The sequence below is a fragment of the Hylobates moloch genome, unplaced genomic scaffold, assembly GCF_009828535.3.
Source record: "Hylobates moloch isolate HMO894 unplaced genomic scaffold, HMol_V3 SCAFFOLD_17, whole genome shotgun sequence".
Taxonomy (NCBI): Eukaryota; Metazoa; Chordata; class Mammalia; order Primates; family Hylobatidae; genus Hylobates; species Hylobates moloch.
Genome location: NW_026652292.1, coordinates 75540378 through 75828735, shown reverse-complemented (window position 1 = coordinate 75828735; position 288358 = coordinate 75540378). Strand labels below are relative to the sequence as shown.

General features: G+C 45.9%; 3 protein-coding genes across 3 annotated transcripts; 2 read left to right on the top strand and 1 right to left on the bottom strand.

The window, feature by feature from the left end:
• The first annotated feature begins 4383 nt into the window (after positions 1-4383).
• Positions 4384-43000, top strand: OTOP1 (otopetrin 1). The gene is made up of 6 exons (XM_032135693.2): positions 4384-4851; positions 18192-18328; positions 25231-25289; positions 29046-29176; positions 33618-34555; positions 42753-43000. Exons 1-6 carry the CDS (start codon positions 4449-4451, stop codon positions 42921-42923), a joined length of 1839 nt encoding a protein of 612 aa, XP_031991584.1. The 5' UTR covers positions 4384-4448; the 3' UTR covers positions 42924-43000.
• A 23823-nt stretch (positions 43001-66823) lies between these two features.
• On the bottom strand, positions 66824-285336 carry SLC2A9 (solute carrier family 2 member 9). Its single transcript, XM_058430106.1, has 12 exons — positions 284984-285336; positions 262703-262863; positions 254637-254761; positions 249553-249698; positions 218374-218506; positions 196997-197184; positions 184901-185011; positions 167419-167520; positions 164398-164473; positions 121467-121594; positions 112733-112913; positions 66824-66948 (listed from the first exon to the last, which is right to left on the bottom strand). The coding sequence occupies exons 2-12, from the start codon at positions 262732-262734 to the stop codon at positions 66824-66826; spliced, it is 1347 nt and encodes a 448-aa protein (XP_058286089.1). The 5' UTR covers positions 262735-262863; positions 284984-285336.
• Positions 68408-70885, top strand: DRD5 (dopamine receptor D5). Its single transcript, XM_032135647.2, has one exon. It carries the CDS (start codon positions 68905-68907, stop codon positions 70339-70341), a length of 1437 nt encoding a protein of 478 aa, XP_031991538.1. The 5' UTR covers positions 68408-68904; the 3' UTR covers positions 70342-70885.
• Positions 285337-288358: the final 3022 nt, after the last annotated feature.

The window sequence follows — 288358 nt, the reverse complement described above, 5'->3', positions numbered from 1 at the left end:
GCGATCCCATTACTGAGTATATACCCAAAGGACTATAAATCCTTCTACTATAAAGACACATACACATGTATGATTATGGCGGCACTATTCACAATAGCAAAGACTTGGAACCAACCCAAATGTCCATCAATGATAGACTGGATTAAGAAAATATGGCACATATACACCATGGAATACTATGCAGCCATAAAAAGGATGAGTTCATGTCCTTTGCAGGGACATGGATGAAACTGGAAACCATCATTCTGAGAAAACTATCGCAAGGACAGAAAACCAAACACCACATGTTCTCACTCATAGGTGGGAATTGAACAATGAGAACACATGGACACAGGGCAGGGAACATCACACACTGGGGCCTCTCATGGGGTGAGGGGAGGGGGGAGGGATAGCATTAAGAGAAATACCTGGCCAGGCGCAGTGGCTCACGCTTGTAATCCCAGCACTTTGGGAGGCCGAGGCGGGTGGATCACGAGGTCAGGAGATCGAGACCACGGTGAAACCCCGTCTCTACTAAAAATACAAAAAATTAGCCGGGCGTGGTGGCGGGCGCCTGTAGTCCCAGCTACTCGGAGAGGCTGAGGCAGGAGAATGGCGTGAACCCGGGAGGCGGAGCTTGCAGTGAGCCGAGATTGCGCCACTGCACTCCAGCCTGGGCGACAGAGCGAGACTCGGTCTCAAAAAAAAAAAAAAATAAATAAATAAAAAAAAAGAGAAATACCTAATGTAGATGACGAGTTAATGGGTGCAGCACACCAACATGGCACATGTATACATATGTAACAAACCTGCACGTTGTGCACATGTACCCTAGAACTTAAAGTATTAAAAAAAAAAAAGAAAAAAAGGAAGGGTGCCCGTGTCCGAGGGCAGCATGCCTCCCTGTCCATCTGCGTGGTACTGAATCATCACTGGGAGGCAGCTGCCTGGTCAGGACGTTTCCAGCCTTTACACTGATTGAGCCATGCTACACAGTTCTCAGGACACAGTGTGGGCAGGGGTAAGATGCACCAAATGTGGTGAAAACAGCAGGCCTGGGCGCCACCAGAGCATCATCTCTGACCCCTAGTATCTGCCCATCACGGAGCAGGGGTCAGTTGTAAGAAATTGGGGGCCCCGTGTGGCTCAGACTTTTGAAAAAAATCTCACCAGTGGAAGGCAGAACACAGTGTGGGTAAATCTCTCAGTTTTGTTTTATTTATTTATTTATTGAGATGGAGTCTCACTCTGTCATCCAGGCTGGAGTCCGGTGGCACAATCTTGGCTCACTGCAACCTCTGCCTCCTGGGTTCAAGAGATTCTCCTGCCTCAGCCTCCCAAGTAGCTGGGATTACAGGTGCGCACCACCGCGCTGGCTAATTGTTGTATTTTTAGTAGAGACGGGGTTTCACCATGTTGGCCAGGCTAGTCTCGAACTCCTGACCTCAGGTGATCCACCCACCTCGACCTCCCAAAGTGCTGGGATTACAGGCTTTCAGTGAGTTTTAACATTGTCTTGAGATTACAATAAAGGGGGCTGACTTTAGCCTCCAGAAACTTTCATTTCATTGCTTCTTAAAAAAATGCAGGCCAGGTGCGGTGGCTCATGCCTGTAATCCCAGCACTTTGGGAGGCCAAGGGGTGGATCACGAGGTCAGGAGTTGAGACCAGCCTAGCCAGCATGGTGAAACCCCATCTCTACTAAAAATACAGAAATTAGCCGGGCATGGTGGCAGGCGCCTATAAGCCCAGCTACTCGGGAGGCTGAGGCAGGAGAATTGCTTGAACTCAGGAGGCAGAGGTTGCAGTGAGCTGAGATGATTGTGCCACTGCACTCTAGCCTGCGTAACAGAGTGAGACTCCATCTCAAAAAAAAAAAAGTGCAAGTAGCCCAGAGACAGGCATTCCACTTGATTTTCAGATGGTGACTGAGTGTTATTTATCTTTGTACTCAACGGGTTAAGGTACTGCTAGCTGCTGTAACATTTCAGACTTTGGTGGCTTAGCACAATGGAAGTTTATTTCTCACTCATGTAAGGTCCAGCTTTGGGAGGAAAAGCTGCCTCACCAGTCACTGGGGAGACATGCAGACAGGCTCTTCCATCTTCAGCTCAGGCTCCCAGGTTGCTCTGGCTGTTGGTAGGAAGAGGAGGGGAGAAGGTGGAGGGTCCCTAGCAGGTTTGCTGGATCCTCTCTCTGGACTGCCTTTCCAGATCCCCTGCTCCCTTCCGCCTGGCCATCCACTCCTAAGCCTAAAGAATGTGCAGGAAGCCGAATGTGGTAGCTGGAGCCTGTAATCCCAGTGCTTTGGGAGGCTGAGGTAGGAGGATGGCTTTAGCCCAGGAGTTTGAGATCAACCTGAGCAACATAGTGAGATCCCTGTCTCTACAAAAAACAATCTAAAAAAAATGAGCCAGGCATGGTAGCACACACCCGCAGTCCCAGCTATTTGGGAGGCTGAGGTGGGAGGAGCACTTGAGCCCCAGATTTCGAGGCTGTAGTGAGCTATAATCACACCACTTCATTCCAGCCTGGGAGACCCTGTCCTTATTAAAAGATAAAAATAAAATAAATAAAGAAAGAAGACTGTGCAGGTGTTGCCTCCTCCCTGGACCTCTCAGCCTTCCTGCAGACCTGGGCTCCTCCCAGGCCCCTGGTTGTAGCCCGGCTCAATGGTGCTGTGCTGCTTACTCTGTCTCCACCCCCAAGCTCTTAGAAGTTGAGGGCTAAGTCTTACAGGTCATGCTCCCCAGCTTCCCAGTCAGGGCTCATTAGCTGTTTGTTTATTGCTGTTTCTCTACCTGAACATCAGCTCCACCTGAACAGAGCCTTTCATAGCTGAAACCCCAGCGCCTAGAACAGAGACCAGCAAATGATTCATAGGTCAACACATACATACGTGTTGATCAAATGAATGAATGCATGAATTGGAAGAATGATGGCGGCAAGGCAAGGTCCCCCAGGTTGACTTCCTGCCGGCCCAGGACTCCCCACCCTTCCTTTACTAGTCAGGACCTGCTATTTCAATTTGCTGCACTTAGCGCAAAACAAAAACGTGGGTCCTCTTGTTCAAAAATTAAGAATTTCAAGACGGCAAGAGCCTTAAAGAGGGAGAGAGTGTCTTCCGGGGCCCAGCCCTGGGCTGCTGCATGGTGGGATGGGGGCTCGCCCCAGGCTCACTCCCAACTCCCCTCTCCAACCTGCGGCTGGTGGGCTGGGGTCCAGCGCCTCCTGTCAGCCACGCCCGACCCGTAGAACGCTCTTCTGCAGAAACTTCCCAGACCCCCACTTAAGGGCACCCGAGCGGGGCGCCCTGGCAGACGCAGTTCCCTTCCGGGAGCAGACGGGTGCCAGGCGGGCACTGGGGCTTTGGAAGGGGCTGGTGGAGACGCTTGGGCGCCGGTAGCCCCAGGGCAGACCCCGGGGCCTCCCTCATTCCAGCTCCTCTGGGTCCAGAACGGCTGCTGCTCCTTTGGGTGAGGGTGCAGGATGGTCTCTTTTCTTAGAAAGTGTCTCAGGTCTTATTCTGCCCCTGGGCATCTCGCAGCCGACACACAGGCACACCAGACGGACAAACAGAAAAACCCACAGAAGGCGGCCCCTCCCCCAATTCAGAGAGCCAGTGACGGGCGCTCCTCCACCCCTAACCAGACACACCCGAAAACAGACGGCCAGACACAGAGTGACCGGCACAGAGAAGACAATACAGAAATACGCAGGGACAAGGACAGACCGTGGGACGCTCGGACACGGACCCAGGCAGGATCACCTGGACCTCTGGGTTCCCCAACGGAGACCCTCGGGGAAGGCCCGGAGCATCGCACGCCCCTGTGGAGCCCCGTGCGCCCCACTTGGCAGCAGCCACGCCCCCCGCGCACACCCCACCTCGGGCTGGCTCCGGGAGACTCCCTCTCCCCAGTCCCGCAACCCCGGGACCCTGGGAGGCATCTCTCTTCACCTAGCGTTTCCGGGGCGCCCAGACAGGGGCTGGGTGCCGGCGTCGGCGCAGGGGTGAGGGCTGCAGACGGCGGGCGGGGGCCGGGCGCGCGGGCGGAGGTGTGGGAGGACGCGCTAGTGTCGCGGCAAGGCTGGCCAGTGTCCCAGGGAAAAGGAGCGGGGAGCTGTCCGCGTGGGTCCCGGAGGGGGCAGATGGCTGCCCCGGGCGTTGCCCAGTGAGGGGCAGTGGGCAAGGGAGCTCGTAGAATCCCGGGTCAGCGGGGTGGGGCGCTGGGTAAGTGGACAGGGTGGTACCTTGACGGAGGACGAAGGGGCAGAAGAGGGGAGGGCGGGCGTCGGGAGGTGACAGGAGAGGGGGCAGGTTGTCAGGGGCGTGGGGTAGGAATCGGAGGGGAGTTGAAAAGGGGGGTGCTGGTTGGCAGAGGCGTCGGGTCAAGGACAGGAGCCAGGAGCGCAGGCGGGGCCCGACGGCAGCCACCCCCGGGGCCAGACTTGGCGCGGGTGTCTCGAAGATGCTCGAGGGCCTGGGGTTGCCCGCCTCGCCCCGGGCAGCTGCGAGCGCCTCAGTCGCGGGGTCGTCGGGGCTCGCGGCCTGCCCGCCTCCCTCGCCCTCGGCCCCGAGGTCCCCGGAGTCCCCGGCACCCCGGCGGGGCGGTGTGCGCGCCAGCGTTCCACAGAAGCTGGCCGAGATGCTGAGCAGCCAGTATGGGCTGATCGTGTTCGTGGCGGGGCTGCTGCTGCTGCTGGCCTGGGCCGTGCACGCCGCGGGCGTGAGCAAGAGCGACCTGCTGTGCTTCCTGACGGCGCTCATGCTGCTGCAGCTGCTGTGGATGCTGTGGTACGTGGGCCGCAGCTCCGCGCACCGCCGCCTCTTCCGCCTCAAGGACACGCACGCCGGCGCCGGCTGGCTGCGCGGTGAGTCCAGGCGCCGGGCGAGCGGGTCTCCGCCTCCACGCCCGCTGGCAGCATCCTGAGGCTACTCTGCGCCCTTCCTACCGCTGCCGTCTTCCCTTCAGCCTTTTCTGCGTTGGTCTCTCTGTGCATCTTTCCTAGCTTTCCTGTCTGCCTTCCCTTCTTTCCTCTCTCTCTCTCTGAAGCCTGGGTCGCCGCAGGAGCCTCCTCTCCGCCTCCAGACGCTTCCATCATTACAGCCACAGTTACAGAAACCTCTCCCGTCCTTCCCTGGCTTAAAGCCATGCAGTGGCCCTACTGACCCCATGATGGAGGCCACAGCTCCCTCTCCTGACACTCAGAGCTTTCTAGCACCCGCCCCCCGAGGGCCCGTTTCCTTTGATCCCCTCCTTTGTTCTCATCCTGTGCTGGGGTCATTCTCGCGGACTTTCTCTGCTGTCGCAGGATCTCTTCGGCACCTTTGGTTCCCTCCTCCAGGAATGTCTTTTCCACTCTCCAACCTGCCCCTCTGCTTTCCGAGACAGGGCTCAGGCCTCACCCCATTCTCCCCGCGAAGCTTCTCCAACCCCCTTCTCCTCCCCGCTTTGCAGGTCTGACCGCACGCCCCCAGCCCGCACTGGGCTCCAGTGTTCTTGTCGACATGTCTGTACCCTCCACTCCACTGGGGAGCTCTGTGATCCCTGTCTCTCGGTCCTAGAGCCACCTCAGGGCCTGGCACGAAGTGGGTGTTGAGAAAATGAGGGGGGATGAATGAAGTAATGAATGCGTGGATGCAGGGCGGGGCAGAGAAGGATAGAGGCTCCTGCTGGTACTCACAGGCATTGGCTGAAATTGTCAAGATAGGAGCTCTTCCTTCCTCAAGGGGCTGCCACATTTTTTTTTTTTTTTTTTTTTTTGAGACACTGTTGCTCTATCTCCCAGGCTGGAGTGCAGTGGCACAGTCACAGCTCACCACAGCCTCTTCCACCCGGGCTCAAGCAACCCTCCCACTTCAGCCTCCTGAAAAGCTGGAACTATAGGCACACATGGCCTTGCCCGGCTAAGTTTTGTTATATTTTGTACAGATAGAGCCTCATTGTGTTGTCTCGTGTTCTCAAACTCCTGGCCTCAAGGGATCCTCCTGCCTTGGCCTCCCAAAATGCTGGGATTTTGGTGCCTTGCTGGGGCTGCCAGTCTTGAATGGGAGACAGACATGATGCAGGTGAAAGACAGGAGGCCGTGGGAACATGCTTGTGAAGAAAGCTTCTGTCTGAGTAACCTTCCCAGGAGAGGCCGAGTACATTTCACACCACATGGTCCAGACACATCACACATTGCCACTTGGATTCTCATATTAGACCTGAATTTAAATCTCCGTTAGAGTGAGGCTTCCGTGTTCCTTGCATGCATGACCTCCGGCAAGTTACTTGATTGCCTTCCCTACACTGAACCCTAGTTTCAGCATCTGTAGAATGGAGATCCCACACTGGATAGGATCCAGTGACTGATGAGGTGGCTGCCCAGCACACACTAGGCCTCCTTTCCACATTTCTTTCAAATGTCCTCACCAGATGCCACCTTCTTTACAAATGCCTGGCAGGAATTACTCCTCACTTCCATGGGCCACCATGGCCCTCCTTCTGTAAAGCTCTTCTGGTCCTTGTTCGTTTCTGCCTTGTATTATGACTGTTGGATATTAGCCTTATCATCCAGAAGAGATTTTAGACTTCTTAGGCTCAGGGACTGGAACTAGATCGTCTTGCTTTTGGGGAAATTTGACACCATTGCAGAGTGGCCCAAATTCCTGTTCTGAAAATGGTTGTTTTAGGGAAGTTAATGGTTTTGTGACTCTGTGAATGACAGTGAATCTGGTGCTATTTAAAACGAGGCATAAAGTGTTATTTTAGGATATTGACTTACGCAGGCTAAAAAGTATTATACACATGAGCCTTTACCTGTGTTTTCCTACAGTCAAAGCCCCGTTTTTTGTTCCTCACTTCTTCACTTCTTTTTCTCCTCCTTCCTTTTTTCTCCCTTCTTCCTTCCTTCCTTCTCCTTTCCTTTCTTCCTCCTCCCTCCCTCCCTATTCCCTCCCCTTCCCTCCTCTCTCCCTTTCCTTCCTTTTTTTTTTTTTTTTTTTTTGAGATGGAGTCTTGCCCTGTCGCCCAGGCTGGAGTGCAATGGTGCGATCTCGGCTCACTGCAACCTCCACCTCCCGGGTTCAAATGATTCTCCTGCCTCAGCCTCCCAAGTAGCTGGGATGATAGGTGCCTGCAATCATGCCCAGCTATTTTTTGTATTTTTAGTAGAGACGGAGTTTCATCGTGTTGGCCAGGCTGGTCTTGAACTCCTGACGTCGTGATCTGCCTGCCTCAGCCTCCCAAAGTTATGGGATTACAGGTGTGAGCCATCATGCCCGGCTTCCCTCTCCTTATTTTTTTCCTCATTTTCTTTCTCTCTTCTCCTCCTTCATCCTTCATTCCTCTCTTCCTTCCTCTAGCCTTCTCTCCACTATCCCTCTTCCCTCTCTCCTCTCTTTCTCTTCCTTCCTCTCTTCTTCTCTCCCCTGCTGTTTTTGTTTTTGTTTTTGTTTTTGTTTGAGATGGAATCTCACTCTGTTGCCAAGGCTGGAGTGCAGTGGCTAGATCATGGGTCATTGCAACCTCCACTTCCTGGGTTCAAGTGATTCTCCTGCCTCAGCCTCCTGAGTAGCTGGGACTACAGGTGCACATGCCACCACACCCGGCTAATTTTTGTATTTTTTAGTAGAGACAGTGTTTCACCACGTTGGCCCAGTTGGTCTCAAACTCCTGAGCTCAGGTTATCTGCCTGCCTTTGCCTCCCAAAGTGCTGGGATTACAGGCGTGAGCCACCATGCCCGGCCTGGTGCATTTAGAATGTTCCTCCTTCTCCTTCTCCTCCTCCTCTCCTTCTCCCCTCCTCCTCCTCCTCCTCCTCCTTCTTCTTCTTCCTCTTCTTCTTCTTCTTCTTCCTTGTCTTCTTCTTTTTTCTACTCAGTCTGTGCAGGAATGCTCTTCTTTATATTGAAGTGCAGTTAACTTCCCAGAACCATCATCCTCTTCCCTGGAGCTTCTATCATCATTCACTTATTCATCCACCATCCATCCATCCATCCACCCATCCACACTTATTCATCATCCATCCATCCATCCATCCATCCGTGTTTTTTGTTCTTCCTCTCTCTCTGCCTCCTTTCAGGTTGACTCCGAGCATTGGCGCCTGAGTCTATGGGTGAATGGTTGCACCATTTCCCAAGATTGGGAAGCCAAAGGGAAGGGCAGGGTGGGACACAAAACCAATGACATGTTACATTTCTCTTATGGACATGCTACGTTTGAGGTGTCTTTGGGACACTAAGTAGAGAGGGAATAAATGGGCAAGGTAGAGAGAGCACGTGATAGGTGTTCAGTAGGTGGTAGCTGTTTAGACATTCAGTGAGTTACCCCATAATAATGTAATTCAAGTGAGGTGTGTGTATCATAGAAATGGTGTTGGCTCTGGAAGGCTTGGCTTGAGGTCTCAGCTCTATCACCTTCACCTTTCTGAGTTCTGCTTTCCTCATCAGTAAGATAAGAACCCAGTCGCCTCTCTGGGAGAAGCTGGGGGATGTTGAGAGAAGCAGTTTGCAAAGCCCTGGCCATTCCTGTGGGTTCCTCAAAGAAGCAAGAAGCTAATTATTAGTGTCGGGAGGCCCTGATGCCAAAAGGAAGCACCTTCAGCCCCAACAGGGACTGGGGTTTCCTCTGGAATTCTAGCTGAAAAGACAGGTTTGACCCAGGAACTCAGCTCTGCCCTGGTGTTGGTGACAATCTTAGATCAAAAGGCAGAGGGCCAGTCTCTCAGGAAAAAGAGCAGTGATCCTCAAGACCCACTCTGGGGCCACTATGAAGGTCTTGCTTAACTGCATGCATTTTCTCACGTATTTGTTTTCTTAGATGATATTTCTGGTCCAATGGAAAATATAGACATAGTGTCACGATTTCAAAACAAACAAGCGAACGTGGCTGCCAAAAAATCAGATGCAGGCTTGGCTTTCACTGGAAAGGAAATCAGACTGTGTGTGGAGGGTCTCATCCTCCTTGAGCATTTCACAGGCCCCTGGAAGGAGTGGCGGCAGGAGGAGCAAAAGGAGGGTCAGTCCAGAAGAGAGAAGGATGCAGAGGTCACAGGGTAGAAAGTGCTGCTGCCTTGCACCTGTCAGCTCCAGGCCATCCTCTGTCTTTCAGCAAGTAAGAGTCATTTCATCTGGGAAGCCTCTCCCGAGAGTTTCAGACCAGGGGCAGCCCGCAGGTTGTATGGTGTCATAGCACTCTTCATTTGCTTTCTAGCACTAATCAAGCAGGAGATTGTATTATTCAGTGACTGTTGGGGTAGCCAGACTGAGCCCCTAAAGGCAGAGACCCTGTCTGAATGTGCTTACCATTGTATCCCGAGCTCCTGGCACAGTGCCTAACATGTAGTAAATGCCAATTCGTATCTACTGAATAATTGAATGATTGAATGATTGGACAGATGGATGGATGACTAGATGGGTGGATGAATAAGTGAATGATGATAAGAGCTCCAGGGAAGAGGATGATGGTTCTGGGAAGTCAACTGCACTTCAATATAAAGAAAAGCATTCTAAAGTAAGCATCACGCCATGCGTGGTGGCTCACACCTCTAATCCCAGCACTTTGGGAGGCTGAGGTGGGCAGATCACCTGAGGTCAGGAGTTTGAGACCAGCCTGGCTAAAATGGTGAAACCCCGCCTCTACTAAAAATACAAAAAGCTGGGCGTGGTGGGACACAGCAAGTTATGAATCATTTGCTGGTCTCTGTTCTAGGTGCTGGGGTTTCAGCTATGAAAGGCTCTGTTCAGGTGGAGCTGATGTTCAGGTAGAGAAACAGCAATAAACAAACAGCTAATGAGCCTTGACTGGGAAGCTGGGGAGCATGACCTGTGAGACTTAGCCCTGAACTTCTAAGAGCTTGGGGGTGGGGACAGAGTAAGAAGCACAGCACCCTTGAGCCGGGCTACAACCAGGGGCCTGGGAGGAGCCCAGGTCTGCAGGAAGGCTGAGAGGTCCAGGGAGGAGGCAACACCTGCACAGTCTTCTTTCTTTCTTTATTTTATTTTTATCTTTTAATAAGTACAGGATCTCCCTATGTCTCCCAGGCTGGAATGAAGTGGTGTGATTATAGCTCACTGCAGCCTCGAAATCTGGGGCTCAAGTGCTCCTCCCACCTCAGCCTCCCGAATAGCTGAGACTACAGGTGTGTGCTACCATGCCTGGCTCCTTTTTTTAAAATTGATTTTTGTAGAGACAGGGGTCTCGCTATGTGGGGTGCCTGCAATCCCAGCTACTCGGGAAGCTGAGGCAGGAGAATTGCTTGAACCCAGGAGGCAGAGTTTGCAGTGAGCCAAGATCATGCCACCACACTCCAGCCTGGACAACAGAGTGAGACTCCATCTCAATAAAATAAAATAAAATAAAACAAATAAAATAAAATAAAATAAAAAAGTACCAGCTGGTGATGGAAGGGTGCGCTTTGAGAGTTGTTGAGCCTCCCAGCCCTGGGCTTGTCCAAGTAGAGATCAGATGGCTGCTGGTCATGATGCATTGGAAAGCATTCTTGCATGGGATAGAATGGAGACTAACTCTGTGGGACTTCCGCCTGTAAGATGGGGTTTCAAGATTCTAGACTCCTAGGAGGGACTTGGGTGCCTAACAAAGAGGAGGGGGTTCCCTCTGCCATCACTAAATGTGTATCCTAGGTAGTCTTTGGATTATTCTCAAGTATTGTAGCTGGTAAACTTTCTAATTGGTTCTAATGCATCAACATTTTCTTGGCGATTGAGTGATGATAATAACATCCCGCTTATAGAACTTTCTAGGTAAGGAACACTGTTCTAGGTGACTTCCATGTAATGACTCACTTAATCTCCTCAGCACCCCTATGAGATAGGTGTTATTACTGTCATTACATCTTAGAGATGGGGAAACTGAGGCAAAGGTAAGTTAAGTAATTGCCCAAGGTCATCAACTAATAAGTGGTAGGAAATGGGCAGCTGGCCTCTGCCACTCTATGTTCTAAAGTCTTTTAGAGCATAATTTTTGTCAATATTCCATGGACATCCAACATTGTATACTCTGTTTTGAGGTAGGCAAGATTTTATATACATAAAAAAGCAAGTTCATTGATTATATGATTCAATTCTTCTATGTCTTATATTTTGTCTACTTGATCTATCTAGTTCTGAAATTTTCCATTCTGTTTTTTAATTACCAACAGTTAAATATATAAAGCAGGGAGGCTGAGGCAGGAGAATCCCTTGAATCTGGAAGGCGGAGGTCGCAGTGGGCAGAGCTTGCGCCATTGCACTCCAGTCTGGCTGGCAAGAGTGAAACTCCATTAAAAAATATATATATATATATTTATACATATATATGTATATATATTTATACATATGTGTATATATATTTATACATATATGTGTATATATACTTATACATGTGTATGTGTATATATATATGCATGTATATATATTTATACATATATATGTGTATATATAAAGGAAAACCTGTTTTATTTGGGCACACGTGTGGCTGTTATAGCTTCCTCATACAGTCTGTCTTTTTTTTTTTTTTTTGAGACAGAGTCTCGCTCTGTCGCCCAGGCTGGAGTCCAGTGGTGTGATCTTGGCTCACTGCAAGCTCTGCCTCCTGGATTCATGCCATTCTCCTGCTTCAGCCTCCCAAGTAGCTGGGACTACAGGCACCCACCACCACGCCTGGCTAATTTTTTGTATTTTTAGTAGAGACAGGGTTTCACCGTGTTAGCCAGGATGGTCTCGATCTCCTGACCTCGTGATCTGCCCACCTCGGCCTCCCAAAGTGCTGGGATTACAGGCGTGAGCCACCATGCCGGGCAGTCTGTCTTTTATCATATGTAGTGATAAAAGAGGAAGGATTCTTTATCCTACTTATTACATTAACTTTGAATCCTGTATGGTCTCATATTAATGTTGCCATTCCAACTTTCTTTTTGTTTGCATTGCCTGATTCCTCTTTGTCCACTACTTTATTTTAAACCTTTATTACTTTGTTAAAGGTGCAATTTGTGTAAAGATCATGTAACTAGGTTTTGTTTTTAATTCAATCTTCCTATTCTTGCTTACTACTTAGTGGGAGGATTTAGGTCATTCTAATTTATAGTAATAATTTATATAGTTGACTTTTTTGTTTCCATTTTTCTTTTCGATGTTTATGATGATATATTTTACATTCCTATTTCTTCCTTTTCCTCTTCCACGTTTGTCTTTTTTGAGCATTTGAAAAATTTATTGTGATTTTTTATTCCATTCATGGCCATTTTTTTCTTCCCTCACTCCCATAATCAGATGCATATTACTTCATTCTTTTTTTTTGAGCTGGAGTCTCACTTTGTCACCCAGGCTGGAGTGCAGTGGCACGATCTCGGCTCATTGCAACCTCCGCCTCCCAGGTTCAAGCGATTCTCCTGCCTCAGCCTCCTAAGTAGCTGGGACTACAGGTGCCCATCACCACACTGGGCTAATTTTTTGTGTTTTTGGTAGAGACGGAGTTTCACCATCTTGGCCCAGCTGGTCTCGAACTCCTGACCTCAAATGTTCTGCCCATCTTGGCCTCCCAAAGTGCTTGGATTATAGGTGTGAGACACTGCGCCTGGCTGCCTATTACTTCATTCTTATTTGAAAACAAAATATTGAACATTTCCCTCAGCAAGCCACACTGTGTCCCACTCCAAGATGTTGGCTGCTCCCACTTCCTCTCTACCTAATGGGATGAGACCTTTAGGATACGTTTGCCTCCCTATTCCTTTCCCTTCTTCCCTCTCCTTTTCCATTTATTTACCATGAGGGCTTTCAAAGGTTTTTCTTTGTTCCCTATCCAGTCCTCTTCCAACTTAGGTTTTGTTGTTGTTGTTGTTGCGGTTGTTTTTTTTTGAGATGGAGTCTCGCTCTGTCGCCCATGCTGGAGTGCAATGGCACAATCTCGGTTGACTGCAACCTCTCTGCCTCCTGGGTTCACACCATTCTCCTGCCCCAGCCTCCCAAGTAGCTGGGACTACAGATGCTTGCCACCACGCCAGACTAATTTTTGTGTTTTTAGTAAAGACGGGGTTTCAGCATGTTGGCCAGGCTCATCTCAAACTCCTGACCTAAGGTGATCCATCTGCCCTCAGCCTCCCAAAGCGCTGGGATTACAGGTGTGAGCCACTGTGCTTGGCCGAACTTATGGGTTTTGTAGAGATAGTTGATAGAATTTCACCTCAAAATGTCTATTCTGTATGACCAGTCTTTATAGGGCATGTAAATTACACATCTCAGGCAGTTTATCCATTTGAATTTAAGTTCTTCTTTTCTCTCCTATTAATCTAATTATCTATCTCCATCTGTCTCTCCATCCGTTTTACCTCCACCCTCCTCTAGCCTTCCACAAAGTTGATTGGTCACTATAATTTGCTCTTCTCCTCATCTTCCCCTCTTTTGGGGACTCTCTTCCAGTTCACAAGCTGCTTGGTTAAAGTCCTTTGTCAGACAAGTTATGTGGATGACAGTTTTCTCTCACCCTCTGTTCTCTGTTCAACAATCACCTCCTTTCCTGCCCATGTACCTTCAACCTCAGTCCCCTTTTCTGCTTTACTTTTCTTCATGCACTTAGCACTTCCGGACATTGTTTATATGTTTACTGTTTACTGGTTTATTTTTTGCCTTCCCCACTAGATGTGAAACTCCTCAAGGGCAGATACTCTATTTTATTGACCTTTATATCTTCAGCGCCTGGGACAATGCCTGGCCCATGGTTGCTGTTCAATAAATAGTTGTTGAAAAAGTTACATTTTGTATACTTCAAACATCATTCTGCCTTTTGCCCTGACACATGGGCGACATCTTAGCTGGGAATAAGGTTTTTGAGGAGCAGTCCTTTCCTTGCGGCACATTCCTCCACTGTCTTCTGGTTTCCCAGGCTGCACAGAGAAAGTCTGTTGCCAGCTCATCTCTCTGATATTTTGTGCACACCCCAATTTATGCAATATTATACTTGTAATTTTTTGTTTCTACAGCAATCTCGTATGTCTGTCTTTGAGCCCTTGGCACAATGTCTCATGCACCGTAGGAGTCCCCAAGGTATTTGTTGTATAAGTAACTGGGTGAATGAATCCATGGATGAATGGATGAACACAGGAAGAAAGGGAGGACTTAAAGAGCATAAGAAAATATGTGAAGTATTTATTACTGAACCCTTGACATGTCAACCACAGAGATGGTCTAGACCAGTAGTTTTCAAAGTGGGGCCTAGATCAACAGTGGCAGCCTCACTTGAAAACTTGTTAGAGATGCAAATTTTGGGGCCCCACCCAGACCTACCGAATCAGAAACTCTGGAGGCGGAGCCCGGGAATTTGTGTTTTAACAAGCCCTGCAGGTGATTCTGATGCAGTCTCCAGTTTGAGAACCACTGCTGTAGACCATCCTCATTTCTTGTATGGGAATCCTGAGGCTGGGAGCAGGAAGTGACTCATGTATTCTGTGAGTGTCCAGGTCTCTGTACTTTCAGGCCTGTAGTCTTGCCACTCAACCACGCTGCCTTGCCTCATCTTGCTATGTTTTTTTGTAATTAAAACCAACCACGTATTTGTCAAAACATTTCAAAGCACTGGGATCGAATCTCCACTCTTACAGAGTTTCTGATTTCATTGGGGTGTTTCCAGGATTAAAAAATCAATGTGAGTTAGAGTTGTTTCTATAAGGCTTTGAGCAGTGGAAAAGTGCCAGGCGATTGTATTACTTTTCAGAGGAGGCTTCTCAGGCTGGGGCTGTAACGTTATAGCCCAGTGTTACGGCTCATGCCCTCCTCTCTGCTCAGTGCCTTAATGCACGTCATACATGGTCCAGTTTCCTCCCATTGGTAGGAGCAAATGTGTAAATGGTGGTCAATGCTAGCCCAGGAGAGAGATGAGGAACTCTGACTTGATCAGGTGCTCATGATCCCTGCATTTTTCTCACTCATTTCTTCGTTTGTCACCAAGTGTCTTTTTAATGTATTTTGTATATTCCTTTCCAGTCTTTTTTATATGCAAATTTTTTATTAGTTTGTTTTTATGTTTTGGGCAAAACCATGCTCGTTATATTATCAAAGATTGCTTCCTTTCTTCAGTACACCCAGCACAGGCCCTTCCTCAGCTACTGCTATAGAGCCCTTACCCATCTATTTTTTTTTTTTAATATATTTTCAGCCGGGCTCAGTGACTCATGCATGTAATCCCAGCACTTTGGGAGGCTGAGGCAGGCAGACCACTTGAGGCCAGAAGTTTAAGACCAGTCTGGCCAGCATAGCAAAAACCTATCTCTACTAAAAATACAAAAAATTAGCTGGGCATGGTGGTGCACGCCTGTAATCCCAGGTACTTGAGATTGAGGTTGAGATACAAGAATCACTTGAACCTGGGAGGTGGAGGTTGCAGTGAGCCAAGATCGTGCCACTGCACTCCAGCGTGGGCGACAGAACAAGACCCTGTCTCAAATAAATAAATAAATAAACTTTCTATTTTAGAAAAGCTTTAGATTTATGGAAAAGTTGCAAAGACAGTTCGGAGAATTCCTATATACCTGTATGACCTGCACACTCTGCACTCTTATTTCTTATTAATATATATATTTTTTGAGACAGAGTTTCACTCTTGTTGCCCTGGCTGGAGTGCAATCACGCGATCTTGGCTCACTGCAGCCTCCACCTCCTGGGTTCAAGTGATTCTCCTGCCTCAACCTCCTGTGTAGCAGGATTACAGGCATGCACCACCATGCCTGCTAATTTTGTATTTTTTAGCAGAGATGGGGTTTCTCAATGTTGGTCAGGTTGGTCTCGAACTCCCAACCTCAGGTGATCCACCCGCCTCGGCCTCCCAAAGTTCTGAGATTACAGGTGTGAGCCACTGCACCCGGCCAGCTGCACTCTTATTCTTTAGAGAACAGGATTTTAGGATTAGAGAACTGAGATTTTTGAGTAGAGCAGTGACATTCTTAGATTGCTCCTTTTTGAAAAAGCTTCTAAAAGCCTTCTGTTGATTGGACCAGGCTTTGTTGATTGTGTATCATTTGTCAGACTCTGGGCTATGGGGTGGGTACAATGATGAACAGGACACAGCACCGGCCTTCTAGTTTTACCTTCGCAGCTCAACAGTAGAATTTATTTATTTATTTAGAAATAACTATTATGTTATTTTTGGGTAGAGATGGGGTTGCTTAGGCTCTTGGCCTCAAGTGATCCTCCCACCTTGGCCTCCCAAAGTGCTGGGATTACAGGCATGAGCCACCATGCCTGAGCTAGAATTTATTTTATTAATATATTTTTAATTGTGGTAAAACATGCATTTATATATATAAAATTTACCAACTTACCAGTTTTTAATTGTACAGCTCAGTGGTATTAAGTACATATACACTGTTGGGCAACCAACCTCCGGAACTTTTTCATCTTGCAAAACTGAAACTCTGTCCTCATTAAACACTAACTCCTCATTCTTCCCTCCCTCTAGCACCTGGCAACCACCATTCTACTTCTGTCTATGAATTTGCTTACATTTGATACCTCATATAATGAAATCCTACAGTATTGTCCTTTTGTGGTTGAGTTTGTTTTACTTAGCATAATGTCCTCATGGCTCATCCATACTGTATCGTGTGTCAGAATTTCCTTCCTTTTTAAGCTGAATAATATTTTGTTGTATGTCTATACCTCATTGTGTTTATCCATCCATCTGTTGATGGATGCTGGGTTGCTTCCACCTTTTGGATACTGAAAATAATGCTGCTATGAACAGGAGAATACAGATACCCCCTCGGGTCCCTGCTTTCAATTCTTTTGGGTATATACTCAGAAGTGAAAATGCCAGATCATGCCGTAATAGTATTTTGAATTTTTTGAAGGCCCTCCCTACTGTTTTCAATAGTAGCTGTACCATTTTACATTCCTACCAACAGAGCACTATTTCTCTATATCCTCACCAATGCTTGTTATTTTCTAATATTTTCTTTTTTTTATAGTAGCCATCCTGATAGTGTGATGGTATTTTGTAGTTTTGATTTGCATCTCTCTAATAATTAGTGATGGTGAGCATCTTTTCATGTACTTGCTGGCCATCTTTATGTCTTCTTTGGAGATATGTTTATTCAAGTCCTTTGCCAATTTTTAAATTGGCTTTTGTCATTGTTGATTGATCGATTTTTGGAGACAGAGTTTCGCTCTTGTTGCCCAGGCTGCAGTGCGATGGCATGATCTCGGCTCACTGCAACCTCTGCCTCCCTGGTTCAAGGGATTCTCCTGTCTCAGCATCCCAAGTAGCTGGGATTATAGGCATGCACCACCATACCAGGCTAATTTTTGTATTATTAGTAGAGACGGGTTTTACCATGTTGGCCGGGCTGTTCTCCAACTTCTGACCTCAAGTTATTCACCCTCCTCGGCCTCCCAAAGTGCTGGGATTACAGGTGCAAGCCACTGTGCCCAGCCCGTTGTTGTTAATATATAAGAATTCTCTATAAATTCTCTCACAGCAGCATTATTTTCAGTATCCAAAAGGTGGAAGCGACCCAGCATCCATCAACAGATAGATGGATAAACGCAATGAGGTATAGACATACAACAAAATATTATTCGGCTTAAAAAGGAAGGAAATTCCGACACACGATACAGTATGGATGAGCCATGAGGACATTATGCTAAGTAAAACAAACTCAACCACCAAAGGACAGTACTGTAGGATTTCATTATATGAGGCATTTAATGTAAACAAATCTGTATATTGTGGATATTAATGACTTATTAGATATATAATTTGCTAATGTTTTCTCCAGTTCTGTGGGCTGTCTTTCCACTTTGTTGGTAGCATCCTGTGATGTGCAAAAATTTTTCATTTTCATGTAGTTCAGCTTATTTATTTTAATTTTTGTTGCTTGCATTTTTGATGTCATAGCCAAGAAATTATTGCCAAAGCCAATGTCATGAAGCTTTCCCCCATGTCTTCTTTTAAAAGGTTTGTACTTTTATATTTAGGTCTTTTATCTGTTTTGAGTTAATTTTTGTATATGGTGTAAGGTGAGGGTCCAACTTCATTCGTTTGCATGCGGACATCCGGTTTTCCCACCACATTTGTTGAAAAGACTGCCCTTTTCCCATTGAATAGTCTCGGCACTCTTGTGGAAAATCATTTGACCATATACATAAGGGTTTAATACATAATATAATTTATTTTGAAATGACATCAATGTATATTAATGGAATGTGTGTGTTTCCACTTCCCCCTTCATGCCACATTTAGGTAGTATCACATTGTTTGCAGTCATTACCATCATCCTGGGATGCCTTAAAATTGGATACTTCATTGGATTTTCAGAATGTTTATCAGCCACTGAAGGAGTTTTCCCTGTCACCCATTCAGTGCACACTTTGTTGCAGGTAAACCACTGATGTTTATTTATGTTGTCTCATTCCTGTGAAGTGTATCCCAGGTTGTGTAGAAACTTGTAACATCAAGATGCGCGGCAAGTGGAGCCAGTGTGAGCAGCTGTGAACTGAAGTGAACTGAGGTGAACTGAAGTCTGTCTTTGAGGCTTAGTTCTTCAGCTGCCTCCATTGCAAAATAAAACTCTGTGTCCCCATGGCCATTTTTGCAGGGATCCTATGAGGCAGAACTTCTAATGATGAAGCGTCAGGAAATTCTACCAAGCCAGAGTCTACCGTAAAGGCTTGAGGGAATTTTATTTTCTGGGTATGTAACAGCTTTATTGAGAGAATTCACATGGCATATAATTCATCCATTTATCTTGTGCAATTCAATGGTTTAGTCTGTTCGTAGAGTTATGCAACCATTGCCAAAATCAGTTTTATATTTTTAAAAAATTTAATATTCTTCCTACATGGAAACCTTTTGCCATTGCAGTGCCTCCTCTGGGTCATGGAAACACTTTTATTTTCTCATTTGGGGATTAAAATATTTTAGAAATATATGAGGATTTTTTTCCCACAGCACTGGTAAACTTGGTGTGACTCAGAAGTAAGGATTTGATAAATATAATTTAAATACATAGCTTAGGGTCAGAAAAATCTCATGGTTGAAAAGAATGTTAGATGGGCTTTCAGGGTAGTGTTCGCCCTTGGCAGAAATCCGTGGTAATGTTATCAGAGTCAGGATCTGAACTATTGAATTGTCAGCCTCATTTTTTTTTCTTTTTTATTGTATATGTTTAAGGTATACAACATGATTCTTTGATATTCCTATCCATAGTGAAGTGATTACTACAGTCAAGCATATTTATATCTGTCATCTCACATAATTACCTTTCTTTTTTTGGGTATGGTAAGAGCACCTAAAATCTATTCTCTTAGCAAATTTCCAGTATACAATACAATATTATTAACTATAGTCTTCACGTTGTCCCTTACATCTCTAGAATTATTCATCTTACGTATTTGCAACTTTGTATCCTTTGACCAAAATCTTCTGATTTTTCCCCTCCAACCACCATTCTACTCTTTAGGTTATTTTGTTTTTATTTATTAATTTAATTTAATTTTAGAGACAGGGTCTTGCTCTGTTGCCCAGGGTGGAGTGCAGTGATGCCATCACGGATCACTGCAGCCTTGAATTCAGCTCAAGTGATCCTCCTGCCTCAGTCTCCCTAGTAGCTAGGACTACAGGCCCACGCCACCATGCCCAGCTTCTACCATCTGTTTTTATGCATTCGATTAAAAACGTTTTTCTCGATACCACATATAAGTGAGATTATGCAGTAGTTTTCTTTCTGTGTCTGCCTTATTTCACTGAGCACAGTGTCCTCCCGATTTGCCTGTGTTGTTGCAAATGGCAGGCTCTGCTCTTATTTTTTTCTAACGAAGAAGTTGGAGCCCAGAGAAGACAAGTGACTTGCTCAAAGTCACTGCGGAGACACAATGATTATTTTCTTCCTGACAAGTCACCCTGGAAGACCATGAACTTGTTCTAGTGATACTGCCATTGCTGGAAATATTTTTGGATATTGAGAAGGTTCTTTGGAAAGTTTTCTACCTCTAGAAAACCAGGGATGACATTTTTAAAGCTTCATCTTTTATCCAAAGTGACCTTCAGCTTGTACCCCCAGCTGACTTACCAGACAGCACTGGATGGCCTTAGAGTGTTTCTCTAGATCAAACACATTCCCAAACAGTGAAGCTAACAGACAGAACATGCCCAGTGAGCCTGGAAACAGTTTAGCTCCACGGTGGCATGGTGGGATCACTGAGGAGCTTGCCGAGGGTCTCATTTGGAGGGGCTGCCTTGCACTTGAAAGCTGTTATGGACTGAGTTGTATCCCCTGGGAAATTCATATGCTGAAACCCTCATTCTCAGTACCTGAGCATGTGACCGTATTTGGAGATAGGGTCGTTTAGAGGAAATTGAGGTTAAATAAGATCATTAGGGTGGCCCAAACTCAATATGCCTGGTGTCTTTATTTTTTATTTTTTTGAGACGGAATTTTGCTTGTTGCCCAGGCTGCAGTGCAATGGCATAATCTCAGCTCACTGCAACTTGATCTCCTGGGTTGAAGCAATTCTCTTGCCTCAGTCTCCCAAGTAGCTCCGATGACAGTCACCTGCCACCAGGCCCAGCTAATTTTTGTATTTTTAGTAGAGATGAGGTTTCACCATGTTGGCCAGGCTGGTCTCGAACTCCTGACCTCAGGCAATCCACCTGCCTTGGCCTCCCAAAGTATTGGGATTACAGGCGTGAGGGACCGCGCCTGGCCTGGTGTCTTTATAAGAAGAGGAGAGAAGGACACAGACACACATAGAGAGACAGCTATGTAAAGACACTGGAGGAAATTGACCATCTACAAGCCAAAGAGAGAGGCCTCAAAAGGAACCAACACCTTGATCTTGGATATCTAGCCCCAGGATGCTGAGAAGAGAAATTCCTGTTGTTGAAGCTGATTGTCTGTGGTCCTTTGTTATGGCAGCCCAAGCTGATCAAAGATAATTGGCTGCTCATTCCAGGGGAGCCAAATCCCATGAAGACAGAGCCTTATAGTGATACAGTGACAATGTGGAAAGCTTTAATGAGGCCAGAACGAACTGCGTTCGTTCATTCATTCATTTTTCATGCAGTTCATCTTTAAGTACTGGATGAACATTGTTCTCAGCATGGGGAATACAAGGGTGCAAAGCCGTGGTCTGTGGCACACACCATAGGGGTGTCAGTTAGGTGAGAGACAGTCCCCAAAACACTGACAACACTGGGCTCAGTGCTTTGACCAGAGTGTCTCAGAGCAATGAGGGAGCACAAAGGAGGGCATTTCGGCAGCTTGGGGTGAGGGTCGATTTCTGCCAGGGAAGGTCCCAGAACCGTTTGTGAGAGTGGGAGGAGCACAGGGGTAGTGGGTCAGAGGCCACTGGAAGAGGGTGTCTTTGGGATGTGCAGTCTTTCCTCACAGTGGGGTAGGGTAGGGGGGCGATGTGTGGGCACAGGCTGGATTCCTGTTTGGTGTAGGGCTTGTAAGCTTGCACTCTGGTCAGATTGCACGACTCTGGCTCTGACCACAGCTGTGTGACTTCACGCAAATTTCTTAACTTCTCTGGGCCTCATGGATCTTACTTGCAAGGTGGGGACAATCACAGTACCTATTTCATGGGCTCGTTGTAGAGATTAAAAGCACAGATGTATGAAAAGCACTTGGCACAGGGCTAGGTGTGCAGCAAATTCTTGGTCAAGGCTGACCACCACCTAGGGGCTTGGGCTTCACCTTGAGGGCAGTGGGGAGCCACTGAAGGCTTTAGGCAGAAGAATGACCAGGATAGATGTGAATTTTCAAAATATCCCTCTTAGTTGGTGGGTTGGAGATCCTAGCTTTCTAATTTAAGGCATTTTATTGGCCAGGCAAGTCAATGAATTAATCATTCTATACCTGCTGGACACTTAACCACGTGCTTTTGCTACATTAGATGACTGGAGAATGGAAAAAAGTATATATATATACACATATATGTATGTATATATATACATATATATGTATATATATATATATATATATGTGTATATATATATACACACACACATATATATACAGATATATACACATATATATGCATATATACACACACACATATATACATATATAACAATTAGGCGCTGTTCTAAAAAACAGAGTATTTATTTTAAAATTGTGGCAAATACTGAAAAACCTGTAGATATCAGGATGAAATCGCTTTTGTCAGACCCAGGCAAAATAGGCCTGGGAAAGCACCAAGGAGAGGGGACTCCTGCCTACGTGTCTGAGATACAAAGTGTTTCCAAGGACTTTCTAAAAACTCTTCATGCATCTCCTGCTTTGAAGAGGCTGGACATCACTAGACATCCTTTAGGACTGCAGTAGAGCAGATAAGATGCTCTTGAAAGAACGCTTCCCAGCACTGGCATCTCCACCAATGAACTGGTGACAACTCTGGCTTTGAGCCTCTAGAACCGATGAACTCTTTTTCTCAGTGGATTATGTAAATCTGTTTGCTAATAACAGCTCCTCCTTACCCTTCCCTCACCAAATGCGCTGGTGGCTTGCCATTCCATGCATTCTGGATTGTAATTCCTATTTCTATTTCCAAGTAAATCCAACATATTTAGTGATAATTTTCTCTAGTGTCTTTTTTTTTTCAGGTTGACAATCACATAACATTTACCATCTTAGTCATTTTAAGCGTATGGTTCGTTAATGTTAAGTACATTCACTTGTTGTACAACCAATCTGCAGACCTTTTTCATCTTGCAAAAAAACTCTGAGCCCACTAAACAACTCTCTATTTCCTCCTCCTCCGGCTTTTGGCAAACTCTGTTCTACTTTCTGTCTTTATGAGTTTGAATATTCTAGATGCCTCATACAAATTGAATCATAAAGTATTGGTCTTCTTGTGTCTGGCTTATTTCTCACAGCGTAACGTTCTCAAGGGTCATCCATGATGTAGCATGTATCAGAATTTTCTTCCTTTTTAAGGTTGAGTAAAATTCCATTGTATGTCTATACCACTGTGAAAGGAAAATAAATCTTGGGGCCCCAAAATCACTAAGCCGAAGGGAAAAGTCAAGCTGGGAACTGCGTCAGGCAAACCTGCCTCCCATACTATTCCTAAAAAAGATTGCTACAAAGATTTTAAAGATTTTAAAAAGCTACAAACCTCCCTCACAATTTGTCCACTAGGAAATTCCTCGTGGGCTCCAAGATCTTTACCCTAAAACAGCTGTGTTAAATTTCACCCTCACAACGTAAATGGATAGCTGCTCTTCATAGGCACAGGATAAAGGACAGAGCTCAAAGTCATCCCTCTGCTCACCTGAGACAAATGCATACCCGATGGCTTCCTGTGCCCGACATTTGTTTTATCTTAGTAGAAATGCAGGTTCACTGAGCTAGACGGATGCATAAGCAACTATTCCTCTACCCTCTCTCACATGTGAACGGCTGATCAAAGACTCAAAAGAATGCAACCATTTGCCTCTTATCTACCCACACCTTTATAAAAAAGTTTCTTCCTTGTTTCCCAGTATTTGCCCTTTCTCTTTAAAATACTGAAGCCCTCAAAATCATCTGTAAGGAAAGGCACAGACCTGTCTCCCAGGTGTGTGTCCTTAATCTTGGCAAAATAAACTTCTAAATTGATTGAGACCTGTCTCAGGTACTTTTTGGTTTATATTACATTTTGATCATCCACTCATCCATCAGTGGGCACTTCAGTTGCTTCTACCGCTTGGCTATTGAGAATAATGCTGCTATGAACATGGGTGGACAAATATCTTTGTGAGAACTTGCTTTCTCTTCTTTTGGATATATATATATGTGTGTGTGTGTGTATATATATATATATATATATATACAGAAGTGGTATTGCTGGACCGTATGGTAATTCTAAAAAAAAAAAAAAGCAAAAAGCATTTCTTTAAAAAATATAATGTAACATTACTGAGAAAAAATGGGAAAGATAATAAAAATGCACCTGCAAGGAAATCAACTGAAACCAGCATTTGCTATTGTTTTTATGTATTTCCTCCATTCCTTGTACTTAAAGTGTACAGTCTTCTCAAAGTTTGTGGGTATAGAATTTTCCATTACAAGTTTTTCACTAAAAAAAGTTTTCAATGTTGGTAGGTAGTTTTTATAAAAAGCATCAATTAAATGGCTGTCTAGTTTCAAATCATTGATAATTGCTAATTTACTTAACTGTTTCCCTATTATTGGGCTGAATGCTTTAACAAGGAGTCACTGCTGTCTGTTTTTATTATTGGATGTTTCAAGACAGTTAATGCCCTGAATGTGTATTCCTGAGTAAGACAGTAAATCTTAGGTAAAAGAATGTGAAAGAGGTGATATGTGTAAGTGTATTTTATTTTGTACTGTCTGATTTTATTTTTATAACTCTTAACTAGAGAATAAAGATTAAATGAGACAAATTTATAAAATGCCTAGCAGTGTTTGGCATGCAGTAGGTGCTCAATATGTGTTTATCTCTAAAATGAAGCCCAAAACATTTTAGAAGCCCAAATAATGCCTGTTATATAGGAGGAGCTCAGACAATTTCAGTGTATTAGTGAGTTAACAGTGGAGAATATTTATTGAAAACATACAGGCTTCTTCAGGTGCTAGTCTAAGTGATTGACATGGATCATTTCATTTAATTGCTCACAACACCCTCTAGGGTAAGTTCCTATGGGAAAACAGATTCAGCAAGGTTCCCTGACTTGCCCAAGGCCATGGGCTATTCGGTGAGGAAGTCAGGATTTTCACAGGTCTGATACTATATAGCATCCATGATTTCAATCCCTTCCCTGTATGCTGCTAGTGACTGCATAGCCAGGGAACTGCCTAGCATATGTCAGAGTGAAATAAAAGACCAGCCCAAATCAATTTCATTATTTATTTAAAGCTCTCAACATTTCCTTTCTGGCCACTAGCACAGAGTAACTGTACAGTGAATATTTCTTGGATGAAAACTAACATGTGATATAAACTAGTTATAGGATTAACGTCAAGCAGGCTACTACTTCCATACCCTGTCCCACAGCAGACATCCTCCATCACCCCATATCACAGAAGACATCCTTAATCGATTGCAGCACCATTTCTTCCTGAACCAAGAGGCCTCACTTTATTTTTCTGCACAGTACTCCTGGATCATTGTCCCCAATGAGGAGTGGCACTGCCACCTAAGATGGAGTAGGAGGTCACTGATGTCCCAGCATTTTCTCATACCTTTTCTTTGAGTTTTATAGCTTCTCAAGTTTGCAAGTGTAAAGATGAGTGTCTCATCGATTTTTCTTTTCTTTCTTTATTTCCATCTAGGTATATTTTCTCTGGGGGCATGCAAAGGATATTATCCAGTCTTTCAAAACACTGGAAAGGTAAAAATTGTGGGTAATTGCTTTGTATGTTGAATTTGGCATTCATTTAGAATTATCAAAACTCATCACTGCCATCTTGCTTTGGTTATAAAAACAGACCAACTCTCCACTCGGTCCTGAAAGCTAAGCTCTCACTTGTGGCTGAGAGAAGAGGGTTGCTGCTTTTGGCTTCTCCATGGGACAGGTCCAGAAGTAGCATGGGGTGGGCTTGAATTTTGAATCTGAATCTGCATCTTAGACACTTTTCCCTTATGACCCTCAGTTTCCTCATCTATAAAGATGAGCAGATGAAGGGAAGAAAATGTAATTTCTTTTTTTAACCCTCATAAATTCTCGGTCGAGATGCTATCCTGAAAACAAAGATCAGATTAACAAGAGAAAAACTAGCAGGAGTTTATTGACACTTGCTGTGTGCCCATCATGTGGGAGGGACCTCAGTTCTAACGTATTTCTCTTAAGGCAGTGGTTTAGGGGCCTTGCTTAGATAGTATTTTAACAAAGAGCCATAAATCCTATAAGGACAAAACAAAGCTAAATTTGCTCCTGGATTCTCTTATCTCTGCTGGCCTCCTTTCTGAGCTGGTAAGAGCCCAGAGCTGTCCCCAGTAAGAACAAAACTCACATCTCTTTCTGTATGCAGGAAAGGAAGGGGAGGTAGCAAGATCTTTTGTTTTTGTGAATTGCCATTCTGCCTTCAGGCAGGCACAGGGAGAGGCAATGTCCCCTGCATTTTTAACCTTCTGCCGCTTGATAATCTTCAGTATTGTAGAGAAGAATCTATTGGTTTCTTTCAGAGGAAATAACATAGCCTGCCTCAAGGACTGAATGAAGGAATTGATGTAAAGCACCCTGTAACAGGCACTCAGCAAGTGTAGGATCTGTTACTAGGTCCACCCACCACCGTCCCAGGGGATGGTGAGGATGGAAGGAAAGAATCGACATGGTAATGGAGTGAATCTCCTAACTGCAAGGTGTTGTTACCACGTAAGAAAGCACCATGTAGGACCGGGCGCGGTGGCTCACGCCTGTAATCCCAGCACTTTGGGAGGCCCAGGCGGGCGGATCACGAGGTCAGGAGTTTGAGACCAGCCTGGCCAATATGGTGAAACCCCATCTCTACTAAAAATACAAAAAAAATTAGCTGGGTGTGGTGGTGCGCGCCTGTAGTCCCAGCTACTCCGGAGGCTCAGGCAGAAGAATCCTTGAACCCAGGAGGCAGAGGTTGCAGTGAGCCGAGATCGCGCCACTGCACTCCAGCCTGGGCAACAGAGCGAGATTCCGTCTCAAAAAGAAAAAAAAAGAAAGAAGGCACCATGCACACACACACACACAGATGAAGGAAACATACATTGAGATTAGAAATGGCTCATGAGAGCCTTCCCTTTACTGTAGTCTGGGATTGTCAAATCCAGTGATGAGAAACGCAGCCTGGCATGAGAAAATGACGTCTGCCCTTGGTTTGTGGACCATTTCCAGATCAAGCCAACAGGGGGCTGCCAGCTTGCAGGGAGCTTGCGTGGCAGAACAGTTTACAGTCATGCGTGGCAACAGTGCTACCTCCTTGAGTTCAGTGGGCCTGGGACTGGACAGTGCCATGTGGACCAGGAAAAATGAGAGAAGAAAGGGGAGCTGTGTGCATTATGAGTAAAAGAAAAGCCAGCCAGTATGAGGCAAACAGCATTGTCTGCGTTTGTCAAAGGCTCTATATAATGCTTCCCAGACGCCTCGGGGAAGGCTGGCCATGATCTACAGCAACTGCGCAAGCGCAAGGGGCAAACAGATGGGCAAACGCCTGACTCAGACACCCTGGGATTCTGTTTCCTTCTCCTATTGTGCTTGGACATTATGCCAAAGGAAGCCAGGATTCAAATGAGGCAAGGTTTTGCCTGCAGTTTCCCGAGAGAGCCCCAGAGAGATCAGCTGAGGTTAAAACTGAGAGGAGAGGCAGAGTCAAAGTTGAGGATGAGGTTGCACCATTTTTCCTGTGGGCAGATAATGGACGAGGGTTCTCTTTGGTTGTCTGCTTTTAGTAAATTTTCATCCCTCTAGCTCTGCTTCCAAGACCCAGCTTCTTTGATGTCCTATAGGCATTGAGTTGAGTACTGGCAAGTTCAAGACTAAGGCTGAATGCCAAGATTCTGTGGTTTTGGAAGGTTCCATGGATCTGCCCCTCCCAGCCAGGCAGGGGACCCACCCAGAGCCTGAACTGCCAGGTGAAACCAGAATCATGCTTCCTGTGGGCCTCTGCTCTCCAATTTAGGAGTGATCAATTCCACAGAAATTTTTAAAGAATACCTCTCTCAAATCACCAGTGTTTGCTGCACCTGCTACCTGCGAGGCACATTGCTAAGTACCCTGAAAGCTACCAATGTGAATACATCTTAAGCCTGCAGGTGTAGGAAGACTTTGGAGTATTTGAAGAAATCAGTGACCCTATGGGGACCGCATTCCCCACGGATCTCTCGCCTGCTACCCAGAGTCCAGGGTCTACCTTCCACTTAGTTCTCTTTTCTATCTTCTGCCTTAGGAGGCAGCATGGCACAGAGCCAAGGGCAGGGCTCTGGAGTCAGACTGGGAAGAGCTCTGCTGCTTACCGACTCCACAAACCCCCATGTGGCTGCTTACTCCCTGTATGACCACGGGCTCATTCTTGAGCCTATCTGGATCTCCCACAGCTCAGCAATGTCATTACCAAGCAGGCTTTTTCTAGATTTCCACTCTGCCATCCTCAGTGGGCTGTAGCTTTAGCCCAAGCCGGCTGTCTTATGGTCAGTCTCGCTCTGTCGCCCAGGCTGGAGTGCAGTGGCGCAATCTCGGCTCACTGCAAGCTCCGCCTCCCGGGTTCACGCCATTCTCCTGCCGCAGCCTCTCTGAGTAGCTGGGACTACAGGCGCCCGCCACCACGCCCGGCTAATTTTTTTGTATTTTTAGTCGACACGGGGTTTCACCGTGGTCTCGATCTCCTGACCTCGTGATCCGCCCGCCTCGGCCTCCCAAAGTGCTGGGATTACAAGCGTGAGCCACCGTGCCTGGCCAGTCTTATGGTCTTAAGATGGCCGCCACAACTCCAGCCTTCAAGTCCACATTCAAGGCTAGATAAAAAGGAGAAAGGGACCATAGCAGACTTTTCTTATTCTTGTTTCTTTTGTCAGGAAAGCAAAAGCTTTTCTGTAGTGCCCAGTAGACTAAAGCTCACATCTCACTGGCCAGAATGGCCATTTCTAGCTGCCAAGGAGTCTCTGGCTTGTTTCAGTGTCCTTAGAAGTAGGTGGCATGGCAGAGGGGGGTGGATGATGGTTGGGGTTGGCCAATCAGCAGTAAGGGTGCACCTGCTCTCCAGATTTCCAGTGGTACTCTTTCATCTTTCCCTCATTGTTTTCTCCTCTCCTCTCCTCTCCTCTTCCTTTCTGGGAAAAAGATTTGGGGTGTGGTGGGGTGGGTTGTCTGCTTTTAGTAAATTTTCATCCCTCTATCTCTGCTTCCAAGACCCAGCTTCTTTGATCTCCTATAGGCATTGAGTTGAGTACTGGCAAGTTCAAGACTAAGGCTGAATGCCAAGGTTCTGTGGTTTTGGAAGGTTCCACGGATCTACCCCACCCAGCCAGGCAGGGGACCCACCCAGAGCCTGAACTGCCAGGTGAAACCAGAATCATGGCTGAGAAGGAGCCATGTATTTGTGTGCACATGTCTGTCTCACCCCATGGTGCCTGAGGCTCTCCCAGGGCTGCTTGAGAACTGAGTCCTTGTGTTTTTCAGGTTTGGGGTGATCCACTCGGTGTTCACCAACCTGCTTCTGTGGGCCAACAGCGTCCTCAATGAGTCAAAGCACCAACTCAATGAGCACAAGGAACGGCTCATCACTCTGGGCTTTGGGAACGTAACAACAGGTGAGTGGTGAGAGAGGTGAGTGGCCCTTCTGCCATGTTGGAATGTCTTGGAAACCTGCAGAGTCCACAGTGTTCAGAGATGGAGTGCAGGTTCCAAAGAACTGCAGGGCCACCCAACTCAGCATCAGCCAGACAGCCCCCTGTTGTTGAAAATCTTCCAAAACCTGAATCTCTCATAAGTGATGTGTACTGAGCATAATTAAAGGTTTCTTCCATGACTCAGGGACTTGTAAGACCCACGGTGATCAATTCTGATGGCCATTTCTCATGGTCCAGTTTGCTGCAGAAATAAATGTCTTTGTTTTCAACTGCAGAAGATTGATGGTTGCCTCTGCTTGTGTTTTTAATTAAACCTCTATTACCAGTTCTTTCTAGTAAAAGTATGGCTTTTAAAAATTCATAGTAGTCTAATGGTAGGTTGTGGTTAATAGGCTGTAGTTCATTTAAAGTTTTAATTTAACTGTAGTTGGCTTATAATTCTAGCTCATGTCTGTTCCACCTTGTTCTATTTGAGAGCCTGTTGGGTTAATCTTTATATTTTCATCTAAAATCCTTTAGCATTTACAATATGTCACTTCTATATGAGAACATTCAGGCTGAGGGGAATGTGGGGCAGGGAACTGGGTGTCTCAGGTTAGTTCCCATCATGTACAAGCTGTGTGACCTTTAGAAGACATTCAATCTCTCTGAGCCTCCCTTTTCTCATTTGTAAAGTGAAGATATCCAAATCATGCACTTTCAAAGATCCCCTCCGGCCTTAACATGCAGCAAGTCTGTGCCAGCTGTGTAAACCCAGGCTGTCCTGGAGAGCCACTTTGAACCTGTTTCGTCATCAGTGGGGTGGAGACAACGAAGTCACCACCCCCAACCAGCAGCCACTCTTGGTGTTTGGACCTCATGTCCTTCTTGGTATCAATATCAGTAGCAGCAATGACAACAATAACAAAAGTAAATTTTTATTAAGCATTTGCTGAGTGCCTGCCACTGTTCTTGGAAATTTACACGTCATTTAATTTGTAACCCCACACTCTCTGGTAGGCTATATATGTGTGTGTATATATATATATATTTATTTTATTTTATTTATTTTTTTGAGACAGAGTCTCACTCTATTGCCTAAGCTGGAGTACAGTGGCACGACCTCAGCTCACTGCAACCTCTGCCTCCCAGGTTCAAGTGATTCTCCTGCCTCAGCTTCCTGAGTAGCTGGGACTACAGGCGCGTGCCACCACGCCTGGCTAATTTTTGTATTTTTAGTAGAGACGGGGTTTCACTATGTTGGCCAGGCTGTCTTGAACTCCTGGCCTTGTGATCCACCTGCCTTGGCCTCCCAAAGTGTTGGGATTACAGGTGTGAGCCACTGTGCCTGGCCTCAGGTAGACAATATTAACCTCATTATATGGATGAAGCCACCAAGCCATGGAGAAGTTAGCCCAGGGTAACACAGTGAACACGTGATCAAGCCATGATTTGAATCCCAACAATCTGGCTTCAAGGCCTTCTGCGAAAGAAGAGGTTGGATTAATTTTCTAAAAAATGACTCTGTCAGCTCTAACATTCTGTTATTCTGAACTTTTCCTCCTGATTTCTTCCCTCGTCTTCTGCATAACACCATATTGAATTTTAAGTGCTAGGGAACCCCTATATGAATCGAAGATTATTACCGGGGGCAGTGACTCACGCCTGTAATCTGAGCACTTTGTAACCCCAAGGCAGGAGCATTGCTTTAGCCTAGGAATTTGAGACCAGCCTGGGCAACAAAGGAAGACCTCAGCTCTGAAAAAAAAAAAAAAAAAAGCCAGGCATGGTGGCATGGGCTCGTGGTCCCAGCTATAGCTACATGGGAGGCTGATGCAGGAGGATCAATTGAGCCCAAGAAGTCAAGGCTGCAGTGAGCTGTTTGTGCCACTGCACTCCAGCCTGGGCAACAGAGGGAGACACTATATAAAAAAGAAAAAAAAAGAAAAAGAAAATTTCATAGTGTTCTGTGAAAGTAAAATTAATGCTACAATATAGTTTTTCTCAGATTTTTTTTTTTTTTAGACAGAATCTCGCTCGTCGCCCAGGCTGGAGTGCAGTGGCATGGTCTCGGCTTCTGCAAGCTCTGCCTCCCGGGGTCACACTATTCTCCTGCCTCAGCCTCCCGAGTAGCTGGGACTACAGGTGCCCGCCACCATGTCTGGCTAATTTTTTGCATTTTTAGTAGAGACAGGGTTTCACCATGTTAGCCAGGATGGTCTCAATCTCCTGACCTTGTGATCCGCCCCCCTCGGCCTTCCAAAGTGCTGGGATTACAGGCGTGAGCCACCATGCCCAGCTGCTTTTCTCAGATTTTATAAGTAATATATACATATCATAAACTAAAACAATGACAAAAGCGTGAAGCAAAAAAATTCACAACACTTACCCAGAAATGTAGTAAATGCTGTGAACGTTTGGTTATTTTTTGTAGTGTGCCATTTATTTATAGTTGATTTTATACTATAAATTTGATCTTTTTTTATTGCAAACTTCAATAAGAGAGAGATTTTACATTGTAACCCAAATATGCACATACCTATGTGTGTATGCTTGATGAAACAATACTTAATTTTACTATATCAGAGACGCTTCTAAATTTTATTGTCGTTGATTCCACTCCATTCTATCCTATTCTAGTCCATTGGAAATTATTTCTGCTACAAAAAAGTTGGTTGCTACCTGATTTTACAGCCTGGTACTGGGTTGTGACTTGCATTAAAAAAAATAGATATACAGTTTGTTCTTACTTTTTTCCATTTTCCTTGAAACGAGATTACTTTCTTAATATTAAAACACATCCTGGCTGGGTGCGGTGGCTCATGCCTTTAATCCCAGAACTTTGGGAAGCTGAGGCGGGTGGATCGTGTGAGCCCAGGAGTTCCAGACCAACCTGGCCAACATGGCAGAACCCTATCTCTACAAAAAATATAAAAATTAGCTGGGCGTGGTGGCACGGGCCTGTGGTCCCAGCTACTCAGCAGGCTGAAGTAGGAGGATGCTTGAGCACAGAAGGCTGAGGTTGCAGTGAGCCAAGATTGTGCCACAGCACTCTAGCCTGGGCAACCGAAGGAGGCTGTGTCTCAAAACAAACAAACAAAAAACAAAACCAAAAAACCCGCCAAATACCCACAACCATAAAGCACATCTTAATTATAATGTGCAGTGGCTGTCTACTATCTCATTGTTGGGATATACTAAAATTTACTTAACAATTTCTAAATTGTTGGACATTGAGCTGTTCCTCTCTCTCTCTCTCTCTCTCTCTCTCTCTCTCACACACACACACACACACACACACACAATTATACCTGACTTTTTTTTTTTTAATTATTTTTTGAGACTGAATCTCGCTCTGTCACCTAGGCTGGAGTGCAGTGGCACGATCTCAGCTCACTGCAACCTCTGCCTCCCAGGTTCAAGCGATTCTCCTGCCTCAGCCTCCCGAGTAGGTATTACAAGCTTGTGATCACACCTGGCTAATTTTTGTAGTTTTAATAGAGATGAGGTTTCGCCATGTTGGCCAGGCTGGTCTTGAACTCCCGACCTCAAGTGATCCGCCTGCCTTGGCCTCCCAAAGTGCTGGGATTACAGGGCTGAGTCACCACTCCTGGCCTTACCTGACTCTTTGATTACATTTTTTTATTTGTCCCTTTGAGTAGAACGGTACAATGAAAAGAATGGAATTATGGGTCAGAGACTACATTGCCTTTAGGGCTTTGGTGACCTGTTTCATCATTTACTTGCAGCATCTGCCCTCCTGTGACGAAAGGGCCCTTCATACCGCAGCCAGCTTCTCTTCCAGAAGGTGGTGCCCGTTTATTTTCCCCACACTGATATCGGAGAGCACCTGTCTCCTGCGTGCTTGCTAGCACTGGAGTCTTAAGAGGCATATCTTTTGCTAATTAAAAGGGGCATTTTCTCCAGAAAGTATTTTTTAAGAATAATGTTAAAAAATCACACATGTAAATCATCTTCACAGAGAAAATTTAGAAAATACAGGGAAGCAAAATCTAGAAGAGATTAAAAATCATCTGTCATTTTTCCACCCAGAGATAACCATTGTTGACATTTTAGTTTGTGTCCTTCCAGATTTTTTCCATCTGTCTGTGTGTTTGTGTATCCATCTACCTCTCTATCATCTACATATATCTATTGTTTACAACAAAAGAGTCATCTTCTCTATCCTCTTCGGCAACCCACAAAATAAATGTGATTTAGGTAATGAATATGCTTTGGGGATACTCAGGGCTATCAACTTAGCCATGATATTAAACATGATAATAAGCCATGACATGATAAAGCTTGTAATCCAGTGGGAAGACCCAAGCCTGAATCCGCAGTGGAAATGGTTTTCTGTGCTTTTCTGCTCTCCCTTGCACCTGCTAATCGCCCTCCTGTGTGATCTACCTGTCTCCCCTAGTTTTAGATGACCACACACCACAGTGTAACTGCACGCCCCCAACTCTCTGCACTGCCATCTCCCATGGGATCTACTACCTCTACCCTTTCAACATAGAGTATCAGATCCTGGCCTCCACAATGCTCTACGTCCTGTGGAAGAACATCGGGCGCAAAGTTGACAGCCATCAGCACCAGAAGATGCAGTTCAAGTCTGATGGGGTCATGATGGGCGCAGTCCTGGGCCTGACCGCTCTGGCCGCCACCATTGCCGTGGTGGTGGTGTACCTGATTCATATTGGGCGCTCCAAGACCAAGAGCGAGGCGGCACTCATCATGTTCTACCTGTATGCCATCATCCTGATGATGCTTATGGGGGCTGCGGCGCTGGCTGGAATCCGGATTTACAGGATAGATGAGAAATCACTGGACGAGTCCAAAAATCCAGCCCGCAAACTGGACTCGGACCTCTTGGTGGGCACTGCCTCGGGCTCCTGGCTTATCTCCTGGGGCTCAATCTTGGCCATCCTCTGTGCTGAGGACCACCCCCACTACACCTGGTACAACCTGCCCTATTCCATCCTGGTGATCGTGGAGAAATACATCCAGAACCTCTTCATCTTTGAATCCATTCACCGAGAGCCTGAAAAACTCTCTGAGGACATCCAAACCCTTCGGGTGGTCACAGTCTGCAATGGCAACACCATGCCCCTTGCTTCTTCCTGCCTCAAGAGTGGAGGTGTGGCTGGAGATGTGGCTCCCCGGGTCAAGGACATGCCACCAGCAGCCAATGTAAATGTGTGCATGAGAGAAAGCTGTGACAAGGAGGAAGAGAAGCAGGAGGAGAGCAGCTGGGGAGGGAGCCCAAGCCCAGTCCACCTTCCTCGTTTCTTACAGGGCAACACCAAGAGAAAAGTCCTGAGGAATATTGCAGCCTTCTTATTCCTCTGCAATATTTCGGTAATCTGCACCAAGTTATTCTTATTCTTTTAATTTTGCTTTAAACTTTCATTTTAGGTTCAAGGGGTACACATGCAGATTTGTTACATGGGTAAATTGCGTGTCACTGAGGTTTGGTGCACAAATGATCCCGTCACCCAGGTAATGAGCATAGTACCCGATAGGTAGTTTTTCACCCTGCACCCCACTTCTGACCTCTCCCCCTAGTAGTCCCTAGTAGTGTCTATTGTTCATATCTTTGTGTTCATGAGTACCCAATGTTTAGCTCCCACTTATAAGACAGGACATGTGGTATTTGGTTTTCTGTTCCTGTGTTAATTCACTTAGGATAAGGACTCCAGTTCTATCCAGGTTGCTGCAAACAATGTGATTTCATCCTTTTTTAAGGCTGCATAATATCCCATGGTGTAGAGCTACCACATTTTCTATTTATTTATTTTTTTGAGACAGGGTCGTGCCCTGTTGCCCAGGCTGGAGTGCTGTGTCATGATCACAGCTCACTGCAGCTTTGACCTCCTGTGCTCAAGCAATCCTCCCATCTCAGCCTCCTGAGTTGCTGGGACCACAGGCATGTGCCACCACACCTGGCTAATTTAAAAAACTTTTTTTTTTTTGAGATGGAGTTTCACTCTTGTTGCCCAGGCTACAGTGCAATGGTGCAATCTTGGCTCACTGCAACCTCTGCCTCCCGAGTTGAAGTGATTCTCCTGCCTCAGCCTCCAGAGCAGCTGGGATTACAGGCACCTGCCATCACACCTGGCTAATTTTTGAAAATATTTTTAGTAGAGATGGGGTTTCACCGTGTTGGCCAGGCTGGTTTCGAACTTCTGACCTCTAGTGATCCACCTACCTAGGCCTCCCAAAGTGCTAGGATTGCAGGTGTGAGCCACCACGCCTGGCCAAAACTTTTTTTTTTTTTTTTTTGTAGAGATAGGTTCTCACTGTGCTGCCCAGGCTTGTCTTGAACTCCTGGGCTCAAACAATCCTCCTGCCTCAGCCTCCAAAAGTGCTGGTATTACAGATGTGAACCACTGTACCCGGCCATAATACATTTTCTTTATCCAGTCCATTATTGATGGACATCTAGGTTTCTCTTGCCTTTTTAAAATAAGGAATGGAGGCAGCTTGTAATAAAAATACTGTAAGTACAAAATTACAATATAAGGCTAGAAAATAGAGCTATATTCTACAAATCTACCTACTGAAGACTTGCTGTGTGCTAGGGGCTGGGCAGGGTACTAAAGATTAAAGTGGAAAGACTCAGTCTCTTTCCTCTAAAAGGTCTCAGTGTAATGGGGGAGGGAGAGAATGAGAAAATCTAATACAGTGAGCAGGACAAGTGCTGAGATGGACTTGTGCAAGGTGTACTAGCAGCAGGGATCCAGAAGGACTTCAGTGAGTAGTGGGTGCTTGAGGTAAGGTCCAGTGTCAATCAGGAGTGCTTTTGGTTGCAAGTGATAGGCAATTTGATTCGCAGTGTCTTCAGTCTTAACAATGTTTAATTATCTCATGAGAATTCCAGAGGTTGGCTGCTTGGGGTTGGCCTGGCAGCTGAACCATGTCATCAGGCATCCTGGCACTGTTCATCTTGTCACTTCGGTGGTGTGGTGCTTGTTGCCACATGGTTATGAGATGGCTGCAGCTGCACCAGGCATCACATCTGGGTGCAAGACAGAAAGCAGCGGGGAAGGGCTGGTGCCAGGCAGTGTCTCTCATGTGGGCACCCCTTGCTGCAAGGGAGGCTGGGGAAGTGGATGGTTTGCTTTCCATCCTCTCTGATGGAAGGTAGCAAGGGAGAGGAAGGTGTACAGTCACTCACCCATCTGTCTGCATCAGCAAGGAATGACTGGAAGTTCACCAGGTTATCAAGGCAGGGAAAAGCATTTCAGGCAGAGGCACACAATATGTGAACACACAGAGGCAAAAGACACCATGGCATGTTTTGGGAGCACCAAGTAGTTTGGCATAAATTCCATGTGTGTTAAGCAGAGTAGCAGAATGGGAAATAGGAGAGAGGACCCAGCTAGGTGGATTCTGGCTTGAGCAGGGCTTCCTAGGCCTGGTTGGAGTCTGGTCTTTATGCTGAGGGCAAGGGAGGACTCTCTCAGATTTGTGTTTTGGAATGATCCTCCCAGTAGCTGTGTGTAGCAAGGATGGAGACAGATAGGGCCAGAAGCAGAAAGACTGGGAGAGAAAGCCCTGCAACAGCCCAGGGCAGAAGGGGAGGAGCTTGAACCAGGGCAGTGATGGAGAGATGGAGAGAAGAAAAAGGAATAAGAAGCATTGTATGCTGTTGGGATTTTTTTGAAGATACATAAAGGAAGGATGGTGGGGGTTGGTGAGAAGGAGGGGAAAGCAGCCTTTGCCACCACATGAGTCTCTGCAGTGATGGTGACTGGTGGCTGGAGGGGAGTGCCCCAGTCCACAGAGGTGCCTGCCCATCACTCTGGGTGAAGTCAGCTCTCTGCTACCAGCCTCCGTTATCAAGCCAGCTCCCTGTTGCCCCAGCAGCTCAGAGGCTTTTGAGCTTCCTCCCCTGAATTTCAGATGGTGCATACAGGGCCTGCAGCTTTTGATATCGCCCTGAGAATGCAAAGTTGGGAAAGTGCCTTCAGAAGTCAGAATGGCTGTGTGTCTGCCAAGCAAACCTGATCCGCCCTAGCCTTGGATCACCCGGGTTCCTTCAGTTTGCTAGGCAGTGAGGAGGGGCTCTGAAGGGGGAAGGCCCAGAAGAGTTTGGCTGCAGGCAGACCCTCTTCTCCATCTAACAGACATTTGCCAGGCACATGCTGTATGCCAGACTATGTCAGGGGCACAACAGTGACTCAAGAATTGAAAGAGTTAACAAGAGAGATAGATACTAGTCGGCTGCATTTTTATGAGGTGCATATTCCAAAATGCAAATTCTTATAAAGTCAGAGCTAGTTCTAGAATCTTCCTCAAGCATATGCTTTTTGTACATATCCTGTGATTAATATTAATATACATACATTTTGGGATGGAGTCTTGCTCTGTTGCCCAGGCTGTAGTGCAATGGCGCAATCTTGGCTCACTGCAACCTCCGCCTCCCATGTTCAAGTGATTCTCCTGCCTCAGCCTCCTGAGGAGGTGGGACTACAGACATGCAACCACTATGCCCAGCTAATTTTTCTATTTTTAGTAGAGACAGGGTTTCACTAGGTTGGTCAGGGTGGTCTCGAACTCCTGACCTCAGGTGAGCTGCCTGCCTAGGCCTCCCAAAGTGCTGGGATTACAGGTGTGAGCCACTGCTGCTGGCCTAATATATCTTTTTAAAACTAAGTTCTGAAAAGTTATTTTTCCCTGGTTGCCTTTTTGGTTGACCACTGGGTGAAATACTTGGCTTGCATTTTTGGACCCACTTGAAGAAAGATAGCACTGTCTGAAATATCAGAATCAAGTGGCAATCAATGGTCTGTCAGGACCCAAAAGCCAGACCCAGGGCGCAGTCCAAGGAGAAGGGTGGGCTTGGTCTCTCTCCCCGTGCTTGGCCTATGATGCCCCCAGGCACTGGTTGGGTTCTGGGGGATTGAACAAGAGTATGGAAATCATCGCAGGGTGGAGTCTTAGGATACCCGTGCTGGCTCATGGGGTGGCACTTTGAAACCTTGTGGTTGACCCCAGGTGGTGCCAAAGGCATCTGGCAGAGAGCAAGAGCTGTCTTCTCCAGCATCGGGAGCCAGTCCAGAGGCCCCAGCTGCAGGTGCTGATGTGCATGTCCAGGTGGAGTGGGCTCCACTCCAGAGACAACATGGAAATGTTAGCTGAATTTCCAGGAGCCATGGCACTGGAGATAACAGAGGGTGGGTGTGGTGACAGAGAAGGGTAGGATGCTGTGGGAGATGGGTCAGGGAAGGCCTCTTCTAAGGAAGGGTGTGGATGGGGCTGGGGTGAGAAACTATCAGGGCAGAGCTGCAGGTGTGGGGAAGGGACGGATGCAAGGCAAGGCAGGGCTCACTGGACGTGACCTGGGAGCACGGGTCATGCTGGGAGCATCTGGGAGCACAGGGCCTGTGAGCCAAGACTCGATCCTAAACACAACAGAAAACCATGGAAGGGTCTACACTGAGAGTGATGGAATCTGACTCATGCTTATTTTATTATATTTTTAATTGTGGTAAAAAACACACCACATAAACTTTCCCATTGCACCCACTTTCAAGTGTATAGTGAAGTACGTTCACATTGTGCAAACATCACACCATCCATTTCCAGGTTATTCTCATCTGGCAAAACTGAAACTCTGCCCCCATTAAATATGAACTCCCCATTCTCCCCAGCCCCTGACAACCACCGTTCTTTCAGTCTCTAGGAATTTGACTCCTAGACTCCTCATATAAGTGAATTTGTGGAGTATTAGTCCTTTTGTGACTGGGTTATTTCACTCATCATAACACCCTCCAGGGTCTCCAGGTTGCAACTCGCAAAGGGTGACAGATGCCAAACATGACCCCTGCCTTCACACTTGAGTTCCTGGGGAGATGGTGATACTAGGTTGGAGATGGAGGACTCTGGAAGAGGGGCAACCTTGGGACCGGTGGGTGGAGGTCAGTGTGGAAGGAAGGACCAGAGTTAAGTAATGGACATGTTCTGTTTCAGGTGCCTCTGTGGCATCCACATGGACGAACCCAGTAGGCAGATATTTTGGTTTTCTGTTGCCATGCAATGAACTACCCCAATGTATGACAAAAGCAACATGCATGACTGTTTTTGCCTCATGGCATTTATTGTGACTCATGGCTTTGTGGGTTAGAAATTCTAGCAGGGCTTGGATGGGCAGTTCTGTTCCTCACAGCATCAAGTGAAGTTGGTGAAGCCTTAGCCAGAAGCTCCGTGGTCTGGTGCCTTGGGTGAGGGTGGCTGGGAGGCTGGGCTCAGCCGGGACTCTTGACTGGAGCATCCACAGGTGGGTCTCCAGCATGACGTCTCAGCGTGGTTGGACTCCGTATGTGGTGGCTCAGGGCCCCAGAGCCAACCCTCCAAAAGATTGAACTGGAAGCTGCCTGTCTCCTAAGGCCTGGGCTTGGAAACTGCATGGTGTCATTTCTGCCATATTTTATTAGTCATGTAGTCACAGAGTCCATCTAGATTCTAGGAAAGAGGTCATAGGCCACTTCTCAATAGGATAAGTAACAAGAATTTGCAGCCAACTAAACAGCACATATAAAGATGTGGATTTCAGAAAAGAGGGTCCCATTTTCCTGCCTTCCTTTCTTCTCCATTTTCCTCCCTGTCTCCCTTTCCCTTCCTCTCACCCTTCCTTTAAAAGGTGTCCCTTAAGTACCTACAGAGGTCCAGGGACTGCTATGAATGGTGAGGGTACAGCAATGACCAAGATCTCTGGTCTTCCTCTTATGGGGCTTACAAACCAGGCAACAGCAGGCAAAACCATCAGCTGAGCAAGAAAGACACCTTATAGTGTACCCGTTTTAAGCAGAGAAGTGGAAAAGGAGGATGTGGGAACTAGCTCCTGGGCGGCCATTGTAGATCAGATGGACCAGCTTAGCGGGAAGGCCTCGCTGAAGGGTGAGGTGAGACAAGGAGGGGCTGGCCACGCATGTTCAGGGCAGAGGGAACAATGGCTGGTATAAAACCCCCGGTGGGAGTGAGCGGGTCTGGTTTGAGAAACAGGAAAAAGGGCTGCATGCTACGTGGATGAGGTGAGTAGGGAGAAGCGTGGGTGGTTAGAAATCAGCCAACAGAGTGCTTTAACACCCCACGCGGGAGTGTAGATTTTATTTTAAATATTTTGGGAAGACTTTAGGGGTTTAATTAAGGTAGGGACAGGATCTGATTTCCATAAAATGTAAATCTGGTGGCCAAGTGGAGCCCTAGTTTGAGCTGGGAGACCAGGCAGGGGGCCACCGCCGTGGCCCAGGTGAGAGTCTGGCTGGACAGGTGGAGAGAGAGAGCCACAGGCGGGCTGAAGATACTGCTTTGGAGGAGCACAGTGGAGATGCGCTGATGGACTGAATGGGAGGCAGAATGGTTGTGAGAGTAGGAGGGAAATAAGGATGACACCTGGAGCCTCGATGGACCACCTGGGAGGACGATGTAGCTGAGCAGATGGAGAAATGGGGAAGGTGGGTTGAGTTTGAGATGTATTTTAGACACTCAAGTTGCCACCGGAAACTATGAGTCTGGGGTTCTTGGAAGTGGTCCAGGCTGGAGATTGAGACTGGGAAGTCATAGGCCTATAGCTGGTATTTATAACCAGGGACTGGGAGAGAGCTCCAGGGCTCATGTGTAGAGAGAATAGAAAGGGACCCAGGAGTGAGCCCTGGACGCTGGCTAACATTAAGAGGCAGAGCAAAGGGTGAAACAGCAAGGGAGACTGGAAGGGACCCGCCGAACAGGTAGGAGAGCTCCTAAGAGTCACAGCAGCCAGTAAGCAAAGTAGAAGAGAGGGGTCTTGGTTCCAGGGCCCCCGTGGTGGATACCAAATGCACAGATGCTCAAGTCCTATATATAAAATTGGGTAATATTTGCATGTAACCTACCCATCCTCCTGTACCCTTTAAGACATCTCTAGATTACTTAGAATACCTAATACAATTTAAATGTTATGTAAATAGTTGTTACACTCTATTGTTTAGAGAATAATGACAAGAAGAAAGTTTGTACATATTCAGTACAGACATAACCAACCATTTTATTTTTTAAATTTATTTATTTTTATCTTTTGAGACAGAGCTTCACTATTTGCCCAGGCTGGAGTGCAGTGGCATGATCTTGGCTTACTGCAAGCTTCACCTCCCGGGTTCAAGGGATTCTCCTGCCTCCGCCCCCTGAGTAGCTGGGATTACAGGCACATGCCACCACACCTGGCTAATTTTTTTGTATTTTTAGTAGAAATGGGGTTTCACCATGTTGGCCAGGCTGGTCTTGAACTCCTGACCTCAGGTGATCCACCTGCCTCGGCCTCCCAAAGTTCTGGGATTATAGGTGTGAGCCACTGTGCCCAGCCTACTTTTTGAATATTTTTGATCTGTGGTTGGTTCAATCCACAGACACAGGTCCCTGGATACAGAGGTCGGCTGTATATACCAGGGAGTGTTCTGTATGGGATGCGAATGAAGGCTATGTGTCTCAGTTGCCTATTGCTATGGAAGAGACCACCCCAATACTCAGCAACTTAAAACAGTGTACATTTATGATTTCATAGTTTCTCTGACTTATGAATCCAACTACAGTTTTAGCTGAGTGTCTCTGCACAGGGCCATTCCCAGGCTGAAACTGTTGGCTGGAGCTGCATTCATTTCAAGGCTTGACTTTGTGAGAGGTGGCAGAGGATTTGTTTCCAAATCTACTCATGTGACTCGGCAGGATTCAGCTGTGGCTTGTTGGACTGAGGGTCTGAGTTCCTTGCTGGCTGTTGACGGGAGTACTCCCTGGGCCCCTTGCTGCATAGGGTGCTTCGCAGCATGGCAGCTCTGACACCTGTCTTACAGGAGAAGACGAGCAAGAGGGATAGCGGGTCCTTTTGCAGCCTAATTTCAGAAGTGACTTCCTGTGTCTTTTGCCATATTTTGAGTTGGAAGTGAGTTGTTAGGTGCATCTTACACTCAAGGGGTGGGGACTCCACAAGGGGGTGACTGCAGGAGCTGGGGATCATTGAGGGTCATCCTAGAGGCTGCCTGCCACAGCCAGGGAGTGGAGGAAGCTGAAGAAGTGTGCAGCCTGAAGCGGGAGTGAGGAGCCTGACAAGTCAAGGGGTGGCAGAGCGGGAGAGAACTGGGACAGAAAAGAGCCTGAGAAGCAGGGAACAGTGTGTAGGTTCCGTGAGCAACACAAACAAAGTCATTGCTTTCAGTTTTGCAAACTTAATTCTCATCTAAGCCCTCTCAGACACATGTTAGAATTCCCGTCTTTCACATGAGGAAACTGAGGCTGGGTGAGGGCTGTAGGGATGGAGAGAGTTGGATGGGTTGAAAAAGCACTCATTCGGGATGGATTGCAGGCAAGGGTGGGTGAGGAAGTGAGCAGGATCATGGCAGACAGGGATTTGGTGGTTTCTGTGGAGATGGGAAATGCTGCGAGGTCTCCTTATTGTTCTGTCAGGGGTGACTCAGTCCCTGTGCATCATAGTCAGCTCCCATGAGGCCTGGGACTTGAGTGGGCCCTCCGTGGTGGCTTGGAAGCCGCTCCCCATCACAGGCCATTTTCTCTTCTCTTGCAGCTTTGGATACCTCCTGCCTTTGGCTGTCGACCTGAGTATGACAACGGATTGGAGGAGATTGTCTTTGGCTTTGAACCCTGGATAATTGTGGTCAACCTGGCCATGCCTTTTTCTATTTTCTACCGAATGCACGCAGCTGCCTCCCTCTTTGAGGTCTATTGTAAGATATAGTCTGGGTCCACAAGAGACCGAGGAGTGAGCTAACAAGAGTTCATTGGAGCCAACTGGGAGTGGCCAGGTTGGACAAATATTGCCTGACAAATATGAGAAGGGCCACCTTTTGTCTGCAAAGATTGTGCTTCCTGTGGGCTGGAACTGCCCATCACCCTTGATGAATGTAAACAAGTTAGATCAAAATCCATGAGGTGGCTGGAATCTGTCCTTGGTTAGTTAAATGCTAATCAAGTCCAAATTATTTTATTCCCTTCTAAATGATTTAGAAGAATGTGATTCCGGCTTGGGAAAAAATCTATCCAGTTTGTTTTTCATAAAAAGTAATTAACACTTAAAAAATTTATCCTTCCCAAAGCCTATGAATTTAGACACAATCACAATGAGTTTATATTGTTTCTGAATAGGTTTAATTTCTTGAAGCTATTTTTATGATCTGGATAGAAATTTGTGTACAGACCAATATAAAAACACATTTCTTACCTGAAATGTTGGCACATTTTTGTGATCATTTTCAAGTATTTTTAAAAAGAAATTTCACTGTTCTCTCTTTCACTGTAAATACATACATGTTTACTGTAAAAAATTTGGATATTTCAGAAAAGTAGAGAGAAAAAGTCACCTATGATGCCATTGTTCAATTAACAATTACTTTTAATATCTTGGTGTATTTCTTCCGACCATGTTGATGAGATTCTTTTTATTGTCATTATTATACCTTTGAATGGTGATGTGACATATTTGATTTTGTATTCAGTTATTTTCCCACTTAACAATATGGCATAAACCTTGCCTGCATATTGTTATAAGTTCTTTATAAATATCATTTTAATGCTGTATGATAGTCTATCAAGTGAATGTACCTTAATTAACATAGTTTCCTATGGTTGGTTTTACAGTGTTTATAACTTTTTGCTTCTATAAGTAACTCTGAAAAATCAACCATATTTGTGAAGCATTTTCTATATTTAGAATTACTTCTTTAAGATATAAAATTACAATTAGGATGCCTAGTCCAAAGATTAAGATTATAAATATTTCAAAGGTGCCTAAGGAATATTGACATTTGGGAGAACTTCATATAGTTTTTCCATAGCTATTTTAAAATAATAATAAAATTAATTTTCTTACTGTAAGTATTAATGTGAATATGTTTTCATTTGTGTGTATTTTTTTCAGACAGTGTAGGCAATGGGACAGTAATAAATACAAAGTTTTTTTTTAATATGACTAAAGTACACTTATTTTAGAAAAAACTAAAAAATAGGTATATATACTAAAAAACAAAGGAAAACATCATCTATACATGTCCCATCTAGAGAATCAGTTCTCCACCTGGGGACCTTGTTCCTTGAGGGGACATTTAGCAATATCTGAAGACATTTTTTAATATTTATTTTTTATTAAATTTAAAATAAATCTAAATTATACATAATGTTTGTACATACTTATAGGGTACATGTGCTATTTTGATATAAATATATAATAAGTAATAATCAAATCAGGGTGACTGAGATACTCATACCCTCAAGTATGTATCTTTTTTTTGTGTTAGGAACATTCTAATTTCACTGTGTTAGTTACTCTAAAATATACAATAAATTATTGTTAACTATAATTGCGCTTTTGTGCTACCAAACACATTTTTGATTGTTACACTACTGCACCCAGGGATACTGCTAACACCCTACAACACACAGGACGGCCCCACCACAGAGAGTCTTCGGGCTGATTGTCAATGGTGCTGAGGTAATCTAGACGTAACTGCTGTTAAGTTTTGTTATCTAGGTAGCTATTAGTACACACATACAGGCTGGGCATGGTGGCTTACGCCTGTAATCCCAACACTTTGGGAGGCTGACGCGGAAGGATCGCTTGAGGCCAAGAGTTTAAGACCAGCCAGGGAACACAAACATAGTGAGACCCTGTCTGTACAAAAACAAAACAAAACAAAACAAAAAACCCAGGTGCGGTGGAGTATGCCTGTAGTCCCAGCTACTCATGAGGCTGAGTGGAGAGGATCACTTGAGCCCAGGAGTTTGAGATTGGGTAGTGAGCCAAGATCGTGCCACTGCATTTTAGCTTGGGTGACACAGCAGGACCCTGTCTCTAAAAAATAAAAATTAAAAAAAATTATATATATATATTTATTTTTATTTTTTTGAGATGGACTTTCACTCTTGTCGCCCAGGCCGGAGTGCAATGGCATGATCTTGGCTCACTGCAACCTCCGCCTCCTGGGTTCAAGCGATTCTCCTGCCTCAGCCTCCGGAGTAACTGGGATTACAGATGCCTGCCACCACGCCCAGCTAATTTTTGTATTTTTAGTACAGACAGGGTTTCACCATGTTGGCCAGGCTGGCCTTGAACTCCTGACCTCAGGTGATACACCCATCTTGGCCTCCTAAATTGCTGGGATTAGAGACGTGAGCCACCGCACCCAGCTGATAATTTTTTTTTTTTTCAAAAGTACACATACACCTACACCCACATGAAGGGGGTGGTTTTTATATATACTTTGTATGTAACTTGTATATAACTTGTATGTAACTTGTTTGTATGTAACTTGCTTTGTTCCTCTTGATACACCAGAGTGCTTCTTCCCTATTTCGGGTCCCAGGCATTGACGCTCTGGCTTTAGTGTGCCTGAGACTCATCTGGGGAACTTGTTAGGATTCCTGCCCTCCAACCTGGAAGTGCAGATTCAGTCTGGAGGGGGGCCCGGAAGTCTGCACTTTCATGAGCATCTCAGGGGGTGCCGACTCCCTTTGATAAGCATCTCCTTGGGAGTCCATGGACCCCAAGCTAGGACTCCTGAGCAAGTTTCCTTGACATTGTATATCCATGTGCAGTATGATTTTGGGTGGCTTTTAAAGTACATTCCATGGAAGGATGTACCATTCCTTATTTTTTCAAACCACGATGTTGGACGTTTAGAGATATTTAGGTGGTTCCTTTTTTTTGGTGCTACTATAACAATGCTATTGGTGATCATCTTTGTAACTGAGTCTTTGAGGTCAGTGACAAACTATCCTCTGGAGTGATTTATGCTGACTCAGCAGTGACTGAGCGGGAATACCGGTTTCCCCATTTTGGTTGGCATTACCTTTACCCCCATTCTAAGCACATTAGAACAGTCCTGATGCCTCAGCTGTGGGTTTTGGGCTCTGCCAAGGAGACAAAGGAGCCATCATAATGCTGGGAATGATGGATCCAGGCTGTGGGGATGCTATTGTGGACACACGGCAGCATCAGAGCTTGGAAAAGCCTGCATGGCTGGCTGGGTTCAGCGTTTCCAAGGATCTAAAGATGGATGAAGCATCTCTTATCCTCAACAGGCAGCCTCAGGGATGGCTATTTCAGCCAGGCGCTTTTTATCTCCAAGTAATTAAGCATCCTGACTCAACCAGCACAGGTGGCAAGGAAAATTCACTATCTTAATGCCGAGGCAATTTGCCAAAGAGGAGCCAGAATGTGCAATACACAAGTGTTAAGATCTCAGGGATTAATACAGGGAACACAAATTGAAATAATAATGAGTTACCACTTCCCATTCATTAGATTGGCAAAAGTTGGCAAGAAGTGAAAGAAAGACTCATATATACCGTTAGTGGGAGTGTAAATGAATAAAATCAGATTGGACAGCAATTGGCAATATTGACTAAGGCTGGAGGTACACATTCCTTACGACCTAAGAATTCCATTCCTTGGCATGTGCTCCAGAGACAGCCTCACACCTGTGTTCGGGAATGTTCACTCAGTATCACTTGTAATTAGGAAAATGGAAAACAGCCTAAATGCCTGTCAATTAGGAATGCAGATAGACACACTAGGGACTATTTCCATGATGGACTATTTCACAAGAGGAAAAAATGAACACAACAGAATTCATGTATCAACATAGATAGTGCCCCAAAACAATGTTGAATGAAACATTAAGTAGTGTAGGGGTATAATTGGTGTGATACCATTAATATGATGTCTAGGAACAAGCAAAACAATCCCTGAGGTTACTGGGGGATACGTCCATATGTAGTAAGATTACAAACACACCTGAAGAAAGAATGCACGCCAAGTTCAGTTTAGTGAGAAGGGGGGGGGGGCTTGGAACCAACAACTGAGTTTATGCTGTCTCCGAAATATTTTTTCTTAAGCAAAGAGGTATTCATTATGTTTTCATCTGCACTTTTAAAATGTACTCTTTAAATGTACTTTTAATGAATTTTAATGAACTTTTAAATGAGATGTCTCATAATACAAGTATTTGAGAGCAAGAAGAAAAGAAAGTCTGTACAAGGAAGATGAACTAGACAGAGCCACCCAAGCAGGTAAATTTCCAGCATTCATCCATCATTGTTGAGAGATGGGTGTCAAAGCCAGTGGTGTTCTGTTCTCCTTGGCAGTAGATAACCAAGGTGGGGTAGCTCAAGGCAATTAGCTGGTAAGATCACCGGACTCACTCTTCGAGGGATGACTGTGCACATTAGGAAACCTGACATTGGTTTGCCTTCCAATGTAGCTCTTCGCTGTGGGGACAATGCCCTGGGCACACATATTATCGGGACAATCTGCAATGGACTGAATGTTTGTTTCCCCCCTAAATTCATATATTGAAGCTCTAATGGCAATGTGGTGGTATTTGGAGGTGGGGTCTTTGGGAGGTAATGAGGTCATGATGGTAGGACCCTTGTGAATGGGATTAGTGCCTGTAAGAGGGGGCCAGAGAGCTTGTGCACTCCTGTTCTGTCATGTGAGGATGCAATGAGAAGACAGCTGTCTGTGACCCGGAAGAGGGCCCTCACCAGAACCCGAGCATGCCAGCACTGGCACCCTGATCTTGGGCTTCCAGCCTCCAGACCTGTGAGAAATGAATGCCTGTTGTTGATTAGCCACCCAGCTTGTGCTATTTTGTTATAGCAGCTTGCACTGAGTAAGTTATTCCCTTACCTGCTGTAACCGTATACAGGAGGGGCCTGTGCATTTGGTAGCTTGGATTCATCCCTGAGCCTGTGAAACTCAGATTTAAACTCATGTATTTTGGGTGCCATGACTCTTGTCAAGGCAGAGTGGAAGGGCAAGGGCATGGGGCCAGATATCCAGGGTGCCAACAGGCTCCCATGGTGCCTGAGTGTGCATTAAAAAAAGCACCTCTTCCACAAGACATTCTCCAAACTGTCCAACCAAACCCACCAGCATCTTCCTACCTGCCCATGTGCGGGGGTGACGGCCAAATTAGACCTGTTTGTCTCCCCACTGCAAGTGTCGGCCAAAAGACCCAACTGGAAAATGCTTGCTACTACCTTCCAGTTGCTCGACCCTCTTAGCTAACGAAACCCTTCCCGCATCCACTCCCTCCACGCCTGCCTGTGAAGTCCCAGCTCACAATTGACCTGGTTAGGGAAGCACTGTTATTTTGTTTGAACAGAGGGAACCTTTGGATCACATGTACATAGCTAGTCAGTGGCAGCATTTGGTTCATCCTGCCGGTTTTAAAAACTCCATTGCCTTTTCATTAGTCATATCATCTTACGAAGAAAGTCAACTCAGTAAAAATATCCGTCAAACAATGGCTCAGGGATATGCGTACAGAACAATCAAATCAGCTGACGGAATATCTGGCTTTTCACCCAGTTATAAAATGCTGCACTTTGCTTAATATGGTGAAGAATGAAAGCTGCTACCAGGTGGTTTCTCTCTCCCAAAATGTGAGCCCTGCTATGGGAGAGCGCAACCAGCAGGGGGCGCCGGCGCCTTTCCCCGAACTTCAGGGCAAGCTTGAGAGGGGGCACCTGGCGGGTAGGCAGTGGCCTCAAGGTACCATACAAAGGGGCGGGCGCAAGATGTGCTGATTGGATTCCACTGGCTGCGCTGGGTTCCCGTAGCGTGTGTCAGAGATGCCTGTCACCACTTCCCGGCCAAGACCCAGCCTGTTTCAGAAAGGATGTTCCCTCCACAGGATCCACCAGGACCCACTCCCTACAGGGCACCCTGGTCCCTCTCAAGAGGCTTTGGAGGAACTTGGAGGTTACACTGTGTTCCCCTGATGGGAGAGTCCCTGGCATGCCGGGTGTGAGTGGGACTGAGTTGGGTGGGGGAGGCTGGGAGGGCACTTGTGCTGGGTGTGATGGGGGAATGTAGTCGATGTTAGTTCCTCCTAAGAGCAACCACTAAGAGGACTCTGGGGAGGGACAGATGGGCGCAGTGTTTTAACCCACAAATGGGAGGGTAATTCTGGCATGATGGTGGTTTTAGCAATGTTAATAACGCACGGACCACCATAACCATGACAGTGAAGCTACATGTCTAAAAAATGTAAATCAAATCAGGCCACCTGCTAGAAACCGTTCAATGGTTTCCCATTGCCCTTTTTTTTTTTTTTCTGAGGCATTGTTTCGCTCTTGTCACCCAGGCTGGAGTGCAATGGTATGATCTCGGCTCACTGCAACCTCCGACTCCTGGGTTCAAGCGATTCTCCTGCCTCAGCCTCCTGAGTAGCTGGGATTACAGGCGCCCACCATAACACTTGTCTAATTTTTGTATTTTTAGGAAAGATGGGGTTTCACCATGTTGGTCAGGCTGTTCTCGAACTCCCGACCTCAGGTGATCCACCGGCCTTGGCTTCCCAAAGTGCTGGAATCACAGGCATGAGCCACCGCGCCCCACCCTCCCATTGCTTTTAGTAGAAAATACAAACTCCTACCCGTGGTCTATCGGGACTATCACGATATGGGCTCTGCATATCCATCTTCTCATGCCAGTCGCATCCTCTGCCTCCCCTCCCCATCGCCCTTCCTCCTGCACGGCTGCAGCCGCACCTCGCTTCCTCTCTTTAATATTCCTACCATGCCTGCCCCACAGGACCTCCGCAGGAGCTGCTGTCTCCCGGCCGTGCACTTCTGGCTCCGGGCAAGGATCCATCTTTCTCACCCTTAAGGCCGTGTGTAGATAGATGTCCCTCTGTAGCGAGGTCCTCACTGTCCAGCCCATTACGCTTCACCTCCGCACCCTGTCCAGCCCCTTCACAGCCGGCTGCCAGCTGTGTTTTCTTATTTATTGCTGCTCATCCAGTCCAGTCCTGGATGGGACTGCCTGCCTCATGAGGGCAGGAACTTTGCCTCCTCCTCTCCCAGGGCCTCCCTGATGTGGTTGCGTGGACACGTGGGCCACCCTCCCAACACCAGACTATCGCAGGGCGCGGGAAGGGCCGGGGCCTCCGCGGTCCCTGAGGATCGCCATGTTTCCTTCTCTAGCTTTTGAGACTTTGGTGAAGATCCTCTGCCTGCTTCTAGCACACACGTCCTGACCTCCTTTCGCCTTCAAGACACAAGATGGCGCTTTAAGCCCGGTTGTTAAGAAAGAGGGCTACAAACGCTTGAGTTTCTTCCCTCTGCTCGCTCTCAGACGTGGCTTGCGAGGGGATCCGTGGGGTCCACCTCTCCACAGCTTGGTGGGTGGGTTCTGTTCTCCTGACCAGCAGCCAATCACTCCTTCCTGCAGGAGAAGGAAGTGGCGCTCAAAGTGTTTTTCTGACATCAGTAATATCCGCCCGTACTCCTCCAGCAGGCGTCTCTGAAACATCAGTTTTGGGTGATTGGTCTAAGCCAAGCACCTTTGATATCAAAGGTAAGCCTGCTACCCTTTGCTGGAGATGGGCACGGAGTGGGCATGTGAAGAGTGCCAGACCAGGCGTTGACAAACTATGGCTCATGAGAAGAATAGAGTGTACATTTTGAAAGGGTCATTTCTCTCTCTCTCTCTCTCTCTCGTACGTGACCTGACAAGCCTAAAATACTCACTATCTGGTCCTTTATAGCAAATGCTTGCTGACCCCTGGTCTAAACACTGAGAGGTAAGGGGCCTCTGCTGCACCGCCCTGGAAGGATTTTTGATCCCTAAATAAGAAGAGGTGAGGAGGAAGCCTGCCCTTCCTCCTGGCTTGAATGTGCTTGTGAGAGGCAGTCAAGCCTGGAACTGTGGCAGCCGGCTTGTGACCATGAAGCAGCCAGCCCAAGAAAGGCCAACCTGCCCAGGAGGGAACAGGAGCCTGGGGCCTCGAGGATGTTGCTGAGCCTCTGTGTGACCCCGGAGCCGCCTTCCTCTGGAGTTCTTGTGATGGCAGATAATTCAATATTGTCATTGTTCAAGCCAGGGGTGGGCGAACTTTTTCCATAAAGGGCCACATGGAAAACATTTTAGGCTCTGTGTGGGCCATGAGATCTCTGTTGGCACTACAACCCTAAAAACAACCATAGACACGTGTAAATGAATGGGTACACCTATGTTCCAATAAAACTTTATTTATAAAAATAGACGGTGGGCTGAATTTGGCCCTGAGGGCCAGAGTTTGCTGTGTATTTTGTTTGTTTGTTTGTTGCTTGCAGCTGACCTATCCTAACTAGTAATCCCTGAAGTCTGCCTCAGCTCAGAAGCACCCTTGGGTTCCAAGCCACGGGGGCTAAGCTTGAGTGTGGGTGGAGTCTGCAGCAGGGTGGTGGGAGGGATAGGCACATAAAGGCCCACCGATTGATCTGTCCTTTCTATGGTCCAGGTCGTGCTTTCCTGCAATATCTTCTCATCATGGGCCTAGCAATCATGATGGGAAGGCACCACTTTAACAGAATGCTTTCAGCATTTCCAGGTGGTCCCTGCTTGCCCTCAACACTACACGCAGGCCTCAGCCTCCACACCTAGCACGTTTGTTAAGCAAGACTAAGCCACATGAAGCAACAGGGCAAGGGGAGGGCCCTTGTGTCCTCAGGGTCCTACGGCAGAAGTGTGGTTCCGGGAGAAATGGGGGAGTGTGCCCTTCCCTGAACAAGCACATTCCCTCAGTCTGCAGGAGCCCCTCCAAAATTTACAAGTGCTGTGATGACACGATGCTCATTCAGACCATCGGCTGCAGACGGATTGCAGAAATACGTAAGGGCTCTGTCCTTGGAGGTAGGATCTGGTTGCTCCTTGTCCCTAAGCTTGGCCCTGAAGGGAGGCCAGGATTCCAGCCAGAGTGAATGAAGAGTGAGGCTTTGGGGAAGGGCTCGGATTGCCTCTCGTGCTTGTGTTCACAGATTTCTGATGATTGGTTGTTCCCCAGGGAGACGAGGCTTCAAGGCCAGGTCTCTGCTCTGAGTTATCTTCACCACCCTGCACCTTGGTGGCATTAAGAGAGCGACCTCAAAGGGCCACTGAGAGAATCGAGGTGGATGCGTGTCCAGCTCTAGGTATGGCACCCATTCTGGCCCATGGCAAGCGCTTACTACGGTTACAGGTGTAATTTCCAGTCTCTGCCTCCAGGGATTGCTGCTGAGCACAGACAGGCGTTTCTCTGCTCACAGAGTGAGGCCGCCAAGATGATTCTCAGATCTCTGGTTCTGTATACAGCCCAGATAGCCTGTGAAAGGGGGAATGATAACCCCCAAAGATGTCCACGTCCTAACCTCCAGAACTAGTGAACGGGATGTTGGCAGAAGAGACTCTGTGGATGAGATTACTTCAAAGAGTTGCGACGGGGAGACTATCATGGGTTATCTGTGTGGATATGCCATGTAATCACAAAGTGTCCTTGTAAGTGAAGAGGGAGGCAGAGGAGATTCGACTACAGAAGAGAAGGTGATGTAACTGTGGAGGCAGAGATTGGAGTGATGTGGCCACAATTCACGATGCCAGCAGCCACCAAAGAGGCAAGGAATGGATTCTCCTCTAGGGCTTCTACCAAGGGCCCTGGCGACACCTCAGTTTTAGTCCAGGAAGACTCGTTTTGGATTTGTGACCTCCAGAACTATGAGAGAATACATCTGTGTTGTTTGAAGCCACCAGGTTTGCAGTAGTGTGTTAGAGCAGCGTGGAAAATCCATTGAGTCCCATTGCCCTGCTTTTCGTGCCTTGTACAAAAGCAGAAAATGGCATGGATGGAACGGGGGGTCATTATGTTAAGTGAAACAAGCCAGGCACAGAAAGACACACATTGCATGTTCTCACTGATTTGTGGGATCTAAAAATCAAAACGTTGGACTCATGGAGCTAGGGAGCAGAAGGGCGGTTACCAGAGGCTGGGAAGAGGAGTGGGGGGCTGAGGGCAGGTGGGGATGATGTTAGAAAGAATGAATAAGATGTACTGTTTGATCACACAGCAGGATGACTGTAGTCAATAATAACTTAATTGTACATTTACAAATAACTAAAAGAGTGTAATTGGATTGTTCAAATAACTAAGAGTGTAATTGGATTGTTGGTATTAGAAAGGATAAATGCGCCAGGTGCGGTGGCTCACGCCTGTAATCCCAGCACTTTGGGAGGCCGAGACAGGCAGATCATGAGGTCAGGAGATCGAGAGCATCCTAGTGAACACTGTGAAACCCCATCTCTACTAAAAATACAAAAAAATTAGCCTGGCATGGTGGCAGTCACCGGTAGTCCCAGCTGCTCGGGAGGCTGAGGCAGGAGAATGGCATGAATCCAGGGACAGAGCTTGCAGTGAGCAGAGATCATGCCATTGCACTCCAGCCTGGGTGACAGAGCTAGACTCCATCTCAAAAAAAAAAAAAAAAAAAAAAAAAGAGAAAGGATAAATGCTTCAGGGATGGATACCCCATTCTCCATGATGTGCTTATTTCACAGTGCATGTCTGTATCAAAACATCTCATGTACCTCATATATATATGCACCTACTGTGTACCCAGATAAAAATAAAAAAGAGCATAAAAGAAAAAAAAAACCCAAAAGCAGAAAAGAGGGTAAATGAGAGTCAGGAACTGTGATCTCAGTTTGCCCAGGATGAAGCTGGGTGACCCGCGTACACAGCAAGCCCCTTGGCTTCTTGAGCTCCCATCTGCAGAGTGAGGGGAGGATGCAGGGGCAGGGTGTGACTTTGATGAACATTCCCTCCAGGTGGCTCTGCCCTCGGCCCCCTCTCAGGATTGTTTGTAGCTCTTTACCTCTTCTTGGCCATTTGGAGTTTTCAGCGTCCCTACTGGGTCCTCTTGACTTCTCACTTTGCTCTCCTTGGTGGTCTAATTCACGGCCAAGGGCCCACCTGCCGTCCGGACACTGCTTTTCAACCTGACCTCTCAGCTCCAGGCTGGTTATTTCCAACAGCCTACTTGGGTGTCTCAAAGGCACTTTACACTCAATATGTCCAACACTGAACTCAAGGCTCCCGGCATCGCCAGCCAGTTCTCCCTCCACATTTCCAACCCTATGGATTGCACCAGCGTCTGTCCATTATGCAAGCCAGGCTGCAAAGGCTGTCTTGACGCTGCCCTTATGCTGTCGGGGCTCAGAACATGACGCCCCAAAGCGTGGTGCCTCAGCCTGAATATTTTGAACTGAAGGACATTGGAAGGAACTCAGAAGCAAGGTCTTTCCAACCTTCTCCTCACACCCTCTCTTCTGCTTGCCTTCATCCTCCAAAGTGAGTCACAGAAACCAGAATTCACCTTCCTCAAGATGGGTCATAGAACCTAGAAACCCTCCTGCTAAAGCAAACCATAAAACCTAGAAAGGTCACTCTCTATCTTCTCCTTCTCCTTTGAAAACTCTCATTTCAGAAGGGGTCCTGCCCCATACCCGGGAGGAATGGAGGCTACACAGAGAGGCCGAGAAGATTCTGAGCAGACAGTTTTGCTGGGTCTCCTTTCAGTCTGTTCCCAGTAGGTCATACCCGTTTGTCCAATCACATTTCTATCCGGCTGTCCATCCTTCATCTAATCTAAGCATAAAAATAAACAGTTTTCCCTGGGCCTTTGGGTTGTCATTTCTGAAGCCTCCCATGTCACATAAAACTGGGATTAAATAAATTTGCTCTGCTTTTCTCTTGTTGATGGGTCTTTTGTTATAGGAGTGCTGGCCATGACCTTGAAGATGGATAAGTAAAGGACTCACACCTTCACAGCCCTACAGCCCCATCTCCAATCAGTAGCCACACCTGCCACTTCTACCCACAAATACCTGGATTCCACTCATCTCTTCCCATTGTCATTCCAACCACTCAATTCCCTGTCACCATCATCCCCTGATGGGTCTTCTGGAGCAGCTTCCTCACTCATCTCTCCAGTTCATCCCTTGCTTCTACCAGTCTGTCCTTGCTATGGCAAAAGGGGCATTTGAGAAAGGCAATTACACGGTTACCCCTCTCCTGCTCAGCACCCTCCAATTTGATGGACACCAAATCCTTGCCTTGGTCCCCTTGGTCCTGCGTACCCTCCTCTCTGGCCTCATCTCAAGCCACTGCCCTCGTGCTGCACTCTTCCTCTGGAATCCACACTGCCGGCTTCTTGAGTTCCTTGAACATGCCATGCTCCCTCCTGCTGCAGCAGAGTCTTGCACTTGCTGCTGCCTCTTCTTTCTTCTAGTGAATTCCTACTCCTCCTTCAGCTCTCCATTCAAGCCAGTGCCTCAGGGAAGTCTTCCCTCACCTCTAGACCAGGTCTGGTGTCCCTGCCATGAAGCCTCACAACACCACCTAGCTTTCCTTCCTTGCGTCTGTCATAGCTTTTGATCATACAATGATGTGTGGGACTTTCTGAATAGTGGTCCCTCTTTACCAATTAACTGTGAGCTTCAAGAGGAAGGAACAATGTCTGTTTGCTCCCCCTCTGTATCCCTAGTGATGATAGAAGAGGAGCTCAATAATTATCCTCAAATGAACTAAAATGAAAGGATGCTTAGATCTTGTTGTTGTTTTTTTTTTTTGAGATGAGGTCTTGCTCTGTTGCCCAGATGTGATGATCACGGTTCACTGCAGCCTTGACCTCTGGGGCTCAAGTGATCCTCCCACCTCAGCCTCCCAGGTAGCTGGGACTACATGCATCCATCTCTATGCCTGGCTAATTTTTTTTTTTTTTTTTTAGAGATGGGCTATTGTTACATTGCCCAGACTCGTCTCAAACTCCTGGGCTAAAGCAATCTGCCCACCTCGGCCTCCCAAAGTACTGGGATTACAGGCAGGAGCCACTGTGTCTGGCCCAATGCTTAAGTTCTTTTGAGATAAAAAGGAGGAAGTGGGAGATAGTTTCAATATGACAGGAAGCTCAGAAAAACAAAACAAAACAAAAACACACTCCTCAACCCCCCCAAAAAAACATACATATATTTATTTGATATTTGGCTGTGCAGGTTAAAAAGTTATTTATTTATTTATTTGCTTTTGGAAAAATTCAAGTCAGCTTGATGAGCTCACTTTTTCCTGCCACTCCTTCCTATTTGGGGAGTAAAGGGACTTCCATGGTCTGGATGGATAATTGTGATGAGGAGCTTACTGGGATTGCCCTGAGAGAATGGACTGTGAGCTTTCGGGGATGGAAGCTGCATCTTCATCTCTATAATCCCTTGTTTGGCACAGCGTCAGCCTGAGGAGTTGCTTGGCGGCAAATATGAATTATGGCACACACTGTTAATTTCTTACCCATGAGCAGTTCCTTTGCTTGCTAACAGAAAATCCTGATTTTGCTTGGAGAAACAAAGTGTCCAGTGTCAGATGATGACTCATGGTTGGTTTAAGCCAGGCTGGGGCCTTTTGTTCCTTTTTGCCTGATACTTGAAAGAGTTTACAGTAGGGACTGACCTGTGGTCCACTTCTGGATAATGAGACATAAGGAGAAGTCTGCTGTGAAGATTTTCTTCACTGTTAAAGGCAAGAGATACATCAAGAAAAGCCCCTCCTTGACATAGCTTCCTACATCTTGCTCCTGGAGTCTGAACTTGGTCATGATGGCTGGAGCTATAACAGCCATCCTGTGACCATGAGGCTCCAAGGGTATAAAGTAGTAATATTCAGGAAGGTGGAGCCTTTGGACAAAAAGATAAAAGGAATCTGGGGCCTCAGTTACATCGCTGAGCCTTTGCAAGCCCTTGCTTTCTTCCCCTTAACTCCTGTTATGTTAGACAACTAAACGTCTGTATTGCAAAAGCCACAAGTAGTAAGGCTTTCTGTTATTCACAGCTGAAAGCATTTCTCTTATTTTCAAATAATTTCAGACTTATAGAAGAATTAACTGTAAGGCAAAGAACTGTCATGCCCTTCACCCACATTCACCAGTTGTTATTTGTCATATTTACTTTCTCCATCTATATAGTCTATTCTACTCTATTATCTTTCCCTGAACCATTTGAAATTCAGTTGCAGGCATCCTTCTCCTCTCCCTTAAATATTTCAGAACATATTCCCTTAGAACAAGAAGAGTCTAGTGCTCAAGTTCGGGGAATTTGAGGTTGATGCCATACAATCGTCTAGTCCTTGATAATTGTCTCATATAGAGTTCACTTAAAATTTTGCCAACAGTCTCAATAATGCCCTTTAAGGCACGTTTCCCCTGATCCAGTTGTCATACATTTTTAGTCTCCTTTAATCTGGAACAGTTCCTCTACCTCTTTTTGTCTATCATGGGGTTGACACCGATGAACAGTTCAGGTCAGTCCTTGAAGGTCCCTCCATCTGTGTTTGTCCGATGTTTCTTCCAGGGACCAGAATGCTAAAGAAGTGATGCTGTGTTCTCAGTGTATCACATCAAGAGACAATTGGCACCCATTTGTCCTATTCGTGGTGATATTAACTTTGTTCAGCTCATTAAGGGAGGACGTGCCAGGTTTCTCTACTGTTAAGTTACCACTTTTTCTCTTTGCAATTAATAAACCATATGAGTGGAAGTGCTATGAGACAATGACAATATACTTTACCTTTTTAAATTTTCACTCGGTGATGATTCTTCCTTGAATAAACTATTATGATCATGTTTGCAAATGGAGTTTTCTATTATTCCCTCTATATTTATTCATTGTCATTCTACTGTAAGAAAGTCTTCTTCCTTCTTCCCTCCCTCCCTCCCTCCCTCTCTTCTTCTTTCTTTTCTTCCTTCTCTTTTCTTTCTTTCTATAGCTATAGGTTCTCATTTTATTCAATAGACTATAATCTACCATTATCATTATTAATTTGGATGCTCACATCATCCCAGATTTGGCCAGTGGAAGCCCCTTGAAGTTGATTGATGTGTCTTTTGACATGTTCCTGCCATTTTTTAAATGCTTCCTTGCTTTCTGGCACCACACAGCACTCTGGGCTCACCTTGTACTTCCCTACCCTAGCCTTAGCATCAGCCACTTCTCCAAGGAGCTCTGAGTCCTTTTAGTGAAGGGTGGTATTTATAAACCACAATCTGGATGGTTTGTGGATATTGCACAGCATTCAGTCAGAAGCCATGGGAAATGGAGCAACATTTATTGAAACTTGTATTAGTCAAGCAACTTAATGCTAGGCTAAGTTGCAGTGAGTAATAATCCCTAACCTCAGTGACAGTGCAGAAAAAGAAGGGTTTCATATGTGGAGTGTGATGCAGGTCAATGGGAGTTTCCTCCATCTGGTGACTCAGGTATCCAGGCACATTCATCTCTGCAGGTCTGCCATCTTGACACGAGGTCGTTGCAGAAGGAGAGAGGGTGTAGAGTCATGCCAGTTCTTAGGTGCTCCCGACAAGGAGATCTGCAGCACTCTGCTCACATTCCTGTTTTCCAGAACTCAGCCAGTACCCAGTGCAACTGCCAAAGAGTCTGGGAAGCATAGAGAGGACACGGATAGCTGGAGATCCCTCATCACTACTGTCATGATATGTTCATTTATGCAATACATATCAATGGGTTCACCCCAGTCAGGCTGACCCCAAGAGGCTAAGATGACTTCACCTTGGGTGGTTTGCAGCTGGGAAAGAAAGGCAAGTCAGCACCGAGCGAACGGATCATTCACTTTAGTGGGCTGTCGAGCTGTGCTAGAGGCAGGTGCAGTGTGCTGCAGAAATACAGATGGTGACTACTACCCTGGAGTCTTGGGGAGATCCTGGTGTGCATTGGTGTGGGGTTTGAAAGGTGAGTGGGCACTCACCCCCTTCAAGAAGAAGTGGGAAGGACATTTCAGACAGGGGCAAGTGCAAAGCACAGGGCCTGAAAGAACTAGGCTGGGAGAAGAGGACAGCATTGGAATGGGTGGGAGAGGGGTCTGCTGGGGAAAGCTGGGGAGGCAAGAGACGAGGCTGGACAAGCAGATTGTGAAGGGCCACACTGAGGAGCTGGGAATTAGTGCATTAACTTTTATTAATTGGATTAATGATTAATAATGTGGGTTGCAGGGAATCATAGGTAGTATGAAGAACACTGTGGTTGTGTTTTAGGAGGATTGCCTTGGTGGTAGAGTGTTGGATGGAGGAGGTAGGAGTGGGGGTGAAGACATCAACACAGAGAGACCTGCCCAAAGGCGCTGGCAGCCATGCAAGCAAAAAGCGTCAAGGACCTGAATTAGGAGGTGGCACTGAGGATGGATAGAAGGGGTTGGCTGGTGGAGCCATTTTGAGATAATGAATCAATAATAGCTTCCATCTATTGTGGATTGTCAAGATGTATTATTGGCTCACAATCCTTCCTGGCCTTTCCACATTCCTGCGACTTCCCTGTGGACACGACAGAGCAGATTTCTTGCTATGCACGTGACCAGCTTTGGCTAGAGATGCATGAGCAGAGTTAGTGCACGCCTGGTCTCACCGGAGGCTCTGACTGAATGTGGTGTTGGGTGGCCGCATTGACCTCACCCCTGCACAATGAGAAGAGCAAGCTCCAGGGAACCACCGGCCTGTGAATGAGACACACAGAAGCAAACAGAGCCTGGCCCCCAGTCCGAGGCAAGGCTTCCCAGCTGACTGCAAATTATTAGCAAGAAATAAACACTTGTTTTAAGCTGCTGGGACCCTGGGGCTGTGTGTTATGCAGCAATGCTGTAAAAAAACTTGACCAATACAGGGACTTGCCCTTTCGTAAGTACAGCATCTCATTTACCCATGATATCTCTTCACAGTAAGGATTAGGGAAGCCATTTTAAAGATGAGGCAACTGAGGCTTAGAGAGGTTATGTCACTTGCTTAAGGTTCTAGAGCTGGTAAGTCAGAGAAGGATTTGAACCCAGGACTGTCTTGTAAGCCCATCCTTCTGCCTCTGTCTACACAGTGCTGCCTTTCAAAGGTGGCAAGCTCCTGAGTTAGCCATTTTAACCTGCCGGAAACCCCTTACTCCTGAACTGGGGAGAGGGACTGAGCTTTAGATTTCAAGAGGAGGCTCTAAGGCCACCATCAGGGGTCCTGTGCTTGAGGTGATGTGGCTGGCTCATCACCTGGGCCTTTCCACCTGCCCCTCCCCATCCCCTCCCCTCTACCCCGCTCCCTGCCCTGTGCCAAGCTGAGCACATTGGCAGGGCTGGTGGCTGGGAGCTCAGCGTGTATCCTGTAGCCACAGAACAGAGCTTTCATTGCTATAATACAGAGTTCAGTCTTTTGATACCAGCAGTTGGTGCAGCAAAATCCCACCGATTTTCTTATCAAGTTTTCCATTTGTGTCAGTGAAGCAAATCCAATTTAAAATACATCTTCAGAAAAAGGAGGGTCAGCGAGTTCAAATAGAAGAACATTTGCTAACTGGATTAGGAAAACTCGCTCTGTGCTAAAATGTTTGAGGAAAATCCTCTTAGCACAATTTTGCAGGAGCCAGGCATGTGAAAGGATCATTTCCTCGTTATCATCCCCTGAGATCAGGGCTCTGGCTGGATGAAATGAGGCAGGAGTTTATTAGCTGCTTAGCTGATTAGAGCCTGTGCTGATGAGGCTGAGCTCTGACACGTCAGCGTCAGAGAAAGATCTTGGTTTCCAGTAGTTTTTAATTCTGCCCAGCTCTTTGTGGGAAAGAGCCTGGGTAAGACAGGACACCCACTACTTACCCAAAACCACCATCCCCACCAGACAAGCAGCTCATGGAGCCCTCCCCGGGAAAGACTGAAGGCTGTGGAGACCTAGCTGCATATTATATTATATTTTGCATCATAAGGTCTTATTGATACAGAGAAAACTCTCAGTTTCAAAAAATGATGAGAAACTCAGTCTTTTTTTGTTGTTGTTGTTAGATAGTCTTGCTCTGTCTCGTCTCCCAGGCTGGAGTGCAGTGGCGCGATCTCGGCTCACTGTAACCTCTGCCTCCTGGTTCAAGTGATTCTTCTCCCTCAGCCTCCCGAGTAGCTGGGATTACAGGTGTCTGCCACCTCACCCAGCTAATTTTTGTATTTTCAGTAGAGATGGGGTTTTGCCATGTTGGTCAGGCTGGTCTCGAGCTTCTGACCTCAGGTGATCTACCCACTTTGGCCTCCAAAGTGCTGGGATTAAGGGAGTGAGCCACCACACCTGGCCAAAAAATGATGAGAAACTCAGTGTTTTGGATAACAGGGAGAATGTTTAGTGTTCTGAAAATGTAAAGTTTTCACATGTAAAGCTTCCTGCCTCTGAGCCTTTGCCCGTGCTGTTCCTTCTGTTAGGGTCGTACTTCCACCCTGCGTGCTGGTGAAGTCCACTTTGCCCTCCAGCCCAAGCGTCATCTTTTCCAGACAGCCACGTTGTTTATTCCTTGTGCTAGGCAGGGCTTTGTCAGTTGTAACAACTGAAACTCCACTTAGACATGTTTCAGCTAAAGGGTGACTTATTGACTTTTGTAACTGCAAAGACCATGATATGCCTGAACTTTGAGGTTGAAGAAGTCATTTTCTCTCTCTCTTTCCTCTTCCTCTCCTCCTTCTCATTTTCCTTCTCTTTTTCTTTCCTCTCCTCCTTCCCTCCGTTCTTCTTTTTCTTTCTTTTTCTCTTTCTTCCTCTCTCTCTACTTCTTTCTCTTTCTCTCCCTTTAATTTGCTCTATTCTCTATATGGGCCTCATTCCTTCTACTGCAAATAAGGAAAATGACCACCTGGAAACCCAAGGCCCACCACATCCCAGCAGAGCCATCCCAGCAGAGCCACCCCAGCCAAAAGAAACCCAGCTTCTCTCTCCAGCATCTACACATCAATCCAGGCCAGAACTCCATCTGACCCTTGTGAGACATGCTTCCACACCTCGTTGGACCACTGAGGCAGGGGAATTCAGCATAATGATGGGCACTTCTGGGGTCATGGGCCTTCCCTGTAGCTAAGGTGACAGAAGGACAGACTGGTCTGGAATGTCCATGCCAGCCGGCTCACATGGCCAGCCATTGATGCTGGCTGTTTTCTGGGAGCTCAGTTGTGCTCTAGGCCAGAAAATCTCCATGTGGCCTCTCCACATGACCCTCACTTCTCACAGCATGGTGGCTGGGGCCCAATGGGGAGACTCTCTTGAGCAAAGTTTCCAAAAGACCAAAGTGGCAGCTGCGAGCCCCCTCATGGCCGAGCCTCAGCCCCCATGCAGCATCAGAGTCACTGCAGTCTTGGCTTCCCAGGAGGCCAGCCCAGAAGCAGCAAGAAAGGGGACCTGGAAACCAAGAGGTCTGCTTCCAGGGAAGGCCCTCTGATATAATTTGGATATTTATCTCCACCCAGATTTCATGTTAAATTGCAATCTCCAGTGCTGGAGTTGGGGCCTGGTGGGTGTTGTTTTGACCATGGGGGTAGATCCCTCATGGCTTGGTGCTGTCTTTGAGATAGTGAGTTCTTGTGAGATCTGGTTATTTAAAAATGTGTGTCATGTCCCTCCCCACACCTACCGACTCTCTCTTGCTTGTTCCAGCTTTGGCCACGTGATGTGCCTGCTCATGATTGTAAGCTTCCTAGGCCTCCTTAGAAGCCAAGCAGATGCCAGCACCATGCTTCTTGTAAAGCCCGCAAAACCATGAGCCAATTCAAACTCTTTTCTTTATAAATTACCTTGTCTCAGATATTTCTTTATAGCAATGCAAGAATGGCCTAATACGCCATCTTTGGAGACTAGCTAGCACATGGGCCTTCTCCATCTGTAGCTACACTTCTAGAACACACGTGACTTCCAAGGCTACTGCAGCAGCCGGAGGAAGAGCTCAGGGTCCTGTGGGATGTTCCTCAGGCTCAGATCTGTGGTTCACATCACTTCCGCCCACATTCTATTGGCCATAATCTCGCTCCCTAGCCTCCACTTGACAGCAAGGAACCCAAGGGAAGGGATCTGCTGGAGGCCATCTCTGCCACAAGGAGCAAGTGAAAGCAAGTAGAGAGGAAGCCAAGACTGATGCCCAAGTGGAAGAGGTGCTGAGGAAAGAGGTCTTTCTTTTTTTTTTATGACAGAGTTCTGAATGTTTCAGAGTAGTCCAAGTGCACCCAAAAGCACAATAATTAAATGAGGGGCAGGAGAGTGGTCTAGAAGAAGATTGTTTTTCTGGATTCAGCTCCAACAAAGTTTGTTCCGCAGGTCTTGGTGCTGTGCCATGGTCTTTCTCGCCACTGATATTCAGCCTGGATACCCTGCTGTGGCTCTATTAGGGAGGAAAATATTTTCCTGCCACTGCCCTGAGCCTCCTGCCTGACCCCAGCTACCTTGGACATCCCAGCTTTTGGGACTACCCCAGACCTCCCTATAACCAGCAATCAGAGGCCGGCGCAGCAAGGGTGCTTTGGAACCCTGCCTGGTGCTCCAGGGTGACAGGCAGCACCTGCTGTCATTGGTCGGTGTCTGTGCAGTATTTGGTAGAGTTTCGTGGATCTCAGCCTTGACACCTGTGTCTTTTTACAGTCAAAGGGTCTGAGTCGGGAGAAGGCACCTAGATATGCTCCACCATAACGTTCTGGTGTTTCCTGTCATCTCTGAAGCCTCTGAGCTCTTATAACAGGGGCTTAAAGACTGTAGCATTGAGATATGAAGGCTCGTAGTCATCGTCCAGTTCAGGGGACTTTAACTCCAGGTATCTGGAACTTAGAATAAATCCTCATGCTCTCACCATGGCAACAGGGCTCACCTCCTCTGTCTCATACCTCTCCCTCCCTTGGCCACTATTGTTACAGATATCCTAACCCTTTTACCTCTTTATCAGATAAGCTCACTCTGCCCCAGGGCCTTTGCATGGGCTTACTTTCCTCCGAGAATAATTTACTCCTGATATTTGCCTGACTAAATCCTTCTCACCTTTCTGATTGCAAAGAGGCTTCCTTGACAACTCATTCTGAAGCAGCTTTTCCCTCCAGTCTAGCTACTCCCTCTTTTGTTATTCTGTTTGATTTTATTTATAGCACTTAGCACTGTATGACATTGTTTATTTTGAAATTATTTATTTCTCTCTCCTCAATAATATAAGCCCAAGAAAGACAAGGAATATGTTTTTGATTTTGTTTCTATCCCTGGGCCCTAGAATAGGGTCTGGGAGATGGTTGCAGCAGAATCCCTAGCTGAAATGGCAATGTTGTGCTAATTAGAAAAAAAGAGCTCTCTTGCCCCTGTCCTTGTTTTTTTTTTTTTTTTTTTTTTTTAGATGGAATCTCCCTCTGTTACCCAGGCTGGAGTGCAGTGGTGTGATCTTGCAGAGAGCCCTTTCTTGATATACTTTATCATCTTCTGCTAGAAGTTTTTTATACTCATTATACAAACCCACCCTATCTGTGACTTACACACTCTGTATGGCCCTGCTTCCACTCCAGCAAAAATGCTTGTGGAATGAATGAATGGATTGGTGGAAGTCAGGGGGACTGGAACATCTGAAAACAAATGTCAGTGTGTGTGGCCAGTGTCTGTGCACCTTTCTTGGTTGATTGAATCTTCTGTGCATTGATTTCATGGCGTTGGGCACAGAATCCCCTTTTTTGCTCATTACCAACAAAGATTTGTCAAGCACCCACTCACTGTGTTCGCTTGGGGAATTCAGACATGAACAAGACACAGTTTCTTGATTTAACAAGCTGAGATTCTAGAGGGCCAGGCGGTGATGTGAAAGATGGTGCAGTCCAGGGTCATAACAGCTGCACTAGGAGCCAGCCCAGGGCTCTCCTGGAGCACAGGACACCTGTTCAGTGTGGAGGACTCAGTAAGTCTTTCTGGAGAAGTGATTGAGCTGGCTCTGCAGGATGGAGAGGTTCGAACATTGCTAAGTGCTTTGTACAACTTATAAAAATCCATGTTTCCCAGTCTCCAAGCAGTCTCATGTTCAGTAGACAAAAGGCAATTTTCAAACTGAAATTCTTTACTTGCATTTCTGTTTCTATTTTCCTTCCTTCCTTCCTTCCTTCCTTCCTTCCTTCCTTCCTTCCTTCCTTCTTCTTTCCTTCCCCCCACACCTCCCCAAGTCTTGCTCTCTTGTCCAGCAGACTGGAGTGCAGTGGTGCGATCTCGGCTCACTGCAACCTCCAACTCCTGGGTTTGAGTAATTATCCCGCCTCAGCCACCTCTCTCTCTTTCTGTAGCTGGGATTACACACACATGCCACCACGCCTGGCTAATTTTTGCATTTTTAGTAGAGACAGGGTTTCACCATGTTGGCCAGGCTTTTCTCGAACTCCTGACTTCAAGTGATCCACCTGCCTCAGCCTCCCAAAGTGCTGGGATTACAGGTGTGGGCCACCGTGCCTGGCCCTTTACTTGCGTTTCTTAAGTTGTGTGAAGTCAGTAGGGATTGTTCTCTAGAATTCCCTTTTACTCTCCTATACACATTCCCCCAGATCCCAGTTCCCCCACCTCTTTCACGCAGTCTTCCCTGTAAAACTCCACCCACAGCTGTCAGTACCTCTCCCCACTTCTCTGCTCTTTATTGTGAAGACAAGCACAGTCTCTTCCTTTTGGGACCATTCCTCCCTCCTCTGGCTTTTCAGGTCTAATAATGTATCCATTCTCTATCACAGAAGCCAAGCTGGAATCCTCTTTGGAACGCAGCCCAGGTCGAGAAACTGCAGAGATACAGCAGAGGGAGAAAGGAGGTTCAGAACACTCGTGCATTAATTGTTTTGGTCTCATCACAGTTTCTTTTTTTTTCTTTCTTTCTTTCTTTTTTTTTTTTTTTTTTTTTGAGATGGAGTCTCGCTCTGTCACCCAGGCTGGAGTGCAATGGTGCGATCTTGGCTCACTGCAACCTCTGCCTCCCGCACGCCACCATGCCTGGGTAATTTTTGTATTTTTAGTAGAGACGGGGTTTCATCATGTTGGCCAGGATAGTCTCAATCTCCTGACTTTATGATCTACCTGCCTTGGCCTCCCAAAGTGCTGGGATTACAGGCATGAGCCACCACACCTGGCTGGTCTCATCACACTTTCTAAACGACTATTATTAACTCATTTCCCAGATGAGAAAACTGAAGCTCAGAGAGATAAAGCGACCTGCCCAATATCCCAAAGCTAGTAAGTGCCTATTCTTCCTGCCTGCCATACTCCTCTTCCCTCTGTCTTCCCCTTTGCCTACTTAACTGTGATTGAACCCAAAGAGAAATTTCCCCAGGAAAGCCTTCCCTAAACATCTTGTCTTAGCCAAACTCCCCAACTACTGTGCACTTCGATAAGGCTGTGAATTTTCCCTTCACAGCCCTCGTCACATCTATAATTGTGCATTTCTTTGGATTATTCCTGGGTTAAAGTCTATCTAGACTTTATGCCTTTTTTTTTTTTTTTTTTTTTTTTTTTTTTTTTTTTTTTTGAGATGGAGTCTGGCTTTGTCGCCCAGGCTGGAGTGCAGTGGTGTGATCTTGGCTCACTACAAGCTCCGCCTCCTGGGTTCACGCCATTCTCCTGCCTCAGCCTCCCAAGTAGCTGGGACTACAGGTGCCCGCCACCATGCTCAGCTAATTTTTTGTATTTTTAGTAGAGAGGGAGTTTCACTGTGTTAGCCAGGATGGTCTCAATCTCCTGACCTCGTGATCCACCCACCTCAGCCTCCCAAAGTGCTGGGATTACAGGCATGAGCCACCGTGCACAGCCTAGACTTCAAGCTTTTAGAATAGTGTCTCTCTCTCTCTCTCTCTCTCTCCTCCCATTGTATAACCAGTGAGTAAAACAACATCTGGGACATGTCAGTACTTGTTAAATATTTACTGAATAAAAGAATGAGTAACTGGAATTCAAACCCGTGTCTCCAAAATCCAAGTTCTTGTCTGACATCATGACTTGGTGTTCTCCAGGAGAAAAGGGTGGGGAAGGTCATTCCAGGTTGAGGAAGTACCACATGACCGTTTGCAATGGGTGTTCTTTTTTGGTGGTGATGGTGGTAGCAGCAGCTTGAATCCAGGCTGTATGCGGAGTGGTGAAAGGAGAAGAAGCAGGAGCTGCGGACAAAGACAAGGGCAATATGAGGAAAAGACCTTGCATGCCTGGCCAGGAACAGGGGCCACAGTTTGCTGATCATGAAACACACTGAGGGTGTTTCATCAGGGGAGTGACAGAAGCATAGTCACATTCAGGAAAGATCACTGCCTGCTGGGAAGACAGAGGGTCAGGGCAGAGCCTAGAAGCCAGGAGAGTGCCACAGGGTGGAGGAGGCACAATTCTGGACAGGGATGTCCATGGCCAGAGGAGTGGTCCAGCTCCCAGAAGATGAGGAGAGACCGGAGGTGAGGATGGCCCTTCAGTTTCAGGTTTAGGCACCTGGACAGATGGTTTTGCCCTCTCCAGTGGCAGAAAGCACTGAAGGGGAAAGAGGTTGGGGGAAGGGAGTGCGTAGGCTGAGCAGCCTAAGTCTGAGAAGCTGGGCCACTTGCAGGTGTTGGTCCAGGGTGCAGGTGCGTTTGGTGGAGGGGGAGACTAGGAAGGGAGGAGAAAGTCCAGTCTGTTTCTAGACCTCACCATGCTGCAGGTGTCTGGGCCAGCAGGTCGCAGCCGGAGCTGTGCAGCTGGCTGCTGTCACATCCCTTTCTCTCCCAGCTGCCTTCAGCTGAGCTTAACCCCAGCAGAGGCCGAAGCACTTCACAAATGCAGCTTGTCAGCTGGGAGGTGCACTCAGAGCTCAGGCACACTGTTTTCCCTCTTTATTGTTGTCCATCATTCTTTTTTTTCAGTTTGGGTTTTGGGCTCGGTCAGTTCCTTTTCTGTTAAACACTGAGCTATTTATCCATCCCTCTCAAGGTTGAAAAAGAGAAAGACTGTAAAAGTGCCCTGCAAAGAAGAGGCTTCCAACTCTCTGGGGGGGGGGGGGCTCTCTTCCTCCTCTTGTCTTCTGAGTTCATTCCAAATTATTCCCCAAAGGAAAAATCGCTCAAGGACTGGGGGCGGTGGTGGGGAAAAGGACAGTCTTCTAAGAGGTCAGATGAAGCCCCAGACTCAGGGTGTTGAGGGAGGGGCTGGGGGAAGCGGGAGCCTGTTCCTAGGAGACACTGTCTACTGGACACCTCATCCTAGACGGCTTCCCTGAGTTCTGACACTGTTCTAGGAGTGGGAATCATTATCCCACGCTGTGGAGAAGGAAACTAAGACCGGGTAAAGTTATGTAGGGCCCTTAAAGTTGCAGAGCCAGGAATAAAGTCCGGATTGGGACTCAGGTCTGTGGGTAATCCAAGGCCGCCCCGCTTACCCTTCAAATGCTCTTTCCCCCTCCGGAGGCCCTCGCGTCCTCATCCCTACCCCACCTCTTGTTCCCCAAGCGTGGCCAGGGCTAGGGCTCCAGGGCTGCGCCAAGCACCATTCGGTCTTCCCGGGGAGAATTTTCCCCGGCCCGGGGCTAGGGTCTGGCGCTGGGGCGCCCCTTGGACCTGCGGGATCGCCCCTACACTCTGGCGCTCTGAGCGCGGTGAGCCAGGGCGCCAAGGCACAGGTGGGGCGGGAGTCGAGCGTGGAGGCGCGGGGGGCGGGACGCGGGGCCCGGGAGCGGCCAGGGACAGCGGCAGCGCCGCAGTGCCAGCCCGGCGCCCGCGACTGCCTGCCCCAGCCCCTCAGTGGCGGCTTGCTCTCTTCTCTCGCTCCGAACCAGACACAGCCGCTGCCGCTGCCGTCCGGCCCGCTGCAGACTCCCGAGAACAGCCCTGGCTGTCAGCGGGCACCAGCCGCTTCCTGTCCCCATCGCGGAGACTGGAGGGGCGCACCACGGCCACCGAGCCAGAGGCGCTTCAGGAGGCAAGAGAAGTCCCCGCGCGCTCCGGGGCCCGGCGCAGCTCATGGTGAGCGCCCTCTGGGGCTCGAGGGTACCTTGGCTGAGGGGGCGCATCCTGGGGGTGCCCGATGGGGCTGCCTGGGGGTCGCAGGGCTGAAGGTGGGACCGCGCACAGACCGCCCCTGCAGCCCAGCCCGAAATGCTACCGCCAGGAAGCAACGGCACTGCGTACCCGGGGCAGTTCGCGCTATACCAGCAGCTGGCGCAGGGGAACGCGGTGGGGGGCTCGGCGGGGGCACCGCCACTGGGGCCCGTGCAGGTGGTCACCGCCTGTCTGCTGACCCTACTCATCATCTGGACCCTGCTGGGCAACGCGCTGGTGTGCGCAGCCATCGTGCGGAGCCGCCACCTGCGTGCCAAGATGACCAACGTCTTCATCGTGTCTCTGGCCGTGTCAGACCTCTTCGTGGCGCTGCTGGTCATGCCCTGGAAGGCAGTCGCCGAGGTGGCCGGTTACTGGCCCTTTGGAGCGTTCTGCGACGTCTGGGTGGCCTTCGACATCATGTGCTCCACCGCCTCCATCCTGAACCTGTGCGTCATCAGCGTGGACCGCTACTGGGCCATCTCCAGGCCCTTCCGCTACGAGCGCAAGATGACCCAGCGCATGGCCTTAGTCATGGTCGGCCTGGCGTGGACCTTGTCCATCCTCATCTCCTTCATACCGGTCCAGCTCAACTGGCACAGGGACCAGGTGGCCTCTTGGGGCGGGCTGGACCTGTCAAACAACCTGGCCAACTGGACGCCCTGGGAGGAGGACATTTGGGAGCCCGACGTGAGGGCAGAGAACTGTGACTCCAGCCTGAATCGAACCTACGCCATCTCTTCCTCGCTCATCAGCTTCTACATCCCCGTGGCCATCATGATCGTGACCTACACGCGCATCTACCGCATCGCCCAGGTGCAGATCCGCAGGATTTCCTCCCTAGAGAGGGCCGCAGAGCACGCGCAGAGCTGCCGGAGCAGCGGAGCCTGCGCGCCGGACACCAGCCTGCGCGCTTCCATCAAGAAGGAGACCAAGGTTCTCAAGACCCTGTCGATGATCATGGGGGTCTTCGTGTGTTGCTGGCTGCCCTTCTTCATCCTTAACTGCATGGTCCCTTTCTGCAGTGGACACCCCGAAGGCCCTCCGGCCGGCTTCCCCTGCGTCAGCGAGACCACCTTCGACGTCTTTGTCTGGTTCGGCTGGGCTAACTCCTCACTCAACCCCGTCATCTATGCCTGCAACGCCGACTTCCGGAAGGTGTTTGCCCAGCTGCTGGGGTGCAGCCACGTCTGCTCCCGCACGCCGGTGGAGACGGTGAACATCAGCAATGAGCTCGTCTCCTACAACCAAGACACCGTCTTCCACAAGGAAATCGCAGCTGCCTACATCCACATGATGCCCAACGCCGTTACCCCCGGCAACCGGGAGGTGGACAACGATGAGGACGAGGAGGGTCCTTTCGATCGCATGTCCCAGATCTATCAGACGTCCCCAGATGGTGACCCTGTTGCAGAGTCTGTCTGGGAGCTAGACTGCGAGGGGGAGATTTCTTTAGACAAAATAACACCTTTCACCCCAAATGGATTCCATTAAATTGCATTAAGAAACCCCCTCATGGATCCGCATAACCGCACAGATATTGACAAGCATGCACACACAGGCAAAATACATGCCTTTCCAGTGCTGCTCCCTTTATCATGTGTTTTTGTGTAGTAGCTCGTGTGCTTAGAAACCTCACCCCATTGATTGGTAGTTCAAAGAATTAGCAGAAGCAGTTGCAATAAACTCAGTCAAATATACCCAGCCTACCAGAGATGGACCAATGACCCTATGAGAGAAGAGAGTATGGTGCTGGGTCCTTAAAAAAAAGTGATACTTGGTCCTTAAAAAATATGCTCTCCCCTCCCTTTTTAAACAAATGGCTTGTTCAGTCACTTGTTTGTGTTTGAATTGATTTTTAAACAGCAGGTTGTGTGTGTGTGCAGTGATGCGGTGGGAGCACAGCTTTCCTGGGTCTGGATTCCGTGGCTTTGTGCTTATGTCATTTCTTCTCTCTGTGCTGGTGGGGGCCTCTTTACCATAGCTTAAGAAGTCTCCCTGATTTATTCTGGTGTCTAATAAACACAGATTGTTTGTATTATGGGGCGACTATCTTTGCTTTGCTATATTGGGTTTCAGGATTGCTTCTGAAGAAATGATGAGTGCATCCTTAAAATGCAAAGAAGATATTTGCTGGATCTGGAAGTACATGCTTAATCTCTTTACAGTTTGGGCTTAAAGATACACCAGGGCAAAGGACCTTGAGGAGCTTCTGTTTTCTCAGGTTTCCTTTTATTACTTATACCCATGTTGGGTCTGTGCTGAAACCTGGCTTCAACGGCACGGCATTAGATCTTCTCAAGCCCGGATTTTTTTTTTTTTTTCTCATTTGGAATCTTTTTTGAAGTAACATAAGACAACTCTCCTTATTCCTAGACAGATGGGATCAGTTTATTGAAAAGATCATGTAGAATAATACCTTGAATCATTCTCCATCTGAAATCTGTAGCATGTTTTAGAATGACATGGCTTTTGAGAAATTGTGTTTTCTGAAGAGCTTTGAAATGTGTGAATCAAGATGCTTTAAAAAAGAAACCCTATTTTTAAATAGGCATTTTCCTTAGTGGACAATAGCAAATAGGGAAATGCTTTTTAACTAAAATGTAGAAGCCAGAGATGAAATGCGAATGAACTTGAAATTGGAAAATCTGTAGGTCAAGGTGCCCAATAGAAAAGCCCAGCTGACTCCAATCATTTTGTTTTTCCTCTCTGCAGTGTGCACAGTCAAGGGAAGTGTTTTATTCCAGACCCACACCAGTTGAGAGCATATTATTACCATCAGGTCTAAATGTGAGCACTATTAATGGAAGCAAATGAAATGTGAATATGCAATTTCTTGCAAGTCCCTGCTTTGAAGCAGTTTTATCAAGGACAGTTCAATCAATTTTGTTCTCTTTAAGGCTAATTTTATTGTCAGTCTTCTGTGCAGCCATATCTTGATCACTGCAAAATGTGCAGTTTCTGGCACATCGTGCTTAATAAATATTTGTTGAATGAATGACTATTTCTGGAACAGTGAGATTGAAAGGAAATCCTATTCAGTACATCAATTTTTATATATAATTTAGTCAAAATGATACTGGAATCTGAGGTCCGTGTTCAGTTTCTGACCTCCTGTGAATGGATAGCTAAGCAAACGATTAGGCAACATCAGGGGCAGTGAAAAGCACACAGCTCTAGGATCAGGAGATGGTCGCATGACCTTGAGTGAGTCAATTAACCTTTCTGGGCCTCAATTTTCTGTCTGTGTCTATAAATGGAAAGACTTCAACTAGATCACTGTTTACCCAATTGTGCTTTGTGATGCAGATGTTAATGGATGGGGTCTGTGGTTCAGCAAACCCAGGTTCAACACATGTTTTCTCGATAGGACTTCTTAGAGCTTCTCCTGTGCATGATGCATCCTCCAGTGAGAGAAGATTCTGTATCATTTCCCAATGCCGTTCACCTTGTGAACCTTGTTTGGTGGAATTCCTGTTACTGTTTCTCTGGAGTCCACAGTCACGACTTAAGAAACTCAAATCTAACTGATCTGAAAGTCTTTACAATATTCTGTTCTAAAGCAAGGGTTGTTATAAACAAAATCTTTTGTGAAAAACACTGTGCTAGGCTCCAGTTTAAATGTTCTATGTTATGGAAAATGGATTATGTGAGGACTTTGGAATTTCCTTCTGTAAAATATCACTCACCATTCATTATAATTGTGTACTATGCTCTAGGCATTGTTCTAGATGCTGGGAATATAGTTGTCAATCAAATTCTCTGCTATCTTGGTACATTTATTGAGTCAGGGGAGAGATAAGCCATTAAAGAGATCTGTACTATACCGCACTGCATTGCACTGTGCTGTACTGACCAGGATAGATAATGCCAGGCAGGGGTAATTGCTATGTTGCAAAAAACCTAGGGTGAGTAGGGTGGTGAAGCTGCTGTTTCATTTATGGTGGTCAGGGGAGGACTTTCCAAAGAGCCACCTGAAGAGAGACCTTGATGAAGTAAGGGTTGGAGGGCTGCTAATGTCTGGGAAGGAGAGTAATCCAGGCAGAGGGAGTGGCAAGTGCAAAGGCTTGGAAATGGGATTGTTCCTGGCGCCCTCGGAGGAGTGTGGCTGGAGGGCTATAAAAGAGGAGCGTGATAGGATTAATGTTAATTGCTGTAGCAGCAATTGCAGCAGGCATGATGGAGACCCAGCCTGTGCTGGGTACAATACATGTATTAACTCATTTGACTCTCACTGCCCTGTGAGGTAAGCACTTTTATTACCCCATTTGACAGGTAAGGAAATGAAGGCATTGGCAGGCTAAATAACCAGCCTGTGGTCACAGAGCTCCTGAGTGGCAGAGCTCAGCTTGAACCCAGGTAGCCTGGCCGTGGAGTCTTTAATCCTAACTGCTCTTTGATGGTGAGAGAGGATGCCAGGACGTCTTCAGTCAGCAGATGCACCAGTGCACAGATCAAGACATTCAGTTTTTTGTTCATTTATTACTGAAATGGTTAATTGATTCATCCCCACAGCTATGCAACAGCAGATCTTCATTGTGTACCTACTCTGTGCACAGCTTTGTGTTTGGAGGGAAGGCACCCTAGGGTTATGGACAAAGTAGCTCTTACATGATGGGCCAAATGCTTTCCTGGATTCTTATTTATTCCTCACATTAACCTCACATGTTATTATTTTTCCATTTTACAGATGAGGACATGGGGGCACAGAGGACCTTGAGGACAAGGTTGTTTGTCCAAGGTCATGTGACAAGTAAGTAGTGGAACCAGGGTTCACCCTAGGTCAGTGGTTCTTAATTGAGGGAACTTTGTACCCTGCACCCCCACAGATATTTGGCAATGTCTGGAGACATTTTTGGTTGTCACAACTGGGTGTCAGGTGCTCCTGCCATCTTGTGGGTAGAGGCCAAAGATGTTGCTAAACAACTTATGGTGCACAGAGAATTATCCAGCCCCAAATACCCATGTTGCAGCACTCGAGAGGCCTTGGCCAGGCAGGCAGACTCCAGGTCCCAGCTCCCTGTCCACAAGGCCACCTGCCTGGGATTGCAGGCTCCACTGCCCTGGGTTTGAAGTTTGGCTCCACCATTTATTAGTCATCCAAATTTGGTCACCTTTCTGAGCTCCAGCTTCTTTATCTGAGCAATGGGCACACGAACCACACAGAGTGTGTATTACACAAAACACATGCCCCAGAACTTCCTTGTTCTGATACATGCTGAATCTTCTCTTATAATTAGGCATCCATACACCATATTGATAGGTTAGAAGTGAGTCATTAAGTCCAAATCATATTCAAGGGGAGGTGATTAGACTTTACCTCTTCATGGGAGGAGTGCCAAAGAATTTGCAGAAGAGATGTTTTACATTTTATGCTTTATTTTTAAACACTTGTTCTCACATAGTTTCAGACTTACAGAACCTTGCAACATGGTACAAGGAATTTCTAAATATTGTTTACCCAGATCCCCCAAACATCAGGGTTTCACTGTATCACTTATCTCTATTCTTCCCTTTTTCTTCTGAGTCATCTAAGATGTGATGCCCATTTACTCTTGAATATTTTGTTGCATATTTCCTAAAAACACGGAATTCTCTCATCTCATCTACACACTTTATTCAGACTTCACGATAATGTCCTTTATAACAAAACAATCCAAGACCATGTGTTGCATTTAGCTGTCCCCTATAATTTGAAAATTTCTGCTGCTTTGTCTTTCATGACACGGACCTTTGTGAAGATTACCTGGCCAGTTACTTGGTAGAATTGTCCTTCAACTTGGGTTTTTTGGTGCTTTTCCATGATTAGATTCTGTCATGCATGCTGGGCAGGAATATCACACATGCCATGCTGAGCTCCTGTAGCTCATGGCATGAGGGGCAGATGCTGTTAATTAGTCCCATTACTAGCAATGTTAACTTTGCTTATGGGGTTACGGTGCTGTCCACCATTTTACTCTTTATAATTAATATGTATTTCCTTTGGAGAAATACTTTGAGACTATGAAGATATCCTATTATTTCTCAAACTTGCATCCATTGGTTTTAGCATTTATTAGTGGCCCTTCCCTGAACCAGTTATTACTGTGGTTGTCAAATGGTGTTTTTTTAAAAAAAATTCCATAATCTTTCTAAAACTATTGTTGGTTTTCTACTGTAAGGAAGAACATTTGTTTATATATTTATTGACATCAGCGTAGAATCTTGGTTTTCTAGTTTTCTGTTTGTTTGTTTTTGAGACAGGGTCTCACTCTGTTGTCTAGGCTGGAGAGCAGTGGCATGATCACAGATCACTGCAACCTTGACTCCAGGGCTGAAGTGATCCTCCCACCTCAGCCTCCCAAGTAGCTGGGACCACAGGCATATGCCACCATGCCCAGGTAATTTTTTTTTTTTTTTTTTCTGTAGAGATGAGGCCTCCCTATGTTGCCCAGGCTGGTCTCAAGCTCCTGGGCTCAAACAGACCTCCTGCCTCAGCCTCCCAAAGTGCTGGGATTTACAGGCTTGAGTCACCATGCCCAGCCCGGGTTTCTAGTTTTTATAATAGGTTATAACCTTTTACTTGATGCTGTTAATGGATACTATTTTGACATTCCAGGTATGGGACCTGGGGACACATGTGTCCCATTTCTATGATATTAACACAATGCTCAGTCTAGGGGCAACACTCAGAACACTGTTATCTATTGTCTTCTAAGACTGTCCCTGACCTAAAATCTCTCAGTGAACTGAGGGTATCCATACTTATCATGATATTTAGGTTGCCCTAGATTTGGTTAGTGGGAGCCCTTTAAGTTGGTTCTTGTGGCCTTTTGACATGCTGTCATTATTCTTTGAGTAGTTTGTTACTTTTCAACATGAGATATGTCAGAATCATCTTGTGTATTCCCTGTCCAAGCCTTGGAATCAGCCATTTCTCCAAGGAGACCAGGGTTCCTTCTAGTAGAAAATGGTACGGAGAAATCAAGATGTGGGCACTAGGGTGTTTATTGTTACTGGGGTGATATTGTTTCTATATCCTCTTAAAAGACAGAGTAGGGAAATGAATACATGTATATACATGCACACATATTCATATGTGCATATACACATATCCGTGAGCATCTCTATCTATATCTATGCCTACCTATGTACATATATCAAATCCCATGTATTCGTTTTGATATCTAGCAGACATATTTCAAAAACCATCACCTCTGGTTCAAATCTTAATTCTCTAATGTTCTAGTTCATGAGACCTGGAAGTCAAAGAGATTAAGTTATCTTCCTAGGTTTTAAAAAATATTAAAAAGGGAATAATTAGTTGCTTACCTTGTAGTTTATTGTAGGGTTATGTGCTGTGATGCATGTGGAATGTGTAAGTGCATTACACAATAAGAATTTAAAAATGGTCTTCTAGGGACTGTGTCCTTAAGAGTTGAGAGTACAGGGCAGAACCTTCCTGTTTCTATGTAGTGGTTCTGCACTCCATTTTACAGGCAGCGTGGGAAGCTACTAGGGATCAAGAATTTAAGAGTCAATATGCAGGAGAGGGATAGAGTAGCTAAAGAGCAAACTAGACTTGCCTATACCTAGAATAGGAAGAAACAGGACAAGATGTCAAGCTTGATAGGAGGAAGTTGTTGATATGAGGGAAGAGTTAAGTAGAGAATGTTGAGCCCATGTGGAACCCCCTGGGCCTCTAGGCTAATTCGGGGGAAGGGCTTAAAGGGAATATGAGTACCCCTACTCACGAGAGCAGGCAGAGCCATCAGACTTTTGCTTTGACACTGTTAATGAAGTACCATTTTTATATTCCAGGTATGAGACCAGGGGATACCTGTCTCTCATTTGTAGGATATTAATAATACAATGCCAGTTCCAGGGAAAACACTCAGAACATTGTTCTGATTCTCTTCTAAGACCATTCCTGTCCTGAAAACTCTTAGTGAACTGAGAGTACCAGCACTCCACCAACAATGACAGAATAAAGGTAACAACCAGCATTTGCTGAATATATATTGGGTGAGGTGCTTTGTATACATGTTCTCATGCAATCGTTGCAATATTCTTGTGACATAGGCACCATTGTCCTCATTTGAAAAAGGAGGAAAAGGAGGCCAAGAGAGGTTCAATAGCAAGCCAGGTTATGCTTCTAGTAAGTGATAGAAGTGGGACTTCAAGAGCATCTACTCCTGGAGAACCCCCCTTTTGGGCTTTACACAACTCTTTGGAGGGACTCAGGAACAGGAGAGCTCCTTCGTGTATATTGCCCATGAGTCCTCTCCAGGTGAAGTATTTTGAGGTTCTGAAACCATTATCAGACTTGGTTGTAAATTCCCTCTCCATCTTGGACCTTTTCCTGAGCTCTTCCAATGGCCCTTTCCAATGGGTAATTAGACCTCTGTTGTCTACATGAGTGAGATCTGCTCAACATGGAGGCTGCTCTATTTTTCTACACCCTTGATAATTTGTAGATTTGGGAAAGCATGTCCAGTATGGCTTGTCAGGGCTAACACATATGCCCTCGTTCATATGTCAACTTGGCTTCATGGATAGGGGCTGCCTGGAGTCCTGGGATGAGAAGGACTACAAAATTGCATTCCAATCAATGACATTGAGGGGTCTGGTTAATAAATGGTTTCTATTAGGAGTTTGGGAGTTGGGGGACGTGTGAATATTCTAAGTACTTGCCATTCTGGGTCTCTCCATAGCCCCTAAACCTGTCTGTCCTAGAACCATTTGAAAGTTAAAATATTGATGTCTGGGGCCCTCTCCAAATTAGTTAAATCTGAATTTCTAAGGAATAGGGCCTAAGCTTCACTTTTTAAAAAAAATTGAATGTGTTAGAATGTATATAGCCACAATTGAAAAACACCATTGGTCTACACTATCATTAGGCATGTTTGAAATTTATCTGCCTTGATCCTGCCCTCATCTTGCCTTTGCTACAACATTAAATGGGCTCTTATTAACAATGAATACATCTAATTATTCTCTGGATCTTTTATTAGCTTGAATTATTCTTAGATATTCTGCCACATAAAAGAATTTGAATGTATAGTCTTTGTGGTTAATGGTCTAAATAGCTAAACTCAAACCTCACCGCAGCTGTCACTAGAAAGGCCTCATTGATGGAGAACCCTAGAGGTCCTTTTAGAGAAGAAAAAATAATTCAATGGGCCAAGCTGTAATATTTTGCCTCTGATTCTCAGATTCCTTGTTGGCAAAATGGGAATGCAAAATAAATAAGGAGTCTATAGTCAGTACCTAGTAAGTATTTGTTGAATGAATAAATTAGTGGAATACAAAATTTAAATACTTGTCTCATTAAACATCTAGAGAAAAAGGAGACAGATATAGAGCTAACCCATGCCTGTTACATCATTTAATGCTAGGCGTATGGAAGCAGATACTGTGTCTCTCTAGTTTCACAGGCTCTCAGATCGAGAGGAACTGTACTCTAGGAGCTGCATGTGACTAGTCATTCTCAAGAAGTCCCCACCCCAATACCTGATTTGATGAGATTCTGAACTTTAGTTGATGCTGAAGGGGGAGGATATTTTTAGGGATCTTGGGAGGACACGAGCATATTTTGCATGGGGTGGAGGATGTGAATCACTAGGGGCTGGAGTACAGGCTTCCCGGCAGCCCCTAAGATGGCCTCCAGTGATCTATGCCTCCTGGTATTCATGCCCTTGTATGAGCCTCTCCACTCCCTTACATCTTGACTGAACCTAATGTCTTGCTCCTAACAAACACAATATGGTGAAACTGATGAACAGCACCTTGAGAAGTTACAAGAAGACAATGACTTCCATCCTGCTCACCCTCTCTTGCTCTCTTGCCTTCTTGTTCTGATGGAAGCCAGCAGCCGCGTTGTGGGTGTGCTATGAAGAGGCCCAGTAGCAAGAAACTGGAGGTTGGAGGAGTGTCTGACCAAGAGCCAGCCCAAACCTGAACCTGCTAATAATCACATGAGTAAGCTTGGAAAGGAAGCGTCCCTCAGTTGAGCCTTCAGATGAGACCATAGCCTTATATTACTCCTTGATTGCAGCGTTTGGGAGACTGTGAGCCAGAAGACCCAGCAAAGCTTTGCCTGGGCTCCTGACTCATAGATACTATCAGAAAAACACTTGCTGTTTTAAGCCGCTAAGTTCTGGGTTAATTTGTTACTTAGCAATAAATAACTAATATAGAAGAAAAAGGAGAGAACATTTATTGAATCCTTCACTATACCCCAGATACTTTGTAAACCTTTTTTCCATTTCATCCTTAAGTCAACCTGGATGAAAATATTCAGGTTCAGAGATGCTGGGTGAGTGCCAGGGGCAGGATATGAATCACTACTGTTTGATTTGAAAGCCTGTGCTCATTTCTCTATTCCAGGATGCAAACCAGGAGATGTTTTCTATTCTATGTTTCTTCTATCTTTTCTTTTCTTTTCTTTTTTGTGGCAGGGGGACAGGGTCTTGCTCTGTCATCCAGGCTAGAGTGAAGTGGAGCAATCATGGTTCACTGCAGCCTTAAATTCTTGGGCTCTGGTGATCCTCCTGCTACAGCCTCCCAAGTAGCTGGGATTATAGGCATGCACCACCACACCTCGATATATATATATATTTTTAATTTTTATTAGAGACAAGGTCGCACTATGTCGCCCAGGTTGGTCTCAAACTCCTGAGCTCAAGGAATTCTTCTGCCTCAGCCCCCACAAAGTGTTAGGATTGCAGGTAGGAGCCATTGTGTCTGGCCACATTTTCTCTGTTCATAAAGTCAGCAGTAGAATAGCTAACGTTGTTGCTAAACAGTTTGTATAAAATGAGTAATTATTAGTGTCCCTGCATGCAGCCACCTGCTGTTGCTGGCCTTCTGTGCCTCTGCAGCCAAACACACATCAGGTACTTATGTACACACACTCCACAGGCACACAGACGCCTCCACAATACACATGTGCCCAAGATGCAATTGCGAGCACACAAGTGCACAAATAAGTACACATACGTGTCTTCACAAAGAACTATCTCCACCTTCATTTTCTCCCATCCAAGTACTAACCAGGTCTGACCCTTTTTAGCTTCCAAGATCAGATGAGATTGGGCATGTTCAGGGTATATGGCTGTAGCCTACATCCTCTTTTGTTTTTTGAGACGGAGTTTCACTCTTGTTGCCCAGGCTGGAGTGCAATGGCGCGATCTCAGCTCACAGCAACTTCTGCCTCCTGGGTTCAAGCCATTCTCCTGCCTCAGCCTCTGGAGTAGCTGGAATTACAGGCATGCGCTACCACGCCCGGCTAATTTTGTATTTTTAGTAGAGACAGGGTTTCTCCATGTTGGTCATTTTTTAATGAAAGACCCTTTGAGACAATTCATACCTAAATATGTAAATAGTGCACAAGATTTTGCAGTCTGAACAGAAACGGCCACTATAGTTTTTTCTCTTTAGCAATTTTCTGTGTGCTGTAAGCAAATTTGAAATCTGGCTAGAGATTTCAGAAATCATGTTGACCACTGCCCATATTGTGCAGATGCGGAAATTGAGGCCCTGAGGGACTTGCCCAAGTACCCCAGCAAAGTGGTGTGAACTGAAGTCCAGGTCTCCCAACTCTCATTTGACTGTCCTTGCTGTGGCACTGTGCACTGTTGGTGGGGAGAACACTCCTGGTCCTTGGGAATCCATTTCCAAAGGACATCAGAAGCACAAACAAGTTCATGCCCTATTGTTCTTTCCACGTGAAAGAAGTTGATGACATTTATGCTTTTCTCACAATACCCCATTAAGATAGAACATTGTTGAATTATTTGTGGATTAAATACAGATGTGCAGGGATTTTAGGGCCCTGATTGATTTTCTATTGAAAGAAGCGAAAGGAATGTTAATTTACAACTGGCAAATGTTAGCTCTTAGGAGGAGGCCAAACAGCATTTCAAAGGCCGGTTTTTTGTTTGGTTTTGGTATTTCATGAAAGAGATTTTTCTGTGCGAAGTGGCAGGAAGCCATTTTCAACAAGAGCTAAAGGGAATGAAGATTTAAAAAATGGACTGGAAACAAACTCAAAGGTGCCAGGGCTTTGTTACTGCAAGCCCCTCCTGCAGGATGAGAGGCTGCCAAAACAAAATCAATAATTTAAGCAACTTTCTGTCCCTCTCTCCCCTGCTATTCTGGTAAAATGATTTGACATTTCAGACAACAAGGAATGAACATCAGACCAGGAAGGAAAGGGCTTGGGTATGAGTCCCACTTGTGTGATTTCAAGTAAATGATTAAACATTTCTGAATTTGGTTCTCTCATCTCTAATAATGAAACCACCATGCTTACATCTTGAGTGTAAAAACTGCTCATTTACTCGAACTCATCCCATATCATATGCCACATTAGGATTTGTGCAGAGCAATCTCATTAATTCTTCTTTTTTTGAGATGGAGTTTCATTCTTGTCTCCCAGGCTGGAGTGCAATGGTGCGATCTTGGCTCACTGCAACCTCTGCCTCCTAGTTTTGGTTTCAAGCTATTCTCCTGCCTCAGCCTCCCGAGTAGCTGAGATTACAGGCGCCCACCTCCACGCCCGGCTAATTTTTTGTATTTTCAGTAGGTTTCACCATGTTGGTCAGGCTGGTCTCAAACTCCTGACTTCAGGCGATCCACCCACCTCGGCCTCAGGTGCTGGGATTACAGGCGGGAGCCACCACACCTGGCCTTGTTAATTCTTTATAGCAGCCCTGTGAGGAGATCTGTTCATTCTCACTGTACAGCTAAAGGTGCTGAGGTTCAGAGAACTGAAGCTCCTCATTCAGGGTCACACAGCTAAGAAGTAATAAGGTGGAGATTTAAACCTATGCTTGTCTGGCTAGGCACTGTCTTATATAGTAAGAGTGTGGCGATGACAGATTGCAAAACAAAGCAAAATAAACTGAAGATGTAGTGACTGCCTACTCTGCCCCTGTGCTAGCGACCCAGAGTTAAAGATGGGTTCTCATGGTCTCTGCTTCTGTGGATCCCTCAGCGGCTTGAGAAGAAAGCAAACCTGGTGGTGGCAATGAGGGGATCTAATACTTTAGATTCCATTTTGGACTCATGTTTAAAGTGCATATGGGCTATACAGGTGGGTGTATGAGCAGAGGACCAGAGCAGGGCTCTGGGTTTGAGACCAACATCACCGAAGATGATAGCCAACACTGAGTGACTGCTGAATTTGTGCTGGGCACTGTGCCAAAGAGTTCTCAGGCATTAACCCATTCTTTTTTTTTTTTTTTTTTTTTTTTTTTTAGACTAGGTCTCACTCTGTCAACCAGGCTGGAGTGCAGTGGTGCGATCTTGCTCACTGCAACCTCCATCTCCCAGGTTCAAGCAATTCTCCTGCCTCAGCCTCCGAGTAGCTGGGCCTACAGGCATGTGCCACCACACTCAGCTAATATTTTTGTATTTTTAGTATAGACGGGGTTTCACCTTGTTGGCCAGGGAGTCTTGATCTCTTGACCTCATGATCCGCCTGCTTCGGCCTCCCAAAGTGCTGGGGTTACAGGCATGAGCCACTGTGCCCGGCTGCATTAACCCATTCTATCCTCAGACTGATGCTGTGAGGCTGCTGTCCTAACCCTGCTGTACTGAGCAGTGAGAAAACTTGCTTGTAGGTGAAAGTTAAAACCTCAAGGAGGATTCTTCTTGAAAGCCATCCCAGGGTTTTTCTATTTGGTGATTCATGATCAATCTTATGCCCCAAGTCCCCACATTCCCTCTATTTTGAGTCATTCAGTCTCATAAGAGCCCCTGGTGCCTTTATTTCGCTTCATTTGAATTCTGGATTTGGCGTGCATCAGAAATGTTCTGAGAGCTGGAAAGCATTTTTTGATGGCTGGGCTGGAGGGCCATTAAGAAAATACCTTTGCACACCAACAAAAAAGACTAAAGCCTTAATTGCTGATCAAAAAGGCAACAGGAAAGGATGCACCACTGCATATATGGTGAGGGACACATTGCCTTGGTCAGGGCACAGGTCCTCTGTCCCTGAGTCCTGTTTCCTTGTGTGGGTAGAGGGCATATTCACACTCTCTGTCCCCAAAAGACCTCAGGGGGAACCAAAGAGCAGCATGAGCAGAGGGCCATGGTCCTGGGCATTGACTGGGTGCTTGCCACATGCAAAAGCTCTGTGTTAAGCACCTTGGAAACACTAACTCGTTTACTGTCCCAACAAATCCAGGATGTAGGTACAAGTAATAGTCCCACTTTACAGGTGACAAAAATGAGGAATAGAGAGGTTCGGTGATTTGCTCAACATCACACAGTACGTGCGGCACAGCTGAGATTCAGGCCCACAAGTGAGACTCTAGAGCTTATTCTTCTCACTGAACCCCCTGCCTCTCATGGTTATGTGGCTCATGCTCCCATAGCCTTAAGTCCTGAGGCTAAGGAAGGGTCCTCAGATAAAAGACATCAATTTCTGTGTCTTTTCTGAGCAGGCTTCATGAACATCAACACTCATTTGAGGTTATTGAGAGCATTTGCCTGACCTTAACATTGTCATCCCAAAGCTGTTTCCCATCTTCACAGCCCTGTCTTTCTCCAGCAGGCTTGGTCTGTGGTTCTAATGAACACAGGAGGCTTGGTTCATTTGGATGCAGGAAGTGAGGAGGAATAACATGGATGGGATTGACCAGATGCCTCAATTCTAATCTGTTGAATGGAGATACTTATCATACCTCCTTATGCAGTGCTGTAAGGATTAGATGGGATTCTTTATATAAAGGACGTAGAACAATACCTGGCATGTTGCTAGTACTCAATTAACTTTATACAATGTATTATTAGTCAGGCTTTGTTGTGATGACGCTACATAACAAGTAATCTCAAAATCTCAATGCTAAGAACAACAAACATTTACTTCTCATTTCCATAGGTCAGCTGTGGTTCTACAGGGCTCTTCTGGGCTTGGCTAGATTCAGATGGGCCTGGATCTGGGTGGTGAATTGGGTTCCTATTTGCTTCACTTGGCTCTCTTGAGAAGATCCAGTGAAGTAGCAGCAGCTATCTGCAGCACGTTCATCTCATGCTGGAGGACAGGATCACCAGAGGCCATGCAGGAATATTTAATGCCTCTGCTTGGATGTGGCATTCACTGAGTCACTCACATTCCATTAGCTGAAGCCAGTCACATGGCTAAGCCCAATGTCAGTGGGGCGGGGAAGTACACCACTTCCATGGAATGGAGGGAAAACAGATGTTTGCTGAATAATAATACAATACTATGATCTACCACAATACTATGATCTACCACTATACTGTGATCTACCATTAACATTTCTTGAGTACCTAATAGCTCTCAGGAAGTGTTCCAAGAACCAGGGATTCTAGAGATGAATCACATAGCAGCTCTGCTTTCTGCTGTCAAGGGTGCCCTCACTATAGACTGTGGTCACTGCAATGACAAATGTGGCCCCAGGACAACTTAACCTCTCCTGAACTATTTTAATTCTCACAATTTCCCCGTAACCCCAGTATCACTATCCCTATTTTATAGACAAATAAACTGGGACTCAGAGAGGTTCAGTAATTTTCTTTTGTTCCCATGGCTAGAAAATGGCTAAGCCTGGAACCAAACCCTGGTGTGATTGTTCCGGGGTTCTGTCCTTTGCATGACCACTCTGGACTCAAGTACGTAGGCAGAGGCATTAGAACTGAGACGGAGACTGACCAGAACTCTCATATCTTGGCAGGAGCCCAAGTCTGCATATGTATGAGCCTCATCCATACATATGCAAGCTCTGGCTGAGACATCTGTAACCTAGACTTTCATAGCTGGGCTACTAACTTCAATCATCTGAAGGAAGATTCAAGTTATCAACTGCCACCAATTCAGTGACTTATCCATAAACTTGTTTCTATATTGCCCTATGATGCTCAGTCCAAGCCCAAGTCAAATGCTCCCTCCTGAAAACTTCTCTGATTCCCTAGCCACCAGTTTCAGCCTGTGTTGCCTGTCCACAGCACTAAACGCTTAAGACACTTTCTCCACGATCCTACAATTTTTTTTATTTTTTTGAAACAGGGTCTCACTCTGTCGCCCAGGCTAGAGTGTAGTGGTGCACATGATCTTACAACCTTGATGTATATATTTTAGGCAACCACTGCTCACAGAAAGCCCATATTCTCCTATTCCACTTCCACAGTCCCCAGAGTTCCAGCCCAGTGCTTGGCAGTCAGCAGGGGCTAGATGAAAGTGTGTGGAATGAGTGAATGACCGATGGATGGATAGAGGCTGCTGGGTCCTTAGGAAAGACAGCAGATGAGATTAATTTTTTATTTTTGTCCGTATCTCCTCTTTGGTCCTTTGGAGGGATTTTAGTCAGGATGGGTCTGGTGCAACCAGGTGGTCCAAGGGTTATAGGCATAGAGGGAAGTAACTGGAGCTCCCTTGGGTACCACAGTAAACATTGGTGGTGGAATGCCATTGTCTTATCTTCTGAGAAGTAGCAGGAGGCTTCCATATTCTTGTGTTTCATCAGCTGGTTCCAATCATTAAGCTAAATACTCAGCTTATGCAATGCACTTAGCCCAGCTGATTTAGAAGTGGCACCTTCCCAATCAGTCTAGAGCATTTGCATGGTCACTGTATTCCAACATTCACTACAATTAGGGACTGCCAGAGAAGCCTGATTGTCTTCATGGGTTATTTATAACCAAATCATAGTAGCAATCATTATATAAAAAGAGTTGTTTCTCCACTCCCCCAGCTTCCCTGCCTTGCCCGCTCCTAATGTCAGTCCATCCATTTTATTTAATGCTTCTGGCTGCAGTGGTTAGATGTAATGAGCATGATAGGGCTATGAGTTGGAAAGTGCTAGAGGCAAAGGAGTTTTGTTATTCTCATCCTTAGAGACACAGAATCCCAGAGGTAAAGGGGACTTAGAGTTTTCTAGTCCAGCAGTCCCATGTTATAGGTGGAAAAACTTGAGTATCAAAGTCAGGTAGCTTCATGAAAAGGGCATAAATGTGGAAATCCGAGGCTCCATTTCTAACTCAGGCTTAATCACAGATAACATGTGTGATCTTAAGCTACTTGCTTAGTGTCTCTGGGTCTGAGTTTTCCTTTCTAGAAGATGGGGAAACTAATACGTATCCTAGGATGATTAGAGATAAAGTGTAGAAGTAGCTAGGTGCATGGCAGCTGGTACAATGGATGCCATAGTAAAGGAGTTGGTGCCAGCATCACTGCATCACTGCTCTCTTCCCATCACTCCACATTGCCTTCAACTAGCTGAGTGCTGCTGCAGAAGAACCGACTCCTATGTTCCCTGGCTCTCAACATGACTCAGTTTGACTTTTCATAAGTGCAGGTAAGCAAGATAAAATGGAAGTTCTTGTTCCTCTCTACAGACAGAAAATACCAGCAGGAGACCAGCCAAGCAGAGCTGGGGGAAGTCTTGAGACTCACCCCATGGTCTCCATGATCTTTGTCTTAGTTCCTTTGAGTTGCTAAAACAAAATATCTTAGATTGGGTAATTTATAAACAACAGAAGTTTATTTTATTTTATTTTTTGCAGTTTCTGAGGCTGGGAAGTCTAAGATCAAGGCATCTGCAGATTCGGTGTCTTGGTGAGGGCTTGCTCTCTGCTTTAAGATGGTGCCTTCTTGCTATGTCCTCAAGTGGTGGAAGGGGTCAAAAGTTCATCTTCATCTCTTTTATAAGGTCATTAATCCCACTCAGAAGGGCTCTGTCCAAATGCCTTAATCAGCTCCTAAAGGCCCCACCGCTTAAAACTATCACCTTGATTAAGTTTCCACATATGAAATTTGGAGAGACACAGACATTCAGACCATGGTAGTCCCCATCCTCTGATGTGGACCAGCAGCACACTCTCAGTCTTACATAAATGACTCGGCAAGTGCAGCTTTCTGAGCTCCATTCCAATTGTCCCTCTCCCCACCTCCATAGCAGTTTTGGTGAAGCCCTGTGTAATTTCATGACCTACAGGTAGATTTGATAGATGGTGTTATGGTACCAGGAGTGGGGAGCGGCCAAAACACAAACCCTAAAATATGTGGCTCTAGGGCCAGATGGCAGTCAGCAAGAGAACTGTTACTGAGGGTTGGAAAGTTAGTAATCTATGTTATGCAGTCGTGAAATATTTGGTAAAGCTGTTGTAGGAATAACTTGAAAGGTGGATGATGTGCTGAAGGAACTTGAAGCTTAAGGTGAAAAGATGGGGAAACTGAACATTAGTAATATCCCTTGGCCACTACTGTAAGAAAGAGATGAGCTCAGAAAAGAATTGGCTAAATTGTAGGCAGGTATAAAAGGAAATAGAGAGGGTCCAGGACTTCTGGAGTCCCATTTCTGCTAGGAAGGGGCCTGCCTCAGTATCCCTGCCAACCTCAGTTACTGGCTGGGAGCAGCTTGTGGGAAGCTTGGACTCAGTGCAGAGCTGAATTTCAGAGTGCTGCAGCTGGGCTCTAGGTCATGGACGTGGGTTGAATTGCTCCCCCTCAAATTCATATGTTGAAGTCCTAACTCCTAGTACTTCAGAATGTTACCTTATTTAGAAATGTCCTTGCTGATATTATTAATTAAAACAAAGCCCTGTGGAGTATGGTGGACCCCTAATCTAATATGATGGGTGTCCTTATCAAAAGAGGAAATTTGGACAAAGGCATGTATAGAAGATGATGTGAAGCCACAGAAAGAAAGCGGCCATTTATAAGCCAAGCAGGGAGCTCTCAGAATGAAATCAACCCCGACGACATCTTGGTCTTGGACATCTATCCTCCAGAATTGTGAGAAAATACTTTTGTGTTGTTTAAGCCATCCAGTTTGTGGTACAGTCAGCCTACCAAATCTGTGAGTTCTGCATCCTTGGATTTAAGCAACCACGGATCAAAAATATTCAGGAAAAGGAACACTAAAAATAACAACCCATCAATAAAAATGTATAATAGTACAATAGTATAACAACTATTTATACATAGCATTTACATCACATCAGGTATTACAGGTCATCTGGAGATGATTTAAAGTAGATGGGAGGGTGTGTGGGATGATATGCAAATACTATGCCATTTTATATCAGGGACTTGAGCATTTGTGGATTTTGGCATCCTTGGGGTCCTGAAACCAATCGCCATGGATACCAAGGGACAACTGTATTTTGTTCCAGCCATCCTAGTACACTCATATAGTCAGGCACAGTCCTTGGAATTGGAGGTCTGCCAGGTTCTTCTCACTGCTGCCACACCAGCTACCATGACACAAGCAGAAGCGTGGAAGGCACTTGCAGCCTGGTGTTGGCTGCTTCTGGAAACCCTGCTTCTACCACATGTGTAAGACACATCGCTCTTTTGAATGTGGCTTTTGTTGTCAGGAGGGAAAAAAAAAGACACATGGCTCAGTCTCTTTTTGACTCCAGCTGACAGGCAGTCAACCACCTGGCAGGTGAGCAAAGCTATCCTAGACTTTCCCCACAGTCTCTCAGCCTCGCTACAATCTGATCACACCCACGTGAGCAAACCCAGCCAAGATCAGTCTAGCTCAGCCCAGAAGAGCCCCTCCTGGGTCACTGCCTGGTGAACTTACAAGCTAAATACAATTTGGGGGAGTGGTTTCTTCCAGCAGTAGCTACCACTAACTGAGGATAATTATAACCTCACAGAGGAAGAGCCAGTTGAGGGTGTGTTTTTGAGCTGGTTTACATAATAAATTCAACCCCGTTGGAGACCCTAGTGAGCTGTGGAGAATGCAGTCAACACTGTAGCTCTGAAGCATAAGCGGCTGAGGGACTAACCTAGTGAGTCTCATCCCCCATCGTTGAGGGTGGTTCTCGCAGACATTAACTCTCCTGAACTGCTGCTGGGCTAGGGGCTGAGCCAGTTGCCGTAGCTTCAGAGGAAGTTGAGGTAGAAAAGTTGAGCCTCAGAGGGCCTTGAGATGAGAAGCCATCAGGGTGCCCAGGAACTGTCTCCCCAAGCAGCAGCCGCAGTCAGCTACGGTGGCATCTCCTGCATGTGGTGAATCTAAGTTATCTAAGTTATAACATGTACAATGCAAAGAAACAAGGGGATTACAGGATAGGGAGACCGGCCAAGGAGAATGGGTTTGGGAGTGCTGTGAAACTGCTGAATGTGATGCATTTTAATGGCTTTTCTTAATCTAACTCAGGGGATCACTTAATGGTGAACATTTCAGGCAAGGGTGAGCAAAAGATGGACTCCCAGCTGATTGATTGGGCAGCTGTGTTTGGGCTGCAGCGCTGGGAGCTCTACTCCATCCCACTCCAGCTGCTCCCTGGAGGAGGCCACCTGCTTTGCCAAGTGTGGCCTTGTTCCTGCTTCTCCAATGATGGGTTTATCAGCATGAGACAAGTGCTTACTAGCCAGGCTTGTTTACTCGGTACCGAACCTTTTAGATGGCCATTCCAGCAGAGAAATAGGGATGTATGTGTACATATTTGATTAGAGACAGGGCATTTACAGATTAAAGGGTTTAGGAGAAATGTTTCTTAAAAATTCTTTTTTTTTTTTTAAACTAGAGCTCATAATGAGAAGCAATGAATTTCAAAGAAGTAGCGACCTGTGGATGCTGGCGACGTGGAAAATACAGTGTTGGGTCTGCAGCCTGGCCCCTACAGAGCCTCCCCAGGACATTCAGGGACAGCCAGTGCCACGCCCGGGAAGGAAGGGCTCTTTGGGTGATATGGAGGAAGGGACTGGGTGAATCTTCATGCTTATTAGCATAATTAGCATATTCATCTCTTCCAAAAGATGAGCAGTACTTTCTTTTTTTTCTTTTCTTTCTTTCTTTCTTTTTTTAAGATGGAGTTTCACTCTTGTCACCCAGGCTAGAGTACAGTGGTGTGATCTCGGCTTACTGCAAACCTCTACTTCCTGGGTTCAAGCAATTCTCCTGCCTCAGCCTCCCAAGTAGCTGAGATTACAGGTGCCCACCACTACGCCTGGCTAATTTTGTTTTGTATTTTTAGTAGAGATGGAGTTTCACCATGTTGGTCAGGCTGGTCTCAAACTCCTTACCTCAGGTGAATCCACCTGCCTTGGCCTCCCAAAGTGCTGGGATTACAGGCATGAGCCACAGCGCCCGGCCGGGTAAAGAGTTTTCTAATCCTGCCCAACCCAGGAACATTTTCCAATTGTACTCTATCACAGAACCCTTTCTGAAGACCCCAATTAACTTCCCCAGAATACTTTGTAGATGCTGGACTGCAGGAATTCACTTCACACCCATTTTGTTGATAGATATATGGTGTCAGAGGAGATGAAACTTGCTTGGCAAGCGCCTTGGCCTGGGAATTGGAAGGCGTGGACCTGGGCCTGACTTTGGCACTATCTTGCTATCTGTCTTTGGCAAACCACTTAGCCTTTGTAGGTTTCAGTCTGTCTAATTCTCTCTGTTTTCTCATCTATTAAATAAGGCTAATAATAGTTGGGCTGTTTGAAGATTAAATGTGAGTTCATAGGAAATTCTTAAACGGCCTGAACACAATATGAGCTTGAGGTTGTTACTGTGATGATGAGGATTTTGGTGGTGATGATATACAGGACTTTGTGCCTGTATTTTTACTACATCCTCTAGCAGTACGCGTTGTCATTTATTGGTTGTATATCTACCAAGAACTGTGCTAAATGAATTATTTATTTAAATCCTCACAGCAATGCTTAACCTAGGCAATATTCTTCCCATTTTACAGATGGGAAACTGAGGCTCAAAGAATTTATGTCACTTTCTTAAGGTCCCAAAGGCAGTACATAGCAAAGCCAGGATCCCATCGCAGCCTGAAATCTCTTTGCCACTAAAAGAATAGTCCACTGTCCACCAGGAGAGATTGAGGAAACCTTTGTTGACAGCTATGGAGACACACTCTATCACACTCTGACCTCTTACCATAAGTATTTTCAGTAGCACTTGCTATCACTTGATATTATGTGTTTGTGGTCTGCCTACCCCATAGAATGTCAGCACTAAGAGGAACGGAGTTCTTCATTGTTCTTTAACTATGGTGTCCTCAGTGCCTAGAACCCAGCGGATGCAGTAGGCTCTCAAAAAAGAATTGTTGGATAAATGAATGAAGGATATACTTATTAAATACCTCCTATGTGCTAGGGGATATGTTAGATCCTCTGATACAATAAGCACCAAGATAGATTGTGTTTTTGTGTTTTGATAAAGCTTAGATGAAGTTGTCTAAAGGTTATATCTATTCATTTCTTACCCTACCTCTCTTCCAACAAAATATGAATCAAGCACTTTTTAATTTAACCATTTGGTGCTCTGCAAAGTGATCTGAAGGTGTTTTACCCATGCATGTTCTTCTCAAGAAGTTCATAGTTATAAGGAGATAAAGATACATGAACAGATGATAAAAATACAATTTTAAATCACTAGAAACTCTGTGTATGAGGAGAAGAAAATAGCTCTACCTGGTGTCATGAAAGCTTTTGGGAGAAAGGTGATGAATGTTCTTGGGTGAATAGGGATTTGCTGAGTGGACTCAGGAGTCATGAACTTTTATAGTTCCAGGGTAGTGCCAGCAAGTCTAGGTTGAGAGCGGTCAACACACATGTAGAGTTCACTGGGGCTTGGTTTACTATTCACAACTTCTTTAAATGGCCCTCAACTCATCTGCCTTTCTCTTTGACTTTTATTCCTCACTTCCTTCACCCACGGGCTGTTCAGCTGAGCAGAGTAGCTGTGAGCTGTGGAAAGCACCTTCTGTTCTGGGAGGATGGCGAGGGGTAGGATCCTCTTTTTATAGGCCACTGCTTTATTCCCATTTGCTGACTCCCCGCCACATGCCAGCCAAGTTACCTGCCTGCCTACTGTGATGTTGCTCCCCTCCTCTCCTCCCACCAGGATTTTGAGGCTATATCCTGTCTTTGGCCAAATGCTGCATTTTTCCCTATTATTGTGTTGGAATCACTCTTCTTTAATCCTCCCATCTGCCACATCAGTACTACAGTCTTCAAGAGTTCCAGCAGGATGGACAGGAGAGAATTGCTTGGGCTTTGAGGTAGTTTGATGCGGTTTCTAATTCCAGCTTCACCACTTTGTTAGGGTAGAGTCCACTCATGACAGTAGAACCCAGGCCTGGAAGTTCAAAAGACAGACTTTAACATGGGGAAGTAGTTGGAAGAGCTGAGAGGGCTAACAGGGGTGGGGGCAGCCCTGTTGCTAGTGACAGCAGGAGGCTTCTATCCTCCCTAGAGCCAGAGGGACAAAAAGAGGAGATGATGGGGCCACAGGGGAAATGTGGCCCCTGAAAGAGACTCTGCCTGAAGTAGAGTTGCCCTGGCCGTGCCCTCTGCCTGCCTGCAGATCTCCTGCCTGTGTCTGCCACTGACTGAGTCAGCTGGGCTAGGCTGAGTTAGGCCACATGACACACAATCCCCGAATCTCAGTGGTTTACAGCAGCAAAGCTTTACTTTCTTGCTCATGCTGCAGTGTAGCCAGTGGTGCTTCACTCCAGAACCCAGGCTGATGGGTCAGCCTCTCCATGGGACGCTGCTGATTTCATAGCAGAAGGACCATAGAAAGGTGGTGAGCCATGAGCTGGCTCAAAAAGCCTCTGCTCAGACGCAACACACATCATGCCCATCCGTGTTTCATTGGCTAAGCAAAGCCTCCTGGTCACTTCTGAATTAAACTCATCAAGGAAGTATAACCCTGAGGTGACTCATGCCTGTAATCCCAGCACTTTGGGAGGCTGAGGCGGGTGGGTCACCTGAACTCAGGAGTTTGAGACCACCCTGGGCAACACGGTGAAACCCCGTCTCTACTAGAAATACAAAAAAATCAGCCAGACATGGTGGCAGGTGCTTGTAGTCTTACCTACTCAGGAGGCTGAGGCACAAGACTCGCTTGAAGCTGGAAGATGGAGGTTGTCGTGAGCTCACACCACTGCACTTCAGCCTGCGCAGCAGGGTGTTAGTTTTTTTTTTTTTTTTTGTCTAAAAAAAAAAAAAGCCCCCTTTGGTCTTGATAAAGAAGCGTCCACTCTATCTTCCAGAACTACTCTGTGGATGAATAGTAATGGCAATAGCGAATAGTTTTTGTGTGCTTATTAAGTGCTGGGCACTGTTTAGGGGTTTTCCATGTAGCAACTAATAGTGTTCTCACAATAATTCTAGCAGTAGTTCTTACTATTATCCCCATTTCACAGGTGAAGAATGCTGAGGCAGGGCAGGTTAAGTAACCTGACCAGAGTCCCACAGCAAGTACGCAGTGGAGCCTGGACTTGAACCCAGGCTCTCCAGCTCCAGGGATTGCTCTTCTGTGCTGTACTTCAAAGGAGAGAATGCAGAGAAGGTGTTAGCCTGAGGCTGGGAGCAGTCAACACTCAGTAAATTCTTTCCACCTGCATGTTTGGCTGTTGGGAACAGGCCCCAAAATCTGGCCATCAACTGGCCCCAAAACTGGCCATAAACAAAATCTCTGCAGCACTGTGACATGCTCGTGATGGCCTTGACGCCCAAACTGAAGGTTGTCGGTTTACCAGAATGAGGGCAAGGAACACTTGGCCCACCCAGGGAAAACCGCTTAAGGCACTCTTAAACCACAAACAATAGCATGAGCGATCTGTGCCTTGAGTATGTGTTCATGCTGCAGATAACTAGCCAGTGCCATCCCTTTGTTTCGGCCTATCCCTTTGTTTCCCATAAGGAACACTTTTAGTTAAACTACAACCTATAGAAATAATGCTTATCACTGGCTTGCTGTCAGTAAATATGTGGGTAAATCTCTGTTAGGGGCTGTCAGCTCTGAAGGCTGTGAGACCCCTGATTTCCCACTCCACATGTGATATTTCTGCGTGTGTCTTTAATTCCTCTAGCGCTGCTGGGTTACGGTCTCCATGACCGAGCTGGTCTTGGCATTTGGCTCCACTGGAGAGGGCACTGGAGAAGGCACCCTCCCCTTGGAATAAAGGCTGTGTGCACGGGGGGTGGGAGGGGAGAAGTGGGGTAGTTGGGGAGCACACTATAGAGCGCCTAGCTTCACAGCAACCTGGGAAACATCAGCTTTAGAATCCCTGCATAATGTTTCTTTAGGCTGGAAAAATGGCTTCCTGCTGCCTGGCTCTCAGCGCCTGTGAGAGTCGCTCAAGGGGGATGTGCTTGAACTCAAAATAGCTTCTCCGGAGGACGCTTGAACTGACCAGAGGAGCATCTGATTGGCTTTTAAGACTCTTGAAGACTGAAAGAGACCAAACTCATCGATTTCCTCCTGAGTCCCCTTCTCAGCCCACGTTTCCAGCTGACTGACACCTGCCTTCTGGTTGTTCAGGTGTTCACATGGTTAGGGGTCTGGGTACAGAAGATGAACCCTGTTTCTTAAAAGTAATCCCAGACATAGTGGCCATCCAGCTGGCTGGCATGTGGATGGAGGAGATGCCGTGACTATAGAAAAGAGGGGCCGGCACTTCCACAAGGGATCAACTTCAGGTGCACCCCTCTGTCCTTCGTCACTTGCTATGGTCCTCACTCAGGGCTGTGGCCACATTGAAACACCATGTCCCTGGCACACACCATGCTGTGTCACATCTCCCATGCCCCTGCTCATTTTATTTCTTCTAGAATGCCCTTTCTTCCTTGTTTATCTCATGGATCCCTATGCTCCTTCAAAGTTCAGCTGAAATGTCTCCTCCTCCAGGAAGCTACGCCACGATCTCCACCACATTCCCTGCTAATCCTAGACCACATGCCTCTTGTTTGAGCTTCCATGGTTTATGTTGAGACTTGCCACAGACTCTTCTTGTCTGTTTATCAGCTCTCTCCTCTGCTGAACTGAGCTGTTCCATAGCTGGGCCAGGCCTTTTGCCTTTTGCATTTCTAGTGCATAGCATCAGTGTGTGATGGATACTTAGCAACTGAACGGCATTGCTGAGAAGCCAATCACTTGGACTCTGCAAGCTCAGTAACTGACTTGCAGGAATCGGACTGATTTGTTGAGATGCACGGGCCAGCTTACCCCATGTGGACCTTAGGCTTGATGGAAGATTTGGCTAGAATTCAAGATCTCCCAAATCCTTGGCCAGCTGTCAGTGGCCAAGGACAGTTTCTCTAGGGAGAGATGCAGATGAGGCGGGTCAAATGCATATTTCTTGTGACTCTCAGGGCTCTAGAATGGAATCAGAACATAGCCTCCTTGTCCCAGCGAGTGAAGGTGGACAACATGGTTTTGGCAAGTGCCCTGAAATAGTCGGCCCCAGGCCTGTTTATTTGCTCTTTCCTGACATCTCACCATGCCTTGCCACCTGGCAGCTGGATTGGCTCTAAGTCATGATGGAGCCATAGATAACGTTGCCATCGTGGAAGCCCCATTGCCATCTCTGAGCTGGGTGGCTAGCTCCACAGCTCTATCCTTGGCTAGGCTAGGAGCAGGCAGGGCTGTCATGGTGTCTTGGCTGGAGCAGAGACCTGACTTCTGGGATTTGTGCTCATTCCTTTCCTAGCAGCTGTGCACAAGCCCCCTTTTCCACTGGCCAGGCCTCTTCCCAGAAAACCAATTTCCATTTTGATGAGGTTCTTCTTCCCTGGGGCCAGCCCCAGTTCACCCTGGTACCCTAGGTAATTAATCACACACTCTATGCCTGTCATTATGTTGCCTTTGATCTCATTGGAACTTGAAAGTGCGGGTTTTGCTTTTGGTGTACTCTGCCTGCGTCGGCCACAGTGAGAAGCAGCCAGCCTTTAGGGGGCCATTGGATGGTGGCCTCTTGTTGAGGGGATGGGCTTGGTTGGCAAGGCCTTAGCGATCTTGCAGTCAGACTTACAGGTCAGTCTCAAGTTGGGGGGTCATAGCAGCTGCCCTGGGGATGAGGCAGAATGTCCCTTCTCACCTCCAAGCTACTGACTGAGTGTCCTCTTTAGTCCAGGCACGGTGTAGATGCTGCCTACTTTCTCTCATTTGTTCTTCCCAACAAATGGCTGATGTAGGGATTGCCGTTTCCCTGTGAGGAAACAGAGGCTCACTGGGGCTATGGATGCTGGGAGAAAGAGCACCCAAGCTTCCCTGGGGTACAGCCAAGGCCAGATGACCCTTGAAATGAGACTTAAAGGATAGCTCAGAGTCTTCCAGGGTAAAAGAGATGGAAAGACATTCAAGGCAAAGGGAACAGCATATGCAAAATCTTAGAGTGGTAAAGGAAGGAGGCATAGCCAGGAATGGCAAGTATGGCTGGAGTAAGGACTCAAGAAAGGCAATGTTGGGGAGTGGGTACAGGCCACAGTGTGGACCACCATCACAGCAGCTTGAGCAAGACCAGATGCAGAGTTATAGCAGTGATGCAGCGAAGCAGACAGGCAACATTGATGCCCAGACAGGGGGAGCAGTGCTGGAGGGTGAGAGGAAAGGGAAGCATGCTCTCAGGGAGCGGCATCAGGACTTGGATGCTGACTGCACCTGGTGGAGAAGAGGACAGCTGGGTTCATGCGGCCCTCCAGTTTCTAGCCTGGACAGGTGGATGGCAGCGGCTGTTCTCTGAGGCAGGGTGCACAGAAGAAGAAACAGATTTCAGCACAGGTGAGTTCTGGTTTGGACGTGCTGATGAGCAGTGCCTGCAGGTGTCCAGGTGGAGATGTCTAGTGGGTATTTGAACACAGGTCTGCTGCTCGAAAGGGCAGTCTGGCCTGGAGATACCATCTGGTAGCCTTCGGCATGTTGGGTTATTGAAATCATGGAGATGGGAGATATTGTCCAGGGATGGCATTTGGAGGTGAGAGGGATGAAGGCTGATGGTGGAGCTTTTGTAAGTGTAGGAAGAGCAGCAAAGGAAGCCAAGCAGGAATGCTTAGAGAGGAAGGAGTGTCCAAGGCCCATGGTGTCACCATTCACTGGGCTACAAGTCACCCTGGGCACTGAGTGTGGGCCATCCTACCTCTCTGGTGGGTCAGGAAGGACTTCTGGAGGGGGTAATATCTGAACTGAGCCTTGAAAAATGGCTCTGAAGCTGGTGAGGAAGGAGGGATGCCAGGAGGATGGAGAAGCTGGGCACGCTAAGGAATAACCTGTTAAAATAATTGTAATTGGTGACATTTCTGGAGAAATGTGGAAGCAGACTAATAAAGGGGCAGTTGCTTCCCTCTGAACAGCTCTCCAATACACCGAGCTGACCAGATTATTCTTGGGCTTAAGAAAAGCATTTGAAGTCTCCCCAGAGGCTCTGGCAGATTTCCCAGAGTGTTGTGTGGGATGGTAATAGATATTCCATTCTTCCTGGTTCAGTAGGTTCAGGAAGGGAGGGGTGACATGGTTTGGCTGTGTCCCCACGCAAATCTCATCTTGAACTGTAGCTCCCATAATCCCCATGTGTCACGGGAGGAACCCCGTGGGAGGTAACTGAATCAAGGTGGTGCGGGGGGGGTTTCCCTTGCTGTTGTCCTGATAGTGAGTAAGTGTCATGAGATCTGATGCTTTTATAAAGACGAGTTCCCCTGCACATGCCCTCTCGCCTGCCGCCATCTAAGACGTAACTTTGCTTCTCTTTTGCCTTTCACCATGATTGTGAGGCTTCCCCAGCCATGTGGAACTGTGAGTCCATTAAACCTCTTTTTCTTTATAAATTACCCAGTCTCAGGTATTTCTTCACAGCAGTATGAAAATGGACAATGGGGTTAGACAAAGTTAAACAGGTTTTTGCTGCAGGGCCTCTCAGGACTTTTATTATGTGAATGCACTCTGTGACTCTTCAAGGGAGTTGGATAGTGTGAGGGTTTTCCCAAACTCATTTGACCATGGAAACTGTCTTTCCCAGGGGTCCCGGGGCTCTACAATTTCAGGAAGAACACTTTGGGAACAGCTTGCCTTCAGCACAAAGGCCTTATTCCTTAAAATAGATGCAAGATCCTGTCTGCTTCTTGAGTCTAGAATGTTACTACGTCTTTCCACTTCCTAAAACACCCTGAAGGCCAGTTGTACCAGCCCTATGCATGTTCCCTATGTGCCACATTGTCATGTGTCTAGGGCCTCTGAGCAGTGGCTCTTTCTCTTTTGCTGGACAGGCCCTTTTCTTTATCTGTGGCTCCCTCCAGTGAGAGCCCACCTCCTCCAGGAAGCCTTCTCTGACTCTCTCGGTCAGGTTGGGTGCCCTGCTTTAATCCCACAGTGCCCCATGCTTCCCTACATGCCAGCACTCCTCTCATCACCCTGAGACTGTGCACCTGACTGTCTTTCCCTATCAGGGGATATGATGGATTCACCTCCATATCACCAGTTCTGGGCACACACTGGGTGTTCCTCATAGTTTTTGAGTTAATGGAAAGATGGAAAGAAGCAGAGACTGAGCTTGCCAGTAACATTTCTTACAGAACAATATTCTTTGATGTAGCTGCTATCAACCCACTGGCAATTCCTTATATCCCAGATCCCTGTCTGGCTTACAAGTCACGTTCTATACACTTCCTCAGTCCCTGGAATTATCAGTAATAATAATTATTATATTTATAGTAATAATAGTAGTAATAACTATTACTGGGACCTGCCTTCTTCCAGCCTCTCGGGATAAATTATTTAACCTGTTATTAGTACGGCTCCACATTTAAAAGAGAGACTTTGGAATTCTTCCACCAGCATCTTGCACCCACAGATAAAGATTGCCCACATGCAGAATGAAGCCTCGTAGATCCAGTCTTTGAGAAAGGTTATCTCTCCCTTTTGCAACATGCTTCCAAAGTGAGCAGCAGTGTGAACCAGAGAGAACACTGTCTTTTGGCTTAGAAATCTCTCTCCTCTGTCCTATGTGGACTTGGGGTCACAGCTGCCCTGCACAACTCCAGGGGCACCATTCACGCAAAAGAAGGTACAAAAGAAGGTGCAACACAATGGCTCTGGCTTGGACTGTACCTAGGAGGCATCGGTTCTTTCTTGAATCAGACATCAGGATTTTCGCTGCAGCCCTGGAAATGGGCAACATTTGTGTTTGAGTCAACTGGCCTTTCTTGGGAGCCCCCTAATGCAATGGAAAAGAACGATTCTAATTTGCCCTAGTTGGGAAAATCTGTTCATTTTCTCGACATGATGTGGCTTGGTAGAATGTACATTAAACTAAGCTTTAGAGTAGGTGGGCTCTAGGAAATCTTGAGCAGGTCACAGATGTCAGACTCAATTTTTAATTATACAAATGGACAAAAGTGGACAGATAATCCCAGCCTGGAAGTTTCCTGGTGGGAGCAGAGTGTGTGGATCAGATGTCCTTGGGTATCATATCCTGCTGTCCCCAGCCCAGCTGTCTTGGTTGCTTGGGGTCATGGGAATGTTAGTGTTGCTCTGAAGCCCCGAAAGCACCTAGTTAGTGAGGATTGGAGCGAACAGGTTTGGGCGTGGGTAGCCAGCCCGCTGTCTTTTCCATTCAAACAGAAATACTCTGTGGACCACAGGGCGCCTGGTTCTAGTCTCTTTTGTGTACTGGGGTGGAGAGAAGGGAGCAGAATGGCCCAGGCACAGGAGGAAGAATCGTGGAAAGGCTGGAGAGAGGAAGCAAACAGCTGAGCACATTCCAGACGACCCTTCAGCCTGGCCTGCAGGGCCCACCATGACATACCTTCTCCCAGCCTCTCTTGAGATAAGTTATTTAACCTCAGCGAATCCCAGTTTCCTCACTGGTTAAATAGTGAGACCTATACCTGCACTGGCAGGGATGCTGTGAGAATTAGAGATAATTCACTTTAGGCACTTAGCAGAGTTCTGAATAAATTATGGATATTGCTATTACTATCAATGGTTTTAACTTATTCCAACCTATACAACCCTAATCTAGCCGCCATCAACAAGTTTTCTTTTTCTTTTTCTTTTTCTTTTTTTTTAAATTCATGTGACATATCGTTAAAAGTCAGGTCTCCGATCTAGACATATGCATGCAAAGATGATTTTGTCCAGGCAACCTATTTTATAGGTGGGCACCTGAAGCCCACGAGTAACATTTTGATGCTATTCTTATATTATTCTTCTCTGGCCATGCAATCTAAAGTCACAGTCCAGACACTTTCGAGCACATCACCATGTTCTAATTGTTGGCATTGCACTGATCACCATTTGACCTTTTTGGTGGTCTATTTATTTATTTGATTATTTCCCATGTTTCTCCACTTGAATGTCAGCCTCATAGAAGGCTGGGCATTTTCTGTCTTCTTTACCACCATATGTCCAACACCGAGAACATTACTGAGTGCACAGTAGAGCCGCAGTTAAGTGTTTTGTGATGAATGGATTGTATTGAATGAGTGGTGAAGAGCCTCTTTCTGCATTATGGTTGCCAGCTGTGACTGTGGGCAAGTCATTTTTCTCATCCTTAGTTTCTTCGAGATGAAGTGGGGACAATACTTTGAAGTGGGGACAATACCTGGAGGCAGGTGCAGCATGAGCTCAGGCATCTCCAGCCAGGCCTCAGGGAGACCCTTTAAGGGATGAGATTTTGGTAAATTCACCATGGTGTGTCTTTTAGCCTTCAAGATGAAATCTTCCTTAGTATCCAAGAATTAGTTGGACTGGGAAATGAATCACACCTACTAGTCTCACGAGAGACTGATATATGAGCCAGGCATGAGCATTTACTAATTTTTGCTGCAAAAATAGTATTATTAAGAAAAGGCAGTGTTCAAATTGGCCTAACCAGTTTGCTGGAAGCCAAGTTATAATCAGAAAGCTGCTGAGGGATTATGGAATGAGAAAAAGGGACATGGGTTAACTGACGTATTTGCCATTTCTGGCGGTTGGCTTGGAGAGTTATGCATTCATTTCCAAAGGAAGGAGAGATCGGACAGGTTGAGTCTGTAAGCTGGGGCATTTTCATCCTGGAAGGGCCAGTGGGCAATGCCCTTTGACACCCTGAACTTTATCTTTAGGCTGTCACCGCTGATTATCATCCCCTTATGATGAACAGAGCCCGCTTTGAACCACACTAGCAATAGTTTTGTCTTCCGAACACACTTTTCCAACCTTTTCTGGTTTGCGGGAGATCCCTCCCTGATTCTAGGTGGCTCTGAAAGAGTTGTCCATGAGATTATTCTACTTCTTGCCCTCTCCCCTGTCCACCACTTCTGGGCTGAGCATATGACCAAGCTGGCCAATCAGAGTAACTAACCCTCCTGGGCCACTGGAATGGACTCAGGGATACACAAATGACCTGAATAGGGCCAATACAAATCTTTGTGAGATTGAAGTCTGGACATTGGGGGTGGTAGACAGTTTGCAAAGCTGGCCGTAGTAACTCCTCATCCTGCATGCCCCTTTGGGATGTGACTTTGGGGGTCTCTCATGAGGAGCTGAAGTCTACTTCCCCTCTCCTTGAATTTGGGCTGGTCCCATGACTTGGTTTGATCAGTTGAAGAGATGTTGTATGAGTTCTGAGTTCTCAGCCTTGAGAGGCCTTGCAGGTTCGATTCCTGCTTTCCTTTCTAACGCTGCTGCTTTGTCAGGAAGTCAGGCTGGGGCCTTTTGGAGATGGTAACAGTTGGTCTAGAGACCATATTGAGAGAAGAGAAAGAGGGAGAGACATCCCAGCCGTTCTAGCCATCCCAGTTGAGTCCCCTGACATGTGAATAAAGCCATTTCAGACCAATCACCTCCAGCTGACACCAGCTGGCCACAAATTCCTGATTAAATTCAAGAGACACCACGGGATCCACAGGACTGCCCAGCTGAGCCTGAATTGCTGATGCACAGAATTGTAAGGAAAGAAAAGTTGTTTTTTCAAGCCACTAAGATTTGGGGATATTTTGTTCCTCAGCAATAGATAACTGATACATTGGGAGGCAGAAGCTTTTTCCTCACTGAAGTGGCCAAGCTGAGAAGACACAAGGCTGAGGCTATGGAGGCTGCCATCTCGAGAAACTGAAGAATAAAACCAAGCAGAGAAAAGTGGAAGCAAAAAATAAAGGAGGCAGAGTTGAAATTTTGAAAGATGTTATTTGAGTCCCTGAATCCAGACAAGACACGAGCCTGCTGTACATCAGCCTTACAAGACTTCCTAGTTAAGCAAATAAGAAACTTCCTTCTTTTATGTTAAAGACACTGTGAGTCCAGATTATGTCACTGGTAACTGAAAGAGTCCTAAGTAATAAACATTCATTTGTTGAGTGTGTTATTACATGCAACTCGGTTTCAGCCAGATTTTATTGGCCTGGTGATTTTCAGCACTTTTAAAGTTAGTTCCTATATCTCTCAACAATCTCTGATTTTTAAAAATTATCTGATTCTTGAATTAGTTTATTCATTCAGCTGCACTTTATTTAGCACTTACTGTATGTAGAAACTGTGGCAACTCCTGGAGATTTAGCTGGAAATGACATATCCAGCGTTCCCAGCTTCCACTTAAAGTTATTTAATTAGAATTGTGTTAAATTCCAAGAAGAAAAAGAAATGGGCATTACGAGAGTGTGAATATCCTATCCTGCAGTCTTGTTGTGAAAACCAGAAGATCATATGTGTGAAAATACTTAACACAGTTCCAGCATAAACGTGTTTTTTTTTTTTTTTCATGGTTTGAAACTATAAGCCTTTTCTAACATACCTGCTGTCATCCTAAAAATATCTGTCTTTAGATGTCCTTTCTGCATCTAGGTCTTGCATCTAGATGCAACATTCTCAATTTGCCAAATGCGTAGGTAGCTGAGAAGTGCCACATTTTAAAGACTGCTCTAAATTCAAGAGACACATAGTCATGGAACTGCTGGAGGTTTGGGCTTCCGACACACTCTGAAATACTGCCTCTCTCCTCACCACCCACACTTCCTGCTGAGAACCCAAGTTTTTTTTCTTTGCCTTTATTACTTCCAAGCTCTAGTTCTTGGCTGAGACAAACTGCAGTCCCCAAATGCTGTGATTTAATGAGAGGAAATTTACTCGACTTAATGTACAAATTTGCCAGGGGAAGTGATTTTGATAAGGATAATTACATTCACATCTTAGTGTAAATTATAGCAAATATCTTACACTGTGAGCAGCTGCTGAGTCCCTGTCACTCAGTGTGACCTCTGTTCTTTGGGGTTCATAACCAGCTAATGAATGTTTAGTGAAAGCAAAATGAGAAGGCTGATTATAACGATCTGAACTCCCAGAGCCTCAGCACTTATTCAAGTAAGAGGCAGTATCAGAATTGAATGTTTTCTGCATAGACCTATGTTCAGCCATATATGGAAAATGTGGGGCAGGCGGGTTGCAGAAATATTTAGGAAGTGGTGTTGGTGTGATACTCATGGTTTTTCAGAGTCTAGACCAAAACCATCAACCAGTTTCATCTCTCATTCTTACTCTCATAGCCACCACACTTGTCCATATCAACAGTTTGCTGTTCTCTGAATATTCCATTTACTTGTTCACTCCCATGTCTTCAGCCCTTGGTCTTGTATTTCTTTTTTCCCTCTTTGCAGTTTGATGAAATCCTAATCCTCACTGGAGATGCAGCTCACATCTGCATCTGCACCTGCCCTGGTCACCTGGAGCCACATTCATTCCCTTCACAAGGCACCCATCACATTCTCTTTATATATTTATGATGGTATTCATTTGTCCAGTAAACATGTAAGGAGCACTTACTAGGTGCCAGAAAAGTGGAGCCCTAAGAAAAATCCAATGTAGTTAAGGATCCCAGAGTCTATCATGGGAGATGTGCAAGTGAAAAATAATCACAACAATCCTAAAGCAGTGATAATCCATCAATAAGCTTCTATGGGAGTCAAAAGGAAAGAATCTAGCACAGACTGGGGAGTCAGAGAAAGGGTTCTAGAGGCAACGGTGCCTCAGCATAGTCATTAAGAATGAATGGGCCAGGTGATGTGGCTCACACCTGTAATCCCAGCACTTTGGAAGGCTGAGGCAGGTGGATCGCCTGAAGCCAGGAATTCAAGACCAGCCTGGCCAACAAGGTGAAACCCCATCTCTACTAAAAATACAAAAAAAGTAAAAATATATATATATATATAAAAGAGCCAGGCATGGTGGCACATGCCTGTAATCTCAACTACTTGGGAGGCTGAGGCAGGAGAATCGCTTGAACCTGAGAGGCAGAGGTTGCAGCGAGCCAAGATTGTAGCGAGCCAAGATTGTGCCACTGCACTGCAGCCTGGGCGACAGAGTGAGACTCCATCGCAAAAAAGGAAAAGAAATTAATAGAAATTATCCAAGTAAAGAAGAGGAGAAGGACATTCTACACAGAGGAAACACTAGACTCATTCTGGCTATCAGTGGTTTGTCTTCCCTACCATTTTCTCAACTTCTTGAAGGTAGGTATTTGTTTCAGCTATTTTTATATTCCAATTACCTAGCACAAGCATAAAGTAAATGCTCAAAAAACATCTGGTAGATGAATGAATTAACCATTAATCCAGAGAATATTAATTCTGGTCTTTTTTGGGGATCCAAGAAGTGCTAAAGAACTCACTGAATGGTGAGAAAAACATAGCCAGAAATAGTGGGTCTGTAGTAGCCATCTATCGCTGCTTAACAAACCATGCCAAAAGGTGGTGGCTTAAAGCAACAATAATTTATTATTTGTCGTGATTCTGTGAATCAGTTGTGTTCTTCTCTTCTTCTGTTACTTCCTCCTGGGCTCACTTGTATTTAACTGGAGGGTCGCTTGGATCTGAGCTTAGCTGGGACAGTGGAGACAGCTGGCTCTCCCTTTATGTGGTCTTTCATGCTCAAGAAGGCTAGATTGGGCTTCCTCATGTGATGACATCAGCATTCTGAGAGAAAGCTCTAGAGCAAAGGTGTTTATCAACTTCTGCTTGTATCACATTTTCTGATGTCTCAGTGGTAAAAGAAAGTTGCATGGTTAAGTCAAGAGACAATGCGGTAGAGGGTTACACGTAGGCATGTACTGGGGGTCATGGTCCACCAAGACCACAAGGTTACTAGATGTCAAAGTGCCATGGTGAAAGGGATTAACAAATGGGTATGCTACATGCAGGTAGGGAAACAGATCAGAGTCATCATTCTGGAGACAGAGAGGTCCTGTGGTGTAGTGATAGGAACACTAAACTTGACTGGATTGGAAGCTGGAAGAAGAGGGTTTGAACCATAGAAAATAACCCAATGATATTTACTTCACAGGTTGTCTCCAGCATCATACACAATAGTGTATGATGTGAAAGTATTTATGCAAACTTGAAGAGAAATTAGCACTGCTAGGTGGAAAGTCCACGCCAGCACCACGGACAGCACCAGAACTCCATCAAAGCTGCTGTGACTAGAGAATCCAGGACTAGGAATCCATGCTCCTTTAACCTGGAGGCACCTGTGCCCCACAGAAACAACTTGTCAAGTGTCTAAAGAATTGGGCTGGCTTCACATATTCTCATTTGCCTTGTGCCCTTTCCTGTCATAACCTGTATGGATTGAGTTTAGGTTTACTCATGAGTAAGAGAAACCCAAGTAAGAGTAGCTTAAACTAGGCAGAAGTTTTCACTGTCACAAGCACAAGGCAGAGGTAGGCAGATCAAAGCTGTTACAGAAGCTCTGCTCCATGAAGTCCAGACCCAAGATCCTTAAATCTCCCTGGCTTGTGCCCTTAGGGTGTGGCCTTCAGTTTCATGGATTAAGGAGGGTGGCTGGTGAGCCTGTCACTACATCTGCATGCTTCATTTGTTCCTCCCTCCATTGCACATTGCATTCCAGCCTGGGCAGCAGAGCGAGACTCCGTCTCCAAAAAAAAAAAAAAGTATACAGGTCTTGGTGGGTACAGTCAGCTCAGGGGCTCAATACTAGGAAATATGCCTAAGATGTTTTCTCCAGTACAGTGTCAGTCAGTAACAGAGACAATATTTTGATCACCACTCCACTGGCTGTTTCTGTTTTTCATTCCCACCAGCCATCTATGGGAGTTCCCACTGCTCCACATTCTTGCCAACACTTGGTACTATGAGGATTTTTTATTTTAGCCATTCCAATAGGTTTGGGGTATCTCACTGTGATTTTAATTTTGGTTTCCCAAATAACTAATCATGAACGACCTTTCTTCATGCTTATTTGCCATTTGTATACCTTGTGCCTGTTCATAGATTTGCCCAGCTTTTGAGTTGTTTTCTCATTGTTGAGTTTTGAATACTCTTCATGTATTTTTGATACAAGAGCTTTGGTGGATATGTGTGTGAGAAAAATATGTGAACATATTTTTATTCCAGCCTGTAGCTTGTCTTTTCATTCTTTTAACAGTATCTTTTGGCCAGGCGTGGTGGCTCACGCTTGTAATCCCAGCACTTTGGGAGGCTAAGGCGTGCAGATCACCTGAGGTCAGGCATTCAAGACCAGCCTGGCCAACATGGTGAAACCCCATTTCCACTAAAAATACACCTGTAATCCTAGCTACTCGGAGGCTGTGGCAGGAGAATCGCTTGAACCCCGGAGGTGGAGGTTGTGGTGAGCTGAGATCACGCCACTGCACTCCAGCATGGGTGACAGAGCGAGACTCCGTCTCAAAACAAACAACAACAACAACAACAACAAACAACGACAACAAAAACCCCCAGTATCTTTCAAAGAATAAGGTTTTAAATTTCAATGAAGTGTAATTTACCAAATTTTCTTTTATGTATTGTGTTCTGGTGTTACATCCTAAAGCCTTTGCTTAAATTTAACAAGAATTTCCCCGAAGTTTTTTTCTAAACTTTTTCTAATTTTATGTATTATATTTAGGTTTATGATTCATTTCGAATTCATTTTGAATTCATTTTTAAGGAGTGAGATATAGTTTGGAGTTTATTTTCTTGCACTATTTCAGAACCATTGTAGAAAAGATAATGCCTTTGCACTTTTGTCAAAATTCAATTGATCATTTTTGTGTGGGTCCATTTCTGGATGCTCCATTTTATTCCACTGATCTTTGTGTCTATACTTTCACCAATATTGTAGTGTCTTGATTGCTGTAGAATTATAATCAATCTTAAAATTAGGTAGTATGAGTCCTCTAACTTCATCCTTTGTTTAAAAAACTGTTTTGCCATTCATACACATTTTAGAATAAGCTTGTTAATTTCTACAAAATTTCTTTTGGGATTTTGATTGAGATTGTGGTAAATCTATAGATAAATTTAAGAAGATCTTTCAACTTTAGTAAAGTCATTCATTCAGTGAACACAGTATACCTTTCCATTTATTGGTTCTTTGACTTATTTCATCAGTGTTTTGTAGTTTTTGGCAGAAAACTAAAGAACATAAATATGTTTTGTTAGATATTTAACCAAGTATTTCTTGTTTTTGGAACTACTATGAATAGCAACATTTTTTATGTTTTAGTTTTTAGTTGTTCATTGGTAGTACAGAGAAATACAATGAATATTTGTGTGCTGAACTTCTATTCTGTAACCATGTTAACTTTTTAGTTCAGGTAGATTCTTTGAGATTATTATGTAGACAATAATGTGTGTGAATAGAAACAGTTCTATTTTTAATGTTTTGCTTCTCAATCTGTACACCTTTTATTTATTTTTCTCACCTTGTTACATTGACTTGAACTTCCAGTATGATGGTGAATAGAGGCAGTGATAGAAAATATCTTTACTTTGTTGCTGATCTTAGGAGAAAAGCATTTAGTTTTGCACCACTAAATATGATGTTAGCTGTATGTTTTTTGTAGATACTCTTTTTCTGGTTAAGGCAGCTTTTTTCAATTCCTGGTTTGGTAAGTGTTTTGAACATAGAGGGGTGTTGAATTTCGTCAAATGTTTCCCCTGTATCTATTGATATAATCATATGTTCTTTTCCCCTCACTCAGTTAATATGGGTTATTAAATTGAGTGATTTTGGAATATTGAAACAGTTTTGCATTTCTCCACCTTGTTGTGGTGTATTATCCTTTTTATATTGTTGATTTAACTTGCTAATATTTGATAAGAAATTGTGTGCCTTTGGATGGATGAAGCTGGAAACCATCAATCTCAGCAAACTAACACAGGAACAGAAAACCAAACACTGTATGTTCTTAACTCATAAGTGGGAGTTCAACAATGAGAGCACGTGGACACAGGGAGGGGAACATCACATACCAGGGCCTGTCAGGGGTTGGGGGGCAAGAAGAGGGAGAGCATTAGGAGAAATATCTAATGTAGATGACAGGTTGATGGGTGCAGCAAACCACCATGGCACGTGTACACTTATGTAACAAACCTGCACGCTGTGCACATGTACCCCAGAACTTAAAGTATATCTAAAAAAAGAAACTGTGTGCCTTTGTTTATGACAAATATTGGTCTGCAGTTTTATTTTCTTGTACTGTTTTCTTGTATTATTTTGGTATCAGGTTTGCGTTAGTTTCATAAAATGAGTTAGGAAGCATTTCTCCCTTTCGAATTTTCTGGGATAAATTGTGTAGATATTTTCCCTCAGTATTTGGTAGAATTTTCCACTGAAATCATCTGGATCTGGAATTTCCTTTGTTGGAAAGTTTTAGCTAAGAATTGTGTTGATTTAAGTGAATATGGGACTATTCAGGTTATCTATTTTTTCTTGAGTGACTTTTGATAGTATCTTTTGAAAATTTATCTATTTCATTTAAAGTTGTTGAATTTACAGGCAGGGTTATTAACAGCATTTCCTTATTACCCTTCTAATATCTCTAGGGTCTGTAGGGATATTGCCTCTTTCATTACTGCTCTTGGCAAGTTGTGTCCTATCTCTCTTATCCTCTCTTTTCCTCCCTCCATCTCCCTCCATCTCCCCAACATCGCTTCTTCCATACTCCCTCTTTTGGTTATCCTGGATAGAGGTTTATCAGTTGTATTGATCTTTCCAAAGAACCAATTTTTGGTTTCATTGATTTTCTTATCTTGTCCTGTTTTTGATATATTTCCATTTTTGATTTCATATATTTTTATTCTTATCTTTATTATTTTCTTCCCTGTGTTTGCTTTTTGAATAGTTTGCTTTTATTTTTCTAGTTTCTTAAGGTGAAATTTTAGATTAATTACTTGAGAGCTTTCTAGCTCAATTGACCCATTTATAACTACATAATTTCCTCTTTATCATGGGTAATTCTTCCTGTTTCAAAGTCTACGTTTTCTACTATTAATATGCCAGCTTTCTTTGGATTCACATTTGCATACTATATCTTTTCTCACTCTTTTACTTTTAACCTCTCTATATCATTATGTTTAATGTGGGTTCCTTGTAAAGAGCATACAGACGGGCCTTTAAAAAATTCAAACTGGATTGACAGTTCTTTCAGTATTTAAAAAAATACTGAGATATTGTTCCAGTCTCTTCTGGCTTATTTGGTTTCTGATGAGAAATCTAAAGTCATGCAAATCATTTTCCACTCTATGTAATGTTTTGATTTTCTAAGGCGCCTTTCAAGATTTTTTCCTTTATATTTGACATTCATCAGTTTGATCACATTTTTTTCCCCCAAGGGTCACCCCTTTCCTGTCACTCTGGGCAGGGATCGAGGCAGGAGATGTCTCCTGCAGATTTTTCAGTCTACGTCCATTGCACAGTTTCCAAAACTGCCCTGTCCTGGAGTATACGCTAGGAGATACTCACTGCCATATTAACTATCCTTTGGGTTTTGATTTCTCTCTTCAATTTGCCTGATATAATTTATTTTTCAGAGTCCTTATATGTTTGCACTACGATTCTGTCCAGGGTTGCTAGTTATGATCAGTGGGAGAAACAGGGTGGAGTGTGCTTACTTAGCCAGAACTAGCAGCTGGAAGAGTTACTTTTAGTGAACCTGAAAAGAAGAAATATAAAACTCCATGGCTTGGAGGTGAGAGAATATGTAAAATAGTAAGACAAGGGTCTAATCCCCAACTCCTGGTCAGAAATTAGGAAAGGAGACCTGTTAATTTGACTAGAGATTCTTTTAGGGTCTGTGAATGGATACAGGGTGCTGTAAGCAGCTAGTACCTTTCAGCCAAGAACCAGAGCCTGTGAAGCAAAGCTCATGAAAATGTCTATCTCTCTGACTCACCACTCCCCCTTATATTTAAGTATCTGGAAAACAACTTTTTTTTAATGTCACATGTATTTTATTTCATTGAATATCATATGAACATGGAGGAAAATGTGAGACAACAAATCCTAGATCATCAACATAGGTAACAGAGAGGAGGAAGGCCCAAGCAAACATAAGAAAAATGTTCTATTCTGAAGCACAGCTATTCCATTCTACTCATCTGTAAAGTTAAAGTGTGAGTATTAGAAAGTAATACAATATTAAGGACACTAAAAGAAAGAATACCCCCTAGATTTGTGGTACAAGTGTGTGGCTGTGAAAAACAACTTTATACATGAAGAATTCACAGGAGTGAATATCAAGAGTATAAAAAAAAGGGTTTGGAATTGAGATGATGCATTTGATTTAATATAAAGTGGAAAAAATACAAGATAAGAGACAAGATGATTGTAATTGTGTTTCACGTATTCTGTGATTCCAACTGGATGAATAATAAGCAAGAAATGGACAGAGCTGTCTAAAAATTAAATTGCTTATGTTGGGGGAGTGAAAGATATGAGATTATGGATGTCTTATTGTTTTATTTTTCAAAAATTTCCTTAATGTGGCTGCTATGGTTTGAATGTCCCCTCTAAAAGTCATGTTGAAACTTAATCCCCAATGTGGCAGTATTGAGAGGCAGAGTCTTTAAAAGGTAGTCGGATCATGAGAGCCCTCATGAATTAATGGATTAATGAGTGAATGAATGAATGGGTCATCATGGGAGTGGGACTGGTGGTTTTTTAAAGAGAAGAGAGACCCCAGTGATCACACTTAGCCGCCTCACCATGTGATTCCCCGTGCTGCCTCAGGAATGCAAGAGTCCCCACAAGTAAGAAGGCACTCGTCAGATGTCTCCCTGACATTGAACTCTACAGCCTCCAGAACTGTAAAAAAATAAGTATATTTGTCTATAAATTACCCAGTTTCAGGTATTCTGTTATAAGCAGTAGAAAATGGAGTAAGAAATGGCTCTATGAGCTTTTCAAATAAAATAACATGTAAGAATAATTCCTGGCCTATTGCCTGATAGTCATAGTGTTCCCCATTCTATTTCTGTCACTTATTTGGGAAGGTTTTCCCGATTCTCACCTCTCACCCCAGTCATCCCTGTGGCATGTTTCTATGTCACTGTATTGATGACAATTTACTGTACTGTAAAGTACAGTACTGATGACAACTTTACAGTTAATGCTTTGATTTTCTATCTTCTCTGGTAGACATGGGCTTTTGCAGGTGAGGGCAGTATATTTTCCTGCTTACTGATACATCTTTAGTACATAGCTAGTGCCTTGTCTATGGTAGGTACGTAATAAATATTTATTACCTAAATTCTCATGTCTCCAAATAAAAGAGAACACCAAAAAGCTAAGATTTTTGTTTTACACTGTCTTTGGCTCTTTTGGCCTCAGGCACTTTTGGAACCCACACCTCACTTTCTCTTTGTCTTGACAAACACTGTCCAAATTTTTCAGCCAACCCAAAGCTGGATGGCATGGTGCATTGAGTTGGCAATTAACCAAAGGAGTGGCCCAGTGATGAAAGAATACTCCGCAGAAAAGAAAAACTGAACTCAAGTTTTGGCTAAGGCTGCCATTGTCAAGAATGATCAGGAAACCCAAGGGATTATGGCCAAAAGGATTCTAGTGGTATTGCTAAGTCAAGTCCTCTCTGGCCCCACTCCTATGAGATACCAAATTCAAACACACTGGTGCTAATTCAAATGCACTTTACTTTACTTTAGGACACTTTGTTTCATTTTAGAAGCAAGTATAGGAAATCGCCCAAACCACAAGCCACACATTACAATGGCAGGCTGTAAGTAGCTCTTACTCAAACAACCCTAGCATGTAAGAGTTAGAAAAGCCCTTCAACATATCTATTCCAAACACCTTCCTCCAAAGTTGACCCAGATTTTCCTGGCAACAGTCAAGATGAGTAATCACCCAGTCTTCCCTTGAGCACTTTGAGTGATGGTGAACTCCCCATCTTTCAAGACAGCTCATTACCTTTTCAGAGAAATCTCTTCTAGACTTGGTAAACATGAGGTACCTGTGCTGACACTCTGAGCCCCACACTTGTGGCAGAGATCACCAATTAATCACAATGTTTTTTTTCCCTCACCAAGCCTAGGTTTAGCTTTAGATCATCCTCAACATTGCTTTTCATTTGGATAGAGGTCAATTTTCAGTCCCTGCTGGAATTACGAGAAAGTTAAGTCTTCCACACATTGCTATTCTTCATGTTCTCTGTGAGCACACAGGACTCTAATAGTCTGGGGTGAGGACAGCATCAGCCCTGAAGTTTTGAGCCCATTCCTGGAACACAGTTTGGGACAGACAAAATCTGCAGGCTGGTGGGTTGGTATTAGGCTCTCCAAAGCCTGAGATCCACAAGGTCAAATACTGGAAACAGGCATTTCTTAGGCTCTATGAATAATCTTTCCACTGACTTCTGAAAGCCTATATCAGGGATGGAAGCCTAGGGTCATTGAGGCACTGGGACCCAGGTTGAGGGCAGGTCAAGGCTGCCTGTGGTAAAGCTGGGACTAGAACCTCAGTCTGTGATCTCTCATCCGTTGAGTCCCCTAACAGACCAAATTGATTTTTCTTTGATAAAGCATTAACATACTGTTTCCCCAATTTCATTTTGAAATCATGGGTTGAGTCATGAAGAAGGCAGGTGGTCAACCTATATAGAAGAACGCTGAGTCTACTGAAACATACAGTGATTCCTTGCAGCTTCCAGAAGAGTTTGGGAGATTCAGTTGTGAATAATGCTAACATAGTTGCAATGTTAGATTAGTACAGGTCTACTTTTAAATACTTCATAATATAAAAGACTTGCATAGCTTCAATTCATTTAAGTCTCCCAATAATGGGTAAATTTTAAGCTTCCTGAAAAGTGAGATCATCCATTTAGACAATCCTGTTTTTGACATAATTGTCCAACGTGGAGGAGGAAACTTGTTCAGGCCTTCAGTTTGTCTTACCATCAGTGACAGCTGAGTCAATTTTCTCTTCTGGTGGGTATGCTTTATTCCTTTTGGAAAATGCCTGGCTGATTTCTGCATGGGTTCTGTTTTTGGTCTCAGGCAGCACAAAATATAGGTAGATAGCACCTGTGATACAAATTGTAGCAAAGACTAGGAAACAGTAGGTGTCCAGACTTTTCTGTGAAAAGGCAGAGACAAAAACCATTAAATAGATAATCAGTAAACTTGCTGTTAAACCATCTCTACGCAGATTTTTAAAATAGCTCCACATTCATATACCAATACTCCTAGACAAAACACCATGTGTGATGCTGGCTCTATAAGGCAAGTGTGCCCTACACGAAGTGTTATCACATGAGGCTTGAATAAATCAGCTTCAAATTCCGGGAAAGATGAGAAAATGGCACTTTTTTGTGTTGCTGCTGTTGCAAATTTGGCATTTAAAAATTAATCATCATGAAAGCAAAATGGAATGCTTGCTGAATATTCGCTTAAGCTTATATTTACAATTAACCACATTGTCTCCTTGCTTCTACTATACACATGAGACAAGAATGACATCAAAAGGGAAGAGAAATGCCTTAGTTCATAGGAAGAATGTGGAGCATAGAATAGGCCAAGGTAATGTCAGTTTTTCTAATATGCAAATGATCTAAGTCACTAATTGATACTCTGAGACGGCCTTGCACAAATAAGAGAGATGAGAAAAAATAGAAATGTTCAATGCAATCACTCCGTTTTATGTATCCTGATTAGTGCTTGGACTAGAATAACCCTGCCAACTGCACTAGACCTTGAGCTTCTCAGTGACTCAGACACCTCTGTAGCTCCTGTGCCTTATAGGAGGTACTCAGGACATGTTTGTGGAATAAAAGACTTGAAATCCTAGCTTGAAGCAATCTGCTTGCTTTGGTCTCCCAGGTACTGGGATTATAGGCATGAGCCACCACTCCAGAAATAAAACACTTTCTGGGTCCCAGCTGTCAGGATTGTGACTATTATATGCAACAAACATCTACTGATCCAAAGATAAGGTGACACTGTCTTTGAATAATATTTCCCAAGAAGCAACATCCAGATTTTAGTCAATTCCATTCTATTCTTTGATTTGACAAACATTTATTCTTGGAGAATAGCAGAGTGCTTAAGCTTGATCCCTGGATCACATCCTAGATCTACCATTTACTAAATCTGAGACTGTTTGTCCCTCAGTTTCCATGATTGAAAAAGAGGATAATCATGGTACATGTAGGGTTGTTGTATGAATTAAATGAGACATTCCCTTTAAAGTGCCACATGCAGTAAATGTTCCACACCTGGGGGTGCTTAGCTCTTGAGACTGTGCCTTCTGCTCGTACAAAGACTTCAAGAGTAGTGTGGAGAAGGGGGAGAGTATGGGCTCTGAAGCCAGTTGAGTGGGATTCAAATCCTGATCCCATTACTCACATGTTGTTCTAACACTTATGATGTGCCATTTAAGACAGAATTTCAATCCACTGAGCATCTGTTTCCTCATTTGCAACATGGTGATATATACCCACATATTGTTTTGAAGATGAAATGAGATATATCAATTTTGCATTCCACATCCTCCACACCCCCATCTGCAGGCGGAATGGACATCTGACTTATCAAGTCCAAAGTGGAGCCTCTAAAACTGCCTGCTCTAGCCCTCCTCATCTCTGCTGATGGCACCTCCATCCTTCTGATTGATTATGCCAACAAAAACACTTGGAGGCAGGCTGAGCTTCTCTCTCTGTCTCTCCCACCCACATCTGCTCCATCAGGAAATCATGTTGCTCCACCTTGAAATGTATTCCAAATCTGAGGGTTTGTCACCACTTCTATTGTAACCTAATTTTGGTGCAATCCACTATCATGTTTTGCTTGGATTTTTGCAATAGCTTGTCAACTGATTTCCCTGCTTTTCACTTGAAGCATAATCTGAAGACTACTCTTAACAGACAAGCCAGAGTGATCCTGTTAAACAAAGGACAAAACTTGTCACTCCCCTGCTCAAAACCCACCATGACTTCCTAAGTCACCTGCAGGAAAGCCAAAGTCCTCACCATGGCCTCCAAGGCCACCGACCATGTGTCCCTCTTATTTCTCTGATCTTACTCTCCTCACTTTCTTTGCCCCAACTCCACTGCCTTTATGATTTCCCTCCAGTACTGGGCCTCAGAATCTTTGCACATGCTGTTCTGTCTTGCTGGAATAATCTTCGTTTATGCCTCTGTATATCCTGCTTCCTTACTCCTCTTCATCTGACTTAAAGGTCATTTTCTCAGAGAGGTTCTCTTTGACTCTCATTTTGAAATAGCCCCTCCCAGCCCTGCTTCATTGCTCTTCAAAAACACTCATCACTATGCAGCATTATAGTGTGCAACTGCCTGTTTATTAACCTTCTCCCTACCAAGAGGTAACTATCTGAAGGCAAGAGTCATCATTTTTCTTGTATTCCCAGAGCCCGGAGAGTGTCTGATATACAGTGGATGCTCTGAGTATCTTAGTGAGTGGATGGATGGACTGAGGCTCAGAGAGGCTTCCTGCCCTATCCCAGGCCACACTCAGGGCTTCCTAGGACCTCTCTGACACCCACACAGCTGCCTCTTACTTGGCTTTCTTTTCCCAAGGGACCTGATGGGTGTCACAAGGATTATTCTCAGTTTCACAAAATTCAGTCAAGAACATGTGGCTCAGCCGAGCACAGTAGCTCACGCCCGTAATCACAGCACTTTGGGAGGCTGAGGTGGGTGGATCACTTGAGGTCAGGAGTTCAGGACCAGCCTGGCCAACATTGTGAAACCCCATCTCTAATAAAATTACAAAAATTAGCTCGGCGTGTTGGCAGCCGCCTATTACCCCAGCTACTTGAGAGGCTGAGGCAAAGATTAAAACTGGACCCCTTCCTTATACCTTATACAAAAATTAACTCAAGATAGATTAAAGAATTTTTTTTTTTTTTTTTTTGAGGTGGAGTCTCGCTCTGTCACCCAGGCTGGAGTGCAGTGGCGCAGTCTCAGCTCACTGCAAGCTCTGCCTCCCAGGTTCACGCCATTCTCCTGCCTCAGCCTCCCAAGTAGCTGGGACTACAGGCACCTGCCACCACGCCCGGCTAATTTTTTGTATTTTTAGTAGAGACGGAGTTTCACTGTGTTAGCCAGGATGGTCTCGATCTCCTCACCTTGTGATCCGCCCTCCTCGGCCTCCCAAAGTGCTGGGATTACAGGCGTGAGCCACTGTGCCTGGCTGGATTAAAAACTTAAATGTAAAACCCAAAACTATAAAAACCCTAGAAGAAAATCTAGGCAATACCATTCAGGACATAGTCACGGGCAAAGATTTCATGACAAAAATGTCAAAAAAAAAAAAAAAGAGTAACGAAAGCAAAAATTGACAAATGGGATCTAATTAAACTAAAGAGCTTCTCCACTGCAAAAGAAACTATCATCAGAGTGAACAGACAACCTACAGAATGAAAGTTTTTGCAATCTATCCATCTGACAAGGGTCTAATATCCAGGATCCATAAGGAACTTAAACAAATTTACAAGAAAAAACAACCTCATTAAAAAGTGGGCAAAGGACACAAACAGATACTTCTCAAAAGAAGACATTCATGTGGCCAAAAAACATATGAAAAAAAGCTCAACATCACTGATCATTAGAGAAAGGCAAATCAAAACCACAATGAGATACCATCTCATGCCATTCAAAATGGCGACTATTAAAAAGTCAAGAAACAACAAACGCTGGCGAGCTTGCAGAGAAGAAGGAATGCTTTTACATTGTTGGTGGGAGTTTAAATTAATTCAATCATTGTGAAAGACAGCATGGTGATTCCTCAAAGACCTAGAGGCAGAAATGCCATTTGACCCAGCAGTCCCATTACTGGGTATCTACCCAAAGGAATGTAAATCATTGTATTATAAAGATACATGCATGTGTATATTCATTGCAGCACTATTCACAATAGCAAAGACATGGAATCAACCCAAATGCCCATCAATGATCAACTGGATAAAGAAAACGTGGCACATATACAGCATAGAATACTATGTAGCCTTAAAAAGGAATGAGATCATGGCCTTTGCAGGGACATGGATGGAGCTGGAAGCTGTTACCCTCTGAAAACTAACACAGGAACAGAAAACCAAACACTGCATATTCTCACTTATAAGTGGAAGCTGAACAATGAGAACACATGGACACATTGAGGGGAACAATACACACTGGGGCCTATCAGGGGGTTGCGGTGGAAGGAGAGTGTTAGGAAGAATAGCTAATGGACTCTGGGCTTAATATTAATACCTAGGTGATTGGTTGATCTGTGTATCAAACCACCATGGCATATGTTTACCTGTGTAACTAACCTGCACATCCTGCACGGGTACCCCGAACTTAGAATAAAAGTTGAAGAAAAACAAAAAGCTCAGAAAAAGTTTGACTAGCCCTGCCTGTCTCACTCTGCTGAGGCATTCAGGATATGACCCAATATTCTTCAGGTTGAAAAGAATAATTTGCTCCCTTCCAGAATTTATTGAACTCAAACTGGATTTTACAACTCGAGTAGAATCAAGGAGGCATACATTTGCATGCAATTTTCTCTGAATCGGAAAATATTGGCACTCCACACTGGAGACTGTTTTTCGCAGGCTTTATAACAACTGGCCCAAGCAACACTGATGCTGACCACAGCAAATGCTGCCAACAGGATCCCAGAGCCAGCATGTGAAGATGAGCATGAAGGGATGTGGGCTCCTCCCCACAACCACAGTGGCCTCCTTTCTCTGTTGGTGATAAGAGGGCTAAGGATTTTCCCTGTTTTACAGGTGAGGAAACTCAGGCTTGGAGAGGAAACCCATGCTTGAGGAGCATGCCCAGGGCCCTCTGCTAATACATGGGCTTCAATACAGGCGTGATTCGTGCCGTTGTCTGTGGCTCTATTGGCTCAGATATTTTATTCTGAGGAAGAAGTCCAGGCCTCTTAGGGGTCTGTTTGGGGACTGGAATACATTTGCCACTGACACTTATTGGAATAAGTGAAACAGTCAAGATGTGTGAGTAGTTTCTCTTGGTGGCTGCTGTGGGCTGAACTGCGTCCCTCCTGAAATTTATATGTTGAGTCCTAAGCCCTAGCACCTCAGGATGTGATTAAGTTGAAATGAGGTCATTAGGGTGGGCCCTAATCCAATATCCTGCTATTCTCATAAGAGAGGAGATGAGGACACAGATCGACACAGAAAGGCGACCATGCAAGGACACAGGGAGAAGACAGCTGTAAGGAACATGGTTGTGCTTTGGTCAAGGGTAGGCTGAGGTAAACATCCAGAGTGACTCAGTGAGTTTAGAGGGCAGGCGTGTAACTCCACTTGTTATCACGGCCATATAGCCATAACATGGGAAGGGCATCCCTTGGCCCTACACCACTGTTGTCTGTAAAAGGTATAACTGCCCTGCTGACACTGTACAGGCGCTCTCGCGCTGGTGCCCAGAGAAAGAGAGAGAGAACCAGAGCTGTCCAGCTGCAAAATGGAAAGAGGGGAGCCAGGACACAGCTCGAGTTCTGGTGCCCAGAGAAAGAGTTAAGCTGCTGACCTTGAAGGGCAAGCTGGCAGTGCAGCCATGTGTGGGAGCTGCTGGACTAAGCAGCCAAGACAGGGTGGACAGTGTGAGTCCTAGTGTGAATGAACTGCTGATGAGAGACTACATTGCACCTGCCTACGGCCCCGAGTGCTCTTCCAGCTGTCTGCTCAACCACCCACTCCCTTCAGACCTCAGCATGAGCTGGAACCTGACCCTGGGATAACAATTGGCATAGCTGTGAACTTGACAACAGCCATTTACAAGCCAAAGTGAGGGGCCTCAGAATTAATTAAGCCAGCTAAGCCCTTGAGCTCAGACTTCTACCTTCTAGAATTGTGAGAAAATAAATTTCTGTTGTTGAAGCTCCCTAGTCTGTGCTATTTGGTCATGGCTGCCCGAGGCCCGAGTAGATGAACACAGTAGCTCTTGATTGTGGCTGAGCTGGTTTTCAGAAGGGAAGTAGGTCAGAAATGGTTCATGTATGGCGTCTACAACACATACATGTTGCTCCCGTGGGCGGGTGTGGGTGGGGCTGTGGTGGGCTGGGGTTGGGGGATGTGACTCAGAACTTGTTAGCCCTGTATTTCTCTAATGCATTGATCATTGCTCACAGCAGCCCCCTGAGCCCAGCTCTCTAACTTGCTAAGCTCCTCTCCAGAAAGGAAATTAACCGTGGCTGCCTTCCTAGGCTTGGGTCAGGAGGCTGACATTTCACAAAATACTAAACGTAACTACCTGCCCAGTGTCTCCATCTGTATGTCCAGCCTGGCTGTTCCTGCTCTGATGGTTCATCAACAGTCACACCTGCAATGTTTCCCGAATGACCCCTGAAAACCCAGACACCCTGGACATACCCAGCTGCTCAGGAACTGTTTCCAGAGGGGATTTGTTGCGAAAATGCCCACAGGTGTAAGAAAAGACTCATAAATGACAGGCAAGAGAAGCAAGAACAAAACAAAGAATTGATTCCAGTTTTTAGAAATACAAAAAATTATCTAGGTTTGGAAGTGCAGTGACCTTGGAAGTTACTACCTCTCTCTGAGCTCATCCCCTTGCCTGTCAAAGGGCATGATACAGGCACTACCTCCTAGCACAGGCAGCGGTGGAGTACTTGGGCACACAGCAAGCATGCTAAAGTGGCATGTTGGTGCTGTTAACACTCAAACTGTGGCAGGCAAGCACACCCCACACCCCCAAGTGGCTCAGAAGATAGTGGCCTGCTTCTCGGACATACACATCTCAGTACTGGGCCATGTGAAGGTGCTGGAACTTCTCTGCTTAATTTATAAATATGATGGGGAAACCATGTTGACAGAAGCAGCTTGAAGTTAACTTTTGCCACAAGAATGATGATTTTACTGACACCTGGCTCTGCTTGCTTTGGGCCAAACTGTAAAAAGCCACTTGAGGTTTAAAGTCAATTTAAAAGATAACTTGTTATGTTCTGACTGCAGCCATGTGAAGGTGTCCCAGGATGGGAGTAAATGAGTGTGGGACCTTGACTAACTCCATGGCTCATGGAGCCCCCAACAGCACTTATGTTTCAGAAATAGAGTGGTTGTTGCTAAAACACAAAGATGCCTTGAAAGTTACAGGGTGCGGCAACCTTCTGAGACGAGGAGGCTGTAGCAAGTGACGGATGGAGAGGGAAGTTGAGCACAAGGTGGTGAAGTGGAGAAACTGGGTTTGATGCTGACTGTGGGACCTGGGCCGACCATGTCTGCTTCCTGGACCTCCTTGCCTGTACAGTGGCAAGGATCAGAAACTCCAGCTCAGGACTGTGTGAGGGTGATGTGGGCACAGAAAGCCATGCATGGGGGAGGGGGGCTGCACAGAGCAACTGCTCCGTAACTGTGAATGCAGGAACAGCCACCATGCAGGCTTGGAGCTGGGGTGGCTGGGGCTTGGAGTGCCACAAACACTGACCTTTGGCTCACCCAAGCTGGCAGCAGAATCTCTGGGATGTGTTGGGCTTGGCACTAGTAAATTAGCAGGCAGACTCCGAACTGACTGTTCAGAATAGTTGGTGAGGGGAGGAGGACAGGAGTGAAATAGCTCCTGAGAATGGAGGGTGATGTATCTGACAGATTCTCACCTTCTCCAGGTGCTACCACCCAGCACTGAGGGCAGCAGGGAGCCCCGGTGGGCATTTGAGCAGGGATGCTTCATTCTCCTTCTGCAAATGCTTCTGGGCCCCTTGCTCTGTGCAGAAGGCTTGCAAAGCCTTTTATGTTCCTGCTCCCAGATAACCCTCTGATCTGATCCTCTGTCTCGTCCATCTTTCTTGCTCACTCTGTTTCAGTCATATAGGCCTCTAGGTGGTTTCTTACACAGGCCAAATACAGCCCTGCCTAAGGGCCCTTGCACTTGCTGTTTTTCTAGCCAGGACTTCACCATTTCCGGACAGCTCTGCTCTCTCACTTCACTCAGGCCTCTGTGCAACTGTCACCTCCTTCCAGAGCCCTTCATGACTGCCCCATTTAAAATAGCACTTCTGCCTCTTTTGTTTCCCCGTTCAGCTCCAGGACCAGGAAACACAGGCTTTGTTACCAGTCTATCCTCATTGCCTAGAATAGTGCCTGGCACACAGCTGGGACTCAACATATATATGTGTTGAATTAATGAATTCAGTTTCCAATGAATAGATTCTTTCCCTACCCAAAAGACTTGTATCTGATTCTTGAGTATGTGGGCATTTTCCTACTGATCACTGTCACCCTTGGGACAATGATCCCATTAGCTGTGGTTATGATGACGACAACGAGGATGTTAAATGGGTGGTGGTTTGCAGTGTGCACTGGAACTATTAGATGGAATTTGTCTTACACAGTGATGAGCACATTGTAAAAATGATAAGTAGGTTGTAGGTTTGAGTTGCTAACCTAGGAGTCCTTGCATACCGTCAGCAATGGGTAGCCCACGCCCTCTGAAGCAGCCCACAGCATTTAGGGAAGCTCTAGGAAGGCACAGGAAAGAGAAAGGGATGAAAGGTTTTGCCCGAAGCATAGTTTCTTCCTTCCTTAGGAAAATAGCATGAGTTTCCAGTTGAGAGGACAGATATCAACTTTGCTCTATGAATCACCCCTCAAGGGCTGCAGAATCAAAGGGAACCCCATGGGCAAAAGACTTCTTGTCAGTCATACCTGGATGAATGGGAAGAGGAGCCCAACAGCAAAGTTGGAGAGCCAGTTGACGGTGCCTGCGATGATGAAGGCAGCCGGCCGCTGAGATTGCTGGAAGAACTCACCAGTCAAGATGAACGGGATGCCACCTGCAGTGTGTGAGCCAGGACATGGAATTAATCACTCTGAGAAGGTCATGCCTCCAGCATCCATCTCCATCTGCCACACTTTAGAGCCCCCCGCCGCCCCTTGACTGGATGTGTAGTGGGCCCCAGTTCCTGAGTCGCCCTGGTGGCTTAGTGTTACTCAGTGGAGACATCATCGATATTGCGGTGGGACAAGTTTTATTTTGAGAGACTGTCCTGTGCAATTGCAGGGTGTTTATTACCCTTTACCTTCTGATGCCAGGAGAGCCTCCAGTCACCACCACAACCCAAGCTACCCCCATACATTTCCAAACTCACATGTGGTCTCAGGTCTATACCCTTCCATTCCTCCATATCCTGTACAGTGAGACCGGTGATCGTGCCCTGTGCCCAGACTGGGACCTAGGGCTCAGCACAACTGCTGGGATCCCACTTGAACCTCCCCATCTCCAGCTGGAGTCACCACTCTGCCAATGAGATCTGCACCTGGGTGTTTCTCAGACAAGACAGAGTGGGTAATGGATGGGAAATCCCTCAGGGACTTTTATTAAACTCTAGAGAGACACAACACAATTTGGAAATTACTAGGCTGGAGCCATTCACTGTGTCAACATCCAACAATTATTTATGTGCTGGGGCTGTTCCAACAGTGAGGTCAAAAGCAACATGTCTTTGCTTTCATGGGGAACCCTTGTCTGCTGGGGTGACTTGTTCATTAAAATGGGAGTGAGCCCAGGAATGGAAAACCAAACATTGTATGTTCTCACTCATAAGTGAGAGCTAAGCTACGAGGATGCAAAGGCATAAGAATGATACAACTGGGGCCAGGCGTGGTGGCTCACACCTGTAATCCCAGCACTTTGGGAGGCAGAGGCCGGTGGATTACATGAGGTCAGGAGTTTGAGACCAGCCTGACTAACATGGTGAAACCCCATCTCTACTAAAAATACAAAAATTATCCGGGCTTGATGGCGCATGCTTGTAATCCCAGCTACTCGGGAGGCTGGGGCAGGAGAATCGTTTGAACCCAGAAGGTGGAGGTTGCAGTGAGCCAAGGTCATGCATATTGCATACCAGCCTGGGCAACAAGAGTGAAACTCCCTCTCAAAAAAAAAAAAAAAAAAAAAAGATAAAAGAATGATACAACAGACTTTGGGAACTTGGGGGAAAGGGGGGAGGAGGGTGAGGTATAAAATACTACCAATTGGGTAAATGTATACTGCTTGGGTGATGGGTGCAACAAAATCTTGGAAATCACCACTAAAAAACTTATTCATGTAACCAAACACCACCTGTTCCCAAAAAAACCTATGGAAATGAAAAAATAAAAATAAAAAAGGGGAGTGAGCAAATGAATAAATAAATATAAATACAAAATGTGATAAGCATTCTGGAGGAGATGCACTGTCTATTTTGGCAGTGGGTGGAGAAGGATGCTCTGGGGAGGAGATGGTGGAGATGTGGATTGAAGAAGGAAAGGTGGCACCTGAAGATCTAGGGAAGATCATGCCGGGTGGAGGGAGGGGTAGGCACAGGCCCTACAGGTGAAAGGATTGGACCAAGGTCTACAACAGGGGCCAATCTGTCCAGACACCTGAAGGAGGCAGAGATGAATGGGGTGAGGTAGCAAATGTGAGCAGGGCCAATGAAGCAGCCTCTTGTAGATCATGGAGAGGGGTTTGCAGCTGAAGAAAACCACTTTGGGCTGCTATGCAGCAGTTGAGGTGATCAATTTGCATTTCACAGAGATCACTGCTGTTTGGAGAAAAGCCCGGAGGGTGTAGGAGTGGATGCAGGGGGCTGTTGGGGCAGTCCAGGGAGGAGGCAATGGTTGTTTAGGAGGGCTCAGATCATGGCAGGTGAGATGAAAGGAAGGGGCTGAATTTGGAGACAATTCCTCCATTGAGGTAAAGCTTTCGAGGTAAGCATTGCACATACACAATCACTTAGCAAGCCGACCCAACCAAGCAGCCCAGGGTGACAAAGCCACAAAGCCAGGGCCAACTAAAGTCTGAATCTCTCCAGACGTTTCAACGTTGTCACCCCACTATGTTGCCAGCAAGGCTTGCACTCCAACAAATCAAAAACGACTCGGAATGGACCGTCCCCTCACCTCCCACTATGCTGTGAGTCCCCCTGAGCAGGCACTATCTCCATTTGCCTGGCATTTCCCACAGAGTAGATACTCCATCAATATTTACCTACATAAGTTAAATGCTCAAAAGTTGATTTTGATAAGATTTGATATGCTGTTCACTACAAAAATATTAGACTCTATATTTAAATATATCTATTGAACTGTGTGAGAACAATGATTACACACTGAAATGTAATGAAACCAGCCTTTGGGTCTACAGAATATTTCATTGTCAGAAAGTGTTTGTGTCACACACGCAGTTGGTCCTGCAGCTAACACCACTGGGAATCAGTTCACAGCAATTCTGAAGCCTGAACAGGGTTAGGTGATGATGTTTCACTTCTGTGTCTTTCCTAGGTGTGTTTTTGGAAGCACCTGTGGATAACTCAGTACTTCTGATGCTGGTACAATGGAATGTGGTACATCAATGTACAATGCAGTAGAACACTGACAAATTGCCTCCTGGTACATCTCTTTGTTTCTTCAGGGCTTGAGGCCATGACTTGTTTATTGGTTAAGGCTCCTGATCCTAGCACAGTGCTGAACACATACCAGGTGCTCTGTAAGTGTTTGCAGGATTGATGAAAGAATAAATGATTAGGATGCCAGGGAATTCATGGTACATTGATATCAGATCCTCTCTTTCACTAGGCCTTCAGATCAAGCCCTAAGCAACCATGAGGAGCCTGCACAGCTCCATTGTACGCAGGTGTTTTCATTCCCGTTATCTCCCTTGATCTTCACAACCAGAGAAGGTGGTAAAGCACAGTGGACTGGAGCTTGGGCTTTGGTGTTAGTAAGAACAGGTTTAAGTCCTATCTCAGCTAAATCTTTCTAGAACGGAATTCTCTCACCTGTAAAGTGATGACAGTAGGAGCTTACTACTGGGGGTATTTGTTAGCATGAAATGAACTACTAAATGCAAACACTTAGTATAAGTCTTGCACATGAAAGGCACTCAATAGATGTTAGATACTATAATAATAATAATCAAGACTCCTCTGCATTATATTCCCCATTTTATGATGAGTTAGCTGAAGCTTAGAGAAGGGGAGTGATATATGCAAGGTTTCTTAGCAAGAAGTGATGGTGACGAAGAAGATGATGATGGTAATGATGATAACGATGGTGCTTCTGTAGCTGCTGGTGAAGATGATGATGGTAACTGTGGCAGGCATTATGAAAAGCACTTTACAAGGTCTCTACGAGGAGAACTACGAACCACTGCTTAAAGAAATCATAGATGGCACAAACAAATGGGAAAACATTCCATGCTCATTGATAAAAAGAATTAATATTGTTTAAATTGCCCACAGCAATTTATGAATTCAATGTTATTCCCATTAAACTACCATTGACATTCTTCACAGAGCCATAAAAAACTATTTTAAAATTCATATGGAGCCAAAAAAGAGCTTGAATAGCCAAGGCAATGCTAAGCAAAAAGAACAAAGCTGGGGGCATCATACTACCTGACTTAAAACTATCCTACAGAATTATAGTAACCAAAACAGCATGGTGCTGGTACAAGAACAGATACATAGACCAATGGAACAAAATAGAGAACCCAGAAATAAGACTGTGCACCTACAACTATCTGATCTTTGACACACCTGACAAAAACAAGCAATGGGGAAAGGACTGTATTCAATAAATGTTGTTGGGATAAATGGCTAGCCATTTGCAGAAGATTGAAACTGGACTCCTCCCTTACACCATATACAAAAATAAACTCAAGATGGATTAAATACTTAAATGTAAAACCCAAAACTATAAAAACCCTGGAAGACAACCTAGGCAATACCACTCGACAAATAGGCACAGGCAAAGATTTCATGATGAGAACACCAAAAGTAATTGCAACAAAAGCAAAAATTGACAAATGGGTTATTTATCCACCATGTCTCATCAGTCACTCATTGAGTGTTACACTTTGAGCAGTGCTTTTGGCCTGCCACAATGTGGGCTGAGAGAGCTGGGGAAGTCCTCAAGCAAAAAGCCACATACGGGAGCAATTGTAGGTCTGTCCGAGAATCACAAAAGGGTGTGGACAAGGGGATTTGGGGAAGGTAAGAAGAATCTTTGCTACTGCCATCTATTCCTTAAGTGTTTAACTTCTCAGTGACTATTGCAATAATCAGGTAGCCATTGCTAATAACAACAGTGAAGAAAATCTTTATATCATATGCACCTAAGTACTAGTTTCAGGCGTTGGGGTGTAGCACTAGGGTTAAGAACATGGGGTGGAGGTCCCACACTCTAATTAGGAGTGTGGAGTGGGGGTCTTACCCTAAAGTTAGGGGCCTGAGGTGAGAGTGTAACACTATAGTTAGGGGGCTGGGTGGGTGTCTGATACTACAGTTTGGAGCATGCTGCTTGAATCAGACCATCTGGGTTAGAGTCTTGGCTCTGCCACTTGCAGGCTCTGTGTGACCTTGGGCAAATTAGTTCACCTTTCTGGCTCGAATTTCCTCCTCTATAAAGCAAAGACACTGGAATTGATTTTATGGGGCCATTGCAAAGCGTAAAGGACCTAATGCAGATAATACACATTGAATTGTGTCTGAGGTGTGATGAACACTCAATAGCTTTTAGTGATTATTATTATTATTCGGAAGAAGCATGTTCCAGGAGAATATTAATCCTGTGATCTGAATAAGCTTCCTGGCTCCCGGATCCCGTGGACACTGAGCCACACTTGTTGACTAACTGTTTTTCCTGAGTGGGTGGTTTGCCCGCCAATTTGCTTTGGCAGAAAAGGGCTTCCCCAATAACGTATAGTTGCTCTTGCCTTAGTGGCACATGCACTGTGGAAAAGGAAACCAGATTTGAATCCATGCATTTGAGGTATAGAATCCTAGGATACTGCCTAGGACTCTAGGTACAATAAAAACTCCTATTTTACAGATTAGGAAAATGAAGCTCAGAGAGGGAAATGTATTTGCTCAAGGTCATAAAACTTGGTGGAAGAGACAGATTTAGTAAAAAAAAAAAAAAAAGTCCCTCTGACTCCTTTCTTTACAGAATATCAAGAGGTGATATGGATTGAGGTATATGTCCCTCACCTTGAAATTATTTTATTCCCCTGTTTCTTTCTCCCCATCTCTCCTTCCCCACTCATTTTTCTCCCCTCTTGCCAGGAAAATAGAAAATATGTGCTGATTAATTGAGTATTCTACGTAAAAAATTGCCAAGTCATTTAAAAAATTCTGTCGATATCCTAAAAATATTCCTAATAATTTTGAGACATTATCTACTTCATTAATAATGCCATTATTTTTCCTTCAGAAATGTTCATAAGCAAAGAAATATTCTTCCCCCTCATTGGTAAATTCCTAATAGTTATATTTAGTTATGTTCAAGTGAAAAGGAATTGCATTATGCACGTTCTTCATATGAGAATTACTTTTTAAAAATTGTCTTTTCCTCCAGATCTCTGTTCTCTGTGAATCTGTGCTCCAGCTCAGCTGGTCTAACAACCAAGCTGTCTTGTGGCAACAGCGCCCTGGTGTCTATAGTGAGGAACTATCTGATACCTTTCTTTCTCCAGAGATAAACCTGATATAAATTCCCATCACTTTACCTACTAGCTATGTGACCTCCTGTCACATGTATCTATGGTTCTCAGTTTTCTCATCTATAAACTGAAGATAACAATAGCTCCTACTTAGTTTTGTTTTGTGCATTAAATGAGACTGTGCTTAGCAACGTACACCTGTGGTATTTCTGTAAAGACAGCTTTGTTATTTCTGCTTCCAGCAACGTTTCCTACATATTATCTTTAGGCCCTTTCTCCCTTCTCTCTATTTTCTAACTCTTGCCCACGTACCCTAGAAAAAGTTCAATTTTTTTTTTTTGAGACAGAGTCTTGCTCTGTTGCCCAGGCTGGAGTGCAGTGGCACAATCTCGGCTCACTGCAAGCTCCACCTCCTGGGTTCATGCCATCCTCCTGCCTCAGCCTCCTGAGTATCTGGGACTACAGGAGCCCGCCACCACTCCCGGCTAATTTTTTGTATTTTTAGTAGAGATGGGGTTTCACCGCGTTAGCCAGGATGGTTTCGATCTCCTGACCTCGTGATCCGCCTGCCTCGGCCTCCCAAAGTGCTGAGATTACAGGAGTGAGCCACTGCACCCAGCCAAAAGTTCAATTTTAATTTTATTTTTGAATAAAAGAAATAAAGGACAACTGCCCAAACTTTTCATTAATTCATATTTATTAAAATTATTCCAATGGAACCATGATCATCAATTTCTAAAGCCCTTCGAAATGCCCATAAACCCCCTTAGAAATTTCCTTAAGTGTGTCCATATGTTACTTAATCCTTTAAATAAATTTTCTGTTAAGCACCATGTTTAAAAATAACTCTTTTCTTTTATTGAAATATAATAATTTTGAAAACTCTTCATGGGCATTCTGTTTTGTTTATGTAAAAAGACTTAATCTTGTTCATCCATTCGTTCATCTATTTCCATCCAACATTTACATGTCAAGTCCTGTGCTAGGCATTTGCAGACTCTGCTAGTTGATGTAAGAACTATCTTGGGAGGCAGTTATTCTAACTCCATTTAACTGGTGAGGAAGTTGCGACCCAGAGTAGAGAGTGACTTGCTCAAGGTGGCACGAGCAGTAAATGATAGACTTGGCTCCGAAACCAAGAGATCCGGACACAGGTAAGAGACTGTCTCCTCTGCCCTTTCTCTAGGACAGACATTTGAGAATTTGAAAATGCACAGGCTCCCAAACAGATTTGTTCCATGACAACAGCCAAGATATATCAGCAATTAGAACTCATGCCCTGCAGCCTGTTGGAAAGGGTGGGACTGGAGTGCACACAGGAAGCTCCACCCCTCACAGGATGTATGCGAGGTCTGTCCTCTCATTTCTGAGAGGAGCTTAGACACCCACCTCCTCAGGCATGTGCTTCCTAGGTAGGGAGGCAGGGGAGGCTGCTGAGCAACCAGGGATGAGGAGGTATGGCTGATGCTTCCTGGGGGCTCCTTGCAGAGCCTTGACTCACCCTGACTCTCAGTGGGCTCCTCTGGCTCTGCCCACCACCAGGTGGGAGGCTTTGGTCCTTCTCTAGACCTCAGTTTCCTTGCCTATAATCTCACTTAATGAGCTATTTAAAATCTCAGTAAAGTCGAAACCTTGATAGTGCTTACTTGGCACATGGCAAATTATTACCATGTGGAGGTGGCCAGGCTAGTAGCTAAGACCACTGGCACTAACTCTTGCCCAAGTAACCAAGAGAAAGCTCAATTGTAATTTTATTTTTACATAAAAGAAATAAAGTGCACTGCCCAAACTTTTCCTTAATTCATATTTATTAAAATTATTCCAATGGAACCACTATCATCAGTTTCTAAAGTCCCCCCACCAAATGCCTAGAAATCTCCTTAAAAATCTCCACAAGTGTGTCCACATGTCACTTAATCCTTTAGATATATTTTCTCTTAGTCACCAGGTTTAATCCAGTTTAAATTCCCACCCCTCCACTTCCAAGTTGTGTGACCACAGGTAAGTCATATCTCTGGCTCTCCATTTTCTTGTACATAAAATGAGGACAGAACAGGAGTTCCTGCCTCTTAGGTCTGTACTGGGGATTAAATGAGATAATGTTTAGTGACGTGTTTAATGTGTGGCTGTATTAGTCCATTTTCACACTGCTGTAAAGAACTACCTGAGACTGGGTAATTTATGAAGAAAAGAGGCTTAATTCACACACAGTTCTGCATGGCTGGAGAAGCCTGAGGAAACTTATGATCATGGCGGAAAGGGAAGGGGAAGCAAGTATATCTTACTGTGGCAGAGCAGGGGAGAGAGTGAAGGCGGAGATGTCATACACTTTTAAATCATCAGATCTCATGAGAACTCACTCACTATCATGAGAACAACATAAAGGAAACCACCTCTGTGATCCAATCACCTCCAACCAGGTCCCTCCCCTGACACATGGGGATTACAATTTGACATGAGATTTGGGTGGGCACACAAAGCCAAACCATATCAGTGGCAAAGGCCCAATCAATATCAATGATTACGGCGATTCCTCTTCTGCTTCTCATTAATCCCCCCAGTGTTTGCTGGCCAGCATAAGTAACTACGCAAGCCTGTGGTCTCACCACATGGGATGTGTTTTCTAAAAAAATAAAATGGAAAGGAGACTTCTCCAGGAATGGGCATGAGACATGAGCATGTATTTAATTAGGCAAAAGGGGGAGGTCCCTCCACCACTATCTTATTCTTGATCACAGCCTCATGTTTATTTATTTCCATGGATTGCATCATCATCTTTGCATTTATCTTTTGCTTGTTCATTGTGCTCCTTGAGGGCAGGCATTTTGTCTCTTTTTCTCACTGTTGCTTCCCCCATAGCAAATCATGTCTGTCTCTTGGGTGCTTGACAGATGTTTGCTGAACGTGTAGATGAAGGGAAAATGATGATAGCTAAACAGATCTTTTAAGAATGAGTGGAAATTCTTTTTTTTTTTTTTTTTTTTGAGACCGAGTCTCGCTCTGTTGCCCAGGCTGGAGGGCAGGCACCCGCCACCACGCCCGGCTAATTTTGTATTTTTAGTAGAGACAGGGTTTTTGCATGTTGGTCAGGCTGGTCTCAATCTCCTGACTTTGTGATCCGCCTGCCTTGGCCTCCCAAAGTGCTGGGATTACAGGCATGAGCCACCGCGCCCGGCCGGAAATTCTTTATGCAGTTGAGGAGATGGAGGGCTAACCAGGGTGCAGGTTCGGTGAGAGCCCTGGGCTGCGATGGGGAGGTGGGACAGCAGAGCCATCTTGTGAGGGGCCAGCAGGGGTTGATTCTAGGGTGTCTAGTAGGCCATGCTTGGGGCAGGAGTTTGTAGGCAGAAGCTGTAGGCCCGCTGAAGGGTTTTAGGAGGAGACAGACAGGATCAGATTTGTGATTTGAAAAGTGTCCCTGATGCAGAGTGGGATATGGGTCAGCAGAGGGAGGATGTGGAGGCAGACAGGGACCCTGGTTAGGAAACAGTAGTTCAGAACTCCAGAAACAAAAGGGAGGATGTTTATGAGAAGAGGTTCGTGCCTGTCAGCATCGTTAACAACCATACATGGTGATTGTAACTTGAATTTGTGTAGGATCAGTCATAAGACTTAGATTGTTTGCTAAACTCTGCTCTAGGGAAATGTAAAGCGGTTCTTCCTCTTGACTATCAATTAGCATGTTTTGACACAGACTTTCTTCCAGTGGGATTTAAAATCTGTGTTCTTTAGTTGAATCAATAGGCTTGAACATTACCATCCTGGACTGTCTGGGGGAGAGGATTTTTTCTGAAGAGTCTCAGGAGCAAACGGGCCATGTAAGGCCAAACTGACTGTTAATTCTAATTTAAAAAGAAGAAGCTGCTACAGCATAATGAGTGTGGACAGTTAATTAGCAGGTAAGAAAACACAAAGTCTATCAGAACAAACCCACAGTGATGTGTTCTGTTTGGTGGTGAGTTAAGCACACTCAGATGATCTGTTTCTAAGCTTGGTGAGGAGTTTCTGTTTCAATAAAGAGGGAGGTCAGCAGTCTTGCTGGTAGGTTCTCATGGGCGCATTTTAACATTCTTCCTTTTTGGATGAGCATGGGGCTGGGAGGGGTGTTGAAATAGAAAAGTAAGGGTGACTAGATAAAAGAGGGTCGAGCTAGGAGGAACATCTCCCACCGAGAGCCCGGGACATCAGGAAGACTGGCACACTCAAGCCACATCCTCAGAGAGAAGGCATTGAGAGTGGATAGAGGGAGGATGCAGATGCTGGGCTGAAGCAGGGAAGTCTGGGAACCCTGCACGGGGCTGCTGAGCAATGGGACTTGTTTCCTGGCCCCCAGTGACTCCTGGGGAAGGGATGAGTTGAACAGGTGAGGAATGACTCGCTCTCACCGTGGACCTCCAGAATCCCAGCAGCAGGAGACCCCACAACCCCCACAGACACTTACGACAACAGGGAGAACTGCTTAGACAGGTGGCAGGGGCAGGACTCCAGCCTGTGTGTTGCCCAGAGGGTTTGGTGTGGGAACATCTGCAGTGAAGCATGGCCAGTAATGCCCATTCCCCAAGGCTTGCCATGCTCCTCTAGGAGCGTGACTGTCAGACCTGGACAGAGCAGGGTGGCCTTGCCTGTGGGATGAGGCCAGTACATTCTGAATGCCCCCCATCTGCTGGACTCTCTTGGGGCCCCAGCCTGGCTGTGCCCATGTGTAATGCAGTGTCAGATGCCCAACCAGGGTGCTTCCCCAGGGCCCTTTTCATGGCTCCTTTGCCAGCAGACTATGTCAGACCATCGGAGAACTCTAGCAGACTGGCTCCCACTGGTGTGCACCAGCCCACCCACAGCCTCCCCTCACCACAGCCTCCCTTCACTGGCACACACTTGTTCATGCCCCATTCCCCACCACCCCGCCATCGCTTTGCCGGTGCGCTGTGAGTGGACCTTGCCTCCCCCTCTTCCAGCACATGTGTGTGCATGCACCGCATAGTGCCACCACTGCTGGCATGTGTGCACCCTGCTGTGCCCCCTACTGATACATGGGTACCCTGCCATGCTGCCACTGCCAGCATGAATGCACAAATGGACACCGGCAACTCTGCCCCTGCCAGTGCCCCATCCCCACTGGTGCAAGGGCTAGCACAGGTGCTGGCAACCCCACCCCCACCAGTGTCCCACCCCTGCTGTGCTGCTGCCATCACTGGCACAGCTATGTGCAGGAACACCGCCACCCAACTCCTGTTTGCGCCCCACCCAGCCAATGCACACACACCCCACTGCACTCTTGCAGCTGCTGGCACATGTGAGCAAGCATGGATCCTACTGCCAAAGTGCTTTGGCTGGCACACCCATCGAAGTGTTGTGGCCAATGGGCAGGGAACACCTCGGCCCATTCAGTGTAGCACGTTCCTAACCTTGAGGGGCCAGAGAACAAATCTAGGGGCCCAATGTCAGTCCGCCAGAGCCAGAGCATGCAACCCAGGAGTGCTGAGCTGAGCGCTGGCTCCCTAAAATCTTCCCGAAATGAAGACAGTCAACTGAACCCACCTCATGCTACAATCTAACCCCCAAGGGCATCAAAGAAGATAAAAGCAAAAAATCCTATCTAAAGGTCAGCAGCCTCAAAGATTGAAGGACCATCAGTCAACACAGATGAGAAAGAACCAGTGCAAGAACTCTGGCAACTCAAAATGCCAGAGCATCTTTTTATCTCCAAATGACCACATTAATTCCCCAGCAATGGTTCTTAACCAGAGTGAAATGGCTGAAATGACAGACATAGAATTCAGAATATGGATAAGAACGAAGATCATTGAGATTTGGGAGAGTCAAAACCCCCAAGGAATCTAAGGAATTCAATAAAACAATACAGGAGGTGAAAGATGAAATGGCCATTTTAAGAAAAAACCAAACTTATCTGATAGAGCTGAAAAACTCACTTCAAGAATGCATAATATAATCACAAGTACTAGCAGCAGAATAGCCTAGGTTGAAGAAAGAATCTCAGAGCTTGAAGACTGGTTCTCAGAAATAATTCAGTCAACAAAAATAAAGAAAAATGAATAAAAAGAATGAACAACATCTCTGAGCAATATGGGATTATGTAAAGAAACCAAATCTATGACTTACTGGTGTCTCTGAAAGAGAGGGAGAGAAAGCAAGCAACTTGGAAAACATATTTGAGGATATTGTCCATGAAAATTTCCTTCAGGAAATGCAGGGAACCCCTGTGAGATACTATACAAGATGAACATCCCCAGGATATATAGTCCGTCAGATTCTCCAAAGGTCAAAATGAAAGACAAAATGTTAAAGCCAGCTAGAGAGAAGAGGCAGGTCACCAACAAAGTGAACCCCATCAGGCTAACAGTGGATGTTTCAGCAGAAACCCTATAAGCCAGAAGAGACTGGGGGCCTATATTCAGTATTCTTAAAGAAAAGAAATTCCAATCAAAAATTTTGTAGCCAGTCAAACTAAGTTTCCTAAACAAAGGAGAAATAAGATGCTTTTCAGATAAGCAAGTGCTAAGGGAATTCATTACCACCAGACCTGCCATATAAGAGTTCCTGAAGGGAGTGCTAAATATGGAAAGGGAAGACCATTACTGGCCACTACAAAAACACACTTAAGTACACAGACCAGTGACACTATAAAACAACTACACAATCAAGTCTGCATAATAATCAGTTAACAATACGATGACAGAATCAAATCTGCACATACCAGTATTAACCTTGAATGTAAATGGGCAAAATGCCCCAATTAAAAGGCAGAGGCCTGGTGTGGTGGCTCATGCTTATAATCTCAGCACTTTGGGAGGCCAAGGTGTGCAGATCACTTAAGGTCAGCCTGGCCAACATAGTGAAACCCCATCTGTAATAAAATACAAAAATTAGCTGGACGTGGTGGTGTGCACCTGTAATCCCAACTACTCAGGAGGCTGAGGCAGGAGAATCACTTGAACCTGGGAGGCAGAAGTTGCAGTGAGCTGAGATTGTGCCACTGCACTCCAGCCTGAGTGACAGAATGAAACTCCCTCTCAGAAGAAAAAAAAAAAAAGGCATAGAGTGACAAGCTTGATAAAGAAGCCAGACCCAACTTTATACTGTCTTCAAGACACCCATCTCACATTCAATGACACCCATAGACTCAAAGTAAAAGGATGGAGAAAAATTTACCAAGCAAATGGAAAACAGAAAAAATCAGGGGTGGCTATTCTAATTTCAGACAAAACAGATTTTAAACCAACAAAAATAAATAACACAAAGAAGTGCATTACATAATGATAAACGGCTCAATTCAACAAGAATGCCTAACTATCCTAGATATATATGCACCCAACATGGAGTACCCAGATTCATAAAACAAGTCCTTAGAGACCTACAAGGAGACAAAAGTAACCACACAATAGTAGCAGGAGAAGTCAATACCCCACTGACAGTATCAGACAGATGACTAGGGCAGAAAACCAGCAAAGACATTTGGGACCTGAACTTAACACTTGACCCTGGGCTAGACAGTGTCTTAAATCCTATGCAGTCCTGTTGTTCTCCGGCTCAGACCCTGGAATGCTGGGGCAGATGTGGATGACTGGTTCTTTACTCCATCTTCCCTCACCATCTCAGGCTGTCCCATATCCACCTGCCTGCTGGCATCCCTGGCAGAGGCTTTTGTTGGCTTTTCACAAGCCAGAAGGGCTGGGGAGCTGACATAGGTTCTCCCTAGGATGGACTGAAGAGAGCTGGTGCCTTAATGCTTCCTGTGAGATGATGCAGTTGTCTTCCCCCACAGTCTCCCAGAGCTCCCCAGAGGATCACGCTGCAGGTACCCACAGCAGGAACTTGCCCTGAAATGCACTCCGTGGCTGCCTGCCCGGCCCTGCCCTGCCTCAGTGCCCACTCCCTCCTGATGTCTCCTGGGATCACCCCCCAGACTGCCTTCACTGGAATCTGTGTCTCAGGGTCTCTTTTGGAGAAACACTTCCCAGCTTTTCAAAGTCCTGCTGTCCCCTCCACTGAAGCCTACTCCGACATGCCCATTTCTGAACTCCTATTGGTTTCTAATCTACACTGCCACAGTACCTAGGGGCATATACGGGGAACCAACTTATTGTCCCAGCTTTAAAAACAGAATGTCCCATGTCTCAGAAACCCCTTCAGAGTCAGCAAATCAGAGCAGTTGGTCACTCTAGTAGTATCACAATTTAATTATTTCCTGATTACCTAAAAGGGTTTATTGTATTATGATACGGGGAGAAAGAACATATTGAGTTGTAAATGGTTCTGAGACACTAAATTGATTTGCATAGGGAAGCATTGAATAGGAAGAGGGGAGGTGAGAGATGGGAAGGTACAGGGGTTGGAATGTGAAGTAGACCTGGGGGCATAGAGTGGGCAGGAGCTAGGCTTTGGGGGTAGCTTGATACTTTAGCAATGCTGAGGTTAATTGATGCTGTGAACACATTTCCACATTGGTGTCTTTGTGACTGTCTGGGGTAGAATATAAATTTCTGCTTCTCTTTGTTAATGGACTGATGTTTCCATGCATGCACTTTATCAAGGCTGCTATGGTGGAAAGGGGGTGGCATTTCCATGTTTATCAGGGTTTTTCCTTTGCATTACCTTCATTCTCCCTCATAAAAGTTCTTGAGTGTGGCACTTATTGATGAGTAGAGACAGTATGCTGTTTACTTTCCAAAAGCAGACATTTTGAGAGTGTAAGGGGGGTGGTACTAATAATCATGTCAGGATGTCAGGCATAATCTGAGAGTATCCCCCGCAAACTACTGAGGGCGCAAGGTAAAAACTCTTAGCTAAGGTCCCACAGCTAGCAAGGCAGAGGCAGAGGTGGAATGATGGTTAATACTGAGTGTCAACTTGATTGGATTGAAGGATGCAAAGTATTGTTTCTGGGTGTGTCTGTGAGGGTGTTGCCAAAGGAGGTTAACATTTGAGTCAGTGGACTGGGAGAGGCAGACCCACCCTCCATCTGGGTGGGCACCATCTAATCAGCTGCCAGTGCTGCTAGAATAAAGCAGGCAGGAGAAGATGGAAGCACTGACTTGCTGAGTCTTCCAGCCTTCATCTTTCTCCTGGGATGGATGCTTCCTGCCCTTGAACATCAGACTCCAAGCTCTTCAGCTTTTGGACTCTTGGACTTACACCAGTGGTTTGCCAGGGGCTCTCGGGTCTTTGGCCACTGACTGAAGCCTGCACTGTGGGCTTCCCTACTTTTGAGGTTTTGGGGCTTGAACTGATCCACCACTGGCTTCCTTGTGCCTCAACTTGCAAATGGTCTATCGTGGGACTTTGTGATCATGTGAGTCAATTCTCCTTAATAAACTTGCTTTCATATATACATCTATCCTATTAGCTCTGCCCTCTAAAGAACCCTGACTATTACAGGTGGGATTTGAAGCCAGGTCTATTGGGCTGTCCACGGGGTCCTCTCCATCAAGGTGAACACCTTAAACAAACATATCTACCATGTGCTGACCACCTACAGTGTGGCCTTCCATGCAGAGCTATATTGATTGATTTTCACATGGTAATACTCTTTCTAGGTAGGTGGTATTATCTCCAATTTACAGATGAGGAAACTAAGGCACAGAAACATGGATTGCCCAAAGTCATTCACCTAATTTGTGGTAGAGATAGAAACTGACGAATGGTTTTTCTCCTATACCAGCCATGAGGCCAAGTGAGGGAACATAGAGACTGAAGCCCTTGTTCAGATTAAAACAGGAGATCCTGAGGATGATGGAACAGGTGAAGTGAGGCCCGCTTTAAGCACTCTGCACACATGTGACCTCATCAGCCTTTGCTACTGTTTCTGACTTCTCTTGGAACTTTCTTCCAGCAGAAAAGTGAGCTTATTTTTCTTTTCCAGGTGTCTTCCTCCAACTTGCACAGCCTGCAGCTCCTATTGCTGCCACATATATTAATGCTGATATCAAAGCCCCTGCTGGAAGTCAGGGAGTGCATGCTCTCTTTGCAGAACCGGCAGCCCCAGGTGTGCTATCTTTCCTCAGTTGGCTGTGACAAGCGGCCTCTGCAAGGCCGAACCATTTCCAGATCCAAAAGCTGAATCCCCCTTGGCTGCACTCAGCCCCCAGCTCCTGAGGGTGTGGAGAGCAAAAAACTTCCTGCTGAGCCCTGACAGCTGCTCAGCCTGGGCTCCTTTCCACAGCCTGGCTTCTTCCTGCCAGGAGAAATTCATCTTTTCACAGCAGAGGGAGTGAGGACAGCCTGCAGTTCCTGTTGGATGGCACCTGCTATCTCTCTGCCTCCTGGGTAGTACCAGGTGTTCTCCTCTGTGGGAAATGCCCTTCCTCCTCCTCCTCCTCCCTCCCTGTCTGCCTGAAAAATGACTCAACTTCTACAATTCACTGCACATCACTACCTCTTCTCTGCCTTCGAGGCTGTTGGGGTCTTCCTCTGTTCCCACAGCCCCTGCCCAGCCATCTGGCACAGCCTCCTGCACAGAGAAGGACACTACCTGTCATCCTTATGGATTCATGAGTGATGAAGCGACAGACCTGGCACAGATGAGGTACTTGGTGAGGGTGTTGAATGAAGATGGGGAGATGAATGGATGGGTGTGTGAACAGATAAACAGAAGTATTTAGAAATGAATTAACGACTGACCCAGTAAACAAACGAACAGGTGAAGGAACAAGAACTGATGAGCTGAAACCCTGCCTTCCCCAGGACAGGACTGAATTTGAACTTGGCTTCAAGACTCATTTATTTCGTCCCTTTAGGAGTGACGTTGTCCCTTTCAGGGCCCCACCTTTCCCATCTAGGGCTGGACTCCAGGCCAGCCTGGCTCCCTTGTACAACTCAATTGATGGGCAACTCATTCCTTTTTGACAGAAAGAGTCCAGTTTTCTGATGGAGCCCAAATCTGAGTCTCGATTGTCTCCCAGGCCCCTGATCAGATATCACAACCCCGGGAAGTCCTCCCTGAAGCCCGAGGCTGGTGCATGCACCTTCGGAGCTGCGATCATGAATGCTGAATGACACATGGGGCCTTTGCACTAGCTGCTCCTCTGCCTGGATTGCTCATGTGCAGATGCGTGCGTGGCTGCCTCCTTCTTGTCTCCCGATCTCTGCTCCATGATCAACTCTGTGGAGAGGCCTTCCCTGGCTACCCTAAGACAGCATCTTCTCCATCATTCTCCTCCTCATTTTGCATGACTTCTCTTCAGAGCCCTTATTGCTACAGGTATTAGTCTGTTCTCCCATTGCTATAAAGAAATACCGGAGACTGGTAATTTATATTAAAAAAGAGATATAATTGGCTCATGGTTCCAACAGGCTGTACAGGAAGCATGATGCTGGCATCTACTCAGCTTCTGGGGAGGCCTCAGGAATCTTCCAATCATGGTGGAAGGCAAAGGAGAAGTGAGGTGCCTCACATGCTGGGAGCAGGGACAAAAGAGAGGGTGGGGAGGTGCCACATACTTTTAAACGATGGGATCTCATGAGAACTCACTATCACAAGGACAGTACAGGGGGGATGGTGCTAAACCATTCATGAGAAATCCATCCCCATGATCCAATCACCTCCCACCATGCCCCACCTCCAACACTGGGGATTACAATTCAACATGAGATTTGGTGGGGACACAACTCCAAACCATATAATTACATTATATTTTCATGTGTTTACAATAAGCCTCCCTCAACAGAATGTCCACTCCTTGAGGGCAGGGATTTTTGTTTGTTTGTTTTGTTCTATGCACTGCTCCAATTTCTACAACATTATCTGCCATATAGGGGCTCCTGTTGGCATATGGGGCCTCTATACCAATAGTTTCTGGTATAGGGGCTCAATAAATATGGATAAGTGAATGAATGAATGAATGAATGAATCTGGCTGTGTCCTCATCAGGAGAGTCTTATTCATCTTTGCATCCCCTGGGTCTAGTATGGACCAAGTATGTCATAGGTGCTTAAAAACTACTTGCTGAATTAATGATTAAAGTACAGACACATCTTTCACATTTTGATCAAATCCTTCCCCTGCTTCAAATCTCCAATGGCTTCCCATGGTATTGAAAGCAAAATTCCTGATTCCTTACCAAGGAGTTATGAGATCTTCTATCCTCTGGCCCCTACTATCCTTCCAACTTCATCTCTTCCCTTTGCTAATATGGAACATCATAATATTCCACCCCAAAACATGAAGGACTGTTGAGCTGAAGGCATTTGAAAAAAAGTAGATGCAGGAAGGCTCTCTGCCTTCCCTCTATTTGCCCAAAGGCAGGACATAGATTTACAAAGACAATAGATATTCTGCCCCCACCCTCTTCTACCAGGGAGAACAAAGGGTAACCACTGAAGACAACTTTGGACGCTTATAGGTCTGGAGCTTACACCAGAGGAACCTACATGAACCAGTTTCCCTAACCCACCTCGATCTGCTACTTATTTGTTTTCCCCCAAGTTGCTGTCACTAGAGATTCAATGTTCTTTTTCTTTGTCTTGTTGCTTCTTTCAACATTTACTGTTCTTTCTTAAAGCTGGAATTTAAAGCCACTTCTTTGAGCACTACTCATTCCCTGGGTGTCTCCCATGTGTATGTGAAATATACATATTAATAAGCTTCTGTATTTTTTTTCTTGTGTTGGTCTGTCTTTTGTTACAGGGGTCTGTTTCAACTAAGGACCTACGAGGGTTGAAGAAAATATATTTTTTATCCCCTATGCTAACAACACTGCAGCTTTTCCTGAGCCTTCCAAGCGAGTTCCTGCCTCAGGACCTTTGCATATTCTTCCCCTGCATCCTCACAGCGTGGCTTCCTTCTTAGACCCAAGTCCTGCCTGCAGCGCTAGCTTCTCATGGAGGCCCTTCCTGTCCATATCACAAAAGCAGTCCTCTCCTCCCATCACCCTAGCCCCTTACCCTGTTTATTCCTTCCTAGCACTGGTCAGTAATCCTCAATATTTATTAGCTTACCAGTAATGGTTCTATAAATATACATTTGTAGTGGCCTGTGTCATTCACTGGAGTATCTCCTGTGCCTGGATCAACATAAGAAGTGCTTGATTAATACTTTTAATTAACAAATGCTCCTGCCTATCAACCTTGCTTTTCCAGCTCCTTTCTATTGCATTGGACAATAAAGCACAATGAATGTGCCCCGCCCAGGGAGGCCAACTGTTATCAGTGTATGTGTCTTCTTGATTGGATTATGAGCTTGACGAGGACCGAGAAATGTCTCTGACTCTACTTCTGTGTCATCAGTACAGAGTGTTGTACGTGGTATATAGTATGTGTTCAAAAATTGTTTTTTGTTTTGAGACAGGGCCTTACTCTGTCACCCAGGCTGGAGTGCAGTGGCATGAACACGGCTCACTGTAGCCTCGATCTCCTGGGCCCAAGCCATCCTCCCACCTCAGCCTCCCAAGTAGCTGGGACTACAGGCATGTGCCACCATGCCTGGCTAATTTTTAAATTTTTTGTAGAGATGAGGTCTTGCTATGTTTCCTAGGCTGGTCTTGAACTCATGAGCTCAAGAAATCCTTCTGCTTCAGCCTCCCAAAGTATTAGAGCCACTGTGCCCAGCTAAAATCTTTTGTTGAGTGAATTAATTTGGGGCATGACTGAGAATATATAAAAGGGGAAAAATGACTGTGAATGATCAGCATATATTTCAGAAAATCCTGCACTAAAGCACATGCATTAGTTTCCTGATTAAAACAGCCTCCCCATAGGCCCTCCTAAGGCATGATTCTGATAAGCTTGATTTTATATTTTAATCTATATTTTGTTTCAATAAAGAAGTTGAGCATGTAAAGGGAAGCACCTAAGGGGTGAGAGAATGCGTGTCCGCTGACCACTCTTTTGCTCGCTGGACCTGACGAATGAGACTTCACAGTGGGGTGAGAATTTCCATCAGAGGCTATGTGGGAACAAGAGTGACTTCATTTTAAATGCTAATCCACTATGTAACTTCTGACTAACCCCATGTCCAGGAATGCCTCTAAGAAGTCGAGTTGATGCATTGCTCTTTATGTAGAAACATGTATTCACTGTAAGTTTCTTCCAAAACAACTCTTGATGCTGTTGCAGAAATCGAAGGCTGTGATGCCTGCAGCCACCTATACCTAGATCTTTTTCCCCAGATCTAGGCCCTGGGACTCGGGGGTTGCCATACAGAGATCTACCTGTCTTGTGGCTGCCCAAGACCATGCTTCAGTCTGCAAGTTCCCCTAACAAATCACCCCATACATACATCAAACTGGACTTGTCTGCCTCTTTCTTTGGCTTCTTGGCTTCTTCTTTGGCATTTGGATTGCTTTCTGTATACAGCCATTTCAAGAAACAGGCTGCCACTGTCTTAGAAAAACAACCTCTGGCACATCCAGCGTGATGCCCTCTCAGAACCAGTTTTCTTCTGGAAGGCTGGTTTGATTTAGCCAAGACACTCATGTCCCCAAAGCTTGTTGACAGCAGAAGTGACCTTCTGCAAGTGCCCAGAGCTGTAGAACTGGAGGGGAGCTGCCCCAAACAGGCTTCTGCTCTCCAAGGGCGACTCCGTCAGGGTTAGTTTCCCTAAGACAGAAGGCAGAACCACAGCTTCGGGGAATTCTTATCATAGTTGCCATTTCTTGAGGGCTTTCTATGAGTTGGAACTTTATCGTCCACCTTACAGAGATTTGTTTTAAACTCAGACCCTGCAAACTGTGCATCATCTTCATACCATAGATGGGACCTGGCTTAAGGTCACACAGCTGTTAAGTAGGGTCCCAGCTCTCCAAACCCAAGCCTGGAAGAGTACAAAGTCTGCAGCTTCTCTACAAGCTATCCATCTGGGAAGCATAAAAGAAAATGCCATTTCATATTTCCATTTTCTTCCTCTCCTTGTATACTTAGAGCATAATGGATGCTGTGGTGGACAGAATAATGTAACCCCAAACCCTGTGCCTGTGTTGCCTCACATTGCAAAAGGGGTTTTGCAGATGTGGTTAAGTCGAGGATCTTCAGATAGGAAGATCATCCTTGATTATTCTGGTGCCTTGGACATGGTGCCTTGGCCAGGTCTTGGCTGGAAGCCAGGAGAAAGATTTGAGTACCAACTGCTTCCACCTCTTCTTAGCTGTGAGCATGAACACTTGAGTACCCCACTTTTTGAGTCACAACCCACAAGGTTTGAGACCAATTTGCCCAAAATCACACAGTAAGTAGGAGGTGGTGCCAGATTGGTCTGAGTCTCAAGCCTATGCTTCTTCCAAAACACCAGGTTAGAACAGCAGTTCACAGCCAGGAGCGATTTTGCCCCCAGGGAACATTTGGCAATGTCTGGAGACATATTTGGCTATTACAGCCAAAGGTGGGTGCACCTATCAGCTAATGTGTAGAAGCCAAGAATGCTGCTCAACATCAGACCATGTGCGGGAGAGCCCCCAACAACAAAATATTTTCCAGTTCCAAATGCCAGAAGTGCTGAGGTCGAGAGACCCTGTCATAGATTTTTCTCTAGTAAGTCATGTAATGGCATCATTAAATTATCACGTGCTCGTCCTTTTGGTGGGTTTGTGAACAAAACAAATTTGTATGAGACCATTTATCATTTCTTTCTAGAACTCTGAATTTATAATTTATATTGTTACAGAATACATTTAAATCTGCCTTAATAAAGGCAAGGAGGCAAAGAAGGAAATTCAAACTCACTAAGCACCTTCTGTGTACCAGGCACCATACATATCGCTTAGCAATCTTTAAATAGTTCTCCTTGCATAATAGCTCTCAAGGTGGAGGCTTAGGGAGGCTGGTGACTTTCCAAAGACATCACACGTGGCTGGAGGTGTAGCCTGTGTCGGACCCAAACTCATGCCTTTCTCTCAATGCCACATGGCAGGGCTGGGTTTCCTACTCTTTCCAGGACATAAAGGAAGGGAGTGGGCAGGAGCTGGTTTTGTTTGACGGTCTTTGAAGATTTGCCACAATTGGATTGATGAGACAGCCCAAGGGCCCCACAGTAACACTGTTTGCAGGAATCTGGCCCTGGTGCCCATGATTTGCCATTTTGGCAAACAGAGCATTTCAAAGCATATGGCTCCCAGACGCAAGGATGTGATAAAGAGAAGTGAGGCACAGCCGAGCACTTCACCCAGGACCCCTCTGCCTCCAGGTAGTGGTTTCATCCCTCAAGCCATTCAGGAGGGCAAGGAGGGACTTGTGGAATGCGGGAAAGGGCCCCAGTCATTGCCTTTATACTAACTGCAATATGCAGGGCCCGTTACTTATTCCTCAGCTTTCTCATCTGTAAAATGGGTGCACTGATCCAACAGAATGATGGATATGAACATGGATGCTAATTACTATTGTATTATCATTATTATACCATTATTATTATTATTATTATTATTATTGAAAGATCTGCCCCAGGGCAGCTCCCCTCTGTTGAGAACACTCTGGGCACACCTCCTCCAATATGTTAATCCACACAACAGCCCATGTGATCATTTGAAATAGAATTGAGATGAAGTTTGTCCTCTGATGCAAACCTGCCAATAGTTTCCCATTGCACTTGGAATCCAGCTGCTGAACTGACCAAGCTCTGTGGCCATGGAGTTTGCTTCCTTCCTGCTCTCTGACTTGGTTTTCCTTCACTGTGACCCTGTTGATTCCATTCCAGTCACACGTGCCTCCTTGTTCTTTCTAGAACTGCCCAGTCTTTATGCTCAGGTCAGCAATAACCTGAGAACTGGGGAAGGAAGATGGGACTGAGACCTGGGATCTAAGGCAAAATGGCACATCCATGGATATGGGGACAATGCTGCCATTACTCCTCTTAAGGCAGGAGCTGTGAGGAAGGCAGTGGCAGCCAGCACCTTGGACGTACTCCACATCCACACGCGTGGGCTGCATCTAACTCGCTTCATGTATGTTGTCTCCTCACAGCACCTAGCGCCCATTTTACACGTGGGTAAACTGATGCACGAGGGTGGGAACAGGCCAGCACCACTCTACTGGTTGCATGGAGAATTCCAACCATGGTGGGTGGACTCTAAGCTCACAGTCCTCCCCACTTCATGTTGGCTCTCCGGGAAAATCATCTTTTGTTCTTTACGCATCCACTTTTGGAGCCTGGAATCTCCTGAATGCTGGTCACACTGCTCCCAATATGGGGAGATGAACAGTGGTCCTTCAAGAACTTTGTGTCAGCGTGAATCTTGCCTTTCCTCAGTTTAACAGAAAAACAATGGGCAGCGTGTGAATGCAATGGGCACATTTCCATCCTAGCAGTTTATTTTTGACACCTCACAGAAGTGAATCATTGTCATGTAACTACATCTCATTTGCAAAAGTACAAATTAAAACAGAGTTAATGCCAATTCCCTCAGCTTCCACAAGAGCTTGGTAATTAAAGCTGCTAAAGAAGAAAGAAAGTGGAAGCAGTGTTTCCTTCAAGGCCTGGTTCCACCCTGCAACCCAGCCTGCACTCTCTGCAGCCACATGGGTTTCTCATGTCAGCTGAGGCGGCTGGAGTGGAATGCCTCCCTTTCTCAACTAACTCTTGAGTTTCTTGTGAAAGGAGATAATGCAGGTAAAGTACTTAATTTCATGCTTGGCCCATAATAAGTACTCAATAAATAGTATTGGTGATAATGATGATAATGATGAAGAAGATGATAATGATGATTATTTTGACATTAGGAATGGAAGAGAAAGTGGGGGAGCAGGGAAGATTTCTGTAGAGATAGAGGGGCGGCTATTGCTAAGCCATACGCCCCTTTCACTCGCCCCATCATGGAGAGTGCAGGGGAGCCTCACTCAACCCATGCCTGGGAAGAGGGACTCACACTACCCCCTGAGAGCTGGGGACACCGTGGATAGAGGTCTGACTGCCTGACGGCCTGGGGGAGAGATGGGCTAATGATCAACTGCTTAAAATGATGTAGGGGTTGAAGTAATATTCCTGAGATCTAATGGACTGCCCCCCATGCAGGGGACTAAATATTAAGCCTCTGCATGCTGATCCCATTCTGTGAACCGGTGGAGTGAATTCACACATGCAACTCACATGCGTGCCCCCCGCTACCTGAGGCCCTGGAATGCACTGCCCAGACACACTCAATTACAGGCCTCTAAGAACGTGCCTTGCATAGTCACACCTCGGCAATTCTGCCCATGCTGACTTCTCCACCAGGCATGTCTTTCCCCTCTGTCAGCCTTGGAGCTGAAAGATCCCCAAGGGGTGGATTTGCGCCTGACCCAGGATAGTCCCATGCCCTCCTCTGTTGTCCTCTAAGCCCTCTGCTATGTTCCTGCTGGAGAAAGTGGTCTGTTCTGGTGGGCATTAGTCAAGTTCCATCTGTCTCCCTTACCAGAGTGCCACTCATCTCTGATGGGGCCATGCCCAGAGCAGAAACTCAGGAGTGTTCTGACCTCAGAGCTGCCCGGCAGTGCAGCCTGGTGCCTTCACTAGTCCACTGTGGCAACTAGTGGATATCAACTCCTGCTTGGCTGGAAAGCTCTTGACTTTAAAGCATCCAGCTAACCAGGGCTTCTTCCCCGGAACTGTTTACCACCCTGAAGGGGAAATGCTATCCACCCATTTATTTCAGTTGGGTACCTGCACCTTCATAAAATGGCATAAACAAAACAAGAAAGTCCCTAGAGTCCTAGAGTCCTCCGCACCCCAGTTGTCACCTGTTGAGGAGCTCATATATAGGGGATATGAGAAATCAATTGTCTGTGGAGCTGACAGCCAGCTTGAAGCTCTCCCCGTCACCCCAGAAACCCCCATACCTGTGGGATTAACTGAGCGCTTCAAAAGCCCAGAGCAGAACTTCTCCCCTCAGCAATTTTGTGACTAATGCTGAAGATTTTGGAACAGAATGTTTGTTTTTTTTTCAAGTTTGAACATTGAGGTAACTAAGTCAGCTCATGTTTGCATCACATTTTGAGCAGTGGTGAGGTTCCCAGGGGGAGAACAGCTCTGTGTCTACAGGAACACCCCTCAAAGGCATGGGTTCTGATTCCCTCTGGGGTCAAAGTTGCTGACATATAAAGGGGAATGTTTTCCTTCCTCCAAGAGGTTATTCCCTGCTCAGCCAGGCTCCCTGATGGTTTTTATTTTAGTGTTTATTTAACCCACAAGTGAAGACAATGAAAATGGTCAACTAAATTATATGTATTGACATAGCCTATTGGCAATAATGATCTCATTTGACTCTCACACTAATCCGTAAGAGAGAAACAGTGTAAGTCGGGATCTGAACTTTTCCACAGAGAAAATGGAGGCTGAGAAGTGGATGGAATGGGGGAGTGGTCTCCAGCCTCAGGTCTCAGCATCAACGTCCGTCTCCACCCAGCTTCTAGAATCAATTCTCACATGCAAACCTGGTCAGTCCATGCCTCCTGCTTAAAACCCAACAGTAGCTTCCCACTGGCTTCAGGGCAGTTCTACGCATTAAGGCCTTCTGTGTTCTAACTTCTGCCTATCTTTGCACTTTCACCAACTGCTGGTTCCCATTTCCAGGCACAGTGTCAGTCTCCTGCCTCTGGCCCCGGGGTCCTATGCTCCTCCTTCCTCTTACAATGCCCCCTCCTCAAATTTGCCCAGTGAACTTCTTCCTGCTCACCTTGCTAGACCACAGCCAACCATTTCCTGCTCTGGGACTCTTATCTGACACACCAGGCAGATGTGATGGCTTGGCAATACATCAATTATCACTCTTATTTGATTTTACGCCAATCTTTCTCCCAAGGGTCTGGTGGCTGTTCATCTCTGCTCATCTCTGTAGCTTAGACCTAGCACAGTGACTGGCAGACAGTAAGTAGGTGTCCAATAAACTAGGATCTAACTTGAATGAACTGTTTTTGGTAAAGGAGACCAAAGTGTTTACCAAAGCATATGAGAAAACAGATGCTTATCTCTAGTCAAGTGCAGTGGGCTGAGTGGTGGCCCCACAAATGTATGTCCATGTCCTCATCCTGGAGTGTGCAAATATTACTCAAATGGCAAAAATATGATTAGGTTAAGAATGTTGAGAGGAGGAGCCTGGGTCCTAAATGCAATCATACATGTCCTTGTAAGAGCGTGGAAGAGGGAGTTTTGGGATGCACACATAGGGGAAGGCCTGTGAAGGTGGAGGCAGAGACTGGAGTGATGCGGCCACAAGCCAAGGAGCACTGGCCACTGTCAGAGGCCAGGAGAGGCATGTGGAAGGGACTCCCTTCAGAGCCTCTGCAGGGGCACTGCATCCCTCCTGAAGCCTCGATCTCTGCCTTCTGGCCTCAGAACTGTGGGAGAACATATTGCTGTCATTTGTGGAACTTTGTCACAGCAGCCACAGGAAACGGATACAGCCCAACAGAGGACTGTGTTCTCACCATCTCAGCAGCTGCAAGGAATAATTAACTGACAAATTCCTCTGCTGGATTCCCAGGGATTGCCCAAGTGACAGTGAAGAGGAAGACAGCTGCTGACAGAAACCACAAGAAAGACCTATGAGCCTGGCAGGTGTCACTGATTTCAGGGACTGCAGAGCCAGTTCTTGAGGTTTTCTACACTTCTGTTGAAATGCAGTGTACGCACCAAAACTTTGAAGGGCTCAAAATCTTTCTCAGAACAGCCTTTGCTTGGACTACTTCTGAGGGGAGAGGTTTTCTGGAGGGTTTTGGCAGAAAATCATAAGGAACACTGCCACGTTTTCGCATTCAAGTTTCAGGCAATAAGCTTGCTAATTAACTCTGCCATAGGCTGCGGGAAAGTGATAAGTAGTAAAACTGAACATGTGAAAATGCAAAGGAGAACGGCTGGAAAAAGGAGACTTCGGAGTCAGGCAGACATGCGTTCAAATCCTGGCTGGGCCACCTAAACTATGTGCCATGAGATGTGGCCCAAGCAGGGCTCCCTGGAGCTGTGGTGTCCTCATGAGGAGAGGAGGGTCTCCTTGAGGAGACTTTGTAAGGATTAGGGTGAGTGTGGCCAAGTATGTAGCACTGACCAAATGCTTAACTTAGGAAGATTTTTTTGGGGGGTGTGTGGGGTCTTGCTGTGTCACCCAGGTTGCAGTACATTGGTGTAATCTTAGCTCATTGCAACCTTCAACTCCTGGACTCAAGAGATCTTCCTATCTTGGCCTCCCGAAGCATTAGGATTATAGGTGCAAGCCACTGTGCCTGACTTGGAAGATAATATTATTAATTTTAAAAGTTCCCTGGTCTTCTTGAAGAAGCAGAAAGTGCACCATAACCTTGGCAGGCAGCTTGCCCACCCACCATTGTTTGGCATTAAGAGTCAGATGGTGGAAATCACTCATTTCCAAAGCCCTGGTACGCTGCATCTACAGCTATGTAGGGGATTAGGAAATACTTTCCTGCCAACTTAGTGGCTATATTTGTTTTCTAGGGCTGCTGTCACAAATCACCACAAACTTGGGGTCTTAAGAGAACAGAAATTTATTCTGTCATTGTTCTGGAGGCAGAAGTCTAAAATCAGGGTGTCGGCAGAGTTGGTTCTCTCTGTAGACTCTGAGGAAGAAACCATCCATGCCTCTCTCCTGGCTTCTGGTGCTGCTGGCAAACCTTGGCGTTCCTTTGATTCTAGATGCATCACTCACTCTAATCTCTGCCTCCACCTTCATATGCCCTTCTCCTCCCTGTGTCCTCTCCTTGTCTTATACGGACACCAGACATTGAATTTAGGGCCCAACCTAAATCCAGGATGGCTTCATCTTGCGATCCTTAACTGAGTACATCTGCAAAGACCTTATTTCTAACCAAGGTCACATTCTGAGGTTCTGAGAGAACATGAATCTTTGGGGGATACTACTCAACCCATTACAGTAGCTAAGAGCACAAACACTGCCAACCCACTGACTTCAGGGGCACCTGCCCCATAAAACCTATGAGTTATGACCTCTTGGAGACTCAGCCCTTCATGTGCAAAGTGGGAATAAGATGGTCTTTCTCCTGGGCTGCCATGAGGATTGAATGAGGTGGATTGCACAGCCACAGGGTTGGTATATCTGGCCACCAATTCTGGAGGCTTCCATGCTCAGGAAAGTGGCTTGGACTGGGATGGCTGCTGAGGAATCATTCAGGAAATATGTGGAAATGCTGTCCCTCGGCCTCCTCGGCAGAACCTGGATGAGGTCCCTTCTCATCCAGACACCCAGGTGGGGAATGTTTCCCCAGGGAAGGGGGTTCTGAAGTGCAGCCATGTAGTTAGAGAGCCCTTAATCTGGTTCAACCCCTCATCTCACTGATGGGGAAACTGAGGCCAGAGAGGGACAGGGACTTGCCCAACTTACTGTAGATTCTGGGAAAGTCACAGCAAGATTCCAAGAGCATCCCAGACCATCTCTCCTGTGAGTTGGGGCAGGGTGCAGTGGGATGTGGTACCTCTGTGTCCTGGCCAGGAATGAGGGCTCAGAAATGCCATGAATGAAAGTCACATTGTCAGCTCAAGGTCAATTCATCAAAAAGCAAAGACTGGTAAATGCATTTTTCAATAAAAATATGTTAACAAAAGAAACCCAAACTGTGAATGTGCAGGAATCCCTCTCACTATCTGAACCTTTGCTATCCAGACTCTTGTTTTCCAAATGCAGGAACGAATAAATTAGATAAATGTGTTGCTATATTGCTTGCTATCCAAATCCTATTTCCTGTTATATGTATAAATTTCTGGAATAAAATGGATTTGGAAAGGGAAAGACATATATATATTCTTATTGTGAATTAAAGTATATTTTATGCCACTTGGCTGAGGCTTCTCTCTGTTTACTAACCTCTAGCTATACCAAGAGGGAACTGAAGCAGAGGGAACAACAACAACAACAAAAACGTTCTACAGAATTCACTATGCAGACATGATGAAGAACTTAGAAACCAATCAAAGCTGTCAGAACCATTCCATTCTATGCACAAAAATGTATATTCTTCATAAATAGTTAAAAGAGATAAGTTAAATCCAGCAAATTGTGTTTCTCTATGATTTGACTTTCAGCAGTGTGACCTCTCAGTGCATTGACTTTTGATGAATTAACTTTCATTAAGTTGCTTTGTTTTCTTCACAGCTAATAGCTGGAGGGGTGGACTCTTGGAAATGACATATGTTGAGACTGCTGGAATGGTCAAGGTCTTCAACATTCCCCTATAGCCTTATTGCACGATAGTAATTTGTGTCCTTATTGAACATTCCTCAGAATACTCCATTTTGAGAGTACCATATGTTCCCAGTGTGGACCCTCACCCATGACTGTTATTGAAGGTAAGATCCCTAAGGGCAGAGACTCTGTGTGTGTGCATGCATGTGGGTGTGTGTGTTTGTGTGTTTGCTCTTCCATTGCATCTCCAGGCCTAGAAGGAGGCCCATTTTCTAGGAGGCTCTCAGTGATTATTTGTGGAATGGGGTTAAGTGAAGGAAAGCCCATAATTCTCATCTCTTGCCTATTCTACAGTTACTGCCTCCGGGCAATTGCAGAATAGCCACAGTTCTTTGCAGCCCCTCCTCTGGGAGGGAAAGTCTTTCCCCATCCCTTGAATCTGGGCTTGCTTTGTGACTTGCTTTGGCTGATAGAATGCAGCAGAAATAGTGTGGAGTTCCAAGCCCAGGCCTCAGGCAGTTTTGCACACTTCCCCTTCTTCTCTTGCAACTTTGCTACCATCATATAAATAAACCCGGTCTAGTCTGTGGGATAGTGATGGACATGTGGTCAAGTTACCCTTCTCAGTGCCAGACCAATGAGTGAGGCTACTTTGGACTAGCTGGTGCCCAGATGACCTGCCAGCTGGATGTAGATAGGAGGAAATCATCTAGCAGAGATCAAAGAAGGCTGGGCCAGAAAAGCAAAACTGCCACATTGACTCAGTCTTCAGAGCAATAATAACTGGTTGTTGTTTAATCCACGAGGCTTGGGGGTTATTTGTTACACAGTGATAGCTAACCGATACAAATTCCTTAGTGATCTTTCTGAATTCACTCTTCCCAAGCCTCTCCCATATTCTACACTTCACCTCGGTTTATTGCCTCCTCTGCAGACTTTTTAAACACCAGTGTGATAATGCCATGTCCCAGCTCAAAATTATTTGGTGGCTGCCCACTTCCAGAAGGACAAAGTCTAATTATTTCAGCCTGTGAGGCCCACGATGATCTGGCCACTGCTTTCCCTGCATCCTGATGTACCCTGAGGCCCCTTTACTTCAGAGCGTCTCTCCAGTTTTACATGTGTCCTAGGCTTCCATTAGCACACCCCCTCTCTGATGTCTGTCCTCTACTCAGATGTTCCTCCTTTTCCCTTTAGCTGGTCACCTCCAGGGCCACTTCTAGCTCAAATGGCACTTTTGCTATTAAAAAAAAAGTGCCCCTTTCTCAAATAAAGTATTTTACAAGTTAGTGCATTACTGAATAAACAGAATGACCACACCCTGTGGCCTGGCCCAGCCTTGCCAGGGAAGTTCTCCAGATGCCTCTCTGATGGCAGCAGCCCTGAGGATGCACATGTGTACCCCCACAGCTGTCTGCTTATCCCACCCATGAGCCAGTGTACACCTAGGCTCTGTGCCCTTCCCACAAAGTGGAGCACCATGCCAGTTTTGGAACCGTGCAGAGGATGAGAATCAGGCCTCTGAGAGTGGGCTAGAAAGGAAGCTCAGAGGCCCTCTGGAGAACAGAGTGCATATGTGTGTATGTGCATGTGTGTGAATCAGTATATTTGGATGTTGTGTATCCCAGCTGTGTGCATGATTGTTTTGCTTGTGGGTTGATGTAGGAGATAGTGCAGTCCTGTTGTGTCAGAACCTGGCTGGGAGACCTCACATTCCCACATCGGCACCCATGTTCTCATAGGTTAGTGTCTGTTTAAGATGGGATGCTGTGTCTGTAGAAATGGCCATAGGTTAGTGTCTGTCTAAGGTGGGACGCTGTGTCTTTAGAAATGGCCATAGGTTAGTGTCTGTCTAAGATGGGATGCTGTGTCTTTAGAAATGGCTTCTTGTGCAGTGCACACCCTGAGAACCCATACTTGGTGGCTCTGCTTGCTCTGACTCAATATTTAGAAATCAGTCTAAGTTGTACCTCCTGTAGGTAACTTGACGTCCATCACCCAAACACACATCTCCTCTGTGCTCCCTTAGTGCCTGGGACCTGCCTTTAGCTTAGTTGCCTATTGTAGACCTTAAGAACTCAGGCTCTGGAGTCAAACTGATAGGATGTGGAATTCTGGTTCACTGCTGTGTGATTCAGGTAAAGCTCCTAACCTCTCTGAGTTTCAACTTCCTCTATCCACCTCCTCTTTGCCCCCCAGTGACAGAGCCAATGACTACCTCTTCCTCTTCTTTACTTAGAAACTGAACTCCAAGTTGCTGGTTGGGATCTTTCTTATTCCTCTTTGTGCCCCTAGGGTTGAAGGACTAATTACAATGTTATTGACTTAACCTCCATTGGCACTGGGCATTGCCCTGTAAAAGGACATCAGAGTGTGGGGTCTGACACGGGGCACCCAACAAAGCTATAGGCAAGAGCACATCACATTGTTGAATTTGCCTATTTGGTTCTCAGATTCTCAAAATAGTTTTTGATAAAAGCGGAAATGAATCTCTGCCACGCATTGTCGACAGGAGTGAGAACTGGTTCTTGGGAGGTGGCAAGAAGTCTTAAATATCACAATGGTTTGCAGAGCTGCAAAAGCTTAGCCCCACCTGATGAAATCTTACTTCTTAGTGTTCATATTCTTTTGTTATGGAGAAATTTAATGAAAATTATTTTACCCCTGAAGTGGTGGCAGCTTCCCACCGTTGTTCGTCCCAGGGGGCCTCCATCTCTCTCTGGTTCCCTATCCCTGCCCACAGGGCTATAAATAGTCCATTTACGCAACTGCTTTTAAAATCCTGGCAGTGCATGCTTGTAATCTCAGCACTTTGGGAGGCCAAGGTGGGAGGATAACTTGAGCCCAGGAGTTCCAGACCAGCTTGGGAAACATAGCAAGACTCTATCTCCACAAAAAAAATTTAAAAATTAGCCAGGTATGGTGGCATGCACTTGTCCCAGCTACTCAGGAGGCTGAGGTGGGAGGATAGCCTGAGTCCAGGAGGTGGAGGCTGCAGTGAGTCATGATCACACCACTGCACTTCAGCCTGGGTGACAGAGTGAGACCCTGTCTCTAAAACAAACAAACAAACAAACAAGCAAACAAACAAACAAAACCCTTTTGACTGTAGCTCCTGATTCCCTGATTCCTGCTGGCCCTGGATGAAATTTCACATTATATAATGGTTTAGAGTTCACAGGGTAGTTTTAGATTAGCTCATCTTTTAAGTCCCTTCCCTAAAAGCCTGTGGGTGTGGAGTCTGAGTCTTTGTTTCTAGACAGGGACTAGCACCAACGCTGGAGTTAATTCTCACCTTCTGTATAAATTCATTTTAGAGACATTGATGTGTCCTGAGCAATGGCTACTATTTAGTTTTAAGTCTAGATTTGTGAGACATTTCCATTTAATTTTCATTAAACAATTTTTTAAAAATTATGATTATATGCCAATTTAGTGTCGTTATGTCTCTTAACTTATAGCTATAGTTATTTTAATGTGCATATATTTATTTCTTCTATCCAACACTTTCTGCTTGGTCAGGAGGATTAGAAAATAATTTGTCATTCTGCTTTGCACACAATTCCCTAACTTCTGAGGGGAAAGGAGTCATCTGATTTGACTCCCCCTGAAGTTCTGGGATACTTAATGCAATTGGGGCGAGGCCAAGGCCATGGATAGAGTTCTTTCTTTCATTTATTATTTGTTCATTCACTTGTTTATTCATTCAACAAGTAAGAATGTGCCTGTACCTGTCTAAGCACCCCATGCCAGGCAGGGAGACCTTGCTGTCTGCTGGCTGAGCTCCTTCTCGGGGCAGTGCAGGCTGGTGCACAGAGCCCTCCCACCCAACTTGGGGTAGTGCCTGCCCCCCTGGCATGAGATTCAGAGGCAGACATATCTGCCTGTCTGGCAGACATGGATATGGAGTCTGGACTCCACCTTGCCACTTTTGAGATCATGGATTCAATCTTGCAGGCATGAGAGAATTGAAAGGGATCATGTACGAACAATGTTTGGACGAATTCCAGGCATTTGACACACATGGGTTCCTTCTTTTTTCCCTCTCCTGCCTCTTGTAAATCCAGTAAGCAATACTTATTCATTCCCAGGTCTGTCTCTCTTCTGGGCTCCACCAGCGTAGGAGGAGTTAAAGGACTGAGCCCTTTCACTTGCAGGGCAGGGCCAGGATGTTTCATGGTTCTTTCTTTCCAGATGTTGCAGGGCAGGGCCAGGATGTTTCATGGTTCTTTCTTTCCAGATGTTGCAGGTGCAGGCCTGGCATTGAGACAATGTCATGCAAGTGGGTGGCTTTGACTCTTTATGTTATCTGATGCTCCTGCCATCTTCCTGTCCCAGGCTCTTCTGGGTCTGCTGGACACAGCCTTTACCCCTTCTGGATCTCACCAGGCTCCCGGTGGGGCACACCTGCTGTGTGCAATCCTAATAGCCTGGCTGGGATTCTCAACACTGTTTGCAGGAGGGTTTCCCCCTCGGGGTCAGCTGGGGCCAGCAGCCAATGCAGTTGAGAGCGCCAGCCCTCTTCCTCCTAGAGAATGTCTATAGTGGTCATTCTCACCTGGTCCCTGTCCCTCTCCTCTTCCTCCATGGGGGTAGAGACACTGTCTTGTTCATCCTTTTATCTCCAGCTCCCAGCCCAGGGCTGGCACTGTGGCATAACACATACATATATATATATACATATACATATATATATTTGATTTTTGTCCCTAGTTTTCGGCCCAGATTTCTTAAAAGGCTTGGGATTTCTGGAGTAACAAGAGTGGCTTTTGTCATTTATAATGAATCCCTAATGTGGTGACTCAGGCGGGTCATTAGATGGTTTCAAGGCAGCGCTGGCCATGCTTGGAGGGTTGGAACCTTTAGCTCCATCTTCTAGCCTCTAAGGAAGGGAGAGGGGCTGCAGGCTGAGTTCAGTCACCAGTGGCCAATGATGGAATCAATCATACCTATATAATGGACCCTCCATAGAAACCTCTAAATGACGGGGTTGGGGTGTTTCCCAGTTGGTAAGCGCATAGAAGTGCTGGGAGGCTGGTGTATCCAGAGAGGGCATGAAAGCTCTATGCCCCCTGATGCACCCCCATACCTTCTCTATGCCTCTCTTCCACTTGGCTGTGTCTGGGTTGTAGCCTCTATAATAAAGCTGTAATTGTAAGTAGGGCACTTTCCTGAGTTCTGGGAGTCATGCTAGCAAATAATTATCAAACCTGAGGGTAGCCTTGGGAACCCCTGAATTTGTAGTCAGCAGGGCAGAAGTGCCGGCTCCCTGGGACTCTATTTCTGGCTAGTGTCTGAAGTGAGGGCAGTCTTGTGGGACTGAACCCTTGAACTTGTAGGGTCTGTGCTCACTCTGGGGAGGCAGTGTCAGAATTGAGTTGAATTGTTGGACACCCAGTTGTTGGTGGAGACAAATTGAAGAGGTGGTGTGGAAAAATGACATGTGTTTGGTGTCAAAATACACACACATATTTGGTGTGAGCTGTGGTGTTAGAAAACACCACATACCACACAGTAGGAACTCAGCGAGTATGTTTTGAATGAATTCATGAAAAATACAAGCATTTATTGAGTGCTGACCCATTGTCAGGCTGTGTGTTTGGATACAGGTGATAGAAACAAGCTTCTTGTCTTTGAAGCAGTCCCTGATGTTAGGAGGACTGACCAACCATGGCTGTTGTAATAGGGGTGGGGGTGGGGATACACTAGGAGTTAATCTAGGGTGCTGTGGGAGCCCAGAGGGGTGGGCTGTTTCTAAGAAAGTCTCAAGATGCAGTATGAGCTGACTTTTGGAAGTTGAGAAGCCACACCGCAAATGGATGAATAAGGGTGGTTGTTGTAAGTGGGGAAATAGCACATGCAAAGGCTGGGACCATGAAGCGTGTGTGTGTGTGTGTGTGTGTGTGTGTGTGTGTGTGTGTGGCGGGGGGGCAGGGGGGCAGCTGCCTGTGGCTCCAGATGGCTACAGCGCAGGGAGAATACGGGATAGAGAGGGAGGGCAGGCAGGGCAGGCAGGGCAGGCAGAGCCGACCACGTAGGTCCCATCAAATGCTGGTACGCCCCTGCAGTCTTTCCAGGTGAAATCGATGTGATAAACAGAGGGGTCCTTGTTCCAAGCAAGGTATATGCTGAGCAAGGCATCTTCTATCAGGACCGCTCCATCCTCTGGGGTGCTCAGACCTTAATTCGCACCTTGATAATGGCAGTGGCCTTACCTCTCCATCTTGTTTGCATCTGTCCACCCCACTTAAACACAAACTCCCCACAGAGGACTTAACTTGGTGCCAGGCACGGAGTCAGGGCATCATGTGATTTTTAAAACTGGAATTGACACATTTTGGCAATGATCTTCTTTTTTTAAAAGGTGAAGCTCTTTTATTTTGCCTCATTTATTAGACTTCCCTGCCACTGCCTTGGGGTTATGCACACAAATAAAATATGCACCAGGAAATTGCCTCTCTTGTTTTCTTTCTTTCCTTTTACCTAATTTCAACTCCTTGTCAAGTCTTCTTACATCGACCTGTTCCTCACAGAAGCTGCCTCAGGTGGCCTCCTGACCCTCTCCCGAGAGATCCATCCCTCTTCTTTAATCATGGAGAGCAGGCCCGTGGGTCTCTCTGCCATTCAGCTCTGAGCATCTTCCTGCCACACTTTCCCGGGTGGCTCCCCTGGGGACTTGCTCTTCCCTGTCCACTTAAGAAGATGCAAGATGGTCTCATAGTCTAAGTGGCAGCTTTCCTTAGACAGGTGAGTTCCCTGAGGCTTTAAACTGTACACTGTCAATGTGCGTTTAAATGAAGCTTCTAAACCCTGGTCAATCTTGTGGCTAAAGTCATTGCTAGCCAGCGAGGCCCAGCTGCTGGGTCAACACAGGGGGTTGAAGGTGGATTGGGGAAGCAGAGGGCAGGGGCTGACAGGTGATCTGGGATTGGGAGGCGCAGGTGGCCTTCCCTCCAGGGAGTCCCATAGACATTGATGGGGAGCCCAGCATTTAAAGCCCTGGAAATGCAGCATGTTCTATAGTCAAAAGAAAGCCACAGTTGCAAACACTTGGAACATAATCAGGATCATTGCAAAAAGGCTTGGGAGGGCTTAGGAAAAAAAAAAACAGAGAAGGCTAAGCTTTGTGATTTTGGTGAGCAAAGAACTTCAGGTAGATTTGCAGATGAGTCCAATCTGGCTTTTTTGTGTGCAGGGGTTGGGAAGAAGGTCAACTTTTCACTCAGATACAATGCTGACATTTACCGTTTCTTCCGGGAAAACAGCTGTTATGGAAAAAGATAACTCAAGAAGCACTAAATCACACCATGAAACGTACAGCTTTCTTGCCCTCATGACCTGCACTTATCATAGTGGCAATGCCTACAGGACCCTTTACAGGGGTGGCACTGTCCCAGATAACTGCCTTGGGCTGGCTGCTCCAGGACCCTGTCTGGTGTCTCTGCCTCCAGTTTCTTCTCACTGCAGGTCTGCCCTGTGAAATTCACGCACACAGATTCCCCAACAGACCTCTAGGGAGTTCCATAAAACTGCAAATCCTTAGTGCAACATCCAAGACACTCTGAGATTCACTTCTAGCTTATCTCCTGACTCTTCCTCTGTGTCTCACCCTCCACTCTGGGGAGTGGTTCCTGACGAGCACTTAGCTGTCATTGGATGAGGCCTGAATATCAGTGTTTGCTTTGGTTTTCTTTCTAAGCCACGAGCTGATGGTAATATATTCAGCCAGGGTTTAAAAACTGCTCTAGCCCAGTGGTTCTGGAACTTGGCTGCACCTTGGAATCATGCAGTGTTAGAAAATGCCAATCTTGGGTCCTACCCCTCCAAGATTATGGCTTGGTTGGCCTTCAGTGCAGCCTGAGCACCAGGGCTTTAAAAGCTTTCAGGTGACTGAGCAATGTTTGAGCACCACTGCTCTGGCCCTGGTGGTTTATTTAAGGTTCGTTTGACATGAACTTCTTCCTATATTCTGGCAGTGGCTGCTCTCGCTGCCTGGAAATTCCTCCTTCCCTACCTCACAAGCTAGCCTACTCTCCCAAGTTCCAAATTTCAGAGCTGAGGAACTATAGCAGGGGTTGACAAATGTTTAAAATAAAAAGTTAGAAAGAAAATATATTAAGCTTTTCAGGCCACATGTGGTCCCTGGCATGCATTCGTTCTCTCCCCCTTTTAAAATGCAAAAAACTTTCTTTGCTGGTGGGTCACACAAAATGGGCCAGGGACCAATCTGACCTGTGGACAATTGAATTGCCTGTTTTGTGAGGCAGTGAGTTCCCTGTCAATAGATGCAATCAAGCCATGGCTGAAGGAATTCCTGGCAGGGAAACCATGACTAGGACTTAAGCTTCTGATAAATGACTGAACTAGAAAATCTTTATGGTCTTTTCCAAACTTGGGATGGCTTAATTCTAATTCATCTTAGCCCCTGGAAGGTTTCCTCATCTGCCAGATGACCTCCCTCCAGCTCTGAAGTCATTCCCATGTGGTGTTCCGCCTCAGTTAATTGTGAAGGTCTGAATGTGTCAGCACAGACTTCATTTCAACACCAAGTGCTATGATTTAGGTATCTTTGAATTTAAGAGACAAAGACCAAAGATTGTTCTTGACCTCTGCATTGGGGTAATACCTGAAGCAGGAATGGCTGGAACCATGAAAATCAACATACTTTTAATTCACCCTCAGCCAAGCTGATCTGACAACTAGAAACAAATGACAAAATTATTTCTTTCCATGTGGACACAAACAGGACTGGTTTATGAGGATCAAGAGTAACCCCATTCTGGGAAGATAAAAACAGAAGCCTCCTCCCCTTATCCTCAATTCTCTGTGTAGGCCATTTCTCCTTGGAATAGTTTTTAACCTTGCAAGTAAATTTCAAAATGGGCATAATTCCACTCAATCTTTAGCAAAGAGCTGAGGTTCTAGGACGAGATGGTGAAGATTAAAATCTAGCATTTGCCTCTTAGCTATGTGATTCGGGAAAAATTATTGGATCATTCTGAATGTTGGTTTTTTTCATCTATAAGAGGCCGAGGCAGGCGGATCACGAGGTCAGGAGATTGTGGCCATCCTGGCTAACACGGTGAAACCCCATCTCTACTAAAAATACAAAAAAATTAGCCAGGTGTGGTGGTGGGCACCTGCAGTCCCAGCTTCTTGGGAGGCTGAGGCAGGAGAATGGCGTGAACCCGGGAGGCAGAGCTTGCAGTGAGCCGAGATCACGCCACTGCACTCCAGCCTGGGCAACAGAGCGAGACTCTGTCTCAAAAAAAAAAAAAAAAAAAAAAAAAGGATTAGTTTGGGAAGGAAGGATTTAGCAGCTGATCTATAAACCATCTTCTATCCTCTAGGACAGACAGAAACCAGGGAAATAAATGGCCTTGTCCATTCTCCACATAAACTTCCTACCCCAACCTCATAATGGTATTTATTAGCAGAACGATAAGGAAGAGTCCTTATATACACAATGCTTTTAGTTGGTTATACCTGGTCTACTTAGATGGTAAGGTTTAGCTATGGGGCTAGCTTGCTGGAAAATGTCAGTGTTAGCTGAAAAATTATCTGAGTATAAAATGCAGAAAATATCTTCTTTGATGGAAGTGATGCATGCATGTCCTTTTTAGAGCTCTCATATGTTAAATCTGGACAACTATGCATCCTAATGTGGCAAAGAAGAGCAGGAAGCTATCTACACACACACACACACACACACACACACACACACACAGATTTGAAAATCTGACTCTATTATCTTATATTCACCTAGTATTTTTGTGAAAATTATAGCAGTTAGAACAGGGCCTGGAATAGAGTAAGTGCTCAATAAAAGTTATTACCAGAGACCGGATTTGGGGACAGATGTGAATGTGCTATGGAAAGTCCAGGGTAGTGTGTAGAAGTAAATTTTTTATGTTTGTCGTGGAACGAAAACAGCATAGATTTTTAACACTTGGGTTCACATCCTAGCTCCAACACTCACTAGCTGTCTCTTATCAGGGGAGCCCCTAACCCCTCTGGAATTCAGTTTCTTCATTTGTAGATGGGAGTGGTAATCCTAATTTGCAAGCCCATCTTGCACAGTAGGGGTGATGTATGTAAGGCAGCTGGCGCAGTGTCTAAATTAAAGTTGTTACTCAAGAAAGGCTAGTGGCTGAATGCCATCATGAGTGGAAACTGAGCAAGTGTGGCAAGGACTGGGCAAAGAATAGGACAGAGCCTGGGAAGCCCTAAGCCACTGCTTCTGGGTTTAACCAATCACTTTAAGGGTGCCCTGTGGGTTCAGCACCTCCCAGTCCACATCTTAAAGCTTAGTGCCTACTCGGCCCCTTCTATCTGAGTTCCCTGGTCATGATTAAACCACCTGCAAATATGTCCTGAGAACCTTCTAGATCTCAGGCCAGGACTGGGTACTTTAGGGGAGGCTGGTGTGAAAGTGCCAACTCTGCATCCAAGGCTGGCCATGGGACTTGTCATCACCACTGGAATACGAGTGGAGAAGAGGGTGTTACCCCAGGTCAGGGCTCTTAAGAAGCTTTCTGCACAGTCTTTCTCCTTTTCGCCTACTGGATGCAGTAGATCAGAGACACTCGGGGTTGGCAGAGCCACAGCCCAGGAGGAAACTGGGTGCATGTGCTCATCTACCTGGGACACTAGCCATGGGTGGTTCTATGAGTGAGACATGAATTTCTATTGTGTGAGGCTTCTGTCATTCAGAGACATATTTGTTAGGCAGCTAGTGTTACACTGACTGATACATGCTGTTAGTGACTCAGAATTCAGGCTGCACATGTGAAACATTCAAGGTTCCTGCTCAGGAGCATGTTACTTTTTTAAACAATTTTTTAAAAAAGAGATGGGCTTTTTCCTCTAGCACCCTGGCTAGAGTGCAGTGCTGCCATCATAGCTCATTGTAACCTAAAAATTCTGAGCTCAAGTGAGCCTTCTGCCTCAGTCTCCTAAATAGGTGAGATTACAGGTACATTCCACTACTACAGCTGGCTAGAAATTTTTTTTTTTAAATTAGTAAATTTGGGTTTGAAGATACAAGACCATTTTTTGGGGAGTTGGCAATTAAGAAGCCGTTGGCCATCTGCGCAACAGTGTATTTGTCTGATGGAGGAAAGTGTGGGAGAATGTATGTGATAATAGACAAACCCTTCAGTTTTGACTTTAAGGTATTAAAAACCTGGTTCTCAGAAACACCATTTGACCCAGCAATCCCATTACTCGGTATATACCCAAAAGAATATAAATCATTCTATTATAAAGACACATGCATGCATATATTCATTGCAGCACTATTCATAATAGCAAAGACATGGAATCAACCCAAATGCTCATCAATGATAGACTGGATAAAGAAAATGTGGTACATATATGCCATGGAATACTATGCAGCCATGAGAAGGAACAAGATCATTTCCTTTGCAGGGACATGGATGGAGCTGGAAGCCATTATCCTCAGCAAACTAACACAGGAACAGAAAGCCAAACACCACATGTTCTCACTCATAAGTGGGAGCTGAATAATGAGAACACATGGACACAGGAAGGGGAACAACACACACTGGGGCCTGTCTGGGGTGGGAGTGGAGGGAGGGAAAGCATCAGGAAAAATAGCTAATGCAGGCTGGGCTTAATACCTTAATTGCTGTCGATAAGTACAGCAAACCACCATGGCACATGTTTACCTATGTAACAAACCTGCGAGTCCTGCACATGTATCCCGGAACATAAAATAAAAAAGCAACATGTATCCTGTGAAAAAAAATCTGGTTCTATTTTATCTTCCTCCTGCCTCCCCCTGCTCTCCTCTCCCTCCAGCTTGGCACACAACAGGTGCTCAATAAAGGCTTGAGAAATTGATCTGAATGGAATTCAACCTTATACTTGTTCTTTCTCTGAAAAGAATCTTGGTATTAGCTTGACTAATCCTTTTGCTCCATGCAACTGGCTAGTGCCACCTTCATATTTTTCTGATATCATTAAGCCCCAGCTGCCTCTTTCCTGGAGCTCAGGGATACCGCAGGACAAGGGATCTGCTCTCTCCACTTCTTCTCTCCTCCAAGGTTTGTTTTGAAAAACCTTGCTGCCAGGGCAGGCTCCCGTGTTACACTGCTCACAAAAGCACACATCTTCCCTGCCAGCCCTCTGCTCAGTTATTCCATTCCCTCTCTAACAAGTACTTGTGGAGTCTTACTCTGTCTTCAGCACAGTTCTAGGTTATCAGGGTAAGATTGTGAACCACACACCAGGTCCTTTCATGGAGCTTATTTTCTAGCTTGGAGGAGACACACATTAAAGACAGACTGCAGCACATAGGCCGCATGCAGCCCACTGCCTGCTTTTGTAAATAAAGTTTTATTGGAACACAACCATGCAGTCCATTCATTTACTCGTTATCTATGGCTGTGTCCACACTACCATGGCAGAGGTGAGTAGCTGTGATAGAGAATGCATGGTCTGTGAAACAAAAGTATTTACATCTGGCCCTTTGCAGAAAAAATCTCCCCATGTCTGCATTAAACAAATGAGTATGCAGGAAACCAACATGCCCGTGAACAATGCCATGATGGGTGATGAGATAGAGGGTAGGTGTGCATGTGTGTGTGAGTGTATATAGTAAATGTGTGTGTGCTGGTTTTAGAATAAGTGGCCAGGAGAGGCCTCACTGAGCAGCTGACATCTCAGAGGGGACTTCCACACCAGAGGCAAGGCCCTCTGGGAGCAGAGACTGCTTCTGTCTGGTTTGCTCACCCATGTCCCCAGGCTAGCATAGGGCCGCAGGCTGGACACCTCCAGAGCACTGATGTGAAGATGAGGGTGTGAGCTGGTGATGCAGACGCCCTGGAGGACTAAACACATTTACTCCTCACGTCCACTGTAAACCACTATATGTGCTGTGTGTTCATCCTGCTAATTCACTGCCCTGCCTGGGAGGTGCTTTCTTTTTCCTGCAGCCATTCTGACCACCCTCATAGCACTGTGTGTGTGTATGTGCACGCTGTGTGCATGTATGTGCATCTGATGCCCTCCCCGACCATTCCATGGCCCACCTTGCCACCCTGCCATCTTATTATAACATCCCGATGTCCTGAATGGACACTTTCCGTCCACCATGAATGTGATAGAACTTGGAATGTAATGGCTCATGAGAATCAGCAACACAAAGGGAGAAACAGAAGTTCAGTTCCCTTTGTTCCGATAGAAACTTACTGTTTGCATCAACCGAGAAACACAACCAGACAAGAGCCATGAACTTGAGAGAGCACATGGCTGTGTCAGACCCTGCCCTGAGCTCCACTTCTCAGTCTGACCTTGGCCTCTGCTGGAGGTCCCTGCTGGATTGGACACAGGGCCAGGGAATGGTAGAGTCCTCAGTTGCATTGCATCCTTGTCATTGTACAGATGGGGAAACTGAGGCTAACAAAGAGAAGAAGTCTCTCCTACTGACCCATGGCTAGGAAATAGCAGGGCTAGAAGAGAGTCCTGGGTAAACTGAGGCTGGGATACTCCAGCTACACACTCACGCAGGTACCATGTAAGCTGGTGGTTGGAACCTGGGCCTGGCAGTCAGGCCACTCCACCTACTCACTCATGCAAGTCACATTCCATCTCTGTCTTCTTTCGAGCTGTCCTGAGCCTTAAATGAGCTCACACAGGTCAAGTTCTTAGCCAAGTATAACACAGAATCAATGATCAATATGTCTTAGACATGATTATTGCCACATCTTTCACCCTAGACCGTAACTGCTTAGGCACAGACTGTGACTTGGTTGTCTTTGATTCATCACAAACCAGTGTCGCCTCTGGCTCAGAGCCCTCCTGCGTGTAAACTGCCCTTGCTGTGTGGTGACATGTTCCCTCCCACTCATCTTCAGGTGAACCCATTTTCACCTTCTGTGGGGTAGATGGCAGACAGTCAGCTACACTGAAATCGGGCCAAAAGAAAGGCAGCAGACACACATCCCCAGTCAGGCTTTGCTTCTTCTGGGCTCTGGGTTCTCCATCTGTATGAGGAGAGCCCCCCAGCTTGGTGATGCCATGAGCCCCTGGGCGGGGCAGTGAGGAGGGAGGGGCGCCTTACCTGGCCCACTGCAGAAAGAGGCGATGATGGCCAGAATGCCCACGATACTCAGGTAGGGGACCCAGGGGCCACGGTCCTGGGAGAGAACAGGGAGTGGTCAGGTGAGGAGGTGATGGTGTGTCCAGAGGACCTGAGTTCCCAGCCCAGCTCCTCCTCCATCCGTCTGTGTGACCTTGGACAGGTCACTTGATGTCCCCAAACCCCAGCTTCAGCATCTATAACATGGGAACAATGATAACCCTTCAGTCATTCCATCCGCTTATTTTATAGCCATGATGAAATCAGATGAAGCCTGTGATGAGTTTGACATAGTCCTGGCATACAGGAAGTGGTAAATAAATCAATAACTCACCTTGATTGAGGGCTTTGTTGGCATCAGGCAATATGAGCAATTTTCACAGCTTTATCACTTTTATAAAAGTTCATCATTCTCAGCAAACTTACACAAGAACAGAAAACCAAACACTGCATGTCTCACTCATAAGTGGGAGGTGAACAATGAGAACACATGGACACAGGGAGGGGAATATCACACACCGGGGCTTGTTGGGGGGTGGCGGACTGGAGGAGGGATAGCATTAGGAGAAATACCTAATGTAGATGATAGGTTGATGGGTGCAGCAAACCACCATGGCACATGTATACCTATGTAACAAACCTGCACGTTCGGCACATGTATCCCAGAACTTAAAGTACATATATATGAATGTTTCCTCATATACATTTTAAAGGCTTCTATATTTTGTTTAAAAGAAGTTATCTTAGTTCTGGTATTATTATATAAAGGACCTTATTTGTACCCCTGCCATCTTGCAAGGTGTGAGATGCGTTAATTCATTTCATGGAATGTGTCTGGAGAAGCTGTCATTCATCTGGGGGGTGGGTGGCTTGGTGCTGGTTGCAAAAGGATATTTTGGGATTGCTCCTGCTCTAGCAGACTGGACGGCTGAGCATTAGAACACAGTGTCACCGGTTCTGAGTGTGTGGGGGTGCCAGGGTTGCCCCAGGAGAGGCCACCTCACTTGAAGGGAAGGTAAGAGCCTGCGCTCACCTCTGTAGGCTGAGCCAGAGTCAGCCCCAGTGGGAAAGGAAAGGAAAGAGGTTCCAGGAGGGGATTCAACATACACAAGGGCACAGAAGCCTGAGAGGGCCCAGTGCGGGGGTGAACTGCAAATAACCTGAAGTGGAGGACAAGGGGTACACAGGGCAGAGAAATGGGGAACTCCTTACTTCCCCTTGTTCTGTGTCCAAATCCATTAGCTCTAAGGGTTGAGAGGAGCTTCATGGACTCTTGTAAACTGTATGGCTTGCTCCTGTACCAAGTCACTCACTCACTCATTCAGCTGATTGATCTGAGCTGCCCCTGGGTGCCATGCACTGGGATGGGAGGTGGAAATGCCGATATGGTTCAGGCATGGCTCTTGCCCTACACAACTCACTCACTGCCTATTGGGAGAGAGACATGCATCAACAGTGAAAGTCAATGGTCTGTGATAAGTGATCTCACAGGGTTCCCCCTTGGGGCTTATGGGAACGCAGGAGAGGGCACCTCACCCAGACTTGGAAGCAAGGGGAGGCTTCGTGCAGGAAGAGGTATCCAGGAGTGTCCATGGTTTCCTGAGTCCAGAAAGCAAGGAGAAGCTAGCCCAGCACAGAAGAGCCCTAGGAGAGGAAACTGCCAGGCCCCTTGAGGAGCTGCTGGGGGCAGGTTGTGGGGCACTGAGGGAGACAAGGGTGGTCAAGCCAGGAACAGCTCTGAAACCTTGTGAAGTGAGGCTTAGATGGGGTTCGTGGGCTTCAGGCCTTCCTTTTAGACTTCTGACACAAGTTTCAGAAAGACAATGGCTTGGAACATCGCCCAACTAGCTGCCTGAGAACTTCAGAGGACTGTAAAGATGCCCAGGCTTGGGACAGCTTGGGCCTGGCTGTCAGGAAGGAACTGCGCCTGCTAGTACATTGTCCCTGAAGGCAATGCTTCCACCTCCTGGTAGTCAGTGTGCTCGCCAGCCCCACCTCTTCGAAGGGCACCCATCAGACATCACGATGCTAATAGTGCCTTTTTCTAGAAACATTTGGGCCACTAAGACATTTGACGGGTGATCAAAACGTGTACCTATCAATTTCCAGATGCATTTTTGAAAAATGCAAAGATTGATCAATTGCCGCAACCTTGCTTCATGCTTCCCATGGCACCAAGATGAGTTGGAGACACTGAGGCAGCGTCCAGTTAATGCAGGCTGCCCTGAGCCATGCAGAGGGCAGAAGCCCAAGATCCGGAGATCTAATTCCCACCTTCTGGTGGTGTAACCTTGGGAAGCTTATTTATTTATATTTATCCCTCAGTTTCCTTATCTCCATAAAAGAAAAAAATACCGATGTTGTAAGGATGAAGTACATCACTACCCCTCCTGCTACATGGACATCCACTGAGTGCTTGTTCCAAGTGCTTTCAGTGCATTTTCTCATTTCGTCCCACAACACCCCTGGGCGAAGGGATGACTGTTCCATTTTAGAGATGAGGCCCGGAGAGGAGCTGACTCGCTAAAGTTTCATTACGAGTAAGGAAAAGCCGAGATCCACACAGGCTGTCTGGCTCCAGAGCCACTGTTCCTAAAATTGTGACAACTGAGGAAGTGGCTGATATGCAGCACCTGGCACTCATGCTGGGAGGTGACAGCTGGAAGGGGCATCTCAGGGTTGTCCAGTGCAAGCTCTTCTATTCCATAGATGGGTGAACTGAGGCTCAGAGAGGGAAAGTGTCTTGCCCAAGTTCACACAGCTCATCAGCGGAAGTGACAGGACCAGAAGTCAGGTCTCTCATCTCCCAGTCCAAGGACCCCTCACCAAGCCCTCTTCACTGAGACCCTCAGCAGCTCCAGAGATGAGATGCCTCCGGGGAGAGCTTTATCACAAGTGTTTTCTGTAGAAGTATGAACCCACAAATCAAAGGCCCCAAAATGATGAAGCCAGAAGCCAGCTCCATGCTTATCTCCCTCAAATGTGACAAGCACATCGTCTCACCTGCAGGGTCAGCGTGATGGTGAGGGTCCCAAAGAAGAGGGCCATCAGCCCAAAGCCACCAATGAGGAGAGGTCTCCGTCCCAGGTGCTCAATAACCAAACCCTAGTCCAGGGTAAAAGAGAGAGAGAGAGAGAGCTATTATTCCATTTCTAACCACAACAGGGGAATGTGGCACTGGGAACCAGCAATAGCATCATGATTAAAAACCAGCTTTGACCCTGAGACAGTTGGGCCACCTTCTTCATGGCCACAGCCCTGAAGCAATGCTCTTTATGAGAGAGGAAAAAGGGAGGGAGAGAAAGTCACAATTCTTGAGCACCTACAGCATTAATAACGAGCACTTTCCTCCCAATCTTCCTTGGAGGGTGGACTTCTTAAATAGGGAGCTTGGGAGAAGGAACTGGATGGATATGGTCGCCACAGCCCTTCTCTTCCTTCAGAGGCAGACTGCATGGAAGGCGATTCCTCTGTGTCTCCATGCTGTGAGTTTCATAGGGGGAGGCACCCACAGCGGGGCACAGGGGTGGGAGTAGGCAGACAAGCCCATGTCGTTTACCAATCTGCCTGTGTCTGGGGGAGTCAATTTCACTGTGGGATGTGATGTGGGGAGTCCCTGGGGAAGTCCCTAAAGCTGTGTCCTCCCAGCCAGCTTCCCTCAGCCTAGGACTGTCACTGACCTCCATCTGGCTGGCCCCTGTGCCCCTTGTCCACCTGGTCAGGAAACAGCTCCTCAACTGCCAATGACTGAAAGGGTAATTGTAGCCAAATGTCAGAGACAGGAAAAACCTGGGTTTATATTCTGGCTTTACTACTTTCCAGATGTATGAACTTTGGCATGTGACTTCACTTCCCAAAGCCTCAGGGCCTTTGTCTGTGATGAGAGAAATCAAAATGTCCTTCAACAAGAGTGTCTGGAGTGGAAGGGTGTGTTAAATAAGAGACTGCATGCACCACACAGGTTAGGTACTCGGATTATGTGAGGTATCCTCCTCTCATGCCCCATATCACAAAAAGAGAACACTGAGGGTCAGAGAGGTGAGATAACAGCAGACACTACAGAGCAAGTAAGTGAGAGAGGGCCAGAAATCGAGCCCAGAGTGAATCAGAATCCATGGCTTTTCTCAATGAGGCAATCAGGCGAGGCTTCCTGGGGGAGGCAGTAGCAGGCAGAGATGTGGAGAGCTTGTCAGGCAGAGGGATTAGTGGGGGAAAATGTTTTGAGGCTGGACGGTCCCCATCACGACAGTCATTTGGCTTGGACAAGGGGAAGCAGTGACGCTGCTGAGGGCCATGAAGCCAGAGCACACATGGCTCCTGCCTGCCAGCTTCAGGTGACGGTGCGAAGGTCACAGCACTGAGACGAACAGTTGCAATCCTGTCCCAAGGCCTCAGGGTTTCTCCACAATGGAGCCCAGCTGCAGGGACCCCAGGGCCCTCTATCTGTTCCTCTTTCCTCATACCCTGCTCCTTAGAGGGAGGCAGGTGAGCAGCCGTCTAGGCAATAGGCATTCTCCCCCAAGCTTAGCATGGGCTGTTGTTCTGCTTGGCAGAGCCGGCACTGAGGGGTGAGTGATAGCTGCCTGTCCGAAGGGCATAGCCCTGTGGGTCAGCTGAGCACCCCGGCCATGTAGTGCTGCCGGGGGCCATGGACCTCTCAGTCACCTAGGCATGAATGTTGAGGGGAACGGAGGGTGCTGGCCTAGAAAGTCAGAGGCCTGGGAGGAAAACGTGCCTGGCTGATGTCCACGTGTCTCTAAAAGCATCCAAGACTTCTGGTCAGAAATGCCTTTCTCCTGGTTGCTTAGGGAACAAGGGCAGACTCAAGCCTCTCAACTTGGCCTCCTAGAAACCTGGCCCAGTGGAACAGAGCACAGGTGATATCCAGGGGCACATAAGCCTGAAGATGGGCGATCTGAGCTCAATTCCTGGCTTTGCCACTTAGCCTTCTTTGCACCCAGGACAGGTTATTCAGCTTTTCCAAGTCTCAGTTTCCCCACTGGAAAATGAGAATGATAATACCAGTTTTGCAGGGTAGCTGTGAGATAAAGGGAAAGAACTCACGGTGCCTGAAATAGACTCACGAACAAAAGAGGAGAGGTTGCCAATAAATGGCAGAAAATATATTATTCATTTTAACTAAGGAGTGCCCTGGGGGTCTGGTCCCAACTCTTACCTGTAGCTGGCTGTGTGGCCTTGAACAAGTTAATTAACCCTTCTATGTCTTAATTTCTCATCTTTTCTGATGCTAATGGAGTTAGTCTAGATAGCAGTAGCTAATGATCATTTACTGAGCACCTACTATGTGCCAAGCACTGAATTAAGCACTTTTCATGAAGCAACTCATTTAATCCTGACAATAATTTTGAGTAGGTTCTATTATTTGCTCCATTGTACAGGTAAAAAACAGAGGCACACAGTCTTTGGAAACTTGTCCAGGGTCACATGGCTGGTAAGTGGCAAAGCTGGGATCACCTACAAAATCTTTTCTGTTGTTGAGACATTACATTTTCTTGACATTAAACTAGAAACAGACAATGCCACCACTTGGTGACAGCCCAGTGTCCCACCTGCTCCAGCTCCTGGATCTGAACAAGGGTACTGATCACTTTTCTGCACCCCCTGCATTCCTGGCTCTCTGATTCTCTTTCTTCATTTGAAGGCCAGGAGCCTTCATCTTTGCTTTCCCAGAGCCTAGAAGAATATCTGACAGGTGTGGAGTAAGTGTTTGCTGAGGGAGTGAAGGTCTGTCTTTATAAGGCAGGCAGAATGATTCTCATTTGCAGGGGGAGGGCAGGGAGGGCAGTGAGGTTCGAGAATGCTGAGGGACAGTAACTTCACTTGGTGGGAAGTGGGGAGGGAAGTCAGGCCCAGTGAGAGTCATGAGGGAAGCAACGACCAACAGCTTCGGAGAAAGAGAGAGGGGGAGGCAGAGAGGGATGGAGGGAGGGAACAAGGGAGGGAGGGAGGGAGGGAGGGAGGGAGACAAGAGAGAAACCTGTATTTAAAGCATCCCTTCCTCCTAGGCCCTCATGAGCTGCGTTTGATCAAAGGGGAGACACTGATGGGGCTGCTGTACCAGGGCCAGTGCAACATGGGCAAGGGAGCTGGGTCCTAGTGCCAGGAGGGACCCCCGCAAAGGTGAGGGGAGAAAAGGCCCAGAGATATCAGGGGCTTAGAGAGATTATGAAATTATGGGCCCAGAGAGATTATGCTTATCTCTGTGTAACTCATACTAATTTCAGTGTAACAATGCAACACACGTTAATCTCGGCGCGACACATGTTAATTTTGGCGTAGCACTCTCAGTGATCTGGGCCCAGGATCAGAGGCCAAGAGTGATTATGGGATTTATCAAAAGTCACCCGGGGCTAACTATTCAGAGAGAAGGAAGTGGGATAGATGCTGTTTTACACCAAGGGGCAGCGCAAATGTCCACACCCTTGGACTCAGTCACTCACCTTCTGGGCGTTGATCCTAAGGAAATAGATGTTTGGTCAAAGATGCATGGACAAAGATCTCTGCTGGTGTGTTATTTATACTACTGGGGAAATAGAAATAATCTAGAAATCCACCAACAATTAGTTAAATAAATACTGGAATATTTAGATGGTAAATATGTAGAAATTAACATAATTTAAAGAATTGTAAAATGGTATAGAAAAATTCTCAGGGTACAATCTTAGGCGAAAAGAGTAGGACATAAATCTGTATAAACTAAAACATGTAGTTATACAATATCAATTACAATTATGTTAAGCTAATACACCCTGGAAAAATATATGCAGAAATAGTTTATAATGGCTAACTCTGGTTGGGGGAATATGTGATTATTATTTTATTTGTCTGTCAGTTTTCCTGATTTTCTATGGAGAGTTTTGACTTAAAAACACGAAAAAGTAGATTTAGTTGAAGTGTTGGATGCAAATCTCTGTACCTTGTATTATGTCTTTATTCTTTCCTAATCACCAAATATTTCCAATACCCATACTGGCAATTTTTCATAACTGTGTAAAATATGGTTTTGGTACAATCTAAAGATGTCACAGCTTTTCTTGTGGCTAAAAGGACAGAGCCCAAAATTAAGCTGTTGCTGAAAATGAAGGTTGTTCATAAGTGGAATATGCAGGAACTTTGTCTCCTAAGCTTCTTAGGGGAGTTGGATTAGAGTATCCAGTGACCTGGTGCTGAAATGACAACAGAATGTGCCATGGAAGACCATCACAGTTGCTGGGAGATATTATTACACTGCGATCAGCATGTGTTACATTGTCATACTGAGATCAGCACGTTACATTGTTATAATGAGATTAATATGCGTTATATTGTTACACTAAGATCATCGTGTGTTATATTGTTATACAGAAATTAACATATATGGTTACTGATTTCAGTATTTTGAAGTTTTTAAAAAAGAGTTTCAAGTGCACCACCCACAATTTCAGAGTCAGAAAGTGTGCTTACAAAAGTCAGTTGAGAACCGTTATCTTACACCATGATGCTGACGTTCAAATGCTTTGGAAAGGGTGGGGTGAGGGGCATTGGCTTTTTGTTTCGTTTCCCTCAAGTCTCTTGATGAACCAGTAACTTAAGCCAATGAAAAGCTGAACACATTCTCCCTGATTTGGAAATGATCTTTAAAGATGGTCTAGGAAGACACCAGGGAAACAGCTTTGAAAGAGAAAGAAGGGATAAAAACAACCCTCCCATCTGACAATCGGTCTCCCGGCTCTGTTCTTCCTCCCTCCCTCCTTTAAGTCCAGTTAAAGTGCAGCCTGTTGGAAGGGATTAGAGGGAACATGGTATTTCCACTTGACATTAAAATCATGAGTGAAGACATTAACTCAGACGAACAGCAGACTGAAGGCTACTGATGTCAGCTGGGGATGACTGTCAAAATCCTAATGCTCCCAGGAAACCCCCTCTGGGGACTCTGGAGCCATGGGGTCCCCCATCCACTCAGCAGCCATTCACCCAGCACCCAGTGCCCTTCCCCACAGGGCTGGGACCTCTGGTGAAATAATAATGGGAACCTTTTGTTCTGGTTAGGATTTTAAGAAGCAGCTTTATAAAGGTGTAGTTTTCATTCAGTCTAATGTGCCCATTTGAATTGCACAGTCTTGTATGTTTTGACAAATTTATATACCTTATAACCACAACTACAATTAAGATATTGAACATTTCCATCACTTCCCAGAATTATCTGGTGTTCCTTCCCCCAACCCCAGGCAATCTCCGATCTACTTTCCAGCATGAGGATTCGATTTATCATTTCAAGCATTTCACATCGTTTGTTGCAGTGTTTTTGAGATTCATCCTTCTTGTAGTACATATCGACAGTTCTTTTGTATTGCTGACCAGTATTCGATTGCATGGATATACCAAAATTTGTTTCTCCATTCACCTGTTGACCCAATAGCTGTTTCCGGTTTTCGGCTCTGAGAAATAAAACCATTATGCGTATTAAGTCTCCATGTAGACCTGTGCATTGATTTCTCTTGGGTAAATACGTATGAGTGGAATGACTGAGCTGGATGGGTAAAACCTTTATAAGAAACTGCTAAAATGTTCTCTGAAGGGGTTGTGCCATTTTACATTCCCACCAGCAGTGGATGAGCCTTCCTGTTACTCCACATCCTTGGCAACACGTGGTATTATATCAACCATTTAAATTTTTGTCACCATTTTGGTAAACAATGGTATCTCACTGTGGGTTTTAGTTTTAATTTCCCTGGTGACTAACAATATTGAACATCTTTTCATGTGCTTTTTGATGTTTTGGATCTCTTCTTTGGTAAAGCATGTGTTCAGATATTTTGCTCATTTTCAAGTGGGCAGTTGGTCTTATTTTTAAGAGCTCTTTATATATTCTGAATTCACATCCCTTCTCAAATGTGTTTTATAGGTATGTCCTCCATGTCTGTGACCTACCTTTTTATCTCCTTAACAACACCTTTTAAATAGTCAGTTTTTAATTTTGATGAAATCCAATGTATCATTTGAAAAATGGTTTGTGATTCTGTATCTTTCCTATCCTAACGTTGCAAAACTTTCTCCTTTGCTTCTAGAAGTTTTAGAGTTTAGCTTTTATGTTTAGAAACATGGTCCATTTTGAGTTAATTTTTTGTATGGTATAATAAGGGTTGCCATTCACATTTTTCCATGTGGATATCTACTTTTTATGATACTACTTGTTGAAAAGACTGTCCTTTCTTCATTGAATTACTTCAGCAACTTTTTGTTTTCTGGACTCCATTCTGTTCCATTGATCTGTGGGGCTGCCCTTATGCCAATCTCATGCTGTCTTTATTCCCATGTTTGAACATTGTTACAATCCTTACTATGTACCAGGAATGGTTCTGGCTGTTTTATATATTAATAACTTAACTCTGATAACATTTTTTTGGGGTAGGTGCTATTATCATCCACTATTATATCCAGAACTTGAGGCTCAGAGAGGTTTAGCAACCTGGCTAAGGTTGCACAGTGAGTCAGAATTCAAGTCTAGGCCCTCCGGCTCCAGAGTCTTGCTCTTAAGACTGTGTCTTAAGACTTGTGCTCTACTTCCTCTCCCTAGTGTTTCTGAGGCAAACACACATTCACATTTATCAAAAGAATATGCACGTGCTCCCAAAGTTTTTCTCCCTTCATTTGTGTGAGCTGCCTAAGGTCACTGAGAGCCTCCAACGACACTGGCACCAGGGCACAGAGAAGACAGAGCCAGGAGTCTCTGCCCTTGGGGAGCTTTATGGGCTGAATTGCATCCTCTCAAAAAAGGAAATATTGGAATCCTAATCTCCTATTCCTAAGAATGTGACCTCGTTTGGGAATAGGGTCTTTATTTTTAGGCGATTCAGTTAAAATCACATCATTTAGATGGGCCTCAATCCATGATGACTGGTGTCCTTGAGCCAATGGAAAAGGGTAAGTGTGGACACGGAGACAGACATGCACACAGGCCTGTCATCCCAGCACTTTGGGAGGCCAAAATGGGTGGATTACTTGAGGTCAGGAGTTTGAGACCAGCCTGGCCAATGTGATGAAACCTCGTCTCTACTAAAAAAAATACAAAAATTAGCTGGGTGTGGTGATGCATGCCTGTAATCCCAGCTACATGGGAGGCTGAGGCAGGGGGGAGGTTGAATCGCTGGAACTGGGACGCAAAGTTTGCAGTGAGCTGAGATTGTGCCACTGCATTCCAGCCTGGGTGACAGAGTGAGACATTCCATCACAAAAAAACAAAAAAACAAGACACACACAGACAGAATGCCATGTGAAGATGAGGCAGGCGTTGGGATGATGCTTCTGTCAACCAAGAAACCCCCAAGATTACCTGCAAGTTCCCAGAAGCTGGGAGAGAGGCACGGGACATTCTCCCTCACGGCCCTCAGCAGAAATGAGTGCTGCTGATGCTTTGCTCTCAGGCTTCTGGCCTTGAGAACTGTGATACAATACATTCCTGTTGTTTAAGCCACGTAGTTTGTTGCACATTGTTTTGGCAGCCTGGGCAAACCAATACAAGGGGCTAACACCTGATGGAGGGCAGGGCTTGTAATGTTGCCTGCTAAATGATTGAATGTATGTAAAAAAAGAAGGGAGGTACTCCCCAAATATGTACAACTATCATATGTCAATAAACAACATTTTAAAAAGGAAGAGCTGGAGGGAAGGAAAATATTGCCTAAAATTTCATTTATTTCAAATTTATCTCAATTAAAGCTTCCAAATCTGATGTGATGTGCTTTCATATTATTTCACATACATTACTTCATATACACTTTATTTATTGCTCATTGTCTATATCGTATTCAATGTGTGTATCTCTCTATATAAACTGCATGCGGTACTCCGTGCACGGCAGGAGTCCCTACAGTTCTCAGGGACTATAGCGTCCTGCATGAGTTCTTTCCTGTGCCAGGGTGAGCCTTTTGGTCATAGAAGATGCCCCATTCTCTGTGTTCAACTCCAGGCCGGGGCCTTTTTAAATTCTGCTGATTTACATAATCCCCATCCTTGCCTGGCTTGATGCTTCTGGGTCTGTGGGCCATGTGGACTGACACTGCGTAGGGGCCCTAGAAGCTACTAGGAGGAGGCCCTGTTGGTGGGGCTCTGCCTCCCTCAGGACGTCCTGTCTGACTGCTCCCTGCAGGGATCCCAGCCAAAGGCAAGAGCTCCCTCTTTAGTCAGCTGGTGTGATTTCCTCAACAGGCTTTACTAGAGCCGTTCTCCATTGAGCAACCATTAATGGTATTGAATGCATGACAACTACCATGGCCATTTCTTTAAACCTGATGCATGACACACACTCTCTCTCCCTCCCTCCCTCTCTCTCTCTCTCTCTTTCTCTCTTTCAAATTTACATTTTAAAGCAACTCTGTGAGGTTTCCCCTAATAACTCAGCCAAAGCGGTGGAGACAACTGAGGCTCTTTCAGAGAGAAATGTAAATGCTGGGGCAAGATGTGGCCCAGATGAGGGCCACTCCCCAGGCATCCCAAATAGCTGTTTCCTAATCCTGACATGTTGGGATGGAGGAGTTCCTGAGGAACCCTTGACACATGAGCAATTGGTGACTTTCTATTCAGAAGTTGGATTATTGTCAAAGTTTTAGCTACAAAAGGATGGGAGAAAGGAGCGGAGAATGGTGTGATTATCACTGACGCAGCTCCCTCCGCAGAGAAAAGAACGCCAAGGTATTACATGAAAATAAATTTCATGTTCCGGTATTACTTTTAGCTGCTAGTAATCCTGTTTTAAACATGCAAAGGCTAATCTTTACTTTCACAAATCTCTCTGAAAGGAAGCCAAGACCTTGGAAACTGGTTATTGCAAGTTAGTGAAATTTTAAAATTTATGTTCACAGGACAGAGTGCCAGAAATAATTTTCTGCTTGGGACAGGCTCTCTCTAAATTAAAAACAGAATATAATTCAATGAAACAAACTTTTTTGAGAATTTCTGCTTAAAAGATGAATGTGCATAAGAGATATCTGTATATCTGTTTGGGCCAAAGGTGTGAGAAATGAGAGCTGCGTTTTAAATAATGATCATCCTAGGGTGGCCCATGATCTCTAAGTATAACAAATTAAAATGTCTTGAGATATTTCAACCAAAGTGCAAAACAGACACGGGCTGGGGCCAACTGGGATGGAAGGAAAGGTCGGAAGCAGACAGGCTTTTCCAAGTTCTCAGTCCTGTGGACGTCTCCTCCTCTTGGGTCACTTTACAACCTTGGCTTGAGGCCGTAGCTTCTGCAGTTTCTAAGTGAAGCACTCCCCCTCATGCTCTTACCCTTCTCAAAAAAGGCAAAATGTGGTTCTAAACAGGTTTGTGAGGATACATTCAAATTGTTCTTGGAAATTTGGGCAATTGGAAAAAAAATTAGCTCTTCAAGGAGCAGACAAAGAGACACTGGATGTCCAGATGATTTAGGAGTCAGGGCTTCCACAGCAGGAACAAAGAGTCGGTAGAGGGCAGCGGGCAGTGGGAACAGCCGCCACTTAGAACTGACACAAGGGGATGGTGAGGGCTGTCTCCACCCCGCACTCCATGAGCCACATCCTCACTTTCCTTTGGTGAGTGAAGCTGGTGGGGCCAGTCCAGATACAGGGGAGCCAAAGGATGTTATCAGAGGGATGGGGAAGAAATCAGAAAAATTTTGGTGGGAAGTAAAGACCCAGGAGCACATCCCAAGAGTCAGAGGGTGAGCTGCAGGAACGGACTTATGGGTATGTCCTTGGCCAAACTCAAAAATAGAGCTACTTACTTAAAAGATACTATTCAGAGCTTGGGGTGGGTGGGAGTGGAGACTGCAGGGGAATGTGCTTCCAGGGCAAAACCCCACCTTTTCTGCTTGGGGATGCTGGGGCACTGACTTTGTTTCTTCCCTTCCTCATCCCCACCCAGTCGTCACCCCATGAGGATGACCTGTCATAACCAGAAGTGTATTAGTTCATTCTCATGCTGCTATAAAGAACTGTCAAAGACTGGGTAGTTTACAAAGGAAAGAGGTTTAATTGACAAAGTTCCACAGGGCTGGGGAGGCCTCAGGAAACTTACAATCATGGTGGAAGGGGAAGCAAACTCGTCCTTCTTCACATGGTGGCAGGAAGGAGAAGAATGAGTGCCCAGTGAAGGGGGAAGCCCCTTATAAAACCATCAGATCTCATGAGAACTAACTCACTATCATGAGAACAGCATGAGGGTAACTGCTCCCAGGATTAAATTACCTCCCACCGGGTCCCTCCCATGACACATGGGGATTGTGGGAGCTATAATTCAAGGTGAGATTTGGGTGGGGTCACAGAGCCAAACCATATCAAGGAGAGTCTGCACTTCTCTGCCTGCTTCCTGCTCAGGCAATGGTTAACACTAATGCTTTTGATCTAAGCTCTGAACATGAAAAGCCAGTTAGCCTGAGTTTTAACTTCTCAGATCTGGGGATGCCACCCAGCTCAGACTGAGCTCAGGCCCCCAGGGGCTTTGGGTTGGGAGCCAAGGGGGAAAATCTAGCTTTGCTTCTGCTTGCTACCACCCTCATTTCTCCTAAGGTCCTGTAACATTTGTTAAATAAATTGGGGACTTGATCTAGTATTTTAGTGGACGAAGGGTGTAGTTTCTTCTAGTCTGTGACCTATAGAAATGCCATAGAATCATTATTTATCAATGAAAAAGGAACGTCTGTCAAGAGAAATTAACTGAACTCAGTCCTTTCGAGGCCAGTTCTAGAGCACATGTCAGTCTGATGATTCACAGGGAAAACCAGCCTCTCTCCAAGTCTTGTGACAACGCTCTCTGTTTCTACCCTTGTCACCCTCTGCCATTATCTATTTTGTCTACAGCAGCCAGAAGGATTTAAAGCATGACCTGGCACTCTCCTTTTAACACCCCTGTCCATTAAAAGCCTTATAGACAGCAAAGAAAACAATCAACAGTGTGAAGAGAAAACCTACAAAATGGGAGAAAAGATTTACAAACCATATTTGAATCCCCTCAAGCCCCATCCCCCCCACACCAGCCCCTTGGCCCCTCAAGCGGCAGACACATCCTTGCCCCTGCCTTGGGCTGCTGCAGACATCCCTGTCACCTCTCAGATTCTTGCTCTCTGCCCTAGAGGGAGACCCATGGGCTGAAATCAACAAGCTCCCTGCCCTCTGACCTCTGGGCGGCTTCAGCAGAAATCAGAAATCAGCGGTCAGAAATCAGAAGGCAGAAGAAAGAGAATGAGGCCAGGGGTTGGTTTCTTGGTTCACTTTCTACAGGGACATTTTGCCTGGCTTTGTCCCTCTATCAAAGGTTGCAGCTCCTGATAGGTGGCGTACCCAGCCGACATGCCCTCCGCTGCCCTGAATTAATCTGCCTTCGAGCTGCTCAGGTTCACTGTGTCCCTCTTTCCCAAAGGTTTTTCTTTTGGCCGCTTCTTTTGCCTGACATGCTCTTCCCAGACAGCTGGGCTTACCTGGAGCCTGACCACAATATTTAAGACGGCAACTGCCCCCGTCTCTCCATTCCCCTTTCTCTGCTCTACTGTTTTCTCATAACATCCTTCACCTTCTAAAATACTGTGTGGGGTACTCCCTTGTTACACTGTCTGTGCCTCCATGAGGAGCTCTCCTTCTCCCCAGCAGAGACCTTTGTCTGTTTCATCCACTGGCACAGAGCAGGGGCCCAAGTGAGCATTTGCTGAGTGCTGGAGGAAGAAGCACCCTGGCCTTGGGCTTGTCTTCTAGTCTTTGAGAGGCAGCTTCAGCATTTTCCATGTCTGCTTCTCTTCAGGGATATTAATAACAAGAGTAACTGTGTGAGTTTCCTAGGGCTGCCATGATAAGGTCCCACAGACAGAGCGGCTTCAGCAATAGAAACGTGTTGTCTCACAGTTCTGGAGGCTAGAAGTCCAAGATCAAGGTGTCTGCAGGGCCCTGCCTCTGGAGGTGCCAGGGAAGGGTCTGTTGCAGGGCCCTCTCCTGGCTTCTAGTGTGTTTTGGCTTTGAGCAGCACAATTCTAATTTTTAGAGGGCGTTCTGCCTGTGTGTATGCCTGCATCTAAATTTTCCCTCTTCATAAGGACAGTCGTATTGGATTAGGGGCCCACCCTATTCCAGTATAACTGTATCTTAGCTTAACTAATTACAACTGCAATGACCCTATTTCCAATTCAAGTCACATTCTGAGGTACTAGGGACTTCAACATATGCATTTTGAGGAGGTGCAATTCAATCCACAACAATAGTTAACATTTATTGAGTATCTTCTCTATGCCAAGCACTGTGAATTACAGTATGATTCCCATGACAATACCTGCTGAGGTTTAGGTCTGTTATTATTGCCACTTTCACTAAGAGAAAAATGGGTATCAGAGAGGTTAAGTGACTAGCTCAAGGTCACCCAGCTAGCAGGTGCGGGGCCAGTATGACACAGAGCCCAGATACTCTATCACCCTGCTTTCTCTCTTTTACCACGCCCTCCTCTCACACGGGCTGGATCCAGTGTCCTGAGTTCCAGCAGTAAACTCTGAGGCCTTTGATTCTGAAATTGTCGAATTTATTGGGAAGCAATGGAGACTACAGGCAACAGAAACCATAAGGATTTTTAAATTTTTTTTTTACTACAACTCAAGAGCATATTCCATTCTTGCTAATTATGAAAATGTATTGCAATGAATCAGAATGACTTCCTGTGAATTCTGACCCCTGATTTGTAAAAGCACAGAGTCTGTGCTTCTCAAGAGTGAGCCCTCACCCCACAAAGCCCCTGCCCCACATGGCCTGAATGATGCTCACTGGAAGTTCACTCATCCGAGAGTTAACACTGTGCCAGGCAAATCAATTTGGAAAACCAGCTGTTTCTGAAAGATAGCAATTATTTACAGTTGCCCAAGCTGATGACTCATGCCCTGAGCCAAAATTAATTGCAGATCAAATGAGCAAAGATGTCTTTCCCCTCTCAACTTTATTAGCCTCCTGAGCCATTTTAATAGACTGTCAAAATCTCATAAGAGGAATGAAAAAAATTGGAAAGTCTTTTTGGATAGGCAATCACTTCAAAGGGCTGGATGAAATATATGTATATATATTTGTGTGTTTATTACATATGTAACTGTATATATAAATATATATTGCCTTGTTTTCAAATATATTTCAAGTTATAATATATTTTGTATATTATTTAAATATATAAAAATATATTTATATAATATAAAAAATATATCTACATATTTTATTTCCTTATTTTCAAATACATAATATATAAACATAAACATATTATGCATATTATAATATATAACCTATATAAATATGATATTTTTATATATACATAACTTTGGAAAGTGCAAAGAATTTACCTTATATTGATGCTCTGTGAGGAACAGGGGAGTGGCTTTCACACACTTTGGATTTTGTTTCCATAATTCTGTCGGATGCTGTATTAGTTTCCTATTGCTGCTATAGCAAGTTACCACAGACTCGGTGGCTTAAAACAACCCAGGTGGATCATCTTACAGTTTTGGAAATCAGAAGTCTAGAATAGATCTTGCAGGGCAAACACGATGGTGTCTGCAGGGCTGGTGCCTTCTGGAGGCTCCAGGGCAGAATCTTGCCTGCTGCAGCTTCTAGAGAACATCTGCATTCCTGGACGTGTGACCCCTTCCTCACCTTCAAAGCTGGCAATGGCGTCACTCCTGCCTCTGCTTCCACCATCATATCTCCTTCTCTGACTCTGACCCTCCTGCCTCCCCCTTTCACTTACAAGGACTCTGTGATAATATTGGGCTCACCTGGGTAATCCAGGGTTAGCTCCTTATCTCAAGATTAGTCCCACCTGCAACATTCCCTTGTGCCATGTAAGGTAATATATTCCCAGCTTCTGGGAATCATGGTGTGGACATCTTGGGGAGCCGTTATTTTGCCTACCACAGGTGGGAATGGTTATGTCCATTTTACAGATGAGCAAATAAATTCAGAGGTGTTGGGCAATGTTCCCAAGACCACTTAGCTGGTAAATGGGTGATCAGGATTTGAATTCAGAGTACGCTCATCCTAAAGCCAAAGCTCTTTCTCCCCAGGACATTTTTCTCTTCCACACTCTCAGCCTCATGCTGAATTTAGTCTCATGCCTTTCCAGGAATTGGGGTCAATGCTACCATTTGAAGGACTGTTTCCAATGGACTATTCTGCATCTGTCCTTGCATCTCCAGCTCTTTGAGAAGATGAAAGGGGAACAGACTACCCAATGCACTTCACTTCACCTAACTTCTGCTGGCCCTTCAGCTCTCAGGTTCCTGGTCCCTGTCTCCAGGAATCCCTCCCAGAACCCCTTATTTGAGAAGGAAGCTTGTCTCGGTGTTGCATGTGGTAATTGTTTCCAGGTTTGCTTTTCTCTCTAGATCATGGCAACTTCACCTGTGACAGCTGGCACAGTATGAGTGCACCTTAGGTGTCTGTGGAATGGATGAATGCATGCCTGCATGAAAGAATCCACCACCCAAGCTCTGAAGCATCACTTCCTGCTCAGAGGAACTTCCTACACAAAGGTTCCTGCACCTCTAGAACAGCAAAACATCATTTATCCTTGGGTCATACTCAACCTCCTCCATTGGACTCTGAGCTCCTACAGGCAGGCACCATGGCAAAGGCCCTCTGTAAGCCCAGCAGAAGGCCAACAGCCTGACCATGGGAGGAGCTGGCGAGAGCTTGCTAAATGGCAGGGCACCAACTGGCCATGGTTCAGATGACTGAGATCCACCGGGTCCACACTTAAAGGCAGCGGCAGGAGCGCTCTCCAGAGGCTGTGACTCTGAGTCCTGATTTTAGAAAGGGCTCCTCCTTCCCTTCCAGGACTGTGAAGTCATTTACCCTCCTTTCTGGGGTTTCCAAGGAATACTTTGCCCAATATTGTCAACTTTTAAGGAAGAGGATCTGCCTGCCAGAGCATGGGGATGAGAAGGAGTGGCTTCTGGAGTCTGGAATGAATAAGAATAGCTGCCTGTGAAGTCTTCTTGGACCAAGGGAAGAAGTGTAGGCACTTCCTCAGTGTGCCCCTCTTTCAAACAAGGGCAATCATTGGACTTTCAGGCATGACGTGAGCATTCATGAGGTCCCATGTAGAACATTTTGGGGTGTCAGTGGGGGGGGACAGTAGGAGTCCCATGATGTTCTCTTTCCCCACTCTCTTGGGTTCTGAGCCAGCTGACTGTGTGACCCAGAGTAAGTCACTCCTTTTGGTCTTAGGTTCCTCAACTGTCAAAAGATAGCAAGAGTCCCTGTAAAATCCTGCTCTCCACAAGGATGTCCATCGTAGCCTTATGTAAAATCACACATTATGGAAGTCTACCTAAATAGGACAAGAATAGTTACCACTTACTGGGTGCATACCATTTACTAGCCACTGCTGGAATCACTTAATGTATATTCATTGGTACAATCCTCAGCCCATCCCTATGAAGCAGGGATGATGGCCTTTAGAAGTGGGGAAACTGAGTCACAGAGATGCTGAATAACTTACTTGGGGGTCACGCAGCTAATAAAAAGACACAGAGCTGGGACTGGAACCCAGAAAGCATGGCACTGCCATCAGGTTTTGAGCAGAGACATTCAACAACCTCACCCACCGACAATGGTTAAGGGAATTATCATATAGAAAATTACTGGAGAAGGATAAATCGTTCAACACTAGTGTTAATTCAGGGAAGGAGACGATCTGCATGATTTTCTGCATATATGATACACTTCAACAAAAAATACTTAATAAATAAGAAAATGGAGAGTCATTCTGACATAAGATTATGTGAACAAAAGCAGATTAGAGCTAGTATTTAGAATAGGATTACTGTGCTACTATGTAAGAAATATACATCTATGCATAGAAAGACAAGGGAAGAATTTGCCAAAGTTCCTTGGGTAGTATGATTGTAGGTAATTTCTTCTTCGTTCCTCTCTATTTTTCTGAATTTTACAAATTTGCCCTGATGAGCTGGTATTGATTTCTTCACAATACCAGTAAAATACTTTACAAAAAACAAAAACAAATATCTCCTGTACTTTCCCCATAATTTTCATCTCAGACTGTGTTTTTCCGTTGCTCAAAGTAAAAATTAATAAAGAAACTGGGTGCGATCTATAACTTGAGAATAACAAGAATGAATCTTGTGAAACTTCCAGAACGTGAAACGTTGAAATGTTTTCCCCTAATAAAAAGATCATGAAGTGGAAAGGGAAAGAGACAAAACATCATTCCTCTACATTTTTTATGGTATCTATTTTCTAAAGCATCTTGTTAGAATGACCCATTAAGCGCAAGTTACAAAATGAAGTGTTCTGTCAACAAGAAGTCAGAAAGACAATTGCAAGCCTCTGCCTGTTTGCATGGGCGTCAATCTTGTCAGTGCAAATCAGTGAGCAAGAGTGAAAATAAATGAACTACTCCATCAAAGTCAGAGAACATAACTCTAATTTTAGCCCTCTCTTTCCATTTGGAAGGGAGCCTAACTGTGTGCTCTGTGCCTAAAATGTGAGGCACAGACATAGCTACAAAAAAGAAGAGACACAAACATCTCATAAAGAGGACAACTGAAGCTCAGAGATGTTGAGTGCACTGCTCAGTGCTACACAGCCAAGAAGTGCCGGAGCCAGGATTCAAATCCAGTTTGATCTGATTCCAAGATCTGGAAATTTCTGCTAGGTTCTGAAGCCACCCAACTTTCCCCTCCACCAAATGTGTGTTTTGCATATTGGAGGTTGAGAAACAGTGATGAGCTCTATGCCTTCTTTTGAACATACTGGCTTTTTATTAAGGTCTTCCATCTCTATCATACTGGTCGACTGGAATGTCCTTTCCCTTGCCTTGCAAACTCCCATATGTCTGGGGTAATGAGATGACTGCTAATGGTTTTGAAACATTTTAAAAGTCACGGCAAGAGATTGGAGACTCACGCCAATTCTCTGATCGAACTCCCGGGGACAACATGGCCCTCTTTCACAGGGCATTCATATTTCGTCATTTGTGACTAGGTGAAAATTCAAAGGGTGGAGTTATTTATTAAAAGGAAGATGACAGGGAAGCAAAATATAGAAAGGAAATATTCTCTAGATGGGTAAAATGTCAGTGAAGAACTACATGATGAACTCCTAAAATCCAGCCCCCTTTGGCATGACAAAGGACGTGCTCCTCTAAAGAGATGCCTGTTTGTTGCCTGGGGTTCCCACAGTGTGGTGTTGCCTGTCCTGCGAGGTGTCAGGAACTGGGTGAGAATTGTCACTCTTCAGTATTCACTTTGAGGTTTTGGATCAATAGCCCAGACACAAATGATGTTTGGGTTCTTCCCATCCCAGCTATTTCTTTAAAACCAAGAGTTTGCTGAATGATAGAAAACCACATTGTCCTAATTGATGAATTCTGAGGGGGAAACCCCCTGCCTTAAAGGACCTTATGAATATTCCCACTGTGCTGCGTAACCCTCTGTGGCATTCTCAGGAGTAACCCTCAGTTGACTTACAGAGAAGACGGCAGCCAAAGTCTCGATGCCCCCCGTACTCAAGGTGACGTACGGGATCTTTGCCGGAGGGATCCCAGCGTTTCCAAAGATGCTGTTGGTATAGAACCAAATCTGTAATGCAGGAAAGAACGAGAAGAGAGAACGGTCAGTGGAAGGACTTAATCTATTTTCTAAATCAAATTTGGGTATCAAGTGGTCTCTGGATTAAACTCAGAGTCCCAAGGTGGAGAGGCATGGGTGCTCATTTTTCACTTTCATCCCACCTTCTCCCTTTCTTCATTATTTTTTTTCCTTATTTTATATTTTTTTATATATATATATATTTATTATACTTTAAGTTCTAAGGCACATGTGCACAACGTGCAGGTTTGTTACATGTGTATACATGTGCCATGTTGGTGTGCTGCACCCATTACCTTGTCATTTACATTAGGTATATCTCCTAACGCTATCCCTCCCCACTTCCCCCACCCCACAACAGGCCCCGGTGTGTGATGTTCTCCTGCACTACTGGGAGTGCCCAGCTAAAAGACTACACTTCTCAGTTTTCTTGCAGCCAAGTGTGGCAGTGACATAGAAACAGCAATGTTGGTGGGGCTTCCAGGAAGTTTCCTTTTTTAAAAAAGATTTTCATCAAGGAGGTGTGCTTCCATTTTTGTTTTTTATTTTTGTTTGCCCTTCCTTCTTTCTGTGTCAGGATGGTGGAGGTGATGGCTGGAGCCTCAGCAGCCTTTTTTGGATTACTAGGTGACTTCAGAACAGCACTGCTATTAACCTCCATGGTAACTTTGTGAGAACCAGAACAGGCCCCCACTACGCAAAATGCTTTACTGTCATCCACTGAAAAATTGCCATAGTAAATCCACAATGCATACAAGGTGAAAGATGTTCCCCAGAGTTGGGTAATGCACAACCTGTTTAACTATACATAGAGCCCCTGCCTTGGGATAAAAGCCACTTGTTTAGATGCTGGACCAGGAAGTTAGAAAGAGTTAGCCTGTGCCCTTACTGACTACAGTGGTTCTGTAATTTATTATCCAAACGTGAGCACTTTTGAGAGTGTTGATAATTATGCTGGGACAACAAATACATTGAGTGTGTCCTGGGAAAACCAGGATGTGTGGTCTTAGAGTTGCTATACCAGCCCTCACAACTTACTTCATGTGAGACAGAAAACCTTCCATCTTGTTGAGGTCTCTTTCGGGGTTTCTGCCACATGAGGCTAGACCTAAATCCTAACTGACGCTCATGGGCATCACACAATCACTGATTAGGAGGTTGGAGACCTGGCTCCATCTTGAACTAGCTGTGTGACCTCAGGCAATTCACCCTGCCCTGCGGAGATTCCTACTCCACCCCAGTCAAATGAACATGACCATGCTTATTTTGCCTGTCCCGTGAGGTGTCAGGAACTGGATGAGAATTGTTGCTCCTCAGTATTCACTTTGAGGTTTTTAGCCTGGACACAAATGATGTCTGGGTTCTCCCCATCCCAGTCATTTCTTTAAAACGAAGAGTTTGCTGAATGATAGAAAACCACATTGTCCTAACTGATGAATTCTGATGGGGAAACTCCCCGCCTTAAAGGACCTTATGAACATTTATGAACAGTTTGATCCCTATTCAGCAGCAACGTTAGAGCACATTGTTCATAACCTGTCAGGTCCAACGTTAGCTGGCCACACTCTTGCATTTTGCTCTTTGTTTCTGGATGAAGCTCTTGTTTCTATATATCTGTCTTATTACCAGATGTTTTTAGCAAAAATTATTCATGCACTGAGGGGAAGATATAGGATCTACTTATATCTACAGATGGTTAAATTTTGTGAAGAAAGTAAACCTCCATAAAGTTATGGGCATACAGAGAGATGCCAGTGAAAACTACGACACCCATTTCGTCGAGCTTGCAGGCATGGATACATCTATTGGCAAAAACAGGTTTTAATATTCGTGTAAAACAAGAACCTTCCTGTTCTGCACCTGTCCCTCATTTGAGTGAGCGTTAGACTCCATTGTTAGCCTGAACTTTTGCTGTCACATCCATGGTATACAGAGGTAGCACCTAATAAATCCACTAATTCCTATTGTTCTCAGGGCTGTGACAGAAGCTAACATTATCCTGAAAACTCTGTGTCCATTGAATATGTTTATACAATTGCTTCCCCTTTAAAAGGTAACTATGATCCCCAATGCACCGTCAGGGTTGGATTCCGGAAGTGTAACAGCCTTTCTTAGTCATCAGCCAAATTCACTGATTTTCAATGGCCAACGTTCTGTAGGGACCCTCTTAATGCCCTCAGGCTGCCAGGCTGTCACCCATGTGAAGGTGTCTGACATTTGTATTATTCACAGCCGTGGTTCTGATCCCAATGGAGCCTGACCAGCTCATGGTCCTGAGGCTCCCAGCCCTAGATCCCACTTAATGTGAATCCTCTTATATTGTGGCCAGCACCCCCTTCTGGCTCCTCTCACCCCCCACAACCCTGTCTTCCCTGGTTTCAATTCTCCCCATACAGACACTGCTATAGATGTCCCTTAGTAGGTTAGTGAAAAGAGTCATTGTACATAAAGTTCTAAGTTCAGTGAGGGACAGTTGTAACTTTTGCAGGGAAATGAATGAAGCCGGAAACCATCATTCTCAGCAAACTAACATAAGAACAGAAAACAAACACCGCATGTTCTCACTCATAAGTGGAAGTTGAACAATGAGAATACATGGACACAGAGAGGGGAACATCATACACTGGGGCCTGTCAGGGGGTGGGGAGCTAGGGGAGGGATGGCATTAGGAGAAATACCCAATGCAGATGACAGGTTGATGGGTGCAGCAAACTATCATGGCACGTGTATACCTATGTAACAAACCTGCACATTCTGCACGTGTATCCCAGAACTTAAAGTGTAATAATAATAAAATAATAATAAAGCAATGAAAGCCATATTTTTTCTTATATTCATTCACGCATCAAAAGGCAGAAATCAGCCCACAGATCCTCTCCCCCAGCCCAGGGGCTACAGGGATCCTGCCGGGCTGGCCCTGTCCTCCCCAGGGCAGGCCTGGACGTCACACACACCGCCAGTCTTATTCTGTTTGCGCCACAAAGCCACTGCCCTCCCCCTGCAGCAGCTGATAGAGTGGGAAAGTGACTGCCTTCAGCTTTACCTCTGCTCACACTGACGCTTATTTGATTGGACAGTTTGAGGTCGCTGTAAAATAAGAAAGCACCCAGGAAACTTAAGAGTGCATCCTGCCCCAGAGTCCCCCAGCCCCCATGGAGTGTGCCTTGTGTTGACCTTGTTCACCACACAGCTCTGTTCTCCCAGGTTGCCCCCAGCCTCCCCATGCAGAGTGGCAGGAGCAGCAGTTCTGGAGGCATGGAGTGGGGATTCCAACCCCAGCACTGCCTCTCATGACCTGCGTGACTGCAGGCAAGTGACTTCGCATCTTGGAATCTCGGTTCTCCAAAGAAAGGTAATAACACTTTGTCTTTCATGGTTCTTGTAAAAATTTTAATGATGATAAAAGAAATCATCCAGGACAGCACCTGTTATAATTGGCATATAACAAGTAGTAGGTATTCTAGAAGGTTCTGTCTCTCCATGGAGATGTGATTGCTTCTTGGTTAAGAAGAGCATCTGGAACTAACCCAAATGTCCAACAATGATAGACTGGATTAAGAAAATGTGGCACATATACACCATGGAATACTATGCAGCCATAAAAAATGATGAGTTCATGTCCTTTGTAGGGACACGAATGAAGCTGGAAACCATCATTCTCAGCAAACTATTGCAAGGACAAAAAACGAAACACTGCATGTTCTCACTCATAGGTGGGAATTGAACAATGAGAACACATGGACACAGGAAGGGGAACATCACACACCGGGGACTGTTGTGGGTTGGGGGGAGGGTGGAGGGATAGCATTAGGAGATACACCTAATGCTAAATGACGAGTTAATGGGTGCAGCACACCAACATGGCATATGTATACATATGTAACAAACCTGCATGTTGTGCACATGTACCCTAAAACTTAAAGTATAATAATAATAAAACTAAAAAAAAAAAAGAAGAGCATCGGACAGTGGCACATATGCCATGGTAGGAATGTACCTCTGGGTCTCTTTTCAGCCTCCTTCTTGTAGGATGGGGCTTTGAAGAACTGTGCAGGTGGCAGGTGTGGGGGTAAGGGCAGCAGGAAAGAATTTGGGTCTTCTCAAGTCCCTGCCTCTAATGCCCTGAAGCTCTCATTCTTAATTCACGTCACAGTGTTTTAGAGACAAAGTGTAACATACATAATCATTTTTCCTCCTCCACATTTGGGCATGCCTAAGGATGCCCAACATGTCTAAGAAAGCAGCATGTCTAAGGATCAGTCAAGGGTCCATAAGAGTAAACACCCCATTTACTTTTGCCTGGAACAAGGTGATGCTGACAAAGAGTACGGGTTTAATCTGTGCTTTCTGGATGTGGTGGGCAGAAAAACAGCCCCCCGCTCTCAAAATGTTCACACGCTAATCCTGGGAACCCCAGAATATCTTACTTTACACAGCCAAAGGGACTTTGCAGATATGTTAAGTTCAGAATCTTGACATGGGGAGGTTATCCTGGATTATCTGGGTGAGCTGTAAATGCAATCACCAGGGTCCTTAAAGAGGGAGTCAGGAGGATCAGATTCAGAGAGAGAAGACATAAGGATGGAAGCAGAGGTCAAAGAGGAAGAAATATTTGAAAATGCCACGCTGCTGACTTGCAGATGCAGAAAGGGGCCACAAGCCGAGAGATGCAGATGCCATCTAGAAGTTGGGAATGTCAAGGAAGTGGATGATCCCTCTGGAGTCTCCAGAAGGAATGTGGCCCCGCCAACACCTTGATTTTAGGACTTCTGGCCTCCAGAACTGTAAGATAATAAATTGGTGTGGTTTTAAGCCACCATGTGGGTGGGGCTCCTTCAACAAAATAATAGCTAAGCTATTGTAGTAATTTGCTACAGAAGCAATAGAAAACTAATATATACTGGATAAAGATATAATTAATATATATTATGCATTTATGCATTTCCTGTGTGTGTGTTTGTGTGTGTGTGTGTGTGTGTGTGAGAGAGAGAGAGAGATAGAGAGACAGAGAGAGTTGTAAACACAGAGGTGGCCACCACAGACAAATGGTGATGTATAGGATCTATTTTGAAGTACAGAAGACAGAGAAGACCTTGCCCATTTATTAAACACTGTGTTCCAGGAACTGTGCCGATGCCTCACCTACTGTTTCCAGGGACCTCCTTTCCCTTCTATTTCCTGTTTCCATTTGGGGAGCATCCACTAGGGAACACAGCTCCCTCTCAACCCAAGGGACAGGGAGGTAGGGAGTGCCCTCTTGCATCCCCTGGGCTCTTTCTGTACCTGCCTCCTGCGGGAAGCTGGAGACCTGTCTGCTGCCTCCACCCAAGGAGGGACTTGCCCTGTAGAGGGGTCTGGGGTTGCTCCTTCTGCCTGTGGCTGGGTCTAGCATCTTAAAGCAGGAGGTGCTGAACTAACTGCCACTTATGAAGCCATGCTGTCTAATCCAGCTCCACTCAAAATAGAGCTAACATTTTCATCCCCATCTGGTTCTTGTGTCTCTCTTTGTCTCCCCCTCTCTAACCTTTTCTGAATTTCAGAGAAGAAGGGGGCTTATTTATTGTAAATCCCCAAACCTATCCCCTACATGACTTAACTGCATTCCCAGCACAGCCCATTGAGGGAGCTATCACTGCTTCATTTAACAGATGTGAAACTGAGGCTCAGCCAGGTAAGGGTGACCCAGCTATGAGTGGCAGAGCTGAGATCGAGCCCTGGTCATCCCAAACATTTCTACTGTCCTCTGCTACCTCTGGGTGAGAAGGAATCTGCTTTCTTTCCAGAGATGCTAGGGGGAGGGTGCTAAGTCCTGTGGAGCAGGGCAAGTGGAATCGCCTGAGAGGTGAAAGGAAACGGGGGCATCAGGGATGAATCACTACCGGCAGCTGCCAAGCAAAGCAAGACCCTCTCCACCAGGGGCGGGCTGTGTGCTTCACGGTAATGCATGGAAGCCCACTCTCTCTCAGCAGAGCTGCTTCATCCACAGCCCCAAGCAAATGTCAGCTCCCATTCTCATCAGACCTCACTTCAGCTTGGCAATGGAGGCAGAGGAATGAGCTGACTCTCTCACGTCTCTCACTGGGACCAGTTGCGCCCCGACTACAGCTGTGCACCTTACGCTTCACAAAACAGGACCTGTGGGTCGCTCACTGGCCTTGAAGGGCTAGCTGGGCTTGAAGCTCTGGCTCCTGGTGGTTGAATCCCCAAGGCAGGGCAATTGACCATCTAACGTCCCCTCTCTGTGAGCTCCTATTCTTCGGAGGGAGGGGAGTCTGTGGGCTGGACGGAAGGAATTTGACCCCAGCAATTGCTATGGTGGTGAGAACGTGAATGCAGATCTCAACCACCCTGGCCTTGCTTTATATCCTTACAGCACATGTGAGCATGAAAATGGACGGCATATCTAGATGCCCAACAGCTGGTCCATGCTCAGTAAAAGGCTGCGTCCTTTTCTGACCTCCATTGTCTTTCTTTATAAAAATGCAGAAGGATACAAAGTAAGGACTCAAATTTTAAGAGTGGCCAGGAAATGCTTGCTTTTAAAAGCTTTTCTAAGAGTGTTGGATCACCCAGTCTTGCCTCTCATCTTACAGATAAAAATCTAACCTCACACTGACCCAGCCGTTAGCCCAACGATACCACCTTTCTGGCCTGGTCTCCTTTGAACTCTGACATGAGTGATTGAGGCTCAGAGAGGTGAAGTGTCTCACCCAGGGCTACACAGCTGGGAAGTCGGAGGATGTGGGCTGGAATCATAGCCTCCCGGGTGGTCTCAGGGTGGGGCTCTTTCAACAAAATAATAGCTAAGATTATGAAGCACCACCTGTGACTGACCCCAAGCTGAACTTATTTATTTATTTATTTATTTATTTATTTATTTGAGATGGAGTTTCGCTCTTGTTGCCTAGGCTGGAGTGCAATGGCGTGATCTCAGCTCACTGCAACCTCCGCCTCCTGGGTTCAAGCGATTCTCCTGCCTCAGCCTCCTGAGTATCTGGGATTACAGGCATGTGCCACCACGTCCAGCTAATTTTCTATTTTTAGTAGAGACTTGTTTCTCCGTGTTGGTCAGGCTGATCTTGAACTCCCGACCTCAGGTGATCTGCCCACCCCAGCCTCCCAAAGTGCTGGGATTACAGGTGTGAGCCACCGCGCCCAGCTGCTGAACTTTAAATGCATCCTTTCATCTGTCTTCACCACCACTTTACAGCTGGGGAAACTGAGGCACGGGGCAGTCATGACAACTTGTCCAAGGTCCCATAACTCAACAGTTTAATGTTGCAAGTTGCATGCAGGCAGATGACTCCAAGCCTGGAACTCTTGACCACAGTTCAGGGTGGCCATATGGAGGGTCTCTTCTCAGCTTTCTCCCTATTCATCAGGACATAGCGAATTGCTGCAGTGAGATGGTCTCCACTTTTATGATTACAGAACATTTTAGATTCTTCCAATTTGATCTAGGAAGTGAGTTCAGGAGAATCTTTTCAAAACCAAAGTTATTAATAACTGCTTCTGAAATTGTAATTTAAGATTTTGTACAAAACTTGATTTGGGCTCCAGAACTCCTAATGATGGTTCAACAAATCAGATGGACCTTCATGTGGTTCCAGGCCAAAAGAGGGGGAAAGTACCACAGTTTTCTATAAACATATCTAAGGTTTTCATGTCTCCTTCCCCTTATTCCTCCCAGTCATCTCCCTTCCCTCCCTTCTACTCAACTGTTTCGAGAAAGCATAAGAAATCTGGGACTCTCTTAGGCACTAAGGTGACAGCAGACAACACAGGTCCTCATCTGCCCTAGAAGACTTCTTAGTCTAGCAAGGAAGGGAGGAGTACACAACGATTTCCCAAGTAAGTGGTTAGAGGAACACACCAGGAACCCTGTAATGCGTGGGCATCCCACCAAGTGCAAAGACCCAGGCAGCAGTCCACCGCCGGCGAGCACCAGAACCAATGTCACCAGGCCCATATGGCTCATGCACAGCTGGCACTCTTATCCTCTTTGCTCTTCTTTGACATCTATTTCTAACACACTTGGGTGTCCTGTTTCCCAACCAAGACTGCATATCAGGAAGCAGCAGATTTTGAAACTGCATGGTATTGAGAGAGGAGAAAACAATGCTAGAAACAGTCGTGCTGATGACAGCAAGTTTGGGAGGAGATTCATGCAAGCTGAGCAGCTGCCACCTGTGAGATATTTACATAATTCCACAGATTCCTCACAGCAGTTGTGCAAACTGAGTATTATCATCCCCGTTTTTCAGGATGGGAGACTGAGGCCCAGGGAAGTGATTATGATTGGCTTCTGTGTTTAAGAAAGAAGGAACCTGGAGGAAGGAAGGGTCATCCCAAGTAGATAAGAGAACCACCATGACCCTGGGCATTCTGGAAGATAAGGGAAGGTTCAAGAAAATGAAGGCTTCCCTACACTGGGCTTGACAATTGGTATTGATCCAATTTTCAGCCCAAGAACTCCCTATCTCCTGCCCTCGCCTCCTTTTCTCCCCCAGACACTCAGGTGCCCACCATGTGGCATGGGCTGCTCTGGTGCTGGAGACACAGGGTTGATAAGATGCAGCCTCCATCTTCCAGGATGGAGACCCACTAATAGCTCTTTCCAGGTGAGGGGAGCACAGTGGAGGGGCAGGAACTGCTGTGGCCACCCTAGCAATGGGGACGGGGATGGGCCTAAAGCCAGGAGCCTCTTTTCACCCTGGCAACAGACTGACACTCACACTGAAGCCTGGTTTTCATGCCGAGGACAAACTGCTCGAAAGGAAGGCAGCTGCCTAAAATAAGTCGCTTTAAGCGACAGGTCTAATTTTAGAGAACGGAATTTGAAAGCTTATTGTGTGAGGCAGGGGGAAAAAATAAAACAATCCAACACCAAAAAGGAATTTAGAAATAAATAAATAAATGTTGTTTATTCCAACTTTTGAATAATTTCTTTTTTCCTTTTTTTTTTTTTTTTTTGTGATGGAGTCTTCCTCTGTTGCCCAGGCTGGGGTGTAGTGGTGCGATCTTGGCTCACTGTAGCCTCCGCCTCCCAGGTTCCAGTGATTCTCCTGCCTCAGCCTCCAGAGGAGCTGGGACTACAGGTACCCGCCACCACGCCTGGCTAATTTTTGTATCTAGTAGAGATGGGGTTTCACCATGTTGGCCAGGATGGTCTCGAACTCCTGACCTCAGGTGATCCACCTGCCTCAGCCTCCCAAAGTGCTGGGATTACAGACATGAGCCACTGCACCCAGCAAAACTTTGAGTGACTTCTAAAGTACATGAAAAACATTCATCAGCTCCTTAGCATAAATATACTGAGCCATCTGTGATGTTTGCTTGACACAGAGGTTCTCAGCCAGGGGCAATTTTGCTCTCATGGGATGTTTGGCAGTGTCTGGAGCCATTTTTGGTTGTCACAGCTGGTGGGGCAGATGGTACTACTGGTACCTAATGGGAAGAGGCCAGGGAGGCTGCTGAATAGCCTAGGCACACAGCACAGCCCCTATGACAATGAATTTTCCAGCTCAAAATGTACATAGTTACGAGGCTGAGAAATGCAAGTTTGGTACAAAGTGCCTGGGTGGGCTGTCCAGGGAGTGCACCCAGCACCAGCAGGTGTGACTTTGTCTGTGCAGGCACCACCCCTGGGACCTTGGGCAAGCTCTGACCCTCTGTGAGCCACAAGTTCTTCATCTAGAAAATGGGGACGATACCACTTACCCTGTGGGGCTGTTTGGGGCTGGAATAAGATGACAAACACAGAGATGCCTGGCAGTATTTACAGATGTCTCCAGTGACAGGTCATGTCCCCCAAATAATGTCTGGGAAAATGAAGAAGACAAAGCAAGTCTTCCAAGGCAGCTGAAGTTTTGGATCCCAGGGGCGGTGCCTGCACAGACAAAGTCACACCTGGTGGTGCTGGTAGCTCTCTTTGTCCTGTGAATTTGGATGACAAGGCAGCAGGTACAGGGGAGAGCTGGACCACAGCACAGCCGTGATGCTGGCATTTGCCACTAAACAGCATGGATCTCTCTGTATGTAACACGGAAGAAGACTTGTCCCCGTGGCTGCCTAGGGATGGCCTGGGGACACAGCCTGAGTGACATGCATGGGGGTGCTCTGAGGGGGACCTTGGGGCCAGATAGCTAGGGCTCAAATCCTTTTACTATTCCTCACTGATTGACCTTGGAAAAGTTTCTTTATGTCTTTGGGCCTAACGGTGGGGCCTAATTCACAGGGCAGCCATGGGGACAGCTCCCAGCCCACTGTGAGTGCTACATGCATGTGCACTTGATGAGGTTTGCAGCCCAGTGAGTGAAGGCCAAGCGAAGGGGAGCAGCTGGCCCGGGTTTCTCACTGCAGATTTGTGTCCCACTGAGATGGGAAGCCAGGCCTCTGACTCTTCGTCCAGGTCAGGTAAAGCACGCTCAGCTAGAAATATTATCCCGACTTAAAGATTGAAGATCATCAACATGGGAGGGCAGAACACTCTAAGGCTGGGGCCTCATGACTGCTGGCTTTGGGAGCAGCTGAGATTTTTTTTCATCAGGTGCAGGTACACCATAGAGGAATTTATGAAGTTATACGGGGGATGCAAATGGGAAAATGATGTCCCCGTGGAGAATTGAATTTTGTTTAGAACTGATGGTTCTCAATGTAAATGCCTCGTTCACTACAGGTTCCATATTCGGTCTTTAAGGCTTCAGGTGTTAGCTTTAAGAAACAATTCACTTCCCCTCTCTACTCTCTGAGAACAAGGAGCGCCTCCTTGAGACTGTCTGGCACAACCTCGGTCTCGTCAACAGGAAGAGACAGCAGGACTCTCCCAGGATCACTCGGTTAATGTAGGTACAGCCACTGACCCAGGCACCTGCTCAATCTGCTGACTTTAACCAGACCAAGGAGAAAGGTAAAAGCAAGAAGCAGGGCGATCTCATTTCATCCCAGTGTTTCCGAAAATAGAACCAACAGTTGTTGAAAGGAGGTGGAACAACACTGTGGTTGTAGATTTCTATGCTGCTGTTTTTCCCTCTCTGGACAGGAGTGACTCCTCTTCACTTCACCTTCCCTAGACACCCCCAAACGCCCTCCCTGCCCGCCTTTGGAGGTGCTGGGCTCATGCTTATTTAGTATAACGGCAAGCTCTCTTACCTGGGGCCCTTCGGAAAGGTGCTGGCAGCTGCCCCTTCTCCCTCCCTCTGGGTTCAGCCAGTCTCCTCCCAAGTGACATGAGTGACCTCAGAGGCAGTTTGGATGCTTTATGCAAGAATCTCCTCTACACTCCCCTGCCAAGTGGTCGGCCAGCCTGTTTGTACACCTCCGTAGATGGGGAGCTCACCACCCCTAGAGGCAACCCATTCCATTTGTCAGAAGCAACAATAACAATAAAGATCCAGACTCTGCCTCCCTAAGTCTCCAACCAGGAATTCCACCTTCGAGTGCCCTCAAGGGAGAGGAGACTGCTGTGAACATCCAAGCATCTGGGGAACCTCATGGAGAGGCCTCCTCAGACTTCCCGGCCCGCAGCAGCTCAAGCCCCAGAACATTTCTTACTTAAAGTCTTGAGGTTTTTTTCAAGCCAAAGTTGTGAGTTGAAGACAGCCCAGCCAAGAGTACTTTTATTAAAATCATCTCAATGTCTCTCACTTCTGACTTCCTAATATCCATTTTTTAAAGAAATATGACTTTTAGACATGTCTAGGAATAATTAGTGACAGCATTTATTATAGGATATCTCTGTGGCTAGCGGCTGAACTGAACACTTTGCATGGATTGTGTCTTTCCATATTATGTGATCCCATTTTACAGATGAGGAAGCTGAGGATCAGTCAAGTTACATGGTTGCCTAATCGCATAGAGTTTGTGGCAATGACAGAACTGAGCTTTGAACCTGGGCATCCGGGGCCCAAGCCCTGAACCTCCCCACCCTCTGATCCCTCCAGTCATGCGAGGATGCCCACCGGCCCCAGGACTCACTGCGTTGAGGCCACAGAGCTGGTAGCAGGCCATGGTGACAATCACGGTGACCACCTGCCAGCGGACGTAGGGAGCTCTCAGCAGCTCTAGCACGGACACCAGGCGGATGCTCCTCTGCACGTGGCTCTCAGTCAGGACCTCCTCTACCTCTCGGGAAACGTCTGCTTTACCCAAGAATGTCTGGAAGGCTGCAAACAGAGGCACACATGGACTTTCAGCAGGGATTAGAGTGTCCATGATGTCTAATGCTGGGCCCTGCAGGGACGGGTCCCACCTCCTAGCCACACACCTTAGCTGGGGGTGGAACTTGGCAGGGGTCTTTGAAACTATGGAGTCCAAAGCCCTTGTTTAAAAATGGGAAAACACAGGCCCAGAGAGATGCCATGATTTGCCCAACATCACCCAGCTGGCTGGGAGAAAAGCTGAGAACGTGGGTCTCTTGACTGTCCCCAATGCAAGGCAGGGCACACCCAGAGTTCAAACCCATCTATACCATTGGGCAGTTGTGCCCCTGTTCATCTTTTGTTATCATTCCTGCCTCCAATGGCTGTTGTAATAATTGCATGATATCATATACATTCAACCGTGGCTCGGAGCTTCCCACACTGGAGCTCGTTTGCTGAATATTCACTAAGCGCCTCCTGTTTGCCTGGCTCATGAGTTCATCCTCATTGCAGGTGTCCTGAGAGCAGTAGGATGTCACTTGGCCAGGATGCCCTGCAGACCATGCTATCATGAAAAGAAGGATTGAGCTTAATGACTGCAAGGCCCTTTCCATGTGACCCTCTAAAACACAAGAAAACTTGAGTGGAAATAGTCCCAAAGAGTGAATCTTCCCAGGACTCAAACCCACCCTCGTGATTTATGCCTTTTCCATGTTGAACACTGCAAACTTCCAGCCTCAGAGAACCTATCTTTTTTTTTAAATGAAGACCTTAATTGTGCAAACCTCTATGAATGTGTGCTTGAAGGCGGGCTGACTGATTAGACCCCTGAAAGCACAATAATCAGATCATGGGGCGCACTTTTGGACACAGATATCAATACTCAGTGCTCTGATCCTTCTTCCTTCTGCAGGGAAAGGTGGCTATTGTGATGGCTCCTGTGGACAGTCCATTCCAGACACAGCAGGCAGCATCCCTAAAACATGGCTCTGCCCCTCAGGGCGTGTGAAAACGCTCTTCTTAAGCAAATGCCATTAAACTTGCTCCAGATTCTCCAAGAAGCGAGAACACTTCTGAAGGCTTTGGAGTGTTATTTCCAGCAGGGTACTAAAAACTGCTTCAGAATGTCTTTTTTTATGAACTATAATGTAATGCTGTCCCCAGCATTTATTAAGGGTAAATGAGAAAAGCAGTGGAATGAGCAATGTTTCTGTTTCATGCATTAAGTATAATATTTCTACTATTTCCTCAAAGTTCAAAATGCAACATCCATGTGATAACTCTAGACTTTTGGGGTAGAAAACTATTTCTTTCCTTCATGACATACATATTTTCTATTGTAAAATAAGGATAACTTCATAACCTATGTTTTTTTTTTTCTCTGTTCACCATGGCTGCCAGGAAGCTCTCAGACAAATCCAATGTTTAGCCCTTAACAGAATTTCCTGAAACAAAAAAATCTCTCTTCTTTCTCTTAAAATTTCCTATCTTCCAGCTCCATCCATGTCCCTGCAAAGGACATGATGTCATTCCTTTTTATGGATTCATAGTATTCCATGGTGTATACGTACCACATTTTCTTTATCCAATCTATCATTGATGGGCATTTGGGTTGATTCTATGTCTTTGCTACTGTGAACAGTGCTCAGCAAACTAACACAGGAACAGAAAACCGAACACCACATGTTCTCACTTATAAGTGGCAGCTGAACAATGAGACCACATGGTCACAGGGAGGGGAACAACACACACCAGAGCCTGTTGGGGGTGGGGTGGGGGGAGGGAGAGCATTAGAAAAAATAGCTAATGCATGCAGGGCTTAATACCTGCATGATGGGTTGATGGGTGCAGCAAACCACCATGGCGCACGTTGACCTATGTAACAAACCTGCCCATTCTGCATATGTATCCTGGAACTTAAAAATTAAAATTAAAAAAAAATTCCGATCTTTTCTTAAAGCTTCAGTTTAACCTTCCTATTGTATATATGTTTGTAAAGTGGGTGCTACTGTTTCAGAGTGACCCCCAGCCTATGAATGGGCAAGGAGGCAGTCCAAGGGCCCAGCCATTTCTACCCAGTGGGGGACCTCCTGCAATGCACGAGTTTCTCCAGAGCTCTCCCCTGGACTTGCTGAGACTTTGCCAGGGGCACTGTGGCCTGATAGATCCTCCTGCCCAGTTCTTCTCCCATCCTTGTCACTTCCCAGGTGTTACTCTCCATTGAAACTTCTGCACTCCTAACTTGTTCTCAGACCTGCTTCCAGGAGAACCCAAACCTGCACCAAGGACTTACCTGCTGAGGCCTCCCACACCCTTCAGCCCCTGCCTCTTCAGTGCCCTGCAGGACCCTGGCCCAAGCAGGCCAGCCTTCTATTTCCCTAACTGCCAGGTAAGCCCGCCCCCCACCCCTCCATGACTCCCTCACTATTTTCAATCACTCCTGACAACGGCCTGCTGGGATTTAGGCTTGGAGTCCTCCCTATTCCACATGCACCCTTTCTGGCTGAGGGCTCACAGATATTCTTTTGAAAATAGCAAACATAGAAGACTGAGCTGGAGTCCTGAGGGGGCACCAAGGAGGGGGCATTCCAGGCTGCCAGAGAAGGCAGGGGCACTCCCGGCAGGAAGCAGAAGGATGGAAAGTTGCCTCCTATTCCTGGCACTAGGGAAAAGCAAGAGACATTCTGTAAGGTACATGGATGTGCTTTGGTCAAGGAATAGGCCGAGGCAAACATCCAGGCCAGAATGACTCAGTGAGTTTAGGTGCGCAGGTGCATACTCCACTTGTTATATAACCTGTTTGTGTAAGTTCATACTTGGCTTGGAGCCACTATTGTTTGGGAAGGTATAACTGCCCTGCTGACACCGTATGGGGGCTCTTGGGTATGGCTTCACATGACTCTTGTGCAGCTGCTGGCACCGAGAGAAAGAGAGAGAGGGATAACCAGAGCCGTTCATCTTGCAGATGGACAGAGGGGAGCCAGGGCAGGGTTCGGCACAGCACAGCATGGCATGGCTCGCGCTCATGCCCAGAGAGAGAAAGAGTTAAGCTGCCGACCCTGAAGGCAAGGGAGAGCTGGCTGTGCAGCTGAGCGTGGGAGCAGCCGGCTCAAGCAGCTGAGACAGACTGGACAGTGTACGAGAGCTGCTGATGAGAGAGGTGCTGAGTAAAACCATATTCACCTGCTTACGCCCCCCACCCCGAGTGTTTTTTCAGCTACCTGTCCATCCACCCACCCTCCTTGAGCCTTAGTTGGGGCTGGAACCTGACACATTCATCTGCACATCTGGCTCTTTCCTCAGTCTGGAATATTCTTTTGACCTTTCTGCACTTGGCTACTCCCCTCGTTCTTTGAGCCTTATCTCAGACACCTCCAGGAAGCCTTCTCTGATGCTTTCCTGGCTGGACGACAAGGGAGGAGCAAGCCGAGGAGGGCCTTGAGTGTTTGCATGGGGATGAAGTTCCCGCCCACAGGTCACAGGGGGTGGCAAGACCAATAGTTCTGAGAGCCCTGAAGGTGCCAGGCATGGGGCTTGGGAGCTGGGCATATGGTGATTAAAAAAAAAAAAACCCAGATTGTCCCATCCTCTGGTCCAGCCTCATTATCTTATGACCAACAAGGAACAAAGACAGAACCTGGTGCATCAACTTGCTGCACGTGTTCCTTGTGTCCCTGTAGCCGGCACTGCATGCCACCCATGTCTCTCCTGCACATGGACAGCTTCCTACGCCCAGTACCTGTGCCTCTCTACCTGCGGCTTTCCCTGGGCACAGGTGTGTGCTCAGCCCTCAGCAGTTAACACCCCCAGCAGGAGCCTTCGGTTAAGACAAAGCTGATGTTAACAGAGGTATACCTAGCTTCCTCGCAGACATCTGAGTGAGTTCTGCACTGTCCCCCAGAGGTGACTGGGTGGGTGGGGTCCCAGTTGCCCACAGCTGACACCTGCTCATTATTGAACCTCAATGCCTCCTCCACTTCCCTGTCCCATTTCCTAGCTGGGGAAGTGATGCTTCCTCAATTGCATCCTCCGTTTCCCTGTCCCATTTCCCAGCTGGGGAAGTGGTGCTTCCTCGAGTCACCTGTCAAATAAACTTCCCATCTTCAAAACCTTGACTCAGGCTTTGGGGGCACCTGACAACAATCACAAAGTCACCTAAAGGAGATGCCTGTGGTCACATAACCCAGACACTGCCTTCCGTGTCTGATTTGTGTGATCTAGTGACTAAGCCCCTTCAGCATCTACAGTCCATGTGCTCCTCTCTGCCTGAGCCCAGGCCTGCCTTAGCTCAGGCCTCAGCCTCTCCCTACTGGGCTCATTATCCCCAGGCTCATCCCCAGGAAGACGATTGGGCCACTCTTCTGCACACAAACGTGTGCTGTCTTGCCCCTGCCAGCAGGATCCAGTCCAAATTCTCATCTGCCATGCAGAGCCTCCTCCCACAGTCCCTGTGGCATGTGGAGGTTCCCCTCTTCTCTCTTGGCTGCTGCCCTGGAAAAGGCACTTGTCCTCCATCCCAGACACCCCCATGGCCTTGCCTCTGTGCACTGCTAGTGCTGTTCTTTGTGTCCAGAACACCCTGCCACTTTGTTGCTTGCCTAGGACATCCTTTTCTGAGGACCCCCTCAGCAATCACATCTGTTGGAGACCATCCCTGTCCCAATGATGGCTAATCACTGTCACCCTCTCATCTGGGTCGCTCTTGCACCTGTGTCTGTCTCTCTTAGGCACTTTCGCTTTTGTCTGGGGCGTTCTGTCTGCACACCTCCTGTGCCCACCCCGGGAGCACCCCCTGAGCAGGGGCCCTTTAAGGGATGCTGTGGTACCGTGGAAAGGGGTGGGCCTTGCAGTCGGAGCAACTTGGGCTTCACACCCAGCCCTGTCTCTGCTAGGACACCCCGGACTAGTTACCTATTCTCTCTGCTCCATGCTTGCACTTCCACGAAACAGAAATCATAAAACCTACCTATGAGGTTGTTTTGGGGAATAAAATCCATGTGTGTTAAGTGTTGGCACATAATTGGTGTTCACTAAACAATTATTTTATCTCCTCTCTGTTGAGCCTGACAGAGAATGGACATCCAACCCATGTGTTTTGAAGGAAATAGTAAAAATCAAGACTCAGGTGACAGGGAAGGAGAAGGAGCATGTTATAAACATAGAAGCGGGGGCGGGCTGAGCAAACAGGAACAGAGGAAAATTATGCTAGATGTCAACCAAATTGAATCAGCAGGGGGGCCAGGATCTGTTCGGTGTTCTCCCTGCTGTTCTGGGCATGGTGTGATTTTCCAATGGCAGGCTCCCCATGGTCCTCAGACACCTTCAGAGCACAGCAGAGTGACAAACACTGATGCATTTGGGGGTGGCCCATACAAGACTGCAAGGAGGTGAGACTGAGCCCGCCAGCCTCCCTCGGGGTCCTGAGAGAGCCACGCTGTTAGCACAGGTGCCTTCCTGGCCTGGAGACCCCTCCAGGTGGCTGTACACCTTCTGAGCCCACCCCTGGGAGTGTCCCCTGAGCAAGAGCCACTTAAGGGACATTGCGGTACAGTGGGAGAGGACAGGCCTTGGAGCTGCAGAAACCTGGGCTTCACATTGTTCAGGGCCAATGGGTGCTCACCAATGCAAATACACATTGTCTGGGGCCAATGGGTGCTCACCAATGCAAACACACATTGTCTGGGGCCAATGCATGCCCACCAATGCAAACAAATCCTGGCTGCACCATTTTCCATCTAGTATGATGCCAGGTGAATTACTTAATGTTCCCATGCCTGAGTTTCCTTGTCTGTAAAATAAACATAATAGCATTGATGTTGTAACCAGTGTTCAACGTTGGCACACACAAAGTCCCCAGAATGGTACCTGGCTCTTGATGAGCAAGGAGCATTATGAATATATGTGCTATCACTGTGGGGTACTTGATACATTCTCCCTCTCCCTTTCATCTTTAGCCTGGCAGTGGGTACAAAATACTATAACCTTCTGTTGTGGGTTGAATTGTGTCTTCATAAACATATGCTGAAGTCCTAACCCCTGGTAGCTGTGAATGTGAACTTACTTGGAAATAAGACCTTTGCCAATATAATTAAGATGTAAGTTAAGAGGAAGTCATACTGTAGTAGGATGGACTCTGGATCCAATATGACTCTTGTCCTTACAAGAGGAGAAGAGACACAGATAGATACACACAGGGAAGGCAAGCGTGTGATCACGGAAGAGAGGTTGGAGTGATGCAGCTGCAAGACAGGGAGCACTAAGGACTGCTGGTCACCATTGGAAGCCAGGAGAGGGAGCATGGCCCTGCTGGCACCTTGACCTTGACCTTGGACTTCTGGCCTCCAGAACTTCTGGCCTCCAGAACTGTGAGGGAATCCATTTCTGTTGTTTGATTTTTTTTTTTTTTTTTTTTTTTTTTTTTACAGAGTTCCGTTCTTGTTGCCCAGACTGCACTGCAGTGGTGCAATCTCCACTCACTGCAACCTCCGCCTCCCAGATTCAAGTGATTCTTCTGCCTCAGCCTCCCGAGTAGCTGAGATTACAGGCATCCGCCACCAAGCCTGACTAATTTTTTGTATTTAGTAGACATGTGGTTTCACCATGTTGGTCAGGCTGGTCTCGAACCCCTGACCTCAGGTGATCCACTCGCCTTGGCCTCCCAAAGTGCTTGGATTACAGGCATGAGCCACCGCGCCCAGCCCCATTTCTATTGTTCTAAGCCACTAACTCATGGCACTTTGTTATGGCAGCAGCCACACTTTATCACCTCTTTTATCACCTCCTGCTAGAGCAAAGTGCAGAACAACCTGGAGGCCTCTTCCCTCTTATGATCAGGGGCTCGGGAGGAGACAGGCAAAGGGACTTCGTGTGGAGCACAGGGCAATAACCTCATATAAGTTGCATGCCCAGAGTGGCACTGAGCTTGTTCTCTCTTACACAGTGCAGGCCTCATGCTTCTAAAAATAGGAGATTTCATCAAAGCATTTATTTTTCAACGACTAATGGAATTTAAGAGGAGGAAGTCATTGGGTTTTTAACTTAGATTCAGTGTCTTTTTATTACCCACAGCAGTCGGATCCAAAGTAGGGTATGTAAGAAGGGTTGTAGGAGGAGATATTGGAACTCCTATTCATAGTTTTATAACGTTTTATTATGGACTGAACCTGGAGCCTTCACATGGCCTATGTGACTGGGGATCAGGTCTCCACTGTGTGGAGAAGCTGAAAGGGTGCCTTTGATCTGTCTTTTGATATATTGCTGTTTACTTGTGCAATTTACCAGTTAGCAGATTTGGGAATGGTAATATTTGGTTTCAATTGAATTAACCGCAATGAATGTACAGCTGGCTTGTAAAGAATCCCCAAAAGCTGAGCATAGCAGTACATGCCTGTATGTAGTTCCAGCTAATCTTTTTGGGAGGCTGAGGTGGGAGGACCTCTTGAGCCCAGGAGTTCGAGGCCAGCCTCAGCAACATAGCGATACCTCATCTCAAGAAAAAAAAAAAACCCAAAAGAAACCACAAATTAAAGGTAAAACTAACAACTCCCACACAAAAAAAGACAGGACAAATCAATAGTGGAACTCGCTATCTCCATTCCAGGTGCAAGCCTGCTGCTAGCCTCAATGACCATTGACAGTACGCTGCCTCACAGAGATTTTCAAATTCAAGATGTAGTCAATCTGTTGCTTCAGGATAAAGATGACATTTTAACAGGAGTGAGAAAGTAGCAACCTTTTATAAGAAACTGTTTCATAAAAAGATGTGTTTGTCATGTGGTTTGGTAGACAAAGTTATATACACGGATCACCAATAAAAACTCTTGGATCTCAGCTGGGAGCGGTGGCTTTCGCCTGTAATCCCAGCACTTTGGGAGGCCGAGGCAGGCAGATCACCTGAGGTCAGGAGTTCGAGACCAGCCTGGCCAACATGGTGAAACCCCACCTCTACTAAAAATACAAAAAATTAGCTGGGCGTGGTGGCGGGTACCTGTAGTCCCAGCTACTCGGGAGGCTGTGGCAGGAGAATCGCTTGAACTCGGGAGGTGGAGGTTGCAGTGAGCTGAAAGTGCATCACTGCACTCCAGCCTGGGTGACAGAGCAAGACTCCATCTCAAAAACAAACAAACAAACAAAAAACTCTCGGATCTGCACATTCACAAAGACAAACTTGCAAGCAGTTTAAAAAAATTTCTGTTTAAAAATATTCCAAATGAAAAGTTTCAGTAGGTTTTGCTAAATGATTATTGTTAAAATATAAAAAGGCAACATCTTCTCACTACTCAGCAAGGACAGTGGTTGATACTAAGGAAGACGGAAATTCACTGGCCTGCATTTTCAACTCCCAAAACATTTCATTCCTGATGGACGGGATTATAGGTTGAAGCTGCTTCATCAAGTTCAGCCAGCCTTGTCACCTGCTTCTGTTTGGAGCTACATCATTTCATGAGGTTCATTTTTGAGTTATCCACATTGCAATAACATTGGCCACCACTTGCTAAGGGTTCCCTTGTGTTTTATGTGCCCTTATTCATTTAATTCTCATATAACTATCCCCTGAAGTAGACACAGTCAGTATTCCCACTTTGCAGGTGAGAAGATGGGAGAAGCTTGCACATGGGCAGGGACACTGGATGCCCTTGCAGCAGAGCCTGAGACACACGCTGGGTGTGGGAAGTTTACAGGCTGGAGAGCAAGGCAGCCCAAGGTGCATCTCGGGGAGACTTCTATGGGCAAAGGGCAGCAGTTCTGCGGGGCTTCTGAGCAGCACATGGAATACCTCCAGAACTGTCTCACGGGGGAGGCTGGGGCATTTATCTGCGAGCTCCTGATCCCAGGGGTATTAACTCCCTGAATGTCTACACTGAGCTGCAGATGGCTGAGCAGCTTCCTGGCCATGGAGAGGGCCTGAGCATTTGGAGAGGCACATGCTGTGCTTAAGGTGGGCAAACATTGGCCCATACCTGAGCCCACATGGACTGTCTGCTGCAGCAAGGCTGAAATTAGAGTGAGCAGAGGGAGGGTGTGAGGGGGACACTAGAAGGGGCTAGTGCTGTCATTCAGCAGGGGAGCGGAGGAGCTAGAATTAGAACCCACACCGGGGCTCCAGAAGTATCATTTTCCCAATGTCCAGCAACGCTTCCTGGAAGCTCGGCCAGCTGGGGCTGCTATAACATCATACTACAGATGGGTGGTTTAGACAACAGGCTTCACAGTCCTGGAGGCCAGAAGTTCGAGACCAGGGTGTCCGCAGAGTCAGCTCCCTGGTGAAAGCCTCTTTCTGGCTGCAGATGCTGCCTTCTCACTTCTCAGGAGGCACCACCCTCATGACCTCATCCAGCCCTCCTCACTTCCAAAGACTCCCCTCCAAAGACCATCACTCTGGGGAGCTGCGGCTTCTAGATAGAAATTAGGGGTGATGAAGGAGCACAAACATTCAGACCATGACAGCAACTTAGAATCAGACCCTTCAGAGCTTTGGAATGCTGTCCTCCCTGCAAATCCCGCCTCTCTCCCCTCCCCTCTCCTTCCTCCCTTCCACATTTCCTCCTCTCTCTCTCAATCTCATCTGAAATTGAAAGACACTCATCACGCTCCCTGGCTTTCACCCAACCTTCCCTTCACCATCACTTTCATCAGAGCAAGACGGATGTCTGTGTTGCAAGTTTAGCAAATGCCAGGTCTTCTTCTAAAGACAGGTGGAAGGAAATGTAGCTCCTCACAGGCCCAGGGTGAAAAAGAGGGTAGGAGGGAGAGCCAGAAAGTCCTCTCTGTGCTTCCAACATGTCACAGAATTGGTGCTAAACTTGGGGTTGTGCTGTGATTGGTAAGTGGCCACACCTGTGCTGGCTCCTGTCCTCACTGTCCTGTCAGCTTGGGGCAGCGCTTGCACTAGCGGAATGCTCATGGCAGATGCCTCATGCAAGAGGCTGGTTTTCCTCTGGGTCTAAAATGCAGAGGTGCTCACAGCATGCTGGATGAAGGTAATGAACCCTACTCATATTTGCAGATGTCTAGTCTGGAGAAGGGAGTCTCCCAAGAGGAGACGCCTGGATTGGATTTGCTTTCCTTGGCTCTGAGGTCAGAACAAGGGCCCCAGGCAAGAGCTCTGATGTGTGGGACCACAAGGAAGAACTGCCTGATAGATGTGTCCAAGAATGAACGTGTTTTTTGAGCAGTGAGTTTCCCATCCCTGAAGGTGTGCAAGAGGAGCCTGGTGACCACCTGTCAAGCATATTGTGGAAGGGACCCAGGCATTGGAGAGGAAGATGAACAACAGGGTCTCTAAAGCAAGCCCAGAACCCCAGATGTGTGCAGGCTGTGTAGATGACTGGGAGGAGATGGGGCAATGTCACCCATGGGGTGGGAGGGGACAGAGCTGACACCTCCAGTTTAAACTGGCTGCCCTTGGAGAGAGAGGAAATGGCCTGGGAAATTGCTATCTATCAGCCCATTTAAAAATTACATGAGCTTATGGAAGGTAACTGTCTCAGAGGAGTTCATTCTCTTCACTCTCCAAGTCATTTAACAATAGTTCATCCAAGCCCTACCCCCTGAGTGCATGTTCCCCACATTCTCCCTTCAATTTGAAAGTAAGAGGCCTTCCTATGGCTCACACCTCATGCATATTCCTAGCCATGTTCTAATCACTAATTCCAAAGAACTTGAAAGAGGAATGAGAAATTGCATTTCCCAACTGGGAAAAAAACCTCTGTGTAGCATGGCAAACTCCTGGGCTGGGAGAGGGAGCTGTTACATAATCAGCTCTTGCCCCAGTTACAGATTCAACTTTATTCAAGAGGAGTCAAGAGACACCGAGCAGGGAAGAAGAGGCTAAGGTTTATTGTGTACCTACTGTGTGCCAGGCTTTGTGCAAGGTGTCTTTCAGAAACAGCCCTTCAAGGCGAGTGTTTCAGTCCACAGCTTCAGGGAGGTGAGGAAATGTGCCAACGTTCGCCCAGGTGGACAGTGAGGAGTTCATGCTCCAACCTAGATCTGTCTGATCTTTCTTTCCACACACCTCAAAAGAAATCTCAGGGCTGAGAGGCTAAGGAGCCAAATTCAGCTCATTTCCATTATCCAGCAGCTTGCGAGAGCTTGCTGTGCATCTGGGATGGGGTGCAAAGATCCACTGTGTTAAGGTAAGAATAAGGAACAGGTTCTGCTCCCAGGAGGTCTCTAGTGAGAGACAGACATGACTCACCACCACTTGAGTCATTGGGGCTTGATGCCACATGGAGAGTGACTGCAGGGAGACCTGAAATGAGAATGACTATATATATATATATATATATATGCCTTGTCTGACTTGGAAAATCTCTATCATGAGGAAACCTCTCCAGAACAGAGGAAGAAACTATCAAGACAGAAATATCACAGACGGACCAAAGCAATGATCTGAAATATTTCCCTTGTAAAAATGGCGCTCTCTTTCTCTTTCTCCATGCCTGCTTCTCCTCTGGGTGAAACTGCTTCATGTTCCCACAACAAGTAAGTCTCCATCTGATTGCTATAAACACCTCCAAGAATGTACTACAGAGCTTTAAGCAGCAGCGTGCTACAGTCTGTACTCAGCCTTTGGTATACTTTGGTTTTATTCATTCATGCAACAATTATTTAGTAAGTAAATGTCTCCTGTATGCCAGGCACTACTCTAGGTGCTGGGGTTTCAGCAATAAGTTAAACAGGAAAAGTGTCCCTCCTCGCATGGAGCTTTTCATTCTCATGGAGGGGAGTGATACTAAGGAAATTAATTTATAAACATATCATTTCAGGTCATAATGAGTGCTAAAAAGAAAAATAAATCAGGGTAAGTGGCAGTGAGAAGAGGGGATACTGAGCTACAGCAGCTGGGGGAGATGTTTTTGAGAAGATGCTGTTTCACTAGAGACCTAAAGGAAGTGAGGGAGGTGTGGGTCATGCAGACATCTGGGGAAAGAGCCTTCCAGGCGAAGGAGGCAGTGCACAGGTGCTGAGTTGAAATGTGCTGACAGCATCCCACTATTTATGAGCTTGTAGCATTCGCCCTATTGGGACTCAGCCCCACAACCACCCTTTTAGAACTCTTCTGTGTCATGGGGGCTAGAAGCCTACAAACTGCCTGTCCTTACTCCCTATAAATGACATCTCCTTACTCCCATGCTAGCAGAATCCTGTTAGAGTCCAGCAGTGAGAGGCACTGATGCATGGCTGAGTGTTAGAGGAAGAAAGGACCTCTTCTGCTAGTCAAAGTTCCAGCACCATCAGCTGTGGCTCCTGGCTAGCCTCAGAGGCTGTGGTTCCCATGTCATCTGTGCCAAGAATCAGCCATATTAGCGAGAGCAGCTCCAGCATCTGTCCTGCTGCCACGGTCATGCTTCCAGCAGTGTCAGTAAGAGATGGGACCGGCTCTTGAAGCCAAACTCACCTGGCATCAAAACTGGCTCTGTAAGACCACAGAATCCGGGACATGCATGGTGTGGCCCAAAAAGGAGGACAAAGTTTGACACAAATGGAATGTGACGGGAGGAGAGTAGCTGAACTCAGCCTCGGCAAAGAGGAGCTTCTTTTAGGCTTCAGAAATTAGAAGTGAGCCAATGCCAATGCAAATCTTTCATTTTGCAGAGAGGTGGGCACTTTGAGGCCACTGGGCAGGCCAGTGGCTGAGCTGGGACTGAGCCCTTTCTCCTGGAAAGGGGAGGGAGGGTGAACACACGGGCTCCAGGGTGACTCTGCCCAACTCCTTTTACTCTCCCTACTGGCACCTCTGTAACCATTTCCTGGCATCCAGTGCCTCTGTGAAATATTATTTCCACTTTCCTGGGTGGAACATTGACCAATGCACTAGCTCTGTGACCTTGACATTTCCTCGCTGAGTCTTAGTCTCCTCATCTATAAAGCAAAAGGTAGAAAATTTGTAGACTTTTTAGCGGGGTTAGGACTAAGGTAATGGTTGCCACGCACCTAGCTCTATGGCAGCAAGTGTCCTCTTGCTGCTACAGCAAATTACAGTGGAGACTTATCATATTCTAGTTCTGGAGGTCAGAATCTGAAGCAGGTGTCACTGGATTAAAATTGAGTTTTGCAGGGCTGTGTTCCTTCTGGAGACTCTAGGGAGAATCCGCCTGCTTGTCTTTTCCAGCTCCTATGGTCTACCTGCATTCCTTGGCTCCTGGTCCCATTCCTCCATCTTCAATGCCAGCAACCTTGGGCCAACTCCTTCTCAGATTGTCACTTGTCTGGTTCTCTCTCTCTTTGCCTCCTTTTTCCACTTATAAGAACCCCTGTGATTGCATTGGCCTTACCCTCATAGTCAGCTCATTCCAAAGTCAGCTGATGAGCAGCCTTAATTTCATCTGTGACCTTAATTCCATCTGTGGCCCTAATTCCTTCATCATGTAACCTAACATATTCACAGGTTCTGGGAAGAAGGAAGTGGACATCTTTCAGGATGGGGTGGAGGTCATTATTCTGCCTCCCACACTAGCATATAAGAGGAACTCAAACAAAGAAAGCCATGAGATCTCCCAATCAAATCCCCTCTTTGTACAAAGCAAAATTCACAGCTTTGTCTGCCCACTGTACCACTCCACGTGGGTAAGCACAGAAATGATGCCAAGTAGATGAAGACACTGTGTCTATTGGGACCACTGGAGCAGATGCTTCCCTGGGTAGCTGGACACTTTCTTGACCACAGATGGCTTTTCATTTTTTCTCAAACTACTTTGCCCTGCCTCTTGTGTCCCAAAACAGCTATGTCCCTAAGACACTGTCTGATGGCAGAACAAGAATCCTCACTGTTCTTGGAGGAAGTTTCCATCCTGACAGAGGCCTGGGATTGATGCTGGAAGAGCCCTTTGGTACCATCCAGCACTGTCCTGGCCATGAGCAGATGAGGAAGCAGTCATCTGGAGAGATGCATGATGGCCAGTTAGTGGCAGAGCTGGATTTACCATGGGGAATTTTTTAATTTTTATTTTACTTTAAGTTCCAGGATACATGTGCAGAATGTACAGGTTTGTTACATAAATAAACGTGTGCCATGGCAGTTTGCTGCACCTATCAACCTGTCATCTAGGTTTTAGCTATTTGTCCTAATGCTCTCCCACCCCTCACCCCCTGCCCATAGGCCCTGGTGTGTGTTGTTCCCCTCTCTGTGTCCATGTGTTCTCATTGTTCAGCTCCCACTTATGAGTGAGAGCATGTGGTATTTGGTTTTCTGTTCCTGTTAGTTTGCTGAGGACAACAGCTTTCAGCTTCATCCATGTCCCTGCAAAGAATATGATCTAATTCCTTTTTATGGCTACATAGTATTCTATGGTATATATGTACCACATTTTCTTCATCCAGTCTATCATTGATGGGCATTTGGATTGGTTCCATGTCTTTGCTATTGTAAACACTGCTGCAATAAACATATGTATGCATGTGTCGTTACAGTACAATGATTTATATTCCTTTGGGTATATGCCCAGTAATGGGACTGCTGGGTCAAATGTTATTTCTGGTTCTAGATCCTTGAGGAATCACCACACTGCCTTCCACAATGGTTGAACTAATTTACATTCCCACCAACAGTGTAAAAGTGTTCCTATTTCTTACTGGGGGGGTTTTGAGCCCACTTAGTGCTCATTCTGTGCCGTCTCACTGTCCCTCGGTGGGGAGCAATGACACTTATAACCACCTGCTGTGGGAGCCTGTGGGTGGTGACAGAGCCCGAACACCTGCTTCCAGGAGCCTTGGGCCTGACACTAGTCCCTGCCCCTATGTGCCCTGGTTCTGACCTCAGAACCTGGAGCTGAGCTGGTTCTTAGAGAGCATCTTGTTCTACTTCTGACGGTACAGGTGGAGAAACAGCCCAGAGAGGTGTTGCGACCAAATCAGAACTCCTGACCCCTGCCCAGTGTCAACACTCAGATCCCACAGTCTCTCTGCACTTGCCATGTGGAAGAACTCAACAAGACTGATGTCCAAGAAGTCACTGGTGAGGAAGCCCAGAAGATCCCGCATGTTGTTTTAGGACGTGTGCCCCCGAACATATGCTCCCAGCACTGTCTTGCCTGCAGATGCGCCCAGTCAAACCTGATGGGTCCCAGGGCCTCACACAGGGGGCTTAACAGTTTCCATTCCACTCTTTCCTGCAGGAAGCTCTGTGGCTCATAAAACATTAAAATGAGCACTGCTGCCATTTCATGAAATGCCCAGCCTGTGAAGAATGGGTTAAGGGATTTTTGGGAGCTGTTGTGTCTGAACCCACCAGGCGCATCTGGGAGGCACATGCATGAATCTCCTTCCTCATTAGCATGGCAGCTCTTCACCCTAGGCCCCCAGATGGGGCAGCTGTCTTACGCTGCCTCCTGCGAGAAATTGGAGCCCTTCTGCCAGAATCCCATGGCTATGGGTGGAATGTTCGTGTCCCCCCAGAAGTAAAAAGTTGAAAATGAATACCCAAACTGATGGTATCAGGAGGTGGGGCCTTTGGGGGGGTGATCAGGTCAGCGGGGGCAGAATCCTTATGAACAGGATTCGTGCCTTTATAAAAGAGAATTACAAAGCACTCTCATATGCATGATCTGATATGATCATTTCTCTGGGCCCTAGAGATAAGCATTCACAGGCAAGAAAACTGAGCCTTTGAGATAATGGGCAGCTTTCCTGAGTCACGCAGCTGTGGTATGGGGAAGATGGGGCTGGACCCCAGCTCTGCTAACTCTCAGCTAACCCTGAGCCACATGCTATGACACACAGCAGGTGTTCCAGAGAGCCAGGGAGCGTGATGATACTAGCAGCAACATTACCAGGTACAAAGAGGGGAAGAAAAGTGTGTCAACTTCATGGCTGACACCAGAATGTTTCTCAAGCACTGTCATGGCTAAGAAAAATATTTAGATAAATGCCTGGGGCAGAAGGTGTCTGCTGGATGTCTGCATGTGGGCTGGTTCCAGCTTCAGAAGGGGCGGGAAGGTGCTCGACATGCTAGAGGGAGGAGAAATCAGGGCTCCAGGGGCATCTAAGAAAGCAGAGGGGATGATGAGCAGAGATGACAGGGAGAGGAAAGAGGAGGCTGTGAGTGGCAGGATGGAGCGACTTCCCCACCACCCTGAAATCTTTGATACGGTCTCTAAGCTCTCAAGTGATTTGTTGTACATGGGTGCCGTTGTTTTTGAGAAAACCAAAGAAGGTACTGAATTTCAAGTTGGGACTATCATGTCATCCCAGAGCAACAGAACTTGTCCCCAAGAAGCAGAGGAGACTCAAAGCACAGGGAAGCTCTGAATGGTAAAGAAATGTTGAACTTCCTTCCCTGTGCTGTGGAATTGAAGGTACAGTTGAGAGCTTCCTCTCAGCTCTCAGGGGCACAGAGACCCCCAGCAATCTCAAAGGTTGCTCGGGAATGGCACCCACCACAGGCACAACATAGGCAACATCCTCTGCTTCAGCGAAACCCTCAGCAATTCTCTAAATCTAAAGTGAGGCTGGTCCTTACAGCAAGAGTTGCTTGCTCTTTAGAACGAAGAAGTGTGTGGGCAATTTCTAGGCATGCCTTTGTGCTCTGAGGGCTGGAGGCTTTGGTAGGGTGGTATCCGAGCTGTGTTTTCCCGCCCCTTTTTGGCCCTTGGGTTTTCTGCAGTAGACACTTATCTCCATGGGCCTCTGTTTCTTCGCTCAGCACCCTGTCCCAACAAGTTGTCTCTCTAGCCAGGGAAAAGGGAGTCCTGGGGCTTAGCTAGTCCGTGGGCCAAAATGAGGAGACTCTCAGAGGTCACCCGTCTTGGCTCACATCTTAGAAATGAAGCAGAGCAACAGTGAGGGAGGAGGGCGCTGGTCTTCCGGGAACAGGTGACTGCCAGCAGAGACCGAGAGAAGACCTCCGAGACAGTGCGTCCCCACCTCCCCCTGCCCAGCTCCCTCTGCCCGGTTTAGGAGATGGGGACATCTGTATCATTGACAAGGGCAAGCATGGAACGTTACACAGCCCCTCTTCTCTCCTCAGCCATCTCCAGGTGGGTATAGGTGAGCTGAGGGCCTCCAGGTAAGGCCACCACAGACGGCAGGGCCTGAAGAGCTAGCTGATCACCCCATGGCGTCCTTCCTGGGTTCTGCGTTGGTTATTGGTGGGTGCGTTTGGTGCACAGGGGAGGGAGTAAGCGAGGAGTTTGCCTCTGTTGTCCCTCCCTCACCAAGAGCCTACAAAGCACAAAGCCCAGCTCCCTCATGCATCAGCAGCCTCCATTTGTGCCTGCATTTACCTGGGCCTGCTCGTATCTACGACGTCTACACTTCTGTGATCACACAGATTCTTTTTATGTTCTCTTTGTTCCCCCCTGAACATTATGTCCTAAGCATGCCTTCATAATGCTACAATCATCTATAATTGTTTGTTAAATAAGTGAATTAAATTGGCATTGGGATATCATTTTCAGTTCTAAGTAGATACATGATTACTTATCTAACTGTTCTTAGATGAAATGGATGCAAATCTGGAATTTAACCCTGGCTTAATATATAAAGTCATAATATTTCAGGAGAAATTTTCTGTGTCTCCAACCCATGGATTAATGATCTTTTGCTATTTTTTTTTTTTTTTTTTTTTTGAGACAGTCTCGCTCTGTTGCCCAGGCTGGAGTGCAGTGGTGCGATCTTGGCTCACTGTAAGCTCCGCCTCCCAGGTTCATGCCATTCTCTTGCCTCAGCCTCCCGAGTTGCTGGGACTACAGGCGCCTGCCAACACGCCGGCTACTTTTTGTATTTTTAGTAGAGACAGGGTTTCACCGCGTTAGCCAGGATGGTCTCGATCTCCTGACCTCGTGATCTGCCCACCTCGGCCTCCCAAAGTGCTGGGATTACAGGCATGAGCCACCATGCCCGGCCAATCTTTTGCTATTATAGTTGTCTTTATGTGCACGTTATGTCTTATAAATAAGAGTCACACACACGCTCAAAGCAGCACCCTACACTTCAGTGAATTCAGGTTTGAATGAGACAAACTGAGTTAGAATCTCGCTTCTGTGATGAACTATCTGTGGTATCTTAGGCAAGCTACTCAGCCTCTGAGTGGTCATTTCCTTGTCTGCAAAGTTTTGAAGATGTATTGGAGATCACAGAAGCAAAGCACCACGTGTGTTGCAGGCACTGGAGGCTGGGATTCTCCTAAACTGACAAGGGTGGCATAAATAAATAAGACCCAGGGCCTGGGACTCATTCCCTGCCACTATGAACTGGGGGTGGGGATGGAGTGGGGATAGGAACATCCCGAAAGGGGCCTCTTGTCTAAAGTGATTGTGTTGATGGCCCAAGTTCGTGGCCTCCCTACGTTTATGTCCTCTACCCTAAAACTTTGAAGCCCCCTTCCACTCTGACTTTGGGTTAGCTATGTGACTTACTTTGGCCAATAGGATTTTAGGAGATTTCAAGCTTAGAGAAACCGCTTGTGTTTTCCATTTCCTCTCTGGTTACCATGAGAACGTGCCCTGCTGGCCAGCTGGGGATGAGGTACATTGAACAGAGCTAAGGCCAACCTAGGTCAGCCAGCTGACCACCAGACATGCGAGTGAACTTCAGCTGGCCCCAAGAAGGATTTTAAGGTCAAGCCCTACTAAGATTAACAGAACAACACTGTTGACCTATAGGTTTGTGAACTAAGGAATGCTATTACCTAAAGCCAATGTGTTTTGGGTGTTTTGTTATGCAGCATTATTACAGTAATAGTTGACTAACACAGGGCCTCTTTTCCCCAAATTATCAACAGACTGGAGAAGGGGTATCTCCCACAGTGCCGAGCATGGTGCTAAGTAATAAAGCTCATTTTGTTTACATTCATAAGTTCCAGAGCCAGACTGTCAGAATTCAAATTTCAGTGCTGTCATTGGCTAGCTTTATGTCCTTGGCCAAGTTATCCTATCCTCGGTTTTTTTTAGGTCTTAAAATGGGAATAAAAATATGACCTACTTTCTATGGTGGTTGTGATGATTTAATGAGCTAATATATGTGAAGTGCTTAGAATGAAATAGTTTTCAATACAGATGAGCCATTAGTGGGTGTTTCTGTCCATCTCCTTTAACCAGACCTTCACCCTCCCTCACTCGTGGGGGGGCAGGAATGTCATCTCATACCACTGTCTTACCCTGTCACCTGGCAGAATGCCCAACATGCTAAATATCCATTGCTTGCTGAATGTCTGGAGTAAAATTAGCACTTTTATAGGTACAGATGAAAATTTCAATAATCTATTTCAACTTAAGGCCAATATCTGTTCTTTTTATAGAGTGCACATGTAATATTTATCATGTTTTGTAACTATACTTCTCCCTCACTCCCTACTGTGCTATGAAATAAAACTTCAAAACCTTCTTCACTGTCTGGCATTGACATGCACTATTCATTCCAACTGTATTTAATTGAAGCATTTCTCAAGAGTTTTTCCTGAGCAGAGCCAGATGGGGTGCAGTTACCCTCCCAGGTCAGCAAAGACAGAGCTGGAGGCCTCACCCTCTTCCAATAATGCGCAGCCCAGGTGCATCTAGAATCAGATCCCCTTGGTTCTCTCTCTTATTCACCTTCTTTTTACTCCAGAGACTCTGCCATCTGACAACCATCTGAACCAAACTTTTAGTTGGTTTTTCTCCTCACTGGCCACATGGGAAGTCACCTGGTACAATAGCCACTACTTCCGTTTCCTGGTATCTCTCTGTGCACAAGGGGTGTTGGAGGAAAATCTTCCTTGGGTTCCAATCGTTTGGTTACTAACGGGTTTAAGATTGGGGGTGGGAGTTACTAACCAGGGTCTTCTGGAGAAAAGAGGGCTCAAGTCTCAGGTCTATCACCAAGCCATAGGCAGAATTTTGTGTATATGGTCACCGTATTGAAGAAAACACTATCATTTCCATGATATTTTCAAAAGCCTCTATAAATCTCTATAAACCAAAACCCACAGCTTTGGGAAATGGACTTCATCCCTGTAAGCCTCAGTTTCTTCATCTGAAAAATGAAGGTAATAACAATTACCTTCTCTGACTTCATTTTAGAGAAATGTTATAAATGAGAAAATGAATCTGATCCATAAACTGCTAGACAAATATAGGCAATTGTTAATATTTCAATATGCCATTTGTTAACTCAGAAAATACTTAGGTAGTGTGAATTTCAAAAGATGTTACACAAATTACATACATAATTCTCAAGTCTTTTCCTGGATTTGGACATAGATGAAATTTAGAACTAAAATGCACAGAGTTCTCAGTAAAAATGATAGCAGATAATACTACGAACCTTATATGCACCATCTAATTCAATCCTCACAATGGCCCCACGAGGGAAGTTTATGTCATTTCCTTTTTACAGATGAGGGTTCCGAGGCTCAGAAAGGTTTAAAAAATTGCTCAAGATCAGACAGCAGAGCTGGATGTGAAGGTAGTGCTGGTTACCTTCACATGCCTAACTAACTGTGGTGCTGTCAACTGCGTCTCATTTTATGAAACTAGAAGAATGAGAATGTGATTGTTCATTCTGCATTGTCTATCTCTAGGCAGCACAATTTTGCCTTTTCAGGGCTCTGTAGACAGATGTCTCTTATTCCGAAAGCCAGGCTTTGAATCTGACTCAGCATCCCCCCATTTAGGGCATTTAAAGAAAGCTACGTGAGACAACTCCCAAGCCCCTTTGCGAGCCTTATTTTCCTCCCCTGTAAAATGAGTGTATACTCCTTCCTCCCTCGAAGGACTGCTGGCAAGGTCCCATGGGTCATTGTGCAGAAGCACTCAGACCAGTGCCTGGTGGGATCTGGTGTTCATTCTGTGCTTGCAACTTCTCCTTTCCTGGCACGTAAATATTAAGACAGAGGAAGTCAGTGAAGAGAGAAGGAGCGGAAGGAGGGCCGCTATGCACCTAAGCCACTCAGAAATTTCAGATGGCTTCATCTCTGTGGCTGGGAACAACCAGAGAGGTGGTAGTGAGAGACACTGCACAGAAGTGAGGGGACCTGCATCTTATCTTGTCTGTTCTGGCTTTTCCAGACTCCCTGGGAGACTCCCTGATTGACTCTGTGTCCCCTCTCTGTCCCCCTAGCAAGGCTGTTGGGAAGATGATACGAGAAGGTACCCTATGACACCCAGCCCAGTGCCTGCAAAAGGGAACAATGACAACACCCCTTCCTGTGCCCATTGGCCCAGGTCCCAGCATGCCTTGCAGTGCTGATCTATGCAGGGGCTGGAGCTGTGCAGGAAAGGGAAGGGCCCTCACCTTTCACAGCTCTCGCCTCGTTGTGCTTCTCCAAGAGCAGGTAGTGTGGGCTGTCAGGGAGAAAGGGAAGGCTCAGCAGCTGGACAACGGCAGGGACCACAATCACTCCAAACAGGTACGGCCAGGTACTCTCCTGCGGGAGAAGGAGATGCTGCTGAGTGCAGTGGTCTTTGGTCATTGTTGAGGGGACTGAGCCACTGGACCAGGTAGTTTTGACCCTGCAGAAGGTCTTCCTGCCCAGCATGATCCCCACGAACAAAGGCTGAGGGAAGGAACTGAGCCAGGTTGGGCACCAGTCCCATGTATATAGCATTTTCCATGCATGAGTCCAGAGACTCCTCAGAGTCCCCTGTGAGATAGTGACCTGGGTGGTAGCTCTGAAAAGCAAGTGGCTCAGGTTGGCCAAGGCCACTCAGGGGCTGCTTGACCGCACCTCCCTGGGGAACCATGGTGAGCCTGGGGGATCTTCGGGTCTCCTCTTCAACACCAGGACTGCCTCCCAGGCTGCCCCAAGAATGCAGCCTGCACATGGAGGTGACATGGGCACCACCACTAGACATCTAGATGCCCACGACATTCAACCATCCTGTCTTGTCAGTGAGGACAAAAGAAGGGCAGCTGGAGATCTTGCAGACCCCATGGGAGTGAGGAAGAGGGGGCCTGTGGGGCGCAGCTTACCCCTTAGGGAGAGGAGGACTTTCACTTTCCAGCCGCTATGAAAGGCAAACAGATCCCTATGACACGCACTATTCAAGAGGCACATGATGCACTCCAAGCAGTGACATCCCCTGCAGTGCAGCCTAAATGCAGCCCAGAGCACACGTTACGATGCCTGTCAAGGTAGTGTTCTTCCTGATCCGCTTTCTTCCTACCCAAGTTTACAAATAAGCTCTCACTGTGCCACTGAAAGAAGAGAATCCCGCTCACAATGCAGTTCTGATCATGAGAAGGAGGAAAAACCAAGTCCTCAATGACACGTCCTTGACATGTTTATTTCCCAAGAAGGTACAAGGAGATGGCCAAGGGCAAAATAAGACACACTCAGACCTGAAAAGACTTCACATGATGGGCAGAGGCTCTGTTGGCTTCAGGTGGGGCCCATGGGAAAGTACCCTCAGGATCCTGGGGCATCAGAACCAGCAGGGCCTGGGGACAGCCTCCCCACCCCTCCCCCCACTGCCCACTGGGAGGCAGGGCTTCCCTCTGCTGCTCTCCCAAAACTCGCTCCCTACTTGCTCCCTATTCGCTCCAAGGTAACAGAGACTTTTGCAAGTTCTAGGATCCCTCATGGGGAGAGCAGCAGGGCCCCAGGGCCCAGAGTGAGTAGCGATGTGGCTTGCCGGGGGCACACGGCCAGCAGCTGGTCCAATCCTCATCTCCATCTAAGGGGTGCCTTAGATTTGATTCCCTTTTCTGTACCTAATAACAATTTTTATTCACAAAACTCCTCTGGTTCCGCCAGCCAGCATAGTCCTTCCATCGCCCTTTGAGGAACTGGCAAGGCCAATGTCGGCTTTCCAGTTTCAGGAGGAGCTCTCACTAAAAGGCTGGGAGGGGTAGGCTAGTGCTGCCCGCGGGGCCAGGAGGGCCGGGGACAGGGGAGTGGGGATGACTTCGCATGGGTGTGGGGTTTCATCTAGGGTGATGCAAATACCCTGGAATTAGGGAAGGCTGATGGTGGCCCGACTCCGTGAAGATACTAAAACCCACTGAGTTGTATACTTTAAAAGGATGAATTTTATGGTATGTGTGTCATAGCTTGATTAAAAAGAAAGACCAGGAAGAAAAAAACCCAACATACATAGAAGTGGAATTTCCACTAGGCCTGTGTGTGGTGGTGTTGACTTTATTTTCTCTCGGGGTTTGGCTGCCGTCTCAGTAAGGGTAAAAACACAGTCTAAGAAAACATGAGGGAACCAACCCCATGAAGCTCCTACCATGTGCCAGGGGTGGTGTGAGCCCTTCCCACAGCTGTCTCCTTCCACCTCACAGCTGCCAGCCCCACACACAGCCAGCACTCTGGCTGCATGTTAAAGGTGTGGCGGGCGATTCCTGTGCTAAGGCCTCCCAGCCAGGAGCCACACAGGTGGAAATCAAGCCCAATCTTTTCCCACAGTATCATCACAGAGGGGGCACTTCCCGGGGTGGTGTTTATGGAGCTGCCACTGGGTGGAAGGGCACCCCCAGCATAGGAACAGCATGTACAACCACACAGAGGCATGATCCACCCAGGCTCATTGGGGAACAACTGTAGTGGAAATGCAAGGTCAGGGGATGCCGGAGATGTGGGAGCTGAGGCTGGAGCCTTGAGCAGAGGTGAGGTCATGGGTAGCTTTGCTGCCTTTCCATGGCTCTTGGACTTGGCTTGAGAACAACGGGAGCCTTTGAGGGGTCTATGCACTAGCTGAGATGGACACTCTCTATTTCCTTGAATCTACAATTCAGTGTTTTTGGAATCTTATAGTCAGTGGGTATGTTTAACATTGCATGACTTATTCCTGAAAGGCTGTTATCAAGTTTATGGCATAGCCTTTGATCCCTGGTGTCTTAAATACAAGGACATGTGGACTCTTTCTTAAGGGGGGTCGCATGGGTGACTATGGTCTTATTTCTACCTCTGGAGGAAACATGGATTCTTTAAACCTCAGGGTGGGCAGCCCCCGGATTGGGATGCCAACATTTCTGAACCGGGGAAGGACAACGGCAGTGGCCACTCTGTACACATCCCTGGGGTGAACAGTGGAAAAGGTGAGGGTCAGGAGTCTCCAGAGTGGAGCTCACATAAGAGTTTACTCCAGAGGGACTGAGCTTAGCCAGCAGCGGAGTCTGTGAACCAGGCTTTTTCCAGCAAGTGTTCAGAGATTTCCTGGAGATATTAGCTGGCTGCAGGAAGAGGTGTTGTAGTTAGGAAAGATTATTTCTCTCACCTTCTACCAAGAAAAGTGAGATTGGGTGTGTGGGTAGGTGTGTGTTGAATGAAGTGTTTCCACCCATATTATACATGTGGCCCACCCAAATAATAAAAATAGCTAGGATGACCTGCACACACGTCACCTCAATGAGTAAGTCTGCCTCCCCTGCTCACTCATTCCTGCCATGGGGCCACAGTAAAGGCTCTGCTATGCCCTGTGCTTTATGGAAGAATTTCTGACAATGAACATGCACGTCTTCTCTCCCAATGACAGTGGTAAAGATGTAATCGCCATCAGCAACCCTTACTGAGTAGGGGCTTGCAGCCTGGGTCAGGGCAACCTAGTGAGTGGCTATGGGCACAGCTCTCTTGCAGGCCGTCTGGATTTGAATTGTGCCTCTACCCCACTCACTGTGCTGTAGGCAAGTTATCGAAATGCCCATGCCTCAGTGTTCTCATCTGTAAAATGGGGACAGTGACAACACGTATTCCTAGGGAAGACTGCTGTTGGGAGGATTTAGTCCGTGAACGGATGTCAGGAGTGCTGAGCATAGGCCTGCACACACTGTAGGTGTTCAACAGGAAAGAGTGGCTTTTGTTACGAAGCACGCTGGATAGTTCATCTCTTCTCATCCTCACAACAGCTCGCAGACAGAGAGCCTGTAATTATCTCCACTATACAGAAATATTAACTGCAGCACAGAGGGGTTCAATGGCTCACTGAGGCCACAACTCGGTCATAGAGGCATGACTGGCCACCAAGTCTGGGATCCCAGAGTCTGAATTCAAATCCACGAGGCCTGATAAAACATACTTAGTGACCAGGGAGGAGCCACAAGGCCACCAGATTCAGGGAAAGGGCCAGGAGAGCTTGGTCTGAACTTCTTCCACCTGACCCAGGCCTAAGACCCTCAGTGGCCTCGATGGAGCTCCTGGGCACTTGGTCCCAACACAGAGCTGAGGCCTCAGCATTTTACATTAGATGTGCATGGCCTGAAGGCAGAGACCTGCTAGCACACAGTAGCGGTTCAATACATGTCTACTGAAGGAGCAAATCAGCGTGGGAAAGGGCTTTCCTAAACACTGGTCCCTTTCACAAACAGCCCTTGCCATTTTCAGACAGTGGCCTCTGAGCGTCTTTTTTAGGGGCTGTTCAAAAAGGAAGGCATGTTTTAAAAAACCGCATATTACTCGCCTGACACAAGACCATGAGGTGCCACCAAATGACAACCTCAAAGATGAGTCTTTGTGGTGTTGGTCCAGCCTGCTGGGTTTGGTAAAGCCCTAGAGTGTCCATCTAGGAGAACACGGGCAGAGTCTTTGCACCTGCTATTTCACTCAGGAGGAAAGAAAAGGATAGTCTTGTCGGCCAAGGTGATTTTTAACTCCCAATCAGGTCAGGTGAATGGGCTTTGCAATAACTGTATTATCTTGTTCTTTAATCTGCAAGGTTTCCATGTTTTAAATAGACTTCTAGGTCATATTTCTCCCAAGCTATAGACTACTTTAGTCCACAAATAATATCGTCCTGGACTATGATGAATCAGCAAAAAATGTTTAAGCAGAGTTGAAATCATTACTCTTACCCCAAGTCAAGTTCTTATAAAGGATGTTCCAATATGCTCATGGCCCCCAGACAAGGGAGCACGGCGAGGGGGTTGATGCTGGCTGGGCCACTTATGCCACTGACAGCAAAAGGGCTCCAGAGGTGGCCACTGCTCCATGCTGCTGGATTGGAAAGGGGAAGAGCAAGCCCTACCTTACACAGCTATTTGGGGGATTAAATGAAGTGCTCTTCTTTATATTTCTTCATATTTAGGCTCTTATTCTAATAATGGCTGACATTGGTCAGGTGGGTTTCACGTGCCCAGCTCCCTGCTAAGTGTGTTACAAATGTAACCTTGTGTTACATAAGAACAGTCCAGAATGTCATCTAAACACAACCCTGATCTTTGTCTCCTTGTTCCTCTAAAATTTAACCCCTGGGGCTTTATTTCCCTGCCCCATTCTAGGGGCTCATGTCTTTTCTGCTTAAACTGAGCAGGGTCCTATCCTAGAATCACAATTTCAATTTAGACATCAGAATGGCCAGTACAAAATAATAATCAAAATCAACCAATTGAATGGATTGACTGACACATCTTCCATCTCCCATACCCCTTCCTCCAAGCCTGCTTTAGGCTAGAAGCCTGCAGTGGAAAGAGCTGGGGTTGGAGGTAGATGGTTGACTTCTCTATTTCTTTTCTCCTTCCTACCCCCCTTCCCCAGGCTTGCTAGCCAGTGTCTGACCCCTCTAGGGACCAAGTGTGTGAGGCTGTACGTTGGGACTCTGGGGCCAATGGACATGTAAAACTGATACTGTTTCCTCATGAGCACTTTCTGAGGGTTCTGGAGTGTCCCAACCTTGGGACCACCCACTGGTCCCTGCAGTTGTCCTAGCCTGTAGGTTTGCAGGTGCTCTTTCTCTGTCTCTGCTGCAAGGTGTACATCTCTTTCTGCCCCTCCGCTGCAGCTCAAGGGATCCAGGGTCAAGGCTGCTCTGTGTATTTGTGAAAGGTGCACCCAGCACACAGCTCCCTGATAAGGGGGTGAGCTGAGGCTAAATCCAGCCCACTCTGACCCCCAACCTAGGTGGCCATGAGGTTAGTGTATTAATATTAATCATGTTTTATGTGTTCTGTATTTTATTTTGCTCTCATATTGTATGATCTTTCTGATTTCAGAGAGACCGACCTTTCCTGAGCAGTTACTAATAGCAGCTCCCTAGCTATTAATAATTCCTAGAGCTAGTAAACAACCTGACTGAGAGCACGCCTTTCCTATGCAAACCCATCAATCCAAAGTCTATACTCCAATCACTTCCTTTATCAAACTCTCACACTCTGAGCCAACATTTCCCCTCCCACAGGCCACTCCAGAGCCAGGTATCAGACAACTAGGGAACAGCCCTATAGCCCAGAGCCTGGCAACATGATCTCAAGCCTGCCTCCCCTGCTCACTCATTCCTGCCATGGGGCCACAATAAAGGCTCTGGTGCAGGGTGTCCCATCCCTCCTTCTGCCTCCTGACTGACCCAGTGCTTCCCTGAGTGGCCCTGCATGGTGTGGTATGTCCCCTCCTCTAGGGAACTGTGAGTAATAAATTCTTCTTTCAAATACAGTTGTCTCCATGTCCATCACCTCACCATACAGGATTAATACAAATTCTCGGTACATTTTAGAATAGCTGGTTGCCCCTCCCACTCAGGCATGTATGTTCTTGCTGTAGGTGGCCACTTACTTCTTTCTAAACACCACCCCTGCAACCCCTTGCCTTCCATGATGCACTCTCCCTGGTTCTCCTCCAGCTTCTCGGGATACTTATCCAGGGTTTTGAGGCAAGCCTTCCTCTCATTCATCTCGCATACATCCCCCGGGCAGTGATTCTTGAACTGGGCTGCCCATTGGAATCACTTGGAGAGTTTTTACAAACTACGGATACTCATTCCCTACTCTCAGAGATTTGGGGTTAATTGGTCTGGGGGTGCAGCTTAGGTGCTGGGGTTGTTCAAGCTCTCCAGGTGACTCTAATGTAGAGCTATTTGACGGCCACTGTCCTAGGGCTTCCCCCACACCTGTGTCACCTGCAGTGGATGGTGGTACATGGCCCAGAACTGACAGGCTTGTCTTATAGCTGCTGGGAGCATTGCTGGCTGTGGACCACAGCTGGGCCTGTCCTCTGGAATTGCCCTTGAAGGATGTTTTCTCCACGAAGGCTACCCAGCCCTCCCCAAGAACAAACTGCATCCAATGGCTGACTGATGTGGGGGCATAAAGATCTGTTCCCCCACCTCCAAATTATCCCACTCTGATGGGTCATCCCAGTTCCAGAGCTCCCTGTGGGCTCAACTGAGACCTCTGTTGTGCTAAGGGTTGCTCACCTTTTCCCTCTGCTGAATCCTGGTCCATCTCTTCCCCTGCAGGCATTGATTTGAGCTCATTCTCCAATCAGCTTCCTGCCCACATCTCCATCTCAGGGTCTCTTTTCTGGGGAACTCAACCTAAGACATATCTATGGGCCCATGATTCCAAATCTTCATGTCCACCCACACATCTGACAAAAATTATTTACTTGGCCAAACATTAGTCAGCCCAATGAAACTTCTCCTAGGCCCATCTGTGTACTTCCCTGTAAAATCCAGCTTTAGCAAAGGACGCTGGTAGGCCATTTTAGCAAGAACCCCTTTCTGCAGCACATCTATCTACTCATCCTTTACATTATAGCATTCCCTCCCGTGGATGACTTCTCTATCTGGTACCAATTTCCATTAAAGCACTTGTTACTGTGCATAGCAATGTGCTTTTTATGGGTGTGTTTCCCTATAGAAGGAGCTCCTGAAGGGCCACCTGTTGCCTTGTTCCTTTATGTATCTGCCCAGTGCCAGGTACAAGGCAGGTGTTTAATAAATGCCTGTTTACTGAATGCATGTTGGGGAGGATGAATGACAGCACAGGTAAGAGATGCTCCAGCTAGAGATAGAAATCCCTGAAACAACAGACACTCCTGCTCTTAAAATACTTTTTATAAAAATGCTAAAACTGTCCTATATGTTGTCCTATTAGAGGGCTGATGTTTTATAGTATTATAAATAATATTTTCCCACAAGGTATTATTATAATTTCCAGTTCATAGAAGAGAAAATGGAGACCTGTAAAGGTCAGGTAACTCACGCCAAGGCACATGAGAAATTAGGGGGTCCAGCAGAATAAGAGCCTGGCTCTTCTGATCCCTGCATGGGGCTCTTTCCTTGACGTTATTCCTCAGATCTGCAGTTCTTGGAGCAAAGCAATGCCGCGTTGCCACCTTCCCTTCCCTTGTGGTGGCAGCTGCTAGCTGAATAGGGAATTTATATGCAGATTCTGGATCAGGCTGAACCTGTCACACTCCTCTATGGCAGGTCCTATACAGAACTCATCAGTGATCACTCAAGCTCAACTCCAATAGCTCATGCTATTACAAAAACATCAAGATCGTGAAGCCTGCACTTACATTCGGTAGGGTTGCTTTGTTTTATCTTTGAATGCTTCCTGCTTGTTTAGGAGTGGGGCCTCACAGGGAAATAGTGACAGTCAGCAAATGTTCATGGAGCTTCTTTGACCTTACTGTCCCTCCCAACAACCGCCCCCTGGGAAGGACTCAGCTGGCCACAGCTTTACTGAATCCCGGGGTGGGGAGCATGTGGCTGGTCGTGTTTGCCTTACCAATCTTACCTATTGGGCATGAGGGTCAATGTCACCCTCTCCACACCTGACCCCACAGAGTACAAGCCAGCTAGTAAGATGGCTCAATTCATTATAGCAAATATGTTGTTCTAGAATTGCTATTTTTGGTGCACATTCATGCTCTGATTCTATTTCAACACTAACAATAACAGGTACCTCAAGAACATGGGCTTTTGTGATTACCCTCTCATTTTTCTCTGTTGGAAATAATAATGAGATGAACTTCCAAGGCTACAACACTCACCACACAAAAAGTGGTTTTGAAACAGAGTTTGGGTGGCAGGCCTTTAGCCCCATGCCCTTTATCCACTTCTTGATGGGAACCAGAAGATGGGGTTCATTCTCACAATCAGTGGAACCACAGTCATTCCAGGCTTGGACGTACGAGATAGAGCAGCAAAACAGGAGGCCAAAAACATGAAAATAAATCTCAGTGCCCCACAGAGGCTCCAATTGCCTCTCTCAGAGCCCTCAGTCACTGGCAGTGAATCTTTTCCCAGAATAGGCATCTCCCATTCTTTGGAGGAGAATCCAAACCTCCAAAGAGAAAAGGCATTCACACACTGACTTGTGGGGCCTCCCAATACAAATCCTGCTCACGCTCTCATCACTCTTGAGTCAAGCCTTGTCCCTCACCCACAGCTTTTGCTCACCTTCTTTTTAAATATGAATGGGAGAACCACACTTTTGAAAAAGTGTCTAACACAAAGGAGAAAGGCAAAAAGAAACCAACAGAAAGATAAAGCAATCTGGAGCAAAGAGACAAAAATGTAGCAGCAGAACAAATGCAGGGGACAATACACCCTATCAGTAATACCCTCTAAAATATAGTTGTAAATATTATACCTAAAAAACAAGAACAGGACTCTATGTAAAATGAACGGGGGCAGGGGGAAAGCCCTTAGAAATTAAAAATATGATAAAATAATAAAAATACAGTTGACGAGTTGGAAGATGGATTTGAGAAAATGTTCCATAAAGAACAAAATGATAAAGAGATGAAGGAAAGGACAGAAAATACTAAAATCAAACTTAGAAGAGCAGCCTATTATCTGACTGCAAGGAGTTTCAGAGAAAGGAGCTAGAATAGAAAAATGGAAGGTTAGGAGAAAATTATCAAAGAAGTAACATAATGATATAGAATGAAAGGAAATGAGTATTGAGAATTTTGCACAACTAAAGAGAAAGATTCTCACCTATGGAAGTAATTATACAATTTCAAAACAAGGGATAAATAAGAAGATTCTAAAAGTTAACATAGAAACAACAGTTCACATATAACTGATCAAAAATAAGAAAGGCATCAGATTTCTCATCAGCAATGTCAGATGCTACAGGACACTGAAGCAATTCCTTCAAAATTCTGAGGAAAGTTATATTCATACAAGAGTTCTATATCTAGCTTAACTATCTATTGGGTATAAGTATAGAATAAAGACATTTTTAGACATGGAAGGTCTCAAAAGCTTTGTCTTCATTGCATGTTTTCTTCTTAGGAAAGTACTGCAGGAAATGATTTAGCAAAACAAGAAAATAAACCAAGAAAAAAAGGATGAGTTCATGTCCTTTGCAGGTACATGGATGAAGCTGGAAACCATTTTTCTCAGCAAACTAACACAGGAACAGGAACCCAAACACCGCATGTCCTCACTCATAAGTGGGAGTTGAACAATGAGAACACCTGGACACAGGGAAGGGAACATCACACACTGGGGCCTGTTGGAGGTGAGGCCTAGGGGAGAAATAACATTAGGAGAAATACCTAATGTAGATCACGGGTTGATGGGCGCAACAAACCACCATGCCACGTGTATACCTATGTAACAAACCTGCATGTTCTGCACATGTATCCCAGAACTTAAAGTATAATAGTAATTAAAAAAACAAACAAACAAAAAAAACAAGAAGAGGAGGACACAGGGTCCAGGAACCAGTGGTTTCTACCCAGAGAAAGGCAAAAATCCCAGAAGGACTGTTCTGCACCAGGACCTGTCCAGAAAAGACCCATTTAGATGAAAGCAACAGGCTAGAGGGCTGAGGTACAAAAATAAAGTGATAGAACATCTGTGATATACTTAAGAATTTTGTAAATTTATTTCCAGGTGTTTAATGTTGGAGAATTTGAAAAAATTAATTGTAGGTACTTAGAAAACTAAGCAAATAAGAAAATAAAAACGATGGAATTAATAACTCCAGGAAAAACAAAAGGTTGCATGAGAAAGGAAAGTAATTGGTACATAGTCATACCAATATAAATGTTAACCAGTGAACTAATAAAAAATTGTACTATATGTGTATTGGTAGGTTAGAGAAGGGGAAGGGAGGGATGGTGCTGGAAGAATGCTAAGGCAGGTGGATCACTTGAGGTTAGGAGTTGGAGATCAGCCTGGCCAATGTGGTTCGAGATCAGCCTGGCCAATCTCTACTACATAAAAAAAAAAAAAAAAAAAAAAAAAATTAGCCAGGTGTGGTGGCAGGAGCATGTAATCCCAGCTACTCTGATGGCTAAGGCAGGAGAATCGCCTGAACCTGGGAGACAGAGGTTTCAGCGAGCTGAGATTGTGCCACTGCACTGCACTCTAGCCTCGGAGATATGCGAAACTCTGTCTCACACACACACACAAAAAAAGAATACTAAGGCCTCAATCATCAGGTTGATGTCTCAATCTTAGACATCAATGGATAATGTCTAAAGAAAATGAGTTTAGAAGTTCTATCATCAATTATTTTAAAATATGGTGGAATTATCAAATAACAGGTAAAAGAGTTGTAAGAGATTGCCTCTGGAGAGCAGACAGGGAGCTTGAGGGGGTGAGACAATGGACCTCTGTTTGTCACCATAAGCCTTTTAGTAGTATGGAATTTTTTAAATCATTTGCATGCATTGTTTCGACTAAAATAATTTAAAATTTAAGACAAATATTAAGTTGAAATATGAATACTTTTTTCGTTTGGGGTTCCCTTTCTGGAGTTTCAAGTGCCCCCTTGAGATTTGTTTTTAGTAGTGAATCCCTGGTCTACACTGTCAGGCTCCATTTGCTGTGACTGAGCCGCACAACTGGACTGTAGCCTGGGCCTAAGAAACATGGATGTTCTGGCTTTCAGGGAGGGGCTGAGTCACATTCAGGGTCCGACTTGACAGCTAGATGAATTTGGTGGTAGGCAGGGAGATGATTTATTTCCAAGCATTGTCCCACTTCAACACCACGCCCTTCTGGGCAGGAACCAGGGCTAACTGGGTTATATTCTCCCCCAGTGTTTAAAGCATGGAAAGGAATCATTATCAGTGGGCATTGCTTGGAAAAGCCACAAGTCAAGGAAGTTATACAGGAGAGGAGCCTTATTGTTCCAAATATTAGAATTTTAAATCTGCCAGAAGCAACATCTGTCTCATCCAGTTATTGAAGTGCAGCATTTGAATTTACATCTCTCTAGGGCCTTGCGCCTACTCAAGTCACTCAGGCTCCACTAAAACTGCACAGACTGGCACTAAAGATGTAAAATAGGCCTTTCTGCCTGGAAAATAAGCTCCCCCTTCACCAGCCCCAGGTATCACCTTCTATACAAGTAAGTTAATACAAAATGCTGCCTAACTCTCCCCATCAAATACCTAAGTTGGTGGACAATATTAATGATGCCTACTCTATGCTGGGCAGTGCCAGGGTAGAAAGAGGAATCTGAACAGGAATGGCCCAGACTCTTAAGGGTTTACAGTCAAGGTGAAGTCAGAGGGAAGCAAGAAGACACGGCTCCTCCCCATGTACCCCTATCTGATCAAAGGCACCCAGAGCATGTGAAAATTCAACAGAGGAAGGGAAAGCTTTTGTCAGGAGCCAAAGCTCACGTGGCATTCAGCATCTCTTCTCATTTCCATTTTCAGAAGGGCTGTGAAAATGCTATTTCTTTTTGTTGTTGTTTGAATTAGGCTTTTCTTGAAGGCTGAGTGACATGGATTGAGAGGGGTGATGAGAGAGGTTCCAGGCCCAGGGAGTGGCATGAGGATTATGGGATGATAGTAAGCAGAAGGGAAATGGGGGCAGTTGAATGGCACTAGAGGATAGAATGGGTTAAAATTGGAGACTGAACCCAAATTCATGAGCCTTCAAGGCTAGACTGAGGGATTAGGGCTTCATTTGATGGACACAGGATCTGTTGTTCAACTGGATGGCTCCCATTTGTAGAAACGGTACGAAGTCTTTTACATATAGTGTCTCTTTTAATCATTGCATTAACTCCATGGAGTATGTATTAATATTATTGTCCTCATTTTACAGAATCAGAAACTAAGCCTCAGAGAAGTGAAGTAACTTGTTCAAGTCATACAGCTAGAAAGCAGCGGAGGTAGAATTCAAACCTTCAACTTTCTAACTTCCAAGTCAGAGCAATTTCCGTCATGCTATGCCCCTTCCCACAGAGAGGCTTGGAGTGACCCAGCCAAAGCACAGTGCTAGAAAGATGTTTGGGCAGCATATAGCCAAGACAATCCCAAGCAAAAACAACAAAGCTGGAGGCTGGCTTCAAACTATACTACAAGGCTACAGTAACCAAAATAGCATGGTACTGGTACAAAAACAGACATATAGACCAATGAACGGAATACAGAACTCAGAAATAAGACTGAACACCTACAACCATCTGATCTTCAACAAACCTGACAAAAGCAATTGGGAAAGGATTCGCTATTTAATAAATGGTACTGGGAGAACTGGTTAGCCATAGGCAGAAAATGGAAACTGGACCCCTTCCTTACACCTTATACAAAAATTAACTCAAGATGGATTAAATGTAAAACCCAAACCTAAATGTAAAACCTAAAACTATAAAAACCCTAGAAGAAAATCTAGGGAATACCATTTAAGACATAGGCATGGGCAAAGATTTCATGACAAAAACATCAAAAGCAAAAACTGACAAATGGAATCTAATTAAACTAAAGAGCTTCTGCACAGAAACAAACCAAACAAAAAACTATCATCAGAGAAAACAGACAGCCTACAGAATGGAAGAAAATTTTTACAGTCTATCCATTTGACAGAGGTCTAATATCTAGAGTCTACAAGGAACTTAAACAAATTTATAAAAATCAAACAAACAAACAACATCATTAAAAAGTGGGCAAAGGACATGAACAGACACTTCTCGAAAGAAGACATTCCTGTGGTCAAGAAACATAGGGAAAAAAGCTCAACATCACTGATCATTAGAGAAATGCAAATCAAAACCACAGTGAGATACCAATCTCATGCCAGTCAGAATGGAGATTATTAAAAAGTCAAGAAACAACAAATGCTGGTGGGGCTGTGGAGAGATACGAATGCTTTTACACTGCTAGTGGGAGTGTAAATTAGTTGAACCATTGTGGAAGACAGTGTGGCAATTCCTCAAAGACCTAGAACCAGAAATACCATTTGACCCAGCAATCCCATTACTGGGTATGTACCCAAATGAATATAAATCATTCTATTATAAAGATGCATGCATGTGTATGTTCATTACAACACTATTCACAATAGCAAAGACAAGGAATTAACCGAAATGCCTGTCAGTGATAAACTGGATAAAGAAAATGTGGTACATATACACTATGGAGTACTATGCAGCCACAAAAAAGAACAAAATCATATCCTTTGCAAGGACATGGATGGAGCTGGAAGACATTATCCTCAGCAAACTAACACAGGAACGGAAAATCAAACACTGCATGTTCTCACTTATAAGTGGGAGCTGAAGAATGAGAACGCATGGACACAGTGAGGGGAACAACACACACTGGGGCCTGTCGGGGGACCTGGGCAGGGGGAGGGAGAGTAAACAACCCAATGCATGCTGGGCTTAGTACTTAAGTAATGGGTCAATAGGTGCAGCAAACCACCATGACACGTTTACCCATGTAACAAACCTGCACACCCTGCGCATATACCCCAGAACTTAAAATAAAACTTAAAAAAGGAAGATGTTTGGGCAGGTGTGACTGAAACTGCAGATGTGTGCAGAGGCAAGGAGTGGGTAGGTGTGGCCCCAGCTGATCATCCACCTCATCACTTGTTGTCACCTCTGGCACTCTTATTAAATCACTCTCAGTTTCTAAATGTGCTGAGCTCCCTCTTGTTCTTTTTCTGTTTTTGCACTGGCTATTCCCTGTGCCTGGAATGGTGTTTTTCTTCCCTTCATTTGGCTAATTGTCCTCCAGACCCCAAAGTGGATGCCACCTTCTCCAGAAAGCTTTCCATGGCCCTCTCTCGCTGCATTAGGGCAGCCCCCTAGGGCCCTTCTGCCCTTGGGCTCCCTATTGGCCTATGGGCCACATTTATCTTACAGCCACCACACTCTTCCCTCAAACATGCCGCTAGCAGTGAGCTCCTTGTAGGCAGGGACTCTGCCTGACTCATCTCTAGTGTCTGGTGCATTGTGGATGCTCCAAAAACACTGGCTGAATGAATTGATTGAAATTTTATGGATATAAGAGCCAGACATTATGGATGCTGTGGTCCAGAGGAGAGGAGAGACCTGAATTTAGGGGCAGCCAGTGGGGAGGGAGAGGGGAGATGTGTGGGATACAGATTTGAAAGGAGAATGACAGGGCCAGAAGGGAGAAGAAAGAAGCCAGTCTAGGCAAATCTTGCCCACAGAGGCATTGCTGGGGAAGAGTGGGGATGTCCTTCCCCAGGGATCTGCCCCAGTCATTCCCATGCTTCATACTGGGCTCAGCCCTTCTCTCACTGGTCATCCTCCCTCTTCCTGCCTTGTTCTATTTCACCAGAGTCATCACTACTTAGCTCTCTATATTTATTTGTCTCTGATCTGTGTCCTCCATTAAAATGCAGGGCTAATGAAGGCAGGAATCCTTGTAGGTCTGTTTTGTTCACTGCTCGATAGAGCCTAGGCACTCTATATGCTTGTTGAATAAATACATCAGGAATAGACAAACTGGTTCAAGTCACAGGCTTGGGCTCATGAAGACACTAGAGGGCGTCCAATCCCAGGCCTGGTTTGGACGCAGTGCCCCTGACTGTCCCAACCTTGCCCCTGCAGTCCAGGGCAGCAGCAGGGGCTTACCTGCCCTATCTAGCAGCTCTTGGTAAGGAGTGAGCCCTGGGCCAGGCTGCTTTAGTTATAGACAGACAGTGATTATGGGCAAGGGTCTGGGCTCCACTGGCTGAGCCCTGGCTCGGGGACTTCTACGAGTATGTGGCCTTGGGCAAGTTCTCCAACCTCCTGTGAGACCTGGTTTGCTCATCGGCAAAATGGATATAATAGTTATCATGTCCCATGGGATTGCTGTGTGGTGTGGGGACTACATGAGACAATGCTGGTGAAGATTGTAGCACAGGTCCTGACATGTGGCAACCCCTCCAGAAACAGGGGAAGGCCTTTTATGCATTCGTTGAACAGCATCTAGTCCTGTCTCCCAGGTGGTAGGCACACACCATGAGAGGTCATGAGAGGTGAACTGAATATTCAGTCCTCACGGACAGGAAAGAAAGGAGGAAGCTAACAGACATTGGGACCATTATGTGCTAGGCCCTGTGCTGGGGTCTCCCATACCATAGCACATTTCTAATGCCTACCCAGGTTCAATTCATGCTCCAAGATCACTGGCCATAGAGCCCTGAGCAAGGCTTCCCACTGTGAGTCTCCATCTTCTAACCTGTAAAATGGGGATGATAATATAACCTACTCTCTAGGTTGAGGTGGGGATTAAGCAAGACGACGTGGGTAAAGCCCACTGCTTGGCACAAGGTAAATACTTTGCAGATTTTGGTCTTCTTCCTCTTCCCACTTAATATTTCCTTCAACCGTCTGAACAAAGGATCATTATCCCATTCTCCAAAGAGGGGAAATGGAGTTCAGAGAGGCTGAGAGACTCGTGCAAGACAGTCGGGCAAATCCAAGATTGGGCGATTGAGCTGATTGTCTTGCAAGATGCTCAGCCTCCCAGGGCCTCAGTCTTCTCATATGTAATGTAGCCATGCCCCACCCCAGATGGTGGCGAACACACGACATAGCACATTCACAGCACCCAGCCCTGCAGCTGAGAAACAGCGAAGCTCAGGATCTCTTTGCAAGAGAGAATGGCCACTGCGTGGGGAAGTCAACAGGGCTGGGATTGGCAGCCAGAAGGCTATGGACCCAGTCCTCCTCTGTAGCTGTGCCACCCACCTCCAGGGTCACCTCTGTGGGGCTCGGGAAATTCTCTCTCCAAGCTCCCACTCCAGGGCACCTACTCAAAGGGCAGCTGAACTAGTGGTTTCCCCTGAGGCTATTTTGAAGACTGGACAACAAAGTTGAGACAAGCTTCAAAGACTTTCTTTAGAATTCCAGATGACATGACTTCAAGAACTATTAAGTTTATCTTTGTCTCCCTTCAGCCTTCCTTGTTTGCAGATGGAGACACCAGCTGAGCTGACCCAGGGGCTGAAGTGCACGCATCACCATCACCATTGGCTGTCACATCAGAAGTTCCAGCAGATGGGAGCTTTGGAGCTACTTTTCTCTTACATTTACAAACCCCTTCATATTACTGCTAATGAACTTGAGGCCAGAAAAGGTGACATCCAAAGTCTCAGAACCCTGAATACTCAGTGGCCTGTGTCTTGACCATATATGCATCATAACAGGTAGGCATAGCAGGAGGTCTGTTGGGTTCTCAGAAGCAAGAAGGCTGTATTGGTTTGTTCTCACACTGCTAATAAAGACATACCTGAGACTGGGTAATTTATAAAGGAAAGAGGTTTAACAGACTTCCACAATTTAACATGGCTGGGGAGATCTCACAATCATGGCCAAAGGCAAAGAAGGAGCAAAGTCACATGTTGCAATGGTGGCAGGCAAGAGAGCATGTACAGGGGAGCTCCCATTTCTAAAACTATCAGATCTCATGAGGCTTATTCACTACCATGAGAACAGTGTAGGGGAAACCGCTGCCATGATTCAATTATCTCCACCTGGCCCTGCCCTTGACACGTGGGGATTATTACAATGCAAGGTGAGATTTGGGTAGGGATAAAGCCAAACCATTTCAGGACCATTAAAAAATTCACTAATCAGGGTCTTCTACATAATTTCAAAGTCAAGGGAAATGTGTACCTTCCCTCCACATTGAGGGGGTAGCTCAATACTACAGACCCTACGGTCAGCTCTATGTTGATACAAAGATGAGAACTTGGACTTTGGTCCCGGGGAAAGGTGGACACGTTGATGACCACCTGACCGCTATGTAGAACAAAGCAAGTCTGTGAGAGAGGAGTACTGTTTGTGGGAGGCTGAGATGGGGACAGCTGATTCTAGTGGCTGGCAGGAGAGAGGGCCTCTCGAGAGGCCCCTGCTCGCTGTGTTTTGCAGGATGACAACAGTCAGGGAATGTAGAAAAAGGAGGTCGGGAGGAAGAAACAGCAAAGGCAGAGGCTGGGAGGTGGGACCCGCATTGTGGGGTCCTGGAATGGGATGTGGAGCCACAGTGGGATCCTCTACCTTTTGTGTGTACAAGAATCACACCCAGGGAGTCTGATAAACAATGAAGATTCTCGGGGAAACACCTGCTTCAAGATTCAGATCTTGCGGTCTGGAATGGGGCTGAGAAGTCTCATTTAACAAACACGCAACATGCTTGTTAATTCCAATGTGCTGTCCGTTGGGCTTAGCTGCTCTGTGAGGTGGAGGGGTGGATGGGTGGAGAAAAAGAGCCTGGAGCCAGGTCATACGGACCTGTCACGTCACCATCCTGGGAGGTCTAAACCATGCAGAGGGAAATCAGGGAGTCAACAATGAATATCGAGGGGGAGACATTCGAGAATTCTTACAAAAGAGTTGCTGAATGTTTATTAAAGCCAATTTTGGATGCACCTGGGTATACAAAGGAGTTTGAAATTATACATCTCGTGTAGGTTTCATAATCTTGGTTCAACAGGGATTGGCCAGGGCAGGGATGAGAATGTGCATTTCTAACAAGTGCCTTCCCAGCTGGTGCCAATTCCGCTGGTCCTGGGAACACGTTTTGAGTACTGTGGGTGTTATTTAAAGGAGCTCGGGCATTAACCTGTGAGGGACTCTGAAGTGGCAGGAAGAATGCAAAGGTGACAACCTCTAATCTTCTTTTCTCCTATTTCCCTTCAAAGGAAATTCATTATGCAACGGCCCTCAACCCATCTGAACATTTTCTCTGGCTACAGAAAATGCCTGGGTCGTGCCCCGAAATGAATCTTCTTTTCAAAGAGAAACGGTAGGATTTACGGGTCAGTGAGGATAAGGACGATGTTGCTGGGTGGCTGGGGCTTAAAATCACTTTAAAATAGATAAGTACATTTCTTCTAATATTCTTGATAAAAATCAAAAGTTCTTCTCTTCCTGGACTTGAATGAAGTCCAGAGAGTTCTAAGTCAAAAAGTTCACAGAAAACAAGTGCTTTCACACACTTAGGGTCTGGATGAGAAAAATATGAGGCTGCAAAGGACTGTTTTGCTCAAATTCCTATACCAGACTCTAAGCTTTGGGGACAGCCCTCTTGCCTCCCCATCAACAAGTCAGGACGTTGGTCCTACCACAGAGAGATTATGGGCTGCAAAACCAGGAAGCTCAAGTCCCACTGCCTCCCTGCTGCAGACATTTGGTGTCATTATCACCCCCCTCCGAGACTGAGCTTTTCATCTGTAAAATAGAAATTTCATAACATCTTTTCTAAGTACTGCCACATGAAATAAATGACGTGATGACTGACATGAATTTGGCACCAGTTCCAGGCACTGTTCCAAGTGCTGAACATGTATCCTCTTTCTTAAGCCTTACAAAATCCCCACGAAAGAGGTCCCATTATTAATGCTATTGTATAGGTAACAAATTAGGCTCAGAGAGGTTAGCAACTTGCCCAAAGTCCCCCAGCAAGTGTGTGTGTGTGAGAGGTGTGGGGAGCTGGGATGCAGATCCAGGCAGTCGGGCACGAGGGCCCAGGTGCCCACTACACAGCCCTGCAGAGGCTGTTTTGGGCCTTTCCCTTTGAAGCTCATTTCTCTCTGATAGAATCACACATTATCACCCTTTTTTAATCTCATGGGAAATTTTTCTGTATTTTATGGATTAACCATAATTATTATGATATAATAAAAATAATTTTGTAATTTTGGGTCTGTTTTTTATCATTATAAAATGGTAAGTGCTAAGAAAGAGCTGCCATCCTTAAGCAAATATGGAATATTAACAAAAGGTGATCACAAACTGACCACAGAATAAACTATCATATGTTCCCCAAAGAAGAAACTTATGGATGACCTTTCTTTATGCAATAAAACAAAACTGGCAATGAATGACAATAACAAAATCCCATCTACAAAATCCCAAAATCCCCGTTGAAAACATTGTTCTAAATAATTAATCTGCATTCATTTGCGTGTTGTTTATGGTATCCATTTTTACATTTGATTCTTAAAATCATTTCAGTTATTTTTTAAATGGTGTAAATTTATACAGTTGTATGCTAACAAATTTGAAAGTTTCGATGAAATAAGTGACTTTATTGAAAAGACAGAAAATAACATCAACTCAAAAGAAAATAAAAATAGATTTTTAAGAAAGTAATTAAAAGATATTCAAAGCATTTTTTTCCCCCAAAAGACTCCAGGGCGAGATGGTTTTACTAGTGAGGTCTTTTAATACTTTGATTATCAACTAACAAAATGTGAGAAATTACATTTCTGTCTCTGCTGTGGTTATTTGTTACAGCATCAACAGGAAACAAATATACTTATAAGAAATTCTCATCTATTATTTTTGCCTATCAAATACCAAAGACTCATTTAAATGCTTGTGGATGACATGGGCAGAGTGAGACCAACGCCCTTGTGCTCTGCCAGCGGGAATGGAAATTGAAGCAGACTATCTGAAAAAAAATTGCTCGTATGTACAAAAGCCTTAAATAAATTTACACTCTTTAACCTGTTATTTGTATTTCTGAAACACTAAACTACATGAATAGTTACAGATTTGAATAATGATTAATGTAGAAGATTATTCATCTCAAGTTTACACAAATCACACTTTTTCAGTAATAAACACACCGGAGGCTGGGCACAGTGGCTCACATCTGTAATTCCAGCACTTTGAGAGGCCGAGGCGGGTGGATCACCTGAGGTCAGCAGTTCGAGACCAGCCTGGCCAACATGGTGAAACTCCATCTAACTAAAATACAAAAATTAGCCAGGTGTGGTGGTGGACGCCTGTAGTCCCAGCTACTCGAGAGGCTGAGGCAGGAGAATTGCTAGAACCTGGGAGGCGGAGGTTGCAAGCCAAGGTCACGCCACTGCACTCCAGCCTTGGTGATGGAGTAAGACTGTGTCGCTAAATAAACAAACACTGGAAACAATCCAAATGTCCAGTAAATAAAAGAAAAATGGGCCGGGCGCGGTGGCTCACGCTTGTAATTCCAGCACTTTGGGAGGCCGAGGCGGGCGGATCACGAGGTCAGGAGATCGAGACCACGGTGAAACCCCGTCTCTACTAAAAAAAAAAAAATACAAAAAATTAGCCGGGCGTGGTGGCGGGCGCCTGTAGTCCCAGCTACTCAGAGAGGCTGAGGCAGGAGAATGGCGTGAACCCGGGAGGCGGAGCTTGCAGTGAGCCGAGATCGCGCCACTGCACTCTAGCCTGGGCGACAGAGCGAGACTCCGTCTCAAAAAAAAAAAAAAAAAAAGAAAAATGAAACAAATTATAACTCATAAATAGAAACTAGTACAATTATTAAAATATGGTGTAATGTAAGCATCGCTTTGGTCTTTTTTCCTACCCTTTTCCCATTTTTTCCTAAGCTATTCATTAAACCAAATAACATTTCCTCTGTTGATTTTTGAGGTTTCCTTTTGCACACATTAAAATCATACATAGAAATGAATTTTCTGCTTCTGGCCATCCCTTAGTGCCTTTGATCTTTCCATTCTTGTGCCCATGCTGCATTGTTTTAATTGTTGTCACTTTATTACATGTTTAATGTACTCACAAGTGTCCATTTTCAAAACTATGTCAGAAACATACACTTGCTTATTCTCTTGTGGGAACTTTAGAACTCTTTCCTCATTTTCCATCACAAACAAAAATGTCATTGAACTTTTGATTGAAATTGTATTAAATGAATACATTAGTTTGAATACAATTGAGATTGTTTTTTAAAATTCATTACTATCATTATAAAATTAGTAAAATTATCACAGCAAATAATTTTAATGACTTGTTCACAACATCAAGTTGCAAAATAATCAGAATACAAAATGTTATAAATGGAGTGAACCAAATTATGTGTTTCTTAAATTTTATAAAAGACTAAATATAATTGGGCCTATTAATACACATTAAAATCACGTTATGTCGAAACATGTTTATAAAACTAAAAAAGGATTTCATCTATAAAATGTTTGTATGTGATAGTTTAAAATTTCTTTCTAGATTTTCACTAAAAATTAAGATTAATAAGAGTTAAACATTCTGATTTCTACTTATAATTCTTTATGTAAAATGTACCAAAAAAGTAAGAACTATTTTTAATTAAAAAATTATGAGACAAAATATGTACTTCATTTAAAAATAATTTTGTTTAAATTAAAAGGTTATTAAAAGTTGTGACAAAATATGGATTTAGAAAGAAAATATAAACAAAAAGAATCCAGTAAATAGAAAGAGATATAAAGAAAGTTATGGGAATAAAGATATATTTCTGGTAAGAAAGATTTAAGAAAAGAAAATAACTTTATATTAAAAACTCTTGCCTGGTAAATGTTTTTTCCTAAAATAAAGTCATTGGTTATTTAAAAATAAGAAAGTATAGAACAAAACAAAAGTTATAAGCATGTCATGAAAGTCATGAAAGTGTGTAAACTGTAAAAGGTCTGAAAAGGATAAATTTGCAAAAGAAATTTTGTATGTGATCAAGTTGACTATATTTAAAAGGGAATTATTTATAAGCCTTTCTAAGGTTTGAGTTTTGATATTAAAAATACACCAATACAAAACTAAAAATTTGGTCCCTTATGTTAAAGCAACAAAGTTTTCTTGAACTAATGATCTGCTTTTAGTAAAATTTACAAGAAGTTTTGATTTTTAATTCTAAAAATTTTCAGCCACTTTCTAAACTGTAGCTTATTTTTTTGTTTGTTTTATAGTCTCCATTTAATTTAACTAGTTTTTAGTTTAAAATGCTATCTTCTTCTTAAAAATGGTATCTTCATTTCTCAAGGTGGAGTTTTCCTCTTGAAGCTTCTCAGAGTCCTATCTCAGAAGTTGTTTTAATGTGTCTCACAGCATAGCATGTGCAGTTCATACTACATTGCCTTCTGTTCTTTCACTTTCTTCCCTTGAGAATGTACATCTTTTTGCTTGGCTGGAATGTTAACTTTCTCCTTCAACTTCCTTGTTAGCTCCTATAACTTTTTCCTCTCATTCTAACAGCTATTGAGGCCTGACACTAAAAATGTTTGTCTCAAAGACCTAGAAAAGCAATGTTTCTTTTTTTCCAGTATAACTTGATTCTGTACTTAGCTTTTCTTCATGTGTCTACATTGTTCCATGTAACCAGGGAATTTCTCGTGCTTTTACTAAGAGCCATATATCCCCCTGCTCAAGGTAATACTTTTCTTGTTTATGTTCCACAGTGTACAGTCATAGCCTTGGATACACATTCTGAATAAATACAAGTACTTTTTCATCAGGTTATCTAAACAGGCTTACCATGAGGCGAACCAATCACACAGAAGGAGGTTTTTCTTTGCCTTTTTAGTACCTGGGCTAAGAAACAAATATTTTATATTTTATCAAGATAATTTCCTGTGTTGCCTTTACTAAATTTTTTTATTACTTTAAAAAAATGGAGACTTTAAGGGTTAAAGTTTTTTAAATATCTATATAACTTTCTGTATTGCTTTTAAGATCTATAATTATCACTCTAATTAAATAAATGACTATCACACAGTGCCCTGTGATACTGTTTTGATCAGGTATTTTAAAACTTTTGGCATCTTTGATGGACTTCCCCAGCATCAAAATGCTAAATTAAATCTTTTTGACATAAAATTAACTTTGAGATTTTCCAGTCAGGCCCTTAGAAAGCCTCAAAGGACTTCTCTCTCATCTTGTAGAGATATTAAATAATTAGGCTTATTTGGTAAATTATATGGGAAATATCAAATGCTAAGTGATACTAGATCTTCTTTCAGTTACATTTATGGATATGTTATTGGTATAAATGTTCTAAAATGGTAACAAAACTCTTAAAATCTTCTACATTATCAGTCATAATTTTGGTTATTATATTGTATGCCACAAAATAACTAAATTTCCTTGTAAATTTCTGGTTATGGGGAACTTTCATCCTATTTTCAACTCCGGTTGTTTTAAATTTTTGCCATTTACAGTTATTTTAAATTTTTCTCTAAAGGTATCTGCAATTAGATTCATTACAAAGACTTTGACAAGTACTCTTAAATACAAGTTTCAAAAAACTTTAAGATCAATGTGGTTTTTTCCCCCAAGATGGCAGATTAGAGGCATTGTTAGCATGCCTCTTGTATTAGTCCATTTTCATGCTGCTGATAAAGACATACCTGAGACTGGGTAATTTATAAAGAAAAAGAGGTTTAATAGACTCACAGTTCCCCGTGGCTGGGGAGGCTTCACAATCATGGCAGAAGATGAAGGCATGTCTTACATGGTGGCAGGCAAGAGAGAGCATGTGCAGGGGAACTCTCCTTTGTAAAACCATCAGATCTCATAAGACTTATTCACTATCATGAGAACAGTATGGGAAAAATCCGCCCCCATGATTCAATCCTGCTGAAACTATTCCAAAAAATTGAGGAGGGACTCCTCTCTAACTTGTTCTATGAAATCAGCATAACACCAATACCAAAACCTGGCAAAGACACAATAAAAAGAAAATGTGGCACATATACACCATGGAATACTATGCAGCCATAAAAAATGAAGAGTTCATGTCCTTTGTAGGGACATGGATGAAGCTGGAAACCATCATTCTCAGCAAACTATCACAAGGACAAAAAACCAAACACCGCATGTTCTCACTCATAGGTGGGAACTGAACAATGAGAACACATGGACACAGGAAGGGGAACATCACACACTGGGGCCTGCTGTGGGGTGGGGGGGAGGGGGGAGGGATAGCATTAGGAGATATACCTAATGTTAAATGACGAGTTAATGGGTGCAACACACAAACATGGCGCATGTATAGATATGTAACTAACCTGCACATGGTGCATATGTACCCTAAAACTTAAAGTATAATAATAAAAAAAAACCAGAAAACTACAGACCAATATCCCTGATAAACATAGATGAAAAAATCCTTAACAAATTACTAGCAAACCGAATCCAGTAGTAAATCAAAAGTTAATTCACCATGATCAAGTAGGCTTCCTTCCTGGGATGCAAGGTTAGTTTAACATATGCAAATCAATATAGGTGATTCACTACAATAGATGCAGAAAAATGTTTTGATAAAATCCAACAAGCCTTAATGATAAAACCTCTCCAGAAACTAAGCATTAAACAATCATACCTCAAAATAATGAGAGCCAACTATGACAAACCCACAGCCAACATCATACTGAACAGGCAAAAGCTGAAAGCATTCCTCTTGAGAACTGAAATAAGACAAGGTGCCCACTCTCACCACTCCTATTCAGCATAGCAATAAAGTTCTAGCCAGAACAATCAGGCAAGAGAAAGAAATAAAAGGCATTCAAATAGGAAAAGAAGTCAAACTATCTCTCTTCACTGATAGCTAGAAAAGACTCCACCAAAAGTCTCCTGGAACTGACAGGGGATTTCAGGAAAGTTTCAGGATACAAAATCAATGTACAAAAATCAGTAGTATTTCTACAGACCAATAATGTTCAAGCTGAGAGCCAAATCAAGAATGCAATCCCATTTATAATAGCTGCAAAAAAAAAAACAAACTATGAAATAATCTAACCGAGGTGAAAGATTTATATAAAGAGAACTACAAAACATTACTGAAAGAAATCACAGATGACACAAATGGAAAAACATTCCATGTTCATGGATTAGAAGAATCAATATCATTAAAATAGCGATACTTCCCAAAGCAATCTACAGATTCAGCACTATTTCTATCAAGCTACCAATGTCATTTTCCACCAAACTAGAAAAAAAAAATTCTAAAATTCATATAAAACCAAAAAAGAGCCCAAAGAGCCCAAGTCATCCTAAGAAAAAAGAACAAAAGCCAGAGGCATCATATTACCTGACCTCAAGCCATACTATAAACCTAGAGTAACCAAAACAGCATGGTACTGGTACAAAAACAGACACATAGACAAATGAAATAGAATGGAGAACACAGAAGTAAAGCTGTACACCTGCAGCCATCTGATTTTCGACAAAGTTGACAGAAATAAGCAATGGAGAAAGGACTTCCTATTCAATAAATGGTGCTGGGATAGTTGGTTTGCCATATGCAGAAGAATGTAACTGGACCCCTACATTTTACCATATACAAAAATTAACTCAAGATGGATTAAAGATTTAAATGAAAGACCTCAGACTATAAGAATCCTACGAGAAAACCTAGGAAATATCATTCTGGACATTGGCCTTGGGAAAGAAAATTGCAAAAGAAATTGCAACAAAAACAAAAATTGACAAGTGGAATCTAATTAAACTGAAGAGCTTCTGTAGAGCTCTTCAATTCAAGAAACTATGAACGGAGTAAACAGACAACCTATGGAATGGGACAAAATAATTGTAAACTATCATCTGACAAAGGGCTAAAATCCATAATCTACAAGGAAATTAAACAATTGAACAAGCAAAAAACAAATAAACTCATTAAAAAATGGGAAAAGGACATGAACAGACACTTCTCAAAAGAAGACATACAAGTGGCCAACAAACATATTAAAAAATGCTCAACATCAGTAATCATCAGAGAGATGCTAATCCAAACCACAATGAGATACCATCTCACACCAGTCAGAAGGGCTGTGATTAAAAAGTCAGAAAACAACAGATGCTAATGAGGCTGCAGAGAAAAGGGAACACTTATGCACTGTTGGTGGGAATGTAAATTAGTTCAGCCACTATGGAAGGCAGTATGGAAATTTCTCAAAGAACTTAAAACAGACCTACCATTTGACCCAGCAATCCCATTATTGGGTATATATCCAAAAGAAAATAAATTATTCTACCAAAAAGAGTGATGCACTCATATGTTCATGGCACCACTATTCACAATAGCAAAGACATGAAATCAACTTAAGTGCCCATCAATGGTGGACTGGATAAAGAAAATGTGATACACATACACCATAGAATACTATGCAGCCATGAGAAGAAGCAAAATCATGTTGTTTGCAGCAACATGGATGGAGCTGGAGGCCATTATCCTAAGTGAAATAACACAGGAACAGAAAACCAAACACTGCATGTTCTCACTTATAAGTGGGAATTAGACAATGGGTACTCATGGACATAAAGATGGCAACACTAGACACTGGAGACAGTGGGATAGATGGAGGGGAGGGATAGAGGGGAGAAAAGTTGAAAAACTATCGGGTAGTATGTTCAGTACTTGTGTGATGGAATAAATTATACCCCAAACTTGAGTATCTCTCAATATACCCAGGAAACAAGTGTGCACATGTACTCTCTTAATTTAAAATAAAAGTTGAAGTCATAAAATAAATAAATAGCTACCTTCTTGGTAACCTCCTTCACCCTCTGTGTTTCAAAGCAATTGCCTGCATTGAAGCCCAGTTTTTCTCTCTCTTTTTTCAAAGCTTGGTTGTCTCAGTCTTTTGAAGGTAAATGGGAAATACGATTAAAATAGTGAAAATGAAATTCTGATGCTTAGCGAAATAACTGTGAATTTCACTTGGCTGGAACACTGCAAATCCTCAGAGACATGAATAAAAATTTCCCATTTGATGTTTTTTCCTGGACCAGAAGCCCTAGATCCATATTCCCAGAGCATAAATTTGAAAACAAAAGGATATTTACAGGGTTCCTCACCCATCTTCCTGGGCAGGGCCAAGACTTGCCTGGAAACTCCCATCTGATGGGAAGAGACAGCCTATAGGGACCAATGGTACACCTTTTGGCTAGCTCAAGGCCAGAAGGTGGTCACGGGCAGCTGTGGCCCTCGGCTGGCATCATGTTCATGAGCCCTGTTGTCCCTGGGAGAGAGTGCCCCAGCCTCAGAATCTAGGTACCCAGGTCTTCGAATCAGCTCTTCCTTCCAGTTGCTCTGTGACATGCACAGTTCACGTCAGTGAACTTGTCACATTTTCCCCTGCAAAGCTACTCCTCCTCTTTCACAGCTCCCTGTCTTAGCATCTGGTACCACCATTCTATCTGGCTGATGTGCCAGACGCCTGGGAGTTATTTTTGACTACTCCTCTCTGGGACACCACATCCCATCACCACTAACCTCACTCAACCTCATCTGCCTCTCTCCATCCACACTGCTATTACTCTGACCCAACACATAACTGGACCAGTCAACCCCTTCAGTCCTGGCTAGGATCCAATCCTTTCTCCATGCTGCAGCCCAAAAGCCTTCTTGAAGCACTCATCACGTCCTCAATGATGTCCCATTTCTTTGGGGTACAAATAAGCCTTCACAGGTACACACTCCCCATCAAGGTGTGTGAAAGGTGGCCCTAAGGCTGGACCCAGCCCACAAGTGGGAGGTTTTTTGTTTTTTAAAGGTCAGTTTCCAATATTTACAAATTATGAAATATGACAAATCTGGATTTGTAATGTCTCTTGAAAATCAGAAAATCTGTCATCTCTAGGCCAGTGTCTGTGATGGAAACAGTAGGGGATGCCCTTGTCCCTCAAGCAGCCACAGGTCCTGGGAACCCCTCACCTTGCCCATCCTTCCCTGTGCTCATTTACAGCATAGGTGTGGCCCTCTCTGCTGCCTGCCTTGCTAGTGGTCTCTCCCTCTCCCTCTCCCTGTCCCCCTCTCCCTCTCGCCGTCCCCCTCCCCCGGCTCCTGACACCTGAGTTTTTCTGCCTCTGAACAAATGCCAGGGCCTTCCCCCATACTCTTACCTCTGCTGGAACTCCCCGCCCCCATTGCCTCTCTCTTCCTACAGACCCGCCCAGATAAATCCTACTCATCCTCAAGCCATGAGCTTAGATGTCACTGCTGCAGGAAAACCACCCCCGATGCCCTGCCGGAGGTCAGTGTCTATTTTCCTATCACCTGTGGCCATTGGTCAATTGCCCTCCTGTGAGCTACCAAGGGCAGGGCTAGCCTGATGACCGCACCACTCTACCACCAGCAGCCAACCCAATACCTGGCACACAATAGAAGCTTTCTACACATTTGTTGAATGACTGGATAAACTTGATACCTCTGGGTTAGTGTGCATACAAGTAAGATGCCATCGACTGGCAGGACAAGATGCAGAAGCAAACGGAAATCAGTGTGGGAGAGGCACAGGTGCACGGTGTCCTAGGATATGCTGAACAGTCACTATTTGCCAGGGAAGTTTTCCCAGAGGAAGTCAAGCTTGAGTGGGGCTTGGGAATTTGGGACTTGCAACCATGCCTGCTACTGAAGAGGACACTGGGTGAGAGAGGTGAGTTGACCCGCCCAAGGTCACAAAGTCCTTACAGTCTGAGTAACAAAGATGTGGGCTGTACCTGACATGCTCAAAGCTGTAGCTCCAGCAACAGCTCAATGTTTAACAAATGTGGTGAATGAATAAATAAAGGGTGAAGACAGAGGTTGAAGAAAGACCTTATGGACTCAAGCAGGAGAAAGAACTTGATATTGATTTATAAACAAAGAGGAATTTGGAAATGATCCCCAAAGAGAAAAGTTTAGCTCTACTGAGGTAAATATTTATTTACTTTTTTACCCCTAAAGGACAATAGCAGTCTTCATTGACTTTTAAATGTATTTTTGTTTAGGGAGCTGAGGCTGTTATCTTGTTTTTATTGTCAACATGTGGTGGTTATTTTGAGAATTTTAAAATATCTTTAGAAACAAAAAGCAAAAGAGTCTCTTTAGTTTGGAACCTCACTTAGGTTGAGAGACTGTTTCTAACACACTCACAATTAATTATAGAAATCGTCACGCATACGACAACCACAAATGTAAAATGTGAGTTGTTTCTGTTTTTGCAACAAAAGAAGAAACTAAAGTCATAGCTGTAATAACCCAGAATGGTCATAATAAAAGATCAGAAGCAGATGCCTCTGAGATGACCTCGATTGGCTGAAATATAAAAAGTCACTTATAATACCACAGAAAAGTACACTTAAGAATGGTCAAAATGGTAAATTTTACCACAATAAAAAATGTTCAAAACATTTAAAATTTGTGTTAAAAATGTAATGCAATGATTCCTCCACTTATAAAACCTTCCACTGAATGAGAAAAGAGCTGGCCCTAGGGTCAGTGAGGCTCGGCAGCTGGGACAGAAAGGACCCTATGGGCAGAATCAGCCCCTCCTCTCCAGAGCGCCCACATTCCCAGAAACACCAGTGTGGTCTGTCCTTGGATGTATAAGACATACCCCATATGTGGCTTTGAAAGCACACAGACCCGGGTTCTGGTTTCAGCACCAATATGTCCTTGTTTGTGAGAGCTCTGTCCCTTACCTCTCTCTGCTTGCGTCCAAGGCTGCGTATCTGAGCTACTCACAAAGTAGCTGTTAGGATTTGAGCAGCATAACAAATGAGTCTTTTACATAACTGCTCTAGGATTTACGAATTTGTTATGTTTGCCCCCTGCTGCTAGAATTCAGCTCCACAGGGAGCTGTTTGTCTGTTGTGCACTGTTCGTGCCTAGAACAGTCTGGCATGCAGTGGGCATTCGACCATCATTAGTGGTTTAATCTCTGCCCGCCCTCCTGCCCTGCCTGTGTGAGCGGGAAGGGAGCGCCCCTGCATCCCTGGGAGGCATCCCTTGGGAGGAATCCTAGCAAGTCCAGTGGCCTCTTTATCCCCATGTCTACCACCTCAGTTGCAGCTGCATCCTTTCCTTACCATGTGTACCAATAGCAGCAGCCCTTTGCCTCTCTCCTCCCCACCCTTCCCACTCTAGTCTACACCCACTGCCTCTACCCCAGAGCCACCTTCTAACACTGATCTGGCCATGTCACCCTCCAGCTCCAGCACCACCCAGGGCTTCCTATTCCCCCAGGGTGAAGTCTGTGGTGGCTCAGTGAACAGACGCTTCATCTCTCACCCTCCCCATGCCTGCTTTCTCCTCAGCCCCAAAGCCATCTGAGTTCTTTCCCAGGGCTGTGCCCCATCTTGAGCCTTTTCTTTGCTGATTTCCTTTCTCTGGTATATCCTCTCTCCCAATCCCCACCATCACCTGCCTAACTCCTGCTTACCCTTCAGGAGTCCATTGAGAGGCCACCTCTTCTAAAAAGCCTTCCTTGATTTTACCCCACCCCATTCAACCTGAGTGAAGTGTTTCTTTGCTCCCTGCCAAGGCCACACAGCAAGTAAATCACTGAACTGGGATTCAAATTCAGGCCCACCTGCTCCCAAAACAGCAAGCCAAAACCGGAAGACTCTACGTACTTATTTATTCAGGAAAAAAGAGACTAAAGAATGAGGTAGAGCTAAGCTAACATCTTGAAAAGATGCCCAAAATATATTAAATGAAAACACCAGGTTGTAGAACAATGTGTATGGCATAATTCCATCAAAACCACAATAAACTACATATGTTTATATAGGTTTTTAAAGCACAGAAGATGCCTAAACAAACAAAAATTGAGCTATTAATGATAATTACTGGGTGGGTGAACTTAAACATTCTATAAGGTTTCAATTTGTTATGTATTCTTTATGTCCTTAAAAAAAAAACTCAAAGGAACTCCACAACTTTTCTCCAATAATAAGTAAGAGGCTTGAATACCAGGAATTGCAAAATACAGGGACCAGCTTTTGGAGAAAAGACTCCTTCCTGCAGTGGTAACATGAGATGAGAGCAGATGCGGTTGACCAGGGAGCCACACTCACCTTCCCCAGCAGCTCAGGCAGGCCCAGAAGCTGCCCAGTGAACACGCCAATGCAGATAAAGATGGCGGTCACCTGCCCCAGAGAGCCACGGATCTCCTTGGGTGAGATCTCACTGAGGTACATGGGGAGCACACTGAGGGTGATGCCTGTATAGAGAAAGCATAGCAGCAGTTAGAGAGGTGTCTTCCCGAGGGAGCCGCACTCTGGTTACTATGCCTCTCTTGGCTCTACTTTGCCCTGGACATTAAATAGCACTGTAGCCACAGCATCTTTCCCAGAACTTTGCAAAAATTGCCAAAGCTTTCCCATTAACTTTATAATTTAATCCCTAAAGTATGACTGGAGGTGCATTTCAGAGGACAGGACACAGCTGATGGTGTTGGTGGAGGTGATGGTATTGATGGTGATAATGATGGTTATGGTGATAACGGTGGTCGTGATAGTAGTGGTGGTGGTGGTGATAGGGATGGTCATGATGGTGATGATGATGGTAGTGGTGATGGTGGTAGTGGTGATGGTGGTGATGGTAGTGATGGTAATGATGGTGATGGTGACGGTGATGATGGTGGTGGTAATGGTAGTGATGGTGGTGGTGGTAATGATGGTCATGATGGTGATGATGATGGTGGTGGTGATTGTGATGATGGTTGTGGCAATGATGATGATGGTGATAGTGGTGGTAGGAATGATGGTCATGATGGTGATGGTGATGGTGGTGATGATGATGATGGTAATGTTGATGGCATAGCAATAGTGATGATGATGGTAGTGATGGTGGTGGTGGTGGTGATGGTGATGGTAATGATGGTGATGCTGGTGGTGCTGATGGTGATGATGGCTGTAGCAATGATGATGGTGATTGTGGTGGTAGTAGTAATGGTGATGATAGTGATGGTGGTGATGGTGGTGATAGTGATGGTGTGGTGGTGGTGGTGACGGTGATGGCAATGATGGTGATGGTGGTCACAATGATAATAGCCAATACACATAGTGGCTACCAAGTAACAGGAATCATTCTCATCTCTTTATATGTATTAACATATTTACTTTTAACAATAGTCTTCTGAATTAAATATACTGTTACTATTTCTCTTCTAAAGATAAGTAAACTGAGGCACAGAAAAGTTGAGTAACTTGCCTAAATCACCAAGTAATGTCCAGAGATGCTTAAAAAAATTATTTTGCCCAATAGAGCCCCAGTGGGTCTCTGATCTTAGAACTTGTGCTTTTCCCACCAGCTAACATCGTCTCTTGTCATAAGTTATGGGACTCAGTTATGGCAGATGCTATTATACTCATTTTATAAAAATATAATATTTTTTTCTCTAAACCTTCTATATGAAGAACACTCCAGGAAGATGCCCTGTTGTCCCATTATGGTTTCAAATACTCTGGGAGAACCTGGCTGGATTAGCAAGTCTTAGAGCCTTCTATCATCTCAAAATCCTTCAGGTTTATCATTTGGCTTTAAATTCTTTTTTTTTTTTTTTTTTTTTTGAGATGGGGTTTCGCTCTTGTTGTCCAGGCTGGAGCACAATGGCATGATCTCGGCTCACCACAACTTCCACCTCCCAGGTTCAAGTGATTCTCCTGCCTCAGCCTCCTGAGTAGCTGGGATTACAGGCATGCACCACCACGCCCAGCTGATTTTTGTATTTTTAGTAGAGACGAGGTTTCTCCATGTTGGTCAGCTGGTCTCGAACTCCCGACCTCAGGTGATCCGCCTGCCTCGGCCTCCCAAAGTGCTGGGATTACAGGCATGAGCCACCGCGCCCGGCCTAGCTTTAAATTCTTTATTACAAACAGATCAGCCAGTTCAGGTAATGGCAGCAATATTCCTTTCTTTCTGACCAATTGTCTTAAGGGCACCTTAAGTGCCCTTGAGTTCCTCTCTCTGCTTTGAGAGGGTTGGTGAGAATACATGACATGAAGTCTCCGAGTCCTGGCATGACTCCAACAGGCCATGTGCCGCAAGTCGGAAAGACCGAAGTTTTTTCTTTCCTTCTTGTTCTTCTTTCTTTCCTGCTTCTTTTTGAAAAGCTCATAGGAAAAAGGGTCTAAAAGACATTTGTTCTATCTCTGCGGTTTTGTAAAAGGTCCATCTTGGAATGCAGCTTATTTTTAGTTAAGGAAATTCAGAGATCAATTAGTTATATGTTCGAAGGGTCAACTCCCCAGATTAGTCAAAGCAACAAGAAAGGGGATAATGGATAAAATATAAAACTGCCAAACTGAGAGAATCTCAGTCGCCTCCACTAGGAAAGGACTTTCCAGATGATCCACTGCAACCTCATCCAGCCTTTCTCCAAAGCAGGCAGGGCCTCTGAAACCCAAATCCTAGATCTGTACTTTATTAATTAAGAACACAAATAACAACAATGACAATAACACCATCAGCATTCCTGGAGTGGGGCACTAAGTGCCTGGAACTACACTAAGTACTTCACATATGTAGAACATCGTTTATTTTATTTATTTATTTACTTTTGAGATGGAGTTTTGCTCTTGTTGCCCAGACTGGAGTTCAGTGGGTGATCTCGGCTCACCGCAACCTCCATCTCCTGGGTTCAAGCGGTTCTCCCACCTCAGCCTCCCGAGTAGCTGGGATTACAGGTATGTGCCACCATGCCCGGCTAATTTTATATTTTCAGTAGAGACAGGGTTTCTCCATGTTGGTCAGGCTGCTCTTGAACTCCTGACCTCAGGTGATCTGCCTGCCTTGGCCTCCCAAAGTGCTGGGATTAGAGGTGTGAGCCACCGTGCCCGGCCCATTTAATTTTCATATCACCCAATGAGGGAGGCCTTACTACTAAGTTGCCATGCCAGGTGGGAAAGAGGCCAAGACTGTGAGGTCAATGGTTGCTGCGGTGGTCCCTGATTTGTACCCCCTCCCTGGATCCACATCCTTGGGGAGTTAGTCCTCTCTGACATTTATTCTGCACCTGGCCATGGGACTTGCTTGGGCCAAAGGGACATCAGCAAACGTGCATGCAAAGTGCTTGCACATTGTGCACATTGGGACTTTCTCCTTTGGCTGCTGCTGGAGGCCCAAGAACTTTATGTGAGGCAGCCCAGGCCCCCCTGGCCCAGGGTGGGAAGCCAAGAAATGAGCTGGCCCACTGACAGCCCCTGAGACCAGGCCACCTGCTAACACCCAAACACAGGCGTGAGACCATCCCAGGTCATCCAGCCACTGACCAATCTGAAGCCACCGCAGACACATGAGAAGGCCCAGCAGAGACTGGCAGAGCTGGCCCAGAGCGGAACTGCCCAGCCGACCCACAGAAGTGAAAGCACAGGAAAATGGTTATTATTTGAAGCCATTAAGTTTTGTTTTGTTATTTAAGAGACAGGGTTTCGCTCTGTAGCCAAGGCTAAAATGCAGTGGTGCCACCATGGCTTAAGTTTTGGGGTTTTTAAATGCAGCAAACCTAACCTATACAGATAAATTAATGAAATTAATGGAAGCAAGTGAGAGTATTCAGGCAGTCTGACTCCATAGTCTTCACCCCTAACCACTTTCCGGCTCCAGCTTTCTGAGCATTAGTGCCCCCATTTGTAAAATGAACATGAGAAAACAGTCTTTCATTATAGGAGGAGATCAAAAAAGATGAAAAGCATGAACACAGTTGGTCAATTATAAAACATTACATAGACACCAGCCATTATTCTTATGGATAAACTCTCAATAGCCATCAATAGAAGGAGTCTATTCAAGTAGTATAGACTAATGAATAGACAAATGATTGAGGAGTCATTTCATCTTGAGTTTGGACTATTAGAGAGGCCTAGATTATTCCCCTCCAGCAGGGCAACAAAGGTAAGTGAAGCCTCCTCTTCTCAACCTTACTTCCAGGCCCCCACTCTCCTGCTCACCTCTCCCTGAGACATTTTTGTTGTTCATATCACTCAGCTGAACAACTTGGTACCCTCAGCTTTTAAGAGATCGACAAGGAAGGGAATTAGCCTTTAAGAAGCTCATGCTAGGTTCCAGGCAGTACAGGCATGTGTGTGTGAGACAGAGAAAGAGAGAGAGAGAGTGTGTGTGTGTGTTTCTGTTCAGCCTTATTATAGCCTTTCGAAGTAGGTATTATTACCTCCATTTTACAAATGGGAAAACCAAGGCTCAGAGCCATTAAGTCACTTGCAGCAGAACTGAGATCCAAACTCAGGGATTTCTAATCCTAAGGCTTGCAATCTTTCCACAAATGCCTAAAAGTGATACTTTATGGATTTGCCTATTTAGAAAGACAGCAGAGTTTGTCTGACAATATATCTTGAGTCTCTCACTCCCACAGCCAGGATCTGTCCCCTTCTCCCCAGCTCCCCGCCCAGACCAGTCCCTTCCCTTGAACAGCTGGCTCCTCTGATTCCACTCCTGGCTTCCCCTCATACTCCCTTATTGGAACAAACCAGTCCATGTCACATTCCTCTCAACCCTCCCTGCATACTTGGCACAGGCCCACAGTCCTCACCATGGCCTACGAGGTCTTGTGTGATCTGGCCGCAGCTCCTCTTTGGCCTCATCAGTACCCATGCATCTCCTTGCTCTTGCTCAGACGTGCCATGCCTCCTTCTACCTTATGTATCTGTCTGCCCACTAGAATATAAGCTCCAGGGACAGGGTCTTGTTAATTATTGTGTCTCCATCCTATAGTGTGCCAGCCCTCGCAGGTGCTCCACAAATGCTTGGTGAGTAAATGAAACAATGAATGAGTCAGAGGCCCAGAGAAGAAACACCATCCTCATAAAAGCCCCCTGAAAACCACAAATAACCTTGGAATATTAACGTTATGATGAAGGTGACCAAGCAGAAGGCATGACATGCTGAAGACCATTCAGGTCTTTGGGGTAGACTGTGGGCCCTGCCCAGCATTCCTCAATTAGGGGTTAGAGCATCATGAATGGGATGGTTCATCCCATAGGACTGTCCCACTTTATGGGGAGTTCCAGCATCCTTGGTCCCTGCCAACTCAATACCAGCAGAGAGCCCCAGTCATTTGACAGCCCCAAACACCTCTCACATTTTGGGATACCCCCAAGGAGTATATTACTGCTCCCTCCCTGTCATGGTGAACTCTCACCTCCATCTATGCCCATGATGAAGCGTCCCATGATGAGCATTTCAAAGGCTCCTGCCTGGAGCGAGCAGGCCATCAGCAATGCAGCAGAAATTGCAAACCCATTATTGGCCAACAAAGTGTGCTTCCTGGAAAGAAAGGAGAGATTTGATGAAGACGTCTCACCATGAGGCATGTCACTGAACTGTCCATCCCAGGAGCAGGAGCCAGGCCCTTCTGAAGAATGAGTAGAGCAAGACTCAGGCACAGTGCAGGGAGCACTGGCCTTGCCACCTCTGGCTGCGTGAGTGGGTTCAGCCCTGGGGTCTACTAGGTCACTTCCAAGGGCACCATCAGCCTTGACATCTATGAATTCCCTGTGGTAGTATTTTATTGAATTAATTCTAAGGCTATCATTTAACATTTCTGAAGGCAATGGTCATCTTATAATTCATGAGTCAGGGTCCAGGCAGGAAAATGGAAACCACTGTAGGTATTTTAATGGAGAGAATTTAACACAGGGAATTGGTTAAGCAGATATTGGAGAACTGAGATGTCAAAAAGGAAGACCTCTGAAGAAGGGGTGTTTCCCACATGGTGCTGACACCTCAGGGGCCTGGATGAGGGCCCCAAAGACCTCTGAGAGTGGGCACTGTCCACTGGACTGTTTCCTCTGAGGAGCAATATGATTCTGGTTCTGGAAATGGACGAAGTTGGAAGCTGGAATCAACTGCCAATGTCATCACTGGGACTGGCAGGAAATTCAGGCAAACATAAAAAAGCAAGTCCCTTCTCTCTCCTCTAGTGCCCCTGTTGGCAAAGGACAAATGGGGGTGCAGGTCCCAGCCCCAGCATCAGAGAGAGAGAGAGACCAGAAGGGTAAGTGTGGAGCTAGGAGACAACAGCTTGACAACCAGCATAGCATTCTACAACTTTAGTTGGCTCCTTCCCTCCCTCCCTCCCTCCCTCCCTCTCTTCCTTATTTCCTTTCCTTTCCAGTGGCTCATAAAATAACAACACTCTTTAGACCCAATGGCATCTTAGATTTGATGAACTACAGTACTAAGTGTATGGCTGGACTAATCCTCTCAAACAAGATCGGGGAAATTTCCATGGCAATAATTATTAGTAACAGCTCTGTGTCAGGACTGCCATCACTGTTTTATAAACACATGCCTAAGACCTCATGGTTCAAATACCCAACTTGTTTGGAGGCCTGAGGACCTGGTTTCCCACACCAGCTGTATCCTTCAGGAACTAGGAGACTTTGAACTTCATTGCTCTGTGTTTTCTTTTCCTCACTTTTGCAAAATAATCCTAAAAGCCCACATTTACTGAACTTTTGCTGTAGGATAGACCCTGCATGGGTAGCTCATTTAATCCTCAAAATGACCCAAAGAGATAGGTGCTCTTATAATCTTTATTTTATAAACAAGTTAACTAGGTTCCTGGCAAGCTAGAAACTTGTTTTATTTTTAATTTTTATTCTTGAGACAGAGTCTTGCTCTATCACCCAGGCTGGAGTGCACTGGCGCAATCTCTGCTCACTGCAGCTTCCACTTCCCGGGTTCAAGCGATTCTCCCGTCTCAACTTCCTGAGTAGCTGGGATTACAGGCACGCACCACCACACCCAGCTAATTTTTGTATTTTTAGTACAGACAGGGTTTCACCATGTTGGCCAGGATGGTCTCGAACTTCTGCAGGTGATCTGCCTGCCTCAGCCTCCCAAAGTGCTCGGATTACAGGCGTGAGCCACTGCATCTGGCCTAGAAACTTGTTTTAGGTCATACAGTCAGTGAGTCAAGGAGTTGGGGAAACATCTTAGCCCTTTACAGCTAATATTTTTCCTATAGACTCAATGAGTTAACAGATACTAAATTGTTTTGTAAATTGTGGAAAACTAGGAACTTGATAGGGGGCCTTTTTAAAATTACTTTTAGGAGTTAAATCTCTTGACTTCTAGTCCAGAGCCATATCCACTCTTTCTGATTTGTTTCAAATTTTCCACTAATTTTTCTTCTCTTTCTAGATCTTCCTGGAGAATTCCATGGTCAATGACTTTTGTTGCTCAATGATGACAGTACAAAGGTTGTTCACTGCAGCAGCCGGTGATTGAGACAACCCAAGTGTCCATGAATAAAGGACTATTTAAATAAATTATGACACATCCATATGGTGGGACATGATGCAGATATTAAAAAAGAGGCAGCTTTCTATATTCTGATATGGAAAGATCTCCAAGATATACCAAGTACAAAGAGCAAGGTATAGAACTTTTTGTAAAATATGCAACAATATATGTAAAAAAGTGTCTGTGTGTGTGCATCTGTGTGTGTCTCTGTGTGTGTAGATTAGACATAAACCTTGGAAAAGACATACAAAAAACTGGTAACACCAGTTGCCTCCAGGGAGGGGAGCAGAATGGCTGGAGGACAGAAATGGAAAGGAAACCCTTCACTTTATATTCATTTGATCCCTTTGAAAGTTCAGCCACAGGAATGTATTAATTATTCAAAAAGAAATATAATTTCGTTTTTAAAAAATTAATTTAAATGGACCTCATGGTAGAAAAAAGAAACTCATTGACTTGGCAGACACTTAAAACCTCCATTCAAGATGCATGTCCCTGATTGTGTGAGGAAGGTCACAAGCTCTGGTGCAATCAAGATGAGCCTGAGTCTGAAGGTATTCATTTCTGCTGGTGGAACCTCCACACACAGCGGCCACACACGACACTGCTCAGAGTTCCTGGCCCTCCCTGCGGGCCTCTAAGGAACCTCCAGTTTCCTTATGGAGAAAGCGGGGCAGTGGGTGAGACGAGGGGTGGGAGATAAGGCTTTGGAGTGGGGAACCTGGGCTGAAAGCGTGTTCTCCAGCTCAGTCAGTAAACAGGGAGTGTCAGACACTGGTATTCCACTGGGAAAACGGAGTCATTCCTGTTCTCACCTCATGGACTTTACAGTCTAATTAGGAACACAGGCATCAAATAAATTGTCGCACAAAAGCTTATTAAAAAGCAATCCTGACTTGTAGAAGTAAAGGCATCGAGGCTATGGGCGTGTACACCTGGGACCCATGCATCTCCTGCCTGCTTGTTCTCCAGTATCTGCTCTGTTTCAAAGGGAACTGCTCTCCCTGAATCCCCTGCCTTCTGGCTTCATAAGAGGAATTCCTGGTAGGATTGGCCACTCTTGCTAGGGTTCTGGCTTTCTGGGGGCTGGGGTGTTGACCAAGGAGAGGCCTTCATGGAGGGCTGGGATGGGGAGAAGCAAGCTGCCCCACTCCCACCCTCTGGGACCATGACAGGTGCAGCTCCTCTGTGGCTCCAGCCTTCTCTCTGTGGTCCCTGCCCCCTGCCCCCTCTGCCACATGGCCCTAGCTTTGGGCCCCAGAAATGCTGCCTCTCTCTTGCCCAACCTCCATCCTTCTTCTGGGAGGAGTTCCTCAAATTTCCACCAAGAAACCTTCCTGCCTGTCTCCACCTAACCATGGCTTCAGGAGTGGATGCGTGGTACAGGCCTGGCCAGTCAACATACAATTGCTCGTCGTTCTCAAGGCATTTGGGATGTGCTTTTTTAAAAGCACTTAATCCAGAGCATTAGAATGTTATTTGCCAGGATTTTCTAACTTTGGCACTATTCACATTTGGAGCTGGAAAATTCTTTGTTGTGGGGGCTGTCCCGTGCATTGTAGGATATTTAGAGGCATCCCTGGCTTCTCCTAGATGCTAGTAGCACCCTTGAGTTATGACAACCAGAAACATCTCCTGGCATTGTCAAATGTCCCCTGATGAGGCAACACTGCCCTCTGAGAACGCTTGAACGCATGCAACCTCGCTTAAGTCAAAGAGATTCATGCCTGGGACTTTAATTACAACTATTGGAAGGAGAATTTCCACCAAGCTGGGCCCATCTTATACCTCCATGGGAGAGACTGCCTGACAATGAAGCCAACACAAAGCAAGGTGAGCTGAGAGGTGGAGACAGATTTGGATTTTTTAAAAGCTATCGTCTGAGCCACTGGATTCAACCAAGTTACATTTTAGTTATTGTGAGCCAAGTAATTCCCTTTTGGGCTTCAGCCAGTTTGCTTTGGGTTCCTGTCACAGGCATTCAAAAAGCCTCCTTAGTAACATGAGACACTGTAAATTTGATCTCGTTCCACCCTCATAGCTGCTCCCTCAAGTGGGTTTGTTTATCTGTACTTTACAGATTTAAAAATTAAAGGGCATAGCAGCTGCCTCTTCTATCTCTACCATCCATTCACAGCACTGCTCAGAATCATAAAGACTTGCATAATGAATTACTCAGGGGCTGCCTCCCTTGCCTAAATGTCACCTTAAGCCCCAGATGTTGTGTCTCTCTTGTTCACTGAAGCCCCAGTGCCAAAAACAGTACCTTACTCCTTGTAGGTGCTCAAAAATGTTTGTTTGGATAGATGAATATGGTTACATGCCTTGTCTAAGAGTCTGGCCCAGGATCAGATTTCAAAGCCCATGTGTGTTTTCCTATAGTTTCTTATATGTTTTTTCTGCTTTGTTCCAGACGGAAGAACTAGATCCAATGATATGTGTAAGGAGAATCATTTCAGCACAATTGAAAGAACAGATTCACAATTGACTCTGTCAAGTGATGGAATGACCCATCTCAAATAAAGCCAATGAGGTTGATGATGGTGATGATGACGATGATGATGATGATGATGATGATGATGACACTAGTGAACAAAGGCTGGGTGAAGAGTCTGGGTCAACTGCAGGGATGAACACTTCACATCTACCATTTCATTTAATCTTCACAACAACCCTCTGACATGGCCATTCTTTATCTTCATGTCATCGTGAACTAAGTAAAGGTCAGAGTCTAAGAAACACATGTACAGCCCCATGAACCGTGTGCATCAGAGCCCAAACTTGAAGCTGGACCTGTAGCTAGTGTTTGTGCACCAAACATAGTCACTGTCCTGTCTCATGAGGGAAGGAGGGTCCTGTCACTGTGGCCATGGAAGCAGAGGACAGAGGATGCTAAATGGGTCACTGAGATTCAACCAGAATTCTTGATCGCTGAGAATTCCCTCAGCCAGAGACTCCAAGGGGTGAGGAACCTGCATCTGTGTAAGGCCCACGTCATGTGGTATGGCCCATCTCCAGAGACTCTTCCTGGCCCATTTCGCTTCCCTGCCCTCCTTTATCACCCAAGTCACAGACAAGTTTGACATTCCCTAGCTAGGAACAGCCCCACTGCTGGAGCAGCCAGTGACCAGCCCCACCGGAACTCTTCCCCACTTCCCTGGAATGTCTCCCCCAGCTATACCTTTGAGCACCTTCCACTGGGCCTCCTGGGCTGCCATTGCAGTTTCCTCTCCCTCCCTGACAATCTCCATGGGAGAGGAATAACAGAGCATCAGGAAGGCGTTTCAAATAGCATCATGTCACAGGAAGAGTGTTGGCCTGTGGTCAAACACACGCAGATCTGAACTTCAGTTCAACTCCATTTTGTAACCTTGGTCCAACTGCCCACTGGGTATTGGACTCATCATTTGGAAAGTGCAGGCAATGATGCAAACATGGAGTTTTAAGAAGTAAATGATATATGGGATGTCAAGGACAAGGCAGGAGGTCAACAGATGGTAGCTTTCTTTTTCAATTTTTGCTCCTTTTCTCCCCAGCAGAGTTGCTCTTCAAGCTGACACTTCAGCCCAATTCAACTTTTACTCTCATAATGATGAAAAGGAAACTGGCAGCTGCTTGGGGCATAACAACCAACACCTTTTGATCTGATCTTTTTCTGCATCCTCACTTCTTGACGACTCCTCCATTATTTAGAGATTGAAGGTATTTTCAAAGATGTTTTCTCTTTTGCTTTCCTTTTCCTTTTTTTTTTTTTTTTTTTGTTGCCATGCCAGTGAGGGTAGTAAAGCTACTTTCATTGCCCTCATTTTTTAGGTGAGAATAATGCTGGCTGAGAAGTGAGGTGGCAAAATCCCTTGTAACACACCTGATACACAGCAGAGTCAGGACTTGCTGAGCCACAGCATTCTGACCTGATTCCAGTGTTCCTTTTCCTATTCCATCTGCTTGGGTTCAGAGCCTCCTTGAGGAGCAGCCTTGGGGTATAAGTGCCATGGTCAGGTATAAAGCAAGGAGACATCACAGGCCAGATCCTAGGGCATGGGGAGTGACTCCATCCAACTAGGACAAGCAAGAGGACCATGGGCAGGGTCTGGGTTGGGCAGGAGGCTTAGTGACCATGCCTCAGGGACCCTGGCCAGTAATGCCAATCTGGGTGCCAGCCTGTTGTCAAACAGTCACGGTTTTACAGTACATTCCCAGCATTGGGAATTGGCCCCTAACTAAGATCCACTTGGCATAGTGGAAAGATCATGATTCCAGCCTAAGCTCAGCCACAGGGTGAGCTAGCTAAGCTTGTGCAGATGCCCTCACCTCTCTGACCTCCCGTTCCCCATCTACAGACCCCACGGAGGACAGAAAATTAAACAAGAGAATGTGTGAGTACCTGGAACCTTGAAGGACCTCAGACAATGGCATCTCTCACTACATCATGCAGTAGTTTTACTTCCTGGCCCTGAATTCCCATTAGTTACTGCTCTGAAAGTGGGCTTGGGGACAAGCAAAATGTCAGCACCTCCCCTACCTCACGGGTATCACAGACCCTCATAAGCACCACTTGGATGTTTTCAGGGTGGCTTCCTGTCCCAACTTTTGGAAATCTTGCTTTGAAACATCGTCAACTCTAGTTTTCTCCTTGTTGGGCTGTGAGGAAGAATGTAAAGGGTTAGGTCATTTCAGATTGTGAAATGGGCTCCTTCTTAACAGGGTTTCTGTAGTCCCATGGTCTGAGGAGATTTTCTGGGGTCTGATAAATCTCCTCTTCAACTCATGTCAATGCAATATGGAGTTTTGTCGAGTACTTACTAGGTAGTGATGTCAAGGTGATGATGAGGGAAATGCCAAATAATGTGGTCAATAACAATAATTTTTATTTATTCAGCTACAACTCATGGCCATTCTCCTTCCATTCATTTGGTCTAACTCTTGTAACATTCCCTGCAGGTAGAAACTATCATCCCCATTTTACAGATAAGAAAATTGAGGCTCAAATAAATTAAATGATGTGGTCAAGGCCACACAGCTAGTAAGTGGAAGACACATGATTCAAGTTAAGACACAAATGTTCTGGCCCCGCCAGACTGATGTAATGACTCCTCCATCACTTGGAGAAGCTTTACTCTTTCCACACACAGCTCACTGGCTTCCAGGATGCTGTTGTTATGAACAAGAATACAGAGAAAGCATTGTTTGTGGGGATTCATTGATAAGTCAATCTGCTCTGAGAGAAGGATTCCTGTCTAAAATAAGTGAGGAATGAGGCTCACAAGGTCAAGTGAGCTGATTGGAGAGGGCCTGGGTAGGAAAGACTGATAGGAAGTTTTTGATTCTCACTGCTTCCTTATTTGTAATGTAAATGATCTGAAATGACCTAAATGTCTATCAGTCAGGGAGTGTGGCTAAATAAATGATGAGACAGCCATATAGTGGAAGACTGTCTAAGCAGCCAATTTTCTGGAAAAGCAGATCTGTATGTACTTACGTGGAACAATTTCCAAGGCACTGCACTGTGTTTTCTATTTGCCCCAACACCCAGATCAATTCCCCTCTCCTCCCTGTTCTGCTCTGTGCCCCGGGAGCATCTCCTGGATGGCAACATGGCTTCCTGGTTTATTGGCTTTCACATGGGTGTGACCAGTGTGCACCTCTGCAGCAGGATGGAGGGTGGGAGGACGGAGGGGTCAGGGCATTTCTTCCCTGCTCCTCCCCGATGTGGGTGCTGTGGCTCTGACACAGCCTAGTCCCTATACGCTTCTGCTGCTGCTCATCAGCCTGCAGTCCATGGCTTCAGTTATCTTTGGGCCTTGGTCTCTGATTTCTTCCCCTTTCCCCTTTGGGCATTTGAATCTCTCCGGTTGAACTGTCTGAGTGGAGTTCTTTTGCCTGTCAGGACCCTGACAATGACACAGATATTTTATGAACATGGAGGGCACCCCCAGAAAGAGACAGCCCCCTACTGACCTCCCAAGAACCTTTCCAATCATCTTCACCATTAACGTCCCCACAAGTCCACCGATGGCGAATATGGACACAGTCACAGACCAGAGCAGAGTCAGAGTGTCTGGGTCTATTGGACATCCATGCCTTCTTTCCCATGAATCATTGTAAAAGGCCTTGATGTACTGAAAATAAACAACAAACCATGTTATTTCCTTCTGTTCCATCCTGCTGCTTGAAGCAAGCCAGTGTATAAAACAAAACAGCTTTCACAGAGCATTTTCATGCATAGCACTTTGCTAATTTCTGTTTGAGCTTTATCTCATTGGCCTCTTCTAACAGATTTTGGGAAGAGCAGAAGATGTTAATCTTTATTATATTCAAATGGCATTTTTTTTCTTTTATGGCTAGTTTTTTTGTGTTTCTTGCATCTTTGCCTATCCCGAGGTACTTTTTTGGTAACAAAATGTTTCCTCTTTTTACCTCATTTTGGAGATAGGGAAACTGAGGCTCAGGGAGACAAGGTGACTTGCTAGGTAAGTGCTAAACCTGGGAGCTGGACTCAGATCTGACCCCAAGCTTATGATGAGCTTTATAGCTGGGCTTCTCCAATTCTAGTGCACCGCAGCATTGCCGTGGAGGTGTGTTAAAGGGCATATACCGGGTGGGTGCAGAGGCCCACGCCTGTAATCCCAGCACTCTGGGAGGGTGAGATGGGTGGATCACTTGAGGCCAGGAGTTCGAGACCAGTCTGGCCAAGATGGTGAAATCCTGTGTCTACTAAAAATACAAAAGTTTGCTGGGCGTGGTGGCATGCACCTGTAATCCCAGCTACTCAGGAGGCTGAGGCATGAGAATCTCTTGGACCCAGGAGGCGGAGGTTGCAGTGAGCCAAGATTGCACCATTACACTCCAGCCTGGGTGACAGAGTGACACCCTGTCTCAAAAGAAAAGGGGGGGGGGGGGCACATATCTAACAAAAAAAAAGGCAAAAATGCAACACACACAAAAAAACTAGCCATAAAAGAAAAAAAATGCTCATTTGAATATAATCAAGATTAACATCTTCTGCTCTTCCAAAGACGTCATTCAGAAATGAAAAGACAACCCATAGACTGAGATAACATATTTGCAACACACAGAACTACAAATAAATCCCATCCACGATATACAAAGAACTCTAACATGTCAATAAGGAGGCAAATGATACAATTAAAAATGAGCAAAAATTTGAACAGACTCCAGAGAAAATACAAATGCTAATGACAGAATGCCTGACATCATTAGTCAACAGACAAATGAGACCACAAGGAAATACAACTTCACATTCACTAGAGTCTCATCACTGCCAATTCTGATTCAGTGTGTTTGGGACAGGGACTAGGTGATTCTGATGTACACCAAAGACTGAGGTCCATGGCACTAAGCTCCAAACAGAGTTCAGTCCCCAAGGTACTTAGAGTTCCCTGTTGCTACCCAACGTGAGTCCACAAACCTCAGCTGAGCCAGTACATGACACTGCAGAAAAAGCTTAGGTTCAGGTCGCTCAGACCTGGGCTCAAATCCCAGCACAACAACTTGGTAATGATTTAAATCAGCTGAACCTTGGTTTTCTTATCTGCAAAATGGGAATGATGACATTGACCTCTCAGGACTATTGTGAGGGTCAAATGAGAGCTTGAAGCAGTGGCCAGTACTTGAGTGGAGCTTACACAATCCCACACAGGCTAAAAATTAAAAGATCTGGTAAGACTGAGGAGTGACAAGCAGTGTGTAGTCTGCTGGTAGAGTTTGACTTGACAGCCATCTTGGAAAACAGCTTTGGCATCATCTAGTCAAATGGAAGATGCCTGTAACCTACAACTCAGCAAATCCACTTCTAGAAAACTCCCCTGAAAAACTGTTTCCGGGGAGCCCTAGGATATATGTACTCAGATGTCCATGGCAGCATTGCACATAATAACTCCAGACGAGAAACAGCCCAGGTGCCCATGGTCGGTAGCAGGGATAAACAAATTGCAGAATCATCATCATATGAAACATCACAGCCACAAACATGAATGAATATAGCTCTGTCAAACACATATGGTAAAACCTGGCAAAAAGAACACCTACCAAAAGCAGCCAAAAACAAAACATACACAGTCTGATTCCATATGTAAAACCCAAAAGTATGCCAAATTAAAATTTTTTGGAGAATTATATATAGACAGTAAAACTACAAAGAAAGAATTATTTCAAATGTCAGGTCAGGGGTCATCTTGGGGGATGACAGAAGAAATAACTGGGGAGGGTCACTTGGTAGGTCCTTCTTCTTTTTTTTTTTTTTTCAGGCTGGAGTGCAGTGGCGTGATCACAGCTCACTGTAGACTTGATCTCCTGGGGTCAGGAGGTCCTCGTATTTCAGCCTCCCGAGTAGCTGAGACAGACAACTACAGGTATGTGCCACTACGCCTGGATAAATTTTTTTTTGTTTGTTTCTTGTACAAAGGAGGTCTCCCCATGTTTCCCAAGGCTGGTCTCAAACTCCTGGGCTCAAGCGATCCTCCCGCTGCAGCCTCCCCGGACCTTTTATTCTTAACCTGGATTGTGACATGAGTGTTAGATTTATACTCAGTCTTTAAAGTGTGTGTGTGTGTGTGTACATGCACACAGGCATAATGCATATGTGTGTATTTTATATACTCTTTTGTATGCATAATACATGCTGCCATTTAACCTGGAAAAGAAAAACGGTAGGAAAGTGTTCCAGGCAAAGGGAGAATTATGCCAAGACAGCAGGACAGAAGAAAGTTTGGGTGGCCATGGAATTGCAAGGAGGCCAATGGGGGAGGAACAGGACCAGAAAGGGAAGGAGTGGGCTGGATGAAGTTGGAGGGGCAAGAAAGGGCAGGTCATGTGGGCCTGATAGGTCATGGAAGTGAGCCTGGTTTTTACTTGGATTCTACTCTAGATGAAGTGGGAAAGTATTAGAGGGTTTTTGGCAGGGGGAGGACATGGTGTGGCTTGCATTTTCAGAGGATCCCTCTGGCAAGTGGATGAAAGAGGAGCTAGACAGGAAGCCAGGCACGCTTGGGGGGCACTGCAGTGGTCCAAAGATCATGGTGGCCTCACTAAGCAATGGAAATGGAGGGAAGTGGATGGATTTAAGATATATTTTGAGAGTAGAATAGGCAGGACTTCCTGGGTGACTGGCTCCAGGTTTGACAACAGATGGTGCTGCAGAAAGTGAAAGAAGAACACAGAAGACTCCCAGGTTTCAGACGTAAGCAAATGGTCTGATGGAAGGAAATGAGGTGAGGAGGGGAGACACCCTCTGCTTGCGAGGTATTTATCTTCTTTCTGTTTTCTCTCTTTCTGGCTTCATAACTATCTTACTCATAGCATGGAGTGAAGATAGAATATATTATCAACAGCTACAGCTATTTTTATTGATGATGAAGTTTCCAGACCTCAGTGCGCAAGATACTGATCTACATCATCCACTGACTCATTCAACAAACATGTGCTGAGTACTGGGCCCTGAGCTAGACACAGAGATACACGGAACATAACCCTGGATCTCAAAGATCTTCCATCCACTGGAGCTGATAATGCATTATATCATTTAAGGATGCTCTTGGCTGCAAGTAACAGGAAACCTCAACTCAAAATAGCTGAACAATGAGGACACTTACAGAAATGCAAATTTACAGGAGTGGTGAGCTTCAAGGACAGCCGATCTGGTGGCTCAGTAATGGCCAAGCAAATTTACAGGAGTGGTAAGCTTCAAGGACGGCCAATCTGGTGGCTCAGTAATGGCCAAGAATCCAGATGCCACCTGGTTGCTTCACTCTGCTTTCCATAGTTTTGATTTCATCCTAAGACAGCTGCACTCACAATTGTAGGATGGCTCCTAGTAGCAGTTTTGGCTACATGCTTTTCTATTCATGCATGGCTGCGGAGAGTAACCTTGGCCTCTCATAGATCTCTTGGTGCGAAGAGGAACTTTCCTGGAAGCTTCTAACAAACTTCTCTTTATGTCCTACTGGGCATAGCTAGGGCACAGATCCCTTACTAAACCAGTGTGGAATGGGACCCATCAGCCTGTACCTCTGCCCCTGAATTCCTTTCCTTTATCTGCTCCTCCCTACCTGAGTGAACGGGACCACCATTCTCCAGTTACTCAGCCAAAACCCACGAAGTGATTCTTAACTCCTGCCCTTGATCCAATCTGTTCAACTAATCCACCCTCACTCATCCCTGACTGTTAGGGTTGAATTGTTTCTAACCTCACACCTCCAGATTTATATACTAAAGTCCTAACTCCCCGTACCTCAGAATGGGTACTTATTTGAAATAGGGTCATTGCAGATATAATTAATTAAGATGAGGTCATATTGGATTAAGGCTCACCCTACTCCAATATGACTGGTGTCCTTTATAGAAGGAGGACACAAAGACAGACACTGGTACAGAGTGAATTTTGTTTCCCTCCAAACTTCATATGTTGAAGTCCTAACCCCTAGTACCTCAGAATGTGACCTTATTTGGAGACAATCTTTACAAAGCAAATAACATTTAAATGAGGTCATTAGAGTGTTCCCTAATCCAACGTGACTGGTACCCTGATAAAAAGGAGAAATGTGGAGATAGACAGGCACAGGAGGAAGATGATGTAAAGAGGCATGGGGAGAAGATGGCCATTTGTGAGCCAGAGAGAGGGGGCTAGAACTGAGCCTTCCTTCAAAGCCCTCAGAAGGAATCCACCCTGCCAACACCTTGATATTGGACTTCTGGCTTCTAGAACTATGGAATAACGCACTTCTGTTCTTTCAGTCACTCAGTTAATGGTACTTTGTTACAGCAGCTCTAGAAAACTAATATATTGATTGCCTAGCTTCCAAAAGGCTTCTCACCACTTCCACCATTCCTCTACTCAACTGGTCCAAACTGCCATCCCCTCACTGGGGCTACCAGGACACTGATTCCTCAGCCTTCATCAGGGTGCTACCAGCAGCCTTCAGAATGGCCACTGTGTTCTCTCTCAGTGGCTGGACATTTAGCTGACATTGACCACTTAGTCAATGTCAAGGCTTTATGTACTCTATTGGACATTTATCTGCCTTTTTAGGCTCCCCAGCATCAGAAGCCCTCTTCCCACCTGGGAGACTTTCCTGCCTTAGAATCCTGAGTGGGAAACAGAGGACACACAACTACAGAAGCTAAACGTGCCAGACACCCGCTCTCCCAGCATGCCCTGCAGCTGGAAGTGGACATGTGACTAAGGCTCAGCCAATCAGATGCCGGAACTTTGACCAAGGTGCTACTGGGGCTAAGACATGGGGCTGAGGAGGATTCTCCAGCAGCAGAGGGAGCTCTGGTGGGATTGGGTTTGGGGGCAGCAGCAGGGGAGCTGCAATGTCCTGTGCCAGCGGTGCAGTCGACGGCAGTGGTGGCTGCAGTGGAGCCCATAGGACCAGCTCTGGGAGTGATTTAGGGTAGTATCTCTAGCTACAGAGCTTCCAGGCCTGGCTCTCCAGCCCTCCCACTGATCCTGTGAGCAACCCACTCTTCTCAACAACTTTTTTGGCTTGAATCAGATTAAGTTTATGTTGTTCCTTACAACTATGGAAATACAGAAACTCTAGCAAAGAACATAAATAATCTCACTTCACCCTCACGACAACCCTAGTGGTAAAAGCCCTCATTTACAAACAAGGGGCCTGAGAGTTATATAACCTACCCACAGTCACGGCTTATATGCACTGGAGAGGCTTTTGTGCTGGAGCTGCCAAACTTCAGGGCACAAATGCAACTGCTCCACAAACTGAACTCTTGAACTCATGATTAAGATGTGAAAGTTAAGCAGATAAACCTAATGGTGCATTTATTGATTTAAGAGTAAATACTGGCTGGGTGCAGTGGCTCATGCCTGTAATTCCAACACTTTGGGAGGCCAAGGCAGGCAGATCACCTGAGGTTAGGAGTTTGAGACCAGCCTGGCCAACATGGTGAAACCCCATCTCTACTAAAAATACAAAAATTAGCTGGGTGTGGTGGCGCATGCCTGTAGTCCCAGCTACTCAGGAGGCTGAGGCTGGGGAATCGCTTGAACCCTGGAGGCGGAGGTTGCAGGGAGCCGAGATTGCACCACTGCACTCCAGCCTGGGTGACTGAGCAAGACTCCATATAAAAAAAAAAAAGAGTAAATATCAACTATATCAACTAAGCCTTTGCTATGGGCTGGATACTCCATCAGACCCTGGTGAATACAGCAGCAACCACCCCCAAGGAGCACAGAGTCTAGTGGGAGAAACAATGATGATTGCTAAGCGCAAGGATTAGAGGAGCCACAGCAAGACAGGGGGTAGAGGCTGCCCCAAGAACTACTGCAAGTATGTACAGAGTAAAGACCCTTCAGAGAAGATGGCATAAGTAATGAGTATCCAGGACTTCACAGACACCCCTCCTGCCACCTGATAAACAGGAGACCTCCACATGTGCAAGGTCATTCTTGCACGTGAACTTGCTCCCTGTGGTACTCTTACAGTAATTCAAGCAATTGCAGCTGTCTTGCAAGGAGTCAGGCTAATACCCACCCTGGAAGGCCTCAGTAATGACTGGTTTCCTGGAATTAATGTAAGGAAATGAAAAGGATGCTGGTTGGGAGGAAATTTTCTCTTTTCCTTTGTGTTGCACTGCACTCAGGAGCCTGGTGGGAAAAGAGAGGGTTTTCAGCTCACCCACTGCCAAGCATTGCTTCGGGAGTCTGTGGAAGTTTCTTACTGTGACGTTGGGAAATGGCCGACAGAAGCCTCTACAGACTCTGGAGGGGCCGGAAGACTTGCTGAATAGCCTGGGCCCCCTGCAGGAACACTTTTCTCAAAAGTTCCCCAAAAGCTGTTTGTAAGCCAATGCTTTTGGCAACTGAACAAATGTTTGTCTTCCAGGTCTGAATTCAGCAATAGCCCAGGTGAAAGGCCTTGTTACCACAAGGCTGAAGCCAGTGATGAAGTTTGCTCAGAGAATTCACTGCACTAACATTCTCCAAGCTTGAGATTTGTGAACTTCACCTATGGGAACACATGACTGGTCATGTATGATACAGAATGGGTGCTTAAATAAGAATTCATTTTGAGTTTCTGCTGTGTGGCAGTAACCATATAATAATAAAACAGGTAACCCACACATCATAGTTACAATATGCCGTGTACTATTCTAAGAACTGGAGGCATACTGACTCACTTCTTACCCTCCACAAGGGTACTATTTGTTACCTCTGTTTTCGGCAGATGTGGTATCTGAGCCACAGAGCCACAAGGGGCCCTCCCAAGCTCACACCATTGGCATGCGATGTCACCAGGACTCAGCCCCAGGGAGCTGGGATCCAGAGTCCATCTTTTAACCATTACTTTTTCCAACTCTAAGTGTAGAAAATACAAAGATGATGATATCAATACCTCTGTTTTAGGGGAGAAGAGGAGACATGGAATGAAGATTGGTTGACTGCTAAGTATGTATCAGACATTTGGATATCTCATCTCATTCAACCCTTGTAACCATCCTGAGAAGTTTCATTCACAACAGAGAACTCTGGAGTGGAGAAACACATCCCATAGCCATGCCAGATGGTAGAACTGCAGGGCCTGCTAGACCTCACAGTGCTCTCCTCTTCCTGGACACACTGCCAGGCCACCTTACCCAGTTCCTTGCATCTAGGTGGGGCCATATGACTACTTTTCAAGCAAGGAGTGTAAGTACAAGGGACATGTGTGACCTCCACCAAGACACTGAGAGTGTGTTTGCCTGCTCCATGCTTGCTCCTTTCAGCTGGCCAGCCACAGAAAAACCAGCAGAGGACTCCAAAGTCCTAGAGAATGGTGGAACCACTTAAGGAACCTGGGTCCCTGAATGGCTTCATGGAGCAGAGTGTTCCTGCTCATTTCCTTCAAATGAGGTGATATAAATGGGAATTTTCATTGTGTTAAGCCACTGAGATACAGGGCTTGTTTATTATAGCAGCAAGTTTGCCCTGCTGACACAATCAACCCAACTACAGAGCACATGCCATCACAATTGCACTGTGACTTGAGGCTTCAAGAAGGAGGAGAGATTTAGACCAAGTCATGAAGGCTTGGAGATATAAACCTTTACCTAGAGCTTTCATTTTATGTGTTGGGAGAACTTGATCCTGTTTGAAGAAAACATTCTGCAATAAAAATTTGCTTTAAGACCACTGTGGTAGGTAACATCTAGGCCTGCTTTGGGACATCTCACTCATTCCTATCTTACTTGGGATTCCTTGTTTTACTTTTTCATTCAGCCAACAACCACGAGGCACATTCTTGTATCCTTCTGTCTGACTTTACAGGTCTGCTTCCTCACTACCAGGGGCCCAGCTTCCCATCCTGTCTTCTAGATACAAATTCTGCTGTTTCTTGCCTTCAAGGAGTTCAAGATCTAGTGGAGACAGTAGTCAAGTAAACATACAATTATAACTTGGAATAAAAATGCCGTGACAGTATGAAGCCAAGAAAGAGCATGTGGAATCCAAGTCAAGCAAGCAAGAAGGGCAGATGGAGTAGGCTCAGTTAGAGGATGACAGGCAGAGTGAACAGAATTCTTGAAGGTGCAGAAACCAGAGACCACAGGTTGCCACACAGGAGCTGTAAAAGACACAGTGGGTTGAAAGGTGGCCCAGTGGAAGGTTGGAGGCTGCCTGTACCTGGCTTTGCCTGCCAGCCTCAGGAGTCTACACAAAATTCTATGGGCACTGGGGAGCCATTGGAGGGCTTTAGCATGGAATTGATAGCTCTAATTTGTGGTTAAGAATGTTCTTCATAGGTGCAGTGTGAAGGACATTGCAGGGATTAGACTAGAGGCTGCTAGGCCTGTTAGGAAGCTCTTGCAATTGGTATGAGATGATGAGTCTGATCAAAATTGTTATGAGTTGCTCCAGAAGCATTGATGTTACGGCTAGTACTAACTATAGCCTAAACTGCAAACAACTGAATAAAAGGCTACATGGTTAAAGCAAAGGAAACTTAAGAAAGAGCCAAGAGTTCTGGGTTTAACACTTGCTTGCATCACTGAGTCTTTCTGTGGCCTTAGGTGATCTTAAGCAATCTGTGTGCCTCTCTGGCAGTGCTGTCAATGTTAAAGGTACTTGGAATTAGCTTTTTTCCACTCTCAGCTCTGCCACTTCTTTGCTGGGTGACCTTGAGTAAGTTACTTAACCTCTCTGTGCCTCAGGTTCCTCATCTGTTAAATCATTGCCCTCCTTGAAGAGTTATTGTGAAGATTTAATGAGAGAATGAAGATACAGCACAGTGCTGGGTCGATATGAAGTACACAATAAAAACTGGAAGTTGGGGTGGTTGGTGGTAGTGTTGTTGATATTTTTATTTCTGTATTTGTAAAATGAGGGGCCTAGACTCATTTATTTGTCAGATTCAAGAATCCATGAATCACTTACCATTATCTCCCAGGCCAGGAACCTGGGGACCAAGCTTCTGGACATAAAATTGAACTCTGCAATTCCTAGCCAAGAAGACTGGCTTAGAGCATCTCCAAATAATAAAAGAAATTGCCAGACAATGGGAGGCAAATTACCTCGTAGCCTGTTGAACAATATTAATGTGCTTTACTGATTCACACAGAGCCTCCCATGAACTCACTTGGAATGATTCTCATGAATGCTGTAAAAATACACAGAAGTAGAACACTTGGTGGCTGGGCCAGAGTACACACACCATTGCGTAAGAGAGGAAGTCATGCCACAATGCCTTAGGGCTTTATAAAGACAGTCTGCACCACTGAACACACTGGCACAGGGAAAAACGCAGTCCAGAAGTCCTTAAAAAAGTACCCATTGCTGAACCAGGCCCTCTGAAGTTAGGGCCCCACAAGAACAAAATTCCACAATCCCAGCAGCGCTACCTAATGTCGCCTGGCTCCCCAAGGTAAGGCCTCCTGTGTAGAAAAGAGCTCGCACAGCAGGCCTGAGACTTCTCTTCCTAGAAAAACCTGCTGCAGGGTAAGCCCCGGGCTTGCATCCGGGAACTTGGATGTTGGAAGGGTTGCCACCATTCCCAGATCTGGTAAGAGTGACTCACTGTACCTAAACTGTGCAAACAGTGTGGTTTATGCTGTCTCAGTGTGGTTTATATCTGCTTTCTTTCTGGGAATCTGGAATTTTCTGCTTGCCAAGCAGAGAGTGCCCATGTGACCACCCCCCCGATAAAAACCCTGGACTCTGAGTCTCTAATGAGTTTCCTTGTTAGACAAATTTCACAAGAATTGTCACAACTTGTTGCTGTGGGGATGAAGCGTGTCCCGTGAGGTTCTGCTGGAAGAGTTCTTTGGAGCTTGCCCCTGGTTTCCTCTGGACTTCACCCCTGCACCCTTTTCCTTTGCTGACTTAGCATTGTGTTCCACCACTGTGATCAGTCATAGCTGTGAGTACTACTGCATTCCTGTGCCAACACCTGTGACTCATGCCAGTGAATTATCCTACCTGAAGGTGGTGTTGGGAGACCCCAGTACACCTCCCTTGTCCTAAGGAAAACACTTAGCTCCCATTTTGGCTTGACCTGAGCATTAGGTCTGCAGGTTTGTGGTGTTTTTTCCTCCTCCCCAAGTGATTCTCCCAGAGGAGCCTGGCTGACTCACTGGGAAAGAGGCTCCTGTGCCTCCAGACACCTGAGACTATTTTGTTCCCACAGCTAGCTTTCAGAATGAAATGAAACATGATGAAAGAGGAAACATCAATTACAAGCAACAGCCAGGCAAGTAAGGCTTTCAGAGCCTCCTGGGTTTCCCCTCCTGTTCCCCACTGGAACACCTTTGCAGTGAGGGGGCAGCCAAATGCGTGGGTTTAATTAGATGAAACATAAAGAAGGTAAGTTTCATTGTCTATTTGGCCCCAGGCAGAAGCAGAGAAGTGAATGCACTCCCAGTATCGTTCTTACTCAATCACAGTCCTGAGCCTTCCTCCTTCTGGAACATTCTTCTGAGAGGTTGCATAGCTGTGTTTACAGGGGACAGTGCATTTACACAGACTTGAGATAATATTTTGCTCTCCTTTTTGCATATCCTCCGGTTGGCCGGAATGAAAAGGGCAAATTGTTTTCATTACCAGTCAAATCATTTCTGGCTGCTTGAGGTAGCAGGGGACCCATCTGCAACATCAATTCTGGAATAACTCATTTATAGAAAGGGAATAAGAACCCCTAGCTTGTAGATGAGGCTGCCAGAAGGATGAAATGAGGTGTGTGAAGTCCGGAGCATGATGTCAGCACAGAGCAGGTGCTCAATAAATTTCAGGGTCTTCCCCTATGGGTCAGAAATAGGGTGCTTCTAGTTTCACTTGTCTGGTTTGTTCACACCAGCTGTGCCACTCCAACACGCCCCTCCAAGTTTCCCCACCTCCCATCTTGCTGGATCAGCTATCCCCAGCTCTCTGGCTGCAGCAACCAGTGCCCCCACTGCACTAAGCCGAGCTTCCTTGAGATTTGATGGGACCGAGTTCCTTTCCCCATTTGGCTCAACAAAGGCATTTCTCTTGGAGAAACTTTATGAAATGAGAAAATTCTATAACAAAGAGGCAGGCTGTCCAGCTCTAATTGCTGGGGCCTCCAGAGCATGGTGCAGGGGGAGTTGGTACCCACAGCCTGGGACACCTGGACACCAAAGCCCCAGGCTGGAAAAGGTCCCTGGGCCCTCATCAGTCAGCAGCTGTGCTGGCTCTGATCAAACCAAACCAAACCAAACCAAACCAAACAATGACTCACAGCTCCGAATTTAAACAATGCAACAGCGTCTCATATTAGAGAAAAATTGGAAACAACCTCAGAGGCCCACATTAGGAAGATAGGACATCACAGGAGGCAGCTCCACACTGCTGTTAAACATTCTGGTGATGGAGAACTTTCAATGGCATAGAAAGGTACTTACAAATAAATAGTAAGCCAAAAAAGGGAGTATTAAACAGTATATATGGATGATCTTCAGAAAAAAGAGTGGATTTAGATGAAACATTAAAAGCAGCCTCTGGATGGAGTCTAGGTTTTGACTGTGTTCAGGCCCAAGTGTATCATCTATTAGCTAAGTAGCCTGGGGCCAGTCACTCAATCTCTCCCTTATTTGTAATATGGGGTTATCAGCATAATATCTGCCACGTGGGGCTGGTATACAAATGAGAGAGATCATCTCTCACTCACAGAAGAATATTTGTATGTGTAGCTTCACTATCAAATTTCTGTGCTGTGTTTTTTTTTTTTCTAATGGAAGTCTGTTGCTTTTGTAGTTACTGAGATAAAGTGAGACAAAAGCAAGAGTAAAAATGAAAAGAGCTGGGGATGAGGGGACAAAACTCTGGGATTCAGAGATACCCATTTTATAGACATAATTGCCCATTGTTTCTGCAGTGACAAAATGCACAGGGTCCTCCTGTAATCTCAGCCCTCTTCCACCAAAGTCTTGAGCCCTGCTATGCCTCCCCCTCACCCCAACCAGAACTTACGTCGTTTGACACAGTCTGTGCTCATCATTCCCTCCTGGTTTCCTTGAGAATGGGTCTCAGGCCACACCAGAGGCACCTGCCATGGGACATGCTTCTTTCTCTAAGAGCGCCTGGGTTCCCAGAGCAGCCTGCTAAGATGGCATTGTGGGGTGGGATTAACTGAAAGCACCAGAACTTGCTTTTGGGTTTTCTCTCTGTTGGTTCACTTGAATCTTCTTTGATCAGGTTCTAACATCTGTGGCTAATTGGGCAGCTCTACCCTTATAGAGAGAAATGTTGATTTTGCTTTTTATTACCATTTGTTTATCTGCCTTTAGGGAAGGAGCAGACAGGAGAAAATAATAGAATATACCATTTATGCTGGGAAATGTATGAGGAGTCAAGTTAATTGCTCTGCAGAAACCCTGGGCTTAAATATTAACACCATGGAGGACAAGAGTCTGTGTCTCCCCTCCCAAGAAGACAAAACATTGCCAACTCAAAAACCACTGGAAAGGTGAGTAATTTCTTATCAAAGCCAAGCCATTCAGTATTATTTGTGTGGCTGCCAGTATTGTTTCAAATAAGTCCTAATTTATATTGGATGGTGTGGGGCCAATGAGTTAGACTCCTAAAGTTAAGTTCTCATTCATTCTTTCTCACTCCTTCCTTCTCTCACTCACTACTTCATTTAAGAAACATTTTTTGAGTATTTTCTGCTTATAATATGCATTTGTGTAATGTAAATCTTATATATACAGTAGACAATTGTATAATAAAATTTGGCTGGGCTTTGTCCCTGGTTCTTGGGATGTAGCCTGTGAATTCTTGGGATTTCTTGAGTTATTCATGGCCCTTGAACCTCTTGTTATTCAAGGCCTCCAGTTATTCAAGGCCTCTCAGTTATTCAGTAACTCCAGTTATCCTCCAGTTATTCAAGGCCACTCAGAACCCCTTGATAGTGTATGTTAACAAGATAACTCAGGATGGGGGTTGGCCATGCCAGAAAGACCAGCCATGTGATACAGGGTCAGGGCTTTGAACTGAGTGACATTAGCCCTACCTCCAGGGAAGAGAGGAGGACCAAAGATTGAGTTCAACCTTATGGCCAATGATTTGGTCAATCACATCTACATGATGAAACCCCAATAAAAACTTGGAACACTGAAGCTTGGGTGACAACACTGGTAGACAACACTCTGTGGGAGGAGAGAGAACACCAGAGCTAGAATCCTTCCAGACCTTGCCCTGTGATCTCTTCTTGTGGCTTATTCTGGTTTGCATCCTTTTTGCTATAATAAAGCTGTAATTCTAAGCATAGCACTTCCTGAGTTCTGTGAGTCATTTGAGCAAATTATCAAACCAGAAGGGGTAGTGAGAACCCCCAAATGTGTTACCATATGTTCACAGAACCCCTGAGCCTGTCACTGGTGTCTGGAGTGAGGCCAGTCTTGTGAACGGCTGTGCTCTTAACCTGTGAAGTTTGGCCTAAATGGCTAGTTAGGATCAGGAGTCATGGTGAAGCTGTGTGTGAGGTACTTTAACAGACACCAGGGAAACAAATGAACAGTATTGTTTTGGGTGACTCTTTGATCTGTACAATCCTGACTTCTATACTTTTGCTAAGCCTCCAAGCATTTCCCCCAAGCTACAGGCCAGGAACTGCACAAACAGGCACCAAGTTCACTGTCTATCCACTGTGATTAGCCCTGAACTGTCCCTCCCACCTCACCTTCTGTTCCCCTAATCACTGCATTATCTGTTTGCTTTCTAATTTTTATTTTCACTCATACCTCCTATTCAACACATTCATTTTCTCAGCTTTGGTCCTTTTTTCTTGGCGAATTTTCTTAATGTCCATCCCCCAGTGGTCGTTCTGCCTAGGCTGACTGTTCTCTTGGGCTCATTGCAATGTGGGATCCTCCTACAATCATAGGAAGTGCATGAGTCCCGGGTCAGGAATCCATCCAGGTCCATCACCTCAATAGTGGCTTCTCATGGATCAGCTACTCTTGAACCCCACACCCTTTGGCTTGTTTTTTGTCTTGGTTGGGCCCTTTTGGACTGAAGTCTGGGCTCCTTATTGTCCGCCCTGCCACAGACCTTGCATTTCTTTAGAACACTGCTTCCAGAATCTTCCTGTAGGCTCTGTGGACAACACCCATGAGCAAGAGGAGCTTTGACTCATGCTTTGCCCAGGCACTGTCATCCCACCCAGGCCTGTGTCAGCCCTGTCTGCCCATTTCAGTCCCCAGAGAATGTCCCTTGGGGCTCAGAACCCCCACTCCAGTCTATGGGTCTCCATCCAGCCCTCAACAACCTCTCAGGTGGATTCTAGACACTGGGTGCTCACAGGTACCAAGAGGACATCTTTCAGCACAACTCTGGCAATCATCCCAGATGATTCTAGCAGTATAATGAAGCAGGTTCCAGGCACTGCAACATTTTCCTACTAAAGGTCAATGATTACAATGGCATAAATCTGAAGCCATTTGGAAGGATTCAGATTAGCACATTTATATGCATGACTGTCTGAAAATTCAGGCTACATTGGATTGGTATGCAAATTAGCCCTAAATTTGTCAGTCTTTTACAATAACTTCAGGATGTTTTAGACAGACAGGTAGGTAGGTAGATGGATAGACAGAAAGATACAACTATGCCAATTAGAGCTAGTCACTGGAAACAGAAAGGACAAAGCCTAGACAATCAGCAATACATGAACAAAAGAAAGGAGATTAGAAAGCAAACATCTTCAGGAAGATTTAGGTGCTCCTATTTAGATGCTATGCACCATAGGCTGTGGATTAATTATTCAGCCAGCCAGCCCTCTGCCCAGAGGTACTAATGACACAGGAATCTACAGGAGCCTCCTCTCTTTCCTAAAACCTGTAGCATAGGGGTTAGCCAACAACTGGCCAGCAAGGGAAATCCTAGACCACCATCTGTTTTGTAAATAAAATGTAATTGGCGCATACCCTTGCCCATTCATTTACATATCATCTATAACTGCTTTATCTCGACGTAGCAGAGTTCAGTAGTTGCAACAGAGACCATATGGCCAACAAAGAAAAACCACGCACTATCTGGACCTCCACAGAACATTTGCTGGACCTTCACAGAACATTTGCTGATTCACAGAATGCAGCAGATCAGCCTAGTGGAACAGAAAGAAGGGATACTCGGGAATTAGACAGACCAGGGTCCAAGTCCCCATCTGTGAACATGGTGGAGGTGGTCCTAGAAGTTTTCCATAGGACAGACTCACAGCTGGCAATTTGTTTGAGAGTGAAGAGACCTAAGGACTTGCCTTGGACTCACTTCAAATTTAAATTTATCCATTTGCTCATTTAGCAAATATTTTTTATAAATGCTTACAATGTGTCAGACATTGTTCTAGGTGCTGGCACTGCAGAAGCAAGGACCTTTCTAAAGTGAAGGGAAGGAGGACAAGAAGTAAAGGAATCTATCATATCTCAGGTAGTGTTAAATACCATGAGGAGAAATAAATTCAGTGCAGGCTAAAGCGTGATGGAGTGGCGCCATTTTGGATAGGCTGGTCAGGGAAGACATTTCTGAGGAGGGGACATCTGAGCAGAGGCCAGAAGTAATCAAAGGAGAGTGCACAGGAAAATCAAGGGAAGAGCATTGCAGCCAGCGGGAGCAGCACACACAAAGGCCCTGAGGTTCCAGTGTGCAGTGTGTTTGAGGGGCAGCAAGTGGGGAGAAGGTTGTGTAAATGGAGAAGAGGGAGTGAGGGGGGAAATGATGATGACAGAATGGTCACAAGGCCCCAGGTACCATGTAAGTCACTGCAGTCTGGCTTGCTTTCTAGATATAGTGGGTTTTGAGTGGAGGGACAATATGATCTTCCTTCATTTGTCAAGAATCCCTTTGGCCTTTAGGTGGAGAATAAACTGTAGGAACCAGAGTGGAAACAGAGAAACCAGTTAGGGTTTAGTCTAGAGAATGAATAGAGCCTAGCTACTGTGGTGTTCATCTTGGTGATCAATACACCAGCACAGCACAGATAACCCTGATTTTCAACAGCTAAGGACAATAAGAACCTCTTGCCAGTTCATGCAAAGTCCAATGTGCATTTAATAGTTCTCTGCCATCTGGGGGAAGAAAGAACTGAAGATCTTTCTTTAGTGCTGCCATAACCAGGGATGCTGCCATAAACCAGGCCTCACGTGGCCTTTCAGCACCTCTGTTCACATCCCACCCACCAAGCTGGCCAAGGACCCTTGTGGATGCATGAGGCGCAGGTGTTCTCTTCCAAATGGGGCAGGAAAAGTAGTCAGATTCTGGGGATTCTTGGAAAGTTGGGTGGCCAGGAGGCACATCCAGGTGACTGTGTTGAGGAGAGGCCAGTGGGAATTTTTAGGAAGTGTCCCACTGCTGAAACTTGGATGTATTGACTTCCCTCAGCCTCAGTTTCCTTGCTTTTAAAAGGGGGTTAGTGATAGCTGCTTTGCAATATTGTAACAAGGATCCAGTGTGTGCACAATTCTGAACCTGGGCCAAGGGCAGAGCTGGTGCCCAGAAGTGAGTTATTTTCGTTTTCGTCATTACAGAAAGTTTCCAAACATCTGAGGAGAGAGGAGCACCGAGCGTTTTTAAGGATGAGGCTGGGTGTCAGCAGGGCCAATGGCAGCTACTGCATGGATTGTTCTAACGGTGCAAGCTGCCTCCCCTGAAGGTAAATGCCCATGGCCTGGAGTCTGTGCCCCGATCACCTGGGCCCCCAGTTATCCAACAGCTGGAGAGGCAAAGCTGGCTGGGCCGAGGACTTGCAAGCCTGGGCCAGTGCTAAAGCCAGCATCGCTTCCCATGGGGCAGCATCCACACACCACCCCCTGGTGGCAGCCTTTGTTCATCTTCTCTGTGAGCAGATACCCTCCCCGCACTCCAAAGCAGCACTAGTATCTGCACCTCTTCCGTTCCAAGGGTTTCTTTCTCCTTCTTGAGAGCCCAGCACTGCAGGTGAAGCCTAGCCCTCACACCTCAAACCCCTGCCAGGCTTGGGTCCTTCCAGCCTGTGTTAGATCCCATTCCTTAGAGCCTCTGCTCTGTTCCTGGTCTCCCTGGTTCTGGGGCTGCCTCACTCACCCGTTCCTAAGCCCACTGCAAGGGGAAGAGAGAATTCAAGGTGATCGCTGGACGCTGGGCTGAGCTCCTCCAGCATCACATCTCCTTTCATTTCGCAGCGACCTCACAAGGGGCTCGATGCCAGCCCTTTACAGAGGCACCTACGTGGGGAGCTGGGATCCTGTGCAGGCCTGCTCAGCTCACACTCAGGGCGGTTTCCACCTAGGGAGGGCCTCCCAGGGCGAGCCTTGGCCCTCAGCCTGCTCATAGCCTGGGTAGTGCCGGATCGTGCTCCTGTTGTGGCCTCTGCAAACTTTCTGGTTTGGCTTCAGCTCCCTTTTCCTGCCTCTACCTCTCCACCCCCCTGGACCCCACATCCAGCTACCCTTAGGTCTCCACCATTCCCAGAAAGCCTTGAGCTCTCTCTTTCAAGCCCCAGCGAGGCCCCACTGACCTCCCCAGGTAGAATAAAGTCCTTCAGCTGTCCTGTGGCTCCATGCAGCCTGCCTCCTATCTGGTGATTATTTATTGAGCCTCTGTCACTGCTGCTGGTCTTGGGGCACCTCAAGGACATGGATATGTGTCGTTTTCATCTTTCTACCCCAGATACAGCAAGGTCAACACCCAGGGAAGGGCGCTGAAGGACTGCCTGAACAGCTACCTCTCTTCTCACAAAGCAGCACAAGTAAACATAAAACATCAGGACCTTTAGGCAGAGCAGGAAGAGGTTACATGACCCCACACCCCATATAGGCAGGGGAAGGGTTTGGGGAGTGATTCTAGCTAATGATAAAGCCATCTTTGGCTTCTCGGTTAGATCAGGTCCTTTATGAGAATTGCTCTGTGAGAACCCCGAGGGAGGGAGGGGTAGGGACAGGATTCAGAAAATCACAGGTTCCTACTTGTAACACGATGGCAGCATCATCCACCTTGTGCTAGAGCCCCTAGGATTGTTGCAGTGAAACCTTGCCCTGTCTTTTGGTTGGTAGATGGACAGGTAAGCAGCCCTGGGCTTGCTGTGGCTCCTCCCATCTCCCCTTGTTCCTCTTTGCCTTCATTGATCATGCCAAACTCCCCCCATGGCTGGACTGTTGGCACCTGCCATTAGTGGTCAGGGGCAGGAAGGAGGGGCAGAGAGCATGGCATGGATCTTGGATTCAGACAGACCTGGGTTTGAATTCCAACACTGCCACCTCCCGGCTGCGTGATCCTGGGCAAGTTGCTTAAACTCTGACCCTCTGTTTCTTTGTTCATGAAATGAAGGTAACATCAGTAATTAACTACCTTGAGCTGAATTGTGTCACCTCCAAAAACGTCGCATGACATTTTTGTTGCAAGGATAGGGCATGTTGAAACCCTCACCCCGATGTGATGGTATTTGGAGACGAGGCCTTTGGGAGGTTACTGGGGTTAGCAGAGGTCATGGGGGCGGCCTCATGGTGGGATGAATGTCTTGCTCCCTTGCACTCTTCCTCCCTCTGCCATGTACAGATAGTGAGAAAGAGGCCATCTGCAAGCCAGAAGGAAGGTCCTCGCCAGACAACAAATCCACCGGCACTTTGATTTTGGATTTCCAGGTTGGAGAAGTATGGGAAAATAAATGTCTTGCTGAAGACCCCAGGCTGTGCTGTTTTGTTACAGCCAAAGACACTGACGTCTCTGTATTTCTGAGAATGGAATGCACCTGGCATGCAGTACGTTTTGGCAGAGTTGAAGAGCTGGCCATCACAGTCTCTGCTCCTCTTCAAATGCAGACAGCACATGCTGGGAAGTAGCTACCCAACTGAGGATGACACTTCCCAGGCCCTGGATCTGGGCAGATGGCTCAGTCCTGGACTCAAGGCCTCCTCGGGGTGCTTGCTCTGGGCTCCTCTAAAGTATGCATGACGAGCCGTGGTCTCGAGGTTCAAAGGACACCAGGCTAAAAAGCGCCTTGTGATGTCTCAAGACTGAACACTTTGCTGCGCATGCTGGCCACAGAGGTGGAGCTCCGATATCCCAAACAAGAAGTCCCATGGCCTAACACTGCCTGGCACAGAAAGGATCTGTTCTAAAATGACTGAAAATGTGTCTGATGCCCGGGAAACCAGAAGCCCGCCCAGGGCCAAACTCTGGTTCCCCTTATTATGTGACTGTAGGCAAGTCAGTGAACAGCATGCCTCAGTTTCCTCATCTATAAAATGGGGATAATGATGATCCATACCTCACAGGGCTGTCATGAGGGTAAACCGCGCTGATTAATGCATGAAAAGTACGTGGAGGAGGGCCGGCACCTCGTGCGGGCTTTTTCCATCTGTGCTGTTACTGATGCTGCCATAATAATGTGTTACTCATCTTAAGAAAGGTAAAGGCCACCCTGGCTGTGTAGGTCTTCAGAAATCTCCTCCTTTCCCAAAATGGAGGGAGGGCGTGTTAAACTCTCTCTGTTTGGCTTACCATGGTCTTTCCCATTAAATACCTCTAAGCTCTGGCCCTCCTGTCCTTCTCACTGACACCAAAGTTGTTTTTCTAAAAAACAGTGAGCATATTAAATAAGTACATAAATAAGGGGGCACGTGTTCTCAGGACCTCCTGAGGTTGTGTCACGGTTAAAGAAAAATAAATTTTAATTAAAAAAATGTGAGTTGCAAACCTCCATCCCCATGAATCTGCCATGGCTCCCTAGTGCCCAAGCCTAAAATCCTACTCCTCAGCCTAAGATCTTAGGCCCTCTTCTTTTGACTCCATCCTGCTTTTCCACCTCTTCTTTCATCCCAGCTCCCCATTCCCCAAGGTACTGGCACATCACACTCTACTAACTTCCTAATATGCCACCACATGGGCACAGCCAGACCTTTGTGTGTGTGCTTCAGCTCCCCACCTCCCTTTGACACCTGTGGAAATTCTACACATCCCTCATGGCTCAGCTCAAATACCACCTCCAGGTTGTCTTCCCTGATCCCCAGAGTTGGACACATCATAAACTCTCAACAATGCTTGCTGAATGAGTAAGTGAGTAATGGGATTGCTCCTTCCTCATGTTCCCACAGTCAGTGCTTGAACCCATATCATTCTATCCCAGGCGCAAGTTTCACATATCTCTGCTCCACAAGCCATGAGTGCAAAGGTTCTCCCCCCTCTCACCTGGATGTTTTGATGAACTTTCAAGATGAAGCAAGAGTCCAACTTCCTAGCCCTCTTTCAAAGACAAATATGGACAAGTCAGATCCCCATCCTGGGATAACGTCACAATGACAAAATCAAAGATGACTGACTGTTGGCAGTGCTTACTGAAGCCATCTAGGCCCCCTGGTTTTCAAACTGTTTTTAGCAACAGAACTGAACAATGTCAAATAATTAACAGACTTTTTAAACATAGAACTGACCTGCGCAAATAGTGCTTAGATCCCTGAGGCACCTCTGCAAAAATTCCAGGGCTCCTGGGAACCTTTGAAACTCACTGACCCAGGCTTCCCCTATGTTTTGTACCCAAGGATGCTGGACTCCCAAGCAAGGAAAAGCCTGGAAGGCACCCAGGGCTGTCCTCGGCCTGCTTCCTGTCTGCCCCCAATACTGCCTGTGCTCCAAGAACCTGGAGCTCCCCGCATTTCCCCAGATGTGTCGTACATCCCTGTCCCCAAAACAGCCTGTGCTCCAAGAACCTGGAGCTCCTTGCATTTCCCCAAATGTGTCCTACATCCCGGCCCCCATCCATCACTCCACCTTCCAGACTTGGTCAGGCATCACTTCCTGCAGGAAAGCTTCCCTCAAGCCTCCATCCTGCCCTTTTGCCTGTGTATGGTGGTAGGTCAAAGCCAAAGCCAGCACCCACAGGATAGCATCTAAACCTTACAGCCTAGGTAGGCGGTACCCAACCTTTAACTGCAAACCAGAGGCAAAATGTGAAGAGGGCCTGGGAGAATTGCACCTGGATCTGATTTCAGAGTAAAACACAAGCCAAAGATGGGTCTTATCCAGCAGATACCTGAGTGGCCTCTGGTTGTAATTTAAAGTCAACAACAACAGGCCTGGCACAGTGGCTCAAGCCTATAATCCCAGCACTTTAGGAGGCCAAGGTGGGCGCATCGCTTGAGGCCGGGAGTTCCAGACCAGCCTGGCCAACATGGCGAAACACCATCTCTACAAATACAAAAATTAGCCGGGTGTGGTGGCGCTCGCCTGTAGCCCCAGTTACTGGGGAGGCTGAGGCAGGAGAATCACTTGAACCCGGGAGGCGGAGGTTGCAGTGAGCCGAGATCGCACCACTGCACTCCAGCCTGGTGACAGGGTGAGACTCCATCTCAAAGATAGATAGATGATAGATAGATAGATAGACAGATAGATAGATAGATAATCAACAACAACAAAACAAAACAACAACAACAAAAAAACAAATCAAGAAAATGTCCAAGTTTCCATGTGTAAGGCCCCTCCTGCTCCTTTCCCGGCATTAGGGGCCAGAGGATCGCCCCCCATCCCACCCCGGGACTTCCAAAGCCCCCCTCATGTAGTCTCCCAACGTTCTCCCAGGACACCCACCCTCCAGCCGCAAGAACTGCCATTCCCCCGCCCCCTGTCCCCGTGTCATCATTGTCTGTTTCTGTGCCTCTCCTCTCCCCCGAGCGGGGGCTGGTCTCTGTCCCCGCGGTGTCCCGCGCTGCGAGAGGAGGGGGCGCTGGAGCCCACGGCCCTTGCGCACCAGGTTTGCGCGGGACCGCGACGCCCTCTGCCGGGCCTTGGCGCGCACTCACCGGGGTGGGGGCGTTCACCACCGACAGGTTGTAGCCGTAGAGGAAGGAGGAGCCGAAGGCGCCCGCGAGGGAGGCCACGAGGAGCGAGCAGGACCAGCCCTGGAGGGAGAGGAAACCACGTCAGAGCCGGCAGCGGGCGCGCAGCCAGGGCCGAGGGAAGACCTGGAACGTTCCCTCAGCTGGGGGAGGCCTTCCGGGGGAGAAGTCTTTGTCCTTGGCTGGGCTAGAGACAGAGAGAAGAGACGGAAGTTGGGGACCTGCAGATAGGGTTCCGGTCCAGGTCCGCGTGCGCAGGTCCGGCGCCCTCAGGTTTAGCGGCCACGCCCTTGCGTTCCTCCCGGGTTGCGTGACGATCCCTGAAACGCAGACCTGAAACGCAGTTTTCACCAGATGCTCTGAGCAGCTCCACACAATCCTTTTAGCGAAGTTGGCGAGTGTCCGACCCGGACAGAAAAAAGCAAAGCCAGATTCCAAGCGCCGTCAGCCAGGCGTGATTCTAAGCACTTTCTGCGCATTGTCTCTGAGTCCTTAGATCAGTGCTGTTATATCCTGTATTACAGGTGAGGAAAGAGGGGCACGGAGCATGGCTGGTGCTGTCTGGGATGGGGACTGAAGTCCAGGTGGCCTGGTTGCAGTGCCCCTCTAGTCACCACTGCACTGTCCCCTGCTGACTCGTCACCTGAGTGCGTTGTCCAAGGGCCTGAAACTGCCGACAGCCACACAGATGTGCACACACGCTTACATGCACATATTTTTCCAGGCTGACGCGTCAAACTACAGGGGCTGGTCCAAGCCTCGGGACAAGGACTTGCAGACATAGAGACGCAAGGTTTGGCACAGAGAGCAGGGCGCCTGCCTTGGTGGTGTCCTGCCCTGCAGCCCCATCTAAGGACAGCCACCATCAGGACAGGGCCATAGGGCAGAAACACCTGGATCCCTGGCAAAGGCTGACAAGCTGGCATGAGCCAGGGCAGGAGGGACGGCTGTACTCAGCTGGTCAGGAAATATGGGCCAAGTGAACAGGGACCAGGTGCTCTGGACGGCACTTTCTTTGCCATCATTTGACATATTTGTGAGTGTGTGTGTGTGTGTGTGTGTGTGTGTGTGTGTGTGTGTGTGTGTTGTAGGCGCCAGGCCCTGACAAAGCTGTGAGGATGCAACAGTGAAGAAGACAGATGGATCCATGGTTCAGGGACCCAAATCAGTCTGGAAGGGAATGTGGGTCTCTTGATGGCCACTTCCCTGCTCTGCCCATCTTGTTTGTCTCCTCTAGTGCCACCAGCCACGAGATAGAGCTTGGGGGCTTTGAGTCAAGTGATATCAGCTTTACCTCCAGGGCTGGCCCCCTCAGCTGTAGGAGCCTGAGCAAGTGACTTGACTTTTCTGGGGCTCAGCTTGCCCACCTGTGAAATGGGATCTTAATAGCAGCACTGGCTGCATATGTTGTTGAGGAGGCTGCTGCAGAGGAGGTGCTCCGTAGAGGCTGCTGATCACATGCAGGGGCAAGAGGGAGCATTTATAAGCCTTGGGGATGGGTGCTGCCAAGTAAAATGTAGGACCAGAATATTTTTCTGCAGTGAGAGGAGCTTGAGCTGAATGGGGATCCCCGATGGAACAGAATCACATTTCAGATGAAACTCCTGTTCTCTATCACTCTTTCTCTTTAAACCTATCCTCTGAGTCTCGGCACAGATACCACTTCTTCTGAGCCCCTGGGCTGTGCTGGGCATCGTTTCTGTGCTCTGTGCCTTCTTTGCTCCCAGCCCTGATGACCTTAGAGGACACAGACTCCTCCCTCGTCTGCACCCTATCAGATTGGGAGCACCTGGTGTGAACTGCCCCTGCCAGAGGCTGGTGAAGGGCAGGTGGGGGCCGTCTTCTCCTGCCTCAGCTGTGCTCCCAGGAGCCCCCTGCCTGTGTGGCCCACCTGTGCCCTCCACCCGCTCCCCACTCACTGCAGGGGCAGAGGGTGTCCACTTACCGACGGGCCTGTGTGACACTGCTGCCCGTGCCATGCCCTGGGGAGGGTAAGAAGAGGGACACCACCATGCAAGTGGGCAGGGCAGCCTGCCACCGTAGCCTCGTTCCAGTGTACACACCCAGTCTACCAGAGACGCTGTTGGCCCAGTCAGCTGGGGCTTGGAGAGAGCATGCCAGTCACACAGATGGAGAAGTGCAACTCAAACTGGGTCCTCCCTGCCTCAAAGCCCCAGATCCCCCAGCTACACGCTGCCAGGCTGGGGCTGAGCACTGTTGCATGGCTACCACCCAGGCCTGTCTTCCCCACAGCCCTCCAGCCATGCAGAAAAGCTGTCCGTGTTTACCTTTCTTCTCCTCCCACCTGGCACCCCGCTCCTCAGGTGTTCACACTCCAGCAGTGCCCTCCCTGGCCCTGGAGGCCCGGCGTGGCTGGTGTCATCTGTGAGGGGAACTAGGCCCAGTTCCTTGGAATTCCTATTTTGTTTCCTTGCCATGGGTCTCAGTGACCCAGCTGATGGCTCGGTCCAGGAACCCCAGACTCTGCCAAGGCATCTCTGTGAATGAGGAGGCAGAGTCCACTGGAAGGAGGGCGGGAGTTCCAGACAGGAAGTGTGGCAATTTGATCATGCCTGAACAGGCAACGGGGCAACATTTTTTTCCCTGCTCCTAAGTTATTACAGCAATGCAACAGTCCAAAAGGGTAAATCTGTCCTCTCCAGGATTACCACCCAGGGGGTGGATTTTTTTTTTTCTAAGCAACTTTTTTATTTTTCTCTCTCAACAAAGCCTGGAGCAGGGTGACTGCCATTAACTTAGGATACCTCCCTAATGCTTGGAACAGAATGGACAGGTGGCTGACTTTGACTCAGAAGCCTGGATACAGCTCTGCCCCTGACTCCTCCACTTTTTTTTTTTTTTTTTAACCAAGTCTCGCTCTGTTGCCCGGGCTGGAGTGCATTGATGCACTCTTTGCTCACTGCAACCTCCACCACCTGGGTTCAAGCAATTCTCCTGCCTCAGCCTCCCAAGTAGCTGGGAGTACAGGCGTGCGCCACCACGCCTGGCTGATTTTTGTATTTTTAGTAGAGACTGTGTTTCACCATGTTGGCCAGGCTGGTCTTGAACTCCTTACCTCAGGTGATCTGCCTGCTTCAGCCTCCCAAAGTGCCGAAATTAGAGGCGTGAGCCACCCTGTCCGGCCGAATCCTCCACTTTTTAACTGTGTGTCCTGAGGCAAGTCACTTTATTCTCTGAGCTGCCACTTCTACCACTGCAAAATGGAATATTGACCCCACTCTGACTGTCCTGCAGACTTATTCTGAAGCTCAAATAGAAAACAGCCAGCCCCGAGTGGCGTGCTAGAAATGAGCGTGGGCCGTCCTGCAGCCTAGAACA

What these genes read in the sequence shown, in the direction of transcription:
- OTOP1 (XM_032135693.2), top strand. Translation starts at nt 4,449, where the DNA reads ATGCTCGAGGGCCTGGGGTTGCCCGCCTCGCCCCGGGCAGCTGCGAGC. An exon ending in CAGTGCACACTTTGTTGCAG is followed by an intron (nt 18,329 to 25,230) that starts GTAAACCACTGA and finishes ATTTCCATCTAG; the next exon opens with GTATATTTTCTCTGGGGGCA. An exon ending in TATTCCTCTGCAATATTTCG is followed by an intron (nt 34,556 to 42,752) that starts GTAATCTGCACC and finishes CTTCTCTTGCAG; the next exon opens with CTTTGGATACCTCCTGCCTT.
- DRD5 (XM_032135647.2), top strand. Translation starts at nt 68,905, where the DNA reads ATGCTACCGCCAGGAAGCAACGGCACTGCGTACCCGGGGCAGTTCGCG.
- SLC2A9 (XM_058430106.1), bottom strand. Translation starts at nt 262,734, where the DNA reads ATGGTGAAGATGATTGGAAAGGTTCTTGGGAG. An exon ending in AGCTCTGTGGCCTCAACGCA is followed by an intron (nt 185,012 to 196,996) that starts GTGAGTCCTGGG and finishes CCTGCATTACAG; the next exon opens with ATTTGGTTCTATACCAACAG. An exon ending in CTTTGGCTGCCGTCTTCTCT is followed by an intron (nt 167,521 to 184,900) that starts GTAAGTCAACTG and finishes ACCCTGGACTAG; the next exon opens with GGTTTGGTTATTGAGCACCT.